At 37.3% G+C, this 288,358-nt stretch overlaps 1 long non-coding RNA gene across 1 annotated transcript; it reads right to left on the bottom strand.

Annotated features, from left to right (window-relative positions):
* Nucleotides 1–105,492: 105,492 nt before the first annotated feature.
* LOC129519126 (uncharacterized) lies at nucleotides 105,493–285,081 on the bottom strand. The gene is made up of 3 exons (XR_008666353.1): nucleotides 285,003–285,081; nucleotides 274,639–274,729; nucleotides 105,493–105,642 (listed from the first exon to the last, which is right to left on the bottom strand). It is a non-coding gene; the product is annotated as an uncharacterized LOC129519126 (long non-coding RNA).
* Nucleotides 285,082–288,358: the final 3,277 nt, after the last annotated feature.

Below are 288,358 nucleotides of genomic sequence, written 5' to 3'. Positions count from 1 at the left end.
TACTTCTGGTTTTATTTAACCTGCTCTATTTTTATAGCACATATCACTTTCTAGAATACTGTAAGTTTACTTTTTCCAAAATACGTTGTTTATTATCCATTTCTCACTAGAATATAAAATCCACAAAGGCAAGGATTCTTGTATTTTTTTCACTAATTTATCTTACTGTCTAAAATAATGCTTGGCACATGTTAGATGCACAAGAAATATTTGGGTTTTTAAAAAATATTTTATTTATTTATTCATGAGAGAGAGAGAGAGAGAGAGAGAGACTGAGGCAGAGACACAGGCAGAGGGAGAAGTAGGCTCCATGCAGGGAGATTGTTGTGGGACTTGATCCTGGGACTCCAGGATCATGCCCTGAGCCAAAGGCAGGCGCTTAACTGCTGAGCCCCCCAGGGATCCCAAGAAATATTTGTTAATGAGAGCAGTCACAAATGTGAGAAAGCACATGGGACATCTGATGAGCAATGGGTTCCAGAGTCTGGAGTTCACCAATGGATCCTTGCAATATAAATCTGGAAAATCTGCATTACAGGAGATAATGATTTCAAACTTCACTTGTGAACCAGCAGTACTTGGCTTTGTGTAAGGACACTGTGTGATCAGAACTGTGCCTTGTGACACACACCTGAGGACTCCTTCCTTGATGAGGAAGTCACCTAATGAAAAACTCCTGGCTTCTCATGACTCCTTAACTCGTTTTTCCCAAAGGAGGAGATGGAACTTATTTCATGATAAGATAGATAAAGGAATAAACTACATTAGCTCAGGCCACACTCGTCCTCTTTCCTTGCTTTTGAGAGGCTTCTTGCAGGATGCACACACTTTGTTCTCCCATGCCATTACTTTTATGAGGGCCACGTTCCTGCACGGAGAGGCCTGCGATGTTCAGTGCTGCTTGTGATACTGTAGCTGACCTAAGAGTTGTAAGAACAGCGATGAAACCTGCAAAAATGTCATGTATGCTTTCTACCCATTATACTATCCTCTTGCCAGTAAAGTTATCAACATGGGCAAAGTTCCTTTGTCCTTTGATATCAGAGAATGTGAAGTGAATTTCCCCCAATCCAAGATTTTCCTATTATATTTTGACATAGCATACAGAATCAAAAGCCATCCATAAAAACAAAAGATGTGTTGAGAAGACGGAAATGAAATATCACTTTTAAAATTGAGAATTAAGAATGTTTTGAAAGTGTAGTTAAGGTCATCAAACATGTTGGTCTTTCTGAAACAAGTAAAAAAAAATGGTTGTTTTTCAAGAGCCTAGATGGAAAATACCTCAGCCCAAGTCTAAGTTGTATATTTTACTAGCTCTTTTAATCTGGACAATCATTTTGCATCACTGGGCCTCAGTTTCTTCACATATAACTTAGTGGAAACTTTTTTGCTCATAAGACAGTTCTGGGTATTAAATGACTTGTTTTATGGGAACCTCCATACCTCCATGAGAAGAGACTTCTTATAGAATACCACTCTTGGCTTCTCTCCCACTCTCATCCATACCCAGGAAGAAGGAATAAGTTTAAAGAGAAGCCCCAGTGGGTAGATGCCACGACTGGGAAGGAACCTGGTCTAATTAGGAGGTAAAATACTAGCAAATCTATTGTGGCCACACATATATTCAGCTTTCGGCAGTAGCAAAACTTAATTTTTCTTCTATCTTATTGATTTTTCTATTTCTTTTTCATATGGTTCCAAAATTGGGTATAGAAGAGGCACATTATTAATAGCCTCCCTCAAAACTCCAACATCCTCTACAAATGCAAATTAATGCAATTATCATGCAGTATCTTTGAGCATTGCTTGCAAATGAGTACCACGTGTATTTATTTTTGCTTACTTTCTCTGCCAGAAGCACAGAAATATCTTTATCTTAGAGATCAAATCTTCTACAGCAATAGCAAATCAAGAAAGGTCAGAGAAAGAAAGAAACGAGATTAAATACTCAGTAAGTGATGTAGATTTGTTGTGCTTTGTAATTACGCAGTCCTTCACTGTACACTTCCTTAAAAATAAAAGTCTTCCTGTTCATGGTTTTGGGGTGTGTGTGTGTGTGTGTGTGTGTGTGTGTGTTTATGGTTTTCATCAAAAGAACTGCTCTTTCTTATCTTCAGAAAAGAAATGATCAAAGAGAAGTTTGTTCCTCTATGTTGCCCCTGTTCCCCTCAACTCCTCTCACTCCTCCGTTGATGTCATTATCCCCACACCCAGAGAAAAGGAAGGAACTGGCCTTTTGTTTTCTTCTTCAGTTTCAAGTGGCTGGAAGACATTGCTTCTTGAGCTTAATCACTAAGTAGCATAATATCCTCCAAGCATGGGTTATATGGTTATTTAAGAGAAAACTGTAGTTGTTTTAATATGGTTATTGTAGCCATACATTTTGTTTTTATGAGTTTTTATATAGCACTATTACTTGTGTGGTAATCTTAAGGATATTGTTATAATTTGTTTTATGTGTTAAGTATTATAGAGGCCTTGCTAGCACTGCTATAGTTAAAGGTCTGCAAGCATCTCATTTGACTCATATTCTCTGACTTAAACCATTTTTTGTTACCAGGGGCTCCATACACAGCTTCTGCTCACTCATTTAAGCCACTGGAAATGTTTGCCTTTTCCTCAAAAGTGTATCATCTCCAATCTCCTTCAAACGACGCCAATGAGAAATGGCCCATATTCTACACACTTTTCTACACATGCTAAGCTCTGTGGCCCTCTGTTTAGGCAGGCAGAAGTCGTAGAAGTGATATTTCACTTCTTTTGATTCCTGCGTGCCAGTGGAGTGTGTTTGTGACCCAATCCTTTTTTAGGTCTCCCTGATTTTTTCAGCTGTAACAGTAGTGCTTAGTTTGTCTCTTTTATGTTTAAGAAATCACAGATCACAGATTTTGTCATTATTCGTATGCCTTCAACCTACCTTCTCTGTTTTTCCTAATTCACACAAAGAGAAGATGTTTCTCAGAGAAGGCCATTCTGGAGTTGTCATGACATCTTATTTCACTGGCAACACTGTTTCTAGGAAAGCAGTTGCCGTTAGTTATTTAAGCAAGAACGGCTTACATCTTATGCTGTGGGTTATAGCACAGGTGATAACATCTGACATTGTACAAGAATCACTGGGGACAACTACTGTATGCTTATAGCTCATTTTGTTTTCTTAGGAATTTCTCTGTGCTCATTAGGTGTGTTTGTTCTGTTCTGAGAGTTTTTTTGGCTTGGGCTACCATACAGAAAGGGACATACTGAACATTTACCCATAGATATACATGAATTAGATACAGATGGCATCTAATCACCTCACTGTGCGTTATTTTCGCTTTAAACCTCATCATATCCACAGTTAGGTAACAAAGAGAAGAAATAAAATTACACTGTAAATATCATGGTCACTTAGTCTCAAATGACTAGTCCATTTCTTTAATGACATTAAAAAGGCATCAAGAGAGAACATCCAGTTTGAGTCAAGATACAGAAAGTCACAAGCTACAAACTTTCCCACCCTAACAATGAGCCAGTTAAACTACAAAATCATAGATTTTTAAAGCCATATGAGAGCTGAAGAAACAAAAATAAACTAAATTCCAGAAAGTGATGAATTTTCTGGAAAAGAACTACGGCTGCTTTCAGCGCTGTTAGAGTAGCAGAGGAGCTGGGAAGGGTAAACCAGCCAAGCTTTTAACAAACTTGTGGTGACCACATGTGAGCTGGTGTGATGGATTAGAATCACTAACACCACAGAGGGAGTCTGCATCTACTTGCCAGCTCTTTCCATGACACATTACCAAACACACAGGCATAATATGCCCATGGCTGGGGCCCAGCAAGAACTCTGAGAGAGAGTTCACACTGTGGTTTGTAGGACCTTCCACTAGAGTAAGTCGATGGCCAGGCTGTGGAGGAGGGCAATGGGATATCCCTCTGGGTACACTCGAAGCCTTCACTGAGTGTAGTCACTGGCTGTGAAAGATTTGAGAAAGAACCAGAGGACTGTAGAAAATAAAATAAAATAAAATTCTTCCTAGACACTTGGAGTCTTGGCCCGGTGAAATGCAGATGTCTCCCAAAGGTTAGTGCAGGAAAGCAGAGTGGAAAAAGTACTACTGAGCTACAGAAAGCCAAGAGTGGAAGTGAAAGGAAAAAAGGACTTAGCAGTGACTAACAAAACAAACAGCTGTGTGTACCGGAGAGAGAAATCACCCACAATTTGGAAAGCTAGCAAAAAGGACTCTGAAGCAAGAAGAAATCTCTGGAGTTCCTTAAACATTTGAGGCTGGTGTTGATGTACAACAACCTAAAGCTGCAACAAAGCCCAAGCCCAGTTCAATTAACTGATTAGATTGATGCCACTGGACACTAGCAGCAGATGACAGAAGGGAAGATGGCTTTTTTCAATCTCTGGTATTCTTTTTACACACACTGTGTGGCATATAATTCAAAGTCTAAGAAATGATGAATCAACAAAATATCACCTACAATTAAGAGAAGATGAAATAGATGTGGACCCAGGATTGCCAAATATATTGGAAATATGAGGCAGGGATTTCAAATCCTAGGTTCTTATATTTAAATATGCTAAAGAACCTTGAGGGAAGTGGACAACATGCATAAATAGCTGTGGAATTTGAGCAAAAGAACACACACATACACACACACAAGAAAGAACTAAATAGAAATATAAAATATGTTATCAGATGAACAATATATTCAGTGGGTTTAACATAAGACTAGAAATAGCAATGGAAAGAATCTCTGAACTTGAATACACAGCAGTAGGAATTATTCAAATGAGAATATAAAGGAAAAATATAGGGGAAGCCTGGGTGGCTCAGCAGTTGTGCGCCTGCCTTCGGCTCAGGTCATGATCCTGGAATCCCAGAATCAAGTCCCATGTTGGGCTTCCTGCATGGAGCCTGCTTCTCCCTCTGCCTATGTCTCTGCCTCTCTCTGTGTCTCTCATGAATAAGTAAATAAAATATTATTTGAAAAAGAAAAATATAAATAAAACCCAGAAGTGAGTGTCCAAGATCTGTGAGACATTATAAAAATACAAAATGGTCCAATATATGAAGAATTGGAATCTAAGATGGAAAGGAAAGAGGAAGTAGAGCAGAATATTTGACTGATAAAGAAATGACTGAGAATTTTCCAAAACTGATTAAAGGTATCAACCTAGGATCCAAAAAGCATGTGAACACCAAGCCAGGACAAATTTAAAGAAAACCACAGTTAGTTAGGGACTTTGTCATCAAAATTCTGAAAATCCAAGACAAAGAGAAAGCAAAAACTTTAGCCAAACATTAAAGAAACATTATATACTGAGACACAACAAGAAGAGTGATGGCTGACTTATCATCAGAAACAGTAACACTAGGACAAAGCTAAGCAACACAAGAAAAGAGCAGAAAGAAAAAAACATCATAAAATTACACAAACAGCAAAAGAAATCCAGCCATTATGAAGTGAAATTGAAGGGTTTTTTTTTGTTTTGTTTTTTTAATATTTAGGAATATGCTTAGAGAATTCCCAGAACAACTGCCCTACATGGAATGTTAAAGAAGTGCTTCAGGATGAAGGAAATTGATGACAGAAGAAAGACCTGATCATCAGGAAAAACCAAAAGCATTAGGAAGAGTAAATATATGGGCAAATTATAAGACTCTTGTTCAAAAGACTATTGGCCAGTTCAAGTAAAAGTATTAACAATGGGCACATAAGAAAAATAAATGACAAGAGGGGAAAACAGTGGTAAGGAGAGGAAAAAGGAAAGTATGGATACAAAGTTCTTACCTTGTTTGTGAAATAAGAAAGTACTATTCGAAGGTACTCTGTGATAAGGGAAGGTGAATATTCAAATCTCTAGAGAAATCACTAAAAATAATACATATACAGCAAAAATATATAGAGGAGACAAAAGGAATACTAAAGAATATAGTTGATTTACTACATAATTGTCAAAATGCATCAACCTGAATCTTTGAGGTCTCTGCATTTTGTTGTTTGTGAATTAGCTCTCAATAATTAATTAATTAAAAAGCTGCATAACAGCTCCTTGAGGAAACACTTTATACAGGCAGATCCCAAAGTCTTGGACTAGAAAGACAGAAAAGAAGACTGAAGAGGGTGTTGGTTCCTCGCTGCTCTCCTCTTCCCACCCCCCACCCAGAGAATAGAGCACACTACTTGACATCAACCTTTTACCTCTAGAGACAAAGGATGGAATAAAAATAGTAGAACTACTTTTCTCTGAAACAAAACAGAACAAGTCTAATCAATTAGTGCTGATTGTGAGTGAAGGGACATAAGCTCGACACACAGAAGCAACTTCATTAAATTTTGGCTTAAACTTTTGTACTAATCTACATTTTAAAAGGTAGTTAATTGAAAATAATGGTATTTGGGATTTTGTTTTCTTTTATTGTTTTTTTTTTATTTCATGTTAATCCCATCTTAAATATATAGTACCTTGAAGTCAGACACAAAAGCAAGACAAAGCTTGTTAATCACAGGTGGATACCAAGGGAATGGTTTCCTTAGCAATGCTACCCTTATGCATTGAGCCCCTGGTTCAAACTTATGACAGTAGCCACACAGAGACGGCATGCTAAATTGCCTAGATTATTACATGGTGACTACATGGAGGATTTTACTAATTTGTAATGGAAATGTTTCACACCACAGAGTTCTTTCTTTGAAAGAATTTATCCAGCACTGTTGAGCCATGCATGTCTCATACTACACATATGTAAATACATATATATTTATGCATATATATATTTATGTATAAATGATTAATAACATAACATCTGGCATTTTGAGGAATTGAAATTGTTGGAATGTTCTACATCGTTTTTCAACGATGACAGTAGCAAATCTTCTGACAGAGATTGAAGAAAGAGTAATGATGTAGGTGTTTATTTTGGAAGATATTTTCTAGGGAGAGGGTTTTAAGCAAAGATATATTACTCGAATCCTAGAGCTGAAAGGAATTAGGGGTCATCTGGTTCATCCTCCATGCCCAAACTAGAACTCTCTCTTCTACTTTGACTGATGACCAACCTGTCTCTGCTTGAATTCTTTCAGTGACAGGGAAGTTTCTACTTTGGAAGTCAGCCCAATGGGATTCCTCTCCCGAGAAAAATGAATGTAGAGTTGCAGATACTGACTGTATTTAGTCTGTTCTTATAAGCTCTGTAGCTGAAAGGTCACACAGAGTCAAATTTGGAGATGCAAATAAAGTTGGCGGAAGGAGAACTGAAATAGCAAAACAGGAGATGAATGAACAGAGAATAGTAAGCAGAGAGAGAGAGAGACAAGAAATCAGGCCATCTTAGCCCAAGTCATCCTGTTTACTCATCCAAGCGTTTTCCATTTTTCTGTGCTTGCGTTTATGTATTTCAAAATGTGTGCCATTTGGAGTGACAGCCCTCTAGAAAATATACTGAACAAAACTGAACAAAACAAACAGAAGTATCTGAGATAGTGATTATGGTGATACATATTTTCTGATTACTGAACACCAACCTTGGGGGGCTCTTTTTGGCAAGCAGAAAGATATTTGGGTTCTCGGGAGATGGAGCCTCAGCAAAAAGAGCCCAGGGAAAGTAGGAATTGGGACAGTTTGCCAAGACCATTGCAAGATGGCACCCATTTTTGCCAATATAAAGTATTCCATGTCAAAACAATGATCTCTTAAGCTAAAAGTAACAATTATTCTACTCTTTAAGTGACCAGTGGCTTGAAAAAAAATTTTTTTTCTACAAAATCATGAGAAGAAGACCAGTGGGGGCGCTTGGATAGCTCAGTTGGTTAAACATCTGCCTTTGGCTCAGGTCATGATCTCAGGGTCCTGGGATCAAGCCCCATGTGGGGCTCCCTGCTCAGCAGGGAGTCTGCTTCTCTCTCTCCCTCTGCCCTCACCCCTGCCCTGCTCGGTGTTCTCTTTCTCAAATAAATCAATAAAATTAAAAGAAGAAGAAGACGAAGACGAAGACGAAGACGAAGACGAAGAAGAAGAAGAAGAAGAAGAAGAAGAAGAAGAAGAAGAAGACCAATCGAGATTGTTAACAATAGGAGTTGGTCAAATATCTTTAGCAGCCTGGTCTTGAACGAGTACAATGAAGACAAACTTGAAAAACATATGGTTCTTACTTTTGATCAAGAAAATGCATTTATTTCCATTATTATAACTTCAGGTAAATTCACTGTTTTATTATGCAAACATTGTGCCTTAGTCTGAAAGGTGACTCCCTCCCCATCTTCTTCTTCTTCCTTGTTACTCACTCTTGACAGTTTCAGGGTACTTCTTCCTATGGTTTTACTCTCTTTATACACTCACTCCTCTCCATAGTATATATACATCCTCACAATTGTAGGCTTTTTTTTTTTTTCAGATTTCAGCTCTAGGAGAGAAGTTTATCTCAAAAGTTCCCTACTGCTGACTTAGAAATCCAATTCCATCATATCTATGGATAAAAGTGCCTCTGAGTATTATTAAATGATGTGGAATAGATGGATAAGCTTCAGATATTTACCAGAAAATCAAGAGTATAATTCTTTCTCCAAGAAAAGAAACTTAGCAATTACATTTTAAAAAGTTTTGTTAATCCCTATAGAGTGCCAAAAAATAGAGAAGTATAAAAAATGTCTGAAACATGCTGAATCTACCCCAGTTCTAGCCACATATCAAACCCATTTAGGGAATAGGATTATTTATTGTCTTTCCACATTTAAAAGAAATTTTTAGTTTAAAAGAAAGAAAGAAGCTGAGCAAACAATTCTGTTCTTAAAGGTTTGAAAAGCTTTCCTTTTTAATATTCTTTTAATTTAAATAAATGTCTTACTCTAAAAAGAACACCATTCTTATGAAATTTCCATGGCACATAAATTGGCACAAACTTTTGATAAAGAATTTAGTAGTATGTGTCAATGTTTAAATGTATAATAACCACCAATATTCTTCCTTGAAATATACCCTGAAATGATAATTGGACAAATGCATACATATATCTATGTATTTACACATATATGTGTGCATGTTTGTAACAATGCTCGCTGAAACAATTTTATAATAGACAGTCTGAAAACATCCTAAATATCATTCATAAGTAATATAATACAGTATAGATAGCATATCTAATCAACAGAGTAACTGTTCAGCAATTAAAAATTAAAATAAAACATTTTTTTAAGGCAAAGAAACAGGTTCTTAATACATTTCCATGTGAGAATAGCAGTTATAGAACAATCTATAAAGCATGTAAAATTGTGTGTGTGTACACAAATGCATTCTGTCTGCATAAAGATAGACATAAAAAAGAGGCTTATAGAAATATTAACATTACTCAACTCTCCCTGGAGAGATTGTAGGTGATTTTTAATTTCTTAAAAAAATTTTATTAACTAATTAAGATGGGTATGCATAATTTTACAGTAGGAAAACACTACAGCATTCTTGTTTTTAAGCAAATATAGACTGTGTCTGGATGCAGTGCAGCAAAACAGGTGAAGTCTTCTGTGTCATGATGAAGAAATTCCACATAACTTATTTTTCATGTGAACAGGCCACACTCTCATAACAATGCTTTTGATGAAATTAATTGTATTAAGTGCGCAACTGTGCTTATTATCCCAAGTGTGTTTTAGCCACTTTTGTACAAATAAGTAATATATACCTAGGACACCTGATCTGGTAGAGAACAATCTATACCTGGGTAAAAGATAAAGATATAGGGTCTCTCTGAATTTTTTCGCTGAAAATATGTATTAAAGCAAAGGGAGTTTTTTTTATAACTTAGGTTATCATGAATTGAATTTTCAATCATCATTTTGCTAAACTTGCTTTATTTAAGTAAAACTATAACACTTTGGACATTTTTTATTCCTCAATTCCATTTTAAAATGGTTATCTAATAAACTGCATTTTACCATCTTATCAAGTCATTCAAAACTAGATATGATGGGAAGCATATATTCTGAAAGAAATACTAAGACAGGCTGACAAGCTTATACACTGAACACTGAGTGAGACTATTTGATATAGGAGTAAATAGGAAAAGCCAGGATTTGGCTAATGTCATATCAGTAAAATTTGTTATAAGGTATTTGTTATATGGATATGGAATCCAAAAAGCAAATTAACATAAGGCTTTAATTTTTACACTACGACTTAGTGGCTTAAAACAACAACCCTTATTTTCTTATAACTGTGTGGGCCAGGAATTCAGGTAGGACTCCCCTGGGCAGTTCTTTGCTTCCACATAGTATTAGCATGAGGTTAGCGTCAGTTGGTTGCTGGGGAAAAAGTATCCAACATGGCTTCTCTACAAGTCCAGTGCCTTGGAGTGGATGGAAAACAGAGATACCTACTTCTCTCTGTCTCTGTCTCCTTTTCTCATGTAGTTCTTTATATGTGACCAGCTTAGACTTTTTAATATATCTCTGAATGTCACGTATGATCCAGCAGATCTGATAGCATATGAAGTAAGTGTCTGTGGCAGATAGCAATGAGGTACTAAGCCTTTGGCCTTCCTGTAGGTAAATCACAGTTCACAAATATAGGATTTTGGAGAAAAGTTATGCTCTGCACAAACTTATTCTCCTTTAATAAATAGCTTCTGATTTCCTACTGAGATGTAGTAGAAACTCAATACTTGGCCATGGGACACCCAGTTACAGTGCAATGTGAGATCCCCATTATGAACTCAGTGTTGTCTCACCCAACCAGCTATTTGGGCAAGTACCCTTAAGTAGAGGTGTTTTATGTAAGATTGAGCTTAAACAAATCTCAAAAGCACAATAAAGTTACATGAATAAATGTCTCAGATTTTCACAGTCCCTACCTACTGCATTGTGTTTTCTCTTTCAACCCAGGGCTATGACTCCAGGAAGAGTTTCCAATAACCAAATGACAAAAGAAGAAAAATTCAGTCCCAGTTTACAGATGGTTCTCCATGATATGCTGACACTACTTTAATGTGGATGACCACAGCAATGTAGTCCCACTCAAGGATATGAAGGAGAGTCATGAAAGAAAATCCACCAGTCAGCAGAATTTTAAGCAGTGTACCTGGGTGTTAATTTTTCTTGCAAGAAGTGATGGCAAGAGGTATGAATCTACATTGATTCACATGTAATGGCTGAGAAGTCAGAAACTGAAAGGAAATACAATTGGAAGATGAGTGGCAAGAAAGTTTTTGATAGGAGGGAATGATATGAGCACAGATTTCTCTGATTGGTCACAGAACATAAAGATATTTATATTCCATGTAAAGGCTTACCAAAAAGCAACCTTAGCAATGGAGAGTCTTAGTATGCAAATAAACACAATAACCTGTTTGAATACCAATCACACACCTTCCCCATTCACCCTTGTTCTTGCCTAATAGGATTGTGAACAAAGCGCCCATGGTGGCAAGGACAGAGGCCACAAATAGACTCAGAAACACAAATGTCTGAGGCCAATCTGGCTAAAGCCACTGCCAAGTGTCTATCTGGCCAATGTCAGAGGGCAACACTAAGACTCCGTATGGCCACATTCCCCACACGGTAGAGATCCTCAAGCTATTTACCAAGTGTCAGGCAGATTACATTTGACCACTTACTTCCATCATACCATGGACAAAACTTCTTTCTCCCTGGAAGGGATACTATGGATATATTTGCCTTCCCTGCCTGCAGTGTTTTTGCAAAAACCACCACTGTGGACTTACAGAATGCTTCATTCACCATCTGGGTATTCCACCCAGCATTGCTTCTCAACAGGGAACTCATTTTACAGCAAATGAAGTGTGGCAATGGACTCATGTTCATGGATTCACTGGTCTTGCCATGTTTCCCATCACCCGGAGGCAGCTAACCTGACAGAATGATGAACTGGCCACTTGAATAATTAGTTACAGCACCAAATGGATGACAATAGCTTGCAGAGCGAGGGTAATGTTCTCCAGGACATGGTCTACACTCTGCATCAGTAACCAAAGTATGAATTTCCCTCATATCTAAGATCACATGTCTGAGAATCAAAGAATAGAAATGGGAGTAACTTTTTCCACTATTGGTCTTAATTATCCATTAAGAAAATGTACACTTCCTATTCTTGCAATTTACAGCTCTGCTTGGTTTGGAAGTCTTAGTTCCCAAGAATGATGTTTCCACCAGGGGACACAACAATGGTTCCATTAAACTGGAAACTGTTAATGAATCAAAAGCAAAAAGGGTGTTACTGTACTGGATTTGGTGATAAGTTCTGACTATTAAACAGGAAATTGAATGGAGCCATGGAGATAGAGTATGTCTGAAAGCAGAACATCTTGGGCATCTGTAAGCATTCCAGTGTCTTATGATAAAAATAAATGTAAAACTTCAATAACAGGTAGGACAATAGGTAGGAGCACTAATGTCAGAGACTATTCAGAAGTGAAGTTTCTGAGTCACCCAATAGGCAAGGAACCATAACCAGTTATGGTGCTTGCCAAGGTCAAAGGAAACACGGAGTGGAAAAGAAAGGTTATAAGTACCATGAATGAGGACTTTAATAGTTATGAGTAGTTCCTCTTTGTTTTGAATGAGTATTTTAAAATATATAGTAATTTCTTCTTTTACATTCTTTTGTTTCTTTGTCCATCCCACTTGTATCTATAGTTTACTGCTAATCCTTCTTTTAATGTAAAATACAATTTTTGGTCTTAAGTAATGTTGACAAGATACCATGACAGTGAATAAGACATTCGAACAATCAATGGATGATGGTGGCAACGGCAGGATTGTGGGCAGCAAAGGCAAATCCATATTCAGAAGTTTTAATTCAAGCTGCCTCAAGTGCTATGCTTTCCATGATGGAAGAAAACTAATTAAACAGCTTGCACCAAGCGGGCTAATCCCTCCTGAGATTGGGGCTATGTAGAAGTGTTAGTATTGTTAGCCTTTGATATTGGCCAAAGTTACTCTCTGAACAGGGAGCAGCTTACATTAGCAGTAGTGTGAGAAAGTCTCTGTGTACAGCCCTATGTCAAGTAGATTATAACTTCACTTTAACTAACCTGAGATTACAGAAAATTTTCGGATGTATAGTGAGAGCATTTCAGCCCTGAAAAGAATATGTTCCTTTTTCCACTTTCCTGTCCACTTAAATGATACTGATGTGCAGTCCTCTGAGATATAGATTGATTCAAGTTTTTAATTATTTCATACATATGTTACAGCTGTGATTCTGGCAGATGCAAATAGAATGGCATTCCACTGACAAGCAAATAATTCTTACAAATGAATACCGATTATATGTGCTTTCCAGTTTATCAAACACAATGGGTCATTTTGCCCTATTAAGTATAGTACATGAAATAAACATAAGAGATTATTATAAGTCTCAATAAATTTCACATCCCTTAGATCACTGCAACAAATTTCCACTCTTGATTCTTCAGCTGACTACTACTAACTCTCTGTGAACCTCGGCAAGTCATTTATGCTTTAAAAGTTTTGATTCTCCATCTGTAAAATGGGATAATTAAATAGACTTTGAGACATTCAGATGAAAGGAATGATGTAAGCACAAAATAATCTACTCATCACTAAGAAGACAAGACTATCATCTCATGAAAGTGAGTGGTACTAGAAAAACTATGGTCAAAGGGGAAAGAAACACTTAAGGAGATTCTTATAAGCACAAAAAGCTAATTTGACTAACTTATTCATTAAGACAGGTATGTATTTTATTTCATATATTATCTCCTCTGCAAGATAACGATACTATCTTTGCAATTCTTTAATGATAGTAGTGTCTCAAAAGAGTAATTCACTATGATTTATAGTTCCCATGAGAATTTTAAAGGCATTACTCAATAATTTCTTTTAAATCTTTAAAACACTCCCCACAAAGCAAACATATTTATTTATTTTGTTCCTATATTTTATTATTTTGAGATTAGCTATAGATAAAAATATGCATCTAGTTCTTTTAGGCTGTAATTCTATTTACTTTTTGAATTTATCAAATTGAAGTATGACAGAGATTTTCTACATAAGATTTAAACTCTAGTCTTGCCATTGGTAAATAGGACCAATGAGGCTATAATCTCAAAATCATAGATCCTGAGTGAACTTTATCCAATTTTGATATTACTTTAAGGCATTCTTTGCAAGTAATTTCCAAGTTTTTTTTTTTCCAAGCTGTACACCAAAATTGGGTTCTGATTTTAGGATTGCTTGGAACAAATTATGAAAATGGTCATATAAATACCTAACTACAATAAAATAATCAAGGCCCTCTGTATAATATTTTCTCAGAAGTATATTTAAGTTCTTTTGAGTACTTTTTAAAAAGATTTATTTATTTATTTGAGATAGAGAGAAAGGATGGGGGGAGGGGCAAAAGAAGAAGGAGAGAGAATCCAAGCACAGAGCCTATTGACCACAAAGCCTGAAGCAGGGCTCAAGATCACAACCCTGAGACCTGGACCCTGAGATCACGACTGAGCTCAAACCAAGAGTCAGATGCTTAACCCACTGCGTCACACAAGTGCCCCTCTTTTGAGTACTTTTTAAGGCTATCTCTTATTCTGTATTATTTGCCAACTAAAAATAAAATATAAAATATACTGAGAGAGGGAGAGAAAGAAAAAAAGAAAAAGAAAATGTCTTCAGGGAATGCATAATTTTTTTCTATACTTCTAAACCCCTAAAGCAGCTGATTCATTTGTCCCATCTGCAATAATTTGAACACATTCCAGGAGTTCTAAATTTAAGTAAAATGTTTATGTATAAACACTACATTCTCATTGTCATCAATTTATTTTCTATAGACTAACCACAATAAGGTTTATATGTAATTGATAGTGACATAATTTTCAAACACTTCCAAACTTAGAGCCACAAAGAGGTAGTAACTCAGGGGGAAAAAAACAGATGTGAAAAGTAGGCATCCGCGGGGTTGGTTTTCAGGGGTAGCTCTTTGGCATCCTGCTCCAGTGAAGGGAAGTATCTAATTAATGCAGTCTTAGATTTTTAAAACTAAGTGATTAGATACATAATTGCTCTAAGTCTCTTACCCAAAGTGTAAATTACCAATAAATTCCCTTTACAACTCCAGAGAAGAACCTGATTCTCAAATGTATATGGGCACAATTTTAAAATGTTATGGATCAATGCACAAAAGAATAATAAATCAAGCAAAATTTAAAGTGAAATAGATATTTTATACCTCTCCTGGATATCTTGTGAATATCTGGTATAATTATGCCTCCTATAGATACAACCATGTGGCATGCTGGGCTTCCCTGGCTGTTGTGAAAGAACTTGATACATGACCTTTTCCCTGTGGCTAGGGAGAAAGGTGGAGAATATTCAAAACGACAAAGTTCAGGGATATAGCTAGCTTCAGAATGAACTGAGTGAACAATGACATATGAGTTCAATGTTGTGAAAACCTTCAAAAGTAGGGATTTAAGGACAAATAAAATTCTTGCTAAGTTATGAGGCAGCCCAGGATGACTGAATTAAAAAAAGATCCAAGAGTTGGCTGGAGATTTATGACCAAGGTCTAACTCCCTGAGAAGGAGAATAGCAAGAGTCTAGTAAATTGCCTGGGAAGGTTTCCCAGGGGACTAGAATGAAAATCAGAAATAGGACCAGAGGATGGACATATAGAGTGAAAGATGAAGTTTGATGATCACTTTGGTGTTCTGCATAAGTTTTCCTATTCAGTTCTCACAATATTGGGGAGTGGGGGGGCAGTAGTAACCTTATGAAGCTGAATATTAGCTACTTATACAGCTAGTAAGAGACAGAGTCTGCACTGGAACCCCAATATTCCTGTCTTCACATCCCATGACCTTGACCTTTATAAGCATCTTTAATATATAAATTTTAATTTAATCTTTATATTAATTCTGATAGGCATATATTTTTAATCACCATTTTGCAGATGAGAAAACTGAAATGATGAGATCTGTCCCAAGTCCCATGAGTAGTAAACAGTAAAAAAGACAATCATCCTGAATACTAAAGGAAAGTAACAGAATACACAACACATGTTGTTGGGATTAAAGTTCCTAATAAGGTACTGTATTTTATTCTCAGTGATGCAAACATTGGGTTAGGGAAGAGACTTCAGACATGAAGCAGATAAAGACTGGCAGGTGTCCATACAGAGACATTTAAAAATTTATCTTAATCCAGAAAAAAAGACTACGACTTATTAAACTGTCTTTACTAGAAGTCAAAAGATTAGCAATTCAAGATATACAGAAGAGCTGGCAATTCTTGGCAGGAGCTGCCTATGACAGTGATCAATATTCCAGGTATGAGGTCTGGGGCTACACCCAATAGAGAGGTTTCTATCAGCCACAGAAATGCCATGGACGAATGGACAGATAGGAGTGGAAGCCAGAAAACAGAGCCAGAAATTGAAAGTCAGGAAGATAGCCAATCCATGAGTGAAACCAGAATTTCTAATCAGAAATGAGGCTAGAGAATATGTGAAAGTTGGCATATGAGAGTGCTCTAACAGCACTGGACATATAAAATGGCATTTCCCCTCCTGACAGCCTAAAGGTTATGCAATCACTGTGGGCTAAATATTGAGTTGTTATGCTATACTTTACAAGGAACTCATACAATTTAACAAATGTATCCTGATTGTCTGTATTCTAGCTGCTGCACGAACAGTGAAGAACAAGACAAAGGGCCAGACCTCAGAAGGCTTATTATACTTTGCTATAGAAGACAGATAATAGACAAAATAAGCATATAAAACACTGTTCAGTGGTAGTTAGTGCCAAGAGCAATGCTTGAGAATATTGGGATAGGAATCTTAGAGCCTTAGAGAGAAGAATGTCAAGGAGAATGTCTCTGACGTAGGGACATTTGAGCATAGACAGGAATGAAATGTAAAAAACTAGACCTGAGAATATCAATGGGAAGAGAACAAAAGGAAAAAACCCATGAAAAAGAAATAAATTTCACGTTTGAGCAAAATCAGGAAGACCAGTCTTCTAGGGCAGAATGAGCAAAGCAGGAGTAATAGATTATGTAAGGCCATATAGTTAAGGAGGCTGATCTAAGTTTGAGCAAGAAAGTGACAACTTCAATTAACATTTTGAAAAGGTCAACAGTGACAACAGTAACTACCTAGCTCAGTAGCTTAGGTACAAGAAAGAGGATGGCAGCTTGGACAAAGGTAGTTGTACTTGTTCAGTGGAGGTCTTTAGATGCAGTTTATCTGTTGAAGGTAAGGGGAAGAGAACTGGCTCAATTGACACTTGGGTATGAAGGAAAGAGAGGAGTCAAGAACAACTTTCTAGGTGTTTTAGCCTAAGCAACTGAATAAGTAGAGGTATCACTTATTAAATGGGGAAGGCTGGGAAAGGAGCAGGTGTCAGATGTTGGTAGGGAGAGGCAATGAGTGGTAAACAAGGCACATCTGATCAAGAACTCAGTATTGGAAGTGTTCAGTCCGAGAGGACCATTAGGCATCCAAGCAGAGATATTAAGTTGCAGCTATAGACACACTCTGGAGCTCAGAGGAAAGGTCCAGTCAAAAACTTTACACTAAGAATCATCAATGTACACATAGCATTTAAAGCCATGCACTGGAGAAGAACCATTTAGAAAGAAAGCACCCTCACTGGAAAAAAAGAGTCCTGAAAGTTTGGGCTAGATGCCTCATGATGGTCATCTACCTAGAAGAAGAGGGTGCCAGAGTGGAACCAAGATAACTCCAAGTTCACCATCTCATCCTATACTTTCCAAAACCCTGTAATATATCAATGCTGATTTAATAATCTTCATAGAAACCTTGTGCATTATTTTGTGACCACATATGTGAGAAGATACTTTTCAAAATTATACACAACTAATAAATTACAAAACACCTGCAGGCTCAGAAGATGAACTAGATGCACCCAATTCTGGCTCCCCTCCTCACTGTGTATGTAACCTTTGGCAAGTCAACAAAAATTTCTATGCTTCAGCTTCTTTATCTGTAGAGATAATAATAGTACCTCCCTTATAGATTGTTGTAATGGTTAAAGTTGAAAGACTTTGAAGAGTTCCCAGCACACAGCGAGAGTTTATAAGGGTACAAGCTAGGATTTTATCGAGGTCAAAGGCAGCATGGTAGAATGGTTAAGAGTGAGTGTTATTATCAGATTGCCTAACAATACACGCTGGCTCTCTATTTATTGATTATTGGACATTATACGAGTTAATGTACCTGAGTGTTAGTTTCTTCATTTATATACTGGGCATCGGGAAACACACACCTCACAGGATCACTGTGACAATCCAATACATTAATGCACCCTCTAGCATTTAGAATAATGTATAGCACATAATAAATGCTCAATGAATTTTAAGTATGGATATCCACTCTACATCCATTCCAACATCCAGTGTACCCCAACTGCATTCTGGGCATCAGAAAATAAGTATTATGAAAAACATAACTAGCACACTTACAAGAGCTCGAATTTCACAAAACTCACCCTTTGGACACTTTTATGAATCAAATCTATAAATATTTAGAGGCTTACTTGACACTAATCACCATCAGTGCTTTCGTTACAAAGCAATAAACACCAAGAATTTTCATGAGAAGTATTGTGAGTAGGACAGATGCTTTTGTTCATAAATTGGGTGGTGACCTCAATCATTAATAAACAAATCATGGCCAGAGCAGCAAAGAATGTAAAGAGTAATTTGGTAAGGAAGCCAATAAATCTATTCAACACAAATAATCAAAACAAAGAATTTATTCTTAATCCTGCCATGCTAATGGCTTCTGTTAAAATGAAAATGATTAAATCAAATTTGGCTTTAATTTGTTGAGGCTAGATGCAGTTTTCCCCAATGTGATAAATTACTGTGCGAGCAAGTCAAATAACGTGAAATTTACTATGAGCCTGCTGTTGCATGAAAGTGGAATGAAACAAGAAACAATTCAAGAGTTATTTAGCATATAGTTCACTGAATTCAAGAAGGGAAAAGTATTATTAAAACCCCATATACCTTTACTACAGTTGATCCGTTGTTATAGGAAAAAAAACAACAACTTTTACAAGGCTGCTATATAGCAAGATCTTCCATGTCATGGCCTACTGTGTGCTTCTTGGGACAAACCATTATCTGTGATCTGAATATCCTTTCAACTCCAAAGATTTCATGGAATCATGGAATGCTTCTGCTCTGAGACATGCCAGAAATGGCTTATTCCAACTTTCTCAATTTATAAACTATGAAAAGGAAACCCAGAAATGTTTAGTGACCTCCTCAAGTCCCACTTGGGACATAGCCAGAAGGCAGATGCAGTTGCTTTGAGATCTTAGTCCAAACGAGAAAGAAAGATGGAAAAGCAGTGAGAGAGTAGAGAGACAAGTGTTAGCCTGTAGTTGATTTAATATTCATAAAACATAATTTTCTAAGGTTCTCTTTCTCCAATGAGGGAAGTATTAATTGACTCTTCAACCACATTAACAGCTCTGTCCCAAATTATATTTCTTTATATTTTAAATGCTGTGCTAGGTTAGAGTAGCTTGGATTTGCAAACTTTAAATATGGTTTTAAGAGATTATTTCAATGAATTTGTCTATTTTTGTCCTGTCAAGCTTTCAAAGAAATTGGTGGGCGACATCTGTATTTTCCATCACTGCAAGCAAAAAAAAAAAAAAAAGAGTGGAAACATAATTGAAAATTGTAGGAAAAGAAACTTGAAGCACCTGCGAACAGAACAGAAGGAAAGGCCACAGGGGGTGATGAAGGGTCACAACAGAAAGAAGGAGAAAGATAATCAGAATGACTAAGAAATTTTCACATGGTATCGAAACAGAATGTGGTAAATTTAATCTGTCATGAGGAAGCTGGCCTACTAGACACTGGCAAAGAGTCATTAAGGAGTCACTCTCCAAAGAAAACTATTTTTATAAGTGGAAATCAATGGGTGCATCCCCCCCACCCCACCACCACCGTCTGCCACTGAATTTGTGGTTTTGCATTCCACCTGAAGAGGCTGATTAAATCACTGACACTTGGAGCAGACCAGGGACTTGTAATCTTTACACTGTGCTGCGCTAATTGGGCCAGCAACTGTGCAAGGGACAGTGAGGCCTGAACTTCTGTCTTGACAGCACTAAGTGGAGGAGAAAAAGACATATTCAATATCTTAAGCTATTCTGGGGCTGAGCACTGGTTATGTCAGTTTAAGAGAAAAGACAGTATGAGGAGACTTGCCTAAGGTCAGGACTTTAATCGTGAGAAGGAAAGATGATTTGTTCAACCTCGCCATGCCAACCCCTGCTAAGAACACTTTTTTTCCTAGCTGCTACTCAAAATATGAACTAGAAAGAATGAGGAAAGGGCTAAGGGAGGGAAAAAAGAAAAAAGAGCCCAAAATTGATATCCTAGGTCCATGTTGGCTTAGGCTTGGCTCAAATTCACACACTAGTGATACAACAGAGGCAAAAATAGAACACGGGTCCTCTCTCTTAGTCCAGGACCCCTTAGATTATGGCAGAAGCTCTGAGCCTTGCACTGAACATCCAGGCTTATGTCATAAATGGATTTTTCTTGAACTCATCCAGAAACTCCATATGGGTTAAAACCAGAGTGAGAATTCCACAGACACCAGTTTATAGGAACGAAGTACTCTTATCAGTGAACAGGCTCACCTGTCAACAGCATATGCACAATTTTCTCCATCCAAAATAGTTCAACTCCCCAGATATTCTCCATTCATCAAGCCTGCCCCAAACTCACTGTCCTTCACATCCATTCTGACAAGTAACATCTTTATACTATTGAATGCTGTGCAATATGGATAATTTTTCTTTTTTTTTTCTTGTCCTTTCTTTCTACTATTGTATACAAGAAACAGTAAGTACTGTCTTAGTCACTCAGGCTACTATAATAAATTGCCATAGGCCGGGTGGCTCATAAAAAACAGAAGTTTAAAAAAAAAAAAAAGAACAGAAGTTTATTGCTCACAGTTCTGGAGACCAGTAAATCCGAGATCAAGGCACCAGTGGATGTCTGGTGTCTATTGAAGGTCTGCTTTCTGGTTCATAGATGGCTGTGTTCTCCCTCTGCCCTCACATGATGGAAGGGGAGAGGGAGTGCTCTGGAATATCCCATAAGCGCACTATTCCCATTTATAAGGGTACATGACTCAATCACCTTCCAAAAGCCCCACTTCCAAAGTAATATCACCTTAGGGATTAGATTTTAATATATGAATTTCTTTTTTCGGGGGTGGGGGAGAAAGATTCAGTTGACTGTACTGCCTTAAAAGGGTTTGGGTTCAAAAGGCACCAAGCCAGTTTCCATACGCCAAGAACCAGTATCCGAATTAATTAATGGTGTTTCACTTAAATTTCATTTCTATGAACAAATCTTCAGGTGCTTAGTCTAGATTCAATTGCTTTTTAAATCACTATCAAATTAAATTGGCTTGTAGAAGAGATTTCTGGCAAGATTTACAGTTTATAGGAAGTAAACTGCAGCCTTAAAATTTAAATTTCTGGATGACCCATAACAAGTCAGTCCAGAAATATAGGATTTGCAATGAGCTTATAATAGTCTGCCTCCACATTGTAACACGATAAAGAGGCAGCACATTACTGAGACATCCTTGACCCTGTCCCTTGGGATCCATTTTTCTTGTAAACTAGTCCTTACAGTGTCAGAATCAGTGTCACGACTACACAAAATAAAGGAGCAATTTTGTTTGCAAGGGTTAGCTGCAGATAGCTCAGATGCCTCACTTTCTGACAAATGAGAGGAAGTAATAAAATCTCAAGTTATTGAACTGTGACTTTGAATCAGGGTAGAGCTACCATTAAAATCCAAATTGAGATTTTCAGTAGCACTTTTAATGGATACTCTGTCCAAAGAAGCAGATTCAGGGCCCATCCTCTTTACTCCTCTTCCAGGAGGATTGTACTTAGTTAATAGTGTTAAATAGAATTAACGAGGTGGAGAAACAAAAAAATCCAATCATGAAATGGGCAGAAGACATGAACAGAAATCTCACAGAGGAAGACATAGACATGGCCAACAAGCACATGAGGAAATGCTCGGCATCACTTGCCATCAGGGAAATACAAATCAAAACCACAATGAGATCCCACCTCACACCAGTGAGAATGGGGAAAATTAACAAGACAGGAAACAACAAATGTTGGAGAGGATGCGGAGAAAGGGGAACCCTCTTGCACTGTTGGTGGGAATGTGAGCTGGTACAGCCACTCTGGAGAACAGTGTGCAGGTTCCTCAAGAAGTTAAAAATAGAGCTACCCTATGACCTAGTAACTGCACTACTGGGTATTTACTCCAAAGACACAGATGTAGTGAAACACCAGGACACCTGCACCCCAATGTCCATAGCAGCAATGTCCACAGTAGCCAAACTGTGGAAGGAGCCTCGGTGTCCATCGACAGATGAATGGATAAAGAAGCTGTGGTCTATGTATGCAATGGAATATTACTCAGCCATCAGAAGAGACGAATACCCACCATCTGCTTCCATGTGGATGGAACTGGAGGGTATTATGCTGAGTGAAGTAAGTCAATCGGAGGACAATCATCATATGACTTTACTCATACGGGGAATATAAGAAATAGTGAAAGGGATTATAAGGGAAAGGAGGGGAAATGAGTGGGGAAAATTAGACAGGGAGATAAACCATGAGAGACTCCTAACTCTGGGAAACAAAGGGTTACAGAAGGGGAGGTGGGCAGGGGGATTGGGTAACTGGGTGATGGGCATTGAGGAGGGCCCTTGATAGGATGAGCACTGGGTGTTATATGTTGGGAAATCAAACTTAAATAAAAACAAATGTGAAAAAAAAAGAATTGAGGAGGTGGTCTGGAAGGTAGGAAAGGGGCTGAATATGCAAACGCTGTAAGCATCATCTTTCCAATTTGTAAGTCTGCAACATGCCACTCCTCTCAACTTCAAGTCCTTCAGTGACTCCTGTTGTCCTCCAGGCACATATGAAACTCCTGAGCCCACATTATCATCCCTGTTCCTTCTCCATCTCATCTCTCACCAATTCTTTCCCTCTTATCTGGAGCTATACAGTTCTCAGCCACAGGTGCTCTTTTTACCCTGTGCCTTTTCACACTGGCAGGGATCTAGCTGCTTGGCTTTCTCAACTCTATCGAAGCCTCACTTTGGTACCTTCCTCACTGCGCCAGCTAAAATCGCATCTCCCATTCCATTTCAGTCAGTGTTCTAGATGTGCCGTAGGCTCCAACAGTCAGATGCACAAGCAAATGAAGAAGAAAAATAAAAGACAATACTTGACCCTTCAAAAACTGAAGTTTTCTGTTTCTCAAGAGGACTTACCAACTAAAGGAAACATTCCCTTGAAGGAACCTGCAATTCTAAACACAATTTCACAGAAAAATATCAAACCCTTTAAAGCAAATGTTAGTGCAATTCTATGTCATCATCCATTCATTCTTTCAAATAGGTATTTGTTGGCTCCTTTCAATGTGCTCAAAGAAAGAACTGAAATCAACACATGTATTGGTGACCCAATGTCTGCCAGGGATGATGGGATAAGTTATGTTGCAGTAGCAAAGAATCCCCAAATCTCTGTAACCTAGAACAAGAAAGCTTTATTCTACATTCATGGTAACATTCCACCATGATTGGAGGCTCTGTATCTTTTCACCCTGGGGTTCAGGTTGACAAAACAGAGAACACTTTGAATATCCCTGTTCATTGCATCAGAGGACAAAAAAAAAAAAATCTCTTCAGGAGGATCTCAACTCTAAATATGATATATTACTCTTTCACTCAAAGTGATTAGTCAGGACTAGTCACGTGGGGCAATGCAATCACAAGGGAGCCAGAATGTACTCCAAAGGAAAGAGAACCTGTAATGTGTAACAAATATAACCAGTGTCCACTACAATCTACCCTTCTGGGTCATCAAATGTTTGGTTCATCCTTCTTTCTGCAGAAAAATATGCTCATCTTTACTATATGTGAGAGAACTTCCAAAGTCCAGACAGTCATGGCATCAAGCTCCGGGCTCTACATGGTAGTTTCTACATTGAGATTATATGCAAGAACGTGTATGTCATATCCAGGTTGGCCTTCTCTTTACCTGGAGAACCATACACGAAAAAGGCACATTATCTGCATCTTCCACGATCAATATGAAATGCTGAAACAGGAACAAGATAATTGCAATAAACACTCCTATTCAGAAAAGGGGGAGAGTAAGAGACATAACACCAGATATTCACTGAGCCACAGGCCCTACCCTGGAGTAGGGGGATACTTGATCAGGCCAAAATTCTTTCCCCTGGAAAAGGTTCTCTAGTTCAGGGTTCTCCATGGCCTTTAGATCTGATTTTTGTCCATTATAATCTCTGGCCATTTTTAAGTAAGCATTGATAAACAGGCCACACTTGGAGGCCAAACAGCTTCTCTAGTCCTCTTCCTACCTACCTAAAGTACGAGGCCATTGAGTCATCTTCAGTATCAAGCAGCCATTAAATCTTGTTAGTCCAGGTGCTAGTTTCTTATCCATTGGTGTCTTTTTCTTTTTTGCTTAGTAGCTGCATGTGCCAACAGCTGTACCAACAAATCCCTTCGACACATATCTCGCTGTCTTGACTTAGTTGCACATATCTGCAAGTTCTACGGCTTCAGTGATAGAGCCACTCCCTCTTCACCTTTCCCTAGATGATTTTCCTGTGAACTGAAAAGATTTATTGGGCTCTTCTTAATCCCTTTAGAAGTTTCAACCATAGATATGATAACCACGTCCTTGATTTTATCTTTGTTCCTCGGATGAGTTTTAATCGGTATTTGTAGTGTAAACTGTTCTCAATTTTGGCTTTTACTGTTCGTGGTTTAAAAAAAAAATGCCTCTTCTAATTTCTGGATGCTCTCTATATTCCTTCAGTCCTACTTGCAAAATGACCAGTTGTTTTCCAAGCTTGTCTCTTTCTCATACTGTCTTGTCGGCTGCCACCCAAAACAGTCAATGTATCCTACTAACGTTCTAATATCCAATTCTTTCCTTTAAGCTGCAAACCGATTAGGTCTATTATCTTCCTTCCTTTGGTATTCCAAGTAACAACCTATCCAAGTTCCATCACCGCAAAATGGATTGCCTTTCTTCCGACCTCTGGCATCCGTTTCCCTGACACCTGCAAACCGCCCCCACGTTAAACCAATCCCACATATTTCATCGTTTCATTTATTTCAGTAGCACTCCACTTGTCATAAACTTCTGGAGTATTCAGCGTGTGCTAGGTTAAACTTAGCCCAAAACTACCCCCAAAATCTCAATATCTGAGGACATGAAGATTTTAATTTTCTTCATGGGGAGAAAATCTAGCTTTTCCTCTCTGTATTTTGCCATTGCCTTAGTGTAGAAGACATATGATTTTTCCCTTCGGTCATTTCAAAAGTCTTGCTTTCAAGTCTTGAACTCGTAACACCACACATTGCCTAGAGAATGATCTATGTATGGTACAAATCTGATTATGTTCCCTGAATTTACATCTTCAGTTCTATCCAATCATATTGAAAATAAAATCATTTTCTTTTCTTTGTTTTTCCAGTAACTTCTTTCATGATCTAATGGTTGACTGCCTTTCAAGCTCATCTCTGGCCATTCATCAACATACGCTTATGTCCCAGTCACACAAAAACACTGATCATTCTTGCCTCCATCTGGACAGCTTTTCCCCCATTTCCTCCCTTTTGTTAATACCTACACATTTTTTAAAAAGACTCAGCTCAAACAAGGAGAAACCATTCCAAGACTCCCTCTGCAATCTGGGTTAAACTTCCTCCTTCATTAGTATCCTGTGAATAACTTTATCAGAAATTGCATATTGCATCTTATTTTCTGCCTTATTTTTATTCTCTAGAGTGGATTATTAGCCCTTTGAAGTCAGTAAGTGTCTTTCTAATTTGTCTCAATTCCTAGAACAGTGACAGACACATGATAGATGTCTACTATTCATTAATTCATTCAGTCCATATTTAAGGAGTACCTACTCTGTCACTAGGCACTGTGCTAAACTCAGAAGAGAGAGAATAATTTAAATAACTTTTTCTTTCTTTAGCTCACGAACCCTTCTCACTGAATACAGTCGATGTCATTTTCTGACTGTTCCATGAAACTCTTCTGATCCCTAAAGGCATAGATGGAAACATCATATTATGAAAAGAAAGTCTGATTTAGACAAGTGGGATGGTTGGCTCAAAATTTTATGCTGTCAAAATCTTGACCCTGATCTCTAAACATACCAAAGGTAGCTTGACTCCATTACACAGGATTTTATGATATGTTTTAGTAAATTTAGTGTTAAGTTACAGGACAGAATTTCAGTTCTCTTATTTTTTCCTCTCTGGCACCATTTGCTTTTATCGATGAAAAATTAATTTATAAAACTTAAAGTTACTTGTTTAAGAGGTTGCAAAACCTTATTCACAATGATTATACAGATTTAGTTTTCAAACGACTAGAATAAAGATTGTGAAGTTTTAAGTTTAGTTATCCTTGCTTTAGTACTTGGATATTTCCATTCCCTGAAGATTACTCCCATACCTATTATTATTCAGGTTTCTTACTACTCAAAAATCTACTTAATGAAATATTTTATGCTACTTTCAGGGTTATGCCTTTGTGCTCATAATTTTTAAAAGATATTTATTCCTTTTTGTAATAATTGCTCATACCCGGGGGGGTGGGAGGGTGTTGCTTTGCCATATGCTCACCAAATCACTTCAACTTCAAAGTTCTCTCTCCGCAGAAGTTGTTGTTGTTTTGCTATTGATTTTAATTTGGAACTGTTAAATACTCAAAAAGAAGGGCTTCCAAATGAATAAGAAGGAAACTTTTAAATTTTGTAGGTACGTTAATGGTAATGATGAGAATGGTAGAAAGAAGCATGTGCAGTCAACATGCCCCTAACCCAGGGACCAACTAGATGGGCCCAAACTTTATTTCTGAAGTCCTTTGGACTGAACATGAGACATATGGAGGCTATATGCCAAGATAGACTGAGAAAAAAAATGGAATCAGGTATACATGAGAATAAATTGAGATTCTGGTATATACTAGATCTGCACTCTAACCTCTTACAAACTACTAACCCTTCAGCGGTAATAATCCTTGAAACTGCAGGACTGCCACAGAGATTAGAGATGAAGTAGATGACACACAGTAGACACCTGAAGGGATATTATTTTTTATTATCTTTTAAGACATAAAGAAGATTATTCTCTTTAAACCTTTATAATTTACTCTATCAATTACTTGGGGGCCTTCTTCCCTCTTCTCCCTTTTTCATAGATTAGTATTTCTTTAAAAGACAGACAAAACATTGTAATTATGTCATTTTGCATTCCGACCACAGTTATGAATAATATTATTATAAGAAAAACTCCAATGTGATCAGTAAGGATTAATTTTTAAATAACAAATCAAGGGAATGTTGTAATATGCCAAGCAATTAGGGAACTGGAGTTGAACAGTTAGAGTCCCCATGGTTAGCAACCTGGAATGGAAATGGTGGGGCACTCCTGCCATTCACAGTACCTTAAACTTAAGTATTAGATAATCAAAATATTTTTGGGAATGAGAATCCTACAATAACAGATGGTAATAACCTGACAGCCTAGTAGAGAAGGCAACTGATCAGTGTATACCTTGACTTGGAATACAAACAGGATACAAGTAAAACTGACAACCTTGCACACACTGCTCTTAATTTAAGCCATAGAAGAGACATTTTTAATGAACAATCAAAAATCCAATAGAGTGAGCTCCTGATTAACTGCAAATGCAAAACAGGAAATATGTAGACAGTATTTTTAAAAAATCAACAACAATAAAACTTGCTATTCGATGTTGAAAAGCAGACACACTCTAAAATAGCATTAGATATTATCAAACTCTTATATACTCACCTCTCAGACTTGAAACCTAAGGTAGTCATACTATTAGTTGCTCAGATTCCATATCCATGTGGGGAAAATAATCTAAGATTATCATTTACAGAATTTGATTTCCATTTATAGCCTTTTTTTGACATTTTCAGTTTCAGTCTACCAATTCATGGGTTAATGAATTTTTTTTTATTTCTTTAAATTCAATTAGCCAACATAGAGTACATCACTACTTTCAGATGTAGAGTTCAGTAATTCATCCGTTGCATATAACTATAACACCTAGTGCTCATCACATTACGTGCCCTCCTTAATGCCCGTCACCCAGTTACCCCATCCCCCTACCCACCTCCCCTCCAGCGATCCTGCTTGTTTCCTATATTTAAGAGTCTCTCATAGTGAGTCTCCCTCTTCGATTTCTTTCCACTCAGTAGTTTAACCTCTATTTCCTCCATGAAAGGAATTACTGATTTCAAAGTTAGCTGCCACCAATTACCAATAACTGGGGCCCTTAGGACTCTGAAAGCCTTTAAAACCCTAGCCAGAAGACAAGGATGTGGTCCCGAGTTGACAATGGGTTCACAGCTTCAGTGGGGTGGTGGTGAGAAGAGTTGGTGGCAGAACCGAGAAAAATGTGAATACAATAAAATGTCCATTTTTGTTCTCCTGGTCTGAAGAGAAAATGTCAGATACCTAACAAAATAATATATCAAGAGGACTTCATTTCACATTCATGAACACTCCAAAATAAGCTTTATAGGCACTGACTTCTCCAAAGGTGGCTTATGAGTAATCCAAACAGTGGCCAAAGTGCTTGGTCAGCCTTCTCTACGAAGTTCCTAACCTTTAGAACTTCAGAAGTTTAAAATTACAGCATTCCGGTAATGGAAATTTTATTATGACATTCCTACACTTAAGATGATCCTGAAAGTGTCATTCTTTTTCAAGATGCCAGTCACAATAACTTTTAAACTTCTACATAACTTTTAAATTTCCTGTACTAAAAAACCCCAAGAAGCTCCATGTAAAAATCCACAGATTTTGATGTGCCCTCTAAAGTATAAACCTCCATCTTCTTTTTTATAAAGTTTGCTTATAGATTCACACTTTTGTTCGAGTGACACAGTGCCCCTGGAAAGGTCAGTTTTTTTTTTATTTTCCTCGTTGGCTGGGGGTGGGGGCGAGTTGGGGGTGGGGGAAGGAGACGAGTTGGAAACCTACACCTGCAAATGACAACTAACATACTCAGTCGATGCCACCTTGTAGTCATTCCACTGGTGTTTCTCACATATTGAACATCTATGAAGTGTATATTGCCATGTTGGGAAGAGAAACATGCAGGATGACATAACAACATAATCGCCACCTCCTATGAGAATTAGAAACAGACAAAACCAAAATGCAAAGGAGCATATTAAAAATGCCCTATGCATAGCATGAGTAATACTTTGGAGAAGGAAAAGATCATTTCTGCCTAGAGCAAACTGCTTCATATACTCTTAGAATTCTGTGCTCTCTCATATAATTCATGTGTTTTAACAGATTTGCTGTCTCTTTGTGTGGAAAAATCTCCAACCTCTCCCCAATCACTTCTTTTTTTTTTTTTGGAACCTGGTAGATTTCTGCTTTTCCTTCAGTGTCATCCATCCAGAGGGCCTGGCCCAGGCTGGATTAGGACATGTGCTACTACAGCTCCTTATGATAATATAATATGTTTTGTAGTGTATAGCTATATGTTACATATTATATATTACATCATATAGTATATTTCTGTTTTAATAGGGACAAGGTCATTAATTTGTTTCCTCAGCATGCTGCACAAAATCTGGAACATGGTAAGCATTTTTTTTAAGTTTGCAGAATGATTCAGAAACCTATTTTTATTGGGTCTCCAAGAAGGGGTAGGACTTCTCAACTGCAAAAGACAGAGGTGGGACTCTTAGGGAGAGCAATACATGTAAAAACACAAGACAGAGAAATGAAAATTGAAGATAAAATTTCTAAAACAGGGAATAGGTAGCAGGAGTTACAAGTTAAAGATTGCTGAGGAAGATTCCCAAAGACTTTAAATTCAAGAGTGAGATATTTGGCTTCCAGAAGCTTCTTTTCTACTTTTTCTCCCATGTACACCCACTCTCCTCCATACTTCACTGAATAGTGAAGATACATCACAAGAGTCGATGAAACATCCAAAGAGCTTAATAGGAGCAGAACAGAACAAGGGAAAACTTTTAAGAACAGCCATATTTAGGGAATAAGAAGAGAAAGAAGAATCAATGAAGACAGAAAAGAGGAGGAGTCAGATTTACCTGAACTATGAAATTGCAAAGAAGCACAAGCTGAAGAGTTCTAAGAAGGAAAAATGGCAAACGTACCAAATGGGTGAATGTGAAGAGGCAAATTCGACCTGAGGAAAGGTTACTGAACGTGGTAACTCAGAGATTTATTTATCACCGACTGACAAATGAGACAATTCAGTAGACTAGTCAAAGCACGAGAACAGATGAGAAGGGCCTCAGGAAGGGGCAGGGAGAGGAAATCAGGCAGAGATGTAACCCACTGGGAAATTATCTCGATTTGCCAGCAGAGGGGATTTGAAGGTATATGGTATATATTATGGAGGTAATTTTATGCTGTTCCGGGACCCATGTATATGCTGATGAGCATGTATTTTATGTGTTGTCAGGAGTTTAAAGTTTTGAAGATGGAAAATTTTCACTCTGTTGACAATCTCTCTGTACTTTATCTTTCGTAAGTAAAAATAAGAAAAGCTCTCATACATTCACTCATTCTACAAACATATCATTAGCCAGGAAAAAGAAATGAGAAAGGAAGGAAAGGAGAGAGAGAGAGAGAGAGAGAGAGAGAGAGAGAGAGAGAGAGAGAGATACTGGTTTATTTCGTTCATTCTATTTCTTCAAAGAACACGAAACCCAAATGTATTTACAGTTAACCTTTCAGTCTCCCTACTATCTGGAAGAAGGAATGTTGTCTTGGCATGCATCTGATTCTGGATGTTTTCCAGACAGATTCTCAGTACAAACCCAATGACTGCAATATAATCAGCTTACTACTTGATTTGATATGAAAACCCACAAAGTAAAACTACCACTTTGGGGACCCCCTGGTTGACTTGAGTAGGAAGTTTTGAACTGCAAAATAGTGCTTCCAATTCAGCACTTGGACACTCACCTGTGTGAACTGGTTTATTTCCCTGCCAAGCAACCATATTTATATTCACATTTGCTAGATAATTGCTAGGCAGTTATAATTATAATTATTAATACCAAATTCGCTTTGTGTTTGGGGACATTGCTAAGAATCATATGATTTTAGAGTTAGAAAGGACCAGATATAACATATATCCCTACCTCCTTATTAACAGATAAAAATTTAAAGCTCCAGAAACAAACTAGAGCTTACACAGCTAGTGAGTCTCTAAGAAAGGACTAGCATTCACGTTCTGACTTGAGTTTCAGGGCTCTTCCCCAGTCATGCTTTGCACTGTGTGTTGCTAGTCCTTCTTACCACTTGTCTGCATTTCTATCCTCCATTTTGCCATTAGTTATCTTTTTCAACCATAAACACATTACCTATAGGCTTCAGTTTTCTCAGGTGCAAAACGAATGACCTGAATGAAATATCTATAGACTGGCTAAGCGAAAGTATGATTCTACGACCATCGTGAAACCCACTGTCTTATTCCTAGATATTTCTGTTCCATGTAACAGAAACCCAAACAAACAAGAAAAATTAAATAGGTAGATTTATTATAGGGACACATGGCTGTCTCATAGATCCCAAAGTAAAGAAATATGAGAGTTTCACCAGGAACTAGGACCATAAACTCGTACTATCACAAGTTTATAATTAATTTCTTCTGTGTCTCTGAGGGACCACTGCATTCTTTCCCTGCTAGTTTCTGAATATTAGTCTAATTTTTCTTTCCTTTCAAATCTGTACTCACTGTTTCCCCAGGCACAGAATGTAGTTGTCCAGAAGGGCAGCCTTTCCATTCAGTTCAAACACCACCAGAGCCTAAGTAGCATCACTGAATCCCAATTCCAAAGGTCTCCTCAATCCAGTGTGGTTGATCCAGCCTGGGTCAGATGTCTACCAGCCTCTATAAGTTGGGGGCCAGTATGCCATGGCCAGAGTTCACTTTATCTTCAGAGAAGGGAAATGTGGCCTAAGCAGGGTCCCTAAAAGAACACTGATATTCGCAAGTACTAGAATCAGTTGCTACTTGACTGGAATGAGGATGACAATGATTCTGTGGCTAAATGAAGGATGACAAAAGCAGAAAGCCTAGTATGAATGTCTTATTCTCTCAGGATTTGACTATAAGCTACATCAATAACATAAATAAATATTTACCCTACTTAGCTATTTCCGATGGTCTATATCTGAAGGATTCCATATTCAAGTTTCGAAAAAAGCCCACATGGAAAAGAAAAGAAAACTCAAGTTAACAGTTTAGAATGAAAATTAAATGTAGAGCCAGGAAGTAAAGAAGCAACAAAAACCTCTCTAGAGAGAAGAGTGAACCCCTAGCAACAACTAAAGGAATCCCACAAAAGAGAATAGTCTCCAGATACTAGAAGAAGTGTAGCTATTCCTTTGGGAGGGCCTTGGTTTAAAGGGATTAAGGTAAATATTTAGGATAAAAAAAGAATCAACTAGGACAAGACAGCAAGGAATTCAGTGTGATTTCTCTTTGAACAGGAGCTGGTTTGTTATTATAATGAAACAAGCCTCCCGCTGGCACCTTTTCCGTGACTTGTTTCCAATCCTATTGAGATTTCTACCCTTCAAAAGAAAGGATGTGGATTATTAGACTCTTGGCAGGGGGTACAGAAAAGTCTGTGTTGCTCTAGGTCCAACCCAGCAGTGGCGGATTAAGGTGTGATTGAATGGATTGGTCATCGGCCCCATATTCAGAAGAGAACCTCCAGATTTTGTCAGGATCCTCAACAAGGCAGTTTTCCCAGCAGAATTCCCCTTTGTTGCTTCCACGTTTTCTTTATATTCTCTCATTCACCTCCTTGAATTCCACTGGTGAATTTACTGATCTGTCCCCAGGCTATGTTTCTTCAAACACCGTATTTTCAAAAGGTGCTAAGGAGGGGAGAAGGGTATCCATAACTACTTCTGAAGAAAAAACATTAGGGCATCTTCATATATCATTGTATATCTTGAATTGTTTGAATCAATCTGCTTATATCCATTTGAATCAGGCTATGTGAGAGATTTTTTTTATGGCAATTTAAAGTCTTAAAAAAGTCTTAAAAAAGGATAACATGTTTCATCTTCTGTTGCTTTACCCTACAGCCTTCCCTAATATTATTTTACAAATAGAAGATCAAAATCTTGAATTATTATATCTTTAAGGGGAAAAAAATTAGAAACATATCTAAATATTATCTATATTCATGTGTTTTATCTATATTATCACATATATTATCTCTACTCATGTATATATGTATCATATTATAATACACCTACTATCTATATATGTACACATCTATAACAGCTATTTTCCTGTGTATACGTATCATATATAACACAGGCTGTCTATTACTAATATCTATGCTCTATCAGAGTTCATATCAGCTTATGCTATATCAAAGACAAAGGCTAATGACCTGAGTGATCATCAAATTCATGGACCATACTTTATTTAACGTTCTTAACTGGATATTGGGCATAAGCAAGATAAAACTCCACAAGGAAGCCTTTGAGGACTTCTCTCCCTAACCCTGAAGGCTTTACCTGCCTTTTTATACCATTATTGACTATTTGTAAATAAAAGTCAGTTTGTTTTTGCATTGACACTTTTCAGCTGGGAATGACACTGAAAAAAGCAAAAGACCTTCCTTGAATACGTTACTCTTAAGCATTCAAGTAGAGACAGAACTCTGGTTTGTCACTTTAATACTCATACCTCCCTCTCATGGATTAACATTAGGCATTTTCAGTATTCACATGTCATGGCTCTCATATAAGTACCGCGCTAATCGATTGCAACCCTGGAGCTCCTATGTCATGACTCTCATGTAGAAACAGACCCATTTTCTATTCAGCATGTTTTATCCATGCAAGAATTTGGGAACTCTTACCAAAATATAAATACTTGCAAAACTCTTAAGGTTATTTTCTCTTTATTTTATTTATTTTTAAGATTTTATTTATTTATGTATTTGAGAGAGAGAGAGAGAGCATGTGCATGCAGTTGGAGGGGGTGAGTAGCAGAGGAGGAGGGAGAAGGAGGAGAAAGAATCTCAAGCAGACTCCACACTGAGCACAGAGCCCTAAATGGGGCTCAATCTCACAACCCCAAGATCATGACCTGAGTTGAAGCCAAGAGTCAGACACTTAACCAACTGAGCCATCCAGGTACCCTAATTTTCTCTAATTTTCGATAAGCAAGGTAAAGAACAAATGCTTGGATGAAAAATAGTTTGTTGCCCTTTCTTGGTTTCTGAGTTACCAAGACCATTTTCTTGAACTAGCATTACCGAGCCTAACTTAAATCTCTGAATCCTAATTCTAAATGTGTTCTCAATCAAATCCGATTGATCTAACCTGGTCAGATTTCCACCCAGCTCAATAAGCTAGGACCAGGAGGGCAAGGCCAGAATCCTTCTGTCTCCAGAAGATCTAGTTGAAAATTAGCTCTCTAGAGATCCCTCTAATTTGGGATTGGTTTATGTCAGTCTACACTGTGATTGGTTTATGTCAGTCTACACTGTGAAAATTTCTCCCTTCTAACATTAAAAAGAACAAGAAGTTTTAGAGCAGTGATTTCCAAACTATTCCTTGCATCCCACATTCCAAGTTGGGGAATGTAGTGGGTTCTCTGTTTCATAAAGAACTACAGAGAAGTAAAATATAAATCAAGTCAATAGCAAAAAAGCAGAATGAATGAAAGTTTTAAAAGACACACTTAAAAATAATTCAACTAACATAGGATTACCAAAAAAAGTAGTAACTGAAAGTCATCATCAAATCAAGATGCTCTGAAGATGAAGCATCCTTCCCCAGTACTGCAGGAGTTTCATGTTCATCCATAGAATAGGAGCTTTACAGAGTTATCAAGGATTGCTCAGAAGCCAAATCACTTATGGGAACACAGACCTGGAGTCTTACTGTTTTAGTAATGTGAAGCTTTTGCTTAAATATATCAAATTCTGTTGCCCCTTAAAAACTCAGTACTAGGGGCACGTAAGTGGCTTAGTCAGTTGTCTATCTTTAGCTCAGGTCATGATCCAAGGGTCCTGGGATCGAGCCCCATATCAGGCTCTCTGCTGGATGGGCAGCCTGCTTCTCCCTTTCCACCACTTGTGCTGTCTCACACTGTCTCAACTAAATAAAGAAAATCTTTTTAAAAATCAAAAAAAAAATAAAAACTCAAAACTTTACCAATAAATAGGAATTTTGAATAATAGTGTATAGAACTGCAAGTCATTTTGGTAAAAGAACTAAATACATGACTTACTACTTTTATTTTACCATGTAGTTGGGAAGATAACTATGGCCCACCTGGGGTTCAAGGATGGTGTGGAGGAAAATACAGCTCCAGAGACACAGTTCTGTAACTCATTTCATACCTAACAATTGAGAACTAAGTCAGGTCTTAGCTAGATCCTCAAATGATAGGTTTTGTGGGGCCCCATTCTCCAGTCATTGATGAGAAAAAAAGAAAAACAAGAGGTTGGAATTATGAATTTTTGCTGTTCTTCTTTCAAAGTCTTTCCTTTCTCCTCCATTGGCCAAGCATGTCGAGTATAGAAGGGGAAAAATGCTGTGGTTGCTTATTAATTGATTGTCATATAGGTCTACTTATTATATATCATGTGAAAGTTTGTAGGGATGGCTTTTATTTTTAGTGGGACATGAGATCCAATTTATGTCACTGTGTTTGTTTTTGTTTTGGTTGGCTTTTACATAATGCCATGTATGTCAGGAAGTACCTTTGCTTCAGCCTGAAGTTAGACTACTTTTGAGTTTTTTAGATTTTTGCTGCTGACCAGAGATTTGCACTTCCTACACACTCCATTATATAGTCTTCAGGAAAGCCTCCTGAAATTCAATCAATTATCATAAGTGATACTACTTTCCCAAATTAAGCAGTCAGTGAAGTCTTCCAAAATTCCACCAATACCTAAAATGAGAATGTTCCAGACTAGTGCCATTTTCTTGAAGAAGTTTGATTTTGGTCCCAGCCTTGACCAAGAATGGGAAAAGATACAAATCCACTTGGGGGAAAAATTATTCTCAGTAATTGAAAAACAAAAATGCCAATCAGTGATGAACTGCTCTTAAAGAAATGATTTTTCATTGCACAAAACAGGCATTTTACATAGTATTCCATTCAGTGCATCTAACTTCTTATTTTTATATGATACCGTGTGAGGAAATGTTCTTAGGGATCTCGTCAATTGATGATCAATAACAAATGAAGATTAATCTTCAACTATGCGGTTGTTAAATTAAAACTATGCAACTGAATCAGTAGTAAATTAGAGTTATATGTAGAAAAATAATTTTTACATATAGTTTTTCATAAAATAATCCAATACTTCTGCTTTAAATAGACCAGATTTTTTGGATAATGCTTAGACCATACTGTTTGAAAAGTTGCTGCAGAACCAGAATTAAATGATTCTGTCTCTTTTAGCTACCATGTATTAAGTGTTTACTATTTGTAAGATACTGCACTTCACAGTTAACATAATATCTAGTTTAATTCTCTCAGTATTTCCTCAAGTAAGTATTATCACCCTCATATTAAAAATGAGAAAATCAATACATAAACAGGTAGGATCACATTCTTCTATCATATGGAAAACTTGGAATAGAAATCTATAGTTGTCTGTCTCTAAAACTGTGTTCTTAACTACAAAGCAGCTTTTCTCAAGAGTAACAAAAGCAAATCCCTTGCGTTTGCCAGAAGAAAAATTAAAAAAAAAAAAAAACAGTCCTAAAGGCTAAAGACTTATGCTTTAAATTTATGTAGGGAGGAGAAACTACATTTCTTTTCTCTCCCTTAAAGGAGGTTTGGGGGCATGACATGAAACTGACAACCAAAGAAGAAGTAAATATTGATAATATCCCGGGTGGTTGAATGGGCTTCTAATTTTTTATTACTATTCAGGAAGTGTCACTCAAACTAGATTCCTTTATTGCAGCGGTGCTGTGGATCACTGTCATAAATTTTCTGTTTGTACAATTTTCCCTCTCATATTGTCAAGTATCTTGTGGTTTTATTAGTGGCTTGCCTGTAATTAGATTCCAGGTATAGACTCACACTCATCTTTCCAGTCAGGAAATCAGAAAGACTATCACTTGTCTTCTGCTTTTCCCGTGAATTCAGTTTGGGATATAAGATACGTTAGCGGTAATTTCGTTTGTGGGTTGCACAATACCCAGTGACAATGGACTCTACTCTCCTGATGTTTCCATAACTTCTCCTCATTTGGGATTTTGTTCCATCTGAACACTCACATTTTTAAGTGATAATACCTCTTATATTTGGGGAACTACACACATTAAAATCAGAAAGAAAAACACATAATAAGGGTAGCTGCCTTATTTGGTTCTTCAAAATTCTCAAGTATCTCAATGGATTCCTTATACCTTTTTTAGTAAATGCTGGCATCAGGAGAAGGAATTAATTTTAAATAAAATATCCTTCCCATGAACAAAATACCTAAAGACCATTTATTGTTTTCTTTTTCTGAAATCCATAGGTTAATGATATTTGTTTCTTTTTATTTGTAGTTCCAGCTGAGAATACACTCTAAAGTGAAGTTCTTGGTGAAGCATGCTTACTTTCTCCCTTACACCCAAATGAAATGTTCAAATGATGCGACTCTGGTTTAGATAATTTTTAAAAATCTGTCAGTAAATCTGTGATTGTTACATATATGAGCACTCTGTTCCCATGGGCTATTGAGCAAAAGAGCAAAGAAGCCTGGGTAAACATTTTACTATAAGAAAGGCCAAAAACACTATTATAATCTATCAGATCATGAAATGGCCATTTTTTACCTCTGTAAGGAAACATGGAAGTTCCTTTTTTTCCTATCAGCCCAGAAACTCACAATTCATGACACATATGCACTTCAGAACAAATTAAGGTAAAAAGATGCTCAGATATTAATGGAAATCTCCCATTTTCTTTTGATTAATTAAAAGGGTTTTAGGAGAAAACTAATAATGGTCCACAGGGAAGAAAAGGCCATTAAAGTCATGGAATATATATTAGCAATTATCTTACTTTATTTACAACCTATTTTTCTGCAGAAAACTGGAATGCATAAAATATATAAATTGCATAAAATAATAAATATATGTAAAATTCATGAAGACCTGATAACAGATTATGAACGTAATGATATTATTAAGAATTAAAATAATTCAATATTTTTCACCAGCCAAAATATATGAGATGAGCTTTCAAATAATGTTAAATAAGTAAAGTAGAATTGTAATTGGATGTAGCCCTAATTAGATTCTCTTCATTTTGATCTCCATTTAAACATCTTCTAATTCCCTTTTAGAGCAAAACATAGATTAGAAATTGGTGTAAGATTATATAATCAACCAGGCAAATTTGGGGGTTTATTACTACATAAAGGTTGGAATATCAAGATGGATTCCTACAAGTAAACAAAGGACCTTTGAACTTAACAAATATTAACAGTGTAATCCTGGTCAAGATTTGTTCTGGGCATACTGACTCCTTAACTAAAAAATGGAGTAATCCTAAGAAATCTCTATTTTTCAGTACCAAACTTGGAATTTGGATTACAATATAAGGAAATTCCTGGTGGGAGTCCCAGGGTTCTAGACTAAAGAATTACATTACTGTGCATTTGGACACTGACCTTCACTTTAGCAGACCCAGAGGTCAAGCATATGGTTAAGCCTATGTACATTTTCCTCAAATAAATACTTGTTCTGAAATGAACTGACATGAGTTACTAATTACCAAATATTTATTAAGCAATTTCAGTGCATAGCACATTCTTTTTTTTTCTTTTTTTTAAAAGATTTTATTTATTTATTCATGAAAGACAGAGAGAGAGGGAGGGAGAGAGAGAGAGAGAGAGAGAGGCAGAGACACAAGCAGAGGGAGAAGCAGGCTCCATGCAAGGAGCCCGACATGGGACTCGATCCTGGGTCTCCAGGATCACACCCTGGGCTGAAGGCGGCGCTAAACCGCTGAGCCACCCGGGGTGCCCACATAGTACACTTTCTGATTACAGGGGGAAAAAAAAGATGTGTTTTAAGTTTAATTAAAAAATATAAACTATAAAAGGTAAAGTAAGTAGCATGGGGTGTAGCAGGGACAGCTTAATTTTTGAAGTTTAGATTCCAACTGGCTTATACATTTCTTCACCTCTTTACCCTCTCAGTTTTTTCCTCTATAAAATGGGAGTAAAAAAATATATACCTCGTAAGGTTAGTCTGATGACTAAATGAGAGTTTGTTTACCTATCTGGCACATGGTGGGCAGTCAATTGATTATAGCCATTAAATAGATATAAAATACTTAGTAGTATATTAGATGCACTTGATAAAGACTAGATTCCTTTCTCCTAACACCATGCATCATTTTGGTAAGTACCAAAATAACCATTCAGAAAATAAGGATCATAAAAATTCCCTGAGGATTAGGACAGTGACAAAAGCTTCCCAGATAATGTAGGGCTTAAGTAAGAATGTGGGAGAAGACATATCAGGAAAGTAAATGTGTAGAGGAGGGAATTATTTGAATGTTTAAAGAACAATAAGTGGAAAAAATCAGTCAAACTGGAGACAAAATTACGTAAAATGAAGTGAAGAACAGTAAGACTGAAGAAGGGGCAGTTGGAGAAATATCTTGTTTTTCATGAATATCACATAGAATATGGATGGTATTTTAATCAAGTAGAAAGAATTTAAGGAAAAGTGCTCACAAGTGCTTTATAATATGACATTAAAAAAGAAAGCTTTTCAGCAATGAATGTTACACGAGTTATATCAAATTGCACTTTGACCATCTGTACCCATTAAGTAAATGGTTGCTGCCATGACGAGCAGACCCCAAATCTCAATGGCTTAGTACAATAAAGTTTATTTTTCATTCACATAAATGATATGTTCCTGGTCAGTGAACAGCCTTCTCAATTGTCAATCATGGAGCCAGACTCCTTCTGTATTACAGTTTTGCCCTCCTCTGCATCCATAGGGCACTCTCCATTTGGCAAAAGAACAGGGAAAGAGGAGGATTACTATAAAAGGTTTTAACTGGTTAAGCCTGGAAGCAGTGTCCTTTTCGTCTAAACTCCATTGGCTAGAATTCAATCACATGGGCCCCACTCAATTGAAAGGGAGGCTGGGAAGAAAGAAAAGTGTTTTATTTAAAAAAAAATGCCATATCAATGTTGCTTCATTCAGGCTGGAACTTATGGCATTTAACTTTTGATAAACATAACATATGAGCAAGAAGAGATGAAAACTGATATCTATATTATTAACCATGGAATCACTCTTATTAAGAATTGACTGATTAGCCTCATAAGAAAACACCATAATTTTCATTATTTTAACAAGTAGCTCTAAATCAAGATAGGTGATAACGTGGGTTCTAAACTATCTAAAATTTAAGAAATATTCTAATTATTTATGTCTCTCTTAATGTCTTGACACAGAGACATTTTTCAATATTTCATTTCAATATTGACAATGAATTTCAGATGTGAATTACTGAAAATATATTTGTTGCTAAATATTACAAGAATAAATAGCATGCAATATCCAGATGTAAAATACTATAAAATTTTTAAATGCACCTGAAATATAAATTTCTTAATTATACAAAAATACTGCATAAGAAAGGATATCATATAAACTAGCTTATAAAACATATAACAACAGAGAAAATGCATAACAAAATTTCTTCCTACTCATTTAAGTAGCAGATATAGTATGTAATGATGCTGACCTGTGCTCCTCCAAAATTCATAGGTTGAAGTTCTAACCCTCAGAACCTCAGAATGTGACAGAATTTGAGACAGTTCCTTTAAAGATTTGATTAAGTTAAAATGAGCCAATCTGACTGGTGTTCCACTAAGAAGTAAAAATTTGGACACATAAAGAAGGATCCATGCATACAAGAGGAAAGACCATGGGAGGCTATAGTGAGAAAGTGGCCATCTGTCATCCAAGGACAGAGGCCTCAGGGAAAACAAACCTGCTGACACCTTGATTTTGGACTTCCAGCCTCCAGAGTTGGGAGAAGGTAAATTCTGTAGTTTAAGCCCCCTGGGGTGTGGTACTTTGTTATGACTGCCCAAGTAGACCAAGACAAATGCTTGTGAGATGGCAAGACTGTCTTGAAACTGAAGGTCTCAAAGGCAAATATTCACCATAAGATTTTTACTATGGGCAATACTTAAGATAGTTCTGTAATCAGAAAGTCCAGCAAACAGCTGAATATCTCCAGAGATCTGAGCACAACAATTCCTTTGCGTATAATCCTGGAAATTGTGGTATATCACCCAAATTATATATTTTGAAAGTTGTTTATAGCCTAATTACTTGGCATGTAGAAGGCAAATTCTTTTTTATAATTTTTTTAAATTTATTTATGATAGAGAGAGAGAGAGAGGCAGAGACATAGGGAGAGGGAGAAGCAGGCTCCATGCACCGGGAGCCTGATGTGGGATTCGATCCCGGGTCTCCAGGATCATGCCCTGGGCCAAAGGCAGGCGCCAAACCGCTGCACCACCCAGGGATCCCGCAAATTCTTTTTTTAAAAAGTAATAATAGGGGTTAGCCCCAGTGGCGCAGCGGTTTAGCGCCGCCTGCAGCCCAGGGCGTGATCCTGGAGACTCTGGATCGAGTCCCACGTCAGGCTCTCTACATGGAGCCTGCTTCTCCCTCTGCCTGTGTCTCTGCCTCTATGAGTAAATAAATAAAATCTTAAAAAAAAAGTAATAATTGGGAGTTATTAATAACAAAAGATTACATTTACTAGGAAAATAGAAAGCATTCATTTGTATTCCCCTAAAAGCATGATCTCAAAATGCATAAAACAAAATTTGACATACATAAAAGAAACAACCAAAAAATATAATCCTAAAAGGATATTTTAATACACCTTTCCCACTACCTAATAAGTCATGCAAAGAAAAATCAGTGAAAATATAGCAATCTGTGCAACATGAATCACAAATGATATAATTGATGGAATACTGCATCCTACAATGCAGAGCATTTCCAAAATTAACCATATGCAGGGACACAAAGCAAGTTTCACAGATTTCAAAGGACTTAAATTATACATCATTTGTTTTTGTAATACAATGGCATTAAGCTAGGAATCAATAACAAAAGGTTAACAAAAAAAATCCCAAAATGTTTGGAAATTAAGCACTATACTTCTAAATAACTCATGGGTATAGAATAAATTTCAATAAATATTAGAAGTATTTTTAACTAAATGAAAATCAAAACTGATTTAAACCTTAAATATACTTAAACAAGAAAAAAACCAGACTAATAATAAACCATATATGTATCCAACACAAAAACTTAGGAAAAAAACAGTCACTTAAACCCAAAGATGGTAAAAATAAGAAAACAAAGAGAAAATAATGAAAGTTAAATAGATGGGGAAAAAGTAAAACCTCAAAAGAAAAAAAACTAATGAAGCCAAGTTATATTCTTTAAAGGACAAATAAGAGTAGCAAGATGCTAAAAAAAAAGAAAGAAGAAATAATAAATAAATATAAATGATAAATATTAAGAATGAAAAAGAGACATCAATATAGAACTTAAAGAGATTAAACATACAAAAAGAAATAATTATACACAACTTTAACACAACATACATGAAAATTAGGATCAAAAGACAGAAAACATAACTTAGCAAAACTGATGAAAAAGACCCAGAAATCTGAATGGTCTTACATGTGTTAAAGACATTAAACTTAGAATGAAAAGCTTCACCCTATTAGTCATGAGAACAATGCAAATTAAAACCAAAATTAGTGCTATACACACCCACCAGAACTGCTAAAGTTAAAAAGACAGAAAATAATAAGTATTCACCTGATACGGAGCTACTGGAACTTCCACTGACTGCTGGGAGTATAAGTTTGTGAAACCACTTAGCCACATGAAAACACGGGGCTCAATCTCACACATAAGATGGAACAAAAGAAGCGTGACACAAGACAGTTTATACTATGGGGTTTCCTTTATATTATGTTCAAAAATAAGGCAAGACGAATCTATGTCACCTTTGGCATAGAAAAGAAGGGCTACTGGTTAAGAGGGCATATGCAAGCAGCTTCTAGGATTCATGCGATGTTCAATTTATTGATCTGACTGGTGGTAAAAGGAGTACGCTCACTTTTTATCAAGCAAAGTACTTGTGTATGTGTGTACTTCAGTCAAATGTCCATAAAATAATAATATGAGAGATGATCTTTATTTTACATATGTTTAGTTCCGTTATAGAATTCTCTGGCCCTTTTATTCTAAAACACATGAGTCGTATGACCGGGGGAGAAAAGGTCATTGTGAATTAATCTTGAGCAAATGAGGCAGTGAAATATTTACAACAACAACAAAAACAGCATCGTAGACTTTCAGCTGAAGACAGGTTCCAAGTTTATTCCAGAATCAGAAAAAAAAAAAACATTTATTTGTTAGAGAAACAAGACAGAAAAAGAAAAACTAAGGTAAAAATTGAAGATGAGGATACCATAGAAACTCTACAGAGTCTGAGTTCTCTAAAAGACCGGAAGAATAGAACCTGCGAATTTAAAAGAATCAATTGATTCATTGTCACTCGTGCTAATTAACAAGGAGGTGTTAATGTGGCATTTAACACTTAAAGTTTAGCTCCTGAACAGATGAAAATAAACTGGGAAAGACTGGGCCCAAAGGGTAGTAAAAAGGACTCAGCAAACCTGTTCATGCACTGATTTCCAGCACTGCCACTGAGTAGGGAACTTAACTCCCATCATTCTCAGCCCCCAGCTCCTGTCTGATTTGGCTGTCTAGACTGGGGCCAGATCGATGAAGTAAGTCTTGATTAGTCCAAGCTAACAACGAATACTAGTTACAACTTCCTGCAGTAAATATGTATTAAAAAGACTGCATTGCCTAATTTTTACTTACAACAGTGCCTCATGTTAAGGTAGCTCTGAAAGAGACAAGAGGATTAGGCATTTATTTTACCCTCTGACTCTGAACATTGGTGCACCCTGATATGCTACGACCAACTTGCTTCATGAGGGGAGATGATCCATTTCTAAGAAGAAAGAATAATGTTATTGTTGAAATATCACATTAGCGAGCCACTGAGGCATCCTAACATCCTGTATTGCAAGATAATACAGCCAATTGTTTAACTCAGTGATTCTCAAAGTATGATTCTCAGGTCAACAGCATCCAGATCACCTGGGAACTTGTCAGAATTGCAAATTCCCAGATGCTACCCCAAACCTACTGAATCAGAATCTCCAGGCAAGCGATCTTGATGGATCCTTCAAGATTGATAACTATTGGCTTAAGTCATTTTGAGTTGGGTTTTCTGTTCCTTGTGGCCCAAACTTCCTATTTAATACAACACACAGTAGTAAGATAAAAGTACATGGGGATTATGAGATAAGAAGAGAGAAAGAAAAACTGTGAAGAGCAAAGGTTAAGACAAAAGTAGGGCAGCCCGGGTGGCTCAGCGGTTTAGTGCCGCCTTCAGCCCAGGGCGTGATCCTGGAGACCCAGGATCGAGTACCACATCAGGCTCCCTGCATGGAGCCTGCTTCTCCCTCTCCCTGTGTCTCTACCTCTTTGTCTCTCTCTCTCTACTCTCTGTCTCTCTCATGACAAAAAAAAAAAAAAAAAAAAAAAAAGTAGGTCCTGATGAATTTTCTTGTATGTAAATTATATCTCACAAACACATATAAGAGGCCAAGACTGAGTTTATTCCTCGAAGTCCATGCTACATACCCCAAGCACCTCTGAGGCTGATAGTAGATTCACCTGCTACAAATAGCTCAGGATCTCAGCATCCTCCTTGTTGGATTCTTTATACTGGTGAAGATTCATTACATTTATTGTAATGAATAAAATGTCAAGGGGTTAAGAAGTCAAGGAACAGTAGTTCAAGTCATGCTTCTATCTCCTCTTAGAAATCACTGAAAAACAATGAGCTTAACTGAGGGAACAGAATGGCAAATACTTTTATCTTTCCAAAACTACAGAACATTGTAACCCTAAACCTTAATATCTGCTGAAGAACTGCCAAATGTAGCAAAGAGGGGACAGGTGTAGGAAAACACCAAATGAGGAAGCCTGCAGATCCCGAACAAAGCCAGTGGAGCACAGTTATTCTTAAGTAAAAACTACATCTGAAGAGCAAAAGAAATGGAATGCCCAGGCTAGCAGGGAGATGCCATATGACACCATGATGTATCAGGAACTCCGTAAGGAAACACACAAACATATTTGGAGAGATGATTGGAGAGACTGGAGGTGAATTGGAGGAGAAAAACTGGGGATTTGGGAGCCTCTTCTAACTGTTGATATTTATGGGCTCTGGAGAAGTCATGACTAAAATAAACCCTTCACACATTCATCTTGGGTTTCTTTGTGTACTAAGGTGAATTCCCACCACCTCACAGGACTATAATAATCCCTTTCTCACAAACACTTCCTGCAAAAAGCCAGGCCAGAAAGAATTCATTCAAGCAATCAAACTGAACCAGTATATAATCTTCCCCTTCAAATACTAGAACACAATAAATGAAGAACAACCACCAGGTGAAAACAACAAACAACAATCAACAACAAAAAGGAAAAACAGAGAACAAAAATAATAACAACACCAAACAATTTTTTTAATTGATAAAATCTCCAAAGACTTTAAGGCAAGTCTAGTACGTAGGACTTAAGGAAAATATATGATGCATACAAAGAAAAAGGAGCAGAGAGAGTTCAAGAAAGCAGCTGTACAGGAAAACAACAACAGCAAAAAAAAAAAGATTGTTGGAGCATCACTGATCACAATGCAAAGGAAAACATCATGCTAAACAGACAAAACAGGTCAATGGAGGTCAAGATTGAGGGGGGGAAATGTACTATATATTGAAACAATGAGTTTTAAAAGCAATAGCAATGATCAGGATGAAAAAGTATTTGAAAATGTAATTTAAAAATATTTTTGAGAATCATAAGACTAACTTACAGAGCAACAGGACATGTTTTTACTGTCCAGGAAAACACGGGTACAGAATGATCAATGCTGAAACACAGACCACAGAGTTGTCAGTCTTCTATAAACAAAAGAAAACAGAAAAGCTCTGTTAGGTCTCAAGTCAAAAATATAAAGTCAACAACAAAGTGAAGATTCAGGCCAGCCTTAGAGACTTTTCTGTTCAGCATTCTTCAAAGAGTTGAGGTTGGCAAATGACTACAATGTTTTCAAGGAAAGAAAATATAACATAAAAACTTTATAATCAGTAAACTGTGGATGGAAACAAAGGCAGAAGATAGGCATTTTTACATGTTCAGGTATTCTAACTCCCATGAGTTCTTTAAGGAAACCATTGGAGACAAGGAAAAGATTAATAAAGAAATTACTCAGAAATGATTAGTTAGTATACTGAATTCATTCAACTGCAAGAATAAGATCAAACATTTGATAAATCGTGGCTATAAAATCAAAAGAAAATGTCACAAACCACAAAAATAAAGCAAATGTATACACACAAAAAATCTGAAGCAAAAGGAAGAAATAAGATAGAGATAATATAAGTTATTTTATTTCTTCATCACTAAGCTGGTAATTAAAATCTATTTTTAAAAATGGATAAAGATGTAATAGAAATAAATACATATTTAAACATGTAAAGGTACAGAGTAGACTAAGAAAAAGATGTTGTTTATCTATAATTTTAAAGTGGAAATAAAAAGAAGAGATTTGGGAATTAAAGCAATTTTGTTATTGCACAAAATGGAGATTCAATAGTTACTACTTAAAGACGCAGACTAGTAAGTGTATTATATAAAATTATGGTATAAATGTAATCACTAAAAGAATTTACAATAGAAGTACAACTTACAATTTGTCAGAAAGAATCTACAAGTAAGACAAAGCCAAGGAGAAAAACTGCCATATAATAATACAAAAATAATCAAAGAAGCCATAATAAGTGAAAGTATAATAAAAAGGATTATGAAAGAGCTAAGCCCAAACAAATCTGTCAGTTCAACAAATACAGATAGGCAAAGGACTCCTATTAAAAGAAAAAGGAGTCTCCAGTTGAACAAAGCTTACAAAAACACAAACCAAAACAAAGTGTTTCAAGAAGATTGAAAATAACATAATAGGGAAAGACATACAAAGAAAATGCAAAGAAAAATAAGGCAGGACAATCTTAATACTAGACAAGGTTACACTCAGGACAAAAAGAAAAAAAACAATGTAAATCAGAAAACTGAAAACTATTAAAAATCATAAGAATTTGGGGGACTAAGGCTCTTAGATGATCTGTATACAAATGGCATCACAATATATCTGGATAACCAAAGAGAATTAATACTATATGTTAGTATACAAAACCATGTAAAGAGAGATATAAAATAACCAACTGCAGAGAAAAGCCATTATAATAACAGCAGAAAAATTAAATATTTAGGAGTAAGAAATGCGGGAAAAAAAAAGAGAAAACTGTAAAAACACTCCTGAAGACACAAAAGTAGACCTGAACAAATAGAAAGGATTTCTCATCATTATAATTATTTTTTCAATGTATCTCTCCCGAATGATACAGATTAAAATGATCTTAAAAATACATGGACAATGGGTGGCCCGGGTGGCGCAGTGGTTTAGTGCTGCCTTCAGCCCAGGGCGTGATCCTGGAGACCCAGGATCAAGTCTCAAGTCGGGCTCCCTGCATGGAGCCTGCTTCTCCCTCTGCCTATGTCTCTGCCTCTCTCTCTCTCTGTCTCTCATGAATAAATAAATAAAATCTTTAAAAAAAAATACATGGGGGATCCCTGGGTGGCGCAGCGGTTTAGCGCCTGCCTTTGGCCCAGGGCGCGATCCTGGAGACCCAGGATCGAATCCCACGTCAGGCTCCCAGTGCATGGAGCCTGCTTCTCCCTCTGCCTGTGTTTCTGCCTCTCTCTCTCTGTCTCTCTGTGACTATCGTAAATAAATTAAAAAAATTAAAAAAAATACATGGACAATTTTTGGTTTTGGAAGAAGTGATAAGCTGAAATCTATATTAGAAAGACTTCCCACTGTCTGGAGAAAGGGTTGTTGCTGGAGAAACTCAGAAAGAAACCACAAATAAACAAGAAGAAACAAGTCCTTTCTCCATCCTCCTTTTCTCCTGTGATACCCTATGGTAGAACCTAACAGGACAAAAAGTGGCAAGGGTGACACATAGTTTAGAGAGTGCCAGCATCACAGAGAAGGACATGGAGGGGTGTTTCCAGTAAGAGACAAGAGCCAGCACAGTCCACTTCTTTGGCTACTCAATGGCCACACACACATTGCTAAATACACGTGAGATCTTACGTAATGAAGTAACATTTTTAGGTTTTCATGAGCTTGAAAAATGTGTTAAAGTTCTATGCACCTATCCTTCATTCAAATATGACTCTTCTCTCTTAAAAAGGTAAACACACAGTCTTCATTATATAGACATACATTTCTGGACGATGTTAATTATTCCCAAATACAATCACAGTCAAACTTGAATATTATGTAACCTAAAGAAAAACAAATTGAAAATAAACCACCAACAATTCTTATATAAAATAATAAAAGGCACAGGGATTAAGAAAAGATAAATTTTAGGGGTGCCTGGTTGGCTCAGTCGGAAGAGCATGAGACCCTTGATCCCGTGGTCCTGAGTTCAAGCTCCATGTTGGATGTAGAGATTAAAAAACAAATCTTTAGAAAAAAAAAAGGAAAAGAAAGAAAAGAAAAAAAATTTTGAGCAATGGAGGCATTTTATCTTTTCAAAAATAAATCAATAAAGATGTAATAAAACCAGCAAAATTAATCACACACAGAAACAAATGGATGCAACTATATCAAATGGACAATATAATTACATAAGAATAACACAATGAATTTAAATATCTCTTGACTTTGGTAGTTCAGCTATACATTCTGGATATACTTGAACACAAAGACAGCAAAAATAGCTTTATCTTTACTCAGCAGAGGTGTGGTTTGCAGGATTTTATTTAAGTCTTTTATTAATAAGTGAAAGATGATAATGATGATGGAGAAGGATGAGAAGGAGGAGATGAAAGATGGATGATAGATGATAGGTAAATAGAACACCGATGAGTAAATAGATTAATGTTATTTGGGAGCCAGAGTTCTCACTGAGAGAAGAAAGTATGAGGGAAACATAGGAAAAAACTGGAGGTCCCAGTAAGGGTCTTTTTATTTTTTATTTCTTGGCTCTGCTCAAAGAAAAGCCCTTGCAATGGAATCCCACTAACAACGGCACCAGATCTTGATCTGCAAATGTCATTTTGTTTTCTAAATACCATTTGAAGAAATAACTGATCACAATTAAAGGCTAAGATTTAAAATATCCTTTTATGCCTAAAAGTGCCCCTAGGATTTAAGAGATTTCCACTGACTAAATTTGGGGAAATTTAACCATTTAAAGATAAAATAATTTTAATGGCTTATAACACATCAAATTTTTAAAATCCGTGAATTTTACCCCCTGCCAAAAAAAAAAGGAGAAAAAAGGAAAGAAGGAAGGCTCACCTTTACAGAAGACTTTCAGCTAATAAATGGAGAAGGAAAAATGCATAATGCTATTTTACAAACGCCAGTGTAAAAATAGATTTAGGCAAGATTTTCAGTGGATGTTAAAACCATTAGAGAAGGTTACTGAGAACATAAAATTGAAAGTCTTAACGCTTTGGTGAAACAGAGTTCCTTATAGATTATGTATTAATTATAAAGGATAATAGATATCTCAATAGTGAAGAAGTCTCACCAACACCACCTTAACTAAGTTGTCAATTTAACACTACCAGAAAGAAGCAAAATTACCTTATGTACTTTCTAATGCAATGCACTGAGAAGGGCATAGTATCACATATTTAGTATTATTTCCAAAAATGTTCAATATGAACTTAATTCATGGGGAAAGAGTCACACAAACCCAGATTGTGTGACATCCCGCAAAATAATTTTCCAAACCGTTAAAAAACAGGATTAAAAAAGAGGAAAGTGGGGGAGCTGTTGTTGTAAATTAAAGAAGACTTAAGGAGACAAATGCGATCTGTGATCCTTGGTGGATTCTCAGTGAGAAAACACGGCTATCCTAATAAAACATTATTAGGACACTGGGAAAATTCGAATATGGATTGCACGTCAGACAGTTGTATAGTATCAATGCTACATCCCTAGAGAGTGACAATATTAGGGCTATGCACGGAAGGTTCTTATTCTTGGAAAACAAATGCTCATGTATTTCAGGGTGATGCCTCATGATGCCGAAACATTGTGGAAGTTGCGCAATTTGCACATGTATGTGTCTATATAAAGACAGGTGTGGCAAATAGGTGAATTTATACACCTGTCCCTTGTACTTTTCTTTCATCTTTGCACAGACAACTCTAAGACTAGAATGGCCCTTCGAAATTGCTCCAAGCTGGGTGAAGGTGACCAGGTTTTCATGTCCCTCCACCCGCATTATCAGTCATGGGATGGGGGCTGACCTAAAAACGCTTGGCCTGAGCAGGGTCACTCTCCACCTGAGGCGATCCCAAAAGGGCCTTCCCGAAAGCTTTCCGACTGCAGCACTCCCAGCAGCCAGGCTAACAAGAGCCCCTTCTAGGGGCATCTGGGCAGCACATCACAGTGTCCACCGCAAATACTTCAAAACACATAAAGGAACTTCAGAAGTTATTGCCAGAGGGGACGTTATTTCCCCAGCCAAAGAAAAACAAATGGGAAAGCAGATCCTCTGCACCGATGTGACTCTTGATAACACTCAGCATTGTCTCCTAGTATTGTTATTGCTGCCAAGGCTTTATTTTTGCAGCTATCCATTTAAGCCAACTTGTGTTTAGGTGATTCTAAGGAAAACAACTCTTTTCACCCTGGAATTATGAGCCTGGTTTCGCTGAAAGAATATGGTAATACATAATCCTGAAACATAGTACAGCAATTTTCCTCTGAGAAGGTCAGGGTTAACCTTCAATGCCCTTACTCGCATAAGGAAACATCTTTAACTTGTATCAGCATATTTTCATTAAGTTCACATCGCCCTTCAAGGTGCAAAAGGGCTTTCATCTCTAAGAAGGCAACAACTAATTAGAAATAAAGTTGCAAGAGAGGCACACATGAAGCTGCAAGAATGGCACAGCCATTGCAGGCGAAGCATTCCAAAGGATCTAGAAAACACTTAGAAGTGCAAAATAGAAACCAGAAACTGGGCTCTTTCTCATGAGACGTTTCAAAGGTGCAGTGGCCTTTCTGTTACAGTTCTAACATTCATAAAGGGGTGGGGGAGGGGAGCACACACTAATTTAAAGGGCTTTTTTTTCTTCTGGTGGTTCAATGGGATGGGGTCTTGGGTTGTTGTGTAGGACATCACAACTGCAAATGTTCTATTCTTCTGTTCCCACACTATAAACCATTATTTCATCTGGAGCTTCCAAGTGTCGCATTCAAAATACAACTATCAATTGGTATCTGTAGCCTGATAATTAACTTATCGCGCATTGCCTATTTAGAGCCTGGAGATTATAGCTGATATACAGGAAAACTGCAAGACCGTGGAAAGTACACAATGATCCGCTCCCAGACTATGTGTCCGGTGTTAAATTTTTATTTAGAAGAACAGCATAATGCCTGACACATAATAGGTGTACACTATGTATTCGTTGTATAAGTTTTCATGTCTTCCCTGTCATTTTTTAGGAAGTCCAAAAATAACGTTACTGATTAAAATGCTCTGCATGTTCTGAGCAATTTTAATGGGTGGAATCTCATTAAGAGGACCTTATTTAACTATTGATGTTTTATTCTTCATAAGCTCCATCAAATAAATATTTGCCTACCTTTGTGGATAATACTGCCCATCTCTAACAAAAATACAATTTCTAAAAATCAACAGGCACATTGAGCGTCTACTTCATATCCTGGTCCAGTGAGTGTGCGTGGTTTTTTTCTGGCCATGTGCCTAATTCAGAAGATGTAGTATCTACAAAGACTTATTTTTCTTTTTTTTCTTTCTTCCCTCCCCCCTTCCCCAAGCCCCATGGGGTTGGGGGAAGCTTTCTGATTATTTTTCAGCCTGATATCAAATGTACTCAAGTTCTTACTTAAGAGCTGTCAAATTGAATCCATTTTCTCAGTTTACCTTAAAGGGGTTGCTTAAATAAATTGAAAAAATATGCCCACAAAGGAACAGAAAGGGGGAAAAAGTCAATAGGTTGGAAAATCCCTACATATATGTATCTCAAAACAAGTCGCAAAAGCTATTGAAAGGTCCGTATTTGTGAGATAGGTATAGTTTTAATAATAGATTTTACAACTACTGAGTTTGACAAAACAGTGCTAGGGCAATTTGAGTCATTACTATTTACTCTCCAAAATATCTGGTACTGCCTTGACAGGATGGAAAAGAGGAGTTGTTTGAAGTTGAGTGTAAAAGTCTGTTTTCTATCAATTAAATCTGCTCCTCCTACCGCCCTCCCTCCCCAATGTTTCTCAGTATGGTACTTGTTCTGGTGCATTTTGATTTTGTTTTGAAATGAGGTTTTTGTAGTTTGTTTTGTTTTGTTTCTCCTTTTTGAGGTATTCATTTTGACTCTCTGTGTCAGGAAACAGAAGTGTTATCTCTAAATGAGAAGCGCATGCAAAGACTCAGCCAATGTTGAATTTCAATGAACTTGGTCGTTCTAATGTCATGAAACTCTGTCAAATGTTAACAGAAATTATAGATAGAATTCTTAAGGAAGCTTTCAAATCACAGTCTTTTCTGTCAGCATTTGATAATAACCTAACATCTATGATCTATCAAGGTACTGAAGTGTGATAGTGAGCCCCTGAGGAAAAATCATGACATTCTTAGGCCAGTATAATAACAATATGCATTTCCAGTTTCAATCACTTCTAAGTTTTCTAAGTGTGTGTGTGTTTTAATCTACTGCATGGTAAATATGAAAAGTAATGGACAATGAAAATATCCATTCAATATTTGGAAATATTTCTCATCAAAATGATTGTATACTTACTTAACAGTTCGTTCTTTTCACATGTTAAGAAAGAAAAACTAATATAAAAATTTTATAGGCTTTTCTTTATCTAAATGTTCTAGATGGAGGCACAATAAATGTTATTTAATAGCTCAACCACAGCATTGAAAAACATATTTTTAAAAGTCTTTTCCATTTTATGTGTCAACATCATTACATTTCCTTAAAGACAAGTATGTAGTATAGATAATGTTGTTTACCTTAAGTTAATATGGCTTTTTAAAACGATGCAAAAATTGGTGGGAATCAATAATCAAGTGGTGGTGAATGCCTCAGAACAGTCTGTAGAGTTCAACAGGCTGTTACTTTTTCTTCACTAAAACCAAGCTCATACTTCTTCCCACCTCATCTAATACCTCTTATATTCTTGAATATTCAGGGCTGGAGAAGAAGAGCCATTAAAGAGATTTGGAAGCAAATACATATCTGAAATTGCCGTATTTCCAGGCACATTCACGCAGTAGATACGCTGTGTAAGCTCTGAAAGAACGGGGCCTCGTGTAAGTTCTGTTTACTGCGATTCTCTGTATTCACTGCTCTTAGAACAGTTCCTGAGACAGGAAATAGATGCACAAAGAATGAATGCACCAAGGCTCAAGAAACACAGTTAGCAGCTGTTTGGGTCTTGCCCTTCCTCATAGTCTCACGGGTTCCCTGAAGCCAACCATACAACCATACAACCAGAGTAAATACCCTTGGGCAGACATACCGTGTGTGTGTGTGTGTGTGTGTGTGTGCGTGTGTGTGTGTGTGAAAGAGAGAGAGAGAGAGAGAGAGAGAGAGAGAGAGAGAGAGACTATTATGAATAGGACACAATAGTGATGAATATCCTAGCCAAGAATATGAAGCAGCATCTCCTGACACTCCTTTAAGACAACAGTTGTTGATGTTATACAACTGGAAGTCAAAACCACAGAACAATGTCATGTTTAGAAAGCCAAACATTTTCCCAAATTTGAATGTATTATAGGAGTCAGTCAAAATTTCAAAACTCCATTAGGGATTCTTCCAGTAGGGATTTAGGTGTTAGTCTTTGTATTACTTGGAAGATGTGGAAATTTACTGCAACCAAAATAATGATTAGTTGGGTTTTTTAATTAAGATTTTATGTATATATGTATATATGTATGTATGTATGTATTTATCTGAGAGAGGAAGAGAGAGAAAGGGAGTGTGAGCAGTGAGAGGAGCAGAGGGAGAGGGAGAAGCAGGCTCTTCACTGAGCATGGAGCCCAAGGCAAGGCTTGATCCCACAACCCTGAAATCATGACCTGAGCTGAAATCAAGAGTCAATTGCTTAACGAACTGAGACACCCAGAACCCCCATGATTAGTTTTTAAGACTTTAAATACTTTCACAGATTGAAATTTCACAGATTTTTTTTAAAATTTTTTTTTATTTACTTATGATAGTCACAGAGAGAGAGAGAGAGAGAGAGGCAGAGACACAGGCAGAGGGAGAAGCAGGCTCCATGCACCGGGAGCCCGATGTGGGACTCGATCCCGGGTCTCCAGGATCGCGCCCCAGGCCAAAGACAGGCGCCAAACCGCTGCGCCACCCAGGGATCCCGAAATTTCACAGATTGAAAATAATTTCACAGATTGAAACTTAAAGAGAATAAAAATACTTAGATACAATGAGAATAAATCTTTGCAGTGCCATTTATTTGGTAAATCACAATACAAATACAATTTGCTATTTTTTGGGGGAAAATTGAGTCGAATTCACAAGTAGGGTATTATTTGAATTATATATCTGCCAATAAGAAGAAAAGAATCATCTTCCTGTTCATACCTTAAATGACAATGCTTCCTACCTTGCTATTTGTATGAGGTATTTTTTGCTGTCTTCACAGTTTACATTAATTAGGTAATTTCTCTCATGCTCTGACTCTTGCCCATATTCCTAAATAACTTCAAACTGTTCTCATCGAAGAACTCTTTTGTGAGAGTCAGGCTTACATGTCTATCTAGACATTTCCATTTGGATGTTCTACGAGCTTTAAACTCTCCATGTCAAAGCTGATCGCATCATCTCCCACCTAACTCCTATATCCCAGGATTTTTATTGTATTTATCTCATTATCTACTTAGTTACTCCAAATACTACAAAGCCAACACCAACCACTTTCCTTTCCTCTCTCTCTACACAATTTAATCATCAATTCCTATCAATTCTACCTCCTAAAGTTCTCCTTAATCTATCTACTTCTGACTCAGGCCATCATTGTCCCTGGCTTGGCTGGCTGCCATAGTCCATTAACCAGTCTCTGCATCCGGTCTCGTCTCTGCCACCAACTGTGCCTTCATTCATCTCTCATCTTGCAGCCAGAATGATCCTTACAGAGGGCAAATCTGATCACTGTAGCCCATCTGACAAAATCCTTCAGTGGTTCCCCAGTGCTCTAAGATTTATTGACTTAGACACACAGTCTGACATTGAAGCATTTTATGATCTTTCCCATTCCTTTACATCTTTGACCAAACTTAAGAAATACTATACTGCTGATACAAGTCCTTCACTCTGTTATGGACGAATTGTGTCCCCCGTACCCCCACCCTGCCAAAATTCGTATATAGAAGCCCTAACCTCCAGTGGGACTTTAACAAGATAATTAAGATAAAATAAGGTGTTAAGGGTTGGGTCCTAATCTAATAGGATGGGTGTCCTTATAAGAAAAGGAGTAGGGGATCCCCGGGTGGCTCAGTGGTTTAGCTCCTGCCTTCAGCTCAGGGCGTGATCCTGGAGTTGCGGGATCGAGTCCCACATTGGGCTCCCAGCATGGAGCCTGCTTCTCCTTCTGCCTGTGTCTCTGCCTCTCTCTCTCTCTCTCTCTCTCTCTCTCTCTCTCTCTCCCCCCTCTCTCTCTGTCTCTCATGAATAAATTTAAAAAAAAAGGAGTAGACACTAGGAAGTCTGTGCACATAGAGGTAAGGTCATATGAGGACATATCAAGAAGGTGACCATTTGCAAGCCAAAGACAAAGGCCTCATAGAAACCAACCCTGGAGATGCCTTGATCTTGGAATTCCAGCCTCTAGAATCATGAAAAACTGAATTTCTGCTATTAAACCACTTAGTCTGTGGTATTCTTTTATGATCACCCTAGCAAACTAATACATCTTTCTTCCATTCTGAACCTAGAAATACCACTTTCTGCCTTTTCTGCATCCTCTCTGCACTCCCCCACACTCAACAGGCTACTTCCTGCTGATCTTTCATGCCTCAGTAGAACAATCTTGACTGCCTCCTCTAGGCAACGCTGAATTAGTTGTTCCTCATAGATTACGGACACTGTAGCTCCTCATTGTTGCATGTAAGTGGTCTCAATGTAAAGTTCCTAACTGCAAATCATTTGCAAGCAGGGAATGTATTTTATACAGTCCTTTATTCTCAGAGCCTAGAACAGGTACTCGTCATATTTGTCGAACTAATGAACGAACTGTACCCAGTACGTAGTAGATGTTCAATAATTGATTAAGACAAGTTATGTCAAAACTTTCACCGAAACTGAAGAGAACTTCAGCTGACTCTAATTAAAGAGCTATGTGTAACTGCAAAACTTCAGTAAATGAACAAGCCGAGGAAGGATCGAGCACTTCAGTCTGATGTCCAGACATACGGGTAGCACAGAATGCATAAACAACAGCAAAGCACAGATCAGATAACACACTTGGAATAGATTTCGACACATAAGTAATTGTTTTACATCAAATAGCTTTGTGCATTTGTACAAGAGTACAAATTTTATCTCCTTGGTTTCTTTTTCCTCTACATACACCTTTAGGAAAAAAAATGGTTACAAAACAAACCTTTTAAGATTTCATGAGATATTTCATGTTTGGTCCTTCTAATGGTTCTATTAAGTCTCTTCAAAGGGGCACTTTTCTACCAGAGCAAACTTGAAAGAACAGAACATTTATTCCAAAAGCAATTTCCTTCCCCAGTTATTTCCTGTATTCCCCTGGCAGTGTTTTTCGACAGTTTTACCTGAATAAGAGCTTATTTGGTCCCAAACCAGTTTCTCCTGCTGCTTGAACCTATACTCAAGCCTCAGACCTTTGTGCGTGACCCCCGATCTGCTACCATGGAAATGATTACAATCACACAAGTACATATTTTATTGCAAGATGAGTTCAGATATTTATAAAGAAAAAAAATTAAAACAAACTCTTACAACATGTTTTTTTTTAATTCATCGCATTTCTTTCTTTTAATCCATTCAAAGAAAGCGAATAGATTCCCAAATGGAACTTTTTATATTTACAAGAAAATGTCAAAAACAAAGTGACAACAGTAACGATAAGTACAATACTGATGATAATGATTCCTTATTATTGTGAGATATTATAAACTTTGCAATACGATAGTTTATAAGAATCCTAGAAAAAAAGATGAATTTTAATGTCCCCATTTTATGGATAAGAAAAGAGGTTCAGAGAAGTTGATTTACTTAAAATTGTTGAGTTTCTCCATGAGAAGAGGCATTGCAGAAATGCCTGGTGCCATTTCCTCTGTTTTGCAAATAAGAGAGCTGATGTAGGTGGCTTTCTCAAGATGAAACACCTGGTAAGTGGTGAGCCTCTCCCCTGGTTCCCTGTACAGAGAGCTGTGTAGGCAGCTGGGTTCTTCTGATGCACAGGCTCCACACCAGGAATACAGCCAGTCTTAGGAAAGGTCATTATATTTTGGCCACTATTTGTAAGATTTGAAGCAATCAAGTGGGTCCCAAGTAGCCATAGGTGTCAGTAAAAGAAATCTTCCTGGGAAGTTTAGACAGTGATTAACAGGAACAATCTGTAGAAGAATCTGCAGAAGATGGAAGCCTATTTTTCAGCACATCTGGTGTCCCAGTAACTGGTTTTCAGCACAGTGTTTCCCGATCTTCAGTCTTCTGGGATGCCTCTCTGGGAGAAGCACACATGAACCACAAGAAGTGGGTTCCTCAGTTTTCCTCCAGCTTTGCATTTTTACCCTCTCTCTCTCTCATCACCGCTCCGACTGGAGATTCCAAAAAAGGTTGTTGGAAAGGAAAATGAGCTCCTCATTAGAAAATGGTCATGTGTTCATGGCGTCAGAAAGCCTTCTGAATACAATCAAGTTCAGCAAGCATCCAAGGACTATGGAAGTCCCCCCTTATGCACATGTGCGCTTTCCTTGCTTTCGGTCCCCTGTGGTCCCCTGTGGTCCCCTGCGGTCAGGAAGCGGGTGATCCTCCTTCTGCCATATGGTCAGAAGGTCAATAGTAGTCACTCATGTCACTTCATCTCATCACATAGGCATCTTATCATCTGACATCATCACAAGAAGAAGAGAGTGAGTACAGTAAGATATTTTGAGAGAGAGAGACCACATTCATTTAACTCATTTTACAGTATTGTCATAGTTGTTTTATTTTATTATTACTACTTGTCAATAATCTCTTACTGTGCCTGATTTATAAGTTAAACTTTATCAGAGGCAAAAAAAAAAAACTTTATCAGAGGCATGTCTATGTAAGAAAAAACATAGTATGTAGAGTGTTCAGTATTACCTGCAGTTTCAGGCATTTCCTGGAAGCCCTGGAACCTATCCCCTGTGGATACTACTGTACTTTTATGTCTTCACGAATGTATTTTAAACTATACCACTAATAGCCTGGTGGAAATAGCACGGTTTTTAAAAATGTTGTAGATACTCTCCACACAAGGAGCTCTACAACAGTTTGCTTCTGTTTAAAACCAAACTCCAAATCTGTTTTTTTTTTTTTTTTTTTTTTTGGCCCCTGGTTTTCTGTTGTCCCACTCAGATTCTGACCATAACTTTGGAGCTTCTTTCTCATGCTAGGGGTCTACTTCACTCTTAGGCAGAGTTTTCCATCAAAGGCAGCAAAAACAGCCACTGCAGCCCCTTCCTGGATCCTCTCGAGGTGCTTAGGTCACTCCATGAGGTTCACAGATCATTTCCCCTTTCTCACCAACCACGTACACCCAAGTAGCTCGGATCTCCTTGGGTAAGGAATGAATTACCATTTTATCGTCTAAACACACACTTCACACATCATCCAGCAGACTCCTCCTGCCCCTAGTTATGGATTATGTGAAGGAAAAGGAGGCATTTTCCATACGTCTGGCTCTGTGGGAACACTCTCTTATGAGAGGACAACACAGGTGCTCTTCAGTGCAAGCTTCAGATCCTCCACCATGGTTCCCCCAACCAGCCCCCATTTTGGACTCTCCTTCCTCAACTAACCCTTCCTACCTCATCCCATCCCTCCTTTCTCTTTTTTAGCCCTTTCAAATAGTGCTCTTGGGGTGATGTTTGAAGGTTGCAGTCCCCAGTGCTCACTCTAAACTACCTGGGGCAGAGAATATTGTTTAGCACATGTTTTCACAGTCAATGGGAGAAAAGTCGTCCTCTACTCCTCATGGACTTTCTTTAGTAATATGCTTCATGGCACCCCTGGATGTGCGGGGAGACTGACGTTGCCAGAGTATTTCTTTTTTATGGCTTTTGTTGCTTTGACAGCTTTGATTTTATGGCAACTTTAATCATGTGTGTCCTATTCCTTCACCTCTGGCATTTTGCAAATATTCTACTTCTCTATCGCTGCTACCATAACTGCCTTCAACAAATTGTGATTCATCAAACTGTTTCCCCTACGTCCTTCCCCTGCATCCACAGGGGAAACCCCCAAGGGGAATTGCATCAAGCAAACAAGGTGATGCTAAATGCTCATAGATGAGAAAATCTATTAAGTAAAAAGGGGAGGAGAGAGGGAAGAGGAAGGAAGAGAAATTACGTGTGTAAGTTAATGCAGCCCCGAGACACCACCGGCAGTAACTTACACGCTGACACTTTAAACAGGCTTTATGAGTCTGTTTACTCTATTCAAGACTATTCATGAAAAAGAATGTGCTATCAAGTATAACAACACAATGTACATGTGTTATCTTAAAGATACAGTGAGTCAATAAATCATACCTGAGCTTTAACAATATTATATTTCCCTTTCTTGTATATTCATAGAATAATGGAAGTGGAAATGAAAAAGAGATAGAGATGGGAAAGACCAAATAGGTTATCCATTCAATCTTGCTCTGACAGAGGATCAGTCTAGAGCAATACATCTTAGGTTTTGTCATCTGGAAATTAGTGCCTTCTCTGTGTCATAGCTTTCAACTGCTTTTCTTAGCAGTTTATTTCTGCAATAGCACAATTCTTAGACTCTACTTGTTTTCCCTTAAAGGCAGGAGTTAAATTTGACTTTGCTAATTTTCTCTCCCTCTGTCTCATTCAAATTCCCTGGATCCTGTATAAAAAAATTCCTCTGCTGTGTATATTTATACTATTCTAATATTCCTTGGATTATTCCCTGGTTCTTATTACTCATCCAAGATAAATCCAGTGGCTGGTTATATATAGCAAGTATATATCTCCCTTCGTGCCAACTGCTCTGTGTGTTGTTTTCCCAAGAGGGTGAGATTAGGACAATGTCCAGGAGATCTTTGCAGAAGGCAAGGCCTCTCTTCAGCCACCCTGAGTCTAGCACTCTCAAAACTAGGGAGAACCCTTTGCCCATGAACCCTTGCAGCTATCTCTCTTCACTCCAGGAACCATTTCTGCCTACTGGACGTCTAAGTTTCTGATGGGTTTGTCTCACTTTGCTTTTAAATCTTACTTAGTCGTAAGCCCTGTTCCTGTTCTAAGACAGTGTGGTCCATTTTTATGATTCTTCTTTTCTTCCAAATATTGGCATTGTCTTCAAATTTCATTAAAATGCTATTTACTCCCCTTTATAGATCATTAAAGATTTTTTCACTGAGAGTGAAGTTAATGCTACAGTTTACTAACTACCTCTTCAAATTGATCAATTCATGCCATTTTACTGCACTGTGATGTTTTGTGTTCAAAGCTAAGCCAGTGTTCAAGTTGTTGGCTTTGAGGCCACTCAAAAGAAGGGGAAAAAAAGATATCATGATACAAAATATGTTACAGAAGTCATTATTATTATTATCAGAATTATGTAACTATGATGTAAAGGTTTTAGAGTTTGTATCAGTGATGCAAAAATATATATAGAGAGATAGATAGATTGTAAGTCTCAACAGTTTATTCACTTTTACCTCCAGATCTGGCATAAAATAGATATTCAATAAATACACGCAGAATTAAATGTGTATTTTTAGATAGTACATTCTATGCTCAGAGCCAAATAATTTTAAGTGTATTAATTTTGCTAGATGAGACTTAGTTTTAATTTCACAAATGTGAAATCAAGGGTTAGCAGATGTCCAGAAACTGGACGCACAGGAAGGTAACTTGCCTAAGATCACAACAAAGATTTAGGAAACAGAGAGAGAATTAGAATGCAGGTGTGTCTACCCAACAACAGGCAGGATGTGCAGAATATGAATTGAAAGAAAAGGCCAGAGCTGGGGATCAAATGAAGGAGCTCTGGCCATGGTCCACAGTGGTACAGAAGCATGAGATAGTTTGGCACATACTGGGAACATGATATATTAAAGACAGGTATGAAGATGAGCTGTAGTGATTACAGTAGGAGAGATAAATATCCACCCCTAGTTCATTTCCCAGAGTTAGAAGTCTTTATGTTCTGTGTCCCTTTCTGATATCTCCCACACATTTCTTCTCCCTTCCCTTATATTCCCCTTCACTATTATTCATATTCCCCAAATGAGTGAGAACATACACTGTTTGTCCTTCTCCGATTGACTTACTTCACTCAGCATAATACCCTCCAGTTCCATCCACGTTGAAGCAAATGGTGGGTATTTGTCGTTTCTAATGGCTGAGTAATATTCCATTGTATACATAAACCACATCTTCTTTATCCATTCATCTTTCGATGGGCACCGAGGCTCCTTCCACAGTTTGGCTATTGTGGACATGGCTGCTAGAAACATCGGGGTGCAGGTGCCCCGGCGTTTCATTGCATCTGAATCTTCGGGGTAAATCCCTAACAGTGCAATTGCTGGGTCGTAGGGCAGGTCTATTTTTAATTCTTTGAGGAACCTCCACACAGTTTTCCAGAGTGGCTGCACCAGTTCACATTCCCACCAACAGTGTAAGAGGGTTCCCTTCTTTGCGGCCGAAAAGAGTTGAATCGGACAGCCGGGTGGCTCAGCGGTTTAGCGCCGCCTTCAGCCCAGGGCATGATCCTGGAGACCCGGGATCAAGTCCCACGTCGGGCTCCCTGCATGGAGCCTGCTGCTCCGTCTGCCTGTGTCTCTGCCTCCCTCTCTGTCTCTGTGTCTCTCATTAATAAATAAATGTAAAGAAATATTAAAAAAAAGAGTTGAACTTATCTTATTGGGAAATAGAGTCATTAAACACTTTAAGCAAAGACTCTGGGGATCTCTCTGGCTTGTAGCATCGGGAACTGATTTGAAGAGGATAAGGAAAGATAAAGAAACCTGCTAAAAGTTATTATGCAATAGTCAAGGTAAAGAATGAGGAAGCTTTGAGCTAAGACAGGGACACTGATAAGAGAAATAATGAGCAATGCAATTCATTTTTGGAGGGGAAATGAGTGAAAGGAAACTAGCTTACTGCTAAGTATATGGTCATGTCCTCCACTAATACAAATGTAGACCCTAGAAACCCACAGAACAAAACATGTATATATGGGCATGGAGACACTGAAGGGAAAGGGAGGGATGGGCTGGATGAGTTTGTTTGGAGATCCTAAGTCCAATTTAGCACATGTTGAGTTTGATGGATATAGCCAGTCTGGTGGAAATACTGATGGTTGGAAGATCAGGGGATTGGACGCAATTGCAAAATATTTAAAACGTTGTGTTCTCAATCGTGAGAATTTTCTAAAATAGGTCTGTCCAGGTCTTATCTTAGATACCACGATTCAGTACTTCCGAGGTGAAGCTTAGGCTAATAAAAACAAATCAGTAATAATGACAAAAACACTGCCCAGCCATAAAAAAAAACACAACTGTAGGACCTCTGCTGGATAGAGCCCCAAAGTCTCTAGAGTATCCCTGTTTCACTGTTTTTATACTAGTAGTAGCAGTAGTAGTAGTGTGTTACAAACTAGGGGTCACAACATCTTGATTGCTCATGAAATCAACAGATTGCAATAAATTTTTAAGTGAAACTTAACAAAAAAAATCAAAACTAATTGCACATAGAAGAATGTTTTTAATAGTTTTATATATGTTTTATATTTACATATTTGTATAGATACATGTGTACTGTGTGTGTATGCAAATGCACACATGTACTGGTTTATAACGTAAAAATTATTTTTTTCTTTCACAATCAAAAAGTTTTTTTTCCCCAAGATTTATTCATTTATTTGAGAGAGAGAGCAAGAATGGGGAGGCACAGAGAGAGGGAGAGAGAAACCTTAGTAGACTCCACACTAAGTGGGGAGCCGATGGAGGATTGATCTCACAACTCTGAGATCAGGACCTGAGCTGAAAACCAAGAGTCAGACACTTAAAATACACCCCTCAGGTGCCCCACAACATAATACTTCCTAAATATTAATAGGTATTTTGGGGGGGGGGATGATTGCTTCCATTGGTATTCAATAATCATGTTAATCAACGCCTATAAGCTAAAGATTTCATGACATTTTTCCTCCACCACCCACTGAAGACAAAATGGTAGACACATACTCCAACCCTATCTTGCTGAGAAAATATTTTTCTTTTATTTTTGTTCAACTCTTGCAAGAAAGAATAACGGTTGCCTACCCATAATTTCCTCATTCTTATTTGCCAAGGAAACCCCAATTTTATCCATGTACCTGTATCTTAGAAAATATATTTCTGTTCTCAGCGGAGCAAATCCTGAACATCCTGACTCTATCAAGTTTATACAATTCTCCTTAACAGTGATTGGTTTACAGTGGACATATGATCAATTCTGGCCAATGAACTCTAAAGAGAGGTCTCCTAAGTCTAAGGGGAGGGACTTATCAAAAGAAATACAAAGAGACTGCCATTCAATTCCTCTGGATGTTGAACGAGTCCGGATGTGACTACCAGATCTGTGGCACCCATACTGCAACCCTAAGAGCAGCTGGTCTGAGGACCAAGGCAGTTCCCTGAAACTGTGGCAGTGGGAAGATGGAAAGAACCTTAATCTCTGATGACACTGCTGAGCTGGGGAACTACTTGACCTTGAGTCATCCTATATTAAAATGACTTACATGTAAAGTGATAAACTTCCTCTAGAGTTAAGTATTTTGAGATGTATTTCTCGTATTTGCAGCCAAACATATCCTAACCAATAAAAACCCCCATACATGTGTTTGGTCTATAGGGCTAACCTTTGAGATTAAATATCTTAAGTTTCCACTTAACTGATTTTTGTTTACCACGTTAACAATAATTTAGGAATATTCTAATCTTTGTTTTTTTTTAATCCAAGTAATATAAAACACTATTTTATGCCTATTGTATATTTTTACTGAAGTACTATTTTCCAATATTTTTTATATATTCAGAGAATCCAATGTTTTTCTAAGCCATTCAGAAACATACCAGATAAATAATGACATCCAATATATTAAAAATACTCATATGCTAATAATCTCTCTGAACGGTTTAATTTTGAAAATATTTAATTGACTCATTTCATACTTCTTTGACTTAACTACCGTATGTGTAACATGGTATATGTATTAGAAAGGTGCATAGTAACCCAGCCAATAGATATAAGGGAGACATGAATGGCCTCAGGGTTGCACCTGACACCTTCTGAAATTTTATTCAAAACTTCTTATGTGTGTTTATGCATATTTTTCTAAGGTAGACTATCCATTACTTTTATCAGCCTCAAAGGATTAAGAGCTACTGTGTATGAGAAAATAAATCCTTTCCTTTACTATTTTTTAATCAGATTGACACAAGCCAACAAACATTCATTCAAATAAAGAGTGATTTGAGCTCTGATTTGCCACTTCATAGGAGCATAGCTCATCTACATGGATTATATACAAGGCTACACCACTTTGTGGAGGCTGAAAAATACTAAAAGCATTCGATGCTTCTTCAGAAAGGAAGACATAAATTAGGAATTGGATTTTTAGTTCTGCATCATTTCATCCACAGCAATATAGAGTGGTTTAATTTTCTTTCCAATACTCAATAAAATAAGCATATGAAAAATGTAGAAAAAATCTCTGGAATGGCACAATATTCATAAAGTTATACTGCTAAACTTTGAAAGAATAAGCCTAACACATTTATCATAGTGTCTACCATTTAAGGTTTATCTCTGAAAACTCCATCACACCTATTACTCCATCCACTCTTAGGCTCTAGTTATTAAGAAAGTACTCTTCTCTCTAGAATTTAAACTGCCATTTCTTTGTGCCTTTGAACATACCATCTGCCTTCTAAAATGTCCTCTCCTTGCTCCTTTACTTGATGCCTGGCATATGTCCCATTACTCAATACTTGTTCCAGAATCACCTCCACTGAGAAGAACCTCCTAGGAAGAATATGTATGACACTCCCTCCTCTTTGTTCTCAAGACCCCAGGCACTCATTCAACAAATATTTATCTAATGCTTCTAAACACTGGGAATAGAACAGTGATCAAAACAACACTCTTGCTCTCATGGAGATAATATTCAAGTGGGAGTAGACATATAATAAGCAAATAAGCACATGGCATAGAGAGGAGGTAGTAAGTTCTCTGAAGAAAGAAGAAATCAGGGTAAGAAAGAATGCTGGGGGTAGAAGACAGCAGTTGCAGATAACGTGGGGAGAAAAATCCTCCAAGATAGTGGAGCATTTGAGTAAATTTCAGAATTAAATGAGGGAGATAGTGACTGCTCAGGAGAAGAGTATCCAAGGAAGAAAGGGCAGTTAATGCGCAGGCTTGGAGGAGAAAGCATACTTGTAAATTTTGAAGAAAAAGAAAGAAGGAACAGAGGGAGTGGAAGAGGGTAAGAGAAATGGGAGATAAGGTCAAGAAAGTAGCCGGTTGCCAACTCAGGCTCTTGTAAGCTTTGGCAAGGACTTGAAACTTTTACGTTAGTAAGTTAAAAGCATTGGGAAATTTAGAGCAAGATGTGACCTGACCTTATTTCTATTTCTAAAATCTCACTCTGGCTGCTTTGAGTCGAGCACGTGCTTGTCACGGATAAAGCAAAGAGACATAGAGGCTACTGTGTTGTCCAGATAGAAACTGGTGGTGGCAGCTTGTCCTGGGATGACTGCAGCGGCAGGAAGTGAAAACTATGAACACTGGCAACTCTTGAGGGAGTCTGTTATAGCAGAGAGAAGAGAAATGGTTAATTCACTGGAGAAGGTAGTAAGTTAAGTGGATAATTATCCCTATGATATACTACAGCACACATTACACCAATGGGGAAGATCCAAGTAAGAGGAAGATGTTGATGATGTAGGGTTGAGAGGAACTAATTGCCATGTCCATTAGTAGGTGAGAGAAGGTGGGATCAGGATGCAAAAAAATGAGGTGGCCTTTGTGGACCAGGAACAGATAGTTCAACTACAGTAGTGGACCAGGATGTGGAGAACTTGGGTGCAGGTACAGGCAGGGAAATAGATTTTGTGGTAGAACTATACAGACATACAATAGATAGAAGAGAGGAGAGAGATGTGACAAGAAATTGTCTCAGATGTGCAAGAGGTGGTTGACTGAACAGAGACATATTAGGCTAACTGGGCAGCACCAAGGGAACTTTCGATATTCTGGGTTTTGAGTATAAAGTGAGATCCATTAGCATGAATGCGTGTAAAAACAAATGCAAATAATTCTTGTAATAACGAACCACAGAATAAACCAACAAAGGAAGTGAGAAGCAATGGCAGCAATAAACAATGAAAAGGGTAGGACCAAGGGTTCAAAGGATTATTGAAGCAGAGAACTTAAAGGAGCATCCTGGAGAAAGCCGTGGTGAGTAAGGAGTGGGACACCTCAAACTGAGGTTTTGGTGGTAACAGTGTTTGGTGTGACTGTGGGAGTAGGGAGCTGCGGTGAGGAAGAAGACAAGGTCATAAGAAACATCTTATTGGGTATTCTATTCCTCTTAAAAGAAGAAACATACTGTGGAACAGTATGGAAGAGTAGGCAATTCTCAGGATCTTAGGGAAGGTCAAAGAATCATTGGGGCTATCCAACCAGGACAATAGCCAAATTGCAATGACACAATTGCTCACAGGACATAGTTTTCTATCGGTGAGGGAACCCCAGATTTTCCTGACTGCAGATCCCCCAGTCCAACCATTGGAACCCATAATACACAGGCATTCTCTCAGTTACCCCTCACCAAAAAAACAGGCACTGCACTGTGCTTCCTTCTTCCTGCAATTATGTCTCTTAATGAAAATCTTGCTTGGGAACATTTGATAGGAGAAATCTACATCAAATTATTGAGCTCTACTTGTAAAATAAATTTTGAAATTTAGGTTTCTGGCATCTACCTTGGAGATTGAGATCTCATAAGGGGAGACATTCCCTAAACATAAAAAGGGTACTCAGGAGATGTGGGCAACCAATATTACAACAAACATAAACTGCAAGTATTTACATATTTGCTGTTCCATCCCCAAAACTTTTCTCAGTACATATAATACAAACAAGCATGTGACAATTTTTGTTGAATAAAAAATATAAATGAATGGGGAGCTGCATTTTTACGGAGTAAAATTAGTTATTTCTTTGTTTTGACTCCTGGTCTCCACTTTACACTGCGCAAATAATATAAACTAAACTAGGGCATTAGAGCATTACATGGGGGTATCTTAGAGCATTAAAATACTACCTTCAATCTCTGGGACTGTTCTAGATATTAAGACTCTTTGGGGAGCTGGGTCATTTTGAGCAACAATTCATTTCAACACAACTGTCCTAAGAAGGTGCTAGATCTCTGGTATGGTAATGTCTGAGACTAATAGAACAGCATATTCATTCATTAAACAGATATTTATTGAACACCTAACTATAGTTAGATATTCTTCTAGGTATTGAGCACACAGCAATGAACAAAAAGAAAAATCTCTCCTGACAGCATTTACAATTCTAGAAAAAAAAGGGATGCTTTCAATATCACAATTATCTTTAAGCGATTACAAAATTGAAACTTCTTTATGCCAGAAAAGCACAACAAGAAAAAAAAAATTCACGATAGCACTAACACAACTCTTGTGCTTTTTGATACATGTTACTGTAGTTTTTTCTAAGTATATGTACATAAATATTTATTACAAATATAGAATGTTACCTAAACATACAGTTTTCTATTTTGCTTTATTCACTTGACATTAGTTCATGAGTACTTTCTTATATCATTATGCCATTTTTAAAACATTTTTAAATGTGTACATATTATTCTGTGATAATAAAAGCACCATAACCAGGCTCCTTTTATTGATCATTTAGTTTCCAATTTTCTATTATTATAAACAATGCTGCAGTGAACATCCTTGCACTTATATATGTGTACATTTATCAGACTGTTTCTTTAGAATAATTTTGCAAATGTAATACTGTTAGGTCAAAGAGTAACCATATTTAAAGACTTAAATATAGACCAACTCTTCTCTTGAAAAAAAAAAAAACTTGTGCCAATTTCATTCTCAGCTGCACTGTTCATGACAGTACCTATTTCCTACACCCTAGCAGATTCTACTTTTTTGATTATTAATCAACTTCTGATGATTCAGCCCGTGACTCTCACAGTAGGGAGAAAGGTAGTTGGGCAGCTGTTGCTAAACGATAAGTCAAGAGATTTTTCGATATGTGCCATTTAGCCACCAGGATTACCCTGTGCCCAGTGGGATCCTTACCTGTTCCATGCTGATAGGAATGCTTACACAACTTCTGAAGGAAGAAAGGAAAAGAGGAGAGCAAATGTGTCAGTAAACCTCAGCCTTATCATTGTAACCAATCCAGTTTTTCATTAACAAACAATATTAATTGCATCGAAAAAATATCTAAATAACGTTGGAACCGACGAGGACAATGTAGCTATACTGGTATGTTTGTATGCAGTACACAGAGCCATCGAAGGCAAATGGAAATACAGTTGAGATTACATATTATGCATCATTAAATAATATACGCTGAACAATCGAGAAAGCATCTTCTAGCTCTTGGAATGCCTGTATCCTATCCTGACATAATCTGCAGACTCCAAAGAAGAGATGAAACCAAATGAATAGTCATTTTTCTTATATGTCTGTTCCACTTCCCAAATTGTATTAGTTACTACTTCTTGATGTTGGTTGATTAAGTTAATGCTTATTGTTCGAGCTTTATGCCAAACTGTTCCTGAGATGCAGCCAATCACCACTTAACACCAGGGATAAGAGGATGTGCCAGTGAGACAACTTTAGAGGTCATTTGCTTCTAATTCAGAATCAATCCCCCTGATTCAGAAATGTCTGTCACATAAGATCCCATGAGAATCTGGAGAGCCCAGCCAAGTTTGTGCCAACTTGGGAAAACCACTCACAGTACACAGCCCTGTATTGTTATCGGTGCTGGCAGGATCCCATCTCTCTCTAGACAGCCTAAACCCTTTAATCTTCCTACACTGGGAGAGCTGTTCATGACCGGAACAAAGGTTAGAAAGCCCCTATCCTCATCACAAGTGATACCTCTGCATCTTTATAGATCTGCTGAATCAGCGCCAGTTATGATCTATACCCAGGCTCCTAGTCCCAATCCCCTTGTTTCCTATTAACAATGCCCTTCTGCCCATTTGAACTCCCACTTAGTGAACAGACCCTGTCTCGTGAGACCAAAGTCTGCTTATGGCTTCCACTCTGGCCTCAGCCTTTCCCATCCATTTCCCATAGACCACAGTTTCTCCAGCTGTATAAAGGGTTCCCTGCTGGCACACTAACTCTGTCTTTGTCTTAGCGGAACTAGATTATATATTCTCCAGAAAATGGGAGTTCAGACTGAACTTCCTCGGCATTCAGACTGAGCATCTTCTGGGTGAGTTTGGTGATAAATAAATTTCTACAAATTTCCTCCTCTAATTTTCATAACAATTCAAAGGAAGAAATTCTTACTAAACAAGGGGGAAAACCAAGACACAGCCAGATTAAGTGATTTGTCTAGCTTTTACATAATGAAGCCAAATCTAGGTCTCCTGAATCCAAACCAATGGTTTTCCACCTTATGATATGGAGATGGAAACACTCAAAGCAGGCCTGAACACATTTTGAAACAGAGGTGGTTTTCTCCTCTGGCTCAATTTAGTAATTTTCAGATGAATAAAAATTTCCCAGGGTGCCTGGATATCTCAGTTGGTTAAGCATCTGACTTTTGATTTCAGCTCAGGTCATGATTTCAGGGTCCAGGGTTAGAGCTCCACATCAGGCTCTGTGCTCAGTGAGGAGCTGCCTTGAGGTTCTCTCCCTCTCCCACTCCCCCTCCTCCCACTTGTGTGCTCTGTTCCTCTCTCTCTCTCTCTCTCTCTCTCTCTCAAATAAATGCATCTTTAAAAAAAAATTCTTGTGTCCTTTCCACGTGGGTCCCTCGCCCTCAGCACCAGGCCAAAAGACAGCCTCATGCATCTGACAGGCAGCCACCTCTTGCATATTATCTATAACATCAGATATAAAGCACAATTAGCAAATAAATGCAGATCTGGCCAATGCTTAATAATAAATGGAGGAGTTAATTGACCTATGCAAAATTTAGAACACAGAGAGAAATTATAAAAGTGTAAAAAGTACCTTACTGCCTATCTTATACCCCACAGCAAGATATGTCATCCCAACATGAGTCCCATACAAAGGTAACCCAATTAGTAAGGGACCTTAGGCATCTCAACATGTAAAATAGCATTCAAAAGGATTGTGATTATATAACATGCCATATTTTCCCTCCCAAAAAAAGAAAAAAAAGAAAAATTCTACTTTATAGCTCTTGCTTAATTGCCCTCATAGACTAATCAGGAAAGAGAATGATGTTATCTCCTCTTGCTAACCTTTTGATCTGCTCCCTACCAGGGTTTATTTCATTTCCTCAAAAACCACAAAAAGAATAGAACAAGGTGATCAAGGCTACAGTCATCCCCTTTCCAGTTTTTTTCTGACTTAACATATTTTTTACTGCTAGGCCAAATCATGTAAGATTTCCATTTAATAACTCACAGGGTTATTGCTGCTTATTGTTACAAAATTTCTTAACGAGATGCTCCTTTATTTAGGCTAAATAGTATTTTTCTTAAGTGCATTGCAACAGTTATGTTAACTGATTACAATTAAAATTCTAGTTTGTAAAAAGATGGTATGACCTCTATATCAACATAAACAAGAGTCTGAGAGTTGACATAGCTAGTTTACAGTAAAAGACGAGTCAGTTTCTGAGACAGTCCTTATGCCATGCAGAATATTACTGGAAATTCTATTAGGCTTTAAGTAGACACTGTGCTGTGCTATGAATACCAATACTATTAGTTCCCAAGTTTGCACACAAATTGTATAATCACTCAAGACACTGCAGGGGTTACTTAGAAAACAAATGCAACATCATTTATCATATTGATCCTTGTCTATAAACAAAGAACTTGTATGTTTCCTCTCGACAGCATTTTCCTAAATGTCATTCAGTATTAACCAGAGAAACAAAATAATAACATTTTCAAAATCAGGATTAGCATTTAGGTTGTTGCTGGACATTTTAAGATATGAAGGAAGTAGCCTTTAGTCCTTGTTTGGGGGGAATAGAAGAGAAGGAGACTTTACCAATGCTCATGCTTATCTTAGTCTAGAAAATATGCTGTATTATACTTCTTTCCTCTAACATCAGAGAATGGGCACCCGCTTACCTGTTTTTGTCTGACTGAGTAACCTTTTCTATAAGTTTAAAATAAATGAAAAGTGCTCTACCTCTAAAATTATAAAAGTTTTTTTTATACCTTGAGAGTGGACCTTGGTGATTAGTGAATCTACATTGGTAAACTAAGATCCAGAGGCCAAATGTGTCTGTCTGATTCTGCCTTTATGTTACAAAATATATGATTTTCCTAATCTTTCTAGCAGCTTAATAAAGAGGCTTTTCAAAAAGAAAAAAAAAACAAGTGATAAACATGGTCAATTACTGTTCACCGACTTATTATGCCTGAATAACACATTAGGTTAAGAATTGTTTTTCTTATCATTGTCGTTTGTTGTACATTTTACTTGATAAAAGAGAGAATGTCTTTTCTGCTATTTGTCCACAATTCTTCACGCCAATATAGCTAACCAAGTGAAATTAGTTGCCTAATTAGAATTGGAGGAGATGGATGTATTTTAAATGGCTCCACAATATATTATGGCATGTGTAAATTTTTCTTCTTCCTCAATTCTACATTTTTGTTTGTAATTAGAACCTGTCAGAGTTCACATCAAGAAGATTTTAGAATTCTCTCATGACCCTTTCACAGCATAGCTCCAGTCCACAATAACCAACGTAAGTGTTATTCTCCATTTCCAAATTTGGTCAGAACACTGCTTCTTTATCATCTTGAAAAAAATGGAACATAAAACAAATTTTGCACCAAGATGGTTCTCTGTTCTTACTTTTCCCTTCAAAGAAAGTGTCTCTCTGTCTCTTTTAATTTATACCTTTTACCTATACTATGAACATTATTCCTTCCCACTTTTTATCATAATTTAAAACCACACGTGTCTCCCTTGTTTCTTCAGTTAACTTTTTCATATTGGCTGTTGTACTTCCATCTTCAAAAATGTTCAGGTTATTGTTTTTGTTTTGTTTTTAATAACTGTATGTTTGTACCTTTTAATTCCATTCACCTATTTCATCTATAACACCCGCCCCCCCCAACTCCAGAACTACCAGTTTGTTCTCTGCATTTGGGAGTCTATTTTTTTGTTTATTTTTTAGATTCCACATATCAGTGAAATAATATGGTATTTGTCTTTGTCTGGCTTATTTCACTAAGTATAATATTCTCTAGGTCCATCTGTGTAGTCACAAAAGTCAAGATTTCATTCTTTTTCACGGCTGAGTAATAGTCCATTGTATATACCACATTTCAGTGTTCAATTTGCCAACATACAGTATAACACCCAGTGCTCATCCTATCAAGTGCCCTCCTCAGTGCCTGTCACCCAGTTATCCCAACCCCCCACCTGCCTCCTCTTCTACTACCCTTTGTTCATTTCTTATTTCTGTTCAATACTAGGTATCCTGACCGGTGTGAGGTGAGAACTCATCTTGCATTTCCCTAAGATTAGTGATTTTTGAGATTATGGTCAATTAATCCACAATAACAATGGGAAGGATATACAATGGGGAAAAGGCAGTCTCTTCAATAAATAGTGCTGGCAAAAACTGGACAACTATATGCAAAAGAATGAAACTGGACCACTTCCCTACATCATACACAAAAATAAACTCAAAATGGATTAAGGATCTAACTGAAAAATCTGAAGTCATACAACTCTTAAAAGAAAACATTGACGGTAAGTTCTTGAATATTGTCCTTAGCAGTAATTTTCTGGATCTGTCTTCCTAAGCAAGGGAAACAAAAGCAAAAATAAACAATTGGTACTAAATCAAACTAAGAGGTTTTTACACCAACATCAACAAAACAAAAAGGCAACCTATGAGATGGGAAAAGATATCTGCAAATGATATATCTGATAAGGAGTTAATATCCAAAATATATAAAGAAGTATAAAAATTAACACCAAAAAATAATCCAATTTAAAACTATTGTTTTAAATAGACTTCTAGCAATTATGTTCCATTAATTTAGCAATAACTTCTTTCTAGCAATTCTAAATGGCATTTTCTGACTGCTCTTGACCTATTCCTCTTTGGAGATTCCTTTTTGCTTTGATTTCAGTGACGATAAACAATCTTAAGTTATTTTCTTACTTTTTCCTCTTTGATTGGCTTTTCAATCTCTTACGTTCCTCATTTGTGTTTCTCAGGACTCTGTCCTTAGTTCTTTATTCTTTAGTCTTCCTTCTGAGTCTTTCAATGATTTTAATCACTATCTTCTATAGAAACAATCCCTGTGTTATTCATAGAAGGCTAATCCCTAAATTTTTGGATTGCTCATGAAATAATCCCACCCTGATGTTCCTGGTCAGGCACCTCTCTGGACAGCTCTCCCAGACTGTCCCATTCCATCCATAAGGACCTCAGAATTCTTCACTAGATCCTCTGTGAGAAAAAGAGAGGACATAAAGTATTAACAGGAATTTTGTATTTCTTAATGTTTTTTGTTTTGTTTTTGTTTTGAATCCAGCTTGGAAGCTATACCCATCACTTTGAGCCTACATCCTATTGGCCAACACTCAGTGAGACAGATAATCTAAAAGATCAATAAATAATATATACAGAATGCATGCATGGCAAGAGGCTGCCTAACATGATCGTAAAGAGCACAGATTACAGAGCCAGTTGACCAGAGTTTAAATTCATCGTTACAATGGAGAAGTCACCTAACCAATCTGGGTGCTAGTTTTCTCACCCATAAAATGAGACTAATGATATTGCCAAGCTCAAAGTGTTGTTATGATCATTAAATAAGCTAATGTTGGGGTGCCTGGATGGCACAGTCAGTTAAGTGTCTGCCTTCAGCTCAGGTCATGATCCCAGGATCCTGGGATCAAGCCCCATGTCGGGCTCCCTGCTCAACAGGGAGCCTGCTTCTCCCTCTCCCCCTTGCTCATGCTCTCTTATTATCTTTGTCACTATCTCTGTCTCTCTCTCAAATAAATAAAATCTCTTAAAGAAAGATTAATACATAAGTTAATATTTTCTGCAGATCCTAGAACAAGTACCTTGCTCATAGAAAGTCCTGTCTAAGTGCTTGTCGAACAGATAAGTGCTAAGTGAAACAAGAAAGCAGGGAAGATGGAAAGGCATGAAGGTTTAGAATGGTAGATTAGGTGGCCAGGGAATGCCTCACTGGGAAAATAAGATTTGGGCAGAGAATTGATGGAAGTCAGACAGCAAATTGTTTTGAAATCTTTCAGAAGAACATTCTAGGCAGAGAAAACTCCAAGTACAAAAGTATGAAGCAGGAGTTTGCCTAGTATGTTTGAGAAACTCTAAGGAGGTTAGCATATCTAGGAAGAGCATAAAAGGGACATTCAACAAATCAGAGTGAAATAAGAGAGGGAGATAAAGTGCTGGTGGGGGGTTTGGGGCACAGGGGTATTAGGCTTCTTGATTGTCATTTATACAGGTTCATTCTGGCCGTGATACTGAAAATAGTTTGAATTGAGGCAAGAAATGATTTATGAGGCCACTGCAACATGATCAGGTGAAAGATGTTGGTGGCTGTGATCAGACAGGGAGTGGCAAAATGGTCACAAGTGGTAAGATTTGAGATACATTTTTAAATTAGAGTGAATATAGTTTGCTGCCAGATTAGATGTGAGGTGTGAGGAAAAGAGATGAACCGAGGATTATGTAATTTTAGCCTAAGCAACTGGAAAGTGGAATTACAATTAAATTAGATTAGAAACATTACAAGAAGCATAGGTTGAGGAAGAACATCAGGAATGTGGTTTTCGGTATATTAAGTGTGAGATGCCAATTGTTTCTCTAATTTAAGATGTAAAGTACACAATTGAGTCTTGAGTTAAAAGGGAGAGCCAGACTGAAAATATACACTTGGGAGTTATCAGTGATAGATGGCAATTAGAGCCACAAGAATAGATAAGATAATCTAGGAGGTGAGCATAATCTAATGAAATACAGAGAGAACACATCCAAGGATTGATCCCTGGTATGCTCAAAGGTTTATAATGAGCAAGAAACATAAAAGACTGGGAAGTCAGTGAAGTTGAAGGAAAACCAAGGAAATGTGGTGTCCTAGAAGTCAAGTGGAAGAAATCGTTTCAAGAAAGAGTAAGTGATCATCTTATCAAGTTATCAACTTCGTTAAGTAGGTTGGTTAAAAAGAGGACCAAGAATTATGAGTTAGGGGTGCCTGTGTGGTGTGGTAAGTTCAGCGTCCAACTCCTGGTTCTGGCTGGAGTGGTGATCTCTGTTCCCTGGGATTCAAGCACCAAGTCTGCTTGAGATTCTCTCTCTCCCTTTCCCTTTGCCCCTCTACTCATGCTCTCTCTCTCTCTCTCTCTCTCTCTCTCTCAAATAAAGAAATAAATGCTTTCAAAAAAAGATTGATGAGTTAGATTTAGTAACTGAAAGGTCTTCAATGAACTTGAAAAGATGAGTTGCAGTGAAGTCATAGAAACAAAATCTTGGGATCAAGAGACAAGGGAAAAGGACTTAAACAGAGTGAATATAATTTTTTCCAGGACTTTTATTATAAAAGTAAGGAAAGGAATGAGGTGGTAGGTGGAGAGTTACGTGAACAAAAACAAATTAGATTTTTTATGAAAAACAAATTTTATGCTAATGGGAAGGGTCCAGTAGTAAGAAAATAAAGGAAGAGATGAGTAACATTTACTTCCAGTTGAATCACTGAGCCCCTCCCTCTTCTGTGAACTACACTTTTACTGCTGCTCTTACCTACCTATTCATTTACTCAGTCCAATCATCAAAAGCCCAAATCCAAACCATGTTTTTCTCTGGCTTCTCTGTCACCAATTTTATAAGCACCCTTATTTGTTTGCTAGCAAATTTGGAAATCACGAGACTCTTTTCCTATAACGTTACCTCAACCCCTTACTGTTACATGAGGACTCATTTTCCCAAGATGGCACCTCTTCTCCAGAAACTGACACAAATGCAGGATGCTCATGTTCTCGGCTCACTTTGGTCAAATGGTCAATCTTGATTCATTTATCGGACTCCTCTCTGGCACCCCTTGGACAATCATTTTGACCATATCGTTGTTACTGAAAGCTTAAATTCTCTTTTCTTCCCTTTTTGTTCTGCCACACAGACTCCAGCACTGATTACACCCACAATAAAGGTTTCTGGTCTCAGTTGAACTTCAGTATTAGTCAGAAATTATTTTACTTCATCCTATTCAATAATTTTTTTTCTCCATAGTCTGCAGTGGCTGCTCAAATCTCTTAGGTTCCTATTTTCATGTCTCTCTCTCATTCTAAGATTATTTGGTTCATTCATTTTACCTTTACTGAGGCCCTGCTGCATGTTTAGTTCTGTGTGCTTGGCACTAGTTATAAAGGTCCTTGACTTCAAAGATCTCAGAGTGTCACAAAAGGATGAGAACAGGGTTAAAAGAACAAATCAAGGGGAAATAATGGAACAGAGAAGACTATACACAGAATCTAAACAAACAAAAACAACCTCTAATATAATTTGGTTCATGTTTTAACAAAGGTATTAAGCAAATTAAGTGAGTACAAAAGAATAAGGAAGAAGAGAAGAGTCGGGAAAAGTCTGACAGAAGAGGTGGTATTTGGTTTAGGAGTTAAAAGATAACCATAAGTTTTACAAATTCATATGAAGAGATTAGACAGAGGGTAATTTGAAGCAGAGAAAAATTCTAGAGCAAGAAAGTGAGGCATAAAATCATTCCTTTCTCATGAAATAACCACTGACTCCAATGTTCCTGGAGTGTATAGTACAAGCTAAGGATTTTGGACTACTTCTTTAGTAATTTAAGAACCATGAAAGGTTTTTTGCAAAGAATGGGTAGAGACATGTATGTGTCTGTTTAAGAAATATTCCTGGGAGTAATGTGGAACACAGACCTAAGAAAGACAGAGACTCAATATAGTTAACCGGAAACTATGGCACTTGTCTAGAAAATAAATGATAAAGGTCTCTAGAACAATGTCACCAGAAAAAAAAATGGAAAGAGTAGGCTTGGTAAACTTTTATGAAAAACAGAATTTAAGAGATTTGCTGATAAATTGGATTTAGCGAACGATGAAAGGAGAGGGGTTAAGCTTGACTTCAATACTTTTAGCTTGGGCGACTGGGTGTATGGCAGGTGCATTAATTACAATAATGAACACAGGGAAGCTTTGAAATACAGGGAATGGGAAAGCGACAAAGAGGTTAGGTGTAGGATGCCTTTAAAAGGTCTGGGTGCACATGGCCAGTCAAATTCCGAACTGGAGCTTCTGAGAGATACTGAGGCGGGAGATATTTATTTAGACGTCGTCAGGACATAGATGCAAGTTAAACTTGAAACACTGGACTAAATCCTCTGAGAGAGTGTCAGGTAAGGGGGGGAAAGGGTATCATGAAAAAGATATACAATCTGAAGGCTGTTAGGGTTGTATCCAGAATATGGTCTCTTTACCATCTATACTTGCCACCTATTTCCTCAATCTTATTAAGCAATAAAAACTGACAAGGCTTAGCTCCTAAACTTAAATCTTAAAAAGTACCAGTCCCTAGCTTTTTCTTCCCTCCTAGCTTTCTTCTCTCTCTTTTTTTATTTCCTTTTTAAAAAATTTATTTACATTTTCAAAGAGTATCACATGATTTCTTCAAATTTCTCTTCCATAACAACTGGCAGAAATGCCCAAGAAGTTGCACATTAGAGAATCCTTTCATCATTTGTTCATAATAACACTGTTTAATTCGACAATTCCACAATGTTAGTACATTACCATGGTTTTTCTAATGGATACAAGTACTTTATTTTCAGAAGTTAGTCCTTGCGTGTGGCGGACATTGCAAGGCTCACATTCAGCCAGTGATTCTTCTAGATTCCAGCATATTTCACACTCCATTGTTGCATTACGTCTTCAGTAGACACCCTGGAGCACTGGGTGTTATTCTGTATGTTGGCAAATTGAACACCAATAAAAAATAAATTTATTATAAAAAAATACACATAAAAAAAGACACCCTGTAACCTGTGCAGCTTTTTTTTTTTTTTTTACTATTTTCTGGATAAATTCTCCAATGTCAGAAAGCACACAATCACAAAAACAATGCTTTTTTTTTCTTTCCAAGAAGATGTACAAAGTTTACCCCCTCGAGTACAGTTACACAAGGGCTATACCTGGATATGATATGACTTGATTTCTGCAGTAAATTGTGAATGGACACAAATAGGAAAAATACGAAACCACTGCAGTCTTGAACTGCGATATTTTTAGACTCATTGGAGCACATTCAGATGAGAACCTGTCCTTATTAGTGGATTAGAAAGTTAATTGATCTGTATTATGCCTGAAAGTGGCCAGAAAGAATGAAAAATAAGGGTACTCATTCTGTGCCCTCCTCATATATTTAAGCTCTCTCTATGTACTTTTAACTTACACCATCAGCACTTAATATACAGATAACTCATTCTAAAATTGAAAGGGTTATGGGGTTATAATTTTTATAATTTCTCCTTGCTAATGCTTTCTATATTACATTTAAAGCACCCAGTAAAATACCTTCCAAGGATTTCTGCACCTCCCAAACTTTACAGAAATGTCTTGGCCAGTGACTGAAACCCTGGCCTATTTGAGATTGAATATAATAACTACCAAATGAGGTAAGCGTAAAATTATTCTTATGTGTATGCACTCTGAAGAATTCTTAAATTCTTGAATTCTTTACACATTTTAGGAATTTAAAAAAAAATGTCTTTTATGGGATCCCTGGGTGGCTCAGTGGTTTAGCACCTGCCTTTGGCCCAGGGTGTGATCCTGGAGACCCGGGATCGAATCCCACATCAGGCTCCCTGCATGGAGCCTGCTTCTCCCTCTGCCTGTGTCTCTGCCTCTCTCTGTGTGTCTCTCATGAATAAATAAATAAAATCTTTTAAAAAATTAAAAAATAAAATAAAAAAAAGTCTTTTAAATCTGAAATTAGGTTCTGGGCTCTTACCAATCCTCCATCTAAACAGTCTTTTATCACTAGCAGATTTTGCAATTCATCCCTTCCTCTCTTCTTCTCTCCCCATCACCTGCTCCCAGATCATAAATAAACTGAACCACTCTACTCACAGTACAGTCCGTCTTCAGAGTATCCATTTACCTTGCATCACATACACAGTGGCCCATAACATCGTACTCTTTGTTTCTCCTTCAAGAAATGTTTTTTAAACCCCTAAATAGTACTTTCAACCTCTGATCCTCTTCCACTGTTTATCTTTAAAGGCTTTATGAAAATTCTGTTAAAGTTTTTATCAATCATATCCTATAACTTCTTTTTTTTTCCTATAAAGTTTTTCAAATCAGTCTCTTGGGTTAGTGAGGTAAAATTATTTTAAAGGAAATCTGTTATCCCCTACTTGTGAATGGTAATGCACAGCCACATTTGATAACCAACTTTTTACTTGCAGCACTGTGGTTTTGCAAAGTAGGCATGAGGAATGGGGAGAACCAATGTGGGGCTCATTACTACCTAACAGACTCAAGGGGACTTCCGTACTATTTTCAGCATCAGTGATTTCAATATTATGTGATCTAAAATTCTTTCCTGCCAGGATCCTGTCTTCCCTTCCAGAAGATAGTGTTTCTCCACCAACACTAAATGACAACATTCCCTTCCTTCACCAACAGCTGCACATCTTTCAGTTCTTGGGCGGGATGTCAGACCTCTACCACGTGCCTCCCACTCTTCCTGCCGCTGCATGGTGAATGTGGAGGAGAACGTAATTCTCTTAGTCGTTCATAAAGGCTCAAATGACAAATGAATTTTTCTACCCCTGCTGCTCTCTAAACTTTGGGAAGTATCAAGTGAACCATTAGCCATTTCATGATATTCGACTTGGGTGACCATGCTGGGAAGAGTTGCAATTTAATGCCTTTTTAAATGTATGGTTATGGTTATATCGTATGTAGTTCTATTACATTTTTCTACCATGTTTTCCTTTTATTGTGCCATTAAAAATTTATTTTTTTTATTTTCCTTATCACATTATAATAATTGTTACATTACCATTATTGTTTTTTCATTTCTTTTTATAATGGTTGTAAAATTAATAAAATCTTTGACAACGTCTTGGGAGGTCAGGAGGGCCCATGAATTTCCCTCTGCAAGCTTGTCACCGCGCATACCTTGCTCAGGTCGTATTTGGGCACTTCCTACATGTGTAAGAGTGGACAATGGGCTATTCAGTTAATTCACTGTTTGTTTCTTTCATTTTGTTTTAAAAGATTTTATTTATTTGAGAGAGAGAGGAAGCATGAGTGGAGAGCAAAGGGAGAGGGAGAAGTAGGATCCCTGCTGAGTGGGGTGCCCAATGCAGGACTTGATCCCAGGACCCTGGGATCATGACCTGAGCCAAAGGCAGACACTTAACCAACTGAACCACCCAGGCACCCTTGTTTGTTTTAATCTGTAAATTGTACATAATATTTAAATCTAACAGCCAGGTAATGGTATTTAGAAAATGAAACCATTTTTCCTGGCAACCTAAAAAGGCCATTATTTCTAGAAAAAATAAAGAAATATGTGGAAACTAAATATTTCAAAGATATTTAGTGACATCTAAACAGAGTTAAGCCATATAATAGATGGTAATAACATTAACAGCACAGCTGAAATCTATTTTTTGAATTATAAATTAAGGATCCGAGGAAAGGAGAAGCTTAACTTTTGGTAACAGGAGAGAATGATATTGACTCAAAATAGGAATGGGGGGGGGAGCAGGGAAATAAGCCCTGAGACATGGTATTTAAATTTATTTGAGCTTAGTTTCTTTCTAAACGTAAGAGGCACTCCACTGTTTAAAAAGGCCTCAACTAACACGAGTTCTTCTGTTTTTCCACTGCTGTCTTTAAATTGTCCTAAGTGGTTGCATTCTTTGTGGAGAAAACTGTTCACACCTACAGCAAATGCTTAATTATACATAATGCTCATGAGAGCAGAGACCATGTTGAACTAACTCACTGCTGCAGCTCTAGAGCCCAGAAGATCAGAGATTCTCAATACATATTTGCTGAATAAATCAATAGGATACACATGTGTGCATAACGTATCACATATATGTTACATTAATTTAATACATAACTGATTAACACAAATATCAAATTACATATGCGGTACTGCACTTACAAGCCTTTGGACAACCTTTGTGAAATTCTACCTAAGTTTGTTATATTGAGGTTATTAGAGATCATATAAGCAAGGACATACAGTTCTTTGTACACCAGAGTGTCAGACTCTGTTTTAACATTTATCTTTTCCATAGAATACATATAAATCAAAGAAAAAAATTTTTACTCTATAAAAACAGAAAATACAATAAATTTAGTTTTTGCTTTATAAGGGTACATGTCAATGCATGTCAGATATCTTTCTGATCCAATGCCTAGTGCCCTATTGGCTACAAAATGAGGAACTACCAACACTAATTAGCAAATAAAATACACATCTAATAGGGCTCCTAAAAGATGTGCTGTAGTATAACCCAGTACTTTGAATTTTAGCAGAGCAGCCAAAGATAAAAGAAAATAGCATGTCAGTCTCATAATTGATCATTATGTCACCTACCTTTCCTTATACAAAAACCATGCTTGTAATATATTTGCTAAAGGCCATTTGATTTTCCTCAGATGTGAACACCAGACCTAATTAAAGAGTACATTTAATTTCTAATAAACCTCCTTTCTTTGTATGTTTTATGTTCTTGAATACATTTCTATTCCGGTGTTGATTTCAGATCTTTGGAAGTTTTAAGTAATAAAAAAAAGTAAAACAATAACAAATTCCATTTACAATTAACTGAAATGACCTATCCTTTAATCTAGTGTTTGGGTTAGTGATATAAATGTATAGTTAAACAAATACACATCAAACATGAAACCTCGCTGTAATTCTATCCTGGAGGTCCGTAACTGAAAGTATTATATTTAGAAAGTCCATTGACAGTTAGCCACTACTTTCTAAACAAGAGATCTTGAAAGAAAAGCATTTTATATCAAACTCCAAAATATTATTTCATTAGCCAGGTTCCAGTTTATATATTAAGACATGAAAAATGTACTTACAGATTAGACACTTATCCGCACAGGCACCTAATAATGAGACCAGTGAAATCTGGAAACCTGAGTGATCTATATTGAGACATGTATTATTTAAATGTGCTTTGATTTTCTTATAAATTTGAAATTTTCTAGATGTAAGATAGGTGCTTATATTAATATAGAGAAAAAAGATCAAGAGTGGTGGAGTCCAAGAGCAGAGGCTGTAAATCCTTCCAAGCATCCTCACTGGAAAGAGATAGCATGTTCAAACTGTGTAATTAGAGAAGAATTTAAAAGGGAGATATTTATAAAGATCTTATAGTAACAGTAAGGAGCTATCCCTAGGTCTGATGGGAAGTGGAGAGAAGGTATTTGCCCAAAAGAGGAAACAGAACCATGTGGAGAAAACCACCTAACTTGCTGCAACCAGTCTGGTGACTCCATAGGAAGGGAACTGAGGAAATAAGCTCCTCATAATCATTTTTCCCTTTGTTGGTCACAACTTCCTCAGAAGCTCCCCTCATGTACTCTAACACTAGTCCCTATTTCCAGAGGGTAAAAGAGACAAAAAAAAAAAAAAAAAAAAAAAGGTAGACCACACCCCGATTGGTAGATGGCAGGTTTAATAAGCAAGGGAACTTACACAATCTGCTTGTCTTGGGCAGCCATAAGAGAATAGATCTTCACACCTACCTACCGAATCTTGAAAGTTTATGTAGAGCCCTTAACTGGATTCAGTCACATACACCCTCCTGGTATTCAATACCACATCATAATCTCCTTGGGGCAACTTCTGGGAACAGGGAAAGAAAGCAGAAATTATATTCCAAGGACAGAGGAGGGGGTAGGGTGCTTCTGACCACTGGGATCCAGTTTACGGGTCAACTAGTCATCACATGCCCTCAAGGATCTCCTACAGCACCCTTCCCCCACTGGCCAAACTCATACAGAAAACCATCAATGGGGGCCATTGATGCAGCCGATAACTAAAGCAGAGCAGAGTTGAGAAGAAGGCAAATGAATCTAGAGGAGCCAACAAAACATATCAAGCACACAAGAGAACCAAAAAGGACATCTGTCACAGGACCAAGGAAGTAGACAAAGGAAATGTAAAATTTCCAAGGAAAAGCAATAGGTTATCAGCTAAATATTTAAGGACAAATGAGAAGGCATCATGCTCTCAGCTGGATGTCACCATAGGGTAGAAGCAAGAAAGCATCTAGAGGAATCCTGAAGAAATTCTAAACAAATAGATGAAGGAGAGGAAATTAACAATTGTAACACAATTACTGTGTATCAAATATTGCATTAGGTAGCTTCAGTAATATCTTTTAATTCTCATAACATGCCAGGGAAAAAACTGTGATTACAATAATTTTAAAGATACAGAAACTGTAAACCATAAGGAAATCTGCCCATCTATCCCTGTTGTAAATGTCCCTGAATATTACCACTTAGTTTCCACAAAACAGTTTAACCACCACAGCTAAGGAATTCAAAGTTGCTTTTAAATTAAGCCTACTCTGGTGATGAATCATGGCCTCAAGATTTTTCTGGCCTAAGAGGAATGGACAAAAACTTGTTGTCTCTTTTCCAGAAACTTCTGCAACTCTTCGTCCACCAGGATCTCTGGAGACAATGGAGCATAAGGTTGTGCTGCTCTGTATGCCAAGTCACCTTCTACTGGATCTCTCACTCCTCTCCCTTCAGATGGAGCCAGGGAAAGTCAGTCAGGCATATAGTCTTACATTACTAATGTATGGAATCCATTAGGCAATTCTATTTGGACCTAAAAAAATAATAACTCTGCTTTTCTTCCAACTTAAAATCGGCTGTCGCAATCCCACACTCTTTCAAAGCTATTTCCAGCAAGTTTACATTGTAGCTATGGTAGCATATATGTCTTATCAAATCTCTTTTATCAACAAAACTAATTTTATATTCTTTGGCTCTAGCTCTACAGTTTTCCTTAGAGTTCCCCCGTACAAAACCACACCAAACTCCTGAGATTTAATAACAGTAACAACTAACATTTAGAGTGGGTCATGCCCTGGACTAAGGATCAAGACAGGATGTATCTCATGGAATCTTCCCAATGGATTTATGAGGTAGGTGCAATTGTTAGCCCCATTTCAGAAGAAAGTAACTGAGGCTTAGATTAAGCAGTGTGCCATTATTTCCACACCACAAGTGTTTAAAAAATAAGCTTTAAACCCAGGAATCAGGGCTCCACACCTACATGTTTAACTACTGCCCTCTGTTGCTTCTTGACGTTTGGAACAAAACTCCCTTGCCCACTTCCCTCCGTTTGTCTCCCAAGCAACTGAGAGAGATGAAACTTGGCTTCCACTCCCTTTCTCAGATAGTCACATTTTCTTTTTCCTCTTGATTTATTTATTTAGTACTTTCTCCTCTGGTTATAAACAGCATTTATTTTTCCCTTTCACTTGGGACAATATTAAAGCATCTTCCAACACACCAAACTTCCTCAGCAATGCGGATTAGGCAATGGACATTATCGGGCCTCAAGTCGTGTCCAAATTTGTCAACGTAGCAAAACCATACTTAGCAAAATTGTACATTCAGACAAATTGTCGATAAGCACTGCTTCATGAAGTACTTTACCACTTCTGGGCAGGTAATCGCCAATCAGAGAAATTACGAAGAACAAAATGTACCAATTCTGATGACTACATTAGTGACATGAAATTAAAACCAAAAATACTTTAGTTCTAGAAGTACTAAGGAGACTGGTTTCAATATGGAAAAAATCAAACCTTCTTCACTAATAATTAAAGAATCCTGTGTGGAATCTGAGACCTAAAGGCAAAATCATTTTATTTGAATTTCTAGTATAATAACGTTTTCAGTATAATAATGTTTGAAATAGTGACTAACCAAACTCAGATGTGAGAAAAGATGGCTTCAGAAATACCAGACAAAAGAAAATGAAAGGTTTTCAGCATTCTCCAGGGGAGACACCAACATTTAATAGCTTCACTTTGGGGTGTACAGTAACATAAAGCTTCTATATGTATATATTTTCTTTACATCCATCATAATATATACTCAGAAGGTTTTTTTCTCTGTGGCACTGATTAGGATTATTGTTTTTGATTTTGCATTTTCATCTCTCTTTTCAAACATAGCATAAGATCATTGCTTTTGCTCATTTCTTATGTTTTACCATACATAATTAGTATAGGTACTCACAGGACTGTGGGACAGCTGGAGTTACTATGAAGTTGGCGACATAAATTTTGCAGCCAGTCTGACACTGATTTAAAATGCATTTCAGACTGATGAAAGCTGGTGGATTCACAGTCCCCGAGACTGAAGTTCTCTGGTTCTCCACTGAACAAAGAACGCCCGGGGAACTGCAGTGCCCCATAAACTTGCTTCAGCTGTGAGGTGACATTCACCATAAAGAGGCATGTTGGGTAGGTACAGCTGAAAGAACTGGATTATCAGAAAGCCACTCATCACTGAGGTCTGAAAAGAGTAGTTGGATTGCTTCTGTTGTCAGATGAGTCAAATTAGAGCATCTGCATTGTCATTCATTCAACAATAATCTTAGGATTGTTTATTGTTTTTACCCTCAAAAATGCCTAGATTTTTCAAATATGTAAGATTGCTGGAAACTTAAATTTGTCTTTATTCAGGACTTTTTACTAACTTGCTGTGCAAAATGAGGCAAGTTACCATGTCTCTGCATGATTTTGTTAATGTTATCTATTAAATGGGGGTTAAACCAGGTGATGTAGAAGACACCTTCCAACTCTAAAATCAGACATAGGGTCACAATTCGTCATGAAAGGAAAATCTTACCTATAATCCCATGGAGATATCGTGACAAAGTAGCACATTGTGTTCTGGCTGATTTTTTGGATTGTAAAACATAGTAGACATCTAGAATTAGGAACAAAGACAGTCTCATGTGCTTGTCACAATAATTTGCAGAGGTGTATCTCAAAAGGGTTTGACTATTTTTGTTCCCATTTTATATGGTGAATGGGCACTTTAGATATTTTCTGTCTTAATCCTCTACAATTTCAATTTGAAAAAAAAAAAAAGAAAGAAAAAGAAGACAACCCGCCCTGTCTCTTGGCAAATAGATAAATGTTTTAAGACTGAGGTCTAAGGAACCAATTCAGAAAAAAATAGCTGTTGGAATTTGCTCTAACAAATCTGGTTCTTTATCATTCAGAAATATTCTCATGCTATGGGTCATGCTATTTGCCTCCAAACAGATTTTTCCAGTTACATAGACCTCGCACTGAAACAAAACTGGAGGAAAAAATATAGCTCAGTAGAGTTGTCTCATTACACAACAGATTTAAACCAGATCTAATGGAATGGTAGGGGAATGATAAGCAGGGCAAGAAAAAGCACAGCTAGGGACACAAAAAGCATGTGCTCTTTTGGATTCTGACCGCTATCAGGGCTTAGGGTTTTGGAGCATTTGGATTCTTTGTGTGAGCCATTTTATCTTGATTTTATTCTTTCTCCCACTCTTAATCCCTTCTGCCCTAATTCACCTAATTCTCTCTCTCTCTCTCTCAAACACACACACACACACACACACAAACACACATACACACAAACACACACACACACACATAAACTCCAACATGAAAACATTTAATCCAATCTACCTGTTTATTCCCTATATCCTTATGTAGTTGAAACCAATCATCACGTGTCAGCATGTTATGTGATCCAAGGCAACATACTCAGGTTGCAGGGAACTTCTAACTATCTCTTCGTGTCACTCAAAAGACAATACTAGCTTCTTGTAAGTGTTGTAAAAACTATAGAAGAAAAATTTTACCAGAAAGCCATCTATAATCCCCTTAATTTAACCCATCACTTAAAAAAATTCTCTTCTTTAGACACTAAACACATTGAGGAAATAATGCATCTACCTACAAGAGATGTCAGGCTTAACTGCCTGTGTTCCAATAAAAGTCTATTAGATGAAAAAGAAAAGGAAGAGGGAAATAATGGGCAATGAGAAGTGATTATCAAACAGAGAAGGAAGCCATCTTCAGTGCCAAGTCCTTAACGTGTAAAGGAACGTATGCTATGGGTAGCATTATATTCATGCCCAACTCTCTGAGCCAAGAAGGACCAGGAACCAAGTAGCACAGACCTGTTGTCTACTGAACAGGAAGTGTAAAAAGTAGTTTCTCTGTTTCCTTCGGTGTGTGTAGCAGTGTGCTGTGCACGTAACAGGTTACTGCATATCTTCAAATGAAGAAGATACTCTAGGGGTGCCTGAATGGTACAGGTGACCGACTCTTGGTTTCAGCTCAGGTCATGATCTCAGAGTCATGGGATGGAGCCCTGCCTGGGGCTCCGCACCGAGTTCAAAGTCTGCTTAAGATTCTCTCCCTCAGCCCCTTCCCTCCATAATTCTATCTCTCAAATAAATAAATAAATGTTAAAAATAGAAGAAGATACCCTGAATTATGACTCTTTCATGTCTAGATGGGCAACGGCATGGCTAAGAAGCAGCACTGAATAGTGGAAAGAATTATGGACACTCTGTTGTGTCCAAGAAATCCTCCAACTAGTCCTGTCTCAGCTTCTTCAACTGAGAAATGATAATAACAATGCCTTCCTTACCTGCTTCACAGGTTTGCCATGAGGATCAAGTAAAATAAATAACAGCATGTTTGTTTATTGAGCACTTAGATAACAAACATGCAAAAGATTTCACAAGCATTATCTCAGTCATTAAAATAAACCTATGAAATGAGCAATATTGATCCAATTTTGCAGTTGAGAATAGTTGGTCTCAAAAGAATGAAAATTCCAGAGATTTTAAAGGGGAAAGCAGAGAGATTTGATCCCATGGAGTTTAAGTGACATCTTACGAAGGTGATATGAATGAGACTTTATGTATTCATTGAATCCCAACAAGGAGAGTGTTCTGTTCTTCTAGCCTCTTTGTTTTCAAAGGATAATGACATTTGGGGATCATAACTGCACTTCTGCTGATAAAAAAAAAAATTCCACAGCCAAGTGCTAAATTAATAGGACACCAAATCACCAAAGTTTAAGTAGGTAACTCAATGGAAATTTAGAGGAAGAAAATTTCTCCTTTCATTGGTGAAGCCCCTTTTATTTATTTTTTTGTTTTGTTTTGTCTTTCACTTTCTTTTACCTTCCATTAAAAGGCTAAGGGGAGGTTCTTGCTACTTTTCTTTCTTCTTTGCCCTTGAAGGCTGCTAATAATTACCTTCTGCCCATAATACTGTCCTCTCATTTACCTAAGGATGGAACTTTTTTAAAATTAAAATCTCCAGTAGAAAAGGTGATATTAGGCCATGTAAGGTCCCATCTGCCTTTCAAAATCCGGTTAAGGGCATTTAATTTCTCTTATTCAGGAGAGGATGCAAATAACCCTTTTGACCAAACTGCTATCTAATTAGACCAAGAGCACTAAAAAGTCACTTGCTCTCTACTTGCTCAATGTAGCTCTGAAACAGACAAAGCTGTGTCTGTTCTGGATGATTTTTCCCCCTTAGGTAGATAATTGAAATGCTTCTAGTTTGGCGGCTTAAGCACTAACGTGTCATAGTGATGAGTGTCATAAGATAAATATAGGGATAGCTTCTTACAAATATTTTTTTTCAATCTGGTGTTGCATATGGATGCCTGGAATAAGTAATGTAAACTGGTCTCTTCTAATTTACATTTAAACAGGGGCTTAAGAAGGCTCAGGGAGCACCACTCTGCCTTGAAAAGCTACAGCCTAAAGAGTGACAGGGATTGTCATCTGTATTATAATCATGACCAAGTTCCCAAAAAAAAAAAAAAAAAAAAAAAAAAAAAAAAAAGACCCTTGTTAGGAATGTATCCATCACTGCAGGGGATATCCAAGACTGTGGTGCTCGGACAAAATACGAATCATGGACTAATGCCAAACACCCAAATTATCTTTTTAAAAGATGTAACATTAAAGTAGTGATAAGCTGAGTAATTACAGAGAATTTATGTATCTTTTAACATAATCAATGACATAAAACACTGAAATTTGAAATATGAAGTCCATCTATTTTAAATTTGCTTCTGAATTTGTATGTATCATCAGAAGGGAAATGAATGTAGAATGGTTAGCTCGGTAAGTATAAACTAAACGTGGATTCAATTTTTGTCCATTGTGAACATTACAAAAGAAAGCAAGAATTTCTTCTCATATTAAATAGAATCTAGTTAACTGCAGGGCATTTGCTAAAACTAATATTAATATTATCTTAGTTAACTTTTCCTATATAACAAGTGCTGGGTAAATAAACCCTGTATGAAATCTGGAATGTAATTTATAATGAATTTGTGCTAATGATATTTAATGTGCCTAGTTAAAATGGAAGCTTTATTGAGAATAAATGTTGCTCATTTACTTCAAAGGGAGTTACCAAACATGTGTAATTTGATGGTAATTGAAGAAATAAAACAATGTTAGCTAATATAAGTATGATTTACAAATTTCCTTATGAAAATGCAGTACGTATGTTATATATTTTTCTTAATTGTTTACTAGACAAAAATTTAAGGCTCTTTGGGCACACCAAAAATTCACACCAACAACTATCTGAGAATACACATTTGTGGTAGGCAGAATAATGTCTCCACCCAAAATGTGTACCCCTTAATCCCCAGAACCTGTGAACATGTAATACTGTTACATAGCGAAAGGGACTTTATAGGTGTAATTACGGTTACGAACCTTAAAATTAACATAGGGAGATTATCAGAATCCAGGATTATCCAGGTGTACCCAATCATGAGCCTTTAAAAACAGAAAACTTCATCCAGATGAAGTCAAAGAAATGCAGAAGAATAAGCAGAAGGGATGAAGCCACACAGGAAGTCAGTGGGAAGCACAAAGGGCCCCACCTACCCACCTATGCTGGTTTTGAAGCTGAAGGTCATCTGAGCAGCCTCCAGAAACTGCAGAGGACTGTTAGACAAATGCTGGCAATGAAATAGTGACTGCTTGGAACTGAATTCTAAGAACCCAGATGAGCCTGGAAACAGCAGATTCTCCCCCGGAGCAGCCTGCATAGAAGGCAACCCTACTGTCACCATAGTTTTACTCCAGTGACACCATGTTGGCCTTCTAACCTATAAAAACTGTAAGATAGGAAATGTGTGTTGTTTTAGGTCAGCCAGTGTGATAATTTGTTAAGGCATCAGTAAGAAACTACTACTGTACTGCATTTATATACTACAATATAAATACTTATTAGTCAGTGAATGTTAAAAATGATCAATATTCACTTTCACAGTATAGATCTTCATGGTATCAATATGAACTAGAATTTTGAAATTCTAAAATTCTAGAGGATAAATTCTTTAAGAATTGACATCTGAACTCATGAAATAAAACAAATAGATAAGCAATTTTAAAAATCCGCAGCTTTAAAAAAAATGAAAACAGATGTTTGCATATTCAACTATAACAAGGGAGCTCACAGTAAGATTTTTTTCATTATCCTCAATAGAGACTGTGTGATCTTGCTCTCCTCTCTTTTGTTTCCTCCAAAGAACTTTATCATTTTAATAAAACTATAGTTTATTATTATAGCTCATCTTTATTCATCAATGATAAGTATTTTTGAGTAAATTCTAAGAAATTTTAAGAAATAATTTGCATCAGTTCATGCGAAAAAGCTCTAGTTTTAATTAACTGTAGGCTCACTCTGAACCAAAGATGTGACTTGCTGCTATGACTGTAATGCAACCTTATAGAAAATAAAATGTGAAGACCAAATAATTGTAATAACCACTAATTATTAAAAACATAGTATCTAAAAACAAAATAAAATAAAAACAAAAAATGTAAAAGCAGTAGTATCTAATATATATTATCCAGTAACTTTTAATACTCTACAGTTAGGTATTAATGCCCCATTTTACAGTTGGGGACAGAGGTTCAGAGGCATGTATTAACTTGCTCAAAGTCACACAGTCAGTTCCTATGGTATTAGTAATAAAATCTTTCTTGGCATGTCCTTTTTCTTACAACGTGGAAAGAACGTCTTGTCCTATTGTATTCTATAAGCATTAGCCCAGCACCTAGTAGGTAATTCTCAGAAACTAAATATATATATATATATATATATATATATATATATATATATATATATATATATACAGCTAATGCCATTACAGCCATGATAGTTAAATAGCATGGCTTTTATCCATCTGATAATTTCTGTTAGGATGATAAAACTAAAATATTCTCTCTAACACACTTGCTATAAATTTGTTCTGCTTTGATCTTCACCTTTGCTCCTGTCTGCTTTTTTTTAGCCTTACTGAAAGCTAAGTTATTAGCAAAATTTTTTTATTTTAGAAATTTGCATTGATTATTGATTTTTGTTGGCATACTCTAATTCTTTTTTAAGATTTTAATTTATTGATGAGAAAGAGAGACAACTAGCAAGTAGAGCAGCAGAGGGAGAGGGGCAACAGACTCCCACTGAGCAGGGAGCCCAATGTGGGCCTTGATCCTGGGATCATGACTTGAGTGGAAGGCAGACACTTAATTGACTGAGCCACCCAGGCGCCCTGACATACTCTAACTCTTAAAGAAGAAAGTGTTCTGGGATCCCTGGGTGGCGCAGCGGTTTGGCGCCTGCCTTTGGCCCAGGGCGCGATCCTGGAGACCCTGGATCGAATCCCACATCGGGCTCCCGGTGCATGGAGCCTGCTTCTCCCTCTGCCTATGTCTCTGTGCCTCTCTCTCTCTCTCTCTCTCTGTGACTATCATAAATAAATAAAAATTAAAAAAAAAAGAAGAAAGTGTTCTTATACCAAATATCTTTGTTGTTTTATTCAAAATAAAATATGGCATCCACACGTCCAGAAGTTCAATTTCCAGAAACTTCAATTATTTAATTTCAACTTGCTACATTATTCTGCTGTGCCCCCACAGCAAGCTCCACCCTATTCTTCAAGCTTCCACAGACCAAAAGGATATTCTTCTCTCCCTGAAGAAAACAAAGAGCATGGAGTGAACATCATTTTCCCTCTATCCATCAGCATACTTCCCCCACAGAAGAGAGATTTTTCTCTGCTTGATGAAAGCAAAGGGTCCAATATATTCCTTCCTCTGCTCTCACTTAACAATTTGTTCCTATCTTAGCAATAAGATTTTTTATCTTATATTTTTTGTTCGTATGTGCATTTCCTGTCCTTCTAACTCATCTCAGACCTTCCTGGCTAATCCTGATACCTTTTTCTCCTTTATATTCATTTCCAATTTATGTCCAAGTCCCATCGATTCCACTTTTCACTCTAAAACATGTTCCCACAACTGCCACCACCTGCATCAAAGCTCCTATCACCTAGCCGTGTGGCATAGTAATTGCTTCCTTTTACCTAATCATGTTTCTGTCAAATAACTTCTCTATTCTACAGACTTGGAGATCCTTCCAAAATGGAAATCAGATAATCTCTCATGCTATTGGCTACCTCTCAGCCTCTCCTTGAGTTACTTTCACCCTCTATGATACACCCTGTAAATATACACTGAACCTTAGTGTATGCTGAACACATCATGCCAAATGCTTTACATGTATCATTTCACTTAGTCCTCACAGACCACTCTGAGGTTGCTATGTAACTTGCACGATCCTCTTAAACATTTCATAAAGTTGATGCAGAACATGGTTAAATAATTTTCTCAAAGAGCCACAGCTAGTTACTGGTAGCTCTTTGTGCAAAACCAAGTAGTTTGGGTCCATAATTTAGCTTCCATTTAGTTTAAAAAATACTTCCTGTTCCTCTTCACTTTCTTTGTGCATCTTCATCCACCCCCACCCCCCAGCCCGCCCCAAGCCACCCTCCTCTCCTTCTTTGCCTGGATGGCCACTTCTGATTCATTGGATCAGCTTAAGCGTGACTGACTCACAGCAGATTTCCCTCACTCCCCAGTCCATCCTGTCACTGGACCGTATTCCTTCCTTCCTTGTACTTAGTGTATTATCAGTCACTCACGGTTGTATTTATTCCTTCAGTGTCTATCTCCAGCACTCCACATTTTATCGGCTGATGCCCTTCAAGAAATGGGAGACTTGACTGGTTCTCACCATTATGCCCTTAGTGCTTATCACGATCCAGCAAACAGCCACTCAACAAACATGTAGTAAAAGACTGAAGCAACGCTTCTTCCCACTTTCAACCATATTCTCTCTAATTAACAACCTGATCTCACCACGTGGTATGGTACAAACTGCCAGGACTTTTTGAGCATCACATCTTTTAGCTTTGCCCCCAGAGACAGATTCAATAAAGGTCTTTCTCCTGCTTTAGTTTGAAAATGTCTACGTTAGGACCTAGTCTGGCATGACTTGAATCAGGTCCTATCCCTAGTCTGATTGACTTGGATCAAAGAAGATGCATCACAATGCACTTCCGACTAACTGGACCATTCTGAGAAAGGGGGATATTACACTTTTCTAAGAAGACACTCCCAAATCACGTCCACAACATCTACGTAGATATATACGACTAGGTCTCAGAAACTAGTCCAACTGAACTAAATTAAAACAGCGGCAATATAATAACCAATTACTATAAGCAAAGCATGCTGCTAGATGTTTTACCAATGTTATCTACCTCATATTGATGATAATCCTGTGAGTGAGGGATCCTGATATGTATTATTATCCTTCACAAATGAGAAATTGACGTTTAGGGAGCTTAACTCATTTACTCAGAATCACATAGCTAAAAATGGCAGAGTGAACTCAAAATTATCTAAATCTAAAGTTTGTTTTGTGTTCTGACCTGCTGAAAATCCGGCCTTGCTAATAGCAAAGCTATTTGAGTATATACAGTGAGCCAAAATTTACTAGATGATTAGGAAAGGATCTACCCAGTAATTATATACCTAGTCTGTAGGACAAAAAAATGTATACAAAATATAGCAGGGGTTATCTCTGTCTAATAATAGTGAGGGAGTACATACAAACAGATAAGATTATGTGAACTTGTATTAACCATAGCTATGCACACACAATCATACACAAGCAGGGGCGCCTGGGTGGCTCAGGTGATGGAGCACGCAACTTTTGATCTCACGGTTCTAAGTTCAAGTCCCATGTTGGGTGCGGAGATTATTTAAAAATAAAATCTTAAAAAAAAAAAAAACCAACCAAAACATACACAAGCAAACACATAAAAAGTAAACAAAGAATTTCAGGCTGTTCCAACACAGTGCTTGTTGTGCATGGCCTGCCCTTGAGGTCGAATAGACCCTCTCTCAATATGGCACGAAAGAATAAATACATATATCAATCAGAAAACCATAATTAAATGCACAAATTTTAATTTTAATGGTTGAAAAATTTATTTAATCCCCGAGAGTATTGTATTCTAAATCTACTGAAGATAAATCTTTATAAAAGAAAATACAAATTGAATTTCATATGCTGACACTCTTTATTTTAGGGATTCAAGAATAAAAGATAAAAGAAACTAATTTTCTGTAAATCCTGACACATTATCAAAATGGTACATTAAATTTTTCATATTAAATTATTTAACTATTTAGCACATTATAAAATTTAAAATGACATTTCTGTTTTAAATGATTACAAGGCATTGAATCTGAACATAATTTAATAAAAGTATGCAAAACGCATTACCATATGAAGTCAATCTGATCAATTTCATAATACTACATATTATGATGTAGAATACTATTAAAAATGTATTAACAGGGAGGGGGCAAGACGGCGGAAGAGCAGGGTCCCCAAATCACCTGTCCCCACCAAATTACCTAGATAACCTTCAAACCATCCTGAAAATTTACGAATTCGGCCTGAGATGTAAAGAGAGACCAGCTGGAATGCTACAGTGAGGAGAATCCGCGCTTCTATCAAGGTAGGAAGACGGGGAAAAAGAAATAAAGGAACAAAAGGCCTCCGAGGGGGAGGGGCCCCGCGAGGAGCCGGGCTGAGGCCGGGGCGAGTGTCCCCAGAACAGGAGAGCCCCGTCCCGGAGGAGCAGGAGCTGCACCAACCTTCCCGGGCGGGCGGAAAGGGGCTCGCAGGGAGGTGGAGCAGGACCCAGGAGAGCGGGGATGCCCTCGGGCTCCCGGGGACACTAACAGACACCTGCGCCCCGGAGAGTGCTCCGAGCTCCCTAAGGGCTGCAGCGCGCACGGCGGGACCGACCGGAGCAGCTCGGAGGGGCTCGGGAGCGGCTCCAGGGAGGGGCTGCGGGGCGGGAGCGCGAATCCACAGCGCAGGCCCCGGAGCACAGGGCGCCGGGACACAGCCCAGGATCCGGCCTCCCCCGGGACAGGCAGAGGCCGGGAGGGCCCGAGACAGCGAGGACGCTCCTGCCCCGAGCTGAGCAGATCAGCGGCCCCGCCCCGGAGCCTCCAGGCCCTGCGGACGGAGAACCGAGAGCCCCGAGCCCCATAGTTCCTGCGGAGGCTGAATCCAGGCTTCCAGAGTTGCCATAGCAACTGCTGCTGTTCCTCCCTGGGGTAAACAACCCCCGCTGAGCCCTGCAGCAGGCAGGGGCAGAGCAGCTCCCCCAAGTGCTAACACCTGAAAATCAACGCAACAGGCCCCTCCCCCAGAAGACCAGCTAGAGGGGCCAGTGATACTCCCCCGTGTTCCAATACAACTTGTTTCTGGCCACTCTGCACTGAGCAAAATGACTAGAAGGAAAACCTCAACTCAAAAGAAAGAATCAGAAACAGCCCTCTTTCCCACAGAGTTACAAAATCTGGATTACACTTCAATGTCAGAAAGCCAATTCAGAAGCACCATTATACAGCTACTGGTGGCTCTAGAAAAAAGCATTAAGGCCTCACGAGACTTCATGACTGCAGAATTTAGATCCAATCAGGCAGAAATTAAAAATCAATTGAATGAGATGCAATCCAAACTAGAAGTCCTAACCACGAGGGTTAACGAGGTGGAAGAACGAGTGAGTGACATAGAAGACAAGTTAATGGCAAAGAGGGAAACTGAGGAAAAAAGAGATAAACAATTGAAGGACCATGAAGACAGATTAAGGCAAATAAACGACAGCCTGAGGAAGAAAAACCTACGTTTAATTGGGGTTCCCGAGGGCGCCGAAAGGGACAGAGGGCCAGAATATGTATTTGAACAAATCCTAGCTGAAAACTTTCCCAATCTGGGAAGGGAAACAGGCATTCAGATCCAGGAAATAGAGAGATCCCCCCCTAAAATCAATAAAAACCGTTCAACACCTCGACATCTAATAGTGAAGCTTGCAAATTCCAAAGATAAAGAGAAGATCCTTAAAGCAGCAAGAGACAAGAAGTCCCTGACTTTCATGGGGAGGAATATTAGGGTAACAGCAGACCTCTCCACAGAGACGTGGCAGGCCAGAAAGGGCTGGCAGGATATATTCAGGGTCCTAAATGAGAAGAACATGCAACCAAGAATACTTTATCCAGCAAGGCTCTCATTCAAAATGGAAGGAGAGATAAAGAGCTTCCAAGACAGGCAGGAACTGAAAGAATATGTGACCTCCAAACCAGCTCTGCAAGAAATTTTAAGGGGGACTCTTAAAACTCCCCTTTAAGAAGAAGTTCAAGTAACTCTGAACGTGAATGGGCTTAATGACCCCATCAAAAGGCGCAGAGTTTCAGACTGGATAAAAAAACAGGACCCATCTATTTGCTGTCTACAAGAGACTCATTTTAGACAGAAGGACACCTACAACCTGAAAATAAAAGGTTGGAGAACCATTTACCATTCAAATGGTTCTCAAAATATACCCTAAAAACTACAGAACACTTCTGAAAGAAATTGAGGAAGACACAAAGAGATGGAAAAATATTCCATGCTCATGGATTGGCAGAATTAATATTGTGAAAATGTCAATGTTACCCAGGGCAATTTACACGTATAATGCAATCCCTATCAAAATACCATGGACTTTCTTCAGAGACTTAGAACAAATTATTTTAAGATTTGTGTGGAATCAGAAAAGACCCCAAACAGCCAGGGGAATTTTAAAAAAAGAAAACCATATCTGGGGGCATCACAATGCCAGATTTCAGGTTGTACTACAAAGCTGTGTTCATCAAGACAGTGTGGTACTGGCACAAAAACAGACACATAGATCAATGGAACAGAACAGAGAACCCAGAAGTGGACCCTGAACTTTATGGTCAACTAATATACGATAAAGGAGGAAAGACGATCCACTGGAAGAAAGACAGTCTCTTCAATAAATGGTGCTGGGAAAATTGGACATCCACATGCAGAAGAATGAAACTGGACCACTCTCTTGCACCATACACAAAGATAAACTCAAAATAGATGAAAGATCTAAATGTGAGACAAGATTCCATCAAAATCCCAGAGGAGAACTCAGGCAACACCCTTTTTGAACTTGGCCACAGTAACCGGAGAAGGACAAACAGTGTATGTTCTCATTCATTTGGGGAATATGAATAATAGCGAAAGGGAATATAAGGGAAGGGAGAAGAAATGTGTGAGAAATATCAGAAAGGGAGACAGAACATAAAGACTTCTAACTCTGGGAAATGAACTAGGGGTGGTGGAGGGGGAGGAGGGCGGGGGGTGGGGGTGAATGGGTGACGGGCACTGAGGGGTACACTTGACGGGATGAGCACTGGGTGTTATTCTGTATGTTGGTAAATTGAACACCAATAAAAATTAATTTATAAAAAAAAAAATAAAAAAAAAAAATAAACCACGAAAAAAAAAAAAAAAAAATGTATTAACATAGTTCCCTTCAAAGCATTTTTTTCTCTCCTATTGGGCGTATGACCGAATGCTTTAATTTATTCTCTAAACATTATCTCGACACTATTGATTTCTGTAATCATTTTTAGGATTATTTAACTATAAAACATTTCAAGATTTTAGTTTTATTAAGTATGTGATACACAATTAAACTGTATGATTCTGTTAGATATCTTCGCATGTTCCCGTAATTAGACCACAGAAGTATTTATAAATTGTAATTTACTCTAATTCTGAGGTTTTTAACAAATGAGGTGAAAATAAATTTTAAAATCTGAGAAATGTAAAGGAAGTTTCCCCAGCCATGATTACTTCTCCTTTCCCGCGAACTGGCCTCCTTTCAGTCTTTGCAGGACATCATGCTCCTGGTTCAGGCCTCTGCCCTTGCCATTCCTGTGTCAGCATGTTCCTCCAAGACACAGCAACATGACTTGCCCTGCACTTCTTTCTGAGCAATACTCAAAGATTACATATTAGAGAGACTTCATCACCATCCTCTGTAAATAGTACCTCCACCTACCCGCAGATAAGATAGAGGATGCCTGGTTACACTTAAGATTTCAGATAAACCATAACTAATTTCTTAGCATAAATATGTCTCCCCAAAATTCATGGAATATATCTATAGTAAAAATTATACATTGTTTATCTGAGATCCAAATTCAACCAGGTGTCCTATAGTTTCTGGCTAAGTCTGGTAACTCTACTCCATACCTTAATCTCCTTATCCCATGTTATGGCACTTAGCATCATTAATACATTATATGTTTACCTTTTTATTATTGTCCATCTTTCCCACCAGATGTAAGTTCCATGTCGGCAGGGATGTTTGCCTGGGCGGCTTCCTCCTGTGTCTGGCACATAGCAGGCATGCAACTAATGCTAATTTTAGAAATCAGTGAATAAGCAATCTAAATCTTACATATTTACCTCCTAAACATTTGTATCCTAATAATTCCTGCTCTAATGAAGGTCCCGGACCATCATCAGTCTCCCTGCTTTCAGCCCTGCTGTTCTGAGGCCCATTCTCTGTAGAGAGACATACTGATTGTTCTAAAACACAAATCTAACTAAACAACTCCCATGCATAGACTGTTCAACAGAGTCCTATCAACTAGAGAAAAAAATCCATGCACTTTAGCATGGTGCCGATGGTCTTCTTCATGCTATTCCCACCTCTCTCTCTATCTCATCCGTCACAGCCCTCCAATAGGTTCTTCCATAACCTACCTCTCTTCACACCTCCATGCCATCAATGCACTTAATTCTGCCCATAGTACTTTCTAACATTTTTTTTCATCTAATTTTTTTATATCCTTAAGGACTCATTTTAAGTATCATTCTTCTCCAGGAATCCTTCCCTTACATGCTTAGGCTGGACGTGTGTGTGTGTGTGTTTCCATAGCTCTCTGTGCTTAATTATGTCATAGTATAATTTGTATTGTATTAAAGCCACTTATATGTTTCTTCAACCAGAATTTAAATACTCAAATAAAAGGACAGTGTGGCATTTATCTTTGATTCATGGCACCCACCATAATGCATTGCACAGTCTTCCACTGGTGTTTGTTAAACTAGATAAATTCAACCAGGTCATTCAAGTTAAACAGATACTCAAGTATATCAGATGCAGAATTCTAAACTGAGGTTATTGAAAGATCTATAATGCCCAGGGGCTCTAATAAAAAGAGATATCAGTAGTTTTTCCAAAATAAAAGGAAACACTCTGTGAATAGGCTATATCCAGAGATGGCAAAAGGTCCAGATCAGTGAAGTAATAAAGTCCAGAATGTGGCCATAACCATGGGACTAAACAGAAAAGAGTAGAGTCTCAGAAGGAATTTAATAATGAGCGTATTGTCAAGTGGACTAGCAATGGCAGAAATGCTGAGATCCACAGCAGGAGATGGTATGGAGAGTAAAGGTATTAGACTGGTAATAAAACGATCAGTCTCAGTGCCAGTGACTCCATGAAAAGAGTAGATATTAGTATTTAGGATTGGAAGGTCCATTAATGTTGGGTTTCAAGTAAAGAGAAGCAGAGTGACAGGAGTTGGCTAGTGGTATACTATCCCTCAACTGGACACAAGGGACAGGTTCATCCTATCCATCCGGGCTCAAGAAAACGGCTATGAGCAAACTAGGCTTCTGTGGGATAAATTCAATAAGAGAGTAAGTGAATCATCTCACAAGAATACATTTTGATTTTTTTTAAAGTCTCATATTGGTCTACACAGTACATTTTCTACCCAAATTTCACAGTATTTCTATAATCTCCCATAGAACAAAATCCCTTTTACCTTCTCCAAAAATAACCAGGATGGAGTCAGGACAACAAAAAGAAGGACAATGAATGAGAAGAGAAAGAGCAACCCACAAAAAAGACACTTGTAGAAAAAGGAATTAGCCCTCTTTAGTGCTCGCATCTATAAGGTGGCTCATGGCCCTTGTCTTCTCCTATTGGAGAGACCTGAGTGACAAAAAGAGAAGATCCTCTAATGACAGGTTGACAGTTTAGTCCTCTACTCAGTAATTCATAAACCTTCTTTGCTTCACAATTTGCAAGGAAGCTTTAGAAATTGCTTGGGATTTCTATGTCCCCAGCCCCCATTCCTACTGAATCTGATTTTAGGACTTTGTACTTAGAAATCTCTCAGATTACCATGTCATTAGGTGTGGTCCTTGTTTGGGAATTACTACTCTAGTTTATGTCAGTGCTGGGCTACTGGAAGGTTCTGATGACATGTTCTCCCCAAATCCTAAACCCTCTTCACCTGATGGTCTCCCTAAGACTGATGTCATCTTTTACCAATGTCCCAGGAAACTGTAGTTGCCCGAAGAACTTTTTCAATTCACAGCTACACAAAAACGTGTTTGAAAAAGAAACAACGAGGGACGCCTGGGTCCCTGGCTCAGCTGTTGAGCGTCTGCCTTCCGCTCAGGGCGTGATGCTAGGATCTGGGATCGAGTCCCACATCGGGCTCCTTCCAGGAAGCCTGCTTTTCCCTCTGCCTGTGTCTCTGCCTCTCTCTCTCTCTCTCTCTCTCTCTCATAAATAAATAAAAATAAAATCTTAAAAAAAAGAACAACGGAAGTATACCACTATGACGCACAATTTTCTCTCTTTCTGGTTCTCTCGTTTCTTCTATTAGACTCAATCAGTTAACAAGAATCAATAAAATAAATCCACACAGTATTTTCCCAGCCAGGAACTTCGCTGTTTTTTGCTCTTGTTTTTATTTTTGTTTTAAAAAGGCTCCCTGCACCTCTTACTCCACTTCCCTACACAGCTTTTTCATCCTATTAGAGGCCCAAAAAGTGGGTAATCTATTTCCACAAAAAAAAAAACACCTGAATTAAAAGAACTTTCCAGAAAAATATAATCTTCAAAAAGTCTATTAAATAAAGAATGTTCAACAGGAAAAGAAAAATATAGTGTCCCTGAGAAGTCAGAAAATGAGGTCCATGCACTGCAAGATGGAATCTCCCACCAGATTGCTGTTCAACCTAATTATGGTTTAAGATGTGCACATGTGAAATTAATATTTGGGATCCTGGTGATTTAAAAAATGGCAATTGGCCACCATTTGAATTCAGTCTTGTAATCCATCTTTTCCCATGAAACAACTAAATACAACATGATATCAGTACTCAGATTTCTGGAGAGAGAAAGCAGTGGTCCTACTTTTCAAAAAGTAATAATGCATATGTAACTTGAATACAAAAGGGGAGATTGCATTAATACCAAGGGGGAACTACAAAGGTTCCATCGTTTTAGTCCCAAACCAAGAAGAAATCCCCACTTACTTCCTTAGGTCTATTAGGAATGTCATTACACATAGACCAATGTCACATTTTTACAACATTCTCTGAGCCTGTGCTATATTCACGTATGTCACAGCTTTGGGTGGTCAGAAGTACAGATGAAATTCAGGATGAGACCTAGACTAGTTTGATTGAAGTTGCACTGATAATACCCCATATTTACCAGCCACTCCTCCCCATTCTTGCTAACAGTATGCAGGGACATATGCCCCACAGAAATAAACAAAGTGACTGTCCTTTCCAAGCCTCCATTCTGGCCCAAAGAAGTTCTGACTCCTGCTTTCTAAGTCTCAGCATCTCTTTTCCACAAATGTCTAAGACAGGACTCCCTTCTCCCATGTCCAACAAATCTCTGCTAGGGAACCAACACATCCTCTTGGAACTTTCTGGCTCCTCTCTATCAGACACTTCTGTGGGGATCATTCAATTTCATCCTCTCCATTCAGCCTTGTGACTCACAGGGAAGAAGCCTGGCATAGTTGGAAGGACTTCAAAGTTGGGACTGACTCCATTACTCTCTCATGGCCGTGTAACCTTGAGTAAGATACTTTATTACACTGGAGGCTTTTTGTTTCTCTGCTTGTTTACCTAAATAAATATAGGTACATTTTATTTTTTTATTTTATTTTTTAGGTACATTTTATTTACAGGATTGTAAGTATCAAATGAGAATATATATATATATATATATATATATATATATATATATATATATTATCCAGAACTGGGACTACCACAGAAGACATAGCTGGTAAATCATTTTCCTGCCACTGCCAAGATCCTAGAACAAAGTCAATGCCAGTGGGGTTGTGTTGTGCTGATGAACCCACCAGGTATTGAGAGAGTGCTGATTCAAGCTGCCTCTGCTTCTGTGGCAAGATATGGCCACTTCACCGTCTGAGCCTCATCTCAGATGTATCTCCTTTGCTCATTTCTGTGTTCCACCACACTGGCTTTCCTTAAGTTGGAACATTCTGAGTTCTCACTTTCTCCAGATTCTTGTGGAGACCTTTCTCTTGGCTATTCCTTGTCTATAGCTCTTGTAGTGTGACTACTCTTTGTCCTCAGGTCTCATTTGAAATATCATTCCTTCAGAGAAGCTTTTACTGACTATCCTTACCTAAAGGAAGTCTTTTGTATTATTTTTATTCCAGCATCTACTCTTTTTTTCCCTAACTCATCACAATTGTAATGACTTTATTTATTTGATTGTATAAAATAATATAGTCTACTTGAAGATCTTTGTATACATCTAGAAAAGTACCTGGTGGATAGCAGATATAAAATAAATATGGTATTTGTTGAATGAATGAATGAACAAATTATTGTCATTTCACAACTGCCTCTGTTTTGTTTTATTTTAAATTCAATTTATGTAACGTATAACGTATTATTAGTTTCAGGGACAACTGCCTCTGTTTTTAAGAAGCTCTTTTGGCTCCATTCCCACTTAGATGAAGTACTGGTAGGCATGGATTCTTTTCTTAGCTTTGAGGAAAGATATTGTGAAAGAATAAAGGAAATAATGATATTGTGAGGGTCTCTTACTAAGTCATAAATATATAATAATTATCTGTGGTAATATTTTCATTAGTCAGAGAACAAGAGGCTCAATATTATAAGAAACATGGTACCTTCACCTCCTTTCGTTTTGGTTACCTCAACTATAAAATTAGGGAAGCAAACAAATGTGCATTGTGCACATTTTGAAGATTAAATAGGTTTATACATACAAAGTACCTGAAATGGTACCTGGAACACAATCAGCACTAAAAATAGCATTTCCAGATTTGCTGGTTCAGTCAATAGCAAAGACAATTTCAAGTTAACTGGTTAATTCATCTCACTGAAGCCAGATGTGGGGAAACACAGAATCTATGCTGCACTGATCAACAGGGCCCTGCTGTCATACACAGGATTAAAGAAAAGTCTCTAATTTCTATTTAGTGATAATTAGTATAATTTAATACTTTTATTACCTGACAAGATGAAAATTTTGTTCCACTGAAATCCCTGCAGAGATTATATCCTCAAAAAGTTTTGGAGGAAACTGTACATTTTCACCACCAACATGTGCCTATCAAAAAGGGTTTTAAATCCATGCTGACCAAACTGATCAGAGATAACAAAATATTTACAGATATTCTGGTCAAATGGACACCAAAGCTTCCTGGATAAAATCCATGCCAGTTGGATTTATGGTAATACATAAGTCAGCAAGTCCCTGGATTTGTCTGTTATGCTTTCTGCTATGTATTATCACGACCCTTGAAAAAAGATTCATTTCAGTACGACAACTGGTAAGATTTTTATGTGAATCCACTACAAATTCAGAATTTTGAACTGACAATAAACTCGACGTGTCTGTTCATAAAGATAAAAAGTTAAAAAAATGTTAGCGGAAAACTAAAAATAGCAAATGGTCCCATATTTATATCTCAGTAGTCAGAATACAAATAAACATCCTTGGTGAAAACACATCAGTGCTTCCAATTAAGGCAATATAATTGCATGCTTTGAAGTGGAACAATGGAAAAATCTGACAATCCATTGTATTAATATGAGACACAGACTTTAGAGACATATAAAAAATAACATTTAATCTTTGTGAGGCATCTGCTTCTATATACATTTTGCATAACATTTATGCATTGTGTGTAAACACACACATTAGATAGATAAATAGATAGCTGGATAGATAAACATATGTTAAAGAGCTAGATGAAATCTGGTGCAACCTTCTAATTCACTTTAGTAAGCCATTTCGCTGTTACTGCTGCAAGTTCTATTGTCTTCTAGAGTTTCATTATTTTCAAGAGGTGATAGAAAGGCTTTACACATTTATACTCAATTAATTTACTTACCTGGCACGGATCTCAAATGACCGATGTCTGGGTAGAGGACAGAGTCCCAAATAAACTCGGAAGTGGCGTAAAAGCTGAGAGCAATGCTTTTTCTCTTATGTATGTCTTCTCCCAGTGTTTTATTTCATTTGTAAAGTGGAGTGCAATATACAACCACTGAAGAAAAAAAAAAATAACTGGTTTACTAACAATCTTATTTAAATTTTTTTTAAATTTATTTTATTTATGATAGTCACAGAGAGAGAGAGGCAGAGAGAGAAGCAGGCTTCATGCACCGGGAGCCCGATATGGGATTCGATCCCGGGTCTCCAGGATCGCGCCCTGGGCCAAAGGCAGGCGCCAAACCGCTGCGCCACCCAGGGATCCCCTAACAATCTTATTTAAACAATTATTTGGAGTATACAATTGTTTTCCATTTCTTCGTGAGATTGCATAAAACTATTATTTAGTGATCAGTTTCCAAATATCGCTGTTTCCTTTCTTTGCTCTCTAAAACAACCTAAACAAAACTAGACAGTATGTGCAAATTTCTTTGTTAAGATTCTTGGTCTCTGGTCTGACTCTGCCTACAACAGTATTCGGTTCATTTAAATTTAAGCAAAAACACCTCTTAAATTTCCTCATCAAGAAAGACCTGAACACACAGATAAAGAAAACTAGGAGGGGGATGCATTGAAGGTAACTACTTAGGTGAATAAATTGTTAATATTCCAATACCGACATTTGCAATTTATAGACCTTTATAAAACTCCATTACAAGATGGGTTATATGCTAATGGTTATATAATGTAAGAAGAAGATTCATTAGAACATTTTGGTCTAGATCTGGAAATGAAGTGGAGAGGAAAGAGGAAGGCAGTCAGTTATAGAAGAGAGTAAGCAATTAATCACAGTTGCCTTGTACTCATCACAAATAGATCAGTTACAATTAGTTACAATTATAATCAGTTACAATTTAATTCCAATTCCTCAACCTGGGCCACAATCACAACGAATTCTTAATCACAACAAATTCTCTTCCCACCTTTTTCTGAGTTTCTTTAACATTAAGAAAAACCTTAAGCTCCTTTGTAGTACATAAAATTACTTCTCCATAATATCTGAACCATCTTCCATTAGAATTGAAAGCCCCATAACGTAACCATGCTATAATATTCCATGTTGCAATAATTTTCTATAATGTAAAATGCTATGAGATGAAATTGACTTATACATAATCTACGCTGTTTTTGTCATGAAGTAGTCAATGTTGTGGATGCAGATTCTTTAGCAAAATGCACTGCACTGACCTCAGAGATGTCCTGCATCTAATATTTCTGAGTATTTCACAAATGTATCTTTGAAACTCCTTCTGGTACTCAAGATCTAAGTTTCAATCTGACAGTCCTAAGAATGAAATTGAGATATCATCAGTACAACTGATATGCAAAAGGCATGCTCTCTGTGCATTCCCATGTACACAGTTCCTGCCTTGCCAGGAACGCTTTGGTAAATGGACACTTTTGGGTCTCCCTGTCCCTTTTGTCAACCTGTAACAACACAGGATAAGTCCATCAACAGAATTTTGAGCCCAGGTTTTGAAAACTGAGTAGGAAACGTAACTGATCAGTAATTAGTAGCCACCGTCCAAAAAAATGAATCAAGAAGTAGCATTATTAAGGAATTAATTTAACTTCTAAATAAAAAATATATATATAAATAAAGGATTTAGAATTGAGCTATACTTTCTATGCTCTGATTACACCTCATATATCATACTGAATTTAGATGTCTCTTCAACACAAATTATTTGGCATATATATATTACATATACATAATACATATACGTATACATATACATATACATAATAATCATTGTTTTTTACAAATTTTTAAAAATTGGTCATTCTTTGGTATCACATGTTGCTGGAGATATATTTTAAAGAAGGAATATTTATTTTTTTCTTAAGAAAGAAAGATAAAGAAGTTAAAGTTTACCAAAAATACAATGTGGGAGGTATGCAAGTAATATAGGAGAAATTATCAATTGTCAAATGACATTATTGTGCCAGGAAAGTTCAACATTTACCATTTTTCCCTTGACTTCCTGTACAACTTTTCAGGGGTTAAAAGCTTTAGGGTTCAGACTCTAACACTGGGAAAATCATTCTGCTGGTTCATTTAGGGATCTTTGTCAATTCTGAGAGACATTTGAAGTGTTATGGCAGGTTGAGCGTCAGGTATTTGAAAGCTCTGCACTCCTGGGTGAAGCCATTTCAAATACTAAGATGGAATTATAGCGAGTAAAAAATAATAACACATTAACTTTTAATTCATTGTTGTTTTAGAGTGTGAAGGCCTCTGAGAGCTTTAACAAAAGACCACTAAGAATAACATGCTTGAAATACACTCCAAAGAAGAAGAAAGTAAACAATGAACCTCAAATAGTTCAAGGCAAGGCACACTTACAGCATGCAGGACCAAAAATAAAAGTCTAAAGAGAAACTAAAAAGCTTTGAGACTGGCCTTTAGGATGGTGCATATGAGAAGGGGAAGAATTTCTAGCTAAAGCCTTTCAAGATCCAACAGATTATACTTTTTGATGGCCAATAGTATCATTCTGACCTTGACTGCTGCTGTAGGAAATAGCGGGGCATTCAAATATGGCCATGCATTTGCTCCACGTCAGTCAGGCACCGAGGATAATGATGGCCCAAGAATAGAGGTCCTTTTGCTATATTCTTTGTTCTCTGTGGGAGGAAAATCTGAGAAAGATTTTCTATTATACCCCAAATAGCATTCTTTCTGGCAGTCCGTAATAGTGGGGAAAAGGAAGAGAATTATTAAATGAGGGAAAAAGTTTACCTAAGAAAATATGTACATAAAGAAACTTCAGTTTATCACATGACAATATCATTTAGGAGTCTACTAGGCAATTTATGTGAATGTATTAAATTCTAAAAACATTCAGAGGTGGGAACTGTTATTTCTATTTTGTAGACATGAAAACAAGGATGGTGGAGAGCGGTAAGCCATTTGCCCAAAGACACTCAGTGACTGAGTGATGGAGGCCAGGTTGCACCAAAGCCTGTTGAGTTCAAAGTCCCAGTCTTTAACCAACGTGTATTTCTACCCATTATTAAATCTTAAGAGTTGTGGGATCATCTCGAATAAGTCCTATCATTTCACCTACCCATCTCAGCAAATATTATCCAGAAAATCTTGAATTCCACTGTATGCTATAGGGACATAGCTGACCTCTAGGTGGTTATTAAGAATTTGCCTATGAAGGGCATACTATCAAAGCTGCACCTAGCTCTTCTACCAATTAAGTTACAAAGGACCTGAGTGATAACCTCATTTCACTCAAACAAAAAGATTGTAACTCGACTGCCTAGTGAACAGAACTAAATCACAGCAATCCATCCAGTATATGAAAAGTTTCACTCTTTAAACCGTAGAAATGACAGAAAAACTCCACAATCGTATGTGAGGAATATCCCACTGATGCAATTTTCAAATGAGGACCACCTCCTTAAAAAGCCAAACTCTTTGCAGAGATTGTTTTAATGCCAGTTATCAAAACAATTAAGGATGCCCGCACCTACAATAATCAAGGAAAGTAGAACATTAAATTCCCACTTATTGGGGGCATTATTTCAAGTGTTTACAATGAAATAATTCTGTCCTCAAAACTGATCCACTGATCTAGTAGAGAGCCCTTACCTAAAATCACATTAATAATTTAATTTTCTGCAAAATGAGAAAATACTGTCTTATACAAACACCTCTTTCCATAATAGTATGAAAAGTATGATTTTAAAAATCGAGTCCTAAATATCCTAGCTATAGCTGGATAAGCTTTCAAAACTGAAATGATATGTGAATTCTGAGAAACTCTCAATTTGAACTCAATAAGATTAACCATTCACAATAGAAAGCCATTTCAAATGCAGCATTTGGGAAGGATCATCCATCACAGGGACTAGCACATTCTCCATGCTAGACTGAAGCTTGGAACTTAATGGGAAGTTACTGACAGCTTTCGCCTTCACAGCTGCCCCGGAAATTTGTTAACAAGTCAGTTCTTTTGACAGGGAGGTACTAGAAAAAAAACTCGTAATATCCCAATGAACACAATACTAGAAATGAAATTCCCTAAAAAAACTATTCCTTCAAACCTTTGAACTAAGTAAAAAGGCCTTTTAGAGGTCATCAACCAAGTGTGTTTAACAAATCTTAGCCTTATGGTTTTAAGCATCTTTAATATAACTATTTCTAGCCAATAGTAAAAAGAATTCAATGTGTCAAAATTTCCAAATTCTTCTTTTCCGAATTGCAATTCTCACATGGCAGTTCTATCATCAATTATGCCATCAGGAGCCTATTAACATGCAGATAGTGTAATAACATTAACCATGTTGACAATTTTCAAAACAATCTTCTATGATAGGTACTACTGATCCTTTTTTTGCAGATAAGTAAACTGAGGATCTGAGACATAAAAAGACATGCCTAGATTATACTGCTAGGTATTGGCAGAATGACCAAGTCTTTTCCACTTAAGTAAAGACCTATTTTTCCATAGAGATAGAGAATTAGCCTTAGAATTGAAGTGAGAATAAATGAATTTTTCTATTTTAATGCAAATTAACAATAGTATCTTTTAAAGACTTGTAAGCACTAGAGTAAAAGAGTTAAAGCTAAGTTTTCTCACAGGTGTTTTGCATACACACACACATAAACGTATACAGAGAAAGAGAGAATTCTGAGAAACTCTCTATAAATATGTATACATTAAGCAAGTCATTGCTCAATAGATGAACAGGTGACTTCCTTTGCAGAAACTCCTAAGGACTGGAATAAATTCTCTGTCAAAATTCTGACCACACTGCCACCATCACCATACTCCTCACCAGCACTTCACCATTCCCTAAATTTCCACCATGAGTCATATTCTTGAGTTGAGGCATCAAAGACTCTTGCTAAAACTACTATGTGAGGCTGGGAGTGTATCACATTTAGTCATTATAAGTCATTAATATCATTCTACAATCCTGTTTAATTAACTATAATCATCTACCAGGTTCTTGAAGAACTAGATTACCCAGAACAAGAACAGGTATGTTTGATACTAGAGGAGGGAGGAGGAAAAGGTAAAGAACTCTCATAGGCTTGGCATTCCTAAAACACACATTTGAATTTATCCTGCTGGGTTCTCCTCAGAGATGAGGAAAATGGCCAGTGAACACATTAATGTACACAACATTGTAATCAAACAGCTATTTTCACATTCTGCAGTGTATGGAATGGCTTGTCCTCAGCGGAGGCCTGCCTCCCCACAATGACACTAGACTTTTCACTCCTATGGGGTTCTTTCTTATGGTGCCACCCCATACACAATTTTACACAGCCCGTTTTCTGTCTCCTTTACTTCTTTCAAGTTCTATTTTCCATTGCTCTTCTAACAGGGAGCAAATGAAGCAGAAGTGGCAGCTAAAGGTACATTTTTCCTTTATAAACAGTAATTTCCTTTATAAACAGTAAACAATCACCTAAATATCAAAGGCAGGTCCAGGACTGGTGCCAGGTGTAATAGCATAGCACATACCAAAACAGCTCCCGGAATCACAAACACCCTATCACAGACTCTTCTCTGAAAACTCCTCCTGAACCACTCTATATTTAAAGAGAGTGTGAAAAAAAATAGAGGATAGTGATTTGGGACACACATTATTTTAAAATGCATTTTAATAACAATTTCAAGATTGAAAGGGTTACGTTTATATGGTTTTCTCTAAGTTTGTCCATATATTCTCATTTATCTGCATTCCAATGTCAAGAAATAAAAGATTTACCAACAGTCCTAAAAAATATTTTCCCTAAGAACACTGCTGAGGCCATGAAACCATCCACTGTTTTCACCCACATCTGCTCAAGCCATGACAAGTCAAGATTCTACAGGTTTAAAAACTTTCCACTTAAAAAAAATGTATAGTTTTGTCCTTAAAAAAAAAAAGCCTCTTCTCAAATAGTTACAATCTTCTAGAAACCCCATATGAAAAACCTGAGAAGTACTGAGAACCTAAAGAATAGATGAGAAAAGAGCAAGGACAGCTCACAAAAAAGGAAGCACAATTAGAATGAAAACATAGGAAAACTGTTCAAAACTATTTGGGATTTCCATTAATTAAAAAAATCAAGTAAACCAAAGAGAAATCATCTTTAATCAATAACTTATTAAAAAGATAAATTTATTTATTTATTTATTTATTTATTTATTTATTTATTTATTTATTTATTTATGAGGCAGAGAGAACACACACAGAGTGAAAGGGAAAGGGAAAGGGGAAAGCAAACTCCTCACTGAGCAGGGAGCCCAATGCGGGGCTTGAACCCAGGACACTGGGATCATGACCTGAGGTGAAGGCAGATGCTTAACCAACTGAGCCACCCAGATGTCCCATTTAGTCAATAACTTTTTAATTACGTAAAATAAAACATAGTTGAGAGCACAAATTTTCAAAGGCTATTTTGGTAAATAATTTAGTAATATGTGTCAAAACTATGGGAAGTAGGCTTTGACTCAAAGAAATAAACCTAAACGTGAGAGGCTAAAAGCATGTTTATAAAAATTGGTTTATCATTTGTCCTAATACTTGAAACCTAGAAATAATCTAAGATTTAACGATAGAGGAAGAGGTATGTAAATGGTGTTGTAGCTACTACATTGTATTATTAGGTAAAAATGAGATGAAAATAGATTGGTGAATGGGGATAACTGTAGAAAGAAGTGAAGTGATAGGTCTGTGAGTTCATGATAGTCTCTTTAAAAACAATGAGAGACATTCTTAACCTACAGTTTTAAAAGAAAGGAAACAGCTTTTGTTGGGAGAAAAAATATATGGAAATACAGCAAAATGTGCATGATGAATAATTTCTGAAAGACAACTTTTTAGAGCAGTTTTAGATTTACAGTAAAATTGAGAGAAAAGTACAGAGATTTCTCATCAACTATCAGCCATACAAGTATGGAGGAGGCCACACTTGTATGGCCTCCCCCAATATCAACATCACTCACTGGAATTGCATATTTGTTACCAAAGATGAACCTATACTGACACATCGTAACCACCAAAAGCCCATAGTTGACCTAAGGGTTCACTCTTGGTGTTGTATAGTTAATGGGGTTTAGACAAACGTATAATGACATAGATCCATCATTTCAATACCATGTGGAATATTTTCACTGTCCTAAGTCCTAAATATCCTCTATGCTCTATACATTCATCTTTCCTCCCCCGACTCAATGATCTTCTTGTCTCCATAATTTTGCCTTTTTAAAACTACCATATACTTGAAATCATGTAGAATTTAAAAAAGAAATTAGGATCTATATTGATAATAAAAACCAATCCCCTGGACAAAAACATTACCCTTTGCACGAGACCTCTATAAAGCATGAGGATTCCTCCGTGAAAGTATAGCAGATATTGGTAAAGTAAAACCTCCAGGAAGATAGAGAAGGCTGATATGTTGATAATGATAGTTCAACTCAGAACACGAGAAGAATAATTTGTGAGAGAAATACTACAAGTGAAGAAATGGTTTCTTTTTACAAACAAAACCCTTGGGAAACAAATATCTGCCTTTGGCAATGGAACACCTTGACAGACTGACTCAGAATCAAGACCGGAATGTGGACAAGGAAGAGAGGGGGAGAACAAAGGAGAGGAAGAACCAGAGAGCTATTCAATCACTGAATCCTTCAGGGAAAAAAAAAAAAAGGAATGCTTCCTACACAAAGTGAAAGAAAGAAAGAAAGAAAAGAAAGAAGACAGACAAATGAAGATCTATAAAACGTTTCTGAGAGGACTCTATTTCTAATATGAGAATACTTTGGTTGCTTCTCATCTGAAAGGACGTCTATTGTTTTCCAGCCTTTCAGTATATTTTGGAAAGGAACCATGACCTGAGGTATTGTTGTCTTTGGAGATTAAGAGAAATGCAGTCCTCTGCTATCATTCTTCTGATCCTCCCCAATTATAACCAGTTGCAGGCAGTTATGTGTGGCCTTTGCAGTTTGGTGACTACTAAATAATTGGAGTTGAGATGTCAAATATTTCCCTAATGAGCTCAAGGTCCAAAGTAAACCCTGAACTGCAATCGCAATAGTGAAGCATTGCAATGTGTCTGCTTCTGGATGGGTTGGAGCTGTTATGCCTCCAAAAACATGTGCATGATTGCTTGGGGAAAAATAAAGAAAGAGCGAAAATGAGGATAAAGAAGAAAGGAATCTCTTTCCATAATAAATTAAGAGGATTATCATTTTTAAGTTGTTAACTTCTATCACTTAGGTTTAGAAACTCAGCCGTGGTAGGACTGATTTCTGAACACTTCTAATTCTATTCAAATCTAACTAAATGGAGAAAGAAAGGTTCTTTGGAAAATAAAGTGATACCATAAGCCCTCCTCAGAAAGGACTAGCGTATTGGTGGAAGCTTTGCTATTTTTGACAAAGGGGTATCTGGCACCTCGAAGCACAGATAAACACAGGTGTTACTTATGAACACAGCCAAGCCTCATCCCCCAGCGAATGCTCCATGTTGCTGCCTGTTCCTTCAGTTGGAGGTGAAGGTGAAGCAGCATGTGCCATAACCCCCAGACCGGAGGACTCCACTGCTGCTAACTTCTTTTCTAAGTAGTTAGACTTGCATGAGGATATTCATGGGAGCTCGTTACTCTAAAATGTAAAGGAATAATATGGTGATGAAGGCCTATCATTATCATAGAGTCTCACAGCTTTGGTTAAAGGTCTTCTCAGAGACTTTCCTGAAGTGGGGGGAGTCAACATTCTGCTGGTTGACATGGCCTTCAAATCGTTTACGCCATTATAGCAGGAATGCGGGCATTTTCAATTAGCAAGTTGCACTAGAAAATAATTTTACATAGTCCCTCCTCCTTGTTCGAGCAATCGTTGTAAGCAACCCTTGATATCACGAACACGGCTATTTGAATTATGTTTTATTAAACACAAGCTTTCCAATCCTTTGAATCAGCATGTTGGCTTGGGAGCAGGCTTTGCCTCACTATTTGGAGTGTGGACACGTTTGTGCTTGTCTCTTTTTATTGCTTTGGGGATTTTCCCAATGTAAATCCTCTTGGAACTCAACTCTCCAGCTCTGTACAGATGTACTGTAACTGACTCTTTGTTTATGATCCTGTATCCAGTTTTTTTCTTTTCTTTCTTTCTTTTTTTTTTTTTAATGGGAGTAGACAGATTAGATGCACTTCTAAGGGACCTATTGTGCATTGTGAGCACTCTGCACTTAATTGAAAAAAGAAAAGAAAAAAAAAAACTCACAACAACCCAGCTGCTTAATTTATGGATATCAGCAAAAGGGCCAACCATTTCGACATGGAAAGTGGAACTCCCATCATTCATAAAGCTGGCAAGAGTAGCTTCTGGATTTCAGATCGAACAAGAATCTCTTTGTTTTTCTTCAATTACTTTTTCAAACAAAACTGAGTGCTTGTGGAAGGTGCTTGTTTTCCTAAGTGAAGTCCTCTATTTTCACCAGTGAACAGGTGCAATGGAGGGAGTGGCTCTTAAGGCATTACAAATTTCCCCAAACTCCACAAGTATGGCTTACACTTAATTTAGATGTTCTATTTTTTAAGGATCAATAAAGTTGAGGCTCTGTGGCCTGTCTTGGTCTGGTCTATTCTTTGACATGATTTGTAAAACTACAATTGCAATTGTAATTTTTCAGAATCAGCTAAGCCTGGAAATAAATATACTACTTCTGTAATGTATTACCTCATACAATTTTGACTCATTTCCTTCTGTACTTGGCCCAGAGCCATCAGTATGGGGATTCCTCAGTGCCCTCCAACTAAAACAGAGATTATGTATTGAGGAGGGCAAGGGCAAGGTCAATGCCAATAGCTTTCATCTGGGCCTGGCCTTACTTTTCTCTGGGCTCTCTTTCTGACCCTTCCTTTGGCAGAATGCACCCTTTTCCCACCTAACGATAAATGTTTTAGGGGATGGACCAGCAATACAAAAGCGCACAAAATCATCTCTATCTTGATGTGATACAGTCTTTCCAAAACATTATGAGAATCTGATGGCACTTTCTTATGAAGCTGTCCTCGGAGTCCCAGGACTTTGGAATCTTCTTGAAATAAGACTGTGTGAAATAATAAGTAATTGCTGTTTTAGCAATTAAATTCTCTTGGGTGGGATCCAAAAAGGATTTGCTTTAATTATGAAAGTATTTTCAGAGGCAAATAGTCTTAAAGTGGAGTTTCAATGTATTCTGAACAGATGATCTGTAGCATGAAACAATGTCGGAAGAGTAAGTCATGAGAAGCACCTGTTCAGCAATAACCAAAAGGAGTCAGAAAAGAAAACACATGCGCATGGAAATATTGTTCTTAAAAATAAAAATTTCAATGCACGATGATCCATTAAACAGACAAATTCCCCCCTAAATTATTCCACCAGAGCTTCTAAAATTCCCAAATGCAATAGATTTTTGGTTACTAATAACTGAGTTTGGATTCATGCCCACAAATTAAAGATAACATGCTCCCCGTATCCCATTACTAATTCCTTTAACAAGGCTTCCTCTGATAATTTTCACTTCTTAACCCTTTGGTTACTGAAATTCCACATTAACAGAGTAGCTGCATAGGAGGCGCCTCGATCTTATTTCTCTCCAAGTGTTTGGGATGCAGCTGTTTAATGTCCCAAATGTTACTGTAGCATATTATATAAAAGAGCCAATTTTGCATAGCCACATGGAGAATTTGTGGAGAGAACAATCTACTTCTGTATACATAAAGATGTATATAAAATGACAACTTCATTGTATATCCAAAAACCCTCTTGAAGAGGAGATATTTATTTTTTCACTCAGAGAAGCCAGAACCTAAAGTAGAGCCATGAACCAATGGTACAAACTTTAAGCATATTATATGTATTTGGTTTCTTGAACTGTTCACAGAATGGGCTCCCAGTTGGGATACTCCTATATTTGTAATTAAAAAAAAACAAATAAATAAACAACTTACCACCGGGCTAGCAATTGTGGGCCTTGTTTTCATTCTGTCACTAGTTAGCTTTAGAAGCTAAGGCAAGATAACAGCTTCTTGGGTGATTTATTCATTTCTTAATGCACAATATAATAATGATTACTGGCTTACATCCTTCACAGGGTTGGTATAAAGATTAAATGTTGCCATACAAAGAAAGATACTTTAATAAAAGCATCATCCAAATATACAGGACTGTTACATGTACCAAAAAAAAAAAAAATCTGGTTGTTTGACCATCGACCCAAATCTCAAGGTTCATGAGATCTAAACCGGAAACATATACTAGCATATTTGAAATGCAGCCTTTTTTTCTGACCTTAACCAGAAGCTAACAGGCATTGTATGGTGATGGACGGCAGCTACACTTTTGGTGAACATAGCATAACATATAAACATGTCAAATCACTACATTGTACCCCTGAAACTAATGCACCATTGTGCATCAACAATACAAAAGCTAGTGGGAAGCCTCTTCTGATATAATGTTTATTCCTTATCTATTCCTTTACCAAAGGCTCACCATTTCTCAATTATTTTGTTAGTTGCCAATTACAAAATGATGAGTAAGTCATGTATAAACTTTCCTGTATGAAGCTTGGAGTCTAAGGGGGGACTGGATATTAAGCAGATAATCACAATAATAATTAGATCACTGAAATCAGAATGAAGTATTAAGAAAGAAGAGTACATCTTAAGAGTGTAAAACAAGGCCTACACTGTATTTCACGGTTTGGTGAAGTTCTCTAAGGAAATGACCTGAGCTGAGACCCAAAGAGCAAGTAGGAGTTACCCAGATACATGTGCCAAGAAGGACAGCAGTCAGAAAGGAGAACAGATGACTGTCTGACACACAGGCAGATAAGGGGAAGAAAGGAGGTGGGTAACATTAGAAATGTGGGGAGAGGTAAGATCACGAGTCCTGACATCGGGGATACGGAATAGATATCCTCATTCCCGAGAGATAGTGTTAAAATCTTTAACATAGAAAGCAATCCAGATTGCAAATATAAATTCATGATTTCTTTTTATCTGAGTACAAAATTAAAAATGCGTTATTTAATATTAGACTCTTTCACCCAGTATCAGTGATGTTTACATCACACTCTCTGGAGCCCAGACTTCTCCAGAGCTGCCTCAGCAGAACTTGAGGTGGGCTAGGTACAGGAAGGAAGGCTGGGAGGAGTGTCACAGGCCAACAGCATCACATCGCTCCACCCATGAACCACCCTGTCACTGGGCCCGGGCAGGCACACTCTTAAGTTTATACAGGCTTCTACAGAACAATCATTGTAAAAAGGACTCTAAAGTCAAGAAAGGCAGGAAGACAAGGGGAGAGAAAGAGAAAGAGTTACCATCTTCTATGGGCAATAAGGTTATTTATATATGGCCTCCATCTACATTTTTTTTCTTCGCCCCCTCCTCCACCGAGGAGCTTGTGTTTTGTTTTCTGAGAGTTTATCACTATTTTCTCTGCTGACTTCTCGTACACGGATCATCATAGTAAATCGTATCATATGTCTTCAAATGGGGGCTCTCTAGTCCACAAGGCTTTGGGAAATCTGTGATGCTTAAGGAGGCAGGCTTGTGAGTACCCTCTTTATGGAAGCAACAGCCTTCTTTTTCCACTGTGTGACACTAATTTGCCTTTCCTGTGGTGATACTTCCTCAGGCTCTCCTTTCTGAGGTTTTAAAACCTTTTTATTGCAGCTTCCAGGGCTTTGTTCAGGATGGTTGATGGTGTTCTGAGAGCTGAGGAGTGAGGAATAGCAACCGTAGTACACACTGTACACTAGAGAAATATGGACGCGAAGCTCTGTCTCCAGACAAGAAACTGTGAATGCCTGCCCACTACCTCAAGGACACAGCCTTGCCCTCCCCCACCGACTTCATGTTCTGTCCCTCAGGTTAGCTGAAAAAAGGCTGATACAAAATGGATGTGGGTTCTGCAAACCATACAAGGTAATAAAAGAAGGTAAAGTAGAGGCTTTCAATCCCAGAATCTCCAGAGGGAGGCAGTGTTGCTGATCCATTTATTTTCTATTTACCTTTCTCCTTCCTGGTAGTAAAATGCAACCTTTTGACCTCTCCCTATCCAGGCCAGCAAGCTGGCAATTCTACGCCGAATCATGCGTCCGCGAAGCTGCTAAATGTTACCATGTATTTTGTGGATAAAAGCTTTCAGAATCACTGTTCCTCGTTTTAACTTGTTAAAGGAGGAAAGCATAGACAGAAAGTCATGTGGATGCCTGACTTGGAGAAACTTCCGCATGGAACTTGGAAGCCATTCCAGGATCACCTGGTTCTGACTAAAACAGCCCAAGACAGCTGTAAAGTCCAACCTGCATTCTGTTGTTTTAATACCTCAATAGGCAACATGGCCTCCTTCACTAAAGTAGAGAGAAGAGTGCTCACCAAATATAGCACATGCTCCCTGACACTTTCCAGCCTCCCTTGAAGGTGTATTAGGGCCACTGACTCCACAGGGCATCAGGCTGAGAGGTGAAGAGAAACCATGGTCTGATGCACTGAGGACTAGTTGTGAGTTCCCCACAACCTCTCTTCTGCTTCCTGAGCAACCAGGAAGCTGGTTGGCATTTGAGAGGCTGCACAGATGAGGCTGCCCTGGTGTTACCACCTGAAGTGGCTTCTTGAAAGGATCACTTTCCTGTGGTACCCAGGAGGGTTTCACCAAGGCTACTTTACTGTACCAACTAATACAACCCACAAAACTAACTTATGGCAAATCTTCACTTAAACCTCCTGACCCTTCAAGTTATCCATCCACTCACTGACATATTTCTCCAACTTGCCATCCTTGTGTCATGTGATTGACTTCAGTCCTCATTCTTCTGAGACTGCTTGCTCAAGATGACCAGTGAGTGGTCTGAGAATATCAAACCAACAATTTCTTCTTAGTCATCAACCTTTTAACTTCCTGGAACATTTGGCATTCAGCATTAAAAACCACCTTGTTTTTCTTTAAATTCTCAAGTCCCTGGGTTTTGTTTTGTGATTCTATCAATTAACCAAAAAGTGTCTGCTCAGAAACTATGTACCCTAAAACCGTCTGTGTCACTTAGTCTCTGTTCCCTCCATACTTTCCTGCTGAGTTATCTTAGCTCTATCCAAAGATTCCCCAAGCTTTGGTTTCCTAATCTATAAAACAGGAATGACAATATTCTCCCTTTTAGCTTCTATGAAGATCAATGAGATAGTGTTTATGAAGGAATCTGTGACAAAACATGAGAGTTGTGGAGTCAATCTCCTTCATTGGTATTGTTGTGAAGTCACAACTATTCAAATTACTGTCTGCAGTGCCCATCTTTACAGCAATTTCCAGTCTTACTTCTTAATTTCTAAAAGAAATTTCAAATAGAACATTCACACTCACCTCAAATTCTAATAACTGAGTTGACAATTCTCCACTCTACTCTATCACAACCATTCGCCCCCCAAAAAGTTTCTATTTTTACCAATGGTACTAACCCAGTCATTAAGGCTTGAAACTTGTGATTAAGCTTCATTCATTGAAGTCTCTTGCTGCTTTCTTCATTCCAGTTCTGCTTAGTAAAACAGTAACTGAGCCAGAACACTACAAAAGGCAACATAGCTGTCAAACAGATACAACCCCGGCCTTCAAGTTGGAGAAGTACAGAATGCACTGAATGCACTTGTCAAACGAGAAAAATGAGCAAAATTTGAAGGTTTAGCAAAGGAGGCTTGTATTTTATTGCAACACAAGGTTGCAGCCAGAGAGATAATGATAAACTCTAGAAAAAGTGGTGAAATTAATGATATGGAGGAGAAATTTTAGTGGGATTAAGGATAAAGGAACTGGAGGGACTAATAGGTTGTTTTGTTGTTACCAATGAGGGAGTTCATGGAGTAAACAAGTCATGGGTACTGACAAAGGCCAGCAGTGGCCATGGGAGAGGACTATTAAAACGCAAAAGGGTTTTGTTTGGTTTTGTTTTTTAAACAATGAAATTAGCTGTCAGATGTATTATCCACATGGAAGTTGAAGCTGTCCATGGTGGGGTAGAGAGGAGAACTGAGACATGATGCCAACTTCCCCACTAAGAAGAGGCAAACCTCTTCTTGCTGCCAAGAGGCAAACCATGAGAAACCTTGAACAGCAGGAACAAACTGAGGGTTGCTGGAGGGGAGATGGGTGAGGGGATGGGGCAACTGGGTGATGGGTATTAAAGAGGGCATGTGACATGATGAGCATTGGGTGTTATATGCAACTGATGATTCACTGAATTCTACCTCTGAAACTAATAATACAGTGTATGTTACCTAAACTGAATTTAAAGAATTAAAAAAATAAAAAAAAAGAATAAGATGTGGTGACCAGAACACAGCAGAGGATACTCAAGAGACTCATCCAGACCATGAGCCTCAGGGTATTTTGTGTAAATGTGGCTTAACGTGAAAGAGGCAATGGGAGAGCTAGGAGAATGCCCTCTATAGAAGAGTTCCACATCTTCACCTTTTTGTAATGGAATTTCGCCATCCACATAAATAATATGGAGAATTAAAAATTGGTTGGGTTTCTAAAGTAACTGAGATACCTCACTCTAAGAGTTTGTCATATTGAAGGAGGATTTCAACATAGATTTCAAAGTCACATTAGAGAAACTTCTAGTAAATTTGTGAGCTTTAAAATTATTTACCTTAAATAAATCTCAAGAGTCTTCTTCATTGCTTCTAACTTACACAGGTCACTAACCAAGACTAACAAAGACCACCTACAAAGAAAGCTAAAAATTTTATTGGCTGCATCTTAGTCGTGTGGATAGCATCCAAAGATTTCTAGTCCCCCAGATTTCACAGGACTGTGAATTTATATAAACCACTAACATTCTGAGGTTAGTGGTGCAAAGAATAAACAGAGAAAGCTGAACGGATAATTCAAGCTGTGTAGCAATTTGGAAAAAGTAGTTCTATCTCAGATTAATAAAATGGAAATTTGCTTCTACAACTATGTTGCTTCCTGCTACTGCCAAATCTCTTTTGCATTTGTATGATCAAAAACTCATAATCCTATTGAATGCACACAAAATTGGATAATAAAGTTCTCCAAGTGTTATTGTTAGTATCTGCTCACCAATATCAACACAGAGGGAAAGCTGCATGCACAGAGGATGTTACAATACTATAAACTTCTGAATATTTTTAATATTTTATTTTCACTGTTCAAAAGATATGTCCAAATTAAGAATTGAAAAGTCATTTGATCACAGAGAATAGGCATATCTATCACATAAAATAGTAATGTGATTAGCTATTGACTGTATGGGAAAAATAGAATTGTTACAACTTGTATTTTTTGCATCAAGAACTGAAGAAAAGTTTGGCTCCAAAACCAATAGTTGTTCTGAAATGGCTTATTTTTTTTCTTTTTTTTTCCCACAATATTATGTTTAGGCTGTGAAGTAAGGTTTTATCATATACTAATACCATAAAAGGAGAATATCGTGCAGGTGGAAGGGAATGTGTTAGAGGGAGGGAAAGAAGGCTGATGGTGATTAAAAGAAATTGATAATACAATATCGATTCTCATTTCCTTTTTCATCCCCAAATTGCCATCAGACAGACCACACAAAAACCCCTAAGACAGCAAAAGTTATGCACATAAACTCTTTCATTGAATCCAAATGCAGCATATTAGAAGAATCTCAAGGGCAAATGTTTCCTTTGGAACATTAAATTGGTACAATACCAAGTGCATTCTTTTTGAACCCTTAAAACAATATGACTCATAGAAATCCTATGAAATAGGATGTAGGGAGGGAGAGAGAAATCCTCTCTACTTTCAGTTTTATCTGAATTTCAAAATCATTTGACTAGGAGAGTGGGTAAACTTCTCTCTTACAAAGGGAATACAGTACTTTAAAAATGAAATAGCAAGTTTTGTTTCATTCTGTTTTGTTGTGTTTCTGGAGGTATAACAGAAATGGAGAAGTTCCTAGATTTAATTGAATATACCTACTGAACGGAGGCCATGCTGGTATTGAACAGTGCAGGAAGGGGGGAGGGGGAGGTGAGATGTGAGGTGTGGAATGGCATTCTGTAATGCATCCCCTGTTCAACGTTACTGAATAATTTATGTGCCAGTTGCTTGCCACATGTTTATCATATAGATTATGCATATACCTTTTAGACAATGAAGAGAAACAGATATAATTTCTTTTTCATCTCACTCTGGAGATGAAAGAAGATTTGTAATCATTAAAGATATGTAGCTGTGTTCTAAAATAGCTTAGGTGATGCTATGCAGCTTAGAAGCCTGCATGCATGATGCTGGCATCGACGCTATTCACTCTTAATTTAGTGCCTCTAACCATTCATTTTATTCCATCCAAAAATCACTGCCATTTTGCTTTACTGAAGACACAGTATTCAGCATCCACATTACTTCTTTTCTCTAATTCCAGGAGAGAAAAAGGAAAGTTTCGTGTTTAGGAAAATATAGCCCACAGAATTAAAGTTTACAAGGAAAAAAAGGTGAAAGATTCCCTTAAAAAAATTTTTTTAAGCATGGAAGTATTCGCCATAGATAGAGCAGAAAGGAGAAAACTAGACAGTTGGAGAGAGAAAGTAGAAAGGAATAGAGAAAAGCCTAGATTGATATAATATCCTACAGTATTAAATTTTTAATCTCTTACTGGAGCAAGCAATTCCTCTCTGTCGGACAGTGTCATCCTAATGCCACCTCCCAATATCCTGATGACTTAGTGTGACCCACAGAGCTTCTCTTGGTTATGTATAGTTTTCTAGAAATCTGTGGGTCCACGGTAAGAAATCACTACACTAAGTTTTTCTTGTTGTCAAGCAAAGGCTAAATCATTAATTTCTTGGTATTTTTTTCCTTGCTCACAAATTTATAATCTGTCCTTTTTTTCTCTTTTTTAAAAAAATATGGCTTCTAACACATGGGCTGAAGAGAGTCATCAATAAGATGTGTTCTTTGAAGAGAGACAATAGTATCTATCAGTTTTACATTAGTTAAGGTGAAAGGAAAGCTCAAATATGAAATAATCTTGACACATTCGAATTCCAAAATTTTCCATGTTTCTCACATAAGAAATTTAGGGGGTCGGGGAAGAGAATATTAAAGATTACCAAGAGATAACTTCAAATAATATTTGAAGGACAATAGTTCTGAAAACTCTTCACCAATATTGAAAAACCTCACTGGTTTAAGAGGGGTTCATTATACAACGGGGGCCGGGGAGCTAATACACAAGGGCCCGGGAGACAGTGATGAAATAATACTGTATATGCTCTAATGCATATGCAAACATTTGGCTGAAGATATGTATGCTTTTCTGACATCAGAGTGTGATATTCCATAGACCTACCATACGGCCCCATTATGCAGAAGGATCCACTAGAGAACTCCTGTTATGAAGCAAAGCTGAGATATCTGCCTCTTTTATGCAGGCAATATTCCATTTTAAAATGTTTTCCAATCTGGCTCAGAATAACCCCCTCTGTGAACCAAATGTGTTCGTTACCAAATATTCTCCATGGTTTTCCTCCAAGGACTGAGACAGCCTCCAGGTGTTAGTAATGACCTAATCATACAAAAGCCAGCATATTTATCTCCTCTTACCCCCAAGAAAATGTGGATATGCTTCCTTCTTAGTCTACTTTGCTTCGACAGCCTTCATACATCTGCTGATTATATATTTGTAAATCTCTCCTTTTATCTCCCCAACAGATGCATGCTGTGATGAGAAATGCCGAAGCACACATTAGAAGCAATGATGGTTATCAGCCTAGCAGAGGCTGATGGGCTTCCTCGGATCTCGCCATGGAACCAACGGAATGCCAGAAAATGATTGGCTGGGGAGCTCTTCCACATTGTCAGGAGCATTGGAAAAAAGGCTGCAAGAGAATGATGAGAAAAAACCGGGAGAATGGCAAATGCTTCACTGAAGCAATCTGTTACGTGCCTCCTTGCAGAGTGGGACGCCTGGCCTGAGATCAGAGGAGAGGCAAGGGGGCTGGGAGGAAGCAAGCTAAGGAAATAGAAGCCAAGGAGAGCAGGACAGAGAGCAAAGATTTACAGCATGTTCTGTAACCGCACTAATATTTTGGGCTTCTCCTGAATTTAATCCAACTTCCATGTTACCGAAAATTTATTATTTCCCTTATGTATTTGTAGAAAACAGACAGAAAATGAGTAAGAAAAATGGAAAGAGACTGGGGGGGGGAGAACAGAACAAAGGGAACCACAAGTTCAATTCCTATTCCTCCTTCTTTTGTCAGACTAAGTAAAACATTTAACATCATCAGCCGATATTGACTGATTCTCATCATTTTGAAAGCGGCTATTCCAACCTTTTAGAGAAGGGCCCGGTCCTTGTGCCAGTTATTGGCCAACGTATGACACGTACTAATAGCACTTCAGGGACAATGGCCTTTCGATGACCATCAGGTACCAGTGCTTCTAAATTGGCCAATTTCGTGTGTCAGGGGGCCAGAAGACATACAATCACATAAGAAAAACACTTTAATCCAGTCATTATAAGGTAGGAGCCAAACAGAGTGGCTGAGGTGTTTATGGGTATAGCTGTAATTTCAGCCTAGGTTCATTCAGTCAAGAAGATTGTTTCCAGTCTACTAGAAAACACTTCCAATAAGCTTGAATTACAACCTCAATATCTTTCTCTTTTTTTTTTTCCAGGTTAACATGTGAAATAAAGAGCTTTCCTCTGTGTCATAGTTACTTTTACTGCCTCCAAACCAATGAATATCTTCCCCTCTAGAACAAAATACCATTGTTTCATTTTAATCTCCAATCAGACTGGTAGTAACCAAATTGGTTTTGAATTTTCCCTTTTCATTTACTTTTCTGCTATTGATTACTGGCCTCAAAAAGATGAGAAGATAAATTTCCGCTGCCATCTTCTATGGTAGTTCTCATTCATTAATTTTTTTTCTCTTCTTCTTTCCCTCACCCTCCAATCTCCTCCTTGCCTATTCCATCAGCCACAGCTCTTAGTGCAAGCTCACATAATTCCTGTTGTGTGTCTTTGCGACATCTAATTTGTTATGATGTATTATGCATGCAAATGTAATTGCAGAGGAGGAGTTAAGCAGAATGACAGCTTAAAGAGGCATATTTTTTTGACTCTGTCACTCCCAGAAAACAGCATAAAGAGATCTGGGACAACTAAATGTCGTGATGCAACCATTAGAATGTCAGGATATCAAATTAAACAATAGACCTGTCCTACTGAACCTGCTTCATCTGTCATAGGCAATGAGAGCCCCAAACAGAGAAGAAAGCTATATGATGTCAAGGCAGTTATTTGTCCTCAAATCTGCCTTTAATTTTTACATGTGAAGAACAAAATGGAAATTGTGCCTTCAGCACAATACTTTTAGTGAGAAATACACAAACCTACTTTGTCACACTATATAATTACTTGTTTTCAGACCATTTAGTTTGTAAAAATTCATATTAGCAAAAAATAACCTGAAGGTTAACTGAACAAATCTTAATGGCACCAACCACAATTTTAAAAATTGAAAGATCTTATGTTGATCATCTGTCTGAATAAGAAGACTATACTGATACGAGAAATAACTTACTTCTTATAAACCAAGTACCATAGAACACGACATACCCATCAAAGCTAAGAGGATGTGCTTCTTAAACGACAGCACTAAAAACGATCTCAAAATTATTAGTTTATTAATATGAACTCTAAAATTTGATCTCAAATAGAAAGATCTTGTATAGAATAGATTTCAGACAATAAATTTTAATTAAAAAAAAATTCATTGACCTGACGCTTACACGGTAAAAAGTGAAACGGAGCATTCTTGTACTGGCTCTTAATCTGGAGCACCTTCCCATGCAAACCAGACCTTTCCCTTTTTCAGATCCACCATTGCATAGGCTCATTATTTCTAAAGACCTAGACATGTTTGGAAGATATTCACAGAAAGGGGTTTATATATAGGGAGGAAGAATCCATAGTTGTGTATTAGCCTCTACATTTGAATAAGAATAAAGCTAGGAAATGAGCCAGTTCGCAACAAATATATCGCTACACCAGCTAATTACATGGTCTTAGAAATTAATTCCTATCCAGTCACGATTTAGACATTTATGGGCAGTACGGGATGAAGAAGATGTGCTCCCTTAACATGGAGCAGAACAGACACTGAGAACAGCAACCTAGGATGAGTAGCAAAGCAGAAACTCAGGCCTAAACTGGGCTTGGCAAAATTCTGAGAAGCTGAGATCCAGCCTGGAGACTGGTTCCTTCCTTTCTTTCTCTCTTCTTAAAATGTATGTATGTATATGTATATTTTAGGACAAGGCGTCAGTCTTATTTTCATTATTAGGCTTGAAACCAGATTGACCCAACATAACAACTTTATATTTGAGAAAATGCAAATCTTGGGGGAAGATCCAGACAAGCCTTGACATTGCACTACTCTTTATATTCAGTTCCCTGCCTAAACCGAAGGCAGCCTCCCCCTTATACCATCCTGAACTACAAGATGAATGAATGAATACAAGATGGAAACCAACTCACATAGTAACCTGTACTTTCAACATATTTGCTACTGTAATAACAATGAAGAGTTCCATTTGGGCTTCTACTTCTTAGAAACTCATTTTCAACTCTTTTTTGTTCTTATTTATGGAATAAATGCTATCCAAATACACTGTAATTAAAGGGAGATTGACTTTGCAACTTGAGACAAGTTTCAATAATGTCGGAACGTACTGTGCAGCTCAGATCAGCTTTTAAAAAAGGGCAGTTCAGACAATACATCAGTGCTATGTGACCCTTGTCAGCATATTAAGGGAGTGGTTCAGTACCAAACTGCACTGGATTGGAAGGGAGTAGAAGGAGAACAGAGTCTCTTGAATGGCTGGGGATCTAAAGCAGTGGACATTTCCTTGCATGACGAGAGAGCTGTGCCAGCTAGTCTTCTGGTTATCTAACAATCTTGTTTCTTTCCCTTAAATCCAGGTCAATCTTTGCCCTGAATTAAAGTGGGTCTTACCACCAAAATCTAAATTACAAACACAGCTGCATAAGCCTTACAGAAAATGGTGGTTCTGGGCAGCAGGATGATTCATCAGAATGCATCCCTGCAAGAAGAGAGCAGCAGGGCAGGGTTATAAAAGTATCTTTATTTCTGAGGTTGCTTTCTCACTAGCCCTACTGAGCCAGTCTGGTTCCAGCTATCTCCATAGCAGCCCCTCTTAGCCTCTGTGGGCTCCTGCTAGTGAATTACTGCATTACCCTGATGGAAAAAAAGATTACGATCTAATAACATGTCAATGATAGTATCCAAAAATTTCTCCATAATGATGTAAGTCCTGGCCTGTGCCTATCTTCTGGTTTTCCATGCTATCCGCTCTAAACTTCAGTAATGGCTGGTTACTACACACTGAATGGACTATGCTATTTAACAGCTTCACAACTTTGTGTATACTGTTTCCTCTATGGAACACCACCAGCCCTTCACTCATTCTTCCTCTTGGCCAAATTGCTTCCTGGATACTTTCTCTGACTCTCCAATAAGACTTAATGAGCCCATTGGTGATTTGCTTGCGGCACATGACTCCATCAAAGCCTCTACCACACTACTCTAAGACTGTTTACTCACGCCTTCTGCACCCAGAAAGCTCCCAGGAGTCCCTAGTTCTCTCCATTATATCCAGATTTTCCTAAATTCAAATCATGAGTCTCAGGATTAAGATAGAAGAGAAGTAAGAAAAATAGGAACATTTAGAAAGAATTCAGCTACAACTACTTGTGGCCAAGGGGAAAAATAAAGGCAAAAGCAGTATTTAAAAATCTGTCCTGTAAGTGCACAAAGTGATATTTAAAAGTCAAAATTTTAGGCTACTGCTGGTACTACAGTCTGAGGGACGCAGCAGAGGAAGGAGGCAGGGCTGAGGGAGCAGCAGGCCCACCACTTGCCCACTGCCTGAGTATAGATGAGCCAACAAGACTCAGACTGAGCACCTAAAATATAAAATTAAATTAAATTTAAAATTAAAATCACAATTTTATCAGTGGTGAAGAAACTTGTATTTTTTTTTAATTTCAAAGTTACAATTTTAAATCACACTGCCTAATGTTACTGTGAAGTCCAAGATATATAATCCTCTATAAATGCATTGATGGCTTCTGATATTTAACACATATTTTAGTTAGAACACTTCTGCCACTGATATCAGCAGGGGAACAAAAGCTCTTTCCTTTAATAAATGGTAGTTGGACATCCATTTGAACAGTGTGAACCACCAGCCACCTTTAAGAATATTCATCACCTGCCTTGTTAGACTTAGATGCCATCCTATGCTGGGAGGCAAACTGGTGAACTCTGTGACTCCTCTAAGTCCTTCTTAGCCCTCTGATTTTAGTTCTTTGATTTTCTATTTATGATCTTCTAGGGCAGAGGAATGGAGTTGATTTATTCACATTAAGTCCATTGATATATTTTGAATAAGGTATAGAGGAGGGTTCTGAGTGACTCCTCACTCATCTGAAGGTCTGTGACCTGTGAACTGCCTCAAGGCTCTCTCTTCAACCTCTCTTTAGGGTATTCTCAACCTTTTTAAGCTCTTTCTTAAGCTCTCCACTCTTTAGATGAAGATTTCATTTTCGGCATTTGTGGAGTAAGTCCATCCATTACCAAACATGTGCCTTCTTCACTAATTAATAGGTACCTCTGGTAAATAAGCAAATAAAGCAGTAAGGACAGAACTTCATCAAGAATATCTCAATGCTCGTTGAACATCTGTGATCTCAGTGTGTAAAGTACATAGCCCCCAGGTAACACTACCCTCTGAACTGAGTTAGCTCACATTTTTTTCCTAGCCCATCTGTACTTGTCAAGTAAGAGCTTGATTCAAAAACGAAGGACTTCTCTACATGTTCTAGTAGTCATTTCACATCTCCCACTCTAAACTCCTTAGACTCCCAGCTACCCACACACATTCCTTTCTTATTCCTCAAGGAAACAGCAATTCTTCTATGATTGTAGTAATTTCTCTAGAAAGGCTATTTCTTGCAATTTGAGAAGAGAGCCCTTTTTTCCCTCTTTTGGGGTGTGTGCACTTCAGAGCCGGCAGTTACGCCACATGCAAGGTGGAGTAAGTGCCTTGTGGAGGTGGTATCACATCTTCTGAAGCTACCTAGAAATGGAATATCATGGGTAGCATTTTTAACAATCATCAGTTAGTTGAACAGCAGAACCAAATGGCTATATTCCTTCTGTACTCATGGAGTCAAGTTTGTTTTAATAAATCCTGTGGAGAAGTAGAGCCACCGAGTTTCTCTAGAAATAACACTCACAAATTGAAATATCACTATGCATGAAAATAATCCTCTTACAAGATGATTTTGTACTCAAGAAAAGTATTTTGTTTTTTTAACTTGTTCCTGAAAACATAATTTGGAACTATGTAATGGAGTTTTGATCAAAAGTGTGAATAAGTTTCCCGCAAGTAACTATGAAGCCTTATATCCACTCTATTTCAATAGTAATTATTTCTCTCAATCACAGTGCTTTATGATTCTTATTCTTTCAGATAATAGAGAAAGCTACTATATGAAGTATAGTTGTGAGACATCTGTATTGATGAAACTTCTAAAAGTTACTTTTTAACTTTTCATAAATACTAATTGAAACCAAAAAAATACATATTCTTATTCTGTTTTTCTGATATTCCAAAAAGACAATGGAAAAAAAATAAGTCCAAGAAAGTTAGCATTTATTAAGTATCTATTGTGAATCTGGCCCCAGGGTAAATGTACAAAAACAGCTTAAAAAAGGAGGGGGGATCCCTGGGTGGCTCAGCAGTTTAGCGCTTGCCTTTGGCCCAGGGCGCAGTCCTGGAGACCCGGGATCAAGTCCCTTGTCGGGCTCCCAGCATGGAGCCTGCTTCTTCCTCTGCCTGTGTCTCTGCCTCTCTCTCTCTCTCTCTCTCTCTCTCTCTCTCTCTCTGTCTATCATGAATAAAAAAATAAAAATATTTAAAAAAAAAAAGAACTGCAGGGAAAGACACTGCTATGCTAGGGTCACCTTTATTCCTTCCAGTATGCTGGTAATGCTGGTAAAAATTAGCAACGTCTATTAGTTAATATGGATGTTACATAGCAAACAAACTGCCAAATTTCATGGCTTAACCGAATGAAATTTAATTCATGAATCACATAACAGTCTAATTCCACCATCCCTGGTGAGCACACAGCTTTCTAAATTTTAATTTACAGACAAAGGTATTTTTATACTACAGCTTTGCCTTCTTCTAGGGTCTTGGAAGGGTCCTCATTCAGCTAGAGGATGGGGAAAGGCAAGAGAGATGACACCCAAGAGATGTTTAAGATCAGGTCTGAAAGTTGTGCCTATCACCTCTGCTTAGAATTGGGTTCCGTGGCCATATCTAACTGCAAAAGGAGGGTAGGCAATGTGCTGTAGCTGTATGCCCAGGAAGACGAGGAAAGAATTTGGTGAGCACGTAGCCATAAAATGACTTGATGGGAAGAACAGTAAATCAAAAGGCAGAGCTTTAGACTTTGTGGTACTCGGCAGCAGTGTATGATGTAGGGTAAATTTTTGATAGTTTTGGGCCATAAGTTTTGCATAAGTGAAGTTAGGTGTGATATTCTGATCCTGCATCAGGAAAGTATAAGAGCTTATTTATGGAAGCCTAGTGAAGTTGGAAGGGAATTAAAATATAATTGTTGCACACTGGAAAGTGCTACAATAAATCTGTATCAAACATACATTCTCAACAGCTTTACTGAGATATAATTGACACACAACACACTGCACATATTTAATGGACAAGATTTTCCCACACACACAAAACCACCACAGAAAGATAAAGATATCCTACATCCCTAAAAGTTTTCTCTTGCTACATCCATGCCACATTTCTAAGCAACCGCCAATCTATTTTCTGTCACTTTAGTTTGCCTTTTCCAGAATTTTACACAAATAAAAACAAACTTGCTTTTTGACTGACTTATCATTTATCATAATTGTTTTGGGATTTATCTATATTGTATATATCAATGGTTCATTCCTTTTGATTGTTGAGTATTCCACTGTATGGATAGAACACAACTTGCTTAGCCCTTTATCTGTTGGTAGATATTTGGATTATTTCCAGGTTTTTGCTATTCCAAATTAAAGTAGCTATGAACATTTGTATACAAATATTTATGGGTGTAAGTTTTCATTATGCTTGAATAAATACCTAGAGGTGGAATGGCTGGATCATATGTTCCTCAGGTTCTTTTTTCTATTTTTTTCTGACTTCTCTGGGTTAACTGATCAATTTTTATGATTCTGTTATATCTCTTCTATTGAATTATGATTTATATGTTTTTAAACCACTTTGGTCATTGCCACATGGTTTTTCAATGTACATTTTCAAACTATCTGAATCGAATGTATCTTCAAAAAATATACCACTTAAGGTGTAATGTTAGGATTTATAAAAATACATCTCCAATCTCTCCCTCATATTCTTTGCAGGATTGTAATATCTTAAAAACATATACACTAAGCACACATGCTATCATTATTTCTGACTAAACAATCAGTATCTTTTGGGATATTAAGCTATAAGAAAAATACAAATTTTAATTTATTCATTTTTCAATATGCCTCATTTCTTCTCATTGATATCATAATACTTCTCCCTGAAAAACCTCCTTAAAAACAAAAAACAAAAAAAAATTCTATCTCCTTTAAAACGCTATGCAGAGTAGGTCTACTAGAAATGAATTCCTTTCATTTTTGTGTATATGAGAAAGTATTTCTCTACTTGTAGAGGATATCTTTGCTGGGCATAGAAGTCTGGGTTAACAGGCTTTTGTTTTTCTTCTATCGGCATGCTAAAGATGTTATGCATTTGTCTTCTTGCTTCCATGGTTTCTGATGAGAAGTCTGCTGTAATTATTATTTCATTCCACCATATACAATGCATCTTAAATTATGCATTATAATATGCATAATATAATGGCTCCCTCCAAGATTAGCTTTTGTATTTCATTTACAGTGGCTTAAATAGAAAATTTCTGGGTGTGGTCTTATGATATTTATCCTACTTCATGTTGTCTCATCTTCTTGGACTACTTTGCATGTCTGTCACTAATTTTGGAAAACTTCCAGCATTTACTTCTTCAAATATTTCTAACACCTCATTCTCTCTCTTCTCCTTCTGGAATTCCAATGATGGCTGTATTAGACCATTTTGTATTGTCCCACAGCTTTTGGATGCTCTATTCTGTTTTACTTTTTATTCCCCCACTCTTCATACTTTGTGTTTCAGTTTGTGTGATCTGCTGCCTTCTCTTCAAGTTCACAGATTCTTTTCTTGGATGTGTCAAGTCTACTGATGAACCGATGAAAAATATTCTTCATCTCTATTAGCAAGTTTTCCACTTCTTAGACTTCCATCTGATTTTTCCTACTTTCTATTTCTTTTCTAAAATTACCCATCTGATCCTGCTTTACAATCTAAGTTTTTCATTAGTGCTTTTAACATATTAATATTTATTTTAAGATTTCAGAGTTTCAACACCTGTGTAATATTGAGTCTAATTCTAGTGATTGATTGGTCTCTTCTTTTTGGATGCCTCAGAACTTTTTGTTGAAAGCCAGACATCTTGTGTAGTATACTAGATATTGAGATAAATATTTCTATGCTTGGAAATAACCACTTATTATTATTATTATTATTATCATTATCATTATCATTGCCAATTTGTGAAGGCTTTATGTTAGTCAGTTGGGCTGTGTTTGAGATCTAGTGTTGCTATGACTGATCTCAGTTCACCACAGGCTTCAAATTCCCTGAGTGATATCTGGGGTTTAGGTGATGGGATGGTTCCCAAGGTAGGTTTTAAAGTGTTTGCTGCCCCCCTTGGTGTTGTGTTTCCCAGTACACCTCTCCCCAGAGAGAATCTGTTCCTTGCAGCTCTCTCAACTATATTCCCATGTTATTTTTACTCAGCACTTAATTTTAGGTGGATACATGGTCTATGAGTCCAGCTGAGATCCTTCATAAACACTCTTGACTCTCTTTCTGCTGTAATGTTGAATCTGGAACTTACTCTGTTCCTCCCCAAAGGTGGTGCTTTTTAAGAAATTTCCTTTCCCAAATTGCAATGGGTTTCCATCAGTGCCCTAAGGCAACACATTTTTGTTGTTCTCCACCACCACTACCCACCCTAAAGGTTAAGGCTTTTGATCAGAGAGAGAAATAGGAAAAGCAGTTCTGGGTAGAGTTTTGGCAGTGGCCGTCCCTCACATTTCTCCAAAGAGAACCATGAGAAAACCTATCTCAGGACTCTCTCTATCATCCCTGATAGTGCCTTATGGGGTTAAGGCTTTTCTTGTAAGAGTTAGAATGTTATTAATATCTGAAGCCCCCAGGAGCTTTCCACTCTGATGCCAACCCTCATTCCATCTTTAGCAGTTTGTTAACAATTTTTAGCTATATTCTCTTACCATCTTTTAAGCAGTCAGTGGTGCCTGCCACTGGTAAGCAAACGCGTGGATCCTATTTCTCTGTATTTGTCTCACTACCTCAATAATTACCATTGCAATTCTCTTAAATCCAAGAATCATCATTCATTTGCAATCTGCATTTTCCTGTTGCATTTTACATACTCCTATTATTTCCAGGTCTCTCCATTTCCAAGTTGAAATAGAAGCTGACCTGGTTACAAAATTCTTCCTTGGCAGTTATTTTTCTTTCAAAATGATGCTCCACTATCTTCACACTTGAATTGTTTCCAAAGAAAAGCCTGCTGCCATCCTTATGTTTTTGTTCCTCTGTAGATCACGTTTTTTTCTCTGTTTTTAAGATTCTTGTTTCATCACTCATTTTGAATAAGTAGATTATTTTGTGCCTTAGTATAATTTTCTACTTGGGGTTCACTGAGCATCTTGCATCTGTGGTTTTATAGTTTTCTTCAAATGTGCAAATGTTTGCCATTAATTCTTCAAATATTTTCTGTCCTCCTCTCTTTCAGGACTCTAATTACACCTTAGGCTGCCTGAAGTTGTCCCTCAGCTTCCCAATGATCTGGTTTTGTTGCTGTTGTTCTGAGTCTTTTCAATTTCTGTTTCCATTTTTGATAGCTTCTACTGATAGAGCTTAAAGTTCACCAATCATTTATTCTGTAATGTCTAGTCTACCATTAATCCTATCCAGTGTAGTTTTCATTTCAGACATTATAGTTTTCATCTCCAGAAGTTTGATTTTGGTCTTTCTCATAACTTCCATATCTCCAAATAACATTTTCTGCTTTCCTATGGCTTTCTGAATACATGGAGTACAGTTATAACAATTGTTTTAACATCCTTGTCTGCTCATTCTAACCTCTGCTTCAGAGCTGGGTTGTTTCTCATTGATTATTTTTTCTCCTCATTATGTATTTCATTTTCCTGATTCCTTTCATGACTGGTAATTTGTTGATTGTATGCCAGAAATTATAAATCATACCTTGTTAGGAGCTGGATATTTTTATATTCTTCTAAAATTCTTGAGCTTTGTTCTGGGATCCAGTTAAGTAATTTGGAAACAGTTGGATCCTTTGGGATCTTGCTCTTAATATTTGTTAGGTTTAAGTCAAACAGTAGCCAATGTCCCATTTTTCCCCCTCTATCAAGGCAAACCGCTTCTGAGTGTTTACCCAAGTCTCTGAATTGCATGGTTTTCCAGTATAGCTAAGAAATAAGCAATATCCTTGGCCTAGGGTGAGCTTTGACTACTGTTGCTTTTAATGCTCTCAGCTAGTTCTCCTCTTGGCCTCCAGTAGTTTTCTCATATGTATTTACTGAGCAGGCCTGTCCTACCTACTCCAGGAGGACCCCCTACAGATATCTCCAGGCACTTTTTATTTGGTTGCTTGGTGGTTTTTCATGTGCTTCAGTCTCCCGAGACTCTCAGCTCTTTTCCTCCCAAATTGAGAAATCTGCCAGGCATTGCCTGGGTTTCCCCGTCACACACTGCAGCCTGGAAATCCTCCTACACCAATAAGTTCGGATGATTGTAAGACTCACTTCATATGTTACCTGACTCTTAGAAATCATTGACTTTCATTCTCTAAAGTTCAAGTTCTTGAAAACTATAATACATTTTGTTTCCTTTTTCAGCTATTTTGACTGGGGAGGATAAATTTGATGTCCTGTTACTCCATCTTGATTGAAAACAATAGTCTTGGGCAACCCAGGTGGCTCAGGGGTTTAGCGCTGCCTTCAGCCCAGGGCGTGATCCTGGAGTCCCGGGATCGAGTCCCACGTCAGGCTCCCTGCATGGAGCCTGCTTCTCCCTCTGCCTGTGTCTCTGCCTCTCTCTGTGTCTCTCATGAATAAATAAATAAAATCTTAAAAAAAAAACAGTCTTAAAACATTTTAATATACAAAATATGTTGAACTTTTATAGAATACATAACTTCCTCATTAGAAAGAATTGTGGCATAAAGTGCTCCTGGTGAAATAATGACATGGTATAGTTTTAGCATTTACATTAGATAACTGATTTTTTTTTCTTCTACCCAGTATCTATCCCCCCCTTTCCTACGACATTACACTAAAATTTCTTTGGAGATTCTTCCTTTCTGACTAGTCCATGTGGTTTATTTGGGGTTCTACTCCTAGTTTAAATAATCGAAAAATAGCATTTCAGTATTTTTTACACTTGTGTGTGTGTCACTAATGAGGTTAAGCAAATCTTCATATGCTTAAGAACCATGTGTATTTCATTTTCAATAAACTGTCAGTTCATAGTCTGGGTCCATTTTTTCTTTTGGATCATTTGTCTTTTTCTTAAACAATTTCTATCAGCATTCACTACAGTTGAGAGATTGACCCCTTTGTCTCATATACTGGTTGCATTGATCAATTGTTTGCCCACTGAGTTTTATCTTTGCTTAAGGCATTTTTATTTTTTACTTAAAAGATGATCTTCATTTTCATATAATAAATCTTTTCTTTTTTGACTTCTATGTTTTCAATCATAGTTAGACCTTTCATACTATGAAGGATTTCCCAATGTCTCATTTTAGTACTTTTATTATTTTTTACCTGACTTGTTACAGATTAGTTTCTAACATTTATTAACAATTTTCCCCAAATATTCCAGTCATGATGGATTGTTTTTGAATTCCTCCAGCAATGACTGGCTCACATCATTTATTATAATTATTTGCTTTCTTAATACTTTTATTTTATAGTGTTTTACGTATGTCATGGTCTCAGGCTAAATTATGAGTTCAGTAACAACACTAATCACAATTTTTCTTCCTTTATGAACACAAAGCCCTAGTATAATACTAAACATAGAATATAAGCTGCTAAGAAATAGTTGTTGGTCCAAAGTGGAAAGAAAGGTATTGTGTTCTCCATCTTATTAATTCCTCAGCTTTTTTTAAAGTGGTGTGTTTCTAATGATTGAACAATTAATATTTTTAGAAAACCTGAGTATATGTATTATAACCAAACTAAAGATGTGATTTCTTTGTGCTATAATAATCTGGCATATCTAATAGCATGTATGATAATACATGATATGTATGAAATGGTAAATACATAATTTTTATTAATATTGCTGCTATAATTCAATGGACTTTATATAGTTTAATTTCAACTTCATAATGACTTTCACAATGACTTTTTCTATGACTATATTCTGATTTCTTCAAGGTAGAACACGATGTCATTTGATGCCTATGGTTTGAAAATCATTTTCATCTTATTTCCTAAACTCCTGATTTCCTAAATATTGTATACCTTAGACAAGCTAAATAAATTTCCTGAGTCCATTTCCCTACTTATAAATGGGAATAATAATAGGTGTTCAAAATTCAAAAATTAAAAAGAAAGAGAAAGAAAGAAAGAAAAAGAGAAAAAGGAAAAGAAAAAGAAAAAGAAAGAAAAAAAAAAACACCTAAAACTAAAATTCCTAGTATAGAGTCTGGCAAATAGTATTTATAAAACGGTATTATCATCATTGTGAATATCTCCATCATTCTTGTTCCCAGTTGCTTCTTTTAGTTCGTTTTTTAACCTCTTTCACATGTATGATTTCTTTCCTTCTTTTCTATCTTCTCTTCCTTTTCCTATTTTTTTTTGTTTTCTCTTTAATACGCTCACTTGCTCCTGTCTTGCTTTAACTCCACTCTTCTACTTTGAGTACACTTCTGCACTTCATCAGATATCTTGAACTACTTGGAAACATGGGCTTTACCTAAATGCTCAGTTTTGGGGGGGTTGTTTTTGTGGTTTTTTTTTTTAAAGATTTTATTTATTTATTTGAGAGAGAGATCATGAGTGGGAGAGGGAAGGGCAGAGAGAGAGAAGCAGAAGCCCTGCAGAGCAGGAAGCCTGATATGGGACTCAATCCCAGGATCCAAAGACAGATGTTTAACTGACTGAGCCACCCAGGTGCCCTTAAATACCCAGTTTTAGCTTACTTTTATCTGTATTAGGTAGGCATTACCAAAAAGGTGCTCAAAAAATGTAGACACCCAGCATGAGCACTGAGTTTTCATTCCCAGGTACAAATGGTACTCCTTCACCATGCGCCCCTTCTCTTCCACATTCCCCTTCTCCCTTTAGCTCCATCACAGATCTGAACACAGAGAATTGTTCTCAGTGTAGAAAAGCACCAAAAAAGGTACCTCAGGTATGCCATGCCATGACCACTTTACACAGAGCTTTAACTGCCACCTCTGAAACTATCATCCTGAATAATGAATCATAAAAGTAACTACCGTCTTGTGAATGTTTGCTACTTACTAAGCAATATTCTTAAAGTTTTGTGAGTGTTGTCTCATGGAATTTTTGACAACATATTCAAGTAGATATTATGACCTATTTACAAAACCTTAAGAGATGTTAAGTTACCCAAGGTCACACAGCTGGCAGGTGGCAGGCACAAAAGATGTATGACTCCAAAATCCATGCATTCTGCGCCTCACGCTCATTCCATACTTTAAAAAAGTAAGTATACTCACCATGTCACTTAACACATTTCCTCTCAAAACAAATACCTAGTGAGAATGACAGTACAGGGATCCCTGGGTGGCGCAGTGGTTTGGCGCCTGCCTTTGGCCCAGGGCGCGATCCTGGAGACCCGGGATCGAATCCCACGTCGGGCTCCCGGTGCATGGAGCCTGCTTCTCCCTCTGCCTATGTCTCTCTCTCTCTCTCTCTCTCGCTCTCTCTCTTTCTCACTATCATAAATAAAAAAAAAAGAGAATGACAGTATACTGAAGAATTGGCTTCGAACCTGGAAAATGCCTAAGAAATAGCCAATCAAATGACCTCCGAATCCACGGACAGATATCACAGAATAAGTTAAGAAACAAATGCTTCAGTGAAACAAAATTTCCAGGAGGGATTGAAAATGGTCTTTCAATCCACTACAATATTTTACTAAGGGTACAGTATATTTTCCCTTCAATCTTGAAGTGGAGAAAATGTCAGCTTTGCTTTCATATTTCTTTAAGTTCAGGATGGTCAAATATTGAACTTTAGACCCTCTCAACTGATAAGGTTTCAGTATCTCTTGAACTCCTTTTATAGTATGAACAAAATGAATTTCTATCGTCTGTTGTTTGTTCTAAACTCCTGCCTATTTTTTAACTCTGTTTTTAAATTAGTAATTTTCACTACCTCATGCAATCTTCTAAATTACTTTTTAGAGTGCTGGCTATTAATATTTTAGGTAGCTTTGATGTTTTACTTTATAGTCTTCAATTTTATTTTACATTTCACAGGTTCCTAGTTGCAAATAATCCTACAGGCAATTTTCTCATACTGCAACTATTCCTTGAAAGATATGCTAATGCAGCACGACACTTGCAATACTGGGGGTTAAGTTAATCACCCAAAATGAGTTGTATTACTGTCAGCAGTGTATAAAGACATCCCATAGTGAATTACAAGGAAGGCTAGCTTTAAAGCTGCATTTCAAAAAATACCCAAAGCTAGAAATGAACAAAAATAAGCATTTATTTCAAAGTCCATGGAGCTAAAGAATCAAACATTTGTTATTTCTGGTCTCAAAGTTACCCAATATAAATAAAGGGATTCATATCCTTTTCGAAATTTAATTACCAGGAAAACCTTTACAGATCACACACTCTGTCTCTGGGCAACACAAACACTGCAGAGCAGTTTCCGTCTTCATATTTCTCTGCAGAAAAAGGAAAAAATCACTATTTTGCTCTGTTTAGCTGAACCACATGCCATACCTAACCTAGGGAGCAAATTGCCATCCTCTGTCCCTGAGTGAAAGTGACACTCGTGGCAGGATCACAGTCTAAATAGGACTTTGGCAGAAATCAGGAGACAGTACATTGTGCATGTATTCATCTATTTCATTCCACCATCCATCCTTTATTTGTGCTTTGCATATGGACTAAATAGGAGACCTAAGGACCTGCCAATTCTGTGACCCTTTCAAATCTTTGAAATTCAAGTCACTTGCAATACTATTTTGTAACAGTCTCATAACAGTAAAGACACACATCCAACTACCCTGACTTCTTGCTTCCACTATTCCTGACTTTGTTCTTGGGAGAGAGTAACAATACCTTGCCCCCATGCCCAGATGCAGAGCCACCCTGCAGCTCCATCCTCTCTGTGCTCTCCTACGTACAAAGCTAAGGGCAGCCATCCCTGATTCTGACTGGCAGCATCATATGCATTTCTAGTGTTTTTCTATATAGGCAGATTAAGAACTTTCAGGAAGCCTTAATCCTTTCTTTCAGAAGGGTACTTCTCAGTAGACTGGCTGCTCAGAGGCCAACTGAGGTAGAGTTCCAGGATGCATTTTAAAACAGCAGCAAGTCTGCACTTACAATGATCTAGATTTCTCCTTTCCGCCTTGCAAAAATATTGAAATAAGATTTAGTTACACTGTTGTGATACGCATTTTTATGAGAGAAGAAATATATTGTGAAAAGCACGTTAACTTCCCTTGAAAAGATCAAGTGAGTGGGGAAGGAATAAAGGTTTACCAGGAACATAGTATTTATTTGCCATGCATATTTGATATGAGTTCATTAAATACGCAATAGAAGTGTCAACATAAAGTGCTGTTTAGATCAAGCTATGAAAACAAACTGCCTTGGTATTAACATTGGAATATACTAAGCTGTGGTTAAATATAAGCCTATTTACTATACTGTAAAGAAATATTTTATTGACTGTTGTTAAATAACCATCTATTTAGCCTAATTGAATTTACTTATTTTTTTTATAAAGACTGATGGACTGAACACTATGACAGTGTGGTTGGCACTTTTACATGTCATCTCTTTGCCATTACATGGATTTTTCTTTTCTCACCCATTGACATTCAATAATTAGCAATTATCACCAGTCCGTGCCTAATTTGAGAGTATTTTCTCAGTCTCACTGGACCATTGCCAAAGCTATATCCAGTGAGGAAGCAAAGAGCAGAAGCATCTCTTTAAGGAACACTTGCTGTAAAACTGAAGTGTGTCTGACTGCACCACAGCGTGAAAATCCACTCACTGGCACAAGTAAGTGTTTCATAAGACAGAGGAGACTCATTTGAGTCTCTTCTGGGATTTGAATTTAAACATAGATATTTTGGATTAAAACGCAGATACCTCAGGCAGAAGTAGAAAGCTGGGTACTCTTCCTGGCACATTGCCTTCCTGACGATCATTAACATAATGCAAAAGTACCAAGATAGAAGACTATTATTATCCTCATGTCTCATGCAATATGCAGGAAAGCTAAACCTGCTGTAATTAATACTGACCCTTTCTCTACTGGTAGCTCTCATACCAATCTTTAGGAAAGAATATTAGAAGAACAAATGCATAGTTAAAATTTTAAAAACCCAGGTTTTGCCTTACAAATTATTTCTGCCACTGTTCTGACTTTGATCCTTTGGGGTAACAGGAATAAAAGGCCACGAGTACAGATGTTGCTGTCAGGATATATAATAAACACTTTATAAACATAAGGAAAACATCAAGACTTATTCAAACTTATTTCTAAGATGTTTGAACCATGTGTCCAAACGCCATTTCCCTGATTAAAGTTAATAATGCAAAAAGGACACTTATCGAATATTCTTAATTTTACTGTTGCATTTTTTTTAGTTGTCTGCTACTTCGTGATTTCTGAAGCATCTATTAATGGGATGGTTGGTGTGAAGTCAGAGATAGTAATTTTTAAATAATTTTTAAATGTAATAGCAGTGCATATCCTTCGTCTCCCCCTACTTGACTTTTTAGTTTAAAGGGTTTGAAAGGATATCCATTTTTCAAGGTTCAAGATTCAAAAGAAAAGGATATAAATTCTAAAGTGAACTTCAATATCTTATGAATAAATAAATAAAATCTTAAAAAGGGGGGCAGGGGTGAGCCTGGTTGGCTGAGTTGGATGAGTGTCTGCCTTCAGCTCAGGTCATGAACCTGAGGTCCTGGGAGAGAGCCCTGTGTCACGGCCCTCATTGCCGTGAGTCTGCCTCTCTCTCTCCCTCTGCCTCTCTCTCTCTCTCTCTCTCTCTGTGTGTGTGTGTGTGTGTGTGTCTCTTGTGAATAAATAAAATCTTTTATAAATAAATAAACAAATAAAATGAACTTTGAGCTGTACTGATTGAATAGTAGATTCAAATTATATGGTTTCAATTATCTGTCACTCTTCTTTAATTATTTTCTGCAAATTTCCCACTGCCAACTAGACTAATTCCAGGTAAAAAGTTTCATGTTATAGTTGGACTCTAATAAACATGACAATTAAAGTATCAAGGTTCTCTCTCCAGGGGAAGAAACAGGGTTTTCATGTGACTAGGCAACATACAGTTTTCCCCAGTGATTTCAACCAAGCCATTTTGTACAAAGTCATTACTTTGTACAAATATTGTCTTAGATAAGTGTAGACAAAAAAAGACTTCATCTACAATTTTTTTTTTCTCTTCAGGACCATCCACTATTTAAAATCTTAGTGAATAAGTGATACCAATAACCAACTAAATTGGTCCCAAATTAGCCAATTTCTGGTAAATTTTAATTTTTGTTCATATTTTAGTTAACACTGAATATAGAAATTCATTTCACTAATGAAAAATTGGTACATTTTTGCAGAATTCTCAAACGCAGTGTTGTGACTGTTCAATACATCAAGACTGGCAGGTGCCAAGGAACTGTAAAAATTCACCACAATCTTTTCCAATGCACCCCCATCCCCCCCTTCCTTTCCCAACATATAGCTCCCATGTGGGGTTTGACTTCTCCTTTTAACACTATTACCATTAATTCAGTCAACAAACCTGCAAACCCCAAGTCACCTTTGATGACTCTTCCTCCCTGGCATCCATTTTGCTGCCTATAGTACCTCTCCTCTTTGATTCACCCTCCCCTTTGTTGCCATAATTGTAATTCTAAAATGAAGTTCATATATAGCTGCAGGGAAATGTAGTATGGTTGAAAAGGAGAGGATATTAGGGTGATGACAGTACCGGTCACTTTGTTATTTATATCACTGATGTTGCTCCATCTATTAAGTTCAGAATGAAAATAGGTTTTTGGACTCAAAGTTATGACTTTGGGTGTAACACTTACAATTAGGTATTCTTGGACAAATTACATGACCTTAATAAGCAGCGGTTTCCTCATCAGTAAGATGCTTATAAATTGGACTTCCTCTTATTCAAAATTCAATTTCATGTAATTTCTTGTCAACCAACCCTTTTAAGTGAATAGTTTATATTCAATTTTTCAATAGTTTCATACAATCCATCATATAAAAAATCTAAATTCTATTTCTACCCCCACAACCAAAACTACTCTTCTCCAAGTCATTCATAAATTCCTTCTTTTAAAGTCACCCATAAATTCTAATCCCAGACTCAATGGACATATTTCAGCCTACATCTTAGTGAACCTATACTTGGGATTTAGTTCCACTAGCTTCTTAGTAATCATTCTAGTCCCTTTCCTGGTTCTCCACATCTTTATATCCTTCCTGGATTTCTTTTTTTGCTCAAAGTCTAATCTTCTCTCAAGTTTCCATCTCAACAATTATTTCCCTTTACCTCTGTTTCAGATTTGCATATTAACTTGATTGGTGTGTGTGTGTGTGTGTGTGTGTGTGTGTGTGTGTGTGTATCTCCAATAAGTCTCATTCATTCTCCTCTTGGATATTAACATAAAATTTTATTCTCTCTCCAAAACAAAAACCTACTATTCTAACTATCCTACTATTCTACCATGTGCTTAATCACCTAATACTCAGAATTTTTTTCCTGATTATTTCCTGTATATATTACGTGCTTTCTATTCTTATTTTCACTGATCCTGATCAGTCCCTGTTATCCTGGACCAAAGCAATAGCCTCCTAATGCATCTCTCTCCGGCTTTTTCTACTTTGTGCTGTATCTTCCCTACAACAATAAAGTGATAGATTTAAAATCAAGTCTGACTATGTATTCCTCTACTTAAAATTCCCCACTGCTCATGACTTCTTAGTATGGTATGTCCTTATCTACCCACACAACTTCATAGTCCCAAGCTCACTACCATAAACAATGTATTTGTTGTGTTATACACTGTTATACAAACAGCTCATACCACTTCAATCTTTAAGCTTTGTAATTCATCTCTGCCTTTGCTTTGATTGGTGTCTCTCCTTGATATATTCTTCCTACTTTACAACTTTAAGATCCATTCTTCACTACACAGCAGAAGGAACTTTTCAATAAATTTCTAACCCAATTTAAAAAGATTTTTTTCTCTATCATTCTTACCACTGACCATAATAAAAGTGAAATTGTAATTTTATGTCAATTCCCCCTACTAGATATAACCTACCCAATGACAGGATCTGTATCTTAATCAATTTTGCACTGTCAGCATCTAGCATAGTATTATACACATAGAGACGATTCTATGAAGGAGCCCAATTTCAGTCTTGGGTAACTGAGTAGACCATGATGCCATTAACTGAAACAAGTTAAATAAAGGGAGCTACAGGCATATGGAGCTAGGTTATGTATTTGAGACATTAAGGGACAATCAGATGAAAATATCTAGTAGGTAGACAAGTATATGAGTCTGAGGCAGGCATTCAGAAGGGATCTGGGCTGGAGATAAAGGTTGCAAAGTCAGAATTACATAAGTGGTAGTAGTGCAATAAGGAAATTTGTGAATTGTTTTCTGTTTAAACCTCCATGCTGAAAGCTAATTATTTAGACCTTCTGCTTTAATCAGAGTCGCTACTATAGAAAATCATTTTAATTAACTCAAATACTCAAGAATCTGTATGACTGCAATATCCTTTGGTCTAGATTAAGAAACACAGTTTTGATTTCAAATAGACTGTTATATTATTGTTTTGGAATTCAGAATTACCCACATGAAGCTATTAAATAATCATGACAAAACATATAAATTGAAAGGTTGAATTAAACATTACTGAGTTCCAATAGGTATGACACTAAAGAATAAGTGCTGCTTTGTGGCACAAAAAGGTGGGCAATATGCCTGTAATTATAACATACTTATTATGGGTCTAAACCCATGTTATTAGGGGCTAAAATAAAATATGAATTCACTTGTATATGGAAAGGTCGTATAAAATTGTCCAGCTAGGCAATAAAAAGATCAAAGGCATAAACTAGATATTCATTTCCTTTTTAATCCTTTAAACTATGAACAGGATGATGGAAACCTACAATAGACATATAACAGGCAATGAATTATATAATTCATTTATTTTTTAAATATTCATCAAATGTTTGAGTATATGTCAATACTGTTATGTGTACTGAAAGTAGAGGAGTAAAGAATACAGGCAAAAACGCCTATCCTCACTGAACTGATAGTTTGGGGCAGAAGACATGTAGTAAGATAAATAAATAAAATACAAAGGATGCTAGATGGTGATGAGTCATAGGAAGTAAGCTGAAGCATCAAAGTGGAATATGGAATGCCAGACAAGGGCAATTAATTTGAAATATGGTGGGCAACAAAGTTACACATTTTAACAACAATCTGAAGAAGGTTCAAGAGTGAGCACTATGAATATCTGAGTTAAGAAAATTCTGGGCAGAAGACAAAACTCTCAGGTAGAAAGATTCCAGGGATATCCAAAGAACAGCAAAAAGACTTTGTGCCAGGAATCAAGAAAACAAGGGGAAAATAGTCAAAAAGGTAACAGGTGCCCCTATCAGGCCAAACACTTAGATCCTTTCAAGAATGTTGACTTTTATGAGCTTTTATTCTGAGTGGGAGCCACTGAAAGGAGTTAAGTAGAGGAGTGCCATGACCTAATCTATTTTTTTTACACTTCTGGGGAGCATCATTATGGCGTATGTGCTAAGAGTACATGGTACAGATAAAGTACTGAAGCAACACTCCAGGAAAGAGACATGGTGGCTTATAATAGGGTGGCAGCAGAAGACATGGTGGGAAGTGGTCAGATTCAGGATATATTTGAAGCTAAACCCATAGCATTTAGTAACAGTCTGAATGTAAACTGTAAGAAAAAACTGAAGCATTGAGAATGACTATAACATTTTTAGTAAATCAACTGGAATAACGATGTTGCCATTAGCTAAGCTTGAGACTACTAGAGGAGCAGCAGTTTTGGAGAAGATGGTGGGGGGAATCAGTTCTACTTTGGATCTGTTGAGGTTACTTGTTAAACATTCCAACAGAGATGGTGGGTGGGCTGTTAGATAAAGGAGTCTAGAATTTAGGAATGAGGACTAAGCTAGAGATACAAATTTGAGAGTTGTCAATACATAGACAGTGGGAGAAAAATACAGAATATGAAAAAATGATTTGGGAAAGTTAAATAGTAAACGGACTAAGAAAATTTACTATGACTGCCTAGTAACACCAAGGACCCACTTACCTGTTTGATCACAAACTTAGAGTGAGACCCACAGCAAAGTCCAGGTGTAGGTACAAAATCAGCAGAGACTGACTTAACTACGGTTGTACTTATGCCAGCTGTGCCTTATGTTGAGATGGAATTTGGATTGCAAAAGGCTTACCGGAAAATGAAATGAAAGAGGAGGAAGCAAGATTGCAAAGAGGGAGCCGTCTGATACAGACGGACAAACTCCACTAGTGGAATAGGAAGCCCACTGGAGAAGTCCTACACTGGGTGGAAATGGCTAGACCTTGAGTCCATCATTTGCTCAGTCATTGGCTAGAGTCACTGGACCACTTCAAGGAGTTCACAGCAGACCCAAAGCTGTTAAAGGCTGGAGACTATCAGCCAACTATATTCCCCACTGTTCGACAATTTCTTTCTCAAAGAAGAATCTGAGCAACACATTTCCTCAAGTCTACCAGACCACTCTTTTCATAACTAGGTGAAAAAGCTGAGAGTGAATGAAAGGAGGTAACTGAATATGAAACTTAAGCTATCTAGGGAAGAAAGTGTGAACATGAGATACGTAATAGACAGTAAAAACAGGAGAAGCAATGGATGTAGATTCCAGCAGGACTTAAAAGATTATTGGAGTAAAGATACTAGAAGAATTGAGCTGAGAATATAGGAAGTGATGGCTACTGTGTAGGGTACATGAATTTAGGATTATGGGAAGGCTTTCGGTAATGAGAAGGTTTAGGATGTGACCTTGGCAGTGAATGAACGGATGCGCTCAGGTGGGAGACAAAATCGCTAAAGGAAGAGGATAAAGAACCGAGAGACCACATTACAGGTTGATAATATCACCTATAAGAATATTAAAATCACTGGAGTGCCTGGGTGGCTCAGTCAGTTCAGCATCCAACTCTTGATTTCGGCTCAGGTCACGATCTCAGAGTTGTGAGATGGAGCCCCACGTCAGGCTCTGTACTGGGCATGGAGCCTGCTTAAGATTCTCTCTCTCCCTCTCTCCTCCCCCCCCCAAAAAAAAGGTATTAAAATCATTGAATCTTATTAGGATGGCCTTGGATTGAGAAACGACAAGCCAGGAGCAAAAGTCTTTAAGTAATGAAGGGGTGTGACCCAGAGATTAGTAGGTGACTTCAACAAAGGAAAGGTGGCAAAATGATAGATGACATGGGATTCAAAGCTGGGAGGAGAAAAGGAAACAGTCTTAAGGAACAGGGTGGGTACCTACCACACGGGTATGTAGTAAGTGGAGTGGGAGAAAAATGAACATCCACTTAGAGACGACTGTGGAAGTAGCAGTGAGAACCCGGTGGCCAGTGAGAGGAAAAAGGTGAAGTGAGTGTTCAAAAAGGTACTGAATGTATAGGAGATTCTGGGATAATTACCCATGATTTCCTCAGGGCCCTATGGCAGGATTTCCTGAACTAATACAGGATGTTCGCTATGCCACGTCTTAACACCCATCTTATAGAATCCCTCCCTTTAAGGTGGTTTTAATACTTTACTTTTCTGAAAATAGTTGTTTCATTTTGACATATGATATTAAATATATTTTTCCCATGTGTACAAATACATGTATCTGTGCATATATATAGTTAAATATTATCCCTTATAATCATTTTCAATAAATTAGCTTAGAATTCTACCAAAGATGTCTTATTCCCAAATGCATAATGCATTTGTTTTTCAGACTGAAGCCAATTTGTCAGATTCATTGGTCATCTTAAATTTACAGATGTAGCAACAGATTAGATGAGACTGAATAGAAAAGTTTGAGGGCCAAATCATCCGCAGCTGAGATTTCTATCACAAATTGAAAAGAACTCCGCGTGACAAGAGCTTCAGGTCTGGAACCAATAAGCACTGGTAAAACCAAAGGCCCAGATTCCATACAAGTTCAGCATTTTTCATCCATATCAAACTAAGTTGTTAAAAATATATGTACTTTCATACATTTATGAAACTAAGAGATACTATATATAAACACATTATATGTTTTATTAAAATTATAATAAATAATCGACTTTAATAGGATTATAATAAAGCACTCCAAATAATTATACAACAACATATAATCATAACAGTACTTGTATGTAATGTGTCCATTTTTATCAAATGTATTTTATTAAATGTATCATCAAGTTTTTTGAGTCGTTCTACACTCTAACAAAAGAAATGACTACACCCAGTTATATTTAATAGGAGAGATTATTATTATACTGTCATTATTTATTATTTTTTTACTGTCATTTTTTAAAAAAAATAAATTATCTCAATGTAGTATTAAAATAGCTGCCTTAGAAATTATGTGAATTTTTTCTTGGATCTGTCAAGGGAGGCATCCATAAATATTTGCAAAGCTTGTTTCCCAGGCTCTCCCATAGTTTTAAGTGCCAATCAGCTCATTAGGGTGGTGATGAGGAGAGAGGGAGAACTTGCATTACAAAGCATATTCAGTTCCCAAAGAATATAAATCCTTGAAAATTGATGCTGACCATATTTCATAGAGTCTACAATGCATATTTTCTGAAATCAGGGTGCCTTTTTATAATCAAAATCATCCTAGATTTGATAAAATTTGTTAAATCATTAAATGAATTTTAATCAATTCAGCTTGGCACAGCAATTCACACTCAGGTCAAGTTCTTTCTCCACAGCTTCCAAACAGATCTACAGGCTCTGACAATGGCAGAGTGAGCAACAGAGAGTCCTAACACAAGACTTCTCTGAGCAGCAACCCAAATATGAATATCCTTTATCCAAAGCAGACCCATACTCACAGAATGATACAAGCCAAGTCCAAGTGCCAGAAAGATGAGTTGCAGAGTTATTGCATACAACTAAGTGCTACAAGGTTCCCTTATCACTAGTAAAATCTTAGATAAGGCAATTCACCAATGGACTCAGGGGAGCAGACCACTTTTTAAAATTTAACTAATATTGATTAAATTCTTATTGGTACCAAATATAGTTCTGATCAATTTTACAAATACAACTTCACTTAATTCTAACAACAACACGATGAGGTATGTATTAATATTTGATCTATAGATTTAGGAACTGAAGCTTTAAAGAGGTTAAACAATTTGTCCCAAATTCCCAATACATGGAATAAGTGACTGGTTAGAATTTGAATGAAGCTCACTACACATTCCACTGCTACAGAATCCTCTCCCAATTCTACAAGAAGATTTATTGCAGACCCATGAGCCAAGAGAGTCTCAGAAGACCCAGCTCACCCACTTCAGAGCATGAAAAGCTAACCATAGAATTTGAAGTTAGAATCTTTTTTTTAATATTTTTATTTATTTGAGAGAGAGAGAGAACGTAAGTAGGAGGGAGCAGCAGAGGGAGAGGGAGAGGCAGACTCCCCATTGAGCAGGGAGCCAGATGCAGGGCTTAATCCCAGGACCCCAAGATCATGACCTGAGGCAAAAGCAGATACTTCATCAATTAAGCCATCCAGGCATCCCTGAAGTTAGAATCTTTAATATATAACATTTTATATATTATATATATTTTTTATATATTATATATTGTATATAAAATAAAAATTAATAATATAATATAATATAATATAATATAATCTCACACAACATGTTCATCTGTATTCCCTCAGAGATGTCTCATGTCCCTTGTAATTCAATTACCTTTGGGCACATTGCAATTTCCTCATTATAGGAAAACACCATTACATATCAGAAATCAGGATTAACTCTCTATCAGTTTAGAATGACAGTTATAAAATGACAAATTATCATAGGAAAGTAAAATAATGTGTCCAACAAAGAAATTTCTAGTTTAGGACAGAATCTCCAGGACCCTTTTAGTGATAAACCAGTCTCTTGTTAATGTCTTACAATCAGTGAGTGCTAATTGCATGTAATACACTTTACTCATAATATTTCACTTAATCCTCAGGGCAATGAAATGGATAATATAATCCTCATTTTTATAGATGACCAAAAAAATAAAGACATTAAATAATTTGCCTAAGATGAACTGAGCAACATTTCTAAATTGGTCTTTCAAACCTCAAAATCCATTTTCTTAAACATTACACTACACTTACTACCTCTTGGCCCGACTGAATTGCCATAATGTAATTTGAAGATGGGAAGGCAGTGACATTACAAAACCAGGAATTGAGAGTGAAGGGAGTAGGAATCCCTATAATCAGATATTTCTGATTGCTCAAAAATTTTCAAATGGCATGTTACATACAGTATAGACAAGTTATGTGCTAGCAGAAATTAGCCGATAAAAGGCAAGAGTGTTGTGGAAAAGAAGAGACATTCAAGTAGGGAAACAAGTTTTAAAACACAGCACAGGCAACTTAATTTTTCAATTCCTTGAGTTTTATAGTGAAGGTTTAAATAAGAGTTACAACATGCAATGTTCTGAGGTTTTGAAGAAGAGAATTACTTTCCAAATTCCTTTGGAAGACATGAAAGATTATGGTGAATTAATATTTTTAATGATACTGAACAAACGTCGCTAGAAAATTTAGACTGTAGAAGAGAAACTTCTCAAGACTAAATACATGGGAAAAATCTCAAAGTCTCCTTTCCTTGATGTGAATGATGAACTTTACATGAAAACGTTTTATAGCCAGGGAGACTCTAGACCAAAATTAGCAGAACATGACAATCCTTTGTAGGTAGTAAGCTCTTGCACATGCGTGTGGGTAAGATAGAGAGGGAGGAAAGAGAATGCTGTGAGAGGGGAATGGCATCTCTATACTGAGATCACCTGCAGACACAAAGGACTGCGAAGGCATCTGTGAGTGTCCAATGTTTCCACATAATCTTTAGTAGAAAAATTACTCTTCAAAAATAAATGAACCTGGAATTTTTTTAAATTCAATTTTGATAGATAATTCAAAATAGCCTGAGATGTTGAAGATCAAATTTTAATGATATAACAATCTCATAATTAGATTAACAACATATTAGTTTTGACAATCAAATAAAATAAAAGTACCAGGAGTGGGAAATCAGGTAATATCTAACCAGGACCAGGTTTGTCATCAAGAACTAGTTATGAGTCAACTGTCAGTTGATTTTTTTTTCTTTGCCTCCGGTCTCCCTTCACACAATAAAAGTCAACACTTAACTCCAAAATCTATTCATCTTATTTTTCTGAGTTTTCAATAACTGAAAAATTTCTGGAGCAACCCCAAGGTAATGACATAAATGTGGTTCCAGAAAAATCCACATCCACCTAAATAGAAAGGATCTGCGAAAGAAAACTTAGAGATTTTTCCCATCAGTTTGCCTTCCCATAACTTGCTCCAGGGATCCCTCCTCCTACTGGCCCTTCTCTAGTTTTCAGCCCATGCTGCTGGAATCATTTCATATAATTTGGGGAAATGTTTCTAGCAGTGCTCATGGCACACTGTTGCTGCAGCTTTGAAAGACTGTTTTGATTCCCACTTTTGCCAGGTAGACCCTGGCCCATACAGGGGATATGAGAGTTTATTATAGTTCCAGGTACTATCTCAAATTGTTGGGGGAAAAAATGAAGGTGAAAATAATCAGGTTTTATTCTGAACATACCCAGCCAACTCCAATTAAAAACAACAGCTTTATATACGTCTTTTCCAACTTGTGGGAAATTTATTACTTTCTGGTAACAACCGCCTACCTTCCTCTACAAAATTACGACTTCTAAGTGAGGAGATGGTGAAAACAAGGGGCAGACTCCGAATGCCTTAATTTAGTTCAACCTGTTTTGTACTGACACACAGAACGGGAGGAGGGCAGCAGCCTGAGAGGCAGGCGGCTAAGCCCCTCACACCAAACTGAAGGGGGAATCCAGCTGAAAGATCTGGAATCTACATCAGTCCTCCCAGCCTGCATCACTGGGCTTGTTAACCATGCTGTGCCCTTCATTTTTCTTTTCCCAACCCAGAACCAAAAAGAGGGAGAGAAAAGAAAGTTGGACATTATATCTCCAGTAGTTTTTCGAGTCCAGGAATGTAGGAATGGTGCTAAAAGAAAATCCAATCCAGAGTACCTTTAACTACAGAAAAAAAGAAAAAAAAAATCTTGTCTCCACAGCTTCCCCGCACACCAGACAACATCAGTGTCATTATTTGATGAAGACATCATTCTACCATCCATAAGAGTGCTGGAGGTGACTGGTAATAATTAATATATCTCTTCAATTACAGCCTCTGACAATATTACTGATAGGCATGTCATGGGTAACGTTACATAACAAAAGATATGCTGAAAGTATTTTGTTATACGACTATTCCATCACTTACATTTTCTACATCTGCTACTCTCCTTTCTCCTTGGATTGATGTAACTGCTTCCAGTGGCATTTGCAAAATTCCAGTTATACCTCTAGGACCAAATTTTCATGGAGCAGTGCTATATTCACCTGCAAAAATCCATATTCACCATTTCAAGAGATGGATTTGACTCAAGCAAAAATATCACCTAACATGGCATGCAGATGTTACGCTTTCTTTAAGTGAGGCCTGGGACTAAGGGAGTCTGAATTATGAATCTGTATTTTTTTATGTGAGAAAGCCAACTCTGTGCTTTTTGAAAATGTAGCTCTCGATGTATATTTGGTTCTCAAGAGGAAACTCAGGCATCATTGTGTATTTCCTAAATTAATCCAATTATAATGATTTCTATATTTAACGATGAGCCACAAATGTTTTTAATCATGTCTTTCTCCCTATGGTACAGCTTACACAATACCACTGCATGCAAGCTAAAGAACAGCACAAAAATATTCCTGTATACTAAAGAATACCTGGCAACTCAAGGAATTCATCCTCAAAGCTCAAATCACTCTCTGAGAGGGCAGAAGCCACAGATTTGAAACTAAGCTAAAGCCTGTCATGCTTGTGTTTTCTTTGGCTTTTTCTATCCAGCCAAACTGGATAATTCCAATAAAAAGTATTCACATTGGGGTTTAAAATTATGCCCTTAAAATTAACAGGATAATTACCCATTTTGTACTTCTCTTTTACTCTAAAGATACAGAGTTGTTGTCTTATGGCTTCCAGGAAGAAATACTAAGAATTTAATAGGTTAAAAATAGTATCAAGATTAGGACCTCCCTCCACTGGGTGCCAGCATCAAAAGGCCAGATTGAGCCCAAAACAAAAAACAAACAAAAAACACAGAACAGGGATCCTTGGGTGGCGCAGCGGTTTGTCGCTTGCCTTTGGCCCAGGGCGCGATCCTGGAGACCCGGGATCGAATCCCACGTCGGGCTCCCGGTGCATGGAGCCTGCTTCTCCCTCTGCCTGTGTCTCTGCCTCTCTTTATCTGTGTGTGTGTGTGTGACTATCATAAATAAAAAAAAATAAAAATAAATACATAAAATCTGGGGTTTCTCAAGGCTTAGGCCTTGGGCCTCTTTAAAAAAAAAAAAACACACACACACACACAGAACAAATTGAGGACCAGGGGTCCTGCCTTAAAAAAACCAGAAGGCATCTGGTGATTCTTTTTATTTGTGATTTATATATACTTGCAAAAGATTTCAAATAAAAATGAATTTTTAGGGATGTCTGGGTGGCTTAGCTGGTTAAGTGTGTGCCTCTGGCTCAGGTCGTGATCTCTGGGTCCCGGGATCCAGCCCCACATGGGGCTCCCTGTTCAGTGGGGAGTCTGCTTCTCCTTCTGCCCTCTGCCATCCCCCTGCTTGTGCTCTATCACATACTCTCTCTCTCTAATAAATAAATAAAAATCATTTTTTTAAAAAAGGAATTTTATCTAGAGGTAGATAGGAACCTGTAGAATTAGTTCAGTGTGTTCAATAGGATGTTTGGCAAGAACCAACCAGAAGTTACAGAATGAGTCAGGGTGGCATCTTAGTCATGTGTGCTCATTTGGAAGGTTTGGCTCTTTAACTTTTGACTATACTCCAAAGGGAAACAGTGAAGAAGTTTGTACTAGTTTCCTGGGGCTGCCATAACAAAGCACCACAAATCAAGTTGGCTTAAAGAACAGAAATGTATTGTCTCTCAGTTGCAGTGTCTGGAAGTCCAAAATCAAGCTTCCAGAAGGGTTGGGTCCCTTTGAGGATTGCGAGAAAATCTATTTAATCCCTCCCTGCTAGTTTTTGTCTTATATATTTCTTAGCTTGTAGGTAGTGCATTCCCTGCGTCTTCACAGTCTTCCTTCTATAACTGTTTGTGTCAAAACTTCCCCCTTTTTTATGAATACCAACCACAATGGATTAGAACCTACACTAATGATCTCATCTTAATTTGATCTTTGGCAAAAACCCTATTCCCAAATAAAGTCATATACAGAAATACTAGGGGTTAAGACTTAACATATCTTTTGGGGGAGACATAATTCAACGCATAACAGGGATAAACTATTTCCAACAATATTAAGGATCTATTCATATAGAAGTATGTTTCCTAGAAAATTATTTTTTCACCATGCAACATCACCTGCCCTTGACTGAGTACTATTATATAGACAGATCAGTGATTCTCCACCAGTTGAGCACTGGGGAGAGTAAGTAAAGATTAAGGAAGACGTGGTGGGAAGCAATAACTAAATATCATGGAAGAAAGACTTATACCCACAGGTGAGTATCAAACTCAAAACTATAAATATTTTTCTAAAAAAATGTGTTCAATATATGAAATATGAAAAAAAATTATTATTTTCTTTTTTTCCTTTTCTTTTCTTTTTTTCTTAAGAAAGCTCCACACCCAGCATGGAGCCAAATGTGTCTTGAAAAGACCTGAGCAGAGATCAAGAGTCAGACACTTAACCGACTGAGCCACTCAGGTGCCTGAAAAAAATTATTATTTCTAATATTAAAGATAAAAAGTAAGCCTCATTACAGTATCGTTGGCTGGTGGGCATAATTGAAAGATATTTATTTCTAGTCCTTCCTTGTCCATGCTCCTCCTGTAGGAATTATCAACGTATGGTTAGGCAGTGGGAATTTTGGAGAGTTGCATGCCATTAATTTCCTGTCACCATTCCCTAAAAACAGTAGCCTCTCTGTCTTGATTTAAGTCCTCTGGTTGTCTACCAGTTCTCATGGCACCATTGCACACCATCACAGAAGCCCTGTGACATGTTGGAAATATTCACATCTGAAGTGTCTTGTGGATTGGGAATTGGTGATCTATAGCCTGAAAACCAAATCCTGCCTATAATTTAATTTTATAAATAAAGTCTTATTGAAACACAGCAACACCCATCCATTTATGCATCGTCTATGACAGTTTTTGTGCTACTACAGCATAGCTGAGTAGTTAAAACTAAAACCAGGTAGCTCACAAAGCCTAAAGAATGTATTATCCGAGTTTTAACAAGGAAAGTTTGTTAATCCCTGTTCTAAATGTTTGCAAACTTTAGTTGTATGCCCAAGGAAGTTATGTTACTACACACACACAAAACAAAACAAAACAACCTCACAGCCATGTTCCTGGACTCATAACATGTAGATACTTCCATGATACTCCTCCTTGAATTTCCTCTCCAAAGAAAGGACAATAAAATACAAAGGATAATTCTTTCGTTTACCTTGGTCTTACTTTTCCATAACTAATGAGCATAGGAAGGGGTAAATCTTCTATTTCTTTATTATAACCTATTCCTTTATTTGCTCCAGACACATTAAAGAAGAAAAAAAAAACATAACCTCTACACTCTAGTAATGCATGTCTGGATCTTGTAAATAAGGGCTAAAGGAAATTTGAAAATGCTCTTCTTTTTTGTGATTATCTGGATATCACTATTATTGCCTTGTACTCACAACAGCCAGCCAGCCTTGAGATTCAAAGCACATCAATGACCTTATGGGTTCCACGAAGGAACCAATCTCTCTCATTCCCTAAAGCAATAATCTTCACCTCTCAGCCTTAGGAATGGAATGCTAAAAGGAAACATGATTTATACTGACAAATGCATTGGTTTAATATCACAGAAGTATTACCACAGTTACATCAATGTGCATGATGATGCTTTACTGCTCCACTGGTCCTTTAAGAGTGATCCCAGATTACAGTGCAGGCACGCCTCTTAAACTCTAGTATCAAAGTATACGCATATACTTGAATCTAACTGTATAGGAAAAAAGAAACTGCAGCATCCTCCTACATCAGTATAGCCTTCATTCTGGGAATTATCTCACTTTGGCTCAACTCTAAACCCAAACTTGGCAAACCTATTTCAAAAATTATCCTTTAAACCCCTTTACAATTGGGGGGGGGGTGGTCAGGCAAATGTTTTGTCAATCAGCCCTCCCCTCCACATATATCTCAATAAAAATGAGACTATTCCTGCTGCTCTAAAACTCAACAGAGGGAAATAGGGCATTGTGTCGTATTTGTAATATAAATCTTCAGCTAGAGAACAAATTTGCATAAACTCTTCCTTAAAATTTGGAAGGCCAGTCAATCTACCAAGTGGGAGAAAATATTTGCAAAACATATACCTAATAAGGGGTTATATCCAAAACATATGAGTAATTCAAACAACTCAATGGCAAAAATTAAAAGATAATCCAATTTAAAAATGGGCAGAGGATCTGAATAGACATTTTTCTAAAGAAGACATACAGATGGCTAACAGGTACATGAAAAGATTATCAATATCACTAATCATCAAGGTACTGCAAATCAAAGCCATGGTAAAATATCACCTCACACCTATTAGAATGGCTATTATCAAAAAGACAAGAAAGACAAGTGTCAGCAAGGATATAGAGAAAAGGAAACCCTTGTGCACTGTTGGTGGAATGGTAATTAGTGCAGCTACGATGAAAAACAATATATATATAATATTATATATAATATAACTATATATAGTCTAAATATAGATACAATATATAAAAATTACATATTATATATAAAACAATATAATATATATATATATATAATATATATATATTATTCATCCATTAAAGAAAGGAAATCTTGCTACCTGTGACAACATGGACAGACCTATATTATATATATATATATATATATATATATATATATATATATATTATTCATCCATTAAAGAAAGGAAATCTTGCTACCTGTGACAACATGGACAGACCTTGAAAGCATGAAGCTCAATGAAGTGTCAGACTGAGAAAGACAAATACTATATGATTCCACTTATATGTATACTCTAAAACAAACAGAACAACCAAACTCATAGATGCAGAGAGCAGATTGGCAGCTGTCTGAGGCAGGGTTGGGGAGTGACAAATGGGTGAAGGGGTCAAGAGATAACAAACTTCCAGTTATAAAATAAATAAGTCCCAGGGATGTAATGTTCAGTATAGGCACTATAGCTAAGAATAATTTATTATATATTTGAAAGTTGCTATGAGGGTAAGTCTTAAAAGTTCTAAACACACAAAAAAATTTAACTATATGAGTAAAATAGAAGTTAACTAGACTTATTGTTATCATTTCACAATATATAAATATCAAGTCATTATGCCCAAAACTGTTATATGTCAATTACACTCAATTTTATTTTACTTTTTTAAGATTTTATTTATTTCAGTGGGGAGGGGGAGAGGCAGAGGGAAAGGGAGAAAGAAACCCACAAAGACTCCGTACTGAGTGCAGAGCCACACATGGGGCTCGATCCCATGACCCCAAGAACAGACTCCAGCCAAAACTAAGAGTCAGATGCTTAACCGACTGTGCCAACCAAGTACCCCTATATCTCAATTTTAAAGAAGAAAAAAGTTGGGGAGCCAGGAGAGCTAGCAATATGTGCGTTTTTGTTTATATTTGTATATAACACCAGACAAAATAATGATAGCTCCTACTTACTGGCTGCCAGGAATGGTTCTCTACACCCATATATTATTTCATTTATGCCTCTCTATCTTATGAAGATATTATTAAGTCTACTTAATAAAAAAGGAAACTGAAGCCGACTCACTTAACGAACTGCCCGTAGTCACAGAGTAAATGAGAAATAGACCCAGAATTGAGCCCAAATCTATTGGATTCTAAAGAATAATCTAAGGAAATGCTTCCCACATCGAGTCCTTACAAGCTATTGACACTTTGACAAGATGTGATAAAACAAACACTTTAAGGAAAGGAACTCAGAAAGGGTCAAATGATGAAGGAGAGTGAAGGGAAGGCACTTCTGAGTGGAACATAGATGGGGAGCAGATGGCTTAGAACATTCCTGGGGAAATACAGGGGCACAAGGGAATATCTTCGTGGGAAACTGAATACCTCAGAGTAGATCTGGCCTTAAGAATTTCTTTTCTTATTACTTTTCCAAGTTATCCATTTCACACACAACAATTTGCTAAGATTATTAGACAATAATGGCCTAACACAGATCAATGATCCTATTCAGCAAATGGAATTCCACTCCCCAACTGCTGTCTTTCTACTATGCATCCAAATAGATCAGCAGTATACTGATTAATGTTTATCAAGCAACTCTCCACTAAAAGGAAAAAAAAAACCCACACGAAAGCATGATTTGTAGTATTTGCCATTCTCTACATTGTAAGTATTATCTACTGTGACCACTATTTGGCCACCAACATGTCAACTCGATGTAGAATTGGGGGGAAAATACCCATGGTAGGCCCTTGGGAGATGGCATGAGCCAGCTCGACCATACCACTGACCCAAATGGTGTCCTTCTATCTCTAAAGAATTTTCTTCCAACCACTTTATCCCACATTTTCTTCTTTTTCAAAATCTTATGGCTTTAAAGCCAATGGCACATTGCTTGAAAGTCTTTATTTTATGGCCATATTATATTCCATGTTGTACTACAGTTAACTTCTGACTACAGCCAGGCTTAGGAAAAGGAACATCTGATTTATCTTTCCATTCTAAGTGTCCCTTTACAGATAGTTTTATCTATTTGAGCCTGATATGAAATATGGTTAGCTTTCTTTTAGAGTTAGTTGTCAAACTTCTTAAAGGATAGAAAAAATATCTGATATTTCTTATTTCTCACAGAATACCTAGGAATGTGCCGGTGGTTAATTAATACCTGTTGATTGATTTTTCTAGATCATCTTCAGACCTTTGAAACTACTACAAACTACAATCTGCAACTACTGCATGTGTACTTTGGAAACTTGCAAACCTTGCAAATAATATAGTTTTATTTTGTTTTGTTATTTCCTTCTGCCCCCACGCAAAAAAAGCTCAGACTTTAAAGTCAAGGTTCTGAGCAACTCACTCTGAACGAAATATATCCAGGAGTCTGCCTTTATATTGAAGTCTGCTCACTGCTTAGTTCCAAACATCTCTAGGAAGTCTGCTCCACAGAGCATCTATAGGAAAAGAAGAATCTGCAGATTCAGGTTGGATCCTCCTTGTTCTAGAAATGAAACTCTGGGGTCATAGTTTTCAAAAATTTAATAGCAGTTTTATTTTTATTTTTCCTAAAGAAAGATAGTCTCCATATAATCAGAGATATTTTCTGGTTTGTTCGCCCTTAAATCTCCAGAACCCAGAATATGTAATAGTTGTTCAATGAATATAAATGAAAGGCAAGCACAGTCACAAAAGTGAAAAGAAAGAGAAAAGCGAAATGAAACAAAATGAAATATTGGGCAGACACTCCAGTATAAAAATATACAAATGATGTTCCAGTATGAATTTATTTTATAAGTTTGAATTCATAATATTTACTCAGGAAGACAATCGATAAGAAAATAAGATTACTGGACTGTACATGAAACCTTGAAACCAGGCACCACAACTGATGGTTGTAATCTGATTTCAGCCTGAGTATCCAATTTATTTCTGCATTTGTTTTGGTTGCATGGGCTAAAGAAAATCCTGATTTACACAGATGACGAGTAAATTATTTTAACATCACTCTTAGTAACCTCAGAAGTTTTCAATTAAACACATACATAATCTTGAAAGAATAGTACAAAATTTGTGTTTGCAAAGTGAATAAATAATAATATCTCAGAATTACATTTGATGGTTTTTTTCAACAAGTTTAAAATTCTATTGATGTAAATATATGTGCATATACATTATACACATATCTTGAAATATTTTGAGATAGTCAATAATGTCATTGAAGAATTTCATACATTTCCATACCCACCTCTACCACATATTTACTCAGTTTTATAAGAATCAAATTTACCTTGTTTTTTTTTTAATTTACCTTGTTTTTATACTGAATCCAAATTTTGTTTCAATTTTATTGCTAACTATATAGGTAGTTGTAAATGAGATTAAGGTGGCAGGCTAGCATTGTCATATTGAGTTTCTTCAGCTTATTAAAAATGTCAACAGAGACACAAGTAAGCAAAACCATGTTTTAAGAGACGCTTTGTTAATGGTGCTATTACCAGGAAGGAAAAAAAAAAAGATTTTTTTGTCTCACTTGAAAGATTTGTATCAGCACTTGGCTTTGGTAGAAGTAACTTCAATTGAAAAGGGAATTTTGGAACTCCTTACACACACACACACACACACACACACACACACACACTGCTAAAAAATCTGCATTACAGAAACTACACCTTTAAAATTTGGCAATTTCTAGAAAAAAAAATGAAAGACTGTTTTGAAAGACGCTTATTAAGCCGCTTCATAGCAAGTGATTGTCTACTCAATTATTTGAACTCATTTTGGCAACTGCTCCTATATTACAAATCCTAAAGTTTTTCCAACCATTACTTTCTCAATACTAATTGCGACACCAATCCATTTTTGACAACTTACTTGATGGAATGTTTTTTAAACTAAAATAAAACTTAAACATGTTCCCTGTTGTAAGTGCTTCAAGGATTTTACTCAGTAATGTATATTCTTTGTGTTTACTTGTTTGGTCCTATCTTACCAACAAATTGGTGTAATACAGAGTATTCATACCTTGAATTGAATTATAATGGTTTCACATAATTCACTTTTTGAAATAAACATTCTTCAAGAGCAGCTTCTTAGTATCCTTTCCACACAGTATTTAATGGCAGTAAGTGTATACGCATTGCTTGCTCATTTACCATGACTGTAGCAAAATCAATAGCATAGGGTTGAATGAGTATTTTCCTGATATCTTGTGCTTTTCCTCTTACATACATGATAATTTCAAATGGCGCTATACCTTTTTTTATTGACAGATTTACATTTTTAAGTGTACTTTTTCACGAACATTAAGTTGTACTAAAAGATGCTGGGAGGCTTATTTTTTATAGTCAATCTTTTATTTCAGAACTTCAAAACATGTCAGAATTCTCAGAACAAAGAACTCTGCAAATTTTAATTTCACAACACAATGAGGACTTTGTGTAGAGACACTGTATTTGGGGCTGGTATAACTTGACTTGTGTCATCTGATCCTTATAATCTTCACAGTGTTAGCCATGAAATTCTATTTTCTTTGAAACTTCCTGTTTTTAATTAGTAATCGATTTCTAGTCTGAACACCAATTATTCTACCTCAAATTTAATAATTACACTTATGTGCCTATTTAATTTAGGCAAGTAACATCTGACACTTTGTTAGTAAAGTATGGTCATGATGCAGTGTGTAGAGTTCACCTGTTATTGCACAATTGTCTAATAAGCCATGATAAGAGCTTGAGTGAGCAGATGTGCCTGAGCTTTGCCTGGCATTTACTGGAGCACCATACACATGTGCTGAACTACTGAACTGATTGGTATCATTTTACATGAGCAGACATGTACAGGCTTGAATTCAAGGAAAGACCAGAGAAAAGCTCCCTCCTTCCTACTATATTACACATTTGTAGGAAGGTCAAATATATGTATAATAAGCAAAAGAAATCGGAGTTTAAAATCTGCATGAAAACAAGTTAAACTCTGCATACATGGTATGCTCGATAGTCTCTAAAGTGCTAAAAATGGGCAAATACATTGTAGAGTCAACTGGGCAAATGGGCAAATACATTGTAGAGTTGGTTTTGCTTCGGTTCTGGTAACAGTTTTTTAAAATAATGAAATACAATTTTTAGTTGAATTAAACGTGAAAGTCTACAGAAGCATCTAATAGAAACCCGAGGCTTCACAGGAAGCAGTTTGAAATTACATCTAGATCCCAAAGTGCCTACCCAGCATAAGACATAGTCAAACTGTTTGGCTTGTCTCTTTCTAAGTAAGTCACCTGCTGAGAATAAGAGGAAGGAGAATGGGGGGGGGGCAGTTATGAAAAGGAAGTAAGAAGGGAGAGAAGTAAAGATGTGGAGGGTAGAGGGGAGTAGGAGGCAAAGGATAAAAGGAGGGAGGGAGGGAGAGAGAGAGACAAGGAAAAGGGAATGGAAGGGAAGGAGGAAAGAGGGAAAGAAGGGAAGGAATGGGTCTTGAGCTGGTGCTACGCGACTGGTCATGTTCACATTCTCCTAAGTTTCCACCCCCACTGATTCTGAAGCCTCCTTCTCTTACTATCCACCTCCCACTAGCCCCACTCTCTGTCAAAGTCTCTACATCCTGAGCTCCTCTTGCAGGAGCGGACCTCATTTTATTGTACTTCACTTCATTGTGCTTTGGTTTTTTTTGTGCTTTGCAGATACTGTGTTATTTACAAATTGAAGGTTTATAGCAACCATGCATCTAGCAAGTCTATCGACAACGTTTCCCCAACACATATGCTTGCTTTGTCTCTGTGTCACATTCTGGTAATTCTCAGACTATTTCAAACTTTTTCATTATTATTATATTTGCTATGCTCATCTACGATCAGTGATCTTTGGTGTTACCACTGTAATTGCTTTGGGGCACCACAATCGCACCATATGAGACAGCAAACTTAATTGATAAATCTTGTGTGTGCTCTGATTATTCCACTGACCAGCTGTTCCCCTATTTTTCTCTCTCTCCTTGGGCCTTCTATTCCCTGAGACACAATATTGAAATTAGGACAATTAATAACTCAACAATGGCTCTTAATGTTTAAGTGAAAGGAGGAGTCACATGTCCTCACTTTAAATCAAAAGCTAGAAATGATTATTAAGTTTAGTGAGGAAGGCATGTCTAAAGCCAAAGTAGGCTGAAAGCTAGGCCTCTTGCACCAGTTAGTCAAGTTATAAATGCAAAGAAAAAGTTCTTGAAGGAAATTAAAAGTGCTACTCCAATGAACACACAAATGATAAAGCAAAACAGCCTTATTGTTGATATGAAGAAAGTTTTAGTGATCTAGACAGATCAAACCAGCCACAGAATCCCCTTAAGCCACAGCGTAATTCAGAGCAAGGCCCTAACTCGAACTCTCTTCAGTCCTATGGAGCCTAAGAGAGGTGAGGAAGATGCAGGAGAAAAGTTGGAAGCTAGCAGAGGTTGGTTCGTGGGGTTTAAGGAAAGAAGCCTTCTCCATATCACAGAAGTGCAAGGTGAAGCAGCAAGTGCCGACAGAGAAGCAGCAGCAAGCTATCCAGAAGATCTAGCTAAGATCATTAATGAAGGTGGCTACACCAAGCAACAGATTTTCAACGTAAACAAAATAGCTTTATACTGAAAGAAGACTGACCTCATGACCAGGGAGGAGAAGTCAATGCTGGCTCAAAGCTTTACAGGACAAGTCGACTCTCTTGTTAGGGTAAGGCCCTAAGTTGAAGCCTATGCTCATTTACCATTCTGGAAATGCTAGAACCCTTTAGGAACTATGCTAAATCTACTCTGCCTGTGCTCGAGAAATGGAGCAACAGGGCCTGGATGACAGCACACGTGTTTATACCACGTCTTACTGAATATTTTAAGCCCCACTATTGAGAAAGAACTGCTTCTCTGAAAAAAAAAAAAGATTGCTTTCAAAATATTGCTGCTCATTGGCAATGAACTTAGTCATCCAAGAGCTCTGACAGAGATATACCACAAGATCAACGTTGCTTTCATGCCTGCTAACACAACTTCCATGCTGCAACCCATGGATCAAAGATTCATTTTTACTTTGAAGTCTTATTATTTAGGAAATATATTTCTTTTTTTTAAAAAAAAAGACTTTATTTATTCATCAGAGACACTGAGAGAGAGAGGCAGAGACATAGAGGGAGAAGAAGGCTCCATACAGGAAGCCCGATCTTGGACTCGATCCCAGGCCTTCCGGATCACGCCCTGAGCCAAAGGCAGACACTCAACCACTGAGCCACCCAGGCGTCCCAAGAAATACATTTCTTAAGGCTATAGCTACCATAGATAGTGATTCTTCTATGAATATGGTCAAAGTCAACCCTTCTAGAAAGGATTTCCTATTCTAGATGACGTTAAGAATGTTTGGGATTCAGAGGAAAAGGTCAAAATATCAACATTTATAGGACTTTGGAAGAAGATGACTTCAACCCTGAGGAATGACTTGGGCGAGTTCAAGACTTCACTGGAGCCAGTAACTCCAGTTATGGTAGAAGGAGAAAGAGAACAAGTGGAGCCTGAAGATGTGACTGAACACTAGCGATCTCATGATAATATTTTCATGAATGAGGAGTTGCTTCTTATGAATGAGCAAAGAAAGTGTTATCTTGAGATAGAATTAACTCCTGGTGAAGATGCTGTGAAGATATTGAAATGACAACAGAGGATTTAGAATATCACATAAACTTAGTTGATATAGCAGCGGCAGGATTTGAGAAGACTGACTCCAATTTGGAAAGACGTTCTGCTGCGGATAAAATGTTATCAAACAGCATCACATGCTAGAGAAAAAAAAGAATGTTGATGAAAGGAACAGTCGACTGAAATGACAAACGACACTTGTCTTATTTTAAGAAACTATCACAGTCAGCCCGACCCTCAGCCACCACCACCCTCATCAGGTAGCAGTCATCAATGCTGAGGCGAGACCTACCCCCACAAAAAGATCATAACTCCCTAAAGCCTCAGATGATGATTGGTATTTTTAAGTAATAAAGTACTCTTCGGTTAAGGTAGGTACATTGTTGTTTTAGACATAGTGCTATTGCACACTTTAAAAACTACAGTATAGTGTAAATTAAACTTTTCTATGCACTAGGAAACCAAAATACACATTTGACTTACTTGATTGTGATATTTGCTTTATTGCAGTGATCTGGAACTAAACCTGCAATATTTTGGAGGTATACATGTAATTTTACTTCCCAGGACTCTCAGCCCCTTCATGAGGTGTGGTGTGTGTTTACCTCCAGAAGACTCAACAGAGGAAGGCATGATGCTATATTCTTTGTTGGACTGGTAAGGGCCTAATAATTTTTATGAAGTTGCAATTAACCATGACAATAATTAACATGACATTTTGGGTTTCCTGAATCTATGATCATAGGAAACATTCATTATACCAATGCTTCTTTTTATAAATTTCTAAAAAAATTTTTATTGGAGTTCGATTTGCCAACATATAGCATAACACCCAGTGCTCATCCCATCAAGTGCCCCCCTCAGTGCCTGTCACCCAGTCACCCCATCCCCCACCCACCTCCCCTTCCCCTACCCCTTGTTCGTTTCCCAGAGTTAGGAGTCTCTCATGGTCTGTCACCTTCATTGATATTTCCCACTCATTTTCTCTCCTTTCCCCTTTATTCTTTTCACTATTTTTTTGTATTCCCCCAATGAATGAGACCATATAATGTTTGTCCTTTCTCCAACCGACTTACTTCACTCAGCATAATACCCTCCAGTTCCATCCACATTGAAGTAAATGGTGGGTATTTGTCGTTTCTAATGGCTGAGGAATATTCCATTGTATACATAAACCACAGCTTCTTTATCCATTCATCTTTCGATGGGCACCAAGGTTCCTTCCACAGTTTGGCTATTGTGGACATTGCTGCTATAAACGTTGGGGTGCAAGTGTCCTGCCGTTTCACTGCATCTGTATCTTTGGGGTCAATCCCCAGCAGTGCAATTGCTGGGTCCTAGGGCAGGTCTATTTTTAACTCTTTGAGGAACCTCCACACAGTTTTCTGGAGTGGCTGCACCGGTTCACATTCCCACCAACAGTGCAAGAGGGTTCCCCTTTCTCCACATCCTCTCCAACATTTGTGGTTTCCTGTCTCAACAAAGGCTTCTTGAGCACCTATTGTGTGGGATGAGTGTTAAAAAAGATTGTAACGACATTTATCAGCCACTTACCATGTGCCAGGCGCTGTGCTAGGTGTATTCCATACATAATCTTTTCATTTTTCACAACACTATATAATCTTCTTTTCTCATATGGGAAAATTTTGGTTTAAAAACATTAATAGCCCAAAAACTCAAACAGTCGGTAACAAGATAGGGAAAGAATTCAAACTATATCTCTGTGATACAAAATCTACATTAAGAACTGAAACTCCAAAAAAAAAAAAAAAATTGAAACTCCATCACTCTTCCTTCAAACCTGCATAATCTTTAGCTTACTGTATCTCTGACCAATTAATTGCTCAGGAGTTAAATTTTCCATCTGACTTGGTGCATTGTTGCAGGCTATAATTTATTTTAAAAGATGTTTTTCTACATCATCATTTTAACTTTATATTTTACCTGCCCAATGCAGCAGAAAGGACATAAAGACATTAGCTTTTTAAAAAGATTGACAGATTCCCAACTGTATTCTTAAAACCCAGGATTTTTAAATCCTGTAATTGTAACAATGGTCTGAGATCAATAGGAAACTTTTTATCTGCATCTTCGCTTCACCAGAAAAAAATTCTGAACTTTCTTCAACTTTTAGGATTCAAGTAAAACTTCTGCCAAGCAATAACTGGGAAAGCAAAGGAACTGTCGATTAGCTAGGTGTCTATCTCTCAGTGGGAAATGCGCGTGTGTACACAGGGATGTAGCTGTCGGCATGTGCGTGCACACAACCATGCACATGTACACACACTCTGCACTCTGCTTCTCACTCCCTCACTCAGCTTCCTCTACCACAAGATCCTTCCCTCCTGCTTTTTAATTCAGGGAAAGCTTTCTAAATGACATCCCCACAGTAGAACACTGCCAAGGTTAACCAATAGATGCTATTACTCCCCATTATCCTCACAAAGCCAGCAGTCAGTGACACTGAGTCTCTTTTTCCTTCTCAAACATCCCTTACACAATTATTTGTAAGCATTTTCCATAGTACTTCCTATAAGGTAGAGATTGAGCTCCTGAAAATGATCAGCATATAGTCAGTCCTTAGAGCTGTGGTTATTAACTGTGTCTCTCACTTTTGTTCAAACCATAGTAGGATAATATTTTCAAAGCGGGAGAAGGTTTTGTCCAACACTCTTATCCTACAGATGAAGAAGCTATGGCTCATTATAGCCTAGAGAGGTAAAATGCCAGGAATAGTCAAGATCGCACAAGTGAAGCTGCTGGAATTAGAATCCGGTACTGCAGGCAGAGCTAACACATTCAGCAGTCCACTCCTCCACACGGGGTAGTGCCTGTGGCATACCACCCACAAACACTGAAATGCCATCTTTACTACTAATACACAGGTCTACAGCCTGACTCTTTAGCATTAGCTCTTTTATCAGACAACCAACTGGAAGCTACTTGAGCAAATGAATTCTGTGTCTCATTTTGTAAAATGATTTTATCCTTCCTTTATTATTCTATGATGGATATTCTTGCACATTCATATTACTCTGGCATGATACACTCATGCTGTTTTGTGGAAAAAAATCCATACTTTAGAACAGACTATTATTGTACAATCTTGACATAACCAGTGTCACCTCATATAATGAATGAGTTAATAAAGTGCACAAAATGATTGCTTCTCTTCCCTGTTTTCTGTATATCATAGTTGAGGCTGCTACAAATACATATAGTACAATAACTACTATTGTATTCTATTGTCAAAATGTATCGAAGGTTTATCAACTACTGATGAGCAAATCTCAATGGGGTTGGAGTTGCAAACTCTTTAGACAAAAAAAAAAAAATCTCAGTACAGTAGACTTCTCATAAAATCCTTAGGGTTCCTTAGTCTCCACTGAGAGAAGAATTCTGTAATAACATTTTTCTTTCTATTTCTGGCATATACGATTAAGATCATTGCCTAGACTGAGTTATTAGCTTAAACTCTATTCTCTCCAAATCCTCATTGTTAAAATTTGTGTTTCAGTCAACAATCCTAACACTGCTTTGTAGTCTTTATTCTTTCAGGAGAAAACTATTTTTGATACACAGGCTGGTATTTTTCTGTCATATATCTTAGCTTTTTAGGGCCTAAATCTCACACCTGGAACAAAGTTTTTCCTTCCATCTTTTAATATTGTGTTTCTCAAATCAAATGAAGGGTGATTTATTTAATTTTTCACCGACCATTAATCCACATTCAAATAGAAACATTTTCTTAACTAATTAGCATATACACAGCAGGAATGGGAAATGACCTTCTTAAGAGTTGAATCCATGTAAGCCTAGATTCATCTAGCTCCTGTGTCAAATATCAAACAGTAATGTTGCCATGTATGCCTAATGTTGTAAAAATGCAACATCATAATACATTCCTAATAAGAAAATCATAAAATATCATAAACTGGATATGTTGCCCAACTATTTTCTCTCATCTTTGGTATTCATTCTTTCTTGGTCCTTCTCAGTCCTTTTCGGTGCTCCTTCCCATTCCTTAACAAATACTTATAGTCCAGACACTATGGCAAGCACTAGAAATACAAGGGTAAATAAGTTAAAGTGCATTTCCCCACTTCCGTCATTTCTCAATATGCCATTCCTTGATGTCATTTCTCTCTCTCCCATACACACACACACACACACACACACACACGAGTCTCTCATATACACATAAACACACACAATTCTCTCAAACTCAGCTGAGGGTCTGTTCTCTAAAAAGGTAACTGCCATAATTGCCTCAAGGGAACTCAGCCACACACCCTGGGAATTCAGCACATTCCCTGCTAACTCAGTCTGAAGAGATACTTTGTGGTCTGGCTGTAATTCCTGGTTATTACTCTACCTGTGAAGTCCCCTGAAGCACACAGGACTTTAATTCTTGCCTTGCCAAGCCATCTAGATAAATTCACCCTCCAGCACTACTTTCAGCATCCCTCAAAGGAATGGCATGGAAAATTATGTGCTGTTCCACTCTTCTCTCCATGGGAGGGAAATTTTGAGGTAGTCAAGCCCTATCTTTGCCCACACAAACAAATTCTGAGTCTTCTATTGTTCTCACATGCCTCAGTGTCTTCCCAGAATTCCAAACAAGACCTCTCTGCTTTTGATCTTTCTCTTAGCCCTGTTGAGGTTTCTACCTTAATGTTATCTCCCATCATCTATGGTGTCCCAGATCTCTGAAGGACCTAAGCATGTTGCATCTCCAGTCTCATTCCCAAAAAATATCTCCCTTGCTCAAGGCTCTAACTTTCAGCCTTAGAAACTCTCCATTCTCATAGGCGGTAAGAACTCCTTTTATACCACATCTTGAATTGTAGGCATCTAAGGCTTAAAATAAATCCTATGCTCAGATTTGCTCCAATCTGGACTCATTACTCTATAGAGAGGCCTCCTGTTCAGCTGGGCTTTCACTTCATGATTCTCCTGTATAAGATTTCCCTGTTTTCTAAATCCTATGATTTTTTTTTAAATTTTTCTACCACTGTGCTAAAACAGCTCTTAGTATATTTCTTAGAGAATTTGTTTCTGAGAATTTGCAGGTTTGAAAATTTTTTTGTTCCAACTCTCACATCTGTTAGTTTCTTTCTTTTTATATAGGAAGAAAATTCTTTCCCTTCCATACATCTCAAAGAATTGCTCCATCATCTTCTAGCTTAAAGTGTTGCCAATGAGAAATCAAATAATATTCTCCTTTACCCTTTATGTTACTTATTGTTTTTGTCTCTCTGTGTGAGCTTCTAAGTTCTTTTCTTTATCTCTCCATGTGTTAAAGGCTGGAGTTGCTCTTTAATTAAATACAGTCTTCTGTTTTCCTTTAGTAGTAGGAGCTCTAAGACTTAATGAGGCATAGGGCCCCCCAAACTACAAACTGTCATTCCCAGCTTCCCTTGGTAGGCGAGATGACCACGTGTACAACTTTGGACCAATCGGATGTGAGCAGAAATTATATACGGCTTCTAGAGTGGGCCCTGAAAAAAAGGGAGGGAAATGGCCTTACGTTCTCGTTCTCTTTTTCCTGATAGCTGTAAAGAGATGTAATGGTGGGAGCTAAGGTAGCCATCCAATCAACCGAGGAAGCCACATTTTAAGGATGGCAAGAGAAAAGGTAAAAGGAACTTGGGTTCTCAATACCATGAAGCAGCCACGCTGCTTGTGTTTGGACTAATATTTGAGAGAGACAAACAAATGTCCATCTTATTTCAGCCACTATTGTCTTGGCCTTTGCAGCAAAAGACAACACTGTATGCTAAGTAATATCTTTGTCCTCATAAATTTATTCATGGTCATTGTTATGAGCACTTGGTAGTCTCTCTGAACATGGAAACCTTTCTTTAACAATAGCATAGTCTATTTTTGTATAATTTCTTTGATAATTTCTCTGCCCCCCCCCCCCATTTTCTGTTTCTCTCTCTCTGACTAGTTGTTAGATCTCCATAATTGGTCTTACTATTTTCTTAGTTATTTCCATCCCCTCCTTGTTTCCCATCTCTTATCTTTTTGTTCTAATTGCAGGGAGATGTACTCAACTTTACAGACTACTGAATTCTTTTTTTAAATGTTGTATATCTAAAGCCTCCTTCCTTTTATTGCTTATTTTTAGAATCCTGTTTAGCTTCATAGATAGAATATCTTTGGTTCTTAGACTCTTATGGTAGAGTTTTTTTTTTTAAGTATTTTCTGCTTCCTTTATGATTTTGCTCCTAAGTGTTCCATTTTACAGATTATTTTGGTTTTTCCTCTTTCATGTCAGAGACTTTCCTCTATTAGCTGTTAACCTTACCTGTCTATTTATATGTTTAAGAGTAAGATACTTAAAACACTCATGGGAAATTCTATGTGTTAGGGTAGGCCTTGTTAAGCGTTGAACCTTGAGTGACAAGCTAAATTTTTTGTGGGAGATTCCACCAATATCAAAATGTAAACATTATTTTTTATTCTTTTACAGCCATTCTGCTTTTTCAGAGTAAAGTTCTCCAGACTTTTACCTGGAGATAGGAGGTGGAGGGGGTGTCCTTCTAACTCTCTGCATTCTAGAAGATGAGAGAATGAGAGATGCACAAAGAGAGAGAAAGGAGAGAGAGAAAGAAAGCACTTGTGCAAGGACAAGCACATTAGAGCACAGTGATAAACTGGCTACCCTACCTTTTAATATGCAGTCAGTCTTTCATCCTATTTTCATCACTTAACCTGCCCCTACCCCTAACTGGGTCTGGAGTACCTAAAATCAGACACCTTCTAATCCAATTTCAAAAGAAGTTGAACCTCTAGTCATGAGTAAAAGTTAGAATTAGCCCGGGGGGAGGGGGGGAGTGTGTGGAAAGTAAGAATCAGGGTCACTGAGGAGGGTCATGTTGGGAAGATGACCCAGGGAGCCTAACTGTTCCATATGCAGACCCTTTGTATTCATTGCCATGCCTCTTTCATGTCTCTCAAAGTGGCTGGTGCCTCCTTTCTGGAGTTCTGCAGAGCAAATTTAATCCCCTTTCTGCAGTATCCTCTGCTGCATCTTGCCTAAATCAGCTTCAGCCCTCAATATTCTATCTTCCCGAAAATCCATTGCCTACTGTTGCCTTCTCTTCTGTTTCTTTTTTTCATGTGTTTGTGTGCTTGATTTATTTATTTATTTATTTATTTATTTATTTATTTATTTATTTATTTATTTTAAATAATTACTTTATTGTTCAAGCTTCTGAGTTAGAACTTAGAGAAATGTGTACTTAATGATCCAGATGACCTGGCACACACTTATCTTTGAGCATCACATGTTGCATCTATGATATATTTGCAAATGGCAAATTCACCTTATTGTGATAATTGCTCCCTAGCATCAAATACAGTCCTTTACCAAGTGTCAATACAGAATTAAAATATAAATAGGTGATTCGGGTCTTTTTTTTTTTTTTCATTTTAGCTGATCTTTCTAGAAAGTACAAATTCTATTTATAGAACAAGCTATAGCTGTTTACCTAAAAAGAAAACAGGCTCTTTTTTCCTCCATCAAAACAAATTTCACATATATGACTTCGCAAATTTACTTACAAGTGAAGATAATGTTGGCCAAAGAATCACACTAAGATTGATTCTAAACAACTTATTTCCCTAGAAAACTTCCTGTTAAATTAGCTCTGTTTCTCTAGATCAAGCCCCTTGGGTAATGATAGAATGTCCTTGGTAGCTACTCTTTTAAAGGATCTCTAAGATGTAAATGAATCCACTGGAGCCTCCAGAACAAGACATGCCTGGTCTTTCAGTTAAGCTGTGATCCTGAACCTCAAGTTACTACTCAAAGATGTTAATAAAAACGTATCTGCCTCTCTGGAATGCCGGCTACAATGAAAATCTCATATGGTCTTCCAAAGGAAGGATCTTGTCTTTGCTGAGTGTCATAACAGGAAATTTACATTCTCTGCTGAGCAGAAATTAGTCCTAGAAAATGACACCATGGGTTTAACAGTTATACAATGTTGGAAAGCCGCTGACATTTAATTTCTGTTAGTGTTCAAGCCCTACAAACTTTGTATCATAAGCCACTGAAAGCTTCTCCCTCATTTTATACATTGCCATAATTCAGAAAAATCTGCCTTTGGGTCTTTTCTGAAGCATTCTGTTGTTTTTGTTTGTTTGGTTGGCTTGGTTCAGTTTTTTTTTTTTTTTTTTTTTTTTTTTATCTTCTTTCAAACAACAAGCTGTAGGTTTCCATATGCTTACTCACTGGCTATTATTTTACCTATCGTTCTTTTCTTAATTATTCAATTATATTTATTTTAGTTGTACATATCCTGAATCCCATTCCAGGTCACACACTCAGCTGGTTTTCATCAGAATGTGGAGTTATGTAAGTTTGCCTGTCCCGATCCTTTCCGTTCCAGAAATCACGACTTTCTCCACTCCTCTTTTCTAACCTTCCTCCCTCAAATTGCCTTCTGACTTCCTTAGAGTTCAGTCAGCTTTTCATTCCAGTTGGAAAAATTTCAGGATTATTACTCAGATACTTGGTTGAAAGTTTCACTCCTGAGAAAGAGATTTTTCCCCCCTCTCTACATTGTGACAGGAAATAGAACACTGAGCCTGTCCAAGGCAGGAACAACACTGGAACTAGGCCCAGGGCCACAATCGTTATGTCACTTCTGATGAAGCTCAGCCTACCATATTTTAGGCACTTTTGTAGCACACACAGATTCCAGAGTCTACCCCAGACCTGAAAATCATTTATGGTCTACTCAGTTTGCCCTGATGATGTCAATGCCCTAGTCTTCGAATCTTCAAAAATAGCTCTAGATGACAAAAACGCACCATTGCATGTCTGCAAACCCCAGGCATGTTAGATTTCAAATATGTAAGTCAAATATGACAAGTTCTCCAGGTTGGCCAATGAGACTAACGAGGTAAAAATAGCAGACAAAGGGATTAAGCACAAGGGGAGATAGGGTTTTTTTTTTTTTTTTTTTTTTGGTTTTTTGTTTTGTTTTGGTTTTGTTTTAGCTCATTAAAGTCCCATGCCGCTATCCTGTTACCAAATTATGAATAGGTTATCAGACATGGCAAGATGCATCTTAAAGCTCTCACACTCTAGATTCAGATGTGTCTGAATTTGTTACCCAACTGTGCCTCTGAGGAACTGTGTAACATGAAATGAGTTATTTAATGTCTCTAAATAGCCATCTCTCATCTGCAAGTCCCAGCAATAATAGCTACTTGGAAGCTGATTTTGAGAAGTCACTGAAAAAAAAATGCATTAATGACAAAATATGCAAAGCAGATAGCCCAATGCAACATCAATACCAATAGGTACTTATGACATTAACATCATAAACACAGCATCATCTCCTTTGATTTTGGGAGGTTGCCAAAAATCATTCTACGTGTTAGTGAAAACAAAACAAAACAAAATCGCCAAAGTCAGGCCTTAGAAGAGAGAATATTGTATGCTGACACTGACTTATCACTTTATTTGTATCACTACAACCATATTTATTCTTTAAAATGTTGCATAATAATTATGAAGATATGGAGCAGAAGCCAAACATGTCTGATTTTATTAGAAAGAAATATAGCAGCTTTTATAGGAGTTAGAGACTACTAATTCTGTCACCTGCCAGAATTAAAATTCTCCCTCTTTCACATTTAACCCTGGCAATGCTAAAGATACATGAATCAAAACAATATTGGGCAGCCCGGGTGGCTGGGTGGTTTAGCGCCGCCTTCAGCCCAGGGTGTGATCCTAGAGACCCGGGATCAAGTCCCACGTCGGGCACCCTGCATGGAGCCTGCTTCTCCCTCTGCCTGTGTCTCTGTCTCTGTCTCTCTCTCTCTCTCTGTGCCTCTCATAAATAAATAAAAATCTTAAAAAAAAAAAAACTTGACAGTATCTTAATTTCAGAGATAAATGTTAATCAGTATATCCTCACTCAAATTAGGTTCTTCATTTTTCACTGACTATCCCATATTCTATTTAATGTGTCAACTTTTTAGCTAGGGAGGATTTCTGATGCTCTGGATATATATATATATATATATATTTTATATATATAATAAAGATTTCATATTATTAAACATATAATTCAAATATCAGTTTCAGAAAATGTAATGAGTCTGGCTAATCTGTTTTTCAGCCTTCTTTAGGACTGAAAAAGTGGTTCTTACTCATAATGTGTGTAAAAATATCCTGGCATGCTTGTTAAAAATATGTTTTCTGGCCTGACCCCAGAAATTTTGATTCGATATATCTGGGATAGGGCCAGAAAAGGGCATTTTAATAGATGCCCCAGGTGATCCCCATGGGGGTACGTCTCAAAGCTCACTTGGAGAAACACAGGACTAACGGAACAATTGATAATATTGTGCTTCCATTTCATATCAAGCCCTCAATAACATTACAAAACTGATTGCAGATTCCTTAAAATATCACATCTTCTCCCTACATACTCTTTTACAGCTGAGGAAATTGTGCGAACCCATGCACAAATATGCCTTTATATTTTTCTCCATTTTAATAGCAAGCTTGCTCAATCTTACTCTAATATTCTAGAAAATAAAACTCCTAAGAACACTGAGGCTAGAGACGAGATAAATCAAGGTATGTCCTGTTTTGTCTTTTACACAAGTCTTTATTTTTCGAAGGGATATACTCTGGAGTTATTTGAATACGGAGTTCTCAGACACATTAGTGTGTATTCACTTAATACTACTTGCTATAGAGTCTACTGGGACAGACATAATTAAAGTTAGAGTGGCAAGGCCACAACCAATTAAATATCAATCAGAAATGAAAATAAAGCAGCTCAAAAATTAGAATGTAAATTCAATGTAAATATATTCATTCATTCTTTGTATTAGCTACCATTTATTAAGCACCCACTATATGCCAAGAGATCATGTTTCAATTTATTTTAAAAAGACATCTATTGTATAAAGCAAAATATATCCACATGGGATAACAGAGTGACATTTACAGGCTCTTTGGGGTATATTTAAATGTATGTCTGATCTTCAAGAGCAGGTCTTTGAACACAAAGAAAAGCAATGGTGCTGAATTAAAATAATCACAAAAATTATCACTAAAACCTCCACAAAATCTGCCCATCAATTTTTTCCAACCTTCCGTATTCTTATTTTTAACTTCCAAAGCATGTAGCCCATAGCATTAGTTGCTGTTACTTATTTTGAAGCTGACTAAATTCAGTGTTATAGTAAGTCTATATAAAGGGACAGGCTACGTGTCCTTGACATTCTTCAATATTCCTCACCAACACTCAAACAAACAGGATTTATCTTTAAAACAAAATTAACAGTATTTTTTATTTTATTTTTTTATTTTTTATTTTATTTATTTATGATAGGCACACAGTGAGAGAGAGAGAGAGAGAGAGAGAGAGAGAGAGAGAGAGAGAGGCAGAGACATAGGCAGAGGGAGAAGCAGGCTCCATGAACTGGGAGCCCAACGTGGGATTCGATCCCGGGTCTCCAGGATCGTGCCCTGGGCCAAAGGCAGGCGCTAAACCGCTGTGCCACCCAGGGATCCCCAATAGTATTTTTTAAAACACTGCTGAGATATCTGGGGAGGAATAATTTTTGAAATTGTATTGTTTAATGGCTGTCTGCACAGACTATTACTGCATAATGTATGACCCTGGGCAAGTCATACAACTACTCTGAACTACAATGTCTTCATGTGTTAAACAAGGAAAATAACATCTCATTGCAAGATTAGTGTGTAAGAATTCACAGACGTAATGTATGTAAAATAGCCAAGTATAGAATCTGGCAAGAATAAGTGATCACTAATTAGAGGTTGGATGATCAGAAAATGAGGCTGATGCAGCTGAATTCGTCTCTATTTGTTTCCTGTTTGTGCATTTTATCTCTTCTACTAGATTGTAAATTATCTGAGAGCAGGAATGATATCAGCTTTTTTTTTATCTCTAGTAATCTGGTACAGTATTAAGTAAATAATATCTACTGTATGAATTCATATTCATGTAATTGAATTCATATCAATTGACAGGAGTGTAATTGTTTTTTCTCTTACTAAAAGTGTGAGCCATATCTTACCGAAGAACACACCTTGAAGTGTCTCAAGCTTTGGAACAAATACCTCCTGAAGAAAGTGAAGCACTACAATGACGGCAATAATAGCAATTTGCATTGTGGTGCTCTCTATGAGCCAAATGCCGTTAAAAGCACTTTGCATGTATTAACTCATGTAATCCTTTCAACAATCATACAAGGAAAGTAGCATCATTATCCCTGTTTAATGAGTGAGGGCCTGGGAATGTGGAATGTGAGAGGCTAAGTGACTTCTCAAGGTCACACAACTAGGAGTGACAGAAGCAGGACATGAAAACCAGAGGGCTGGGTGCCAAGTCTGTGCACTTACCTGCTATTCTGTACTTCGACTATGATAGAGTAAGAAAAAGAAAAGAAAAGAAAAAAAGCTGGGGGAGGAGAAAGATTTTTGGTCTGAGGTACAGGAAAAGACAGCTTTAAATCTAATAAAATGGAATGTTGACCCTTACGTTCATCACTTCCTTTTCAAATCTCAGGATAGCAAAATGATTGTGAGCGTGTTCACTTCCTCCCTGAGGAACAGGTCCGTGCAGAAAGGTACCTTAATTAATACTCATCATGCAGTTCAGGCAAAGAGACACATATATATATCACTACGGAAGAAAGCATTCTGTTGCATTTGGAACCACTTGAAAATCAGTGATGCCAAATTTAACAGCAAGTTCCAAACTTAGTGAGCTTGGAGTTCCCTTGCCTCTAGCAACATACACGTTCTAGTCTGCCATAGAGTTTGGGGGCGGGAGCTCTTAGTTTATTATTGGTTATTGTTTTATCTTTCTTTCCCTGCAGTTTTTATAGACGTAGGACCAGAACTCCTCTCAAATGTCAATATATTTCCAACTTTGCAAAATCTTCAAAAGATATGGAAAAAGATTGCTCACTATTTACCTAATGGTGATCTCAATACCAGTTTTAGGGATCCCTGGGTGGTGCAGCAGTTTGGCGCCTGCCTTTGGCCCAGGGCGCGATCCTGGAGACCCGGATCGAATCCCACGTCGGGCTCCCGGTGCATGGAGCCTGCTTCTCCCTCTGCCTGTGTCTCTGCCTCTCTCTCTCTCTCTGTGACTATCATAAATAAATAAAAAAATAAAAATCAATACCAGTTTTAGCAGGGGTCGGGAAATTTTCTCTATAAAGGGTCAGATAGAAAATAGTTTAGGCTTTGTTTGCCAGAGTCTCAGCTAGAGCTACTCAAGTCGGCTTTTGAAGTCTCAAAGCTGGCATAGACAATGCATAGGTGAATCGGTGAGGCTATAGTCCAATAAAACTTGAACTTAGGCAGCAGATGAAATCTGGATCCCAGGCAATAGACCTCGGGCTATAAACCTTGGATCCCAAACCATAGCCTGGAATCCTGGGTTTATAGCAGTCCATAATCTTACAGGACTAATTGTTTTTGCATCATTGCAATTTGCTTTATGTCACTTTATCCCAACATAAATTATTTTATTTAGTTCTCCCAGCAACTCTTAGAGGTGAAAGAAAAGGCGGTTTGGGCAGATCAAGTGAACAAGAGTTATGGAGAAGTTACAAAGCAAAAAATCAAACCCAAGTGGTTTGTTTATAAGCCACTTTTGTTCTGCGTCTCACTCTGCTTGATATACAAGGCCAAAGCTCTTCTGGAAACTTAAAAAAATTTTTTTTTCAAATATTTTTCCATTTAAATGGGTTGTAATCAGAGATCACTCATTTCAGTAACAGTAACTTGAAGAGAATGGACGACTGGGGATCCCTGGGTGGCTCAGCGGTTTGGCGCCTGCCTTTGGCCCAGGGCATGATCCTGGAGTCCCGGGATCGAGTCCCACGTCAGGCTCCTGGCATGGCTTCTCCTTCCTCCTGTGTCTCTGCCTCTCTCTCTCTCTGTCTATCATAAGTAAATAAATAAATATTAAAAAAAGAGAGAGAGAATGACGACTGAATTATTGGCCAAAATGCTTAGAATACAGAGCACTGAACTGGCCTTTAACATTATGTCATACAAACAGAAAAGGTGGCTGGAGAATACATGCCAGTCTGATACTTCAAAACAGTAAGGATATAATTAAAAGCGAGGCTAGGGGCAAGGTCCAATTCTGTCAGTTTTATATTTAATTAATCTGTGTCTTAGCATTAGGAAATTAAGTCCCAACTACTATGTTTATAAGACAATTCTCTTATGACATTCTGACTTTTTAAGCTGCAGTGTCATATACTGCTAATCTCAAGGTAATGATGTATGTTTTGTTTGTTGTGGTAAAGTATATTTATTCATTATACAGTTGATAGATGATACTAAGTTTTGTTGATTCATAGACTTTAGACTATTTAATCATCTGACTATGACAATGAAGAAAAATGCCTTTCTCCTTGCATCGTTGCGCAAATAAAAATTATAATTGTAACAAAATCTTTTTTAAAACAATACTGAACCTTGCCATTTTCTCATACTCTCCCTCTTTTCTCTTATTCCAATATTTGATCTCTACTGAGAATATCCAGAGTTGGTCACCTTTGAAAAATATATCTGCTCTAAAAATCTAGACTTGCAAAAAAAAATTTTTTTAAATGGTGGGTGGAATGCAACAATATCCTGGAAACTTCACTTAAATACCTGTGTATGGAGAGGATAATATCCCCTAGGGGGTGAAGTTTTGTTTTATTTGTTTTTTATCTAAAAACTCTATAAAGGGAAATGTTGCAGTTTCATATCCAATAGTAATTAGAAACCATGGTTTGAGTTTTCTACTTGGAACATCATACAACACTTCCAGAATAGTGAATTAACCACAGTTTTATTATTCTTAAAAAAAAAACTATTAGAAAATGTTCTATCAACTTGATGAAAAGGGAAATGCATAATAGGTCATTAAGCAGAAAAAGGAATAAAAGGAAATGGGTTGTTTTTAATTAACACAGTGGTGCTATGCAGAGTGGTCATCATTAGAAAGGATAGAAATGGTGTCATACTTGGTGTGAGAGCTTCATAATTTGGATCCAAATTAGCATAGGGACAAGATGGAGAGAAGACAAATATTGCTCTTACGTGGGCAGAAATTCTGTATCCCAGCAAGTTGCTGATGTTGTACCATTAGACTTTAACCATCCTAAATTGAACCTCTGGTGATAACTACACTCTAAAAGGTAACTCCCACCCAACCAAAACTTAAAAATAACTACAGGGTACCTGAGTGGCTTAGTCGGTTGAGTGTCCTGCTCTTGATTTCAGCTCAGGTCATGATCTCAGGGTCCTGAGATGAGTCCCCCATTGGGCTCCATGCTCAGCGGGAAGTCAGCTTCCCTTTTCCCTCTCCCTCTGCCCCTCTCCCCATTCATGCTCTCTTGCTAGCTAGCTCTCTTACTCTCTCTAGAATAAGTAAATATATCTTTTTAAAATATAACTCCAAGTGTATTAGTCAGGGTACTCCAGAAAAATGAAATCAATAGGATGTGCATATGTGTGAATGTGTGCATGTGTATAAAAATATACGTGGAAATGACATATTGGCTCACTTGATTATGGAAGCTGGCAAGCTCCAAGTCTACAGCGTGTGCCAGTAGCCTAGAGACCCAGGAAAGCCAGTGGTGCAGTTCCAGTCCACAGACCTAGGAGAGCCCATGTTCAGATCCAGTCTCAAGGGCTATCTGCTGAAGAATTTTATTTTGCTCAGGGAGGCCAGTCCCTTGTTCTATTCAGGCTTTTAACTGGTTGAATGACTGCCGTCCACATTATGGAGGGCAATTGGCTTCCTACAAAGTTCACTGATTCAAATGTTAATCGGATCCAAAAACACCCTCCAAGTTGACACATAAAATTAACTACCACACCAAGGATACCAAACTTGAGGGCAGGAATGCAGTAGATACAGAATTAGTTGCAGATCCCAGAGATAAAATGTACTAGCTGTCTGACCTTAGGCAAGGCATCCAGTCTCCCTGAAACCCAGTTTCCTCATTAGTGCCTACTTCAGAATTCTCTGTGAGAATTCTCTGAGCAGAATTCTCTGCTGTGAAAGTTAAATGAGAAAATAAGGATAAATGCACTCAAACAGTTCTGAGCTACCAATAGGGCTTTTTAAATATAATTTAAAATTACTATTATTACAATTACTGAAGGAATCCTGACTCACTACCCATTAAGTAAATAAAGCATATTCGTACTGAGACTGATCAGCTTTACATTTAAATACACTGCCCAGGCCTTGGAGGGAGGAAGGAACATGGGAGTAGGAGGGAAAAGCAGTAATACGTTCTTTTTCTAGATAGATGTACTATGAATTCGCACATCCAGAGACGGTATAATAGCTCACCGGGAACACTGAACTCCTCTACACACCATCCTAACAAACTTGAAGGAAGTCAAGAGGAGGGCAAGCCGAATGCCTGTGAGGACAGACGGTTACTGCATGAGGACAATTTCAAAGCCATCAGTCTAGAAAAGTGAAGGCTTCGCTGGGAAACACAACCAAAGTTTACAAAATCAAAGAAACCATAGGGGCACCTGTCTGGGTAACTTAGTCAGTTGAGTGTCCGATTCTTGATTTCAGCTCAGGTCATGATCTTGGGGTCCTAGAACTGAGCCTTGATTTGGGCTCTGCACTCAGTGGGGAGTCTGGTTGACAGTCTCTGCTTCTGCCCCTCTCCCCACATGCGTGCACTTTCTCTCTGTGCCTCTCTAAAATAAATAAATAAGTTTTTAAAAATCAAGAAAACTATAGATAAAGGCAAACAAGTCCACATCTAGAGGCTCTCCAAGGATCATATAAGAACGATTCATTATCTATATACTTCATATCCAACACGTCAGCAATTCTTGTTGGCCCATGGCCTTTACGGTATTCTCAGAACCCAGCCACTTTTCACCACCTCCACGGTTGACATTCTTGTCTAAGCCTGGTTCTCTCTCACCTGAGTTATTTCAGTAGCCTAATTCATCATTCTACTGCCAATCTTGCCTCCTTACAGAATTTTCTCAACGTCGCAAATGAACTGTTTAAAACAAATCTTTTCTTAAAACTATCAAATGATTTCCCAACTCAAAGCAAAGCCAAAGTCCTTTAAGTGGCCACCTCGAAGCTGCCTAGTCAGGCCCCCAGGTACCTTCCACTTTCTCTACTGCATGCAGCCTCCTTATTTTTTCCTGGAAAATACCAGGTCTGCTTCTTCACCAGGCCCTTGGCACCTCCTCTTCCCTCAACCTGGAACATTCTTCCCCCAGATGCTATATGACTTATTCCTCACTTTCTCTGGGGCTTTACTCAAAGGCCACCTTTTCAATGAGGCCTTATCTGACCACCCAATTTAGAACCATCATTTCTTTCTCCCCATACCCCAAATGCCAGCTTCTCTGCTTTCCTTGCCCTTGCCCCAGAGCTCCCTTATCTCCATTTAATGTTTTTATCATGATGATCTTTCCTTTGAAATATAAGTCCAAGGAGGGAAGAGATTTTTATCTGGTCGCCTCAGTGCCTGGCATAATGAACTCGATACAGAGCAGGTGCTTCATAAATATTTGTTAAATAGATTAATGAATAGTTTCTGGTAATGGTATGGAGCTCTGGAAGAAAAAAATATATACACAAACAACAACAGTGCTCATGAATTCTTGGATGATTAATCCTCAGAGGGTTCTATTTGGCCATCAAGCTTCCTGTCACGCAAAGCCACCATGGCCTCCAGGAAATACTACTTCGTGCCATTCCAAGATACAAAATACAAAGCCGAACAGGCCGCCTCATTGATTCAGTACAGCAAGTTCTGTGTTCTACTCTGACATCTAATATTACCAGTGTTATTCATGCTACTGCTTCTGCCCCATTTTTATCTACATTTTGAAAGGTGGCATTTACAATGCTAGGTCCTTTTACATCTATTCTCCTCCCTCTCCAAAAAGTAATCATGGGATAAGCACTCGATGGCATGAAAACAAGCACCGTGGTAAATGTTCAAATGGCAAGGGGGAATGCCAGGAGGTTTCAGATTTCCCGCATCACGCCTATTTTTTGCATAGGAAGAAAAGAGTTTCATAATCCAAATCCATTCCTTTTTGAATGCCTGCTGCCTGTGTAAATACTGCTTAGATAAATGACTCCTTGTCCAATGTATTTGTTTCCCCCACAGTTGTTAACAGTTCTCAGAGCAGTTGCTGCTGCCATCAGTACTAGGGGCTCTCGCAACACTTAACCAGAGTCCTCACACCCTACTTTTGTCTCCCATCCAGATGGCCTTCATTACAGAGAGAAATTTTGCCAACAGGTGCCTCTTGTGCCTGGAAATGCCATCTGAAATCCAAGGAAGAGATAATCTTCTGTGTGTGTTAGTGGTGTGTGTGGGTTTAATTGTATGCCTGGTTTGAGAAGCCTATACCCTGTTGACATATTTCTTGACACTCCATAGGTTTGCTTCTTGCTCTTAGAAAAATCTATCCGAGTCACAGGAAATGCAATCTCCTAATCTTAATTTCACTCTTGTAGGGCTAGATGCCACTTGAGGCAATAAATTCCTTCCTGAGTCCACACAAACCAGGTATCCCTACAGTAGAGTTGAAATGGAAAGAACAGGTTACAATAGAAGCTCTTGAATATTCACTAGCTTCTCTAACCAAGTTCATTCCTTCACAGACATCGTCTAAACTGGCAAGCAAAACCTTCCATTTCAAGATTAGTATCTCCCTTCTCTTTCTGGAGTTGGGTTTTCATTAGTTCCATAGGATGGGGTTAGTTGGTCACACCCTGAATCCAACTCCTAATTCTGTAGCTGAAGGACACTGCTTTCACCACGGGCTAAACAACTGTTTTGCTGTGGACAAAAACACACTGACACTCATCTCATTGATCTTGGGAGAAATTACTGAGATGATAGGGGAATGTGGTCCTGACAAGAAATGATTTTAGGGCTTCAAATGATGCAAAATTCTTTCTGTGGCACACATTAGCGATAATCAGGGAGCGTTGCTATGGTTCAGTAGAAGTCAGTACTGAACCTCACAGAACTCTTTCAACCTTTCCTCTCTCACTGTGTAAATGTGAAAGTAACAATAAATCTTGTTGACAATTACTTCCACGTCTATTGGCAGGAAGTCAGCAGCAGTTTGAAGAGTATTGTGAGCAATATGTGCAGTGGAGCCAACACCCATTAACTATCTCCCTAGTTTCTCCTGTGACTTATAGAACATGTTATTTTTCCCCAGTGAGCAACGCTTCCAAATGTTGAATTAGTAATATTAGCACCAAATACCACTAATTTGTCAGCTAAGCTGTGTTTTTCCATAGCGCTTGCAGTGGGGTCCGATTACCCCTTTGCAACACAGCTGAGCAAAGACGAAAATCTGAAGACATTTTATTTATATAATTTTGCCAGGCTTTACAAAAACACATTAAAACAGTCACAGAGGTGATTCAGTTACAGCTCAAAATACTCACCCGACTACAAACAGAATCCTGACATTTCAACCTAAGCCTCTGATAAAGGTGGCATTTTGGCAGGACAACGACTATTTTTGAATTTCACAAACTGTTTTTAGTTCTTCAAGTCATTTTTGAATGTATAAATATTATGTTCATTCTGGATGGAGAAATAAGTTCTTTCAAATAAGTTCTCTCAAGCTGTCTCAAAGTTCTACGAAGAACTAGGGGCGGATAGCCGAGTGGGTAAAGGAACGAGGAAGGTTATCTCGAAAACCCCACAAGTGTTTCCATCTGACACCCCTGCCCAGCACAGGAGGCCAAGGCAGGATGCGTGTTCCCAGCTGCGGTGTCAGCTGCTCCGTGGAAGGGGTGGAATGTGCACTAGCCTGCTCGTTTCTAAGAGCACAGATGCTGCCAAAGTTTCAAATTCTAAAGGGTTTTCAGCGCCAATTTGGAGTCTGCATGGGTCATCAGGAACTGTTACTCTGAACTTCGTTTAATCAAAATACCCCACCTTAGTTAGGTAATAGCTCTCCCCTGTTTATCTCTGAAAGCTGAAAGGCATACAATTCCCTAACACCCTCACACACATCAGCCAAGGGTGTATGTAAGCCCAGGGGGACAGACTGAGGGGCTAGAGGAGGACCCAGCAATGCAGACTGTCCAGGGACTCGATGAGTCCTCAAAACACCTACAGTGTCTTTCTCACATGATTTTCCAAAGACAAGAAAATGTGTGGGAAAGATTCATTACCTAGAGTAATGAGTTTTAAGTTTTTTTATTTAAGCCCTTTGTCTCCCTATACTATTGAAAAACACCTAAAATTAAGATGATTGTATAACTTGTCCAAATTACAACACTTTCGAGAGTGCTAACAGGTGCTATTATGTATCCCAAAAGGATGGGTGTAAACCAAAGCCACCAGGGAAAACTGGAATTTGTGGTCCCCCTACACACCCAAATAAATGCTTAGGTCTTTGGGGATGGGAGTGAAGCTGAATTTTTTTGCTCTTTGGGAGCAGTGGAGAGGACTGAGAAAAGGAAATAGAGTGATCCAAATTTCTCCACACCCACAAGCACTCCTTCTCATCCAGAGTTTAGCACATTACTGGGCTCGTAGTCGGTATCTAATACATATCTGTTCAGTCCCAATGTTTGCAGATATTAAAATTTACCCATCTGGTGTGTACAATCTCATGAGAGTACCTGCTGCTTTGGACTCCCCAAATCCATTTTCTGGTCATGGAGCACAGCTACTCTGCAGCTTTGGGAACAGATTTGAAATCTGCAGATTTGAGAAATAGGAAGAGAAAAATGCTACAAATACAGGCTTTGGGTCAATATCACACATCCTTACTCTCTACAGGACTTTGGCAAGTGACTTAACCTCTGTGAGTTTTCAGTTTACACTTCTGTAAAGCAGTAATAGTACAGCAACTTTTCAGGGTTCTTAGAAAAATTAAATAACTATGTGCACTTAACTGTTTAGCACAGGAGCGAGTACTTGGAACTCAGTAAACAACAGTGGTTGCTAATAATAATGTCATTCGCATTGTAAGTGTCGGGATGAGTGGCCTGAAGTCTATGCCGTTGCCCTGGATTTCTGCTAGCAGTCTCGGTGTTTCAGTCATACTGTGGTTCACTGTACACAAACTGCAGCTTCAACGTGCAAGACAGTAGTTTCCAAAACAAAGGGATGCCTTGGTAGAGACCTATTTGCTGTTTTGCTTACTCTTTTACTGTTAAATACAGGTTAACTGATCAACCATAAGGACTAGTCAGTTTCTTAAAACTTACTTAATAGACTCAAGTCTTGGCAGCAGCCTTCCCCAACTTTTCAAAGTTCCGACATGCATGTAGATATTTGCACGGTCCCCTGCTAGCATTTTCCTTTGTACAATATTTCTTTGTCTAATTCCTTAGGAAGTAGCCCCAGAGAGTTTCGGATGATCCATCAGGCTGCGTGTGGAGGGGGTGGGGAAAGGCCCTGTAGGGGTTCTCCATTCAGAAGGGGAAGGGGAGTGAGCAACTATGAAAAATCTAATGCAATTTTGCATGGTATGAGGTTTCCACTGGCTGCTCAGTTCTTTCCCAGATGCTGGAAAGCCAGAGAACCAATAGATCTTCTTTCAGCTGACAGTTCTTCGCACCTTGTAATGCCCTCAGCAAAACTGTTTATAAGTGGTGACAACATCTACAGACAGTTTATTCGTTGTTCTCGCACTTTCCCTTGGAAAAAAAAAATTGGTATGTCCGAACATAAATTTGAAATAGTAGTTCTTTCTTACTTGAGTCAAGTCCCGAGTGATGAAAATTCAAAACAGCAAGGGCAAGTGCATTAATATTAAGGCCCTGGAACAACTGTCCCCAGACCTGAGGGTGGCTTACTTTTTTCATGAAGGCGAACAATATAGCCCTCTTTTTTGTCACATTTCATCAGCGAAATGCATATAATAACATCAATTCATTTGACTTTTATTAATTAATCTTTTTAAAGAGGTAAAGATAAACGTTTTCGAAACAAATACATCAAAAAGAACAGCAGCAGGATATTCCTTTCCCAGTCGGCTTCAAACTAAACCTTTAGTTTACTAGCATCTTATAATCCTGGATGATTCTGAAGGAGCAGAGAGTTTTTCAAGGAAAGAATATCACAGGACCCCTACGGGGAGGTCAGATAGATGCCTCTCACACTGACGTCCCAAGTTGAGTTTCTACAGGGAAGCAATTTGTGTCTTGGGGTGTCATGTCTATTACAGGATAGACATGGGAACAGCTGAGCTCTGACACAGGCACTTAAGCACCCACAGACCTAAGATTGCACTAGTCTGACAGGGTGGTGAGTTAGAAGGTAGGGCCGGGCCGTAGGTCCTCCTTCAGAGTTGGCCGCCAATTACATATTCAACTGGTAACAGTCATTCAACTATCTGAATAATTAGATATGATTTTTCTGTACGTGGATGTTCTACTGTGATCTCTGTTTTCAAAGATAATCCTTCATAAAAAGAAATTCTTTTTTATTTGTGAACAATCTTGGCAATATACCTAGAAACAGGAGAAGTATTATACTGAAATATTAACTGCCTCTTTTATTCACACGACTAGCATATGCATTTTTTTTTTGCAGCCGCTAGGCTAGAGCATCCAGATGCAAATTTAAATGAGACCTAGGAAGTGTGATCAAGGAAGAAACACTTTAGCTGAGGAGCCAGACATGTAAGAAACAATCATAACACAGTGTAATAACTACTGCAAAAGACCAGCACAGGGTGCTATGGTAGTATCGAATAAGACACGGCACATTTCATCTGAAAGGAAAATTATGTCCTGGCCTTTAAAGATAAGTCAGAGCTTCTAGAAGCAGGAAAGAGGAACTGCAGGCCTGAAAAATTAAATGTGGTAATAATATTATCCAATATTTTTAACCCCCAACTGTGTTTCAAGTAATAAAACTTTACAGATGTCTCAATTGATCCTCAAAATAATCCAATGACGTAGATATATTTATGTTATAGGTAAGGAAGCTAAGGTACAGAGAAGTAAACAACTTGACCAAGATCACACAGCTATAAGGTGGTGGAGCACTCAGGAATGCTCAAAAAATCATAACATATTTATGAACTGACCAGGGGTCTGATATAACTTAATACATTATGCATGAGATTAAATAGCAGAGGAAGAAAGTGTCAATCACCTAGGAGAGAGGGGAAGTAAGTATATTAGAAATATATCATAACATTATAATATGGTATTTTTTTTAAGATTTTATTTATTTATTCATGAGAGACACAGAGAGAGGCAGAGACATAGGCAGAGGGAGAAGCAGGCTCCACGCAGGGAGCCCGACGTGGAACTCGATCCTGGGACTCGATCCTGGGTCTCCAGGATCACGCCCTGGGCTGAAGGCAGGCGCTAAACCGCTGAGTCACCCAGGGATCCCAATTATGGTATTATTTACCAGTAGCACTAAAATCCCACTTGAAGTTCTTATGAATCTGAAGTGAAACCATTCTTTGTGATGCTGCGTTTGCCTCTAATCTCATTTAGCTCCATGGTTATGGGCATAAAGTAGGCAAAGGTTGTGTAGAATCAAAGTTGTGGTTTTTCTCCAGTGAATACAATAAAACAAGAGCAGAGCAGGGGGTTGAGGAGCCTGGTGTTAGAAAGATCAACTCTGTGCATACTGAAATCATCACAAATGAAGTCATGAAGTTGGAGGTAACACTGGAGAGAGTGGCGGTGAGCTAGGAGTGAAAAGCATCGTGCTAAGGGGGGGGGGGGATCACCCAGAGGGAGCACGGAGGATCACACAATCTACCTGGAAGCCAGTGGGGCGAAGGCGTTGGGGAGGAAAAGAGAGCTCCCACTTGAGAGGGATGTAAGGAAAACCGTCCTTAGAACAAAACCAGATTCCCATGCAAACGAAACTGTGAAGGGAACATTGAGAGATAAAGTTGGGAGCACAGAATTATTTCCCTAATATTGGATTAGAATCACACTGGAAGTGCCAGGAGTTTGCAGGAAGGATGTGAGATACAGGTGAGCTTGTGGGGAGGAGAGTATGGTGGCAAAGGCATGACCTGCACCCTGGGGGCTCTTGAGGTGCTGACATAATCAGGAAAAAATATAATAGGTTCAAGGCAAACAGTGGTGGAGAAGCTGTGATGGGAAAGGTAGGTTTCTGGGGCCTCCTTCTCTAACCATGAAGACGGAAGGAGAAAGCTGTGGGGGAGAGGGCTCTCTCAGACTCAGGAAAATTTAAATTTACTACAGTATTCCAACCTGTTTTCACTGAGCTTATAATAAAAGAGGAAATCCATCTGAATTGGACGGCAGAGCAACCCTTTAAGTTCACTAAGTCCAGAAGAATAACATGAAAAAGATGCCTGCTACTCAAAGCTGAACGTAGCGGGAGCCAAAATCCCCACATGAAGGGCTCACATCCTGCGGCTGACATCCTGCATCCTCTGCTCTTTATGTTACTTTTAAAGTAGGGACCCCTCCTTATCCTGGATTCTTTGACCACTTCCCTCGCCTTAAAAAAAAAAAAAAAAAAAAAAGTCAAGATTGTTATAAAATTATTTATTCCATTTGCGCTTTTTTTTTTTCCATTTGCTTTTGTTTTAAATTATCCAGGAGTCAGAGGTTACTCCAACAGTGAGCTAGGAGGACGGAACAGGAAGGATTAATGATGCTTCCTACACATCAGATTCTCATCAGAAAGACAATGGTCTTGGATATTATTAGGCAAGGGGAGAAATGTTAACATGAAGAAAATAAAAAGAAACAATCCAGAAGAAAACAAAAGGTCAAAGAATCGTCCTATCCTTTTTAATGCTTGGGGCCTCTGTTGAGCAGGGAAACATTGAAATAGACATTAGTGTCATCTCTTGCCTCTGCTTGTCCCATTTTGGCTGCTTTATCTCCACCTATAACTTAGAAAGAGCAATTATAAACAAATGGGGCCCAGCATGAGCACCTCGCTGCCAGCCTCTCAGGGTCAACTGTCTCCTCCCCAGTTCCTGCACCAGCAGAGTGATGCATGGCCCCTGGATGTCAGCACGAGGAGGAACCGAGGAGGCAAGCGGCCTGTGATTTAAACTCATGCCTGCCTTTGTCCGCTCCGCCTGGAATTGCATCAGGAAGGGAACCTGGACAAAGCTTTGCTACTTTAGAATACAGGAATGGATGCGGGATATATGATGAGCATACAGAGTAATTTAAGGGGAAAAAAGCGATGGAAATCATTTCCCATTATAATCCCCGCGAATTGCCTTACATCTCTAATATAGATCGCCTGGGAAATAATTTAAAAGCATTTAAAAATATCTTCCATTTTCTATTATGAGCCTTTGGATTTCCACAGTTTGAAAGAGGGAAGAGACTGTAGCTTAGAAAACTAATTACAAAACATAAAAATGCTCAAGTCTAATGGAACATATCAGATTGGAGGAAGATTCCAGCAATGGCAGGCAGTATTACAAATGTAGCCCGAATGAAAGAGTCACATCTGAAGCAGAGACAGCAGTCCTACCTAAATGTCTTGTTCTCAGCATCTTTGTTTTACATTTTCTTTGTTCCTGTTGGCTTACTAATTAGCTGTGATTTTTTTTTAATGCCCCTTACAGTAGGTTAATTTTGTCTAACTCACCAGCAGGGGTTTTTGTAATACATAATTCACAGAGCAATGTCAATGATTAAAATTCTTTCATTAACGCAGCACCTTAAAGATAATAAATATGAAGCATTTAGCCTCCAATCTATGGGTGCAGAAACCTAATTCTACATGGAACGAAAATGCATGCTCACATAACTTGGCACTAGAGAACAAAATGAAATCTGTTTTAGGGTATTGCAAACACAAAGTCAAACAAATCAAAGAGCACTTATTTTGAGAACAATAATGTAACGGGGGGGGGTTTCATAGAAGGAATTCAAATAATGTACTTGAAGAATAGAAAACATGCAGTCAGAAGTGCTCTTTTCTGGCATCTCTGTGGGTAATGCTACGCCACTGCAAGTGCTCAGCTAAAGAGAGGGTCAAAATGGCTTGGGCTGAAAGTTGTCACTGCTGTGGTCCAAGTTGCTTCGGTCTCCATGTGTCATTACTCTTCGCTCTTCCCAAGATTTTTAACAGGTCTGACTCATCAGGATACAAGAAGAGCAATGCAATAATTAGACATGGGGCACCAGATTTCATTTTGAAAAGTTTTAATAACTCTTAGAACATCTGTTCCTCTGAACTCTATCACTTCCTTTCCACCTACACCCAAATGATTCTTATATTTCATTTGCTACGCACAAGCTCTATTTGCTTCCATGTGTTCATCCTGATACAAAAAGGATAATAATTGCAGATGCCTTGGCAACAGCAGCCAAGAAAACAGAGAATCTGATCACTAAATGTGATTTTGCTTAGAGTCTTTCCCCTGATGTATTATTTTTTTTTCTCTTTCTCTCTCCAAAGATGAATCAGATTCTTTTTTGTTGGTTATGAGGAAGGGGGAGGAAGGGGGGGGGGTGTAGATATATTTTTTTTTCGGTAGTAATAACAAGTAGCACTTCTCCAACTCAAAACATTTTCCTGCATTAAATATATCAATTGAGAGTAACTCTACACGGAAACAGCTTTAAGTTCAAAGACATGAAAGCAGAATTAAAAAAACCACAAAATTGTCACCCAGTCCAAAGGTTATGGTTCAAATTTAACAGGTGGCCCTGACATAATGCATTTTCTACTCTCAGCTATGGTTCTAATAGGTTTGTCTCTGGAACCAAAGTGCAGCATCAGACTAAGCCCTCAAATGGCATTTTGCACTAGAGACATGGAACCAGGTGAGAGGAGATGGTTCTCCAACATGTCATCCATTCAAGTAAATGGCCTGTCCACTTCAAGAGGGAGGTCAGCACCAGGCCAGGCAGAGGGAATGTTCATGGCTTGTCCCTGCTCTGTAATTTGCCTGTGGCGAATTTCCTAATTTCTATTTTTAGTGTTTGGTTGCTCCCATCGCTCTCATAAGCACAAATAATTGCTCCCATTTTTTAAAAGAAAGCAAGCAGCAAATAGCCCTTTAGTAAGGAGAGCCACTAATTTTAGCTACTAAAATTAATATTGAATACCACTAAGAGAAATTTGCTACTGATCAACACATTAACAGGAAAGTTATAACAAATGGTTCTATTTAAAAAATGATGGTGAGGCAAAGTTAGTTCTTTTAGCCCAGGCAGAGTTTTAAAACTAGAAGTGTTTTAATTTCACACATATAAACCAAAAATAATTGATTTTTTTTTCCTTGTTTCCACTTATAGATTAAAGTCTGGGTAGCTTGCCAAGCTTGGTCAACCGATTACTGTTAACGATAACAGATGAGGTGGGTGCCGAGGGACTGGTACCCATAACTATTGGGCAATAGATACATATGATTCAAATAAATCAAGAATTTTATATGGATAGATTGAATCATAACTTGAGCATCTGAATTCATAGTTCTTCAATGCCATATAAAAGATGATGGTAAAAGGCTAAGAGTAAAGCCTTTATGTCAAATCGATCACCTTCCTCCTACTGAAAAGATTGAGAATTTTCTTCTTCCTAGAGCAGCCATGGCCATGTCTAACCAGATTGGTCTTTTTTTTTTTTAAGATTTTATTTATTCACTCATAAGAGACACATACACATACAGAGGAGAGAGAGAGAGAGGCAGGGACACAGGCAGAGGGAGAAGCAGGCTCCATGCAGGGATCCCAACATGAGACTTGATCCCAGGTCTCCAGGATCAGGCCCTGGGCTGAAGGGGGTGCTAAACCACTGAGCCACCTGGGCTGCCCCCCAGATTGGTCTTAATGTCAAAAACTAGGGTGACTATTTGTTAATCAAATACACCTCTGTGTCTGTGCAGTCTACTTCTTTTTTTTTTAATTTTTTTATTTATTTATGATAGTCACACACACACAGAGAGAAAGGGGGGGCAGAGACATAGGCAGAGGGAGAAGCAGGCTCCATGCACTGGGAGCCCGACGTGGGACTCGATCCCGGGTCTCCAGGATCACGCCCCGGGCCAAAGGCAGGCGCTAAATCACTGTGCCACCCAGGGATCCCTGTGCAGTCTACTTCTTTTACCACAGACAACTATATTAACAAGCTTGACCTTGGCTTTGGAAGTTGGGGGTGAGGGAGGAGGCTGTATAGGACTTGCAGGTCATATCCTTTCACCTTCACACCCAGCACCCAGCCTTTCATCCTAGATATTTATTTGTTGAGTTGCTACTATGATCAAGGAGTTCATGGTAAGGACTTTGGACTTTGTTTTGAAATGGGAAGGATGTTTTTTTTTTTTAATTCCAGTATAGTTAACAAACAGTGCTATATTAATTTCAGGTATACAATACAGTGATTCAACAATTCTATACATTACTCATCATGATATTTTTTTGGTTTGTTTTCTGTTATTGTTGTTGTTAGTTTGTTTTGTTTCTTAAATTCCACAGTGACTGAAGTAATATGATATCGAACTTTTCCTGCCTGACTTATTTCACTTAGCATTATACATTTTAGATCCATTTATCTTGTTGCAAATGGCAAGGCTTCATTCTTTTTATGACTAAGTAATATTCCACTGTATTTATGTATGTATACACCATATCTTCATTATCCGCTCATCAATCAATGGACACTTGGCTGCTTCCATAATTTGGCTATTGTAAATAATGTTGTAAAAAACATAAGTGCACATATATCTTTTTGAACTAGTGGGAATGGAAATGGTTTTAAATTGAAGAGTGACATGATCTGGCTTTATTTATTTATTTAAGATTTTATTTATTTATTCATGGGAAACACACAGAGAGAAAGACAGAGACACAGGCAGAGGGAGAAGCAGGCTCCACGCAGGAAGCCCGATGTGGGACTCAATCCCAGGTCCCCAAGATCAGGCCCTGGGCCGAAGGCTGCACTAAACCACTGAGCCAGCTGGGCTGCCCATGATCTGGCTTTAAAAGAACATTCCAGATGCTGTGTTGATAAGATTATTTGCTGAGGCAAAAAGAACTAAAGAAGGCCAGCTAGAAGGCTAATGCAGGAGTCCAGGAGAAAGATGATAATGACGGCATGGGCTGGATGGAAAAGGATATAGATTATGGAAAGTAGTCAGATTTGGATATATTATGAAAGTAGAATCAACAGAATTTGCTGATATAAAGATAGGGCTGAGACAGAGTCAAGTTCAGTTGAACACAAACTATTTTGAGAGGGTGTGTGTATGTGTGTGTGTCCAACTGATCTCCAGCATTTATAATAGAGAATACAAATATAATGGTCCCTCCATAATTGTGTGTTGAAAAACTATGGTGCCTCTATCTCCAAAGTTTTGAACAGAGAAACTAGATGAATGAAGTTACTATTTACTGAAGGTCCCCAAGAACAACTACAAAGTCACGTTGTTTTCTTTGTTAGTGGAAGAATGTAAATCTATAATTCAGTTCTGGACATGTTAAATTTGAAATGCTGACAAGATATTCAACTGGAGAGATCAAGCTGGTATTATATGTCTGGAATGCAGGGAAAAATTAGAATAAATTAGGCTATTTTAGAAATTAGATGGTATTTAAAGCTACCGGGAAGATGAAATCACATAGGTTGTAAACACCATAGAGAAGAGAAGTTTAAAGAATGGACCCTAGGTCACTTGAGTATATATGGGTCAGGAAAATGAAGATAAACAAGCACAGAAAGAGCAGCCAATGAAATGGAAGGGGAACCAAAAGTGAGTGGTATCTTTGATACAAAGAAAAAAATGTATTCTGAAAACAGTGGTTACATAGGAGCACCCTGTTGGCAGGCTCCCCAATGAGCAGAAAGCCCAATGAGGGGCTGGATCCCAGGATCCTGGAATAATGACCTGAGCCAAAGGCAGATGTTTAACCAACTGAGGCACCCAGACACCCCACGGGAGATTAATTTAGACCTCTGAGAATGTATTTAAATAAATTTATATACATCTAAAAATTTTTGATGCATAAATCATTAGAAATATATGAAGATTTAGGCAATGTACCTATCAGAATACTATTATTTGGAATAACAAAATGAATAACTGAATATTAATTTGAATAACAAAATGAATAACTGATGGTCAAACTATAATAGTTAAGTAAATATTAGCTTATACATGCATTAAGCTTATCCATGTAATAAGATTACATTAATGTAATAAGATTACATTAATCCATGTAATGGATTAATATGCAGCCATTAAAAATGTTTAGTGGGAGGGATATCTGGATGGCTCAGCGGTTGAGCGCCTGCCTTCAGCCCAGGGCATGATCCTGGAGACCCCAGATCGAGTCCCACATCAGGCTCCTTGCATGGAGCCTGCTTCTCCCTCTCCCTAAGTCTCTGCCTGTCTCTCTCTGTATCTCTCATGAATAAATAAAATTTTTAAATAAATAAATAAATAAATAAATAAATAAATAAATAAATAAATGTTTAGTGGGAAAAAATATATAGTGAAAAATGACATATTAAGTATCTAATAGCATGAGTTGATATTATATAATCTATCAAATGATATAATATGTGAATAAAAAGCAGGAATTAGAATTCTATGTAAAATAACTTGAATTATTTAAAATATGTATCTGAGTTCGATGAATATGTGCATAGATGCATGTGTCTGTGTGTTTGTTTGTTTGTTTGTTTGTTTATGGGGGGAAGAGATTGAGGCAACATGCCAAATGTTAACAGATTACCTCTATATGATTACTCTCTTCCCTTTAGTATTCTCTCTTCTTCATACTATATTGTGTATCTCCATTTTCCTCAAATCTGAATATTTTACTTTTAAAATGCAAATGACATACCCTTTAAATTTTAACAGTAGTTATTATATATAAATATATGGCATATATATATATATATATAATTCAGTAAGTTTTAGAATGTATTTAATTGTCCTGATATAAGCCAGAGACATCTATAACTGAAATCAACTGTAGTCAGAACTACGTCACCCATCAATTCTGTTTTTGTATCAACTATCAAAGGATGATGAGGTAGGATATTTATTAGGGGCCATGTCCACATTCCTTGCTGTGCATTCTTAATCACTATCTTTACTTTTAGGGCCTACACCAATATAATGAATTCCAAAATGTTCATCCATTTTCACTCTTCCAAGTGGACAAATCAGATTCACTTCATAGTTAATAAAAGTGATTTTGCAAAAAATAAATCATGAAACTGCCTAGAAAAAGAAATAACTAAAAATAATCCATTCAGAAACTGAAGACAAATTTTCTGGCAAAATATCTTACATATTGACCCAGTGATACTAACAAATAATGCTGTATTATCAGCTGATTCCAGATTCAAATTAAAGAGAGACCTTATAACTTTAGTTTCATAGTGAAACCTGGTCCCCTAAATTCTCCAAATTTATAACTATTCTAAAAGAACTCACAGAGTATTTTCCTTGTAACAAAGGCTACTACTATAAAATATTAATGGAATCAATTTTATGCAAATGCATAGCTAGTTCTTTTTCTTTTAGTTTTGTGACTTAATTAGTCTAAAAATGAGGCTGAAAAACAGTAAGAATATTGTTGTTCCCAGATTATTTTATTACACTTAGAACTATATTTTAAGTGTTCTGTTAGATGCTTTTATTTTAAACTTCAGCTACATTTGAATAGAAGAAAGATATAATTAATGAGAATAAATGAATGAGTAGATAGATTAATGCATTTTAAAAACCACTATTATTTTCTACTGAATTCAGATTCAATAGTGTGTATTAATCATTTAGCCTGTGTTAGATTTCACATGTACATAATTTTCTAAATAAAAGTAATACCTATTTTCTTACATTCTCAATAACACAAAACCTCTCTGTATAAGAAAACCAAGTATTTTACCTAAGCTTTTTATCTTGATCTATTTAGAAGAGTTTATTCTAATGTAAATAAAAATGCTGTGGTTATTGAAAAGTATAATATAAAAATAACTGTATAAGCCAGAAATAAACCAGATGTCCTTAACATGTCATCAACTCTATGAATTCACCTGCTTTTCTTGAGACATATGCAGAAATATAATCCATTAAATAATTATTTCACTATTATTTTTTGACTCAACAATTTAGAGAACCATGACAGTAATCATTTGTACTATTATTTAAAATATAAGCCAAAGACTAATTATTTCTAAATATATTTTACCATTACAAAATTAAATTCTTGCTATTTTTGATCAGGAAACATCCAAGAATGACAGAAAATATTAAGAAATGAAGTCACACACAATATCATCCCCCAAATATAACAGTCCTAACATGCAGGTATATTACTTTCTGTTTTATTAATGCATATACTATTTTCAAATTTTAGAACTGGACTCCCCTAGTGATGAAATTAGGCTTTTTTTTCCCCAGTGAAACACTGTAAATAATTCCAGAACTTTAAGTATCCAGATAGGAGGTATTTTTAATGGCAGTTTAGTATTACATCAAATGGATTGCCATAATCTGTTTAAGCAATCCCATGTTGAACATGTGGATCATTTCTAATTTTCTCCATTATAAGCAAAACTACAAATAACATTCTTTTAGATAAATATTTGTATGATATCATGATTATATCCTTTGGCTACATTTTCAGATTTGGTTTATTATTGAGCTTCACAATATTTCTGAAACTATAAAAATGCATAGAAACTTGAAGTAATCTGTTCTTTCTCTCAAAAATAGATTTTTCTTATTCCCCACTTTTTTTTTAATTGTATAGGGACCTAACATTGTGCAGGTGCTAATCCTAGGTGATTTTATAATCCTCACAATAATCCTGTTTGATAGATCTTATCATCTCCATCTTCTAGAAAAGGCAAGTGAGACTTCAAAAGGTTAAGTAACTTTGCCTAAAGTCACATTGTTGGTAACAAACAAAACTAGAATTTAAACTTCGGTCTGAATCCAAAGACCTCTTAATTTGAGCAGGTCACAACCTTCTGTGGGTGGGGAATGGCTTGTCCTGTATTACACTTCAGTTCCTTTACAGAATACCAAAAACCTAATCTAAGAGACAGCAGAAGGTGAAAAACCAGATCATAAAATAGATGGTTTTCAAAACAGCTACTTGGAGGAGTGGGATTTTGTTGTTTGTTCATAATCAGATTGCCATGTCATTGGCTTATTTTTGTGATTTCTTTCTTTTCTTTGAAGTGCTTATGGTGGTTTCCTCTTTTTTTTTTTTTTTTTTTTAAACTATGCCCCTCTGGGGCCTTTAAAAGGAGCCTACTACACCAAACAGTTCAGAGCTTTCACTGTCCATACTGTCTGGCCAGACCGAATGTCTCAACATCACACTCAAGACAACCCTGGCATTATGATTAGCCACACTTCCTTTTGAGCACAATCCTTCTGGAATTTAAATCTTCCCCACCTGACGGTGCATGATTCCAATAGTGTGGAACAAAGCTCTTACACATCACAACAAAGGTAAAATCTGACAAGAGAAAATTAATGGTTCTCACTCTCTGATTCCTTCCGATAGGTTTTCCTATAGCCATGACATCAGACAGGGAGAGCTAAAGATCCTATGATCACTCCTATATCATCCTAAGCAAAAAGGTTCTTCCTTTCCAAACCAGTGAGAATTCAATTTAATTTTAAATTAAAAATAAAAAGATAAGTACTCTATGGTTATTTTCCATCTGTTACAATTAATCAATCATAATTCTGTTTGCCAAATACAAGTTTTTATACAATCAAGCTGAAAAGTATGTTATCAAATTCTAAGAAGCATTTAACTAAAATTAAATTTTCTTTTGCACATTCCACCTCTCATCTCTAAGGTTCTTCTTATTTGCATGGTTTTTTGCTTCTTTTGTTTAACAAATATATTTTTTTCAGGACCTTTATTCAAATTGCTCATTTTTCCTAGGTCCTAAATCTTCTCACCACACATACCTGAAACCCTCTTTCTTTCTAAATTTGTCTTTCCTTCTACAAAAACTTTACTGAGCATCTACTATAGTCCAGGTGCCACTTTAGCCCCCTCAAAACATTATTGCCCTAGAAAATCCTCTGAGTAACTGGAATTTATGAGATCTTTCTCCCTTAATAGCAATTCTGATAGGCACAATTCATGTCTCAAATTTCACTTTGCAAGCAATGTGCAAACAATTGTATATTACACAGGTAGTTGGTTCAATTTATTTTTTGAGTTGGTTCTGACACTTGTCTGTGTATATTCTAATCAGCTGATGCACATGCCACTCACATTAAGCTTTTAGAGGCTTAGGGATCTGTTTATATTTAACTTAGATGTGCATAAACCAGCAAGCGTTAATATCAGTCCAGATGGATACTGAGTTATTTCAAAAATTATAATATTCCTTAAGTTCTTAATATATAAATGATTGTATTTTAGTGCACCACCAGCCAAATATTCTCCTGAACACCAGTCATACTATTCAAGCATCGTCTAGGGACCAAAATTATACTGAAAGTAGCTACCTTTTTTTGATATGGACAGTAGATTTATTCATATGTTTAACCACATAGCTTTTCACACTGGTCTTCAGCCAGGTTATGACAAAGTGAGGAGATCCTTGCCAGTTCCTTTCTGGCAGATTCAAGTGACTTGAAGGAATCTTTGGCCTAAGAGGTTGATCAATAATGGCAAAATCACCTAGACAATTGAGAACATATGGACAACTTCCTGGGCTTCCAAACATTGATTAACTGTATTTGTTGACTGAATACATTTAATTATTACAAGCATATTTTAAAATTGTCCCAATGTGATAATTTTCTTTATTGGCATGTAAAACTTTGGCACGTACAGTTTTCTTTATTGGCACATACAGTCCTTAAGTGTACCATACTCGACACTGGGTGATAAGATTTCTAAGTTCCCAGGGAGGGTCTCTAAAGAATAAACTATTTTACTAAAATGCAAGGCAATATGATTCACTATCCGCAGAGATATGAGATATCTGTGCTTTTCGTTGATGAGTTCCCTCTTTTTTGGGTAGGGAGAAGGGACCTGGAGGTCCTCAGGGTTCAAAAGCAGATAATCCAAATAGGAAAATCATTATATATAGTATGGCCAAAAAAACAACAGGACAATTCTGTCTTCAATCGAGTGGTCATTCATCATATACATATACATATATGATATACATAAGGACTTATAAAAATCTGAAAGAAACCATTACCTTAGGTTTAAAAAGATGATGGTGATTTATCTTCTGACCAAGTGATGGTTCTTACAGGTTCCACTTGGAGTATATTTTTCTTATCAACTCTCTGTGGATGAGGAATTATATTAGCCTGTCCCTCACATAATACATATAGCAACACTGATAGAGGAACCATCCTTCAACAGCAGTTCCATCTCTCAATCTAGTGGCCCAGTCCCCCTGGGTTTTCGCCTGGTGGTAGCTAAATAGTTGCTATAACCCCTGTGCGGCAGGGTTCCTGATACGACTGGCCAAGGTTTTGAGTGATGACACTGAGGACCTCACAGTGAAGTGGTCCTTCACGGTGAGAACATCAAAGTCAAGCACACTCCCGAGCCCTGTAGTTCCTCTGAGATAAAAATGCTGTTTCTACTTCAGACTGTCAAAAGCTGATCATGGATAGGGAAAAAGGCCTAAAGAAATTAACTGGTAATTGTAACATGGATTATTTGCTTCTTCCCTTGTAGGCAATCACTAGGATAAACAGACACAAGACTGAAATGAAATGTCATCGAAAGAGTTGTATCTTTTTTCAAACATACTTTATCTCTGCTGTTAAAACTGCATACTTGTTTTAAGCAAGCATTTTAAACTTCCTTTTAACTTTTATGGATTTGTTTCAAAGTCATTCATCACCAAAAGTTATAGATATTAAAAACCTCACAAATAAAGTTGACAAGGAGAAGACAAATTGGGAAAAAATCTGTAAACAACATAATAGTCATAATACCATACACAGTTTACATTTATGAGTGCTTTCTGGGCAATAGGCACTCTTCTTAGTGGTTTACAGGTACTATTTCATAACAAATCCAAGGGGTAGTTCAATTTCAATGATCACTGAAGGGAAAAGTGGATAAGCAACTTGCCAGTAGTCACAGTTAACAAGTGTTGCTGTAACAAACACGAGAGTAGTGCATAAACAGTGCCAGTACATGAACTCCGGAACTTTGAATCCAGAGTCTGCCGTCTTGTCCTCTCCATACCCTAAAATCAGTGTTACAAATCAATCGGAGTAAAAACTGAACTTCTCTTCAGGGATTAAAAAGAGGCCAAGCCTATGAACTGATGATTTTAGAAGGAATACAAATAGCAGCCAGCTCACCCCACCCCACCCCAAAAATCTCATCAGTAATGGCAATATGCAAATTCCCATCATATGCACATTTCTATACTGCAAATGGATTGCCGGTTTTTCCAGACATGGGTCTGCCCAGAACCTTTGGGTGATTGGCTTTAATAGCAAGCATCCCTGTCCACTTTCCTTAGTATGCCACACAGATATAACATCCTACATGTTCTATGACTTGAAAAAGTTGGGCAGTTCTGATAAATGTCTTTGATTTTCAACCATTGAAATAATTGTCTACAGGGTACTTAGCAGAGTGCTGGGCACATCATAACCACTCAAAACTAACATCATCTGCTCTAGGCTGAATGATATATATGCCACCTAGTAGCCCATTAGCAGTTGTGAGAAGCATTTTATCCCCATTTTCCCTCCTGCCAAATATAGCTGGCGTATGGTAACCCACTACTCACTAGAGGATGTTTAATCAAATTGGTGCAAGGTAGGCATTATTAAATATGTGGAACAACTAGTCTAACCCCAGACCTATCCCAGCAGAACTCTGAGCTGGATGGGCACTTGCTCCTTTTACTGACTTCTAGGTCATGGTGAAGGTAAAACCCTCTCATCTCATCCTCTACAAAGTAAAAATGTGTATCATGCAACAAAAGTACAGAAGCTAATTACTGTATCTTGTAGTTCGGAATGCACCCAGAAGCAGATCCCATGGTAAAAGCCTTACAAGTGTTACACAGTATGACATTTTAAGAATAGACACATTTGTATGATCTACTGGATAGCCTGCTTTGAGACTTGATCCTTGATCATCCCCCTGCTCGCTCCCTGGAAGAAGAAGGGAAATGATGGACAGTAACAAGGGGAAAGAAAAAGAGACATTAAGTCATATCCAAAAGAAACAAATATAAAATGATTTGACAGTAACAATTTGTGAGTCAACAGGGAAGCTTTCTACAGTGAAGTGCAGTGAATCAAAATGATCAAATGATTTTATTAGTTTCGTTTTATTAGTCAGATCTATTACTTTTTTTTTATGATCAGCGAAAAACAAAATAATTATAATCAGTTTATCAAGGCAGACCCTGGTGGAGAGTATAGCCGATTCCCTGATTCCACTCTAGCCAAGCTCCAACCACTGCCCCTGGACTAAGAATACTTAGCCTCCTAATTCATTCACTCCACACAGGGAGGGCACTGGATGCAGCAAACAAAGGTTTCTCCACAAAACGACTTCACATCAAAAGAAAAAATAAAGTGTGAGCTATTGTATTTAAAAAGCATTGGAGATGGACACTGTTCAAAGCTGGGGAGGAAAAAAAATCATAATTTATCTTCAAGCCCCAGACTGTAAATATACTGCCAGCACTTGCAGCAGAAGCCTTTCTCACACCACTGCCCTCTTTCCCAAGCCCATGAACCTCACCTGGAGTAATCACATTCTCAGTGGGAGAGAGGGGATTCAGTTACCGTGATAGCTAATTCTTGGACCTCCCCGAAGCAAAGACGAGCAGTCATTATAAGCCATTCCAAATTATAGATGGGCACTCTGTGATGTAGACTGTTGTAGACAGGGCTGAGACAATTACCAAATGAAAGAAATATTATTATTTTAAGAAATCTAACATTTTAATACAATGTGAAAAATGATGAGGGAATAATAAATGGAGTACATAAAAAGAGCTAATAATAAAAAAGAGCTTGGTGAGAAATCCCGCTGTAATATTTGCATTTACCCTGAAACTAATGCCATGCCATTTCTGAATGCAAATAATTCACGAGAGGAAGCAAAATGAGGATGTTAATAATCATTTTTCCCTTAATGAGAAGCTGTTCTTTGACTGAAAGGTGCTTTAAGATGGACTACGTGAGGCTTAACAAAAGAGTTCCTTTTTGGGGGGAATGCATAAATGAAGGCAGTTGAGTTTCATTCTGGGATTTAAAGGCAGCAGCATTAACATTATCATCACAAACATTATTTCTACATTTTTAAATAATAAAAATTCACCTTGTCAATTTAAAAATTCCCCCTTGTACTGATTTTAGCTCAAAGTGATATTTCTCATAGGGTTTCCAGGTATTAAAAGCATCTTCCAGTATTACTTTTCACCATGTCAAACCTCTGCTACTTTTAATAATAATAACTGATGTTAACTGATTGCTTAGTATTGGCCAGGTCCTGTCCGGTGAGTTTGACAAGGGTCGCCCTCATCTTAGAGCTAATGAAACTCCCAGAGACAGGGGTGAAACTTATCCAAGGACACCAACGAGTAAGCAGAATTTATTTAAACTCAGGAGACCCAACTGCCCTTTCCACCTTGGTGGCCACCATCCCTTTTGATATTATGAACAGAACCAGGTGGCCTCAGCAACAAGCCAGGAAGACTGATGCGCAATGACACCTGCACACGATGTAAAGCCTAGCGATGCTCTTCTCTTCAAACTGAGCTTACAGTCTGTCTTCTTTCCCTTCCTTCCTTCAAGTAGGCTGCCAAGTAAGGGGGGGGGGGAATACTAAAGACAGGGGATGTTTTAAAAAATCAGCCCCCATTATATACCTGTGTCTCCACATCCACCTCAGTGTGATTTATCCCAAGGTTCAGTGGCCTGTCTACGAGTGTCATTTCAATAGAAGAAATTTATTTTACTGAAATGCTTCCATTCCAACAGCAAACCATTTCAACATGTTTTCCTGCTGACTGCATTGCTACTGAGTCAGTGTGCTACAGTGGTTAATAATATGAGTTTTACCATCTAAGTCTATCAGGACACAATTCTCCATGGGTCTTTCACATTTCTGCATGTCTTTTGAGCAATGGTACTGACTTTGTTCTGAAACTACCTTTTCAAGCATGATTAAATAGCAAACATACTTGGAAGACTGAGACAGCATTTCGCTCCCGAGTAAAAGGTAGCCATACTTACTGCCTACTATAAAAGATCAGTTTCCTCGGCTCAGGGGTCCTGTCCTATAATGCAGTTCACCACTGTGCCAGTAATACCTGGCCTTCTTCTCACCAGTCTGTGGGGACTGGAGCTCAAGGAAATGCTGACACTATGAGTACTATTATTAATATGAATAATACAGTCCTTTGTGTCTGATCCAAGAATATTAAGTCTTCTGCCAGCATCCATGAAACAAGGCTAACTTGTTCAGCTTGTAAGGAAGTTAATACCTCAGATACTTCATAGCTCTTGACAAGACCCATACTGGAATCCTAGTTCTTTTGTTTATGAATTATGTGATGCTAAGAACATAATTCAAAACTCTCTAAGCATCAATATATCCCACTGTCAAGTGGGGCCAGCCTTGAGTTTAATGCTACATGGTGTAATATACATTATCTTATATAGCATATAACACATGCATTACCATAATGCCAGGCACAAAGTATATGCTCAAAAAACAACCAACTATGGCTCTATTATAATGAAGGAATCATTAGGAAGAACCCAATTCTAGCACATGTTCTATAAGGCCTCAGAAATCACTCAACTTATCCAGGACTTGATTTTATTCTCTGTAAAATGAGACAGCTAGACAAGTCTGATCCTAAGGTTCCTGATAGCTTTAAATTCTGAAACTTTATTTCAGCTTCTCTTCACCTTTCCTTCTCTTGTCTTAAAGCAGTTTCTCTCATCAAATCTGACGAGAAAAAAAAAAAATCTGACTAGAGGTAACAGATCCAGCACAGAGCCTGACTGGGGAGCTAGAACCAAGCCTTGGCTCCGAACCAAAGGAGAAAGGTCTGGCTGCTGCAGGAGAAGGAGTTGCTTTGCTAAGGCCAGCTGACGATGAACCTAGTATTGGTGTTACTTTATAAGCCAAACGAGTCTTTCTAATTTTAGCCATTTCTGTTCTCTCTAACACACCCCACCCAGCTGGCTTTCCTGTTGCAGCTAAAACAAGGGCAGAGACCATGAAGATGTAAAAGAGGTCTTGGATATCAGAAATAATAAGGAGAATCAATAATTGGACCTGTTGCCTAATTTGATATGGCATGTGAGCACAATGATGAGAAGACCTAGCTTTTATAACCAGCTCCATACACAACAAACTGTGTAACCCAAATTAATTGACTCTGGCTGGGTCTCAGTTCTCTCACTGGTACTGTGACGACACTGGATCAGACTATTCCTGAGGTCTCTTCTGACTTTATAATTCTATGATTAACTCCTGTCACTAACACCTTTACCTCCCTGAATAATTTAGCTGAAGAAATGACTACATTTATCTTAGCTCAACTGCAGGCAGAGGGATCAAATTAAGTGGCAGGAAGTTTCTTGTACATAGACAGGAATGTGTAAGCAGAGAACTGTAACTGTCATCTTGATCTAGAATCTATGTTAAGCCCAATGTAAAGTCCAGCCAAAGATATGTCAGGTCTGGGTGATAACTGACAAGTCTATATGCATCTGAGTACTCCACTCTTGACATGCCTTTCCATATTGAGTGGCTTTTCCAATAGCAGTGATGTCCTTGCTCATTTCCACTCACAAATACCTACATTCTTGGACCCAAGACACATACTCATGAAACAATTCACAGGCCTAGGGCAAACATATAAAATGGTATCAGAGAACACAAAGTAGACCAGTCAATGATTAAGCCCCAACAATTATCTTATTAGAAATAATCTCTGACCAACCAATGTCAGGAAAATACACCACTCTGTAATAACCACAATGGGAAAACAAACTAGGTTTCTACCGATAGTACATCATTGATATTTTTAACACTTACCAAGATAGATACTTTTTAATATCTCTGCCATGCCTAAACTGATTTCTTCTGGGCTATATCATTTTTGTCTTTGTACCTACCCTTGTTATTTACTGTAGAATGCTCTGGAATTTAGCATACTTGGTTTTAAATTCTGACATTGCCATTTGCTAACTGTGTGACTCTGGAAAAGTTACTTAACCTCTCAGAGTTGTAGTTATTTCACCTGTGCAATTAATGTAATGATATCTACCACACAAAGGGGTTGCTAGAATTTATTGAGACAACTTAAAAAGTTGTCAAGTACGTTGTCTGACCTATAATGAGATTTAATATATCGCAGTCTTTACTATAACAGATCATCAATAAATACTTATTGGATAATACTTACAGTTTCTTGATTGTTTGTGTATCAGGCCCTAAGGTGTTATTTCACACAAAACTATATAAAGTAGGTACCATTACAGGCCTCATTTGAAAGATAAAGACCTGAGAACAGAGAGGTGAAGTGAAATGCTTCTGTAGGTCCAAGAGTCAGTGAACAGCAGAGTCAGAATTTAAACTCAGGTATTCTAGCTCCACGGCCCAAACTCCTAATAACACAGAATATTACCTCCAAATGAATGAATGATTTGATTCCAAATAGAGCTAGGCAGCCAGGAGAGATTAAGAGATTATTTATTATATACTTTAATCTTAAGTCCCCATATCTTTATCTAGAACTAGAACTACATTTATTAAATTTCTATTACCAGTTTTCAAAATCCTGAAGAGTAAGCCAGGGAAGAGAAGGCTATTACACTAATTAGCATACAAGTATTTCTATATATTTGTGACCTCCAGTGTCCAGAGACAGGAGGAAAACAGAAAATTCACTAAATCTCCTGTAGTTTATATTTCAATTTCACAGAAACATAGTTAAATATCATGCAAATAAGGTTTTTCTCTGTACAGGTACTAGTTGAAATGGTTCCTGGTCTATAGAAAAAAATGAAAGGTAAAATTCTAACCTACAGATAGAACTAAAATACAGCTTTCTTATGAATAACCATTATCAAGCATACCGAAGAAAATCTTTTCAGTAAAAAAGACAACATATTTTTAATAGAGTTTGAAGACTTCATTTGCAAACAATTCTTTGTAGTAAATCTTTGGCCCTCTTCCTATATTTTAAAGCTTTTTCCTTTGTTTTTCTTTGAAGATAAAGTGGGTTATAAATCTCCATATTATAACAAAAGCATTCTGGTATTATTCCTCTACTAGAAAAATCTTTTCATGCTTTAGGTTAAATAATAAAACTACAATTCAAGATGCGATGCCATTTATCATTCCAATACACACACACACACACACTCAAAGAGTGAGTTTACTGTTCTGTTTTATGGAAGAGAACCTAAAACAAGGAGAAGAAAAGTCTTTGTCCAAGACTGGAAAAGAAAAAAACACAATAAGATGGTCCTGGCTATTCAATGTCTCATCCAAGTCTGCAGAAGAAACATATCTAAAAAATGCAGAACGATTCAAATAGAAGGGCAGCTTCTTTATTACTTGCATGACAGACTGAGACAGATGTTCCTATTAGCAGGTGACCCCACCCCCTCTCTGCCACACAGTAATTCAGAGACGCAGTCCCTCATCAACCCGTGGCTCAACCATCCCTTAGTACCTCTCATGGTCTGCTTGCATCTGGAAGAAAGGAAAACAGAGTGAAGATGAGCATACCCTTCCTTAAAAGGCCTATAAATGGCACGCGTAACATCCATTCCATTCATATGCCATTGACTGGAACTCAAACATATTGCTACATATCAGATCAAAAGAGTTAGGGAAATATAGTCTAGCACAGGAAAAATAATTAAATATTTTATAAATAGATAATAGTCTTTCCCACACTTTGTATACCCTATTCCATGTCACTCCAGAGCTGAAAGAATTCAGATGCACAGACTGTCTAAGGAGTCTTCCATTACACCTTTTTTAACATTATAGAATATTCCAAGCAATATTTTAGTCATGTACAAAGATACAGGATAACTATAATCAAAATGCATTTTCTCTTTGTTCTACACTAATAAAAACTCTTATTTTGGACAATCTTTGCCAGGGTTCTCTTTTTATTTCACCAGAGTAATAATACTTAAGAATCATGAAATTAGAAATGTTCTTTGAAAATTATCCAATCCATTGCTCTACGTTCAGAAAGGTCAACACCTACGCCAATCTATTTTACTGGTAATACTTTTTCAAGATGTGCAAAGGAGATTCCAGGAAGTCCTTGTATGCCCAACAACCCAAGAAATTCTTTCTTGCTGCTAATTTAAATTTGTTATCCTATAGCTTAAGCCCAGTTCCTTTTAGATTTTTCTTAGACATAAAAAACAGATGTTTTTTTATCCTTAGTGTATTACACATTCCCACATTTCTACATTTAGCCTTGTCCCTAGCAATCTGAATAATTCCAGAACCTTTCCCCACAGGTCTCATGCCCAAGTCCTTTAATTGTATTTATGACTCTCCTTAGAAATCTCTCCAACGTTCTCATGTTCCCTTCAAATTGTCATGGTCCAGTATGAGGTCTTTGCAATTTAGCTAATTTGTATAAATACCTGCTCTATGAGAATACAGCATACATAGGGAGAAAATGAACCGAACTCCCAAGAAAATGATATTCTATCAACAATAAAATAAAATCTCATCACTATATTTTGTCTTTTTCTTGCCAGTTGCTGCTTTCACATTTGTCATCTCCCTTATGCAGAAGTCTTGGCTCACAAGCCCCGTTTCCAGTTACAGAACTGGCAAAGCCTCATACTCCCCTTCTCAACACACCCTTATCTCAGAAAAGTCAACACTTTCCCCCATAAATGTTGGGAATCTTTCACATTTTCACAACCAAGACACTTAAAATATTTCACATTCAAATAGCCCCTTTACAGTTTGCAAAATGCTCTAACACAGATGTTCTCATTAACTCTTCAGAATAACCATGTGAGGTAAATTACACATCTTCACTTGAAGGCCAAGGGACCCAGAACTAGGGGTTAAGTGGTTTGCCTAAGATAGCTTAGGAGTAGGTGGCAGTTGTACATCACTAACTCTGAGCACTTAAGTCCAACTCTGGTGCTTTTTTACAGACCATACTGGGGAAGAATTTTCTTCTTTGCTTTTAGGTCTACTACCTAAGAATCTTAAATCTTTTTTTTTTTAATTTTTATTTATTTATGATAGTCACAGAGAGAGAGAGAGAGAGGCGCAGAGACATAGGCAGAGGGAGAAGCAGGCTCCATGCACCGGGAGCCCGACGTGGGATTCGATCCCGGGTCTCCAGGATCGCGCCCTGGGCCAAAGGCAGGCGCCAAACCGCTGTGCCACCCAGGGATCCCTACCTAAGAATCTTAACAGAAGTAAATAATTCTTTTTTTAAAAAAATTTTAAGTAAATAATTCTTAAAAGTAAAAAGATGTTACATGAGTTTTATCATTAAAAATATGTCTTATTATTAAAGGAGAGTATTGAAATATAACATCACTGTCTTAAGATTGATTTTTAAACAATGATTTCATAAAATATTGGTCTTGACCTTGGTTCAATAAAAGTGTGACTGTATATATTCTTGGCAGGGGGATATTGTGTTTGGTACATAGCAGATGCTTGGTAAATGTGCATCTAAGCAAAACATCATTATTAATTATTCTTATGTAATTATTTGTGGAGTTTCCAAAACTTAGTCACACTGCTCATTTACTCATGAAAGGAAAATCCCATGCAGGCAAATATCCATCACCCTTGATAAAGATAGCAAACTTTCAACACACAGATTTTTTTTTTCAGTCAAGATATTTAAGAGTTTTTTGCATCTTTTCAGAAAAACTTGTTAAGAAGAAATTAAAGTGCATTTTATCAGACTTTGAAAACACAATATTTAATTCAAACTTCCAGGGTACAACAAATTAATCTCATAAACAGATATAGCTATATAGAAAATCAAGTTTATTAATTTGGAACTTTTCAGGTTTTTTTTTGACAATCCTCCAATAATACCATTATTATCCATTAATCTCCTACCCAAATGAGAGTAGTAGTAATTAAATTACAACAAACCCACCAAAAAGGAGAATTACAGACCAATATCCCTGATGAACATGGATGCAAAAATTCTCAACAAGATACTAGCCAATAGGATCCAACAACACATTAAGAAAATTATTCACCATGACCAAGTAGGATTTATCCCCGGGATGCAAGGCTGGTTCAACACTCGTAAAACAATCAATGTGATTCATCATATCAGCAAGAGAAAAACCAAGAACCATATGATCCTCTCATTAGATGCAGAGAAAGCATTTGACAAAATACAGCATCCATTCCTGATTAAAACTCTTCAGAGTGTAGGGATAGAGGGAACTTTCCTCGATATCTTAAAAGCCATCTACGAAAAGCCCACAGCAAATATCATTCTCAATGGGGAAGCACTGGGAGCCTTTCCCCTAAGATCAGGAACCAGACAGGGATGTCCACTCTCACCACTGCTATTCAACATAGTATTGGAAGTCCTAGCCTCAGCAATCAGACAACAAAAAGACATTAAAGGCATTCAAATTGGCAAAGAAGAAGTCAAACTCTCCCTCTTCGCCGATGACATGATACTCTACATAGAAAACCCAAAAGCCTCCACCCCAAGATTGCTAGAACTCATACAGCAATTTGGTAGCGTGGCAGGATACAAAATCAATACCCAGAAATCAATGGCATTCCTATACACTAACAATGAGACTGAAGAAAGAGAAATTAAGGAGTCAATCCCATTTACAATTGCACCCAAAAGCATAAGATACCTAGGAATAAACCTAACCAAAGAGGTAAAGGATCTATACCCTAAAAACTATAGAACACTTCTGAAAGAAATTGAGGAAGACACAAAGAGATGGAAAAATATTCCATGCTCATGGATTGGCAGAATTAATATTGTGAAAATGTCAATGCTACCCAGGGCAATTTACACGTTCAATGCAATCCCTATCAAAATACCATGGACTTTTTTCAGAGACTTAGAACAAATTATTTTAAGATTTGTGTGGAATCAGAAAAGACCCCGAATAGCCAGGGGAATTTTAAAAAAGAAAACCATAGCTGGGGGCATCACAATGCCAGATTTCAGGTTGTACTACAAAGCTGTGGTCATCAAGACAGTGTGGTACTGGCACAAAAACAGACACATAGACCAATGGAACAGAATAGAGAATCCAGAAATGGACCCTGAACTTTATGGTCAACTAATATTCGACAAAGGAGGAAAGACGATCCACTGGAAGAAAGACAGTCTCTTCAATAAATGGTGCTGGGAAAATTGGTCATCCACATGCAGAAGAATGAAACTAGACCACTCTCTTGCACCATACACAAAGATAAACTCAAAATGGATGAAAGATTTAAATGTGAAACAAGACTCCATCAAAATCCTAGAGGAGAACACAGGCAACACCCTTTTTGAACTTGGCCACAGTAACTTCTTGCAAGATACATCCACGAAAACAAAAGAAACAAAAGCAAAAATGAACTATTGGGACTTCATCAAGATAAGAAGCTTTTGCACAGCAAAGGATACAGTCAACAAAACTCAAAGACAACCTACAGAATGGGAGAAGATATTTGCAAATAACATATCAGATAAAGGGCTAGTTTCCAAAATCTATAAAGAACTTATTAAACTCAACACCAAAGAAACAAACAATCCAATCATGAAATGGGCAAAAGACATGAAGAGAAATCTCACAGAGGAAGACATAGACATGGCCAACATGCACATGAGAAAATGCTCTGCATCACTTGCCATCAGGGAAATACAAATCAAAACCACAATGAGATACCACCTCACACCAGTGAGAATGGGGAAAATTAACAAGGCAGGAAACAACAAATGTTGGAGAGGATGCGGAGAAAAGGGAACCCTCTTACACTGTTGGTGGGAATGTGAACTGGTGCAGCCACTCTGGAAAACTGTGTGGAGGTTCCTCAAAGAATTAAAAATAGACCTGCCCTACGACCCAGCAATTGCACTGTTAGGGATTTACCCCGAAGATTCAGATGCAATGAAACGCCGGGGCACCTGCACCCCGATGTTTCTAGCAGCCATGTCCACAATAGCCAAACTGTGGAAGGAGCCTCGGTGCCCATCGAAAGATGAATGGATAAAGAAGATGTGGTTTATGTATACAATGGAATATTACTCAGCCATTAGAAACAACAAATACCCACCATTTGCTTCAACGTGGATGGAACTGGAGGGTATTATGCTGAGTGAAGTAAGTCAATCGGAGAAGGACAAACAGTGTATGGTCTCACTTATTTGGGGAATATGAATAATAGTGAAGGGGAATATAAGGGAAGGGAGAAGAAATGTGTGGGAGATATCAGAAAGGGACACAGAACATAAAGACTTCTAACTCTGGGAAATGAACTAGGGGTGGTGAAAGGGGAGGAGGGCGGGGAGTGGGGGTGAATGGGTGACGGGCACGGAGGGGGACACTTGACGGGATGAGCACTGGGTGTTATTCTGTATGTTGGTAAATTGAACACCAATAAAAATTAATTTATAAAAAAAAAAATAAATAAATTACAACAAACCTTGCTTCTCCCATATTTCTATAAGTTCTATTGGCTGTTTATTTGAGTTAGGAGGCACACACATTTTCAAAGACTCTCTCCTTATTATCCACTTGATTTGCTAAAATTCTTCTTTTGGGGAAGTTTCTGATATCATGTAATTTATCAATACATACTTCCTTTTTATTTAAGGAATAAATAAAAGATTTGCAACTATGGAACTTCTTTTCTAGGGTTATACAACACTTTAAATCTTTAACAGCTAATAGATTTCAATTTTCTCCAGGATACTCTGGGGCAATGCATATTTTAATTATGTTCATATGATTTATCTTGTGATTTTTGCTTGAAAATAAGTTTACAAATATTGTAACTTGGAATTCTTTTCTAAATCTAATTGTATGGCAAACTTATTAGCCTATGAGAGACATTTAATTTTGCAGATAATTTCACATTCTTATTCTGAATTGTTCTGTATATTTAGTTTTTGTCCTAATTAAAAGTAACTTGGGGATGGCTCAATCAGTTAAGCATTGGTTAAGCCTCTGACTCTTGATTTTGGCTCAGTTCATGATCTCAGGGTTGTGAGATTGAGCCCTGCATCGGGCTCTGTACTGGGCAAGGAGCCACTATGGAGTCTCTTTCTCCCTCTCCCGGTCCCCTGCTACCCCTAAAATTGAGCCCACCCACGCCAGCATACTGTCTAAAAAAAAATAATAACTTCAAAGTAATATCATGAGAAGATGAGAATAAATTTAGAACTTTTTTATTACTTCATGCAAAGAAAAAACTTACAAACCATATTTTTGCTAATATGCTATTATCACATTATGGCTTCCTCTGGCACTTATTTAATTTTAACAATAGTTTTAAAAATTGAAATAAGGTGTTTATATCTATGAAATGTTAATGTTATTTATTTCATGCTAAAATGTATGTTTTGTCCTAAAGATACAGGTTTTAAACCAAGTTGAAAATTTGATTGCAATATTTTATATTAGAGTTAAGGAATGGGATAAATCACTATAAGTTTTTCAATGAGAAGAGGAATATCCCTTGAATTTCACAAATTCATTTCAGATTCTTACACCCTTAAACTGAACATTCCAAGGGTAGGTTAATATTTGTAAACAGTCTATCACTGAGTGAGGAACTTAGCTTTGAGGGAGTAACTTGAGCAACAGAAATATCTACCTAGATGTATAATATAATTTCCTACTTACACAGTTTACTACATGGAAATCACCTTCCTCTTTCACTTTGATTGCTCTTTCCTTGGATACTTACCATTTAATTTGGGGTTACTCATGCTGTGGAAGTTAGAGTAGACAACACATAAGAATAATGCTGAAACCATGCTTCTGCAATCATGGAGTTATGGATCATGAAGATATGATGTGAAATTCCAATTACATTGCATTTGTTTATAGGGCTACCATCATAACTTATATAGAGTGGTTAGGGATATTCACTAGTTATGTATTTTTATCAAGTAGAAGTATTAGTATCTGAAAATTAAGTCAGTCTATATCACATTTACTAACTAAGCAACATCATTTCAAGTTCTGACATTTTAATAATTAATTTTTATGGAAGCTATAATTTCGGAGCCAAAATCATGGTGGAAAACAGTTACAGATGCAGTTACAGCTGCTTTTCTGTAAATCAATGTTTAGCATGACCCACTGTTGAAGGGGGGGAAAATCACAGCGGGAAGAAATGCCTGTAAATTAATAATAATTAATTCAAATTACTTTTTTTAAGCTTTTATTTATCTGAGAGACAAAGAGAGCAAGAAAGAGTTGGGGGGCTAGGGGGAAGAAGGGTAGAGGGATAGGGAGAAGCAGAATCCCTGCCAAGCAGGGAGCCAGATGTGGAGTTTGATGACCTGAGCCAAAGGCAGACACTCAACCAACTGAGCTACCCAGGTGTCCTCAAAGAACTTTTTTTAATCTTTTCATTTCTATCTTAAATTAGAAATTGGAGAAAGATGAAGATGAAAAATAAGAAACGTACAAAGTAGGAAGAGAAATACCAGATTGTTGGCACCTTCCTTTCCAGAATAAAAAAAAAAAAACAACATGGGCTTACCCACAAAAATGTATAGCAAGGGTGTAAATAAATAACACCTAATAATGATGGACAGAACAACGCCACAGGTGATGTGGCAATTGTAATTAACTTTACTGTCATATAAGTGACAGATAATAGAGACCCTTCACCACCTTGGAGATTTACAGAAAAAAAAAGCTTGTGTATAATTTAGTAAATACATATTTTTATAGAGGAGATGTACCATGTGTTAATTAGGAGGGAGTTTCAAGAATTTACTGCAGCAGAAGAAAAAAGATGCATCCAGAGAGGTAAACAGAGTAAAAAGAGAAAAGGTCAGGAATGGGAATTTGGCTAATTAAAAAGAGAAGGCAGGTATGTGGGTGGAAGATAATAAGATGAAATGGGAAAATATTTTTCACAGAAGACATCCAGATATGTTATCTGTAAAGCATGCACCTTAGCTAGTAAGCAGGTTAAATACATAGTCCTCCTCCAGTTTTTGTTTTAGATTCATAACTTTCCACTTCTGATCAAATAATGAATGACTCCATATGCTAATAAATACTACAATAGGACTCTAAGACCAATGGTGTGTCTAACAAAACTCTGAATTTCCTACGGAGGGTGCCAACTAATTAGAAGGCAGAAGGCAGGGTCTGGATGATGGGTTTATCACCCTGTAGAATCACTGATGTCCTTAGGACTCGAAGCCTGATTCCTTAGATAAAAATCTACTCTGGATTCACAGGCTAATGAGTTGACAAAGAAGCAGAGAAACTAGGTATGAAAATAAGTTTGTCTTTCTGACAAAAGAGGAGGAGGATAGTGAGAAAATCAGTATCAAATCTTCAATCCTAAAATTAAAATTGTTGCTTTAGATATTTTTCTACTTTTTAAATTTTTAAATTTTTTATTTATTTATTTTTTCCTTTTTCTTCTTTTGATGAAAAACTGGAAACTTAAAGCACAAAGGTTTCATCAGACCAGCAAGCAGACTCATGGCCTAAATAAGTCTCTGAAAATTGTCCAGATTCCCATTCTTCTTTAACACTAGAAGAGGCCAGGCTGGGGCAGGCATTTCATGGAAGTCTCAGATCTTTGCACATTACTTACATTGTGTGAGAAAAGAGCCTTGGCCAGATAAAGGTTTCTCATTAATTTATAATGGTGATCATGTTTTCCATTCAGCATGCAAGAGGTACACAGATGGGCCCTATGTTTCTTGATTTCCGCTCTACAAGACATCAAGTGCAATGCTTTACACTGGATTCCTGGTGGGAGAGGTAGAAAGGAGATTTTTCATGCCCCTTATAGAAGCTGGAGGATAATAACTCAGAAGAGTCACTTACAGAGTTTAGGGAACATTGGTGGCTGCCTCATTGTTCCTTTCACAGCAGGCTAGAGGGCAAAAGTTTATCAGAAGGGAAGAAAAAAACTGACGGTGAAATGGAACTGAAAAGAAATTCAAATATGCTTAAATAAAATTTTCTCTTGGGCTTTAATTCTAGTCTTTGATTTACATTCTTCTAAAAAAATTAAGTGATGTTTTAAAAATGGCAGTCTTTTTGTATCCTTCATTTAATCACAAACCTTTGACTTGGGGCATTGTTAATAACACTGAATATTAGGCTTAGATTGTTAGCTTAATAGTAAGTGGAAAGGATGGCTTTGTAATTGTATGATTTTTCTCACTCAAGCCTTTTCTTTTAATAAGTCGGTTTAAAAATTCAAGAGACAGTCTAATATTAGGGTACTTACTAGAGGAACTACTCATCCAAGAAAGAAGCATAGCCAGTGCAAATCATTTAAAATTTAGAAATTAATGAGTTCTACTAACTGAGTTTATCCTTGAAAATTACTAAAATGCTACTACCTAAAATGTGTATTAATTAGACACACAATATCTTAGGTTTCTTAAATATTGCAAGCCAGTTTTTAAATAACATTTGAAAATAAATCCAATAAAATTCAATCACTAACTCTTTATAGAACCTTCAACCCTCTACCAAATAAATTTTAAACTAGGTTGTTTATAATATAAAATAACTGTGCTGATGTGTTACATTCAACTTAGCAAAATATTACTAATAAGGGTTATTTATATAACTGGCCTAAACTCATGAATACTTTCTGGTCTGAGGTGCTCTCTATTCAAATCCGTTTCATGAGTAATGAAGGTTAAGAAATGGTCACATAATAGTTTGAATAGGGATATTCAGTGGTTTGTGTACAATGCAGTAGAAATGCTGGCATCAGAAAACCAAGTCCATCTGAGCAAATTTCTGTCTACGCAGCTTTTCTCTTAATAAAAAAATATCTATATTTATAGTAGCACCATTTCTGTAGCAAAGATTATTAGTTATCTATCAATATCCAGTCTCTCCTTTTTGACAATAGAACTAAACTAACCTTGGCAATGGTCCTCTCAGCAACTGATGATATACTCAGTTAGAATGGCCATTTGCCTACTTTCTAAGTATTCAGATGAGAGCAGAAATGACATATATACGCCAATTTGAGGTTTCTCACTGAAAAAAGATTGTACATGTACTCCCTGGCACTTGGTTCTCTCTGGTTGGGAAGTGATATCAACTGGAGAGGCCATGATGGACCCAAAGAAAGCAGCTATGGGGCAAAGTTAGCAGCATCTTCCTACCAGCTTTGGAACACAAAAGTCTGGATTGTTTTAAGAGAAATAGACAGTTCTAACATTTTAAACCACTACTTTGGTTTTTCTTTGTTAGAGAATTTTAGCCTATACCCAGTTTAACACTTCCTACTAAAGAGGGGAAAACATAGTAGGTGTGGTGATAGAAAACACTTATTAACAAATGAGAAACTGCAGATGGCTGAAACCACAAAACATGTCATGACAAATTAAACTGTAGCTAATATGTTGTGTACTTCACCAAAAAAAAAATGGGAAAATGAACATATATTATTTTAATGTCTTTACAAAATCTTTTTTGAAGGTAATTCCAATTACCACTGGTATTGTTTTTGACTACTAAAAAACAGCCTCCATCTTCTATTTACCTGTTCATATCAACAGTTCTCGATACTAGTATAAGAATTAATCAACTAGGGGGTCCCTGGGTGGCTCAGCGGTTTAGCATCTGCCTTTGGCCCAGGGCACGATCCTGGAGTCCCAGGATCGAGTCCCACGTCAGGCTCCCGGCAGGGGCCTGCTTCTCCCTTCTCCTGTGTCTCTGCTTCTCTCTCTCTCTCATATGTCTATCATAAATAAATAAATCTTAAAAAAAAAAGAATTAATCAACTAGAAAACAAAAAGCAGACTTCTTTACCTCTGTTGTATCTGAGCCCCACACCAATTACAATAGTGAAACATACCGTATCTTAGTTTAGAAGGTTTCAGACCAAGCTCAGTAGGTTTCCTTGATTTATGTGAAAGTTTTGAAAATTTTAAAAAATACAACATACTATCAAAATGTAAAGGATTATTATTATTACTATCACTATTATTATCCTGAGTTGTTTTTACATTTTTTTTCAAATTGTGATAGCTATTGACCTAAAGTTTAAGAGCTAAGATAGAGGGGAAAAGAGAGATACATAAAAAAGAAAATCACTAAAATTCATAGAATAATTATAACTGAAGGAAGTCTGCACTTAGAATTAGGTATTAAATGCTTTATCCTCAAGATGACTCATAGTTATTATACACAAATATGAATAATTTTTAAGGGTATATAAATGAAAGCAAGCAGGAACACAAAACCCTGAAATAAGAATTGCTAAATTTGATATTAAGCAATGTATGTATTTTATCAATACTGGTTCACATTCTTATAGGGAGATTTGATTTTAAAAGTTGTATAGCTTATCACTTTATAATCATGATTGATAGTAAATTATCTAAGTATAATTTATAGTTAAATAGAGAACTAAAATATGCATGTGGTCATTTATCTTGATTCTTTCAAAATCAAAAGCAAGATGGGGACACCTGGGTGGCTCAGCAATTGAGTGCCTGCCTTTGGCTCAGGGCATGATCCCAGAGTCTCGGAATCAAGTCCCACATCAGGCTTCCCACATGGAGCCTGCTTCTCGCTCTGCCTATGTCTGCCTCTCTCTGTGTGTGTGTCTCTCATGAATAAATAAAATCTTAAAAAAAAAAATCAAAAGCAAGATGAACTATGTAGTGTCTCTTTTTTATTTGTTCTCTTTAGAGTAGATGTTGGTAGATTTTTATAGAGGGTCAGATAGTCAATATTTTAGGCTATGTAGGCCTTACAGTCTGCATAAAGAACTATGTAACTGCCACTTATAGCAAAACCAGCCATAGGTGACATAGAAATGAACGAATATGTGTATATTCTAATAAAACTGTTCATAAGCACTAAAATTTTCATTTCCTACAATTTTCACGTCATGAAATATTACTTCTCTTTTGATTCTTTTCTAAACATCTAAAAACATAAAAGCAATTTTAAATTCACAAGCTTCACAAAACAGGCAACAAGCCAGATTTTTGCCTGTAGGCCATAGTTTGCCAAACCCTGATATAAAACGATCACAAAATCAAATGAATATATATATAGATACATTGACCTATGTAAGATGAATTTTAAATCTCTGCCTTATTTAAGTCAGTTAAAAGAGTTACAAGGGGTAATTGAAATTCATTCATTCAACAAATATTAGTGAGATCCTACTGGGAACCACTCACATAATACAAATAGAGCAAGCCTCTGCCTCGTGGGAATTATGGTCCAGTTTGTGAAACTGACATGAATAAATAGCTCATGCTAATAAATTAATAAAGCCCATCGACTAAAATACCTAGTTTAATTTAAAAATTACATAAAAGTGTGGTTTTCAGCAAAGTTTAACTATAAATTGAATTTTTTTTAATTTTCAATCAAAATGTTCTAATGATATGGAGAAGTTAAGCAAATTGACTAAAATTTCAGACTAGTAGCTCAAAGGTAAAGATGGAGCTAGAACTAGCAGATGGTAAGATGTGATTTCTCTGTATTTTAATATCTTGACCTTATTTTGATTAAGTTTTTAAAGGTCTCATATTGGATCCCATGGATCCTGAAGATTACCTCTATTAAGACACAAAGACCCTCTCCAAAAAAAAGAAAGACATGATATAACCCCTCTACATCTTCTCAAACCAGACTAGTTTTCTCCAAATTAGAACTTGACAAATTACTTAGCAACTATTAAATATTTTACACATGCAAAGCACTACTGATACAGAAAAATATTATTTGGGGATATTTACTATATTCACTAAATACTGTAATAATTGCTTAATATATATTCTCAAATTTAATTCTCACACAGCTCTAGGAAAGAGATAATATTCTCATGATTTCAACCATGAGATATTAAGTGTCAGAGATAAATGTGTGAATCCAGATCTTTCTAATGCCCAAACATGTGCTCTGTACCATTGGCTATACTGCCCTCCAGGTGCTTACCACAGGTAAATATAGAATAAATAATAAAAGATATAAAGCTTCATGATAGCATAAAGCTAATATGAATTAATTAATAATATTAATAGTATGTGTCATTTGTTTGAGCAATTATCCTGTGCCAAACACTTTTTAAAGAATTTCTACAAATTATAAGATTTAATCTCTACTAAATCTTTTTGAGGCAAACATTATTATTGTCCCCACTTTATATATAAGGAAATTAAGGAACATGAAAACAAAGTAACTTATCAAATATCAAACAGCTGTTGGGTAATGGATCTAGGATTTAAATCCAAGAAATCTTTTTCCAGGGCTTACACATTTATGTCAGGACCACTGCCAACAGCCACGCAGGTAATAACTCTACACATCTCTTGGAAATATCATTCATTGATCACAAAGAACTTTGTATAATGTGGCAAAGATATTGGATGTTATCTATAGATATTGGTGACCACTGAAGTGCTCTGTGTTTTAGAACGAATGAATATGTTTTGGAATGATTACTCTAAAGACAGGGTACCAGGAGTTTAAGTTATCAATTCAGTCTTACCCCCAAAAACAAAAATAAATACTAAAAATCTGAACTATGGCAGCAGAAGTAAGAAAAGAATGGGTCTCAACTTCATTAATCCAGACAGGAAAGCTGAAAAGGGTGTACAGAATTGGGTGTATAGATCTGGATGGAAAAAATGACTGAGGTCTGCAAGTTGTAAAGAGAGTCTGAGGTCCTGCGGCACTCCAGAAAGAGACGGTTAGTAGAAAGTTGGACATGTGGCTCAGGGTAAAAATCTGAAGAGATTAACATGGTTACCAAAAAAATAGGTAGTAGTATCATGGGTTTTGGTAAATAATCCAAGAATGCAAAGAAGAGAAAGACAAGATTTGCGGATAGAACTATGTAGAACAGTTACAGTTATGCAGTAAGTGAAGGAAGAGTTTTCCTTGAAAAGGAATAATAGGAATGGTCATAGAGATATAAAGAAAATAGAAAAAAATGATGACATGGAAGAGTCAAAGGCTGGCTTCCCAGAAAGCAAGTACATCAGACTGGATATACTCAAGCACTGGCCAACTTAGAAATAATTTGAGATTCCAAGTAAGAGGAAAGAGGAATTGTTGTGAAGTAAACTAAACAATTACAGCCTAGGTCAAAACATCAGTGCATCCCTTAATTATGTCTGGAAGACACCAACAAGTAGTTATTGAGTATCCACAATCACTCTCATCATTGTATCTGGTATTAGGGATATGACAGTAAACAAATTTGCAGTCTACTAGGAGAAATGGTTGGAAACAGGCATGAATAACACAGTATAAGTAATACAGCAAGAGTAAACATGAGGGTTTATTAGTGGGGCCCACTTGGGGTACATACAACTTAGTCTGGTAAGGTAGAGGCCACGTGAAACAATGCATTCTGGATGGTAGGGATAATTTCTAAACCAAAAAATACATTCCAGTTTGCTACATGTGTGGAAGACTAACCAACGTCCCACCAAATATGTCCATATTGTATTCACAAGAACTTGTATGTTACCTTACATGGCAAAAGAGATTTAGCAAAATGATTAAGTTAAGCATTTTAGGATGAGAAGACTATCCTTTATTATCCAGGTAAGCCAAATATAGTCACAAACATCATTATAAGAGAGAGACTGAGGGGGCGGGGAGGAGGGGAGTAAGAGAAAAAGTAGATGTGATGACAGTAGCCAAGTCCGAAATCCAAAAAAGACTTGAAAATGCTATGCTGCTGGCGTGAAGATGAAAAAAGAGGCCCAAGCCAAGGAGTGCAAGCAAACTACAATCTGGAAAAGGCATGAGAATAGATTCTTCACTAGAGTGTCCGGAAGGAACACAGCTCTGATGACACCTTGGTTTTAGCTCAGTGAAATACATTTTAAATTTCTGACATCCAGAACTTAAGATAATAAATTTGTGTTGTTCGCCACTAAATTTGTGGTAATTTATTACAGCAACAATAGCAAATAAAGAGGCAACAGGGAGAATTAATTCTCACCAGAGTAAACAATATTTGCCAAAGAACAGAGATGGAAGAGTTAGAATTTACTATTCTAAGCCACAGTTCTAAAATTTGGTTATGATATCATGATATTCCCAATCATGTATACCAATGCTACGGAGATACTCTTGGAAGCATTTTACATTTTACAATCTATATCCTTCTATAGGAATTGTCCAAACGTGGTCATCCAGAAGTATTGTCCACAGACTAAACAGTTTAGCAACATTAGGAATAAACTGAATTATCCATGTAATCCACAGCCACCACACCCACTACTCTTACCACTTTGTGATCACATCATTCTCTATATTTAAAGTGACCCACTGAAAACCTTCTATTTATACCATATTCTCTGCTCTGAGAAACCATGTATTTATTACATGATTGAAGAAAACTGAAACAAACAGGAGGCCCAATCCTTATCAGCTTAATTGACATAAACATAATCTGCAATCACTACTTTTTATTGATCTAAATTAACTCTTACACTTAGGAGGGGAAAAATTAGACTATTTTACTGAATACACTGTCCATGTACACTTCCTTTTTGTAAATGATTACTTCTACCTAAAGAAAGATACATTATTAACTTAGACTTTCCAACTGTGAAGAAAATGCTAGATGTAAAAAAAAAAAAAAAAAAAAAAGCTAGATGTACATTTAATTTTTCCAGAGCAGCTAATTTATACAGCTGGCTTTCTAGTATTTTCTAAGTGCAGTAGTGTGGAGAAAAATCATGCAGTTATATAACTGTTCAACATACACTGTGTTCGAGTTAAGTTTAAAATTGTTCAAAAGAATGGAAAAAAATACTCCTTTAAAAATGAGGTCACACATCAAAATAATTCATACTGGGATCATGTTGAAATAGTAGAAGCAAGGTGCACATTATATTGTTAATAACTCTTACGATATCTACACTATGGAGAAAAGAGAGAATTGACAGTCCTCTCAAGGAGTAAAGAGAATTTAGAGAGAAACAACCATGAAGAAAACTCAAGTATTTCAGCATTTTTCAAAGTGTACTTTGCAGATCACTAAGCTCATACATAGTCCACAAGGAAAAGACAAGAGTCAAATAATTTTGGAAAATACTAGTATAATATTTCCTTCTAAAAGGGTCAAAAGGCACATCAGTACATTAATCAGGAGAAATCCTGCAGTAAGGAAAAATTTAATTTGCTCAACTAAGTGTTTCCTTAACTATCTGACCTTTGACTAATCCCACCCACGAAAATCCCCTTTAACACTTGTCATATGGAAATATTTAGGGAAACCTTTCACTATAGCAAGGCTCAGCAAACTTTTTTGTAAAGGGACAAACAGGAATTCCTTTAGGCTTTGCAGTCCAAGTGGTCTCTGTAGCAACTACTAATTCTACCTTTGCAGCATGCAAATAACTATAATTGATATGTAAATAAAGGGGCGTGACTGTGATCCAATAAACTTTCTTTCCACTAACACAACAGACCAGATTTCCTCAATGGGCCATAGTTTGCCAGCCCTTGAAATAGAAGCATGATCATTCTCCCAAGAACAGAAGCGGAAAATACACCATCATTATCCATTAGGGTTTGTCTTCAGGGAGCAATGAGGAGTTTCCTTAAACTTTGCTGTGACCTGAAAAGATGTATGCTAGCAGTGACGGTCTAGTTTTATCAACTGTGCTAAGTAAAGGAAAGATACCCCAAGTGCTAAGATACTACAGCCTTCAGCTCAAAATAAGATGCCTTCAGGTTAGTAGATGACTGGGATAATTGTACCAATTTCAAACAGCTACATGCTTCTAAGCAAATGGAAATAATTAAGCTGGACATACACCTCAAAAACAACTATATTTACTAAATGTGCTAGGAAATTGAAAAGATAATACTTGTGCACTTAGTTTTATTTTGGTTAGTGATTATGTAAATTCCAAGGTTATATTTTCATAAATTGATACATTATTCTAGGTAAGTAAGTAAAAATAAAGGATAAATAGAAATTATCTCTTTACATATACCTAGTGATATCTATCTCATCAAAGTTGCCAGGAAGGCAATGCTATCACGTCATGGAAATAACCTCAGGTGACTAGGACATCAAATAGTGACGTAAAATGGAATATTTCCCCCATTACAGTTCCTTCATTGCTCTCATCTTGTTGTTTAGAAGTTCATATAACTTATCAAATTAGTAAAAGTGTTAGCAAGTATTAGAGTTCTAGCTCCCAGCGCTGGTTTTGATCATTTAGCTCATTTCTTCAATTCTCTGGAGGTTCAAAAGACCTTTGGCAATTCCATTAAATGATGTGTTATTTTCCTCAGTAAATGTCATTTCCCTAATCTAGTAATTAATAAAAAACAAAGAACAGTTTTCTCAGTGAATGTTGCTTGCTTTCTTTTTTGCTATATTTCTACCATTTGCCATTTCTTACCCAAAAAAATTAAAAAGTAAAAAATGAGGTTATTATTATTAATGACTAACATTTAATGAGGTTGTTTGATCTTTGGTTAAACAAGTTTGCAGATTTCCATTACCATACCTACAAAGATCAGCCCAACTCTTTTAATGAATATGGATGTCTTCCTATAATGACAAAGCCCTTGATTCTCTGGCTGCTGAATTACTAGGCAATGATCACAAGAAAATATGTGATACACACTAAACAGAAGTCCTTAATTTTTCACAGAAATCTAACTTCTAATAAAGGATTTAGGTCAATAGTCTGCATTGTATGATCATAATTGCATCAATATAGAACTTAATAAATAGAAGAGTTTCTAATTATTCAGAGTTTAGACATAAATGCTAATGGCTAAGTGCATATGGAATTGATTTTTAACTTCTAATTTCCATAGTATTGGAAATTTTTTCAATTGGTTGTCCATATCAGCAGATTATTTGACTTGGCATCCAAAGCCATTCCTTATATGGCCAAAATGTACCATCTGTTGCCAATCACTCCGTTTATCCCCTCCATCCTTACCACCACTGCCATGAAGCCATTTCATGGGATGCTACAAACATACCAAATTACTGATTGCTACTTAAATATACCATCCTGGCTCATGCATCTTTAACACTGCACATGCTTTCCCATTTACCTAAAATGACCTGCTCTACCTCACTGTTAATGGATACCCATAAAGACTCTGCCCAAATATTACTCCTTTTATTCGTTCATTAATTCGAAAGTATACTGACCATCTCCTATATGTCAATTCCTCTTTAGGCACTGGAGAGATAATGGTGAACAAGTTAGTTCCCACTCTCTGGGAGCGTTATCTCTAGAAAAAGAATGGCATAAACAAATGTAAAAATAAACAAGATAATTACAAATCTTCCTCGACTTACAATGGGGGTCACATCTCAATAAACCCACTGTAAGTCAAAATTACCTTACACTGAAAATGCATTTAATAAACTAACCTACTGACCATCCTAGCTCAGTCTAGCCTACCTTAAAAACATGCTCAGGATACTTACATTAGCCTACAATTGCGCAAATCAGCTTAACACAAAGCCTATTTTGTAAAAAAGTGTTTAATATCTCATGCAATTTGAATACTGAATACTCTATTGAAAGTAAAAAACAACAGGATGGTTGTATGGGTAAAGAATGGTTGTCTGTGTATCAGCTGTTTACTCTCAAGATTGAGAGACTGATGGTGAGTTAAGTATCACTGCCACCAACCAGCATCACAAGAGAGGACCATGCACTTACTGCTTAGCCCAAGAAAATATCAACATTCACAATTCAATGTACAGTTTCTACTGAATGGGTATTGCTTTCATACCATCATTAAATCGAAAAGTCGGAAATTGCACCATCATAAATTGGGAATGATCTGTTATAAACTGAAAATGGCCCTGAAGTAAGTGGGGTGATGTGAGAGAGAATAAAGTGTGGGGAAGTGTGACTTCAGATACGAGGGGAGGGAAGGACTCTTGGTAGAAGTGACATTCCAACTGGAACCTGAAGAGGAGTAGGGACCAGGTATATGAATCCCTGGGACTAGAAGCATCGTGGTCTGCTCAGGAATTACAAGGAGGCCAGTGAGTGGAGCAGAAAACCTCGGGCTGAGCTTTCAGTCCTAAACTTGTGCATCCCATCATCTTGAAGTCAGTATATCAGTAGCCTCTCTCATAACAGCACATGACGTCAGGATGCACTGCTAAAATTGTCTGCCTATAACTGAATTTGAGCTCTTGATGGCAAATTACCAAATATAGATAAATAACACATATATAAACACACACATATATGTGTAATAAAATATATACATTCACATATACATTACACATTTTTATACACATATACATACTTTATATGTATTAAACATATATAATATGTGACATATATATATTACACATCTTTATAAACCCACCACTTATTAGGGACAAGTATGTACTATGTGTTCAATAAATTATTTGTTCACTATTAATGTCTGTACCTATATTCTTGATTCTAACCCCTTCTGATGCCTTCAAGGACTCACTTCATTGTTTTCCACATTTATCTACACTTCACCTGCGCAAGTAACTCAATGCAAAAATAACTTCAAATCTTTCCAGTTAAAACAAAACAAAGCAAAACAAAACAACCTCCCTCAGCTCCACCTCCCCTCTAGCCAGGACTTCTCTAGTTTACTTTATGAAGATTCCTTGAGAAAGGTATTTATTCATTGTTTCTACTTCCTAATTTCCCCTATACTCCCTCATTTCACTGCTGTTTAGCTTTACTTTTTGGATGTTTAGTTCTTCAGCACTGCCAAAGCTGGTTCTTATGTATCTGAACTACAGGATCAAATTGTGTGGATATGAATATTTGTTCTGTTTTACCACGTGGGACCAGTGACTCAACGTCTTCGTGTTTTAGCAGCCTCATCTGTAACATGGGGATAATAGCATATAACCCATAGGTATGCTATGAGGATTGAATGAGCTACCACATGTACAATAACTTGGAAAGTGAGTACAGTTCTTGTCTTACCCTTCACATTCACAGTAGAATCATGCTGACATCACGCTGACTCTTCTGTACCTCTTCTTAGTCTTGAAATTATTTCCTCCTATAGTTTTCATATCACCACTGTCTCTTCATTTCCCTTCTCCCTTTCTGTCCATTATTCTCAATTCTATGAATCCTTTTCTTCCCATTTCTCCTAAATGTCAGCATCTACCAGAGCTCTTTCCTTTTTCACTCTTCATTCAAGCCCATCAGTTTGTCACTCCTTAAATCCTAATGAACTCCAAACCCCTATACCTAGCCCAGCTCTTTTTTCTAAGTTTTAGACCTTTTAGATTGTCCCCCATCTAGCTTTCAGAAAGATCCTCAAACTCAATACCTCCATGTGTGCAATCAGCTTTGCAATTCCTCTGGGGGCCCCATGCTGCAGGGAAAGGCAGGTACCCTACTCTATCCCAGGCACCCAATTCAGAAACTAAATTAGATTCCTAGACTCTGCTCTTCCTCTCCTCTTCTTCCTCTGAACCAGTCTTTCTCCACCTTCCAGATCTCGCCAGAATGTCTCCTCCCTAGTCTATATCCACTGTAGCAACTGAGACCAGGCTTCCACCATCTAACCCTCTTCCCAGATCTCCATGCCTTCAGGCTCACAGACTTTCCATCTATCTGTACACAGCAGCCAACAAGATCTTTTTAAAACACAAATCCGATCATGCCATTGCCCTGCTTAAACCCCCACAATGACTCCCCAAAGCTTTCACGATACAGTTCAAACTCGTCAGTTTAGTTTGAGGCCCTCTGCCTGAGCCAGATCAGTGCCCTTAACAGCTCCCTCCTCACCAATTCAGGAGCCTGCAAGTGCCCTATAAAAATCTGCTGCAGCTATGTTCCGGCTGCTCAGGAAATTCTTCCAAGCTCCATATCACACCCAGGTCGCAGCTCTGAGCCTTTGCTCTCATGTCAAGTCCCTGTTTTCCTTCTGTTTCTGCCTCCAACCTGAACGTTGCCTGGCTGCCTCCTCAGATGTCAGATCTACTGACTGTCAATTTCTCACTCTCTCCAAAGTCTGGTCTCTTTAATCACCCCGTGTGCTCTGCTGCACACTGCGGCCCATGGGCAAGGGACATTCCAGCCTCAATTCCTGATCCAGGCTCTCCTGATGCTGTCCCCAGCCTCATCCAGCATCCAATGTCTACCTGCCTGCAAGAGGATCCTGGAAACGTCTCCATAAACTCATCAATCCTTGTGCCTCATCCACAGGAACACTTGTGTTCCCCAAACAGTTTGTGCTTTTTCATACCTTTGTCCCTTTACACAAGCTGTTCCCTTTACCTGGAATATGCTAATATCCTCCCACCACTCATGCATACCACATTGCCTAACATATATATGCACCAGCTTACTCTCGCCAGCACTTAAAAGATTCAACTCCCTGAAGCCTTTGGTGACACCTACTATAGTCTTAACTAGGAACCACTCTTCTGTCCTCTAAATTCTTTTATATAAATCTAACCTAGTGCCCTCTATTAAAAAGCCCTTTTATTTCCTTTTCTCCACTATTAGACAGTCAACTTCTTGAGGTCAGATTCGTATCTCAGTGCCCAGTAAAGTCCTGAATTAATCTTGAGTAACTACTAAACAATTGTTCAGTGAATGAATGAATGAATTTCATAGTCCTGGAATAAGCTGAATAAATGTCATTTTGAAACATTTTTTGGATGTAAGAGATATTTCACAGAGAGTTGTCAATAATTTCAAGTGTGTTTTAATATTAGTACCTTTAAACTAGATGTATTCAAAATATCTCCATGTTACATGACATGCTTCTCTTTTCGATTTTTAGACTCATAATGGATTGATTCCTTTCAAAATGAAATCAATACCCATCAATTTTCTTCTCTAGAAGGTCTCTGTGATGAGGCAGGGAGTCTCAGCAGAGATTGTCCATGTGCAGAGTTATGTAGTGCAGTTGATGTGCATAGATTCCCACCAGGGAATAAAATAAGATACCCTCATTCTTTCTCATTGTGTATTTGCAAGGCTTTAGGAAAGAACATTTGCATTGCATCTTTCTGAGCAACTTAGCTCCTGTAGCGTTTTTAATTGCGCCATTTATACCTGACACTATTATATTTATGACTAAATGTAATATTACTGAACATAGTTATTGGATATATTATTAAAACTAGTAAAGACAAATATGTGGAATACAGAATATTGATACTATATTACCTCATATAATACGTCATAGTTCCAAGCCCTAACACTCACACACACAAATCTTTAACTATATTTAAATAGTATGTGAGACATAATGTTAAAAATAACCAATACTTACTGAGTGTTCACTATGAGCCAAGAACTGCTCTGAGAATTTTATATACATTTTAATATTTAGATCTTACAACAACCCTAAGAAACAGGTAGTATTATTACCCCCCTTTTCCAGTTGAGGAAATGGAGACAAAGAAAGATAAATAGCCTGAGGTCATACAGCTAGCAAGTGATAAAGTCAGAACAGAAATCCAGGCAGTCTAATTTGAGAACTCTGCTTTTAATCTCCTTGCTATCTTGTCTTTGTACATATTATAGTATAAAACAAAGATTTGCATGGCTTTACCAAGAAAGGTGCTTAAAATAAAGAGAAAACAGATGAAAATGCTTTCCTTCCCATAAATTGAATTATATGCATGCAATGAAATTCAGTATGATTCGTGTATATGTATTTTCAATCATAACTACCAATCTCTTTTCTCCCCTACAACCAAGAGTGCTTAACCTTACACTTCTGATACACGGCAGAGACCCTGGTATATAAAAGGTGCCAAAAAAGTTTTAATGGTAACATTTATGAATACATACCAACGAAGACAGAATTTGATCAATAAAATGTAAAGCTACAGATTAAACAGTATAATAAATACTTTAAGTATTCCACTGAATCCTCAATAATTATATGGGGTAGAAATATCAAATCCATTTTACCAATATTTTCCTGTGGATTACAGAAATGAAATAACTTACCTGAAGTCGCATAGCTGACAAGTGATAAAGACAGGATTCAAACCCAGATCTGAATCTCAGTGCTGTTGTAGTTTTAAGCACCTTTAACTTACAATTTTAGTACTAAAAGAGACCAAATATTGGGTTGGATTTGCCATAATCCTGCCTAGCCAGCGAAATTTTGTTATTAGTCCTTCATCTCTAGCTGCAAAATTATAAAATATCAACACTGCCAATTACACAGGTATTATTTATATGAGGCAAACAAATTTATGAACATCGCTTTGTCCAAATATTTTTTACTCCCATTTTATTTGTTTTTCATTGCTAATGGATACACCTACAAAGGACAGTATATTGAACTTTAATATTATTCTGGAAGAAGGAATTCAGGGTTAATCAAGCTTCCAGGTGACTCCTGCAGAGCCTCATATTTCTGTTTTCATATGAGCAATGCTGCCAATGAGGTCAATGGAACAGGTGAGTCTAGGAGAATTCTAGAGAAGATCCAAAAAATGGATAATCTAATATATTGCTCAAAGTACACATTAAAAAATGAGAACATATCTTGAAAAACCCTCTAAAGCATTTACTTCTGAAGCTAGCATAAAACCAAAAACACATTTAATGGAAAGTAATGAAGAATAAAATAGAAGTCTCATACTCTGCAAAGGTAAGACTAGAAAGAGTAGAAAATTACCTATCATTTAATAAGGCACATCATCAGAGCAGGCATTCAGTAAATACAGAATGAATGAATGAGGTTCACATTTGCTTCTATAATATAGGTGACACCTCACTAAAGGTAATTTTTGTGACATAAAAATTATTATAAATAACTATAAAATCTGGCCAATCCTAAAATTTTAAATTAATGTTTAAAAAGTAACAATTCCAATATCTTAAAATAATTTTCACCCACTTCAATTTATCTGATTAGTGTCTCTCTAGTTAGGTGAATAATTGACAGATTTGAAAGTAGTTCTTTTATTTTCCATTAATTACAGAATTTATATCATATTGTGCTATTCATTAGTAAAGGGTATTTTGCAGAATATTCTGAACATGTTGAGGCATTAAAATGAGAGGTGTTACTGGACCAGATGGATTTCACAGATACACTCAGAGCATTCCATCCTAGAGCAACAGAATACACATTCATTTCGACTGCATGGGGGACATTCTCCAGAATAGATCACATACTAGGTTACAAATCAGGTCTCAACCAGTACCAAAAGATCAAGATCATTCCCCATATTTTCAGACCACAGTGCTTTGAAACTAAAATTTAATATCAGAGTAAATTTAGAAAGAACTCAAATACATGGAGGCTAAAGAGCATACTACTAAAGAATGAATGGGTCAACCAGGAAATTAAAGAATTTTAAAAATTCATGGAAATAAATGAAAATGAAAACACAACTGTTCAAAACCTTTGAGATGCAGCAAAGGTGGTCCTAAGAGAGAACTATATAACAATATAAGCTTTTCTCAAGAAACAAGAAAGGTCTCAAATACACAACATAACCTTATACCTACAGGAACTGGAGAAAGAACAGTAAATAAAGCTTAAATCCAGCGGGAGAAGAGAATTAATAAAGATTAGAAATTAATGAAATATAAACCAAAAGAACAGTAGAACCAGTCAACAAAACTAAGAGCTGGTTCTTTAAAAGAATTAGTAAGATCAGTTACCACTGGCCAGGTTTATCAAAAGAGAGAGAGAGAGAACCCAAATGAATAAAATCATGAATGAAAGAGGAGAGATCACAACCAACAAAGAAGAAATCCAAGTATAAGAACATATTACGAGGGGCACTTGGGTGGCTCAGTTGGTTAGACGTCTGCCTTTGGCTCAGGTCATGATCCCACGGTCCAGGGGTGGAGCCCCACATCAGAGTGTCTGCTTGGCAGGAGTCTGCTTCTCCCTTTCCCTCTGCCTGCCACTCCTGCTGCTTATGCTTGCTCTCTCTCTCTTTCTCTCTGTCAAATAAATAAATAAAATCTTAAAAAAAAGAACATATTATGAGCAATTATATGCCAACAAACTAGGCAATCTGGAAGAAATAGATGCATTCCTAGAGACGTATAAAATACCAAAACTGAAACAGGAAGAAATAGATAACCTGAACAGACCCATAACCAGCAAGGAAATTGAAGAAGTAATCAAAAATCTTCCAACAAACAAGAGTCCAGGGCCGGATGGCTTCCCAGGGGAATTCTATCAAACATTTAAAGAATTAATACCTATTCTTCTGAAGCTGTTTCAAAAAATAGAAATGGAAAGAAAACTTATAAACTCTTTCTATGAGGCCAGCATTACCTTGATCCCAAACCAGATGAAGACCCCAACCAAAAGGAAAATTACAGACCAATGTCCCTGATGAACATGGATGCAAAAATTCTCACCAAGATACTAGCCAATAGGATCCAACAGTACATTAAAAAGATTATTCACCACAACCAAGTGGGATTTATTCCTTGGCTCCAAGTGTGGTTCCACATCCACAAATCAATCACTGTGAAACTCTACATTAATAAAAGAAAGGACAAGAACCATATGATCCTCTCAACAGATGCAGAAAAAGCATCTGACAAAGTACAGCATCTTTTCTTGATTAAAACTCTTCACAGTGTAGGGATAGAGGGAATATACCTCAATATCATGAAAGCCATATACAAAAAGCCCACAGTGAATATCATTCTCAATGGGGAAAACCTGAAGAGCTTTTTTCCTAAGGGCAGGAGCACAGCAGTGATGTCCACTATTACCACTGTTGTTCAACCTACTACTAGCAGGCCTATGCTCAACAAAAAGACACCAAAAAGAAATAAAAGGCATCCAAATCAACAAAGAAGTCAAACTCTCAGCCTTTGCAGATGACATGATACTCTAAGTAGAAAACCCAGAAGACTCCACCCAAAAAATTGCTAGAACTCATACAGCAAAGTGGCAGGATATAAAATCGATGCAAAGAAATCAGTTTTATTTCTATCCACTAATAATGAGACCTAAGAAAGAGAAATTAAGAAGTTGATCCCATTTATAGTTGCACCAAAAACCATAAGGTATCTAGGAATAAATCTAACCAAAGAGGCAAAGGATCTGTACTCTGAAAACTATAGAACACTCATAAAAGAAATTGAGGAAGATACAAAGAAATGGAAAACATTCCATGCTCATGTATTGGAAGAACAAATATTGTTAAAATGCCTAGGCAATCTACAGTAATCTAGACATCCAATGCAATCCCTATCAAAATACCATCAACTTTTTTCACAGAGCTGGAACAAATAATCCTAAAATTTGTATGGAATCAGAAAAGGCTCCACACAGCCAAAGGAATTTTGAAAAAGAAAACCAAAACTGGTGTGCCACAATCTCAGACATCAAACTCTATTACAAAATTGTAATCCTCATGACAGTATGGTACTGGCACAAAAAGAGACACACAGATCAGAAGAACAGAATAGAGAATCCAGAAATGGACCCTCAATTTTATGGTCAACTAATCTTCAACAAAGCAGGAAAGAATATCCAATGGAAAAAAGGCAGTCTCTTCAACAAGTGGCGTTGGGAAAATTGCAAAGCCACATGCAGAAGGAAACTGGACTATTTCTTTACACCATGCACAAAAACAGACTCAAAATAGATGAAAGACCTAAATGTGAGACAGGAATCCATCAAAATCCTAGAGGAGAACATAGGCAGCAACTGCTATGACCTCGGCCACAGCAACTTCTTGCAAGATAAGTCTCCAAAGGCAAGGGAAACAAAGGCAAAAATGAACTACTGGGACTTTATCAAGATAAAAAGTTTCTGCACAGCAAAGGAAACAGTTGACAAAACCAAAAGACAAACAACAACATGGAAGAAGATATTTACAAATGCCTTATCTTATCAGATAAAAGGCGAATATCCAATAAAGAACTTTTCAAACTCAAGACCCAAAAAACAAATAATTCAGTTAAGAAATTGGCAGAAGACATGAACAGATATTTCTCCAAAGAAGACATCCAAAAAGCCAACAGACATATGAAAAAATGTTCCACATCACTTGGCATCGGGAATTACAAATCAAAACCACAATGAGATACCACCTCACACCAGTCAGAATGGATAAAATTAACAAGCAGGGAAATGACAGATGTTGGTGAGGATTGGGGATAAAGGGGAATGCTTTTACATTGTTGGTGGGAATGCAATTTGGTACAGCCACTCTGGAAAACAGTATGGAGTCCTCAAAAAGTTTAAAATAGAGCTACCTTATGATCCAGCAATTGCACTACTAGGGATTTACTCCAAAGATACAAATGTAGTGATCCAAAGGGGCACCTGCACCTCAATGTTTATAGCAGCAACGTCCACAATAGCAAAACTATGGAAAGAACCCAGATGTCCATTGACAGATGAATGGATGAAGAAGATGTAGTGTATATATATATATTTTTAATTTACAAAGATGCCAATTATCTTTATTAATAATCATTTCTCTTACCAATTTTTTATAACTACATTTTTGCTACCTGGTATTTACATCATAAAATATATTTTTACATAGTTACTAGATAATATTCTAGAGTTCTTTCAAGAAAAGTGAATTATATACCAATGGTACAGAAATGATGGTATTAGTCAATTATTCACATACATTTTAGTTGTTCAAAGAAAAGTTTTCAAAACTAAGGGATGACTTAAGACATAGATTAGTGATAATTCAGTAATAATTTGAAACATCACAAATTTAATTGTCTTGCCTCCTTTAAAATAATTTATTATAGTTTTTTACTTTTGTCTCTCTGTAAGGTAAGTATATGGCCTGATGTTTTCTCCCCAGAAAAGGAATATGGGATGTTATTTATTTACCAAAGATCTAGTCTGTCTTCATCAGGCTCCTCTTTTAAGGCATATATATATATAATAAATACTACTCAGCCATCAAAAAAAAGGAAAGAAAGAAATCTTGCCATTTGCAATGACGTGGATAGAACTAGAGAATACTGTGTGAAGTGAAGTAAGTCAATCAGAGAAAGAAATTATCTTATGATCTCACTCATATCAAAACAAAACAGAGGAACAAAACAGAGGATCATGGAGAGAGGAAAAAATAAAACAAGATGAAATCTGAGAGGGCAACAAACCATAAGAGACTTTATCATAAGAAATAAACTGAAGATTGCTGGAGGAGAAGCGGGGGATGGGATAACTGAATGATTGACATTAAGGAGAGCACCTGATGGAATGAGCACTAAATATTATACAAAATTGATCAATCACTGACCTCTACCTCTGAAACTAATATTATGTTAATTTAAATTTTTAAAAATCCATTAAAAATAAATAATGAGAGGTATTTTCTACTGCTGTTTAGGATTTTATCATCATCTTAGTATTGATAGTAAGGAGGAAAAAAGTGTTGCTAGTCAAATGCCCTTTCTGTATATTCCCAGTAGTCTTTCATACAAATTAATATTGATACAAGTTAACTTCCTAATTCTAAAAATTTTAATTAAAACAGCTTTGCCTGTTTCCAGATCAAAATGTATCTCCCTAAATCATTTTTCAGATCCTCCTATAATATCCATCCTAAATAGAAATCCTAGTTTATTCTGGTTCTAATTTAATCTTCCAAAATTTCCTGTTTACTTGGGTCTTTTGGAAGAGTTCCAAGTTTGTCTCCAGTCTCTGAAAAAAGATGAAATCACATTTACTGTTCTTCTGACTCTCATGTTTGTGCTCAAAGATAGATCTAGTCTCTCTGACAATTTTAATAAAGAAAAATTACCAAATTCATTTTAGCACTTGCTAAAGTGGGGTTTATTCACAGCTAATATAACCTTATTCCCATTCTTTTATTAAACAATAAAATCCTTACTAAAGTATAGATTATTGCTTTCCCAGGTATAGCCATAAAAAGCTTTATACAACCCCAAGCATTTTGAAGTAACCTAAAAGTTAAACTCCTTTAAGAGCTGAAGAAACTAAAGCCTGGAATAATTAGGTGCTCCTCTAAGGTCACATGGCGAATTAGTGGCCAATCTGAAGCTGGAAATCCAGTCCAGTACCAGTTCTGATCTCTTCTTACTCCTGTGATTGCCTGTAAAACTTCTCAGATTATTGAACTGCTGATTTGATCCTCAAAGTTTTTATGGAATGTTGAAATGTCAACTATTTGTCTCATTCTTTCCATTATTGTGCACTGATATTATCTTGATCTTTCTCAAAAGAGAAATAAGAATAAATAAACATCAAAAATCATGACATGCCATAAATATGGAGAAAAGCACAAACTGTATATCTTGAGAAAATATGTAGCAAATAGATGATAGGGTGATAAGCACTATAGAAGTAGTTGACAGACCCAGAGATTGATAGAAAATTTGCCCACTATTACATTTTCAATACATAACACTTAACTCCTCAAAGGTTTTTGTGTACATAAACAAAGAACCCTCAGCTTAAGGGCATCTATGAATTTTTAGTAGTCTGGGCAAATATTTCAATTCAAAAAAACAACATGTCAAGTATTGTCCTACAAAGATGTAAAATACATCTTGCTCAATTGCTTGAGAAAAGATGTTTCACACAAGAAAAAATAAAGTTATTACAATGATTTGCTTATGTCCCATATTTTTTCTGATTATTAGTTTATAAAGGTATACAAGCATCTGCAAAAGACTGAGAAATCAATATGTACCTGGCCCAATGCAACAGCTATGTTTCATAAAATTCATGAATGAATCAATTTTTTTGTAAATCATAATCTTATTTTAAAATGCATTGTAAGTATTCTATTTAAGGGGACTCTGCAGTAACACTTACAAAGAATAATTCAAAATAATCACCCTATTTTATCTATGAAACTGCCAAAGAGAGAAGCCGACTAGATGTCTGAGGCGAGTCCTCAGAGTCTGCCAGCAATACGATAGAGTGAGCATTCTAAGGGATTTAATCCCTACTTGGAAGGTCTGGGCCAGTTCTCAGTCCCAGCCACAATCCATAATCAACGGGACAGCTTATAAAAATATAACAGGCCCAGGCCCCATCCCAAACTAATTAAGTCAACATCTCTGGGCATCAGTATTGACAATACTAACAAGCACAGTTCCGCTAGAGTACAGCTACCAAAACTTGAAAGCAGTAGGTTCAGTAGAAAATAGGAAAATGAGAATTCGAGACAAAATACAAACAACTCTTTCAAGGAGGTTTAGTCTAAAGGGAATAATCACTGGAAGTAGATTCATAGACAAAAGAAGGCTTTATCTGGTTACTGTTTGGTGTCATTTGCCTTTTAAGATGGGAACTACTATAACACATCTGTGTGTTGGCAGGTATGATCCAAGAGAAAAGAAGTTTTTGGCATCAGAGAAAGAAGGGGCAGTTTCTGGTGCACGGGCCTTCAACAAGCAAGAGGGAATGGGGTACAGAGCAGAAGGGGAAGAGGTAAATTTATACTGGAGCAGGACAGTTCATCCCTAGGAGTGAGGAAGGACAGACTACATGGCCACGAATGCAGGAAAAGGCAGCAGTCAGGTGGAAGAAGCTCACAGAAGTTTCATCTGGTACCTTTCATTTTCTCAGTAAAAAAGAAATAAGGTCATCAAGTAAGAGTGAAAAATGCAGACGGGAGGCTGCGGATCTGTAGACAGGGCAGATGTAAAATAATAACGCAACTGGATGGATGACATGCCTAGAGAAACACCACCACGTTGGTCTGTTGTAGCAGGAAATCAATGCCATTCAAAAATGAAACGCATTCTTCTCACACGTGTTCATCTCAGTGAGTCCCTACTGGGTCCTAATAACCACCACTTCCTCTCATAAAAGTGTGAAACCACCTTCCTCTAGTTCATTCCAATCCTGCCAGAGGATCAATGAAGCTGGTCGCTCTCTAGTTTGCAAAATATTTCTTCCGTTTTTCCAAACTCTGAGTCATATTTGCTTATCCCCAGTTTGCCGAATCCTTGTCTCCAGACTTCTTTAACAATAAAATCACTGGAAATTGCTCGGCAATCTCATTTTTGAGCACTCTCAACATCACTCAGAAGAACTGCATTGAATCAGGACATGTGAACTCATTTAAAAATACTAGGATCTTCCCTCTCCACCTGCAACATGACTCAGGGCAGTGAGAGAAGCTTCACCTGATCTCACCGAGTTCCATTCTATTTTATCAGTCTGATCTGTTACACACCCAGCAAGTTCTGCACACCAAATTTGCTCATTTGTGAACTCTTAAACTATGTAACAGTCTACATGCACTTGTAAGTACTTCCAAAGATTAATTTGGATGAACTTTCTTTTATCAAATGAATGAAAGACCTCAGGTGACTTTTGAACTTCTGGAAACTATTAAGCATTTAAGAGACTAACTATCACTTATGCTCAGAAGAAATAAAATTGCATTATTCTTTTGTCTAATCGTAGTGTCTCCTTAATTAAGGCTTCTTTTTTTTCAGCTCTGGATTTACCTTATTAAACTTTCAAAAATGTCTCTCATTCCCAGTCTCTTTCTCCTTCCAATTTATCTGAATATTGCTGTCAGGCCAACTTGCACTTAGTATCATTTTGTTGATCTCATGATGAGATGAAAAATACCTAGCATTCGCTTCCCCCACAGACCTTAGTTCAAGTCCTCCTCTGAGTTATGAGTTGGTTGCTTCATCTCTTTGAAGTATAATTATCCTTATTAATAAAGTGGTAATAACAAGGTAATTACATGAAGTATAAAATAGGCTGTTTTCCAGTGTTTAGAATATACTAAATATTCAATAAATACATGTTCTGTTCCTTTCTTTCTCTCTTCTGTTCACAAATGGTCCCATTTTTCCAGTAAGAAGAAGTCTAAAGTAACATTTTTTTATTGGTAAATGCAAATAATGATCTCTATCATTTCCTTTCTTGACTATTTTTCACATTCTACTCAGTTCAGAGTACTTGTTCATATCGCACTCTAATATATTTTTAGTTATTTTGTATATTAATGTATCATTAGTTCCCAGATAAAGAGAGAAAAAATGTTTACAGATACAAAGATATAGAAATTAATATGGTAGGTATAGGTGTGTGTCTGTTTAGATACAGATACGAATACAGTTTTACATATATGATTTTTGTATCTGTACGATTCTTTTTACATATATACACAATTATGCAAAGAAACAAAGTCTGTTCCTGTTAAGACAGGTAAGACTTTAAGCCCTCACTTGGGACTTACGATTATATTTCTATATAATTGGTTTTTTTCTTAAGGCTTAAGTTCTCTAAGCCTCCATTGCTTTGTAAAATAACTTTTTCGCTGCAGAGTTGTTGTATTTAAGACACTGTTTATAAAATCCTGACACATAGTAGGTTCCCAGTGAGTTGTCACTTGTATTATTACTTTTACAAGCTTTATTTTTTCTGTAGTGCCAGACATTTTTAATACAACAAATAAATGCCAACGATTAGATATTGCTATGATCTTATCTTGTTAATAGTAATGAGTAAATAGGCAGAGTTGAAAACAATTTGAAATTTTAAAAAGGATTTAAACTTAAAAGGAAATTTTTAAAGGATTTAAAAATTTTCAAATTTTAGAGGATGTCATCTTTTGAGTGAGTCTTAAAACATCTGTGGTATGACTACAAAAAGATTACTCAATGGATACGATTTTTTTAAACTCACACATCAAATGAAAAGCTATATGATATCATATGGCTGAAGTAGTCCAGTTGCAGACACGTGCAATTTTTTGCTGTAGTGTTCCAACCTATACACGAGTAATAAAGGTAGGGGCTCTTCTATAAATAATGACCAGCTTCTAGGACCTACTTCTTTTTTTTTTTTCTTTTTAGGACCTACTTCTTTATTTCATATTTTCTCTCCTTCCTTCCCTCTTTCTCTCTCTCTTTCTCTCTCAATTTTGGTATTTTGCTCTCTTTTGCTCACTCTCTCTTCCCTTATATACCTCTGATTTTATATATGTTCACTATATATTCACTATTGCTCTTTGGATAATCAAACTTACTTTGAGAGACTTTACTATTGACTTTTCTGTATTTTCTACATACCATACAGAGGAGAATCTAATGAAAATTGAACAATTTCTTGTTACTCTATCTTCTACTTTTCCTTTTCATCAATAATATTTTTTACTAAAACAAACAAATACTAGAAATAGATCTAGTCATGTCACTGAAGCTCACTGCAAAGGAATTTCAAAGCCAGGAAAACAAAACAGATATTATTCGCTTGACAGTGAGACTATAAGAGTCAAAAGTTGCACTAGATCTAGAAGAATTACCTCTAAATTGATTCCTGAAAGTAATTCAATCTCCTAGTCTTTTTACATGTTGGCAAGTTAATGGAAAGAAATAGGCTTATTTATTTATTTGAGTGATATTCAACCCAGTAACATTTCAGTAAGTGAGCAAAGAAACTAAGGAAGAGGGATCCCTGGGTGGCGCAGTGGTTTAGCGCCTGCCTTAGGCCCAGGGCGCGATCCTGGAGACCCGGGATCGAATCCCATGTCGGGCTCCCGGTGCATGGAGCCTGCTTCTCCCTCTGCCTGTGTCTCTGCCTCTCTCTCTCTCTCTCTGTATCACTATCATAAATAAATAAATTAAAAAACATGTATAAAAAAAAGAAACTAAGGAAGAAAATTCTAGTGGGCCTTAAAGATGTAATTAAATTTTGAAAATTGTAGGTTTTTTTTTCTCTTCAGAGGAATGTTTATGTTCTCAAAATGATGAATGATTGTTTTTACATGTACCTCTTTTGATTTGCATATCATAATATGTTGGATCAATAAATATCCTTAACCTACAGTTGTCAGAAGCCAGGAAAACATGGTTGTCATTCATGGTATTTTTTTTAATTCAAAAATGGTTGTGATTTTTTTCTTTAATGCAATTTAAAAAGCAACTTCATGTAACACACATAAAAAATTCCAGTCTTTATACAATGGATACATCCTTGAAAGCACAATTTTTATCTCTCTGACCTTAGGAACAATATTTGACCTCAATATGTCTTAATTTTCTCATCAACAAAAGAGAATAATATTAACATCCACCTTGCAGATTATTGTAAGATTTAAAACACGTATTTCATGAAAAGCACCTGGTAAATATTCCTATGAGAATGGACCATTAGTGCAGGACCAAGACTCCTCAGTAGTGTGAATTACTTGTTTTTCTGTGTGTGTGTGTGTATATACATAAGTATTCTCAAAACAAATATTTCTAGGAATTTTTGAAACTATTTAAGAGCTATGAAAAGATAATAATAAATTTGCCTTTGATTAAAAAGGTATCATTTGGGGGATCCCTGGGTGGCTCAGCGGTTTGGCGCCTGCCTTCATCCCAGGGCATGATCATGGAGTCCCGGGATCGAGTCTCACACATCAGGCTCCCTGCGTGGAGCCTGCTTCTCCCTCTGCCTGTGGCTCTGCCTCTCTCTCTCTGTGTGTGTGTGTGTGTGTGTCTCATGAATGAATGAAGGAATGAATGAATGAATGAATAAATAAATAAATAAATAAATAAATAAATAAATAAATACAATTTTAAAAAAAGATATCATTTGGCTAAGCCATGAAAATTTTGGTGAAGCACTGACATATAGGAAGAAATGGCAACTCCTAAAATAACAAATACGTGTTTGGTACGTCCAAGTGCTTCACATGCATTGCACCATCAATGCAATGCACCCGTCAGGGGATTAAAAGATTTTTAATTAAAAGTCTTAAGTTTAGGGCAGCCCTGGTGGTGCAGCGGTTTAGCACCGCCTGCAGCCCAGGGCGTGATCTGGAGACCCTGGATCGAGTCCCACATCGGGCTCTCTGCGTGGAGCCTGCTTCTCCCTCTGCCTGTGTCTCTGCCTCTCTCTCTCTCTCTGCATCTCTATGAATGGATAAATAAAATCTTTAAAAAAAAAAGTCTTAAGTTTATATAGATTATGAAATCTCGCTAGTGATTACCATTTCTGAATCCTAAGGACTGAGCTCTTGACCATTATGCTCTCAACATCTGCTTGGGTAAGTATAATTAACTCCAAAGAAATATCTCAGGTTGGTGTAGTAAAAGGAAAGCTCCTCTTCTATAAACTTCTAAAGAGAACACTGTAATTTACATCCATTTCCAGGATTTTTCTGTTTATCCTTACAACTAATCATAAGTCCATTCCTACACATTTCTTTAACCAAAATTTTCTGCCAAGAACTATGCATTCAGCCCTATGGGACCTCTGAACTAAAGATATCACATAGCAAAATAAATATTTGATAATGAAAATTGGGCAAGGAGTATAAATTTCAAATTTAATCATTAACATAAAACTATTCCTCAAAATTTCAAATGCCCCACTACAGAGAGGTAAAATTCTACAAATTAAGCTATCACAAAATATACTATTAAAATATAGTTGAGTTCAAAGGCTACTCCAAACTCCAGAGCCTGTGAAACAAATAGAGATATAACAGCTTAATATGATCAGCACGCCCATTATAAAAATAAATTTTCTTTTTAGTAAAATCACAAAGTATAACAAACTTAGCTCTACAGAATTAAAGGTAAAGAAGTTTGAAAGAAATAAGCTGTGGCACTTGCTTGCATTAAAATGTACGCAGGTAAAGTGGTATCTCTGCGAGAGAAGTGAAGCTTTTTATTTTGAACAACTCTAAACTTACAAACCATACACATTTAAGTGACATCCAGATAATATTTGATCCTGTCTACTTGAGCGTGCAAATGAGTAAATTGTGTATATAATGGATGATTAGGTGAGCACAACTGGAGTCTGTGAGTGCAATCCAAATTTACATGCTTAATCATCACACTTGTATTTCACTGAGAATCATTTACACACATATAAATTGTACAGTTTTCATGCATATGTATTTTTACACCTGTGGTTTCTATTCCTCGTACAGATCAATAGTCCCCTTGTATAGATTTCCTTTGAAGTTAATCTCATTTTCTGTATTATTATGTTATATAAAACCCTTAGTCTGTTGGACTATGCATTTATTGTTTGTCCATTTCTTTGCTTCAGATCTGGGAGCACTGTAGAGTAAGGAAGGAGACAGGTTTTCTATCTTTCAAAAGTATCTTAAACTTTTAAACATCTAGAACATTCAAAATTTAAAATTCAAAAAGAAGTTAGGTAAAGTATGATATATGTTTTTATGCTACAATTCTCAGTTCAACACAGCTAATCCTTAAATTCACATCTCCATTTCCATTTGGGAGGTGTCCCATAGGCATCATCTAACATCAGGTTTAGAGAAGAGAAAACTGAGGTTCCATAAGGCTATGTGTTTTCAAAAGCCACTGCTCTCCCACAACTTTCTTTCCCATAGGAAAGAAAAGGATAATATATCTTGTTTATTCACACAAAAGATTTACCAAAGATTTCAGCTCAGCCCTTTGCAAGCTTCAACTTGATTTCCTTTGTCTTTGGCTGGACATTTCTATCTAGATGCCTCTCTTGCACTCAACAAAATGGTTCTCTTTCTTCCTAAATCTATTAGTCAATTCCTAAAACTACATACCATTCCTGAGTCACTCAGAAATGCTTCTTCCTTTTGACAGTGTCAGCTGATCATCAACAAGTCCCTTTAATTTTTCATTTCATTTGTCACTCTTTATGTATTAGTACTTCCCACCCATATCTGGCCCTTTGAACATCATACCAGATTTACTACAAAAATATTCCACTAGTCCTGTTGCTTCACATCCTCTCTTCTGCAATCCAGCACACCACACCACCTGACTCATTCAAAACTCTGCCTTCATTATGTATTTGCATCTGTCTACTGCTTAATATATATTTTTAAAAATTGATCATAAGAAATAACACGCATCAAGGGTCTAATATGGTACCAGATGCTGTGCTGTGTTACATCAGTTACCTCATATGAGCTTTACAATAATCAAAGGGGGGAGGTGTATTCTGGTAAACTCTATTTTACAGATGGAGAAATTTAAGTTTTCAGACATTGATTAATTTGCCCAAGGTCACATCTTTAGTATATCTAGTATTGACACTCAAGAAATGCAATTCTAGAGCTCAAACTATTAGCTGGTGCCCTAAACATATGCGGGAATGTTTCCTGTGAACCTCAGGTGACAGAAGAGAAAACTATTTGGAAGTGGCAGGGTACGAGGGGAGGGAAACATGAAGGGCATGTTCAATTCTCCAGAGTTTATATTTCCAAAAGAAGTAACTCAGAGAGTCAGGAGCTGCTTTCTTTAAATGTTGTCTTTTCCCTCTGTGTTTCTTTTCATCTAAATAGCCAATGTCCCCAGTACATGGAAGAGCAGAGGTAAGGTAATGAATGGATTTCCAAAGGAAGAGCAATTTGGACTGCGAAGGATTTAACAAATGTTATAACTAATAAATGGAACGACCACAGCATAAAAAGAAACAAACCAGTTTGTTGTTTCTTTTTCTTTCTCCAAATATTTATGAAAATTCCAGTTAGTTAACATATGTATAATGTTAGTTTCACAAAATTTAGTGATTCATAGTTTGTTTTCTCTTCTGTGAAGAGACACTCAAATGGAATAATAGAAACTTATAATGGCCTTCCTTCTTCAGTTTTTTTGTATACTACTTTTAGTGATCAGTCAAGGAAGGGAAACGATTACTTTTAATTATGGACAGAAGGATGGATTTAAAAATTGCATTTCAAAATTGTATTTGGAGATACAATTTATGTCAAACCCAAAGCCCATCACACAGACTGAAAGGCATTGGGCAATCCCAAAGGAAAAGTAAAAACAGTGTTATGGATATTTTAATTTTGTGCTATATATATTTGATACCAGTCAAGAATTTTGATACCTTTTCATGTAGAATGTGTGACACCAGAATCCTGAAAGTATCCCTCCATCCTCTCCATAGTTCATTCACTAGGACACTGGGAATCTGGTGATTACCGGAATTCTGGAACTCCCCACAAAAATTCTGTCTCTGTTTGTTAGGCTTCCATGGTTTTAAGTATCAGAAACCCATTCTGGTTAAATTAGAAGGAGAATTTACTGGACCAGTCTTAAAGAACTCAAAAGGGCAAAGAGACTTTGAGCTCAAGCTTGGAGTCAGCCTAGCATTCAGTCAGTAACCATCCAGCTTTGGGCATGGAGGCTGCAGGACACCTTGATAGTCTCTTCAGGGTACTACACAGGAATGAACTCCAACTGTCTTTTACATCTTTGTAACACTCAGTTCTAGATTCAGAGTACTCCCTCAAAAAAAGGAAAAATATATATAGGCTAAGGAAGTTCAGAGACCCTTATTCATAGTCCCTGCAGACTGGAGAGAGGTCATTCTTCGGAAAGAAATCAGGGCACTCACTGATCAGAAACAGGAATAGTTGGGGGACAGCAAAAGAAAGAGAAAAGATGGTGAGTTGATATAACAAATTATTATAGAATTTAGCAATTTATTAGCAATTTATTTAAGAAGTCTATTCTTTTGAGGGTGCATGGGCTCAGTCAGATAGAGGGCCAATTCTTGATTTCTACTCAGGTCATGATGTGAGGGTGGTAGGATCAAGCCCCGCCTGGAGCTCCATGATCAGCAGAAGTCGGCTTCTCTCCTTCTCCCTCTCGGTTTGCCCTCCCCCCCTGCTCCCACACTCTCACGCTCTCTCACTTTCTCTCATTCTCTCTCCCTCAAATAACTAATTCTTTTTTAAAAAGTTTATTCCTTTTGAAAAGAACTTAGGATTATTTTCTTTGGAAAGAAGAAATCCATGGTATCTATTCATAAATTTTTCAAGTATGCATAGAATTGTACAGATGCTGACCAGTTGTCCCCCATATCTCACAGGAGCCGAACAAAGTTCAGCTAAATGAACCCTGGTTCAGTTTAAGCTAAAATGTAAGGAAGATCAGTTGTTCATTAGGCAAAATTCCATTACAAGAAAGGGGGTAAAACTATAGATAGTGGGTAAACTTAATCTTTAACTCATCACATTTTTATTTTGAATATGCAAAATCCAAGATCTTAAAGGTACACTGGGGATTATTTAAGACAAACTCTTCATTTTATATATTAAGAAACAGAGATCCAGAGAATTGGAGTGATTTTCCCAAGGTCACAAATGCCCAAGGTCAGTATCAAAGCCAAATCTACCGCTTAGATTTTCTAATTCATAGGAACATACACTCTTCCCCACTTTTTTTTTTTTTTTGAACCTCAAGTGTCCTGGTTGATTTACACACTCACTAGTTAATTTCTTGAACTTCCCTTTGATTCTATAATTTTACCATTTGGGATAACTTCATTTTCCCAACATGTAATTTTTAAACTGCAGTGTTTCATCAAATCAAGTTGTCATTGTTTATAAGATGCACCACCGGGAAATCAAACAAAATGGTGGCAAACTAGGACACGATGCTGAACTAGGTAAACCCTATTACCTAGGGTTTTTATTTCATACTTTGTAAAGGACCTCTTTCAGACTCATTTACACATGGATTTTCATCATGCATTATGCTTGTTCATAGGTTAAAATAAAAATATAAGCAAAATATATTTTAATAGTAGCTTAAAAACTTCTGCACATATAGAATCCAACTTTACTAAGCTACATTTCATCTCAGAGCCATAGATACTGTTACATGACATCACCCTCTGTGCTATCAAGAGCACTGGTGATACGGCATTTCTTAAAATTGTCCCCAGCCTCTTCTTTCAAGACGCTGACTCCCATTCTGTACTCATATTCCTTCCTCAAATAGTCCTGATGGTTTTTGACTGAAATGTCAAGAGGCACTGTCCAGCTGTGCCACAGAGAATAACAATTAAGCTCACACACGCACACAAAATGACACCTTCCTTACAACTGCCACTTGATCAACAGCAACTGTAAAACCCCATTAAGCATAACACACATCCCAATTTAAACTATGTTAAAATGTGAAAAAGAATTTGTATTAGAATCAAATATAGTAATTTTTTTCCAATTTTACCTCTTAAAAATGTAAAATAAAGATAGCTTTTGTTTCATTATAAAATTTACTGAGCCCCGGGGCACCTGAATGGCTCAGTTGGTTAAGCACCCGACTCTTGATTTCCACTCAGGTCACAATCTCAGGACTGTGAGATCAAATCCTGCATCAGACTCACACTGGGCTAGGAGCCTGCTTAAGACTCTTTCTCGGGATCCCTGGGTGGCGCAGCGGTTTGGCGCCTGCCTTTGGCCCAGGGCGCGATCCTGGAGACCCGGGATCAAATCCCACATCGGGCTCCCGGTGCATGGAGCCTGCTTCTCTCTCTGCCTGTGTCTCTGCCTCTCTCTCTCTGTGTGACTATCATAAATAAATAAAAAAATTAATAAAAAAAAAGACTCTTTCTCTGCCCCTCTCCCTCCCCCCCAAAAAAACTTACTAAGCCTTTATGTACAACTACATATTGGCAAATGATGTATTATTATGAAATAGAGTAAGAATCCTCTGGTTTCTCTAGCTGATATTCACAGGGAGAGTAGACAGGTATTTCTACTATTCTTAATCCCCACACTGTGCCACAAGAGATGTTGTTACACATACACCAGATTCCAATTAATTAAGTAAAATAATGGATTTTCAATTGTCTGAAAAATCTGGATTTTTTGAAGATTAAATAAATCTCTACTTCATTTTTTTTTTTTACTCTAAATCTTCTTTTATGGGGTAATATTAAGAAATAAGCATTTTCAGGGCACCTGAAAGGCTCAGTTGGTTAAGCCGCTGCCTTCAGCTCAGGTCATGATCTTGATTGGAGTCCTGGGTGGAGCCCCACATCTGGTCCCTACTCAGTGGGAGTCTGCTTCTCCCTCTCCCTCTGTCCCTACTCCCTGCTCTCTCAAGCTCTCTCTCTCAAATAAATAAATAAAATCTTTTTTTAAAAAAAGCAGAAATTAGCATTTTCTGGGAGAATAAACTTAAATTATTTGACACACATACAAAAACCACAATGATAAGAATAGTTCCACTAGCTTCCTAAGAAGACCACAGCATTGTTGTTCATAGTGTGGTCCAGGGAGCAGCAGCAGTAGCAGCATCACATGGGAGCTTATTAGAAATGCAGACCCCAACTCACCCCAAACCTACAGAACCAGAATTTTCATTTTACCAAGATCCTCAGGGAAACACATGCACATTAAAGTTTGAGAAGCACCAGCCTAAAAGATGGTCTGTTCCATTAAAGCTGAATACACATTTCCCAGAAACTTGGGTTGCTCTATTTTATTGCCACAGCTGACATAAGTAGCCATTAGGCTCCAAGGCATTTCCAGCCTGACTGCTAGTTCCTAGCAGAGTTTCGATCATCAGAGGTAAAAAGGGAAAGAAAAGGAAGGAAGGGTTGGGGAAGGACATAAATCTCTACCAAGGTGATTACATCTTTAGGTAGTGAAACAATAAGAGGTAAAGAGGCTAAGAACTGGGGGGGGGGGGGGGACTCTTTTAGCTCAATCATCCATTCTATTCTACCAATATTGTTGAGTATTTTCTACATGCCTCACATTGAAATCTTTCTACCTATCAAAAGTACACTCATCTTCTCACACTTTCTCTTGCTCTCCTCATGAAGTCTGGTGTTTGATTGTTGAAACCAAGGATTCTTTAACAGAGGTTCAGGAATCACCTTCAAGGAGCCTATAAATCTAAGATAATATGTTAAAAAACCAGAGTATGGGCATATGTTGATTTTCTAGGGAAAAATTCCATGCTTTTATCAGAATTTCAAAAGGGATCTGATCAATTGTCAAGTAAACTTACTTACTCTAAGTAAGTCAGTCTTGTCCACCATCTATTTTAAAGTCATTGATACAAACTTCTCAGTTGCAAAAATCATCCTATCCCATTTGGGAATGGGGATCGTTATGAGGTAACTAATACCTCAACACTGGTTCTGTACTGTCACATATCTTTTCCCAAAAAAGAACAAAACCAAAAAGACCTGGACATAGGAAAAGATCCTCCCACTTCATTATAAGAGGACTTCAGTTAAGTACATGATTGTTCTGGCATCTCATCGTATTGTGCCATCCTCCTTTCCCTTTATTCTCTACATTTATCATCTTTTATTCTTAAATAAAACATTGTTGCTATTCCTCCCTCAGTGTTAGCTCCTCTCTCATCTTTCCAAAGGGTATCATAGATGTTACAAGCTATATTGTTCTACAGTTTGTCCTTCCCACTTTATCTCTATTTCAAAATCTCATTCAAGGAAGTCAAAGAAAGGTCAGGATTGGCCTTGGCTGGCTATTGTAATGTACACCATCCCCTCACCCTTAGCCCAGGGGCCCACAAAAGGAGTAGTATCCTTTAATGCTTTTGAAATCATCAAGAAAAATGGGGGAAAAAAAAAAAAAACACTTCCAATCCTATCCTTATAACCAGAAGCCCATTGATCAGTGTAGGTAAAGGGATAGCACATTAAGGGGAAATGGCATTTACAAAGTATGATTTGATCCATACAGCTGAGTGATCACGGCAAGTTCAAATCCCATCTGAGCTAGGGAATAAATCTATACTATTGTCAGCACTGAAATATCTCATTCATGAAGCACAGGTAAGAAATCACCTCTAGTTGCCATTAATTATCAAACATATTTGAGTTAAGTAAGTACTTCACCTATGCAGTGATCCATGTATAAAGTCATACAATTGAAAGAACAATGTAGCCACAGAAATTCAGTACCATCTGATATCTAACATCAAGGCCTGAACTCTAGGTTTTCCTACTAAGTGGCTAAGAAATCTGGTCTCAAAAACAAAAACAAAAACAAAAACAAAAACAAAACAAAACAAAACAAACACACCAAAAGTTATGCACCTATTAGAATGGGTAAAATCTAGAACCCCGACAACACCAAATGCTGGTGAGGACCTAGAGCAGCAGGAACTCTCATTTATTGCTGGTGGAGATGCAAAATGGTACAGCCATTTGGTAAGAGAGTTCAGTGGTTTCTTAAAAAACGAATCTTACTCTTAACAATCTAGCAAACATTCTCCTGAGTATTTACCCAAAGAAGTTTAAAACTTATGTACACACACAGAGAACCTCCACATGTATGTTTACAGCAGCTTTATTCCTAATTGCCAAAACTTGGAAGCAAACAAAATGTCCTTCAGATGGGTAATGAATAAATGTAGTTCATCCAAACAATAGAACATTATCAACACTAAAAAAGAAATGAGCTCACAAGCCATAAAAAGACATAGAGGGGGCAGCCTAGGGGGCTCAGCAGTTTAGCACCACCTTCAGCCCAGGGTGTGATCCTGGAGACCCAGAATTGAGTCCTGCATCAGGATCCCCGCATGGAGCCTGCTTCTCCCTCTGCCTGTGTCTCTGCCTCTCTCTCTCTCTCTCTCTCTCTCACTCTGTCTCTCACCTGTCAAAAACCTTAAAAAAAAAAAAAAAAGAGGAAACTTACATGCATATTATTATGTAAAAAAAAAAAAAGACATTCTGAGAAGGACACATACTAAATGATTCTAACTATATGACATTCTTAAAAAGGCAAAACTATGTAGACAATAAAAGGTCAGTGGTGCCCGGACCTAAGTGGGAGGGTGGCAGAGCAGAGGCTTTTCAGGGATGTGAAAATACCCTGTATGGTGTTATAATGAGGTATATATGTCATTATACATTTGCCCAAACCCATAGAATGTACAAGAGTGAACCCTAAGGTAAACTGTGGACTTGGATGATTATGTCAGTGCAGGCTCTGTTGTTTAAAAAAAAAAAAAAGGGATCCCTGGGTGGCGCAGCGGTTTGGCGCCTGCCTTTGGCCCAGGGCGCAATCCTGGAGGCCCGGGATCGAGTCCCACGTCGGGCTCCCGGTGCATGGAGCCTGCTTCTCCCTCTGCCTGTGTCTCTGCCTTTCTCTCTCTCTAACTGTGTGCCTATCATAAATAAATAAAAATTAAAAAAAAAACTCCTAATGAGGATGTAGATAGTGGTGGTAGGTATGCATGTGTGGGGCAGGAGGTATACCGGAGGTTACTGTACTCTTTTTTCAATTTTACTGTAAATCTCAAACCGTTCTAAAAAAAATTCTTTTTAAATAATTAAATGAGCTTCTCTCAAAAGAAAGTTTGCAGTAGAGGTTAAAATCTTGAACTCTGGAATCAGAGAGACTTGAGTTTAAAAAAAAAAAAGATTTATTTATTTATTCACGAGAGACACAGAGAGAGAGGCAGAGGGAGAAGCAGGGTCCATGCAGGGAGCCCAACAGGGGACTCTATCCCGGGTCTCCAGGATCACACACTGGGCTGAAGGTGGTGCTAAACCACTGAGCCACCCAGGATGCCTGAGCCTTGAGTTTTAATTCAAACTCTAACACTCACTATCTCCTGACCTTGATCAACTTATCTACTCCAAGCCTCAGTTTTTTTATCTGTGAAGTGGGGATAACAATTGTTCTGACCTTAAGAGCTAAATAAAATATAGGATATAATTTAATAAAATGGTCAGAATTCTAAGAGTATATTTCAGCTTCCAATTACTGAAAAATGATTTCACATACTCTGAGAACTGTTCTCTCTACTTATGTTACTGTGAGTATCAACTGAAATAACATCAAATTACTTCAAAAACTATAAATTACTGTATACATATGAAGAGTCATAGTACTTTGCTCTTAATTTTAAACAATCCCCTTAAGATGTTTTTATTCTCAATATAAGACTGAGAAATGTAAATTCAAAATAAAAACAAAAACCCAATTCCGGCAAAATTTGATTGTACAAAGGAAATTTGAGAGAATGTTTCTAAAAACCAATTTCTAAAAATAAGGACAAATACTAGGAAAAAGACTGAAAAATTAGAATGACTAGTTCAGTTAAATTATGTTGACCAAAAATACTATTAACTGAGATGGACCTTGTTTTCTATCTTCAATAGTATTAAGATGAATCATGTCACTTTTATTAGGCATAGATTTTAATCAGAGCTGCTAAGTCAGAGGTAAAATGGTGCCAAAACAAATGGACTTCATCTCAATTCTGGGAAACCTGAAATGATTAACAATGAAGGAAAATAGAGCTGAGGGAATGTCACAGCTCATCATTTTTATCCTCTTTTTCCTAAAAATTGAGTTTCTTTCTCCCATACTTCTTGTACTTATTGTTCATTTTTCCTTTCCTCTTCAGGCATTTTGGTAATACACACATACGCACAAAGATCTGATTATTTAGAAAACAGCAAATCAAACAAAATACTTGTACGAAGTTGCCGATGTCAATAAACCCCTATGCTGCTGAATTTGGAAATGTATTACAGTTGCTTAACGTATCTCTTTCATGACTGAAATTTTAAAAAGCAATTCATTAAAAACAAAATTTTATTAAGACAGTTAAGAATACTTTCTTTGTTTCATGCAACTTCATATCTTGAAAGTCCTGTTGATAAAGCGTGAAAAGGGAAGAATTGGTAAAAGTAAGTCATACTAAAATATTTTTTTTAAAACCACTAAGGTACGACTTCACAAAAATGATGTTGACCTGCCAGTTATTCCTTCTTTTCTCTGTGGGTATGCCTCCATTTTGCATGGGAGATATACATATTGGCATGTATTGAAATAGTCTGAATCAAATTATCATCTAGTTGAGATGGGGATGTAGCAAGGGGATGTCTCCATGACTCAAAATTCCACAGAGAGGAACCGCAGTGTCAAACTTGTGATATGGTGTCAAGATGAAATATGATTTGAATTTTATTAATAGTAGGGAGCATATTTCACTGCTCATTCAAGTGTCACGCTAGAACTAGGTGAGTGTTGCCAATATAAGTGGATGGAAATCAACACTTTTTTGACACTCCTGCTACCAAGTGCCTATAAAATGTTTATACCTATAATTGTGTCAAATTATGCTAATTGAGTACTGAAAAGACACTATAAGTTGAAGTATTCAAAAAGTATATTTCTCAGAATCTCATGGGGCTCTTCAAGTTAGGCACTTGGGGAACCTTTTTTCCGTCTACCAAGTACCGTCAAAGTACAGAGTCTTTAAAGTGTCATCTTGGTCTTAATTTAATTTTTAATAGTAAGTACCAGGAAAGCAAATTCATTTAAATTCTTGATCATATATGCATTAGATATTAAGAGTTTTATCTTCAACAGTTTGTTTTTTTTTTTCAGCCCTATTATACTAATATTACTTAGGGATATTTATTTTATACAAAGTCTGTGTTTATTATAAATGATACTTCAAGCACAGCTCAGGGGTGTTTAACAACCTCAGCCACTAGTAGATGTTAACAATAAATCAGGTGTGATTGTGAATTGGGAAGAAAATGAAATAAGATATTGGTTCCTAGGAGAGATTCTTTTTTTTTTTTTTTCCTAACTCCTTCTCTCAGGTCAAAATAAATAGAGATTTTTCTGTATGTCATTAAAGAAGAATACAACTTCAATGACTTCTCAATTTTACGTGAAAATATTCTACTTTCAGGAATATAGATAACAATCCCTGAGTTCCCAAATTCTGACCATATTCTATTAAAATCATTTTTCCACTTTTCTGTTAAACTGTATTTAATCCTTTGTGTCAATGTGCTGAGGAAGATAGTAAAGATATATCTGAACTTTGCCTTAAACTTCTTTAATCTTTTTTTAAGCTCTCATTCATGTAACACAGCTTCAGCAATCTGATTTCAATACCCTATCTCCCAGGGGAAAAATGCTAAGATTTCCAAGTTCAGAGACCAGTGTGAAACTGGTTCTCCTCAACTAAAAGGTATTTAATTCTAACTGCAGATTCTCTATAGTGCCTCCTGGAGGCCTTTCAAGTCTTTTGAATTCCAATGATAGTAAAGAGGTCTTTTGTACTGGCTAAAGGGGTCCTAGAGCTGAGGGGATTGGTAATGGCATATGGCACAGGTGGTCACAGAGAATTTTTATCTGGCGTGGAAAACATCAACCCTCTTACAAGGCAGCATATGCCGCCAAGAACACATTTACCCAAAACCTTTGTTCCCTTTGCTGGCTACAAGTACAACGTAGCAGCCAATATAAAATGCTGCTGTAATTCCAAGGCCCTTAATGATGTGGGATTCAGCTATGGAGGAAACCAACTGATAGTGCATGTTATGTCACATTCCCTTCACTTTTCTACAACACAAATGGAAGAATAAATCGCTCCAGAAAATGTTTGTTTGCAGGCCTGAGAGTCTATTCCTAGGCTCTTGTCTCTTCTCATCCAATTCCAAGAGCACTCTCTAGTGTGAAGTAGTTCTGAACTATTTTGCCTGTAAACAAGAAACCCCACTGTTTTTGACCATTCTTCACTGTTTCCATTCAATGTCCCTTATCTCAGTTAAAATAAAAGTCACTTTATCCCATGCCTCTTTAGTATACTTTTAATATTTGTGCATGAGAAATTATGTATTCCAATAGCAGTGATAGTTCCATGCCTACGGAGATCCGCTGGCAGATGGAGAGCAAGTCAGTGCTCTCTAGGCCTGAACTGACAATTAAAACATCCAGCCCAGATTGGTGGTGATTACTGTCCACCAGTTATCCAAAGGCTTTATGACCCAGCTGACAGTGACAGTCCATGCTATGGCAACAAAACCAAATCACAGTGCATACTTGATAAAGAGCCTTTCATTTATATGAACAGCTTTAGCAATTAGTTTCTTTGTAACAGAGAGAGCAAGAGATTGCATTCTGCTAGTGTCATATGACAAAAACGGTGGAATTATTTTTTTTTTTAAACCTTAGCTCTCCAGAGCAAATATAAAAATTATCATTATAATGCATAACATGGTGAATTGCAGTACTGATGCAGCCTACTAGAAGCTAAGTTAAAAGAATAACATGCTATATTAGAAAAACCGTAATCAGTACCCTTAATATTCTAACCTTTCCTGGAAACATTCTAGACAGTGGAAGAAACCATGGGACTTTTATTCCTACAAATACCACAGCTAGAAGATAGTCTTTATAGGGAAGAAACAACTATCTTAGCCAAACTAGATCTTTCAGCACTATGAATCTTTTGCCTTTTGGAATCTGTAGTCTCTTCCAAAAAAGGATTTTTGTTGTTCACTGCACCTCAAGTCACTGGCAGTTTTAAATGATCAACTTATTTAATAGGCATTTTGAGACTTCCCTATCTTTCTCAGAATGTAAAGACCAGGCAGCAAAACGGAAAGCAAAACATAACTGAAATAATTGTAGTTATTTCAGCAGATGGAAAATTTGGACTGCTAACTCAACTTTCTAGAGTATTAATCTCTGCAACAATCCAGAAAATAGGGAAATGCTTAATTTTTTTTTTTTTTTTTTTTGCTCAAACTCATCCACCTTTAGCCACTGGGAACTCCTGTGTGTCCCAGTGTCCCAACATCTTTTTTTGTTTGTTTGTTTTCTGTTTTGTTGTGTTGCTTTTAGCATTTCAGTGCTTTCTGGTATGGCTGCGGAGATTAAATCTTGCATCAGAGCCCTGGAAACACAGTAGAGATAAAACCTCTATGGCCTGGGTTACTGAGTGACTACAATGGGCAGAGCTCACTGTTGCCCTGCACTGGGAGAGAAATAAACTTTGATATATTTAGCCAATGAGAATTTGATATTGTTTGTTACTACAGCATAACTTGAGCATCCCAGCAGATCCACATCCTAGCAGATACACATGATCTATTATGTAACAACACAGCAACTCTCCAAAAGTCACAGCAGAAAGTTAATTCCTTACAAGATGTGGATTCATCACAATGTACTTATAATATGGGAATAAATCAAGCATTTTAGGCAGATTTAGAGTAGAAATAAGATTGAGTCTTTTAGATAGATTGGCTTACTGCCAATTTAGAACTTTTAAACCTTTTTAGTGATTGTATCACATTGTAACTATGGAGATTTATCTTTGGTTATGAATAAGAAAACTGTTCCTATTGTAGTTCATACAAGATTTTTCAGGTAGACTAGGGTTAAATCACTGTGTCTGGAGATAATTTGGGAGCTTGCTCTCTTTTCAAACCACTCTTAAAATTGTTCTTTTTCCCTTAATGAGAAAGGACAAGTAAAGTGGTGAATATTTTTTAAGAGAAAATAAATGTTTCGCAAAAAAAGAAAAATCTTGAAAACATATCCAGCAATAAAGCATCCGGAAGATTTATTTTTTATAATGTAATTTTAAGAGGAAAAACAATCTTTTATGATCCTTATAAACAGGTTAGTTAGATATTCCTTCCACACTGATGTACATTAAAAAACATAAAAATTGTTGTAGAGAAATAGACTAATGATCCTCTTTAGGAGGTATAAAACCACCATAATGCACTTGATAGTGCAGTACTCTGGGGTATCAAGAAAGGATAATTTCTTCATTTCCCCCTCTCAGAGCTCAGTTATGCAGGAAGCATTAGGATTTTAAAACTTCAGGGCCCTTATCCGGACGCCAGTGACGGCCATATGTTTCTACCTTCAATGACGTCCTCTGGCACCATGTTTCAAAATCAAAATGTGTTTTATTTAAAATACATTTGCCAATTCAGAGGCATTAACACACTTAGCTTTCTTTACTAAGCACACAGATCTCACCGGGCCCGGGGAGTTTAATAATTGTCATGAGAACAGCACTGTCTTAAAAGTAGAATATGGGGTCCACCATCCTTTCTAAAAGGCCATTCTTAAACACTTATTTGTGTATTAAATAGTCTATCTTAAAGAACAAACGAAAAGGTAATTCGGCAAAAGACAGGTTTTCCACAAAAGTATATTTTAAAAATATTTTTATATTGTGTGTATATATGTATGTGTATATATATAATATTCTGTATGAATATTACTGTTTAGTTCAATAAACTTACTTGACTTCACGAGTCTTGCAAAGTATTTTGCCTCCCTCTAGAACAGTAGATTCATTACCTAATATTTACTTCAAATAGTGGTAGAGGGACTCCTGGATGGCTCAGCGGCTGAGTGTCTGCCTTCAGCCCAGGGCGTGATCTTGGAGACCCGGGATCAAGTCCCGCATCAGGCTCTCCGTAGGGAGCCTGCTTCTTCCTCTGCCTGTGTCTCTGCCTCTCTCTCTGTCTGTGTCTTTCATGAATAAATAAATAAAATCTTTAAAAACAAAAGGAATACTTTCTCTTTAAAAAAAAAAAAATAGTGGTAGAAACAAAATGCTTGCTTATCCCGCATAACAGTTTCATTGCATCATCATGGCTGACACTGCATAAGGACTGGAGATGGAAGACAAAATTTTCCCAAAAGAAGGGAGACCTTCAATGGGGGCTAGATATAAATAAATAAATAAATAAATAAATAAATAAATAAATAAATAAATAAAGTCTTATAAAGATATGACTTTTTACCACAGCTGCACAGAACCATACAGAATACAAATAAAATTTTTGATAGGATCATATAAAGAAGTTAATTGTGTTTGGGTATTAGGATTATAGGAATATAGGATTTAATGCTCTAAAATAATCACTAATAAAATACTCTAAGGCAAATGATAAGTTGATCAGCAAGGTTCAATGAACTAAAATGTTGGAAATGTAGCCAGAATATTCAAAAGCTTAAGCATTTCCAAATAAAATTTATTTTCCCTGGCACCTTAAACTCTTTAAAATAACCAAAATGTATTTTTTCCCACCAAAATCCATTTAAAATCAAATGTGTAACACCCAGAAATCCTACTGAGCTCATCTCTTGTTTTGGAAACTATCAGGTGTACCTTAAATAGTTGAACTGGGGTCTTGATGCTATGGTTGGGTTTATAAACTGCAACAACACATTTCCCCTTTTTACTTACAGGAAGAACATTTTCCACAATGACTCACTGATGTTCCTCCCTCTAATCATCATTTCTGCAGCATTTAGGTACAGGATCCATGGCGCCCTCTCCTCAGATGTCAACAGAATGACAATGAGCCAGTAGCATGAGCTGAAGGAGTCACAGGCAGAGGCATATACAAGAGGACTTCCAGGCACCAGAGAGAGCTACCATACAAATGTGGCTTATCAAAAATACAGGACTACCCTGAGAAGGAATTATAAACTAGGGGATATCATGCCTATAGATGCCAGATACTCCGCCTCTGGGATTTTAATAAAGTAGACCAAAATATCTCTGTTCGTCCTTGAGATCAATGTAGAATAAGGAAGCAAATATCTTGCCATTCATTGTCCCTTTAATGGTTAATATTACCTGGACCCTAGCAAACATTCTAATGTTTAAAGGGGGAAAAAAAGGAGCTCCCTGGACAATGTCCTAGAATGGAGTTCATAACTGGCAAAAGATAATGTTTTTAAACATTTTAAAATAAACTTTAGACGTTGTAATGATTAATTCTATGTGTCAACTTGACTAGGCAATGAGCGTCCAGATACCTGGTCAAACATGTGTGTCTGTCTCTGGTGTTTTGAATGAGATTAATTAACATCTGGATCAACCAACTGGCCCCCAGAATGTGTGTGGGCCTTGTTCAATCAGTTGAAGGCCTGAATAGAAAAAAAGGCTGATCCTCCCCTGAGTAACAAAATTCTCCCTGCCTAATGGCCTCTAAACTAGAACACTGGCTTTTTTGACTTTGCACTCAAACTGAAACATCAGCATTTCCTCCGTCTTAAGTCTACCACCCACTGGATGGGAAATACAACCTCCACTATCATGGTTCTCAGGCCTTTGGACACAGACTGAAACTATATAATTGGCTTTCCTGGATCTCCAGCTTGCCAACTCACCCTGCAGATCTTAGAACTTGTCAGCCTCCATAATCACATGAGCCAGTTCCTTACAATAAATCTCTTTTTCTTTCTCTCTGTGTGTGTGTGTGTGTGTATGCATATAAACAAAACTAATAAGATATAACTAATAAGATTTATTTTTCTGGAGAAATCTGATTAATACAGTCACCTTTGCATAGGAGAAGGGTTTGGCTCTCTTAATTTTAGAGCTCTGTTGAACAGTGCCTGCATGTATAGTGAACATAATCTTGTTTGACTGAGTTGGCTAGTCAATTTAGAAAAACATAATCATTGGGGATTCCTAGGTGGCTCAGTGGTTTAGCGCCTGTCTTTGGCCCAGGGTGTGATCTTGGAGTTCCAGGATCAAGTTCCACATCAGGCTCCCTGCATGGAGCCTGCTTCTCCCTCTGCCTGTGTCTCTGCCTTTCTCTCTGTGTCTCTCACGAATAAATAAATAAAATCTTAAAAAAAAAAGAAAAACATAATCATCAACCACTTTATTTTGTTGAATGGAGTAGTCAGTTTAAAGATCAAACAAGTTGTACATGTGCATGTGAAAAGCAAAGGGATTAATCTAAATTATGCATAAACAATGTCTAAACTTCAATATAAAAAAAGGTCACTTTTCAAAAGTTTCATTTAAGAAGGTCTAAAGATTAAACACGCACAGACACTGGGGAATAAGCTGTGGTTGGGAAAATTGCAAGAGAACTTTGTAGTCCTAGTTTTTGGAAATTGAGACAATTTCCAATAGTTAGAGTACATGTCAGAAATATTACGCCCTGAGTAAAGGGACCACGAATGAAAGGCAATCTTTAGATATCTAAAGCTCCCTAGACAGTTGATCTGCAAAATATCAGAGGCAGGAATGATCTAACACATAATCTGTTAGCTGCTTTCAGAAGGATCTTTGTTCAGTGGTGGGATAGTTTTCACCAATTGCTGGCCCCTGAGGATGTCAATAGTGCCAGGTAGACATTGAAGACATAGCCCAACAAAAACAGGAAAAGCTGAGAGAGGAAGTCATGACGTTTCAGTGCTCTAGGCCAAAAGGAAGAAAATTTTGCTCATCCTGATAAATATAACTTTAGTTGCAATAATTGCGTGATCCTATGGTTATAACCTCCTTTGCAAGCTTTTCTGAGTTTCCATAACAACTTGATGCAAATTTTTAATGTGGTTGTAACTTTCACTAAATTTAAGAGCTCTCAGACTTTTTTTCTTCCTGTGGCCTAACAATAATCAATTGCAATAACATTAATTTCACAATTAACCTCCTTTAGTAATTCAGTTCCAGATCGAGATCAGCTCCAAGGTGACCTATGTAATTTGATAAGGAAAACATGACTGTTGAAGACTTACAACCCCTGAGAGGGAAGTTCAGTGTTTCTATTTCTCTTATATCCATCTTGTCACTTAAAATATTAACAAAGGGGGATCCCTGGGTGGTTCAGCGGTTTGGCACCTGCCTTTGGCCTAGGGCGTGATCTTGGAGACCTGGGATCAAGTCCCACATCGGGGTCCCTGCATGGAGCCTGCTTCTCCCTCTGCCTGTGTCTCTGCCTCTCTCTCTGTGTCTCTCATGAATAAATAAATACAATCTTTAAAAAATATATTAACAAAGTTTTTTTTATTTTCTCAATTTATAGTTTGTTTGATATATCCATGGCTATCTTTACTTTTTGGTTCTGATTTGACATTCCAAGGCTTCAAAGGTTTAATAGAAAAGCAGATAATAGAAATAGATGATGGATAATAGAAAAGCAGAAAGGGAACTGAGCTAGAGGGAAACTTTGCCATCCTATTTGTTGTCTTTGCTCTAAATATTAGATCAAAATTTTTAAAAGTGAGGAGTAATCAGGTATGAAGATCAGTTACATAAGCCTTCCACATCTGAAAAATAGAATAAAACCCATCATATACCCATTATATATATATGTATATATGTATGTATATATTTATAGCATGTAAAATACCAAGCACAAGCACTTAGCATGTTACAAGCCCTCAAAAAAACAGTAGAAAGAGGTCACTGTCCCCTGCTACTGTTTTGATTACTCATATTGTTAGTCTCCTACTAACAATGTTAGTTTCACGCAGTTCCCCAGTAAATGTGGAAGACTTCCACATTCCATTTTCTGGAACCTGTGAATATGTTATGCTACAAGGTTAAAGTTGCAGACCCAAACAAGGTCATGGACCATATTGGTTTACAATTCCCAACCTCTTGGTATAATACAGTGGGAGAAATAGACATGTACCAAAAAAAAATTACACAAATTCATGAAATAAAAGTGATTTCAGGAATATAGCTCAAATCACTCCAAATTTCACTCAACTGCCTGGCCCAGAAATGAATGCCCATATTTGCCAGTAACCAGGTTCACAGATTCCTTGCCTCCAAGTACAAGCCACAAGCTTATATTGTTCCCATCCTCTGTGATTACAGTTCTTGTTGTAAGGCCACAGCACCAAGGATGATTTTACATCAATTAGTTGAGCTTCTTCAATACTACCTGAATTGCAAAATGCAGATTGTGAAAAAAAAAAGTTAGGATTACTTAAACACAAAACTTAGAAGGAAAACTTCCTTTTTTCCTCCTTGAAATACACATACAAACACAAACCTCCTGGAAAACTGTTTAAAATTTTGAATACTGAAATTACTATATCAGGAAATATAGTGACTTTACAGTAGAGAAACCAAGGAGATAATACCTTAACCAAGTGTTCGTGATCAATATCTCCAATAACAAGACTTAGCCACACGATATACTCTGCATATGATACACGTCTTGTCTGTAGTATTTTGCACAAAATGTATAGCCTTAATCTAATGTTGGAAAAACCAAATTCAAAGTGGACAAATCAAATTCAAAAGACATTCAACAAAATATTGCCCAGTACTCTAAACAATGTCAAGGTCGTGAAAGACAAGGAAAGACTGAACATCTGTCACAGACTCAAGTAAACTAAGAAGAAATCGTAACTAAATGCAATGTTAAGTATCCTGGATTGGATCCTGGAACAGGAAAAAAAGAAAGAAAAAAAAAGAAACACTAAAGGAAAAACAGATGACACTTGTACAATTCTGAATTTGAAAAAAAAAATTAAATTAACTGTAATTCATTTAATAGCATGACAGCAGTTTTAACAACTGTGCCATAGGTAAGTATGTTTTAGTATTAGGGGAGGTAGAGTAAAGGGTATATGTGAACTTTCTGTAAGGTTTTTGCAAATACGTGTAAGTCTGAAATTGTTTCAAAATAAATGATTAAAAATAAAAAATAATCTCTCATATTAGGAATTAGGCACTCCCAGGTAAACTCAGTGCAAAGCAGTTCTCACTTATAGTGCCAAATTCATGTCTGAGCACCTCAAAAGCTTCTCTCCAAAGTGGCCAATTAAGGACAAGTGGGAAGCTGAGTCATAAGACTGGCAAAATGTTTTGATGGAGTGGACCCGGGAAAGCTGGGAACTGAATTGTGAGACAGGCCTGCTAATTTCACTCAGACCACCTGCCTGGTTCGGATACAAGCCAGTGACCTAAACATGATGGGCCATTACCAGCCCTCTGCTGGCATTCTGAAATGACTACATAGGAGACAAATTTGGGAACAATGAGATTTGCAAATGGCATGAGAACAATAGAGGAGTAATGACTTTTCATGAGCATTCTGAAGCACCTCACACACACACACACACACACACACACACACACACACACACACACACATAAAGTCACCAGGAGCTATGCTGCATGAATTAACAGGAACTATTCACCCAAAATGAAACTTTTCACCAATAAGTTGTGACATGCAATGCAATGAATTATCAAAAAGAAAAATCTCTAAATGGAACTTTTCATCACATTTCTTGAGGCAACAGAATAAAAATTTTTAATACAATTATTTCTTAGTTTGCTCCTTTTCTGTCAAGCATGCAACTGCTTTTCCTTTCTTCTGAAGCAGTTCATATTATGATGAGTGAAAGGAGAGAAATAAAAAGAGCTATGATCATGTCAACCACAACTGAACAAATACATTTATTAAAAAGAACTCCCACCAGAAATCTTAGAAGCCTCACAAAGTCTTTCTTTTTCATACACTAACTCTATTATGAACTGAAACGTCCCTTTCTTTTATTTTAAATTATTGTCATCGTCCCCTGAGCATGTACCAACCAGTGATTTATGCTGTGTCAGATGATAATACACTAGTAAATTTGGTGTTTTAATGGCTGTAATAGCTCTAATAAAGAAATTAAATCAGATGTCATATGCAGAATGTACATTTTTTGCCGCTAACAATAAACTGAATTATAGCAGGCTAAATACTATAAAGGAACACATGTATCCATTTGCAATTGAAAGCCTGTGTTGAAACTACTCTAAGATAAGCAGAAGAGGCTCTGGAGAAGGCAGATGAGCAAGGAAGGTACTGGGGGGTTTTTTTTTGAAGAACATGGTCAATTTCCCCAATTCTTTCAACTCCATCCTTTATGATTCACTCTAAATTTTATCCTGAAGAGCATCATGCTGTACCCTTTCCCTCCTCTTTCGGCCCAACCGAAATCCTAGAACCCAGGCCCGTAATTTTAATATGCATATAATTTCACACAGTTGATGAATATAACACACCATGAGTAAACAGCAGGGAGGGGCTAAATGGAAAACCCATTTGTTAGTTTTCCCTCTTGGAGGTTGTTATTTTTTAAATTACTGATATTGGACACTGTAGGAGTGCCCTTTTTCATACACACTGAAGCACTCCACTGGCCCCAGGAGTCACTAAGACTAGTGGATTTTAATAGTTATAGATCTTAAATGGAGGGTTAGAAATTGTTTCTTTTCATTACAATTACAACAAGGAATTAACCCCAAGGGTATCCACTTAATTTCATAATATATAGACTGGAACGCTAATGTGGCTCTTCTACAGTGTAATAAAGAGGCAACTGGCCCTTCTCTCCCCGGGGTGGGTTTCTATAAAATGTATCACCAAAAAAATGTAAAACGAAGAAGATCTGAAGTTAACAAGCTCCCTAATGACACCAGCTCCAGTGCTCCAGTGCCCGGCATGAGTGGGCCCTCACAGGCATTGAGTGCTGCTTTTTTTTTTTTTTCCAGTGGGAGCTCAGTCCCAGCCCTTTTCTTTGATTCGCTTCACTGACACAAGGAAAATGGAAAATGAGAGAAGGAAGGATAATTTACAATTAAGCACAGGAAGTCACAAGGACGGAGGAAAGACTTGGAGCAGACCCTGAATCACCAGGTTTGGGAGATGGGACCCGCAGTGCAAGCTGGCCAATTGCAATGAAGCCCATTTAACTCTTTGCACTCTGTGGTGACCTTGGCTCCATTTTATGGGAACTCCTTCCCTCCTTACTGGAACCTTAAGCAACACCAAGGGTTAGGATTTTCCATCTTCAGGCTCCAAGTGTCTGAAGCCACTTCCTGGCAGAGATTTGAAATCTTGGATCCCTGCTGATTAGCTCTCCCGGTTGAAGGCATTCTTATTTCCCAAAGCTTTTTTATGATGTTTGACTGTCTCTCTGGGACGAATGAGAGGAAGGACAAAAATAGAGCTTTAAACAGAAGTGGGACAGGGACAGTGGGAGAGGCAAATGGCAGTTTGATAAAAGCACAACCTGGAAAGAAGAATATTCTTCTTTTATATTATGCATTTCCAACATGTATTGTAACATTTGGCCCACTACAGGCTTCCAGCCAGCCGTAGCCTGAGACTTCACTTCTTCCTTTCCCACTGAAAAGTGTCGGCTCTGTAGAAATCTGCAAATTTGCCAGTCAACTGGGGAAAAACTGATGATCCAGAGAGAAGAAATTACACATCACTCAACTCATTTGTTCACATCTATCATGCAGATCACATTTCCAGAGACAGATAAGATTGTATAGGAAAGCCACAAAAGAACTCTGGCTTCAATGAAAAGCACCCCTTTACAAATCAAAATTCCCAGCTTCCCTCCTGAGATATAGGAAGCAGCGGGTTGAAGCAGATGTCAAGAGGCTGCCAGGAGAGCACCAGAGATGAAAAGTCACTAAAGAGGACTGAGGGAGATATTTATCACGAGAGAAAGTTGAGAGTTCTAGTTGCTGGCTCAGAGTTCCAGGAACCATTTCCAAGAGAATTCAGTATTGTTTGCACACCCACGAGACACAGAAAAAAGGGAGAGGAAGGCACACTGCCCCCAGAAAACAAACCTAATGAGGATTCCACCAGAAAGCCAATGAGACAAGGTACATGATTTAGCAGCTGGTGATGCTCAGCTTAGCCAAGTGGCCAAAACGCTGTAAATATAAACCACAGACCCAGTAGCAAGGATGACAGCAGTGATGCATATGCTGGTCAATGATCTGTAAACTTTTCTATCCCCACATTTCCTCATTCCCCATTTCATCCCCTTAAAACCGCATGTCCCCATAAGCTAAGTATCCTGAATATATCAATTGTTGACTTATGAGAAGTTGTGTATATCTCAAAATAGCTCCTTAAGTGTTTTTCCCCAGTGACTTTAATTGTGTTTGTTCTGGGCTCATAAACTTGGGGAACTTGAAGCATTTAAAAAACACACACAAGTATGGTAACCAAATGTTTTGGTTTTTCTAAACTCAGTGCACTCTAATTGGTTTTTTTCCCTTTAAAAATTATAATTAAAAGAAGCGAGCTCACCTAGGTAGAAATTTCTCATTTCTTTATTTACCTTAAATCTTTTCATGCAGGAAACCGTTAATGTTCTTTGTTTTGTTTTGTGTCAAATAGGAATCGGATAGAAAACAATTCTCTAATTAGTATTACACGGGATGTATGCCTTACAAGTTTGATTTTCTGAATTTCCCCCTGACATTTTCAAATTGAATATCATATTCAATATCAATCTAACCAATATAAAGCAATTTAATTTTTATAATGAACCAAGAGAATATCTGAATTTGGCATATTAGACAGTTTTTGTCTCTGTTGAATTATTTTATGAGATGTTTTAGTTAAACTGACTTACAATAGCAAATTTCATACCCTTCAAGTAACATAAGGGTATTGCCTCCTGATACATTACCATTATTTAGGGCTAAAACTTATTCATATCAAATTACACTTGGTAAAGTGTCTGAATTGCCTACTACTATTTCTGCTTATAATGGTACATGCTTTATAGGTCTTACGAGATAGTAAGCTTTTCAATATCACATACATCACAGTATTTGATTGTTCAGCATCTACAACAATGTTAGTGATTATTCGCATTCAACAAATACTTAAAACAGTATAAATGATATAAATGCTTATACTATAATATAAATAGGATAAACATATCTATTTATCATATATTGCCTCCATCAAATGACACAAGCTATTTCAAAAATGGGATATAAATACACCAAAAACAACAACAAGAACAACAAACCATTTGTTCTTTTCTAGATTCCCAAGATCATACTGGTAGATGGTCAGAGGAGAACAAAAATCTTATCTCTGACAGCTATACTGCATGAAAAATTAGAAACATTCCCCTAATTCTTTAACTCTGGCCCTGGTAGTCTCTTGAAATTTTGCCCAACATGACCAGTGACCTTGGTATACACTGGTCCAAAACTGCATGCTTTAGTTTCTATCACAAAACTATTTCTTCTTCCATGTTTCCCCTTTTGGTCAAAAGGATAAATCATTTTCTAAGGCTACAGGGATTTTTTTGGACATGTTACACTGAAATATTATTAGGCTTGTGTTTGGACATATCAGGCAACCACCTGGATATAAGAGTCTGGGCCTCCAGCCTAGAGAGATACATTAGGGAGTCACCACAACACAGAGATAGAATTTAAATCTGGAAAATTATCTAAATGGTAAATATAGGGGATCCCTGGGTGGCTCAGTGGGTTAGCGCCTGCCTTCAGCCCGGGGCATGATCCTGGAGTCCCGGGATCGAGTCCCATGTCAGGCTCCCTGTGTGGAGCCTGCTTCTCCCTTTGCCTCTCTCTCTCTCATGAATAAATAAATAAAATCTTTAAAATAATAAATAAATGGTAAATATAGATAGAGAAGAATAAAAATGTGAGAACCGAGCTACAGAGAACTCCAAAAGCCAGAACAGAAAAGAGGAAGCTCTCAAAGGCTGTGGAAAGGAGCGGGTAGGGTGGGGGGCAGATACATGGCTAGTGTAGTATCCTGTATTTCAAGTGAAGCAGGTGTTTCTAGAGGGAGAGCAATGGACTCTGTCAACCACTACTGATAGGTCAGGTTTAGATAATCACAGGCCTTATCAACATTGTGATTATCAGTGAACCAGGTAAGAGCGGCTTCAATGAGTGCTGAGGATGAAAACATTATTTATTGGAGTGGCTCCAAAGACGAAGACGAAAGATTTTAAGACAACTCCAGTAAAAGGGAGTGGATAATTCAGGTGGTAACTGGTGAGGGATGCAGAGTCAGAGCATTTAAGATAGAAAAAAACTACAATTTGCCTATGTATCAACGGGAATGAACCATGAGAAAGTGAAAATTTGGTTTTGCAGTAGATCAAAGAAATGCTTGCTATCTGATTCCCTTGAGCAATAAAGAGAAGATGGAATCCAGTTGACAAGTGAGGCGGACAAGCAGGGGTGCACACCCACAACACTAGGGAGGAGGGCAGAGTTCATGAGGTAGATAGATGTGGTGGTGGCAGCACATGAACATATCTCACCTGATGGTTTATGTTTTCTTATCACTTAGGTCTCAGAGCAGCTGCCACCACTCAAAGAACTTTCCTTGACCACTGAATTTAAGGAGTTCTCCCTTTCATAAGGCCCCATACAAACCTATTTTACTATCTTTACAGAACTTACAGCTTTTTTTGAAATTGGTGTGTAATTTGCTTTCTTGATAATGTATACATTTCCCAACTAAGAGCATAGACCTTACTACTCTTTACTGCTCAATTCCTATAACTGAAAAGCAAAAGAATACAAATAGAAGCTTAATATATAATAGTTGAATGAATAAATCAATGAGAGCTTCAGAAATAAGCACTTCCTAGAGTCTAAATCATTTCAAATGTGGTATTACCAGTTTCAAGTATGTTTTCTAGATTGACTTATATAGGGAGCAAAGTCTGTGGATAGCTGTGCCTGCATTACTTGCCCTATTGAAAATGTACACTCCTGAGTTTTGCAATAGTGAATTCGGTCACTCATAGACACGTTACAGGCTATATACTAGAAACATTACAGAAGAAAAGCAGGTATCTCCAACACAAACGGTTCCAGTAGTCTTGCTGAAGCACTGCCCCTGGCATAGAAAGGAGGATGCAGAGAAGGAAAAGATAAGTCAGAAAAAAAAAGGGGAAAAGCCCAGGAACTCAAAACCATTAAACAGGAGAAAATTATCCTTAAATGTTTGTCTAGCACTTGATATTTGCTTTCCATAATTTTTATTAGTACTGCATGAAATCACTCCAGAGGTCAGTTAGGATGGTTGGACTCATTTTTACAGAGCTGTAAACTGAGACTCTAAGGGCTTAAGTGCTCTGCTCAAAGGAAGTTATCTGCAGCTGCTGAAAAAGAACTCACAAAGATGCTCCCTGCTTTTTTCTTAGCCCACCTAAGCCTACTATACCTCTAAAAGCCACAGAATGACAGGAGTCAATGGTAGGATGATCATTAACTGCAACAGGTGACCATGATAGGTATTTTTTCTGATACTAATTTTACTTATCAGGGCTGACATGCACTGACCTGAGTAGAGAATATTTATGAACAAGAAATTGTTCATCTGTGAATACCAAGTCCAAATTCCACGAAGAGTGTTCGTACTTTGGCTGAGCTATGCCAAAAAAGCAATTAGACATTACCCAGTGCTCCTGGGTTTGACCTGTTATTTCTACCAGGTAAGCAGAGGGAATCCACGAAGTTATCTATGGCTAGGTACCTTAGAAATTTTCACAGGCTATTTTTCAAGGTTAACTGCTATGGCTGGTCACCTGTAACAAATAGAAAAAGAAGAGGGAGAGAAATGAGGGAACTGAGAAATAGGGACACAGATAGGAAGGAAGGAAGGAAGGAAGGAAGGAAGGAAGGAAGGAAGGAAGGAAGGAAGGAAGGAAGGAAGGAAGGAAGGAAGGAAGGAAGGAAGGAAGGAAGGGAGGGAGGGAGGGAGGGAGGGAGGGAGGGAGGGAGGGAGGGAGGAGGAAGAGATAGAAAGAAAACTTAGTAGAACATAAGGAAGTTTTTATAAGAGAAAAAAAGAAAAATATAAGGTGACCTAAGAGCTTACCCTTTTGCTTTAGTTTTCTAATTTTTAGAAGTAGAAGAGGCTTTGTTTTCAGGAGTTGATCATTTTTCTTCCAGAACTGTGTTGCCAAATGAGAAATAACATTCCATTCTCCTCTACGTCTCCGACAAAGGAGAACTTCACACCCTCGTTCCAAACCACATATTAGAATAATAATATTCTGCCTGAAGTGGAGAATGACTCCCACAGTCCGCCTCCTTGTTCACCACACAAAGACTTTCGCAAAAATATAGTACAAAGCGATATTGTTTGATTATGTCCCCCCCCCCCAAATGAGGTAAGTGTCATTTAGTTAAGGGGAAACTGGAAGATCAATTTACAAAACCCATAAATGTGTAAGGATAATAGAAATTTGTTTGCTCTTTTGTAGCTTCTTCCTCCCTCCCTCCCTCCCTCCCTCCCTCCCTCCCTCCCTCCCTCCCTCCCTTCTGTGATGTTTACTGCCATTCTTGGACTATGTAAAACAATCAGATTGTGGTCTTCTGGTCACTAATAAATGTCATCTTCAAACGGACATAGAGAAGAAGACAGACACTGTTGAGAAAACATTGTTTGGGGGCTTGATCTCTTCTGTTGCTCTGATTGCCTTACCTGCTTTCCTGAACCTTAAAATCTGCTTCATTTCCTACTTCTGGGATTCTATCCTAAGACATCATCCAATTTTTTTAGGAAAAGTTTGTGGATAAAGTTATACCCACTAGGCAAATTAAAAAATAATACTAATAATAAAACTCCCAAATTTGAAGTGTTAAAGGAATTCTAATTTATTTTGTTCAAAATAATATGAAGGTATTTGAATTCAGTGACAAAAAATTCAGTACATATGGGAAATCTTTGGATATTCAACGTTAAATGAAAAAAAATAGGATGCAAAATTGCATCTATATGATTAAAGTATACAGAAAGAGGAAAAACAGAATTAAATGTTAAAAGGTAAGTTAAGATATTTCTCTTCTGTTTTCTCTATATTCCAAATTTTCTATGAAGTTAAAATAAATATGAAGTTAAAATAAACTTTAAGCAGATTTTTTAGTTTAAAAGAGATATGTGATATAAAAGGGTGCACACTTATTCCAATTGTTCCTTTTTCTTTTTAGGTATTTCTTGGAATAGATGTTTGTGGGCAAAAAAACATCTTTGGATTAAGCCAAGTTTCTGTTCTCTGAGCCAGTTGATAAGGGCAGGGATTTAGAAGGAGAAAGAGTTATATAATCAGAATTTTATTAAAACTGTCTGGGATTTTATAGATCATCTGTTTGAAAGCCCCCATTTTATAATAGAGAAACCAAGAAGGGAAAAGTTAGAAAAATATAAGGGGCAGACATGTGGGTGGACTCAATAGACACGGTGTGGGTATAATGAAATTTTTGTAGTAGTCATTATTTCAGAGTGCTCTGAATATGCCTAACATTAGGTCTAAGTAGTAGACTACTGCTGTCCAACTCACTCTCCCTGGCCCCACTCTTTCCTAGCCACCTCCAGTTCTTTGCATCAAAAAAAGTCTGTTTCTCTGGAGAGTCTACAGAACAATATTTACAAAACCCAGAGATGGTAGTGAAGATAGTCATGAGAACTGCCTAAGTACTAGAAACAATGTATGATGCTGTGGGACCCCCTCTGTGCTGGGGCTCCCATTCCAGGATTCTGGATGTGAGGGCTGCTGACTGCCCACTCTGTGTCCCTTTCTGTGAATCATCCTTGGGCAAAGCCACCTCATTTAAGTGATACCCCTCCTGGGCTGGCAGTCTGCATCCAAAGACTGGTTCCGTGGGGGTATGAAAACCCAGGCTTCATGCCAGGATCTGGGACAGCCGTGAGGGTCATTTCATTTCAGAGCTGCCCATAGGATCAGCCAAAGCTCTGCTGCAAAGACATTATGCTCAAATTCTCCCTGTACCCATCCTGCAATCCTTGCTTCCCAGTAAACCTCCTACACAAGCAAATTTCTGTCTCCAAAGTCTGTTTTCCAGGGCACCCTGGAAATGGCATCCTAAGAATGACTCTGTACCATCACATGAGAAGCCCATTATAAATCTTAGAGTTCATTTTGACTGAAACTGTGTTATTTTCAACTTATTATTGAAGGTGAAACAAAAACAAGCGTCTGGTTTTAGAATTATACACCCTCCCACTCTTCCCAGCAGCAAAATTAGGTAGAGCTGAACGACTGTCTATTGAATTTTATCAATTTAGGCAACTAATCTTGCTTGAATACTGTTACCCTTAAGAAGCCTTTACACTATTTTTTCTGTATTTCTACTTTATTCTCTGTTGAAGTTATAAGCGCACATGATAGGAATATTAATCTGTGAGTAATCTTTATCTTTCCTACTCAAAGTGTGGTCACTGTACCAGCAGCATGGGAATCACCTGCATTGTTAGAAATGCAGAGTTTCAGATGCCATCTCAGACCTACTAACTCAGAATCTGCGGCTGATCAAGATTCTCAGATGCACATTAAAGACCAACAAACACTAAAATGCTCCACTGTTGTCAAACAACCTGCTAATTCAGACTAAGCATTATCTTAGGGAAGACACGCACTGAACTTGGAAGAATTCAGTAGGAGTCCCAACTGTGCTTCCATCTTGTGGAGCATCTTAGGCAAGTAAGTCTTCATTTCCTGAGCATCTATCTGCTCACCCTTCAAAGTTCTTAGAACAATTTGTGACTTAGAGGATTTTTATGAGGATTTACACTTGATTTTATTCAAACAAATTTTTACTGTGCATCTGTAAGGGGCCAGGCATTGTTTTAAAGCCTCCAGTCCTATGAAGAATAAGACAGGTTCAAGTCCTGCCACAAACATGCCTTGAGCATGGACCATGCGCCATGGTGCTAGAATTGTAGCAATAAAATGGACTCTTTTGGAGCCAACAGCTGAAAATCGGACAAATACTGAATGAATTATCATGAAAAAACTGTCAGTGTGACAAAAGAGAAATATAGGTGCTATGAGAGCATATAGTAAGGGAATTAACATTGGCTGAGGAGGGCCCTTCACACAGGCCTAATGGGAAAGGTACACAGGATGGGGCTAAGTTGGGTGAGACTAAGGAAGCATCTCCTGGAAGAAATGTTATTCACTGAGACTTACAAAATAAATAGGATTAATTCTCATTAATTTTGGAGGTTAGAGTAACACAAACAGGGAGAAGAACATGAACTAATTTAGGGCTTTAAAAAAGAGAAGTGAACATAATCAACAACACATTTTTGAAGATCTCTTTGAATTACAGAGATAGATTAGATTGACAGTACAGACTGTAAATAAAGCCTCTTGCCCCTCATTCCCTCTGCAGCCCAACCAGCCCTGGTGCTTCCCCATGTGGCCCTGCAATGTGTGCACCTGCTCCACGTGGGAACTGTAAGTTACAAGCTATCTTTTCAATAGCAGATCCTGATCAGTTGGCCCCACTACAGGTGAATAAAAATAAAACCTACATTTTAAAACAGTTACTTCATTTAGCTTTTATAACACTCCTATTGGATGCAGTTTATTTTCCCCATTTTTTGAGATGACAAAGGGGGAACTCATCAATCTCAGAGCCCTCTACTTTGCTAAAGCCAATTTAATGCAGTGGGTAGAACATAAATTTCTAGTAAAAAAGACTGCCTAGGATCCAAATCCCACCCAGGATGAGCTTGGCAGTAAGTAACGAGCAACCTCAAGAATCTCAGTCGTTCTATACGTAAAAGTTTATTACCCATTCTCACTAACATCTGCAAGTCTAGATACTCTTCAGGGAAGTTCACTTCTATTTTGTGACTCCCATCATCTCATCGCATGGCTTTCAGGATCTCCCAGACAGGCAAAGAGAGGGCAGAAAAGATTCACAACTATAATGACTATCATAGCCTGGAGATGACACATGTCACATCTATACATAGGCCACTGATCAGAACTCATCATGTAAACTAATTAAAAGGAGGCTGTAAAATAGAGCTAAGGACATAGATATTTGATATTACTTTCTGTGACCCACAGCTTCTACCACTTTGAAGCTTTTCAACCATGGGCAATATTCTTACCTTCCATCAGCAGATTAAAATATCCCAAGTTCAATCACTGTTGTATTAAAAAAAATCAGTTGTAAATCATCCCTTCCATTTTAAACACATGGACATAATTGAAGCTAAATACGCCATTCCCTTTATAGTGACTCAAGAGTTCCAATATATTTTCTTGAGTTCAATATCCTCTTTATTTACTTATACTTAGAATATAAATTACTAAAATTAGAATCTACTTTGTTTTCATTACCACTTTCAACTTTGGGTTTTGCCTTCTATGCCATTATTTGGAATGTGTTCAGTTTTAAATATATATATCATATATTAATATTATATATAAGATTATAGTATTATATAATATGTTATACAATATATTATATACTATTAATATATTAATAATATAATATATAATATAATTATCATATATTATAAGAATATATAGATTATATAAGAATACATTAATATATTAATAATATAATATATAATTACTATATATATATTATAAGAATAGAATCACACACAGAAAATCGTCCCAATATTCTAAAAGGTCTAAAGAAAGCTGGAGTTTTTTTTAGGATGCCACAGAAATTAAATCAATCTATTATTTTCTTTTTTCAACTATTTTATTTCTCTATCAGCTGCTTCTTTTTACTCCATTATGAGTGTCTTTCCCTGTGTTCTAAGAACCCCCATACAAATGATCTAATTGTTCCAATTAATCATTTTCAAACTGTAGCACCTCTTTGGAACTAAGTTCTCAAATGGGGTCCTTTGTAGATCACAACTCAGTCTGCACGTGGCTGCCTTGGCCAAGCACATTATCCTAGTACAGCCTGCCACAACCAGACTTGTTGAAGGGTCTTATAACACTTGGTGCTCCTAACTCACCTCTGGCAGCTTAGCTCAGAAGATAGTTTGGGTAAAGGACAATCTCATCGTTTCATAGATTCCTCTCCAAAATAATATTGTGAATTCTTTTCCATGAAGAAAGCCACATTCATTATTTTCAGTTTACCCTTGGCTTAGTATTCTAGAGAGTTGGAAAATATTGAACCATAGGGTTAGCCACCCATGGCAGAGCTAACAGATGGGTTTTTCAAGACAAAGAAAAATATGTGGAAAACACATCTTCTAGCCATTCTATCTCTGTCATGTGTAGAATTTTTTTTCATAGAATTTTTCTAAGACACCTACAACCTTATACAGATTTTCAGTATCTGTTGTAGTATTGGATTTTCTTAATTTACATTTTGAATTATTACAGAAATGGTACTGTTACCATGACAAAAAATGCAAACTGAGTTATTTTCTCAAACATATAGGTCACCCAGTGAGCACAACAGAAAACTATGATAATTGTGAATTTAAGCAAGAAGAGAAAACAGATCAATTTTGAGCAAAGGGCACGACTAATCTATAAATAACCTTTAAACCATGGAGCATTATGTAAAATATTAAACGATTTTTTAAAGGGTAAAAAGAAATTGAAACAAAAACTAAAATTTATCTCATAAATTCAGTTTTTCATAAACATAAGAGAGATACATTAAAGAAGAAAATCTATCAGTTAATTGGTAAACGTATTTACCTTGGTCACTTCATTGCAGTGATAGGTATGATGGGAAGGGATACTGGAAGCAACCTCAGTCCATCACTGGGAATACGGATGAATCAACGTGCTGAATGTATAATATGGAGTGGCAATTAGAAACAAGATATGAGGTTTTGTCAAAGCAACATGGACAGGTCCCCCCCAAAAAAAGGAATAAAGAAAAACGTAATGAGAGATACATCATGATATTATTTACATGAATTACAAATATGTAATATACAAAACAATAAAACACAACCTGAAACAAAAAGATGCACTAGAAAATAGTTCTCTATGCTAGTGGAACTAACACCTCTCAACAAAATATCCAAATAGTACAAAAATTCGCTAAGTCCCATTCAGGCTACTCTATGTGCCATCTTCAGTGGCCCAGAATTGTAGGAGCTAAAATGCCCAAAGTAAGGTTTTGGAAGCCCTTCCATTCTGGTTGCCTGTGCTCTAAAGGAAATGGGTTGGGTAGACATAAAAGGGAACAAAGTTGAAACAAGTAAGAGAGACTCTCTGCACGGAGCAGATACTAGTTTGTCTGCTAAGAACTAAAGAGTATAATTAGACAGTATCTGGCACTGGTTGGGGGACGGGGTGTGGAGAGAAAGGTAGCCCTCCCTGGCCATGACAACATGCTTAGCCAGACTGTATAGACTATATTCTTAGCTTATGTGGGGTTTTGTTTTGTTTATTATCTGACTGTCAGCAGATTCTTTGGAATTCACACCAAACACACCTAGGAAAAGTATTACAGTTAAGAATCAAGCCTTAGCAGCCATTCAGTTAGTTGCTTAAACCTCAGCACAAATCAATCGAAAAGCAATAGACTCAAAACTACATAGAGATGTGGATTAATCATCGACAGCACATCCATCACTCGGTTAGGTTTAGGATTCTGCAAGCCACAAATATCATGTTCCAACAAGTAGGATGTGACACGTAGGCAGGAAAATAAAAGGCAGTTGTGGTACTGAGTATTACAGGTTATCAGAAGTCAGGTCCCAAACCTTCACACAATTGAAAATGATTAGTGATACTCCCTGTGATAAAGTTTCAGGCCACTAGATGCTGGTAAGCCTAGTAAAGGCAACGTTTCTATAATAGCTAAGGGAAAGTTAGAAGGACCTAAGTAATAGAAAACAGCCAAGACTGATTTGGAAGCTTCCAATCACATAACAAAGCACATTCTTTTTTCAGGGCATTGTGGCCAGGTGGGGGATTGGCTTATGAAAGCAGTCTCTACATGACATGATTTATGGAGAGAACCACAAACTTGCTGACACAATTCCATACAATGGCATGCTGGACAAGTTATATGGCTTTCCAAAGGAGATGCATACAGGATGAGAAACAGAAACAAGATTTTATGATTTAAAAAACAAATCATAGCCTTCCTGCAGTCACATGTCCAACATTTAATCTCTAAATTATTACAACCAGAGGAACCAACATTTCCATTCCTGCAGAATGAGTGACACATGGTTTAATGTTCCTCTCCCCTCCTGGGAATGTACTTTCCCCAAGAGCCCAATGAAAGGAGGCTTGTCTGGTCATATCTCTGGAAAGGGATCATTGACTATGCCAGCTTTGATGTTTATTACCTTCCTACAGTGAAGCTAGAAAAATTATGAAAAAAAATTTAGAAGCAAAACAAAGACTGTATCTCAATATATTCTCATAGAACTAGTTCTGTTTTGGCAACATTCGTTCTTCTCCTAAGGCCAGGGGTGATATTCAACACATGAAACAGTCAATGTGGAACCCACACAGGCCAATCCAACCACATAAAAATCAACTATACTGATGCTGGTGCCTACTGGCATAGCATGGCCTAGAGCCCTGCTGAGGTAACCCTCAAATACTATAGACTGGTTTTCTACTTTGAACTGGGATAAATACAGAGAGCTTGTTTAGTTTTCCAGAATCAACTAAAAAAAATGGTGAAGGTCCCTGGGGTCCTTTATTGCAGGGATTCCCAAGCCTCTGTTGACCATTTGTTGTCCCAGTCAGACTCAATAGGCACAAAAGCAGAACAGTCCCACAAAATGACAGGCTACCCCTGGATTTATCCAGAAAGAAAGATATTCACTCCACTCCGCACTCTGATAAGGAAAAAAGAAGGGAAATCCAAGTGCTCATTCCCACTCTGAGCCCCTCTCCCCTGATAGGTACATTCTGGGGCAGGGGCAGGCACCCCAACTCCGCAGTTCCACTTTCCTGTGTTCCCCTACTACTTCTTTCTCCCCTAAAAGGATCCTCCTAAGAAAGCGTGGGCTCTTCCCAGACTAGTGGTGGTGTAGGAGCCCACAGCCACTTTTTGGGCAAGAGGAAACTCACAAGAGGGACCACAGAATAGGGCTAATGCCCCTATCTCATCCAAGACATTCCAACTCTTAAAGAACAAACAAGCCAAACTTGGCATTGATCCTACGAGTACTGTTTTTTTTAATGTAATATTTTCCACTCCTTTTTAAAATTATAATTAGCACACAGTGTTAGATTCATTTCAAGTATAATGATTCAACAATTCAACATTATCCAGTGTTCATCCAGGTAAGTATACTCTTGATCTCCTTCATCTATTTGACCCTTCCCCCAACCTACCTCCACTCTTGGCAACCACTAGTTTGTACTCCATATTTATAAATCCATTTTTTGTTTCTCTTTTTTTGTTTGTTTTGTTTCTTATATTCCACATATAAGTGAAATCATATGGTATTTGACTTTCTCTGGTTGACTTATTTCACTTAGGATTATACCCTCTGGGTCCACCCACATTGTTCCATACAAATTTTAGTATTATTTGTTTTACTTCTATAAAAATTGTTGTTGGTATTTTGATAGTGATTGCATTAAATCTGTAGACTGTTTTTGGTTAGTACAGACATATTAACAATATTATTTCTTCCAATCCATGAGCCTGGAACATCTTTCCATTTGTTTGTGTCATGTTCAGTTTCTTTCATCAGTTTTTTATAGTATTTGAAGTCTTTCACCTCCTTGGTTAAGTTTACTCATAAGTATTTTATTACTTTTGGTGCAATTGTAAATGAGACTGTTTTCTTAATTTCTTTTACTGCTGCTTCACTATTTGTGTGTAAAAATGCAACAGATTTCTATATATTAACTTTGTATCCTGAGACTTCAGTAAATTAATTTATTCAGTTCTAGTAGTCTTTTGGTGGAGTCTTTAGAATTTTCTACATACACTATTATGTCATCCTCAAGGAGTGAAAGTTTTACTTCTTCCTTAACAATTTGGATGCCTTTTTTTTTTCTTGTCTGATTGCTGTGGCTAGGTCTTCCAGTACTATGTTGAAAAAAATGATGAGAGTAGACATCCTTGCCTTGTAACTGATCTTAGAGGAAAAGCTCTCAGGTTTTCACCATTGAGCATGATATTAGCTGTAAGGATTTTATATATGGCCTTTTATTATGTTGAGGCTATGTTCCCTCTACATTTTCATTGAGAGTTTTTATTGTGAATAGATGTTATACTTTGTAAAATTATTTTTTTGCATTTACTGAGATGATCATGATTTTTATTCTTTTTCTTTTTTAATGTAACATATTAAACATGATTTTAATGTAACATATTATGTGGACTGATTGGTGAATACTGAACCACCTTTGCAATACTGGAATAAATTCTACTTGATTGTAATGAATTTTTTAATGTATTGTTGGATTCAGTTTACTAATATTTTGTTGAGGATTTCTGCATCTATGTTCATCAGAGATACTGACCTTTACCTGTTGTGTCTTTATCTGGTTTTGGTAACAGGGTAATGCTGGCCTCACAGAATGAATTTGAGAGCTTTCTTTCCTCTTCTACTTTTTAGAATAGTTTGAGAAGAATAGGTATTAACTCTTCTTTGAGTGTTTTGCAGAATTCACTTCTGATTCCATCTGGTCCTAGACTTTTGTTTTGGGGACTTTTGTATTACTGATCCAATTTCATTACTAGTAATCAGCCTGTTCAAATTTTCTATTTCTTCCTGATTCAGTTTTCGAAGGTTATATGTTTCTAGGAATTTATCCATTTCTTCTAGGTGGTCCATATGGGGGCATACAATTTTTCTTAATATTCTCTTATAAACCTTCATAATTTTATGGTGTTGGTTGTTTTTCTCCTTCATTTCTGATTTTATTTATTTGAATCTTCACTCCTTATTTCTTAATGAATCTGGCTAAAGGTTTAACAATTTTGTTTAACTTTTCAAATAACCAGGGGATCCCTGGGTGGCGCAGCGGTTTAGCGCCTGCCTTTGGCCCGGGGCGCGGTCCTAGAGACCCTGGATCGAATCCCACGTCAGGCTCCCGGTGCATGAAGCCTGCTTCTCCCTCTGCCTGTGTCTCTGCCCCTCTCTCTCTCTCTCTCTCTCTCTCTCTCTCTCTCTGCGCGACTATCATAAATAAAAAAATAAATAAAAATATTATTTTAAAAAAAGGAAAAAAAAAACTTTTCAAATAACCAGCTCCTGGTTTCATTGAGCTGCTTCATTGTTGTTTTGGTCTCTGGTTATTTCTGCTCTAATATTTATTACTTACTTCTTTCTGCTGGCTTTGGCCTTTATTATTTTTCTAGTCTCTTCAGGTATAAGGTTAGGTTGTTTGAGATTTGTCTTGTTTCTTGAGGTAGGCCTGTATTGCTATTATATTCCCTCTTAGAACAGCTTTTGCTGCATCCCAAAGACTTTGGATGATTTTCATTTTCACTTGTCTCTATGTATTTTTTTTTATTTCCACCTTGATTTCTGATCTAATCATTCATTTTTTTAAAATTTTATTTATTCATGATAGTGGGGGGGGGGGGCAGAGACACAGGCAGAGGGAGAAGCAGGCTCCATGCAGGGAGTCCAACGTGGGACTCGATCCCGGGACCCAGGGATCACGCCCTGGGCCAAAGGCAGGCGCCAAACTGCTGAGCCACCCAGGGATCCCCAACCTATTCAATCTTTAGTAAGATGTTATTCAGCCCCATATATTTGCATTCTTTCCATATTTTTTGTGATTGGTTTCTAGTTTCATATCACCATAGTTGGAAAAGATGCATGATATGATTTCAATCTTTAATTTATTAGGGCTTGTTTTGTGGCCTATTGCAAAGAATGTTCCATGTGTACTTCAAAAGAATGAGTATTGTGTTTTTGGATGGAATTTTCTGACTATATCTATTAGGCTAATCTGATCCAATGTATCCTAATAGTACTTATTATTTCAAAGACATACAGATGCAGTCCTTTCCACACTGCTGGGGAGAACTCTTATTATTTGTTGGAACACTCAAACAATGTTTTGAGTATACACATTCATGAAATCATATGTACTTACAGGAGAAAGTTATACTGTCACTGTTCACTAATACAGATTTTACAGTATAACCCTACTTATAGAGGGTTACATCCCAGTAATCCCTTATAACTTGAAAATATCTTAAGTCAAAAGTAAATTTAATAAACCTAACATCATAGCTTAGCCTAACATACCTCAAATGTGCACAGAACATTGTTATTAGCCTACAGTTGGGCAAAATCATCTAACACAAAGCCTAGTTTATAATAAAATATCAAATACCTCATGTAACTTATGTAATAATTATTAAAAACAAAAAATGGAAGGGTTGCAAAAAACAAAACAGGTATGAATACATGTTTCTGGTTGTTTATCCTCATGATCTCATGGCTGACTGGAGCTGTGACTCATCACCACTGCCCAGCATTATGAGACAGTATCATACTGTGTATCCTACCCCAGGAAAGGATTACAATTCAAAATTTGAAGTATAGTTTCTATTGAATGCATATAACCCTTGCATCATCACAAAGTTAAGATATCATTATTCAAACCACTGTTAAGTTGGGGACCATCTGTCATATTTTCTAACCATTTCTATATGAGGACACTCATATACGTTTAGAGAACTACATATGTAGTAGCTGAGAACACAGGCTACAGCCAGACTTCTATTCTGGCTGGTCCACTTAGTGGCTATGGAATCTTGAGTCAACTTCTTAACCTCTTCAGGTTTCAGTCTCCTCATCAATAAAATGAGAGTAGGAAGTCTAACATCATAAGATCCTTGGGAAAATTAATCAATTTCAATACAAAAGGTGCTTACAGTGATACATATAGTAGGCATTCTGTAATTAATAAATGGGATATATTTTCACAGCACAGAAAAAATGGCCAGTTGATTCTGATAAACCAAAGCAAGAATTGTCAGACTTTCTAGAATCCTACAGATAGTTTTTTGTAAAGATGTTCACAATTTACCTGACTGGTTTGTCATCATGGACTTATGGATTTATTCAACAGATATTTCTTGAGAGATAACTATATGCCCTGTGCCAGCAGCTGAGAATATAAAAAGGAATGAGGTGTGGTCCTTGCCACCATAAAGTTTACAATCAAGTGGTGGAGATAGACATATTCACATAATACAACACAGAGAGTGGATTTAGATGGGGCACAAGAAAGGAGTTAACCCACATCAAGGAGCCAAAATGATATATGTACCCAAACACCTCTGAATGGTGGCACTGGGCAGTCAAAACTTATATATGATACAAAACTAGACTCATCATACCTATGAGGCTCCATTTCCACTGACGACAGAAGCAAAACCTAGATCCTATTTCAAAGTAATTTACACCTTTCTTCTTTAAGCTTAATCTCTTCTGGGTAGTCAAATTCCAGGGTTTCCCCCAACATCATTCTCCTGTCCCTAAGGGACTTATTAATTGTCCTGACATTAGACAAAGACTATCTGGCTCTTGCTTAGTGTCTGAGAACCAACCACATCCATCAACTGCACCAAACTCTGTGATGCCGGTATCTGTGGTATGATTCCTTAGCATAGAGGTGACAGCTTTCAGGTAGCTTGGTTTCTCTGCCAGTAGCCTCAATCTCTCACCTCAGCACTCATATACAAAACCGACATTCTGAGATTTAGCTACATGCATCCACATGCGGCCCTTGCTTTGGACTACCCAATCCATAATTTCCAGTTAAAGGTGTGGCAGCTTCCTGGCAGACAGGCTATTTTCTAATTCTTAAACAGTGTCCTTTGCTTCAAATTTTAAGAACTTTCCTGAATCTGAAGGACAACTTGAGAATGGGCCGACTCAGGCCTGGTTATCTTACACACACATAACACCATAATTTCTGTTCTACCAAGGATGTTCCTCTTAATCATCTCCATTCAGAATTTGAGGCAAGATGTGAGAAGCAAGTTCCCTTTAATCCTTGATGTTAAAGTCAGGTGAGGTCTCTAGCCCACCGAGGGCCAGGAACCAGACCCAATTCAGGACTCAGGATTCTTGCTTTCTTCTTACTCTTTCTCTCCAGGTTCCTCCTGACCAGTTTTGTTTGTTTTGTTTCTTTCCAATGTATTGGAAAATGAACTTTGTGCTCCACTCTGCATATTCTGTGTTCTGTGGCTTATAGTAAATTGTTCTTCCTTCAGTCCTGTAACTTCTTAATATTTTAAAGGAATAGTTAATGTTTAAAGCAAAGCTTCTGGTTTCTCTTTCAACGAATCTAGGTATTACAAGTGAATGCCTTGGCTTTTCACAACTGTTGTCTCAGAAATTAGCTTCAAGAACATGTTTTGGAATTCAAAAACTGAACATTGTCTCCTTTGTTCTTAGCTGCGTCCTGCCCTCCCCCTGAAGCAATGGATATCATGACTCAGTGGGCAGAACTATAAAGCCAATGAACTAAAGGAAATTAAAAATATAGAAGAGAGTTTCAAAATCATGCCTTCTTTGCCCCAAAATTTTAAAAAGAAAATTAATTCCAAAAGATCGGGTAACAAAATAGCATTGAGTACTTCTGTTCTCCAATATACCTTCGCAATCCTGTGGCCTAGAGCATGTCATAGGAATATAAAGCGTTCTCAAAACGCAAAAACGTTCTCAAACAGGTGAAGCTGTAACATCACCCTGATTCCAGAGTGGGTGAACATTCCAACTGCAGCAAAAAGAAGGCTTTGCCACTCCCTGCAATAAGCAAGGTTGTCATGGAGGTGAGGGGAAGGACAATGGGGGAGGTTGATATAAATCACAGAAACTGTGGATTAAAAAAAAAAAAAATTCCTGTGTGACTGTCCATGAGCTGATCATTCAAAATTACCTAGCTATAGTTTCCACTAACAACCTTAGACTTTAAGAACCATTGTTCTAGCTCTCTACAATTAGCTAAATGTGTTTCTGCTTTTTTCTTTTTCTTTTTTTTTTTTTTTTTTTTTACTTTCTCTATGAAGTAGTTACGGGAACCAAATTTCCATTTGAAGAATCCAAGGCCCTCTGACTTTCTTAAAGCCAAATAGTGCTAGTGATAGAAAACAAGTTCAGACCTCCACACTCCACATTGAAGGGGCTATTTACATTCTTTATCCTTATAAATGCTGCTCCCTAATTCTCTTCTTTTCTTAAAATCATTCCCCATTTTCATCCCATGGCTTATAATTATTTGCTTATGCTGTTTATTCTTCCCAAATATCGACAGACTGCAATTATCACTAATTCATGCAAGTTCCTTCCCACACAGTGTATTGCATGGCCTGCTCATCCTGAATGTCAAGTCATCAGCCATTTCATCTGTATGATTCATCTGTCCCCTGAAATCACCTCTAATTTTGAGGAAGCTTGCAGTCTTTACAGAACTCACATGAGTTCTTTTAGTTACTGTTCATTCCCTAAAGAAGATACTCTTTTATCACTTTCCAACTCCCACTCAAAGTATCTAATGTCTCAAATCTTCCACTGCCCAGGTCATTCCCCCTAAGACTCTCCTTTCCCAGGAATGCCGTATGTGTAAGTCAGATCTCACCACCCATCATCTTAGCAAAATGTAGCACCAGCTATTTTAAATTAGCAAATTAAAAGTAACAGCTCTATAATAATTAACTTCCACTGCATTGTAACCCCAAAATTTAATGGTTTTAAAAAACCATTTATTTAGCTGACAATTCTGCAGGTCAGCTGTCTGGGCTGTGCATAGCTGCACAGTTCTGGTCTTGGCCGGACTCAATCAGTGCATCTGTACTCAGCTGCCAGGTCAGCTGGGAACCAGTTGGTCTAGGATGACCTCAGCTGGAATGGCTGCCTGGACTTGTTCACAAGGCAAGAGAGCAGAGGGAAGATATAGGCTTGGAACTGATACACCATCATTTTTGTCACATTCTATTAGCCAAAGCAAATTCTAAAACCAGACAAGATCCAAGGATTGGGTAAAGCGACTCTTGATATGAGATGCTGCAAAAATGCAATGAGGTGATTTTTTTTTTAAGCAAACTACCAAAATATCTCTGGCAAAAACTGGTCCAACCACAAACTTTATTAAGTTTGACTACATGACCTACTCTGCTAGGCACCCTTATGTGAATATGTATTTAACTATTTCCTAACCAACGTATTTACTTGGCAAAAGGAAATGATCTAACTAAAAGGAGTTTAACTCCATTAAGTTTGCCCAACGTTACTAAGGTATCTAATGCTAGGCACGGTGCTAGTCATGAAAATATATAGGCAAATAAGAATATTGTTACCATTAAGAAGCTTGCAGTCTAGCAGAGGAAACAAATAGACAAATACATGCAATTATAGATACTTGGGGTTACAAAGAAAGGGTATATGACTCAGAAAATTTCCTGGAGGAGGTTATAGAATGTCAGGTATCAGAGAAACCTAGAAGGTTTAGAAGTGCTGCATTCTATGTGTATGGACACATAACTGTGAATCCATAGCTCCCAGCTTTGTGAGATGGTCAAGACAGTACTTCATGGAGAAACTTGGGTCACCATGAATAGCATATCTGATACCAGAGATTTTCAACAAGGTAGCGTTGGACAGATTTAGCCCACCAGTCCCCCACTTAAGGATCCTAGGTAAACCTTAGTTTTTGTTCTCTACCAAAAGTATCAGAGAGTCAGCATTGCTTGTTTTCTGTCTCCCCAGCACTCCTCACTATTCAATCTATGTTCAACATCCATGTTCCTGTGTGTTTAGCATTTACAATCCTAAAATCTAGTTCATCCTCAATACTGAGATGTGGTTTCCATGTCAGTTGCCTCAGGTAGTTTTCATCCTATTCTTCAAGTCCAATACCAGTCATACATTAATTTATACAATAATTATTTATCAAGGACCAGCTATGGCCTAGAACTACTACATGATGGTAAAAAATATAATTATAGCCTCTATCCTCATGACTCTCATAATCTGTAGAGAGAGACTGATATTAAAACAGTAACTGCACAAGTGATTTTCAATTACGTTTATATGTCCTGTAAAAAAAATTATATTAAAAGGTACAGGAACAAAACATGAAAGATCTTAATTAGTCACCTGACAGATGAGCAGAAATTGACCCCAAAAGAGAATTGCAGGGACCCAGAGGACACAGAGCCTGTGTTCTAGACTAACGACACAGTGTGAAGGAGCTGAGTGTGAAGGAGGCTGGTGTGCTGGAGGAGCAAAAAGCTAGCCAATGTGACTGGATGTGAGTAATGAGAAGAATCATAGGCAATGGGGCTGGAAGGGCAGAAGAATCCACCCAAATGGATTCACCACTCTGCATAAAGATATTTTTCTCTAAGACCACACGAAACTTAAGACGCATGTGACTTCAGCATTAATGCAATCTTACAATTTTCTATTTACAGTTTATCAAAGAGTATCTTAATTTCTCAATCCACAAATTTAGCTATAATTCCGACTAATCCCAGTGCCTTGAATATTTCCTCAAGATATGGTTAACTTTAATCCAACTAGTCAGAAAAACTAAGCAGATATAAAATGTTTTACAGGATCATAGCAATTGAAAACATCTCCCAGGGCATATAATAAAGGGTGGTGGAAGAACCAGAGCTAGAATCTGGTTCACTCTGCTTTCTCTCTGATGATGTTAAAGCTAAAAATTATGCCCTACCAACTTATCCCTAGAATCTAAGGAGGAGAGGTTACTAGGAATTCTAGGAATCCCTCCAATCCTCTTGTCTATTTTACTATCCAAAACCTTTCTTTATCTCTAATATTCTCTTTTAAGTCCTTTTAAAATTAGAATTTGGAGTAAATGTGCTTTATATGCAAACAGTTGGCTGTTTCTGTGTGTAAATGCGGTTGAAAATGAAAGCTATAAAAACAAAACTAGAAAACCTTGAAACCTCAAACTCTGTGCATCCACTGGTCAAAAGTTTCTGTGGTTGTATCTTGGAAGATGGCAGGGAGCTGCTAGCAGAAAACAAATCTGGAAGAGGGATTATACTATTTCTTACTTCTCTAAGGCTCACTTATTTGATCAGACTGAGATTCCGCTCCCCTTTAATTCCCCATATACTACCTAGCTGAAGAGAATTAATGTGCAATCATGATTCTTTGCCCCCGTGTGTCCTACGCTGCCCCCTCCCCTAACCGGCAGCACAGCCACCCTATTCTGGACTCATGGCCATTAGTGGGTTTTCCTACCCTACCACAACTTAACCCATTACTTAATTCAGCATTTTCTTGGCATTAACTTAGCATGTAATTCTTTAGTCTACATCGTTTAATTCACCTGAGTTCAAAGAAAACCTGTGCAAACTCTGAGGTCAAAAGTTTGTGGACCACTGTTTTTCCCAGGAGGTCACTTTACTTGGGAGTGTGATGCCATTTTCTAACCATTTTCAGAGCTGAAAACATAATCTTGAATTAAAACACTTTGCATTTTAGGAGCTCAGTTCCTATGCTGGGTTCTGTTATTTTAAAGCTGGCTAAAAATTTCCTGGAGGTGACTGAGTTTTCTCGTTCCCCGGGGAAGCTGCTGTGAATGACTTTCCACAATGCCTTTTCTGAGAGTCGCCAAGTTCACTTTTTGCAACCTAAGTGTTATATGCTTAAATATATGCCAGGGGCATTCAAATTGAAGGAACCAATGAAAATTCTAAATGGAAAGCTTTTAAATGAATATAGAAACAGAGAGCTTAACTAAAGGAGGTAATAAAGTAAAAACAAAGCTTAGGGTTCCAATCTCACCCTAAGCAGTGGGACCCTAAGCAAGCTGCTCTGGATTCCCATTCTATCTCAGGGATTTCATGGCATTCTTTCAGAGACGAAATGAATTAACACGTGTAATTCATTTCTTGCCTTTGGCTTTCCTGATGTCTAACTAGCCAGCATGATAAGACAGGGAGTAACTCATGTTCTGTTCTTTTTGTTTTTTTTTTTTTTTTTAATGAACTAATGGAGATTCATTGATTTATGCAGTCAATTATAAGTGTGGGCAACAGCCAAATAGGCAAGTTACTTGAAGGAAAAAAAAAAAAATCCTCAGGTCACTGAAGCAGCAATTAGCAAGTATTGTGGGGAGAAGAGGAAAAAGGAGGAAAAAGGCCTGATGAGGCAAATTGCCTTTAATTATCCTTAAACATTTTCTCGTCTTCTTTTGATGCCATAAGACCCCCTGCAGTTCCAAAATAAAATAAGCCTGAGTTTTGTTTTGCTCTTTTAAATAGGAACATAATAGCCACTGTGGAAACATGTTCTTAATCAAAGGTATTAAACTCCTGGCTGCTCTCCTTCATTTGAAATTGCCTGGGTTCATTATTATCAAGGGGAAGAGAAGTCTAGTCACCATTTCGCTCCCTTCTTAGTAAATTAAAATATTAATTACAAAATACGTTATTTTTATCTTATATCTTAAGCTATTAGTTACTATGGCTGGATTAAAAAAAAAGGGGGGGGATTCATTTTGTGCCAAAGTAATTTCCCTAACAAAGCGTTCATACTTACTTTCTAGTTCCTGCACTTCAAATCAGTACATGAAATGCTGCATTTTTGAGAGCCATCTGAATAAATTCGATAGCAACTTCATTTATTTTCTGCCTCAGAGATAAGTGTGCAATTACAGTTGCCGTGTCCATGTGCTCATGGCCTGTGCCCACTCAGACAAGGCCACTGGCTGCAGCCAATGCCCGGCAGAGCTGAGAGGAAAGAAAGAGTATTTCCTTTTCATTTCCACCACACAATGCAGTAATCGATCTTATGCCCGTAGACACAAATGCTCAATCTCTAGGAAAGAGGCAAATAAAGCCACAGAATAGACATTAGAGCTAACTAAAACCCTCATTGTCTGCCTCTTCAAAGACTCAAATTACCAGCAAGGTACTGAGGTGACAGTAGAAAGTCTTAAGAAAACACAAGCCAAGGACCAGCATGCCCACTAAGCTTATGCAGATGACCTGGTCCTGTGGTGTCTCAAGTCATCACAAAATAAACCAAAGCTGCTCTCTCTTTTACCGGTGAGAGTTGCATGCAGTAATCATGCATGTGGAGTTTATTTGGCAAGGGTCTAAAAGCCACCCACCCCCTTGCAAAATATTCTCTCCTTTCCCTACTACCTGCACGGTACCTGAAATTAGATAATTTTTCCCTCTTACACTTGGAAGGATATTCAGTTTAAGAGGTCACTATTTAATTTTGGAAACACCTAGAGAGATAATACTTTACAGCCAATACCATTTATTAAGTGCCACTATGCACTAGTACTTTACATATATTATTTTCCTGAATCACTACAATAATCTTAAGATGTAGACATGTTTTATAGCACCTTGTTATGTGTGAAAACTGAGGCTTAGAAAGATTAAGTAACTTGAACAATTGGCAAGTGGTACAGTGAAGATCTAAATCCAGGTGTCTACATGTAAAGCCCTTGCTCTTGCTAT

The sequence above is a fragment of the Nyctereutes procyonoides genome, unplaced genomic scaffold, assembly GCF_905146905.1.
Source record: "Nyctereutes procyonoides isolate TBG_1078 unplaced genomic scaffold, NYPRO_anot_genome, whole genome shotgun sequence".
NCBI classification, from domain to species: Eukaryota; Metazoa; Chordata; class Mammalia; order Carnivora; family Canidae; genus Nyctereutes; species Nyctereutes procyonoides.
The sequence above is the reverse complement of the archived record's forward strand: the minus strand, read 5'-3'. Positions and strand labels throughout refer to the sequence as shown.